General features: G+C 35.8%; 8 protein-coding genes and 1 long non-coding RNA gene across 12 annotated transcripts; 6 read left to right on the plus strand and 3 right to left on the minus strand.

The window, feature by feature from the left end:
• The first annotated feature begins 3860 nt into the window (after positions 1-3860).
• LOC106662915 (dehydrodolichyl diphosphate synthase complex subunit NUS1) lies at positions 3861-7552 on the plus strand. The gene is made up of 4 exons (XM_014387363.2): positions 3861-4274; positions 6781-6903; positions 7056-7296; positions 7373-7552. Exons 1-4 carry the CDS (start codon positions 4004-4006, stop codon positions 7461-7463), a joined length of 726 nt encoding a protein of 241 aa, XP_014242849.1. The 5' UTR covers positions 3861-4003; the 3' UTR covers positions 7464-7552.
• A 5078-nt stretch (positions 7553-12630) lies between these two features.
• On the plus strand, positions 12631-16014 carry LOC106662913. Its single transcript, XM_014387361.2, has 4 exons — positions 12631-12742; positions 12871-12955; positions 15582-15717; positions 15775-16014. Exons 2-4 carry the CDS (start codon positions 12881-12883, stop codon positions 15954-15956), a joined length of 393 nt encoding a protein of 130 aa, XP_014242847.1. The 5' UTR covers positions 12631-12742; positions 12871-12880; the 3' UTR covers positions 15957-16014.
• Positions 16015-19442: 3428 nt separating this feature from the next.
• On the minus strand, positions 19443-20729 carry LOC106662893. Its single transcript, XR_001339972.2, has 3 exons — positions 20580-20729; positions 20439-20499; positions 19443-19715 (listed from the first exon to the last, which is right to left on the minus strand). It is a non-coding gene; the product is annotated as an uncharacterized LOC106662893 (long non-coding RNA).
• Positions 20730-27027: 6298 nt separating this feature from the next.
• On the plus strand, positions 27028-212444 carry LOC106662892 (neuronal PAS domain-containing protein 4). The gene is made up of 10 exons (XM_014387332.2): positions 27028-27329; positions 56140-56321; positions 100662-100729; positions 128916-129005; positions 157811-157990; positions 171872-172056; positions 185511-185617; positions 199961-200114; positions 210601-211445; positions 211551-212444. The coding sequence occupies exons 1-10, from the start codon at positions 27319-27321 to the stop codon at positions 211571-211573; spliced, it is 1845 nt and encodes a 614-aa protein (XP_014242818.1). The 5' UTR covers positions 27028-27318; the 3' UTR covers positions 211574-212444.
• Positions 212445-217794: 5350 nt separating this feature from the next.
• LOC106662861 (tRNA (adenine(58)-N(1))-methyltransferase catalytic subunit TRMT61A) lies at positions 217795-271492 on the minus strand. Of its 3 annotated transcripts, none has more exons than XM_014387271.2 (5): positions 271441-271492; positions 261522-261882; positions 260742-261008; positions 234573-234730; positions 217795-217961 (listed from the first exon to the last, which is right to left on the minus strand). In XM_014387271.2, exons 2-5 carry the CDS (start codon positions 261874-261876, stop codon positions 217824-217826), a joined length of 918 nt encoding a protein of 305 aa, XP_014242757.1. In that variant the 5' UTR covers positions 261877-261882; positions 271441-271492; the 3' UTR covers positions 217795-217823. The 3 variants fall into 3 exon arrangements, with proteins under 3 accessions (XP_014242757.1, XP_014242755.1, XP_014242756.1); XM_014387269.1 differs by lacking the exon at positions 271441-271492 and adding an exon at positions 264557-264700; XM_014387270.2 differs by lacking the exon at positions 271441-271492 and adding an exon at positions 264557-264678 and having other exon boundaries at positions 261522-261895.
• On the plus strand, positions 228922-244363 carry LOC112127545. The gene is made up of 3 exons (XM_024228660.1): positions 228922-229142; positions 242199-242316; positions 244003-244363. Exons 1-3 carry the CDS (start codon positions 229115-229117, stop codon positions 244190-244192), a joined length of 336 nt encoding a protein of 111 aa, XP_024084428.1. The 5' UTR covers positions 228922-229114; the 3' UTR covers positions 244193-244363.
• Positions 264690-265505, plus strand: LOC106662863 (peptidyl-prolyl cis-trans isomerase FKBP2-like). Its single transcript, XM_014387273.2, has 3 exons — positions 264690-264937; positions 265006-265118; positions 265182-265505. Exons 1-3 carry the CDS (start codon positions 264782-264784, stop codon positions 265324-265326), a joined length of 414 nt encoding a protein of 137 aa, XP_014242759.1. The 5' UTR covers positions 264690-264781; the 3' UTR covers positions 265327-265505.
• Positions 269346-270309, plus strand: LOC106662862 (gonadal protein gdl). Of its 2 annotated transcripts, none has more exons than XM_014387272.2 (4): positions 269346-269579; positions 269656-269816; positions 269870-270003; positions 270060-270309. In XM_014387272.2, the coding sequence occupies exons 1-4, from the start codon at positions 269479-269481 to the stop codon at positions 270198-270200; spliced, it is 537 nt and encodes a 178-aa protein (XP_014242758.1). In that variant the 5' UTR covers positions 269346-269478; the 3' UTR covers positions 270201-270309. The 2 variants fall into 2 exon arrangements, with proteins under 2 accessions (XP_014242758.1, XP_024084368.1); XM_024228600.1 differs by having other exon boundaries at positions 269496-269579; positions 269639-269816.
• A 1530-nt stretch (positions 271493-273022) lies between the features above and the next one.
• LOC106662790 (zinc finger CCCH domain-containing protein 14) lies at positions 273023-279816 on the minus strand. Its single transcript, XM_014387123.2, has 15 exons — positions 279614-279816; positions 278793-278835; positions 276466-276630; positions 276258-276407; positions 276149-276193; positions 275601-276076; positions 275242-275439; positions 275060-275168; positions 274858-274971; positions 274467-274557; positions 274178-274404; positions 273946-274105; positions 273743-273867; positions 273576-273682; positions 273023-273512 (listed from the first exon to the last, which is right to left on the minus strand). The coding sequence occupies exons 1-15, from the start codon at positions 279656-279658 to the stop codon at positions 273420-273422; spliced, it is 2148 nt and encodes a 715-aa protein (XP_014242609.1). The 5' UTR covers positions 279659-279816; the 3' UTR covers positions 273023-273419.
• Positions 279817-288358: the final 8542 nt, after the last annotated feature.

Consider the following 288358-nt stretch of genomic DNA (forward strand, 5'->3'; position numbering starts at 1 on the left):
AATCCAGCGGCCCTGCAATGGACATACTCACAAATGGGCTTTTTTTCAAAAACACAGGCACCCTGAGGGTTTATATTATGACCTCTGCTGTTGCGAACACTCCAAAAAAGAAAAAAAAATGATTGTCGGTTGAGTAGGTAATAAAGAATTTTAAAACGTTTGTTAAGTGTGTTTTTTAATCAAGCGTGTGGATTCCATATTTTCAAAAGATGCTCCATTTTTCAATTGTTGATATGTGGGTTTGTAATATAAATGAAGCTTGTCTTTAGAAGAGGGATGACTTGTTAATATGGCGGTGTCATCTGCGTTGTCACCCTCACAATTTGGGAATGACACTTTCGTAGATATTCCGAAAAGTGAATGGGGCACATATGTGAATGCTGGGTGGGGATAGGTCGGAGGAGGGGAGATATTCAATTTGGACTGGAAAAAATAGATTAGGTGTGTTCCAGATTCGAAACCTATTGCTTGAGCTAGTGCCAATCTTTAGAATTAAATTGCATAATAATTTAGGTCTCACGAGCGATTATGTTGTGTGGTTGTATGGCTACAAGTACAAAGAGTAGAATAATTAAAAGATTTTATTCATCCTATGTTACAATTTTGGGTTTGCCTTACATATACGTTATTACGTTGTTAATTTGGTTTCAACATGTGTGCTTTTATTTGTTTTATTTTACCGTTCCTCTTATCCTTTCCTTTTAATTTATTGGTCCACTTTCTTTTATTTATTCATTTCCTATCCCCGAGTTTTGAAAGTGTCGTACCTTCATTGTTGTGGCGTTGAAAGAGCATCACAGCGTATATGGCGGTAAGTGCATTCTCATTTGTGCGCATGTCATAAGTAAAAATTGTGTACAACAGCGGAGCGAGTATTGACCCTTGTGGTATACCTGCAAGCACGTCTTTCATCTCAGAAGTCTCCCATCCTTGGTTTACTGCGAAAATCCCACCTGAAGGTATTATTGTATAATCAGAAAATAGGCCTGGGTTAAAAATAATTTGAATTTGTATAATGATCCCTCATGCCATACTTTAAAAATGGTTTAATAATTAAAATTAGAAGGCAAGTATTTGTTTGTGAGACAGCACCGTTTAATTCTTAATTTGAGGTAAAATCTCCAAATTGTAAATCATCAACAAGGGCATATAATCCTTTAAAAATGCCTTTGTTCATTATTATGTTGGTGGTACAATGCCCCTAATCAGCGAGCAAGTTGCCTGTACCATTTCTCTCTTTGAGGATGGAAGAAATAAGCGTCACGCTGCAAAGTTTTAAATTCCCTAAAACAATGGTTGTCGGGCATTCAGTGATACTAGGAGATTGCATGGTGTACTCGGAGACCAGGATTGGGACCCCCAAGAACCCGAAGGTCGTGGGTTCGAATCCCGGCCGTGACACTAAGTTTTTTATTTAAACCAATACCTTTCATACAAAGAATAATTAATTGAAAGAAGTAATTTGGCCAATCGGCCACTAAATATAAATGGATGTAATGAAATTAGTTAAGCTGTTATTAATTTCTGTGACACTATGTATGAATTTTATGTATGCTGAAACAAATTTTACTCGATCAAAATGTATAACCAAAACTATTCAGAAATCGTGAGATGCGGTCTGGTGTGATGTAGGATTCAGAAAAACATTTTCTTTATCGTGCCAACGTTTCGATCTTTATTGATTTCGTCTTCAGGGCTGGGTGTTTGTTTTATGTGTAATTGTGCCATTCTTGCGTGTGGTCTTGAGAGTCACACGTTGTAAGTGACCAAAACGTTTAGTCAACAACGGTTATAACTGAAGGAAGGGCTTAAATAAATAAATAAGTATAAGGTAAATTAAGATTACTGCTCATTCTTTTGACACGATAACATAAATAATTGAATCACAGAGTGTAACTGTAATGTATGGAAAATGCAGGTGTTTGGTCCAAGGAAAACCCTTGAAAATTTAATTGTAATTATAGTAGCTTAAAAATGCACTGATTAATTTCCAATTGCTCAATACGAAACGCTACTTATTATGAAACGTGCCTTATGCTAGTATTGCAGGGAAGGAGATAGGCAATCCTTTAACAAAAGGTGTATTTTGAAAGTACTGATTATTAAAATTAAACTTTCAATGACTGGCAAAAAACTTACCGCAGTTCCTGCCCCACAGGTGTCTACACGACTTCTGCAGAAGAACGGTAGTCATGATAGGATTTGGATAAAGATTCTTTGGCAATAAGTTGGTTTCTCTCAAGTTATATTAATAAAATATTGATTTCAGAAATGCAAAGATTGGATTTTTGTGTTTTGACAAGCGAATAAAACTACTTTTTTTAACGTTTAATAATTGAGTCTTTGTCTAAAAAAGTAAAAAAAAAGGAACATATAAAATATCGGCATACTTTCTACCAGTCTGGAAATGTCTCTTTGCTGGAGGTTAGCCCATTCTTCACGAAGAGCCCTTTCAAGATCGTGGAGTGTATCAGGAAGTGATGACTTGCTCGAATTCGTCTTTTGAGGTTATCCCATAAATGTTCGATAGGGTTCAAGTCTGGAGAACGGGCTGGCTAGGCTAAGACCCTGATGTTATGCTGTTGAAGGTACGTTTGTACTGTGCGAGCGACATGTGGACAGGCATTATTCGTGCATTAGAATAGGTTTGTAGCTGATTTCATCGAGCATAGGCAACGCATGATGTTCCAAAATTTCATCCACATAGCGAATGGCCGTCAAAGACGAACAACAACCAACTCGGTGCGACTCTCCATTGAAATTCCCGCCCACACCATCACCGAGCTACGTTGAAAAGGTTGCTATGAGAAAATTACAAGCTTCGTACCTTTCATTTCGTCTTTTCCACACTCTTTCACGCCCATCTGGAGATCATAGAGCAAATCTACACTCCTCTGTAAAAAGTACATCAGACCAATCATCCAAAGACCAATGGCAGTGTTCTCGAGCAAATGCGTACAGTGCAACTCCGTGTGTTCTGGTAAATTCTTGTCCTCTTGCCAAAGCCATCAATCCATACGGATAAAATCTTCTTCGCATGAGCAGTGGTTTCAGAAATTTGGACACCACGAACTTACTGGAGCTGATGAATCGCTAGAACAACAGTAAGGTGCCTGTTTCGCAAAATTCTCAAAGTCAAAAAACGGTCATCCTGTGGTTCTGTTACCCTCCCTAGGACGTCCAAAACCGGACCTTCTATGGTAAGATCCAGTTTCTCGAAAACGTCTAACGGCGTCTCGCATAGTTTCGTAGGAAACTCCGATAGCAATAGCCGCATAACTGATGGAACGTCCATCATCAATAACGCGCAACATCCTCAGCACTAAGTGGCATTTTTAAGTTTAAAATTTGAAATTAAGAAAACAAAGATGAAAACTACATTTTATTGCTTCAAAATTCAAGCATAATGAATATTTTAAATTCCGTAAAAATTAAACATTGAAAAATACATTTATCCTTGTTGTTGATTGGGATTAAGTGTGTTTACGTCTATTTGATATTCCCAATTTAAAACATAGCATAAACAAATATTTATTGATAAAACAATGAGACAAATTAGGGGCAGAATTTTCTTTTATCGAGAAAATGAAAAAAAAAAAATCAGTTGGATGGAATGTTTTGCCTGTCAGTTATAAGTATGAACTTTGCGCCAAGGTTGCATTTTGCATGAACCTTCCTTCTAAGTTAGTTTGATAAAATTCCGCTGGATGACAATAAGCAATAATGCTTGTATGCTTGTTAAATGAAAGTCATTATGGAAAAATTTCTCAATGAAATAACTAAAAGCTGGAAGAATTATTGATAAGAAGATCGTTGAGTAAATAAAAAAGGGCGGAGGTGACAAGTGGGCAGCGGTATTGTTTTGGAGATTGGCCGGTGCCCCGGTGGTTTTATCGTCGGCCGTTCGGAGGGCGATGTCACGTTTATCGTGTTGTTGGTTTTACGCGAAGGGGTCTAAGTCCAAGGGAGCATAGCCACGAGCGGCGGCCGCCTCGCCCATAAAATGCACAGATTGTCAAGGTGCGGAGGCCGGCTGCTCCTCGGCCTCCTCCACTTCGGGTTCGCCCTCTTCCTCGCCTTAGGACGTCTCATTCGGCCGTTGTTACGCCGGCCCGGCCTCCTCCACCTCCAGGAAGCCGCCTTCGGCAAAGTACCTTCGCATCTCGCCCTCATTTTGGGCCCCGAAGAGGCCTCCTACGATGACATGGTCAAGCTCATCGCTTGGTCTTTTCCCGTCGGCATCAAACACCTCAGCCTCTACGACCCGAAAAACGGTGAGTTACCTTTCTTCGAGTCGTTTTCAATCTCTTGCCTCCTTTTATCCCCTGTTTTAATCCGACCCCGGCACCCTCAAGGTTGTTGACTCAGTCGTTTCATTACTCCACCCATAACTCCACGTCAAGCTTCAACTGCATGTTTCAAACCTCTTATCAGAAATTTTTCTTACAAAAACAAAATTATAAGCTGTTTTCAATAATAATACAAGTTCAATAATACAAAATTCAATAATAGCACTTTGTTTACAAAAACACTGGCTCATTTCATTTGAACCAACTTCTCTTTAAGCTGTAGATTTCTTTTTAACCTGGCTAAAGAGCCTTTCAGAATTTTGATTAGCCTCTATATTGGCCCTGCGTTTTTATTGCGCAAGAACCAAGAAGCATTTGCGAAATGAACGTCTTGGGTTAACCATTTCCACAAGGCGAAACAAGAAGAGACAAGCACGCCATTATATCTACACGTACTGCAGTATTGGTATTTGCTTTCATGGTGTTACTTGATGGCGGCTCCAGACATGCGGGATTCACTGAATGCCAAGCAAAGGTTCATCGAATCTCGACAAGTGGGGATCGCCTCTCGGTTAGTCACTGAACAACAATATTCGGTGCTCGGCTTATTGTCAGTTTTCTTTTCTGCTTCAAACTGCACAAAAATTCAGGAAGTAGCCAAACTCAAAGAATACACACATTCGGGAATCAGCTGTAACAGAAGTATACACTTCTATTTATTGCTATTTATTTTGCATAATAAACGATTCCTAACTAGTATATTAGGATTGAAATAACGTCATAGCGATGATTCTGTTCATTAGGAATGGATTGGCCCAATATAATAGTCTTGGAGTTCCTTGATCTGTACTAAGCTGAACCAATAATTTGGTACGTTTCTCATCTAAATCACAAAAATTGGAATATGGGGTTCTGTAATTGATTTGTGGATGAATTTGTAACCGCTACACAAAACACCGCAGCTGCAGCAATGACAGTTTTACTGTTGTCCATCACGATTGGTAGTAAGTTGAGGACTCGCATGGCACTTGACGAACTGGGTGTTGGACAAACTGCATGTGTGTACATAGGCACACTATTTGGCTAATGCCAAGTCGAGCATCTCAAGACTTGGCATATGTTTGGCAGGAATCGGCATTCGGCAATACCGCATATCTTGAGCCACCTTTATGATAAAAAATAGAAAGAAAAACAAACAAAGAAAACACTGTATTTTCTTTCATGCAACATCTCTTTTTTTCTTATTATGATGACTTTTATCTTTAGCATCCCACAAAAATCGATAGCTCTGATGCAGTTGGATCAGTCAAATGCAGTCCTCCTGGTTCAATCTGAAGCTCGAAACACACGTGCATTTACACCGAGGGAAACAGGGAATGCGAAGTACATTGATGTGTGCTAAAAAACTGGCTGGCTCTTTCCAAAACACGTCCAATGGGACGAAAAAACAAAGAAAGTTTGAGCTCAAAAAGTCAATGTAGTAAGAGTTTAAGGTCCGATTAGTATGGCCAACTCTTCTTGCTTACTTTAACAGATTCTTCATTACTCTTCTGTCCTTGTGCACCTGGAACCAGCTCTTTATGGTTGTGATTTTACCCTTGGTGAAGCCAGTGTTTTGAGTGCACCTTAGATGTCAGAGTAGATGGCTATCTTCTTACTTACCCGTCTTTTGATCTTAGAAAAAATCCCCAATGCCAAAATTGCGGGGTCTGAAAACAGTGCCAAATTTTCCAAGAAACAATGGGATTTTTATACTCAATTTTAAATTCTGGCTCCAGTTTTATTTTTGCTTCAAATGAATAGAGTTAGCATTGACTGGTATACCTTTCTCCCATGCAGCTCTTTCTCAGATTTTAATTGATATTTCTTTCGAAAGTTATATTTATTAGTCATGCTGTCCATGGGCATGACTAATGTTACATCCTTTTTAACTTTTTCCCTAAGTTGTTAGGCAACAAGGATGTAGCTTAAAAAAGATAAAGTTCTTTTTCCTTTTCTGGACAACCCAACTTGAATATATCAAAACTGAAGCTAGGTCTTCTGTAGTCATCTTAGTCTGTCTATCCTTGTAGGTTGTCTATGTGCTAATTTGCCAGTTGAACCAGCAGAAAGAGGCAAATTCACTGATGATGCCTTTCCAAGTTTGCACCTGACCAAAATGGCCCATTAAAGTTGTTATCCCACACACTACAAACACCACGGCTATGAAATAACCTGTCGTGCGATTTATAAACTAAAATGTTGCATGCAGTAATGGCATCGCAATTCACAGAATGGACAGTTGGTGGTAAATCTCTTACATAAATTCATTGTGTTTTCAATATTGTAAGTAGATATTGAACCTTATCTCAAGTATTTGTGCACTTTCTAAATTATTAATAACAGTTTCAAAGGCCTATAAATCAGGTGGAAAAAAGCTTGACGGAACTGAGTGTTTTTTTTTCCTTTCAGTATTAATAGTATTGTTTAAGGTTTATTTCGGTTGTTTCAGGAATTGAGGCAGAAAAACTCTTCGAGAACGTGAGAAAGAGTGGAAGGCAATACATTCCAAAAATAAAATGGGGGAATTCCTTTAGTGAAGAGATAAAAAATCAATCTAAGAAGTCCATCAATGGTATGCCTGGTCATAATTTCAATTTAACTTTTGAATGAATATTAATAATTAAAGAATAAATTAAATATTTACAATCATTTTAAAAGATAAAATATTAATTTTTTGTTTATATTTATTAAATTGCCAAATTGAATAACAAGGTTTTGTTAAAGGATACAGGTGGAATCCAACTCTAACTGTTCATATCTACAAAAGAGAAGATGGATTGCCTAGGATTGTTGAGACTGCAAAAGAATTGTTCTCTGCAGGATGCATGTCCGTCGACAGAGAAATCCTCGGAATGAAACTACAAGGCTCACTTGCAGCCCCTGACCCCGATTTGGCAGTTATATGCGGTGACACGTTGTGTTATTATGCCTTTCCTCCTTGGCATCTCAGGATAACGCAAATGCTGTACGGTTTCTAAACTTATCTAACGCTTGCCTGTCCATCACATTATAATAATTTATAATGATTGATTTTTTTTCAGGACCCTTGAAACACATCACAACTTCACAGCCAATCAGTTTGTACAGCTTTTGAAAGATTACTGCAAGTGTGAGCAGAGGTATGGGAAATGATTTTTGTTTTTAACTGGAATTATCTATAAATATGTATAATAATAGATATTTATTTATGTAAATGGGAAGGTGAATAAATTGTTAAATCATTAATATTTTGTGTTTATTTTTTTATTCAAATGATTAATTCAAATCATTTATCTGAAATTTCAGTTTAAAATGCATTGGTCATTCCGAACAATTATCTTACGTCTGTCTTCAAGTGTAAGAAAATATTAAGATAGCATCACATGGTATATTTTTGGTGCTGTATCTCAATACAAAATCATAACAATGATTAAAAAACGTCTTCGCTCATTAGTTTAATGTTTAATTTGAATGCTTTAATTGGATTTAGCAAGCCTATTTCTGTATAATAAAGGTGTGAAATGTTCAATAGTACTTATTTCTACACAAATGAAAAAAAGAAGAAAAAAGGAACAAATTTGAACGTTGCATCTTCAGAAATTGTAACTGCACTTGATTATAGTTGTGTTCCACTTGTTCAAATCAAATGGGCGAGCCTTGTTTGACTTATCAATTGCTATTAAAATAAATTATCTTATTAATTTAATAATTACTATATTATTAAATTGAATTATCAACTGCTGCAATGCAGAAGCAATCAGTAAAACTGGTTTATTAGGGTAAAAATTTGTAGAGAAACCAGAAGCAGTGCATTCCCTCTTCCATGTTACGATTCATGCCCACTAATATCATTTTAATTTAACTCAAAAATACCAAACACATTTTTTGAGAACTAAAAATTCCCTTGTGAAACTTCTCAGTGGGTTCTGTGAGGCAATGAAACTAATTTTGTTGTTCATTTTTAGTCTGCCTATCCTAGTTTGTTCTGTCAATGTTTTTCTTCGTTATTTCAGGACAGTGTTGGCTCTAGGTGATCACAAAAATCAAACTACTTCGTTTGGATTAGCAGGAGTGGAAATCTTCATAAAGACAAAATGCTTGTAAAAAGTGATTTAGTGGAAGCATGTAAAAACCTCTAACATGGCTAAAAGAAACATTATCAATATAGACACTCAACAGTGTGAAGTGTATGAAAAAAGTCTAATATGTGCTACTGGATGTACGAGAAAGACCTGTCAGAGCAGTCATCAAAGATAGGCTAATCAGGAGATAAGATAAACTACAAGTTTATCATCCCACAGAATTCAACAAGAACAATAAAAAATTATCTTCACTGTTCAGTCTGGGAGATTTTTCCCCGTCTCTGAAAAACGTTGATAGACAAAATCAGTACAAAAGGGTAGAAAACTGTTGAATTGTTGGTTTATCACCGTGCAAACTACAGAAGGAAATTTCACAATTTATTAATATTAGTTATGGCTTATATAACAACCAAAAAAATGGTTTAAAAATAAAATCGATATTTTATGACTTTGAAATAATAAGTCTCAAATTTATCATAAACATTAGCTTCTTGCATGATCCAGAAAATGTGGTTTACTATATGTAATTCATTTTGGAAAAATTAATATTGAACAAATTTGAATTCCTAGTGTTAACACTAGTAAAATTTATAGTGATCTGCCAATTCTGCTGAGTGAGTCTTAAGTCATCATTGAGCAGGTATAAACATTGTTATCAGGAGAACCTAAGTTCTGACCAATCATTTCAAGGACAGTCAAAGGTCAACAAGAATCTTGTTGGAATTGAATATCGTTACGTACATATTATTTTTTTATAATTTTAGGATAGAATTATATTTATTTTTTCTTCATTGGACTTGAAAGCCAGTACAAAAACTAAATAAACATATATCCTATGGCAATCGTTTCTTCAGAGAATACAGAACATAAAACAATAGAACTAATTTATCATTATACAGTGCATGAACTGGGCTAAACTCTGACCTGACACCATTTGTAAAATACGGCAGACATACATAGCAATACAGGTATAAATATGTTAAAGAACTAAATATTTATGGGGCATCAGTGGCTGCAATGGTTTATACATTGCCATGGCACCCATCACTGAAAGGGAAAAGCCCCGGGTTCAAATCCAGCAGTCCTGCATTCAAACCCGACATACAATTAATTTTTTTTTCAAAACACACCAAGCATAGATACGACTCTGCTGTTGCAAACACTCGTTTAAAAAAATGTAGTTACAATTTTATTTCAATTTTTTATTATTTGTTATATTCCATTTAACTTTATTTTTGTGTTCTTTGATTTTTTCTCCTTTCACTTTTTATATGTGTAGTTATTTTATTTTTTATTGCTGTATTTTAGCAAATAATGTACGATACATATTTTTAGCCAAGATGGAGTGGGTGTAACCCATTTGAATGAGGAATATCAAGGTCTCTGGGGTGAGTGTGTGACATCTAGAGGGTAAAAGTAAGTATTAGCGACCAGACTTCCATTTTTGTTTGGGGTTGTGTTTATGTTCATTTATAGGGATGAATGTAATTTATTAGCATGAAAGGAAGGGGTTGTTTAACCTCACTCCGAGGAATATTGAGTACTGTAGGGTGAGTATGTGACATTTGGAGAGTAAAAGTAATTTATTAGCATGAAAGGAAGGGGTTGTTTAACCTCCGAGGAATATTGAGTATTCTGGGGTGAGTGTGTGATGTTTGGAAAGCAAAAGTAATTTATTAGCGAGAGAGGAGTGGGTTCAACCCTGCCTCGAGGAATATCAAGTACTCTAGGGTGAGTGTGATGTGTGGAGAGTAAAATAAGTTATTAGCGAGAATGGAGTGGATTCAACCCTGCCCCGAGGGGAACATTGAGTTCTCTGGGGGAGTAAATGTTACCAGTCTTGAATGTTTGTGGTGATGTATACATACGTATGCTTTATTCTGTAGTTAACAACCTGAAGTACAAATTACTGATAGCAATTTAAGACATTGATTTAGTTTCAATATAAAAGCAGAAAGTCAGTAACAGATTAAGACGTACAAATGGCTGCAGGATGAAATATGTCCATGAGTGGCTAGAAAGAGAAGTAAAAACATACAGAAGGTGATGACCTCAGCTGTTTGTCAGCCATTAAAATTTCATTATGCATGCTTTTTATTCATACAGAAATTCAGTTCTTAACAAATGAGGTTAGTTTCTTGCAATATTTTTTACATATTTATTTCTATAGAGTTAAATATTTAAAAAGAAATAATTGCAGACTACAATTTTTTCCCCTTTACGCCAAAGTATTATAATATAGGGCCCGTAGAAAATAAAATATTTTCAACCAACCATCTTTAACAAATAACAAGTAAAGCTACATAAAAAAATATTAACCTCTATGGCCAATAAGTTTTACAGCTGAATTACATTAGGGAAAATTTTAAAATTATATTGTAAATGATATTTAGGTCAAAAAATTCTAAGTAAGGAATTTTTTTAAAGTGCGAAGGAATGATAAGAAAATTAATTAAACAACAGAAATATAAACAAATGTAAAGGAAGTGACAAGGAATGATAAAAATGTAATGAAAACAATATAAATATATAGACAAATCAAACGCAATTACCATGTTCAATATTTAAAAAAAATGTTTAAATTGACTTAAGGGGAGGTAAAAGTGTCACAATGTCAAGGAAGCTTATTACTCATTACCATGAGACAAGGAAGCAGACTAAATGTTAAATAATTTGTATTATAATTAGAGTTTGAAAATAATATTTTTTATCTGTTATTACACTATGAAACATGGAAATTTAGTAAATTGATTAATTGTGGAGAGTTGAATGCATTATTTATGGGTTTTTAAGAAAAATATCAGTTCATTATTTTGGTCACCTTATGTTTGGAGATTACAGTTCTGTGGATACCATAATAAGTTTGTACAGTGTACCCAATCATTTTAAATCTGAGAGTGCACATAAATCGTCGCTGTGCATTTTCTTGAATTACTTAGTATTTTCTGATACAATGCTCTAAAATGGGATAGACCTTAAATTTTTTTATTGTTATATGTAAGAAAACTAAAATATGATTTGCCTTATTAATTATTGAGGTACAATGCAAGTAAAATTTCAGATTGTTAGAGTAGATGATTCCAAGGAATTTAATGATGGACTGCCTAAGTACAATTGGATGTCTTGTAGAAGGTTACACTAAGTCCACGACTATTTACTTATGAACTTTATTACTTACTATAAATATACAATTATACATTTTATATTATTAAGTTATGGTAATTGAATTAACGCCAATCGCCCAAAGAAACAGGAATAAATTAAAAAAAATAATAGGAATTTTGAAGAAGTACACGAAAACGAAGGCATGACAGCCAACGTTTTGTTTAATGCTCTTTGCCTACAATTAAATAAATTTTGAAATTTGTGAGGAAGCCTTATTGCAACATGGTATGTAAGAAAAACAGTATCTCCAAATTATGGCACAATTACTTTTTACCCCTCAATCTGAAAATTCACCTATCAGACAGTACATAGACAATCAACTATGCTAATATTAGGCAATTAATATTGGCAATTCACGCATGATATTTGGTTTTGATGGGTAATACAAATAGTGTTTTGTGTTATCTACATTTATTAAATAAAATTAAGGAAGTAAAAATAATAATGAACAAAAGATATGGCAATTATTACAGCCATTCAACTAACAATGTCCCCAACTTTAATAAACCGTCTTATGCAGATATTACTAGAGGATATTCACCACCTACATGTTACAATGGCCACAAAAATTATAATAATAAATATAACAATAACAAATACAATCACATTAATCAATATGATTCTAATTCAGTTGTTCTCTCCTAAGTACATTTGTAACTATTCTATAATTTTAATAGGCTTTGTCTGGAAAATAAGTACATATTGTCCATAATGAAAAATTAAGCTGCATAATAAAAAAAGAAAAAAAAATTAATTATATGTATTTTAAACGATTTTTTTAAAAATACGCAAAGGAAAAAAAAGGTTAATAAATATTAACGGTTAGTATTATATTATGTATTTTTTATAATTCCACAATAACTGTATAAAATATGTTTTATGTAACTTTCAGTTTCAATTTTATGATAATACGCGGTTCCTTCCACGCCAGTCCTGCTCCGAATTTCATATACGCAAACACACGCAAATGATCAATTATAATATTATAAATAATAAATTAACGGCGATTTAATTAATTTCGGTTTTAATAAATTTTGTTTAGGGTTGAGGAAAGTCAATTGTGGAAGTTTCGAATAAAAAAGTGGAATTGACGATCAAGTCACCATTCACTATTGTTGTGTATTGAGCTTTGACTAGCCTTTGTCGAGATTACCGTTCGTAGATTGACCACCAATTTGAAAAGCCGTAAGTATTTTGTAGTGTGAAGTTTCATTATTAAAAACTAGAGCTTTTTAGTATAATAAAAATATAGAATAAAATATTGGGAGGTGTAAAATTTGAACAGATTACCATTGATTATCCTGCTTTTCCAGATCGAGGATAATGCAGTTGCAAGTTCGAGGGCTCTCCACCCACACGTTGGAATGTAACGAGGATGAGACGATTTCATCAATCAAGGTTCGTTTTTAGTACAATTTTCCATAGTTTTTTGTTGTATAAAGGCTTTAATATTTCTGCTAGACGTGATTCCTTCTCGTTAGGTTATGGACACGTGGTGGCCTAACGAAGGTTGGCCATGTTCCTTTTCTGAGATTGTCCGTTTTGGAAAATTGTACATTTGATTTAAAATTGATTATACTGGGTTGGTGCAAAATTAATGCAGGTTTTAAAAAGATTTTTTACTTTTGCAGGTTTCGTGTAAACAAAGCTAAATCCTCAAATCTAATTTAGGGATTTATAATAAATACTTTTAACAGTTATCTTTTATACAAAACATTTTAGTTTATTATTCGTTTTATGTAAGGTCTTGGTCGAGATGAAAAAGTCAGTGTCATGAGGGTGATTCGAACCCACGACCTTCGGCAGGATACTCCGTTGCCCTAACCATTTGAGCTGTTGTGACTTCGATCCACTTCTACACCAACTTCCCATTTCAACCTCCATTTTCTTCCTTTTTTGCCATTTTTTTCCTTTTTTGCCATTTTTCAAATGCCGTGTAATCAGGATTCGATTCTCGGCGACTTATGAAGTGGCCACGGAGAGCTGTTAGTGAAGTGATACTTCGGGTTCAAATCCCGCTCATGACACTAACTTTATTGTCTCGACCAAGATCTTACATTAAAAGAGTAATTAATTGAAAGAAGTAATTTAGTCAATTGGGCCACTAAACATAATGGATTTTAGTTTATGTTGAATTATATAAGAGTGAGGACCTGCGAAATTAAATGTCAATGTTTCATCAAATTTATTTATACGAATTGAACCTTGGGTGAAACATCAATAGAGTTTTGGGGGAGGTAAGCATTAGCGAATGCACAGTGCAGTGATGGTTTTGGAGATTTTGATCTCAAAGACGGGGAAGGCCGTGGTAGGCCATCCATTGTGGATGACGACAAACTCGAAACGTTGATTGAAGGAAATTCATGTAAGACAACATAGGAAATATTGGAAGAACTTAGTGTTGACCGCTCTCCTATCATTTGCCACCTGGAGCAAATTGGTAAAGTAAAGAAGCTTGACAAGTGGGTACCGTATGAACTAACCGAAGCCCAAAAAATTGACTATTTGAAATTTGCACATCTCTTCTGTTGCACGACCAAAATGATCCATTTGTTGATCGAATCATCACATCTGATGAGAAATGGATTCTGTACGATAGATAACAGGAGGCGTACTAGTTAATTGTAGGACAAGGATGAAGCGCCAAAACACATCCCAAAACCAAATCTTCACTCAAAAAAGATGTCGACTTTTGGTGGTGTATTACTGGGGTTGGTCACTATAATTTCCTGAATTTCACAGCAGAGAAATATTGTCAAACCGCAACATCTTTGTCCAGCATTGGTAAACGGTAATGGGATGATTCTTCTTCACAACAATAGGCCATATATCACAATGCCAACCCTGTGGAAACTTAAGGACTTAGGATATAAGATAAGGACTTACTGCACCCTCCATGTTCCCCCGATCTCTTACCTATGGACTTCACGTTTTGGAACCACTTTTAAACATTTTGATAAAAATTTTAAAGAACGTGGTGAACCTGAAAACACCTTCCAAGATTTTATTTTGAGTCGAAAAAAGATTTTTATGTCAGATAAAAGTGCTTCTTACCTGTTAGCAAAGATGTGTAGATTGTGATGGAAAATATTTCAAATAAATTTTCTTTATTTTATAAAAGTTAAAAATAGTTTTGACTACCTATGCAAAACTTGAATTATTTTTGCACCACACCAACACTTGGAACATATAGGCTGATTGCTGTATTGCTTCAAATCAATACACGTTAGAAGGCTGATTTTAAGTCCCACTGTATGTCAGGAATCTCTGTACTACCAATAAAAAACACTATAAATATACCTGTTTTTATAATTAGTAAGTAATAAAAAGTAAAGTAATTACTATCAGGAAGGCTTAAAGAGGAATACACACCTTCAGTTTATTTGCACAGTTATCTGTCAAAAATTACAGAAAATCTGTACATATATCTGAACTGAAGGTGTTAAGGGGCCTACACACCTTCACTTTTACCTGCGGTTTATCACAAGTGACATCATGTTTATCACCCAGATATCCAACTCTGTAACAAAACAAAAATTTAAATTAAAATTGTGTCGTAAAAGTCAAACAACAGTAGTGAATGTAAACTGAGGATCTACTGTTCATGGCTATTCTATCAGGAGACCAGGAAAAGGGGGATTGTTCGAACAGCAGTTTAAAAGAAATTTAATTCCCTGTAACTCTTTAATTTGTCAGTTTTAATTAAAATAATTTTCGAACTTTTAATTCAAAATTTGAAACTAAGTTTTTGAAATATTTGCAAAACTGTAGGTAAAATCATTTTTTAGTTGTAAAATTTAAACAAAGCATTTTGTCCCCTGTGTACTCGTGATCATTATATCAATTACTGTAAGGTCCCAAAATCTGGCAGGAAGGAACATTAAGGAAAAAAATTATATATTAATGCCAATAAAAATTATTTGCATGCTTGGTAAGCTTAGAAGTTCCTTAATCTACAAATGTAATAAATAGTAATTGTAGTTCTTGTGTGTAATAAAATTAGCAAACGTTTTTTTAATTTCAGGCTCGAGCTGCAGCTTTGGAGATGATCCCTCCAGAGCACATCCGCCTTTACAGTGCTGGGTCACCTTTGAATGATGACATTACTGTTTCCCAATTGCAAAATTTTGACTTGGAATTGACAATCCCACTTATTGGAGGTTTGTATTTATCGCCTAGCACATTTTATAATTTTTGACATTGTTCCTTTTATACAGGTAAAGTACACGGATCTTTGGCTCGTGCCGGTAAGGTTAAGGGGCAAACTCCCAAGGTGGAAAAACAGGAAAAGAGGAAGAAGAAAACTGGCCGTGCCAAGAGGCGCATTCAGTACAACAGACATTTTATCAGCTCTGTCCAAACATTCGGTAGAAGGAAAGGACCCAACTCGAGGACATAAATAATTTTCATGCTTAAAATGTAACGTTTCTTAAATAAAAACATTTTACGTTACACCATCTCCTCTTTTTTCTTCCTACCTTCCTTCCACATTTTGGATAGTGTGGACTATTTTGTTTGAACAAAAACTGTTCTATAAGTCCTATTAATTCTCATTTATTTTCATTCGACCATATAATAATGTGACTAAATAACAAAAGGTTTATTTTTAGATTTTAATAACATCAGATCGAAGACCTTGGAACTGCCAAAGTCATTCTTCACTGGGTTCTAGATAAAGGAATTAAAAAAAAAAAAATCTTGTGTCAAAATGAACTACCACAGCCGTCAGACTTGTACTTTCTTATGTGGCTTGAGGAATACTTACTAAAAAAGGGTAGATATCAAGTACTAAATTCAGGCCTAAATAAAAGTCGTGTGGCGTCTGAATGCATACATGAAATGTATAAGCGTAAGAAATAATCAACTTTGTTGGGCAGGGAGCACTAGAACTTAATTACCACTGGATGTATGGATAGACACAAATCAGTATGTATAGATAAAGCAGACGCAGACAGGAAACTTTCATACTCTTGTGATTTTCCTAAAATAATTAAGGACAACTGTTAAAAAGGAATATTATTCATGTTGAACCGGCACAGGTTTGCTTATTACTACATATTATTGCTTAAACATGAAAATAATTTATGAATACTATGATAAACACAGATATGATTATGAATATCGATAGGTGATAAAAGATCACCTAATGAGGCTACAGATGGAATTCTTAAAACTTAGGAAGTTAAGGGTGAAATTTGGATGGCAGGTCAAGGTTCGTTTGATAAAAATGAAAAACGCATACTGAAAATGAAAGCAATAACCGCCAAGGTACCAGTAGCCTATGTGAAACTGCACAAGGTTCATGGCGACATGAGAATAAGATAGTAACAACTTGAACCATACCTCTATCGATTTCTTAACTTCGACAACCCTAACTGCATTAGCTTTGGGACCCCACAATCTTGTCTTGACATAATTTTGGAATGCCAAATCTTATATTTTCAGGGTCAAACCACCAAGGGTCATGTTAACCCCAAATCTTTTAGGAGGATTGAGGAACCAGTGCACACCAGAAGGGGTGCAATTGCACCAAACCATGCTGGAATCGTGTGTAACATGGGTTTAAAGGAATGTGGGTGTATGTGCCGCCACTTAAGTCCCGTGCACCTTGGGTTTAAAAACGCAAAACCTCTTGTACCCCACCAAATCCGGCATGCCACAGGGAGTCCCATATTTCTTGCATATTACTCGTTTAGATTTCAAGTAGATTAGCTTCATTTAAAAAGTGAGCCCTTGTGTGTCCTGATTAGCCCCCTAAAACATCGGATAGTGTGATCAGTAAAACGTACTTATTTCTGATACTATCACGCAGGCGACATGATATAAGGAGGTGTGATAGTTTCATTGCATAAAGGACAGATCGGTGGTAGCTGACGAGCCATCAGTAACCCTTGGTGCCTTTACAGTGTCCCATTCTCAGCCTAGTTAGGATCATTTTTAAGGCCTGCAGGACGGACATCAAGTAAGTGTATACGACCAGACCAGTGTATTGTTCGAGCAAACAATATTTATTGATTTAATTATGCTGTCATTTCGGCTGTGTAATTACTCGCTACCGCATTTAAGGAGAATAAACATTCTATATAATAAATATATAGAATAAATATAAATAGAATATATAGAATAAACACATAAAGTCTCCGAAGCTCTTGGTGGCCTTTAGTGCCATCTGAATATGTACATATAATTTCTTACTCAAATAAATTTGAACTTTTTGTAAAAATAATTAACATAATAATAATTAATTAGTAAATTAATGTTAATAATAAATAATTGAAATTATAGTAATACTAAAAAAACATATACATACATGAAGAGCCCATCGAAACAACAAAAATAAAACTGTAATGCACAAAAATGATAAATTATTGTAAAATTAAACGGAAAATTTGTAATAATTTTTTTGAGTACAGATGAAAATAAAAAAGGAAAAATAATTGGAATTTGGACTAAACAGTGCTACCAACATTTTTGGAATTTGAACTCGTAATTCGGCAGTTTACACGCGGTTCTCTCCTCCCGACGTAGTTCACATCGGCAGTTGAAATCATTGGCTTCAAAATTGTTTTCAAAATTCATTTTTTTGGTCTCTTTTTTATTATTCGCGATTGTCGTGGCGAGGTAACCTGTTGCCAGCGGATCTCCACCGTCTTCCCCCTTTTGATCGTTTTAATCGTCGAGCTTCTAGGAATCTCGGCTGGAAGGTGAGTCTTTTTTATTTTATTCTATTTTTATTTTAAATTGTTCAAAATTTGTTGTTCTAAAGAATACAGTCCGCTTGCTCGTTAACAAACAGTGTTCTACATTACAGAAAAGGTAGGGTAGGGATAGGGATTGAAGAGGCGGCCACAAGGCCTACTGCAACTCGATCTGAATAGATGTATTGTGCTCCAAGTTATAACTCACTGGCCAGCTTCGGGTTATTAATCAGCCTCCACAGCTTTGCCAGCGGCTCCTTGGTGTAGGATCTTGCTTGTGGTTTTTCTTGTCCTAGTTGCAAGAACCTGCACCTACATAGACTTTCCCAGAAACATAGAATGTATTTGGCGGTCTCCTACTCTTCCTGGCAGAATCTGCACAGTGTTTCTTCTGTGTGTACCTGTAAGGACCATGCGGGGCATGCGCCTTCTTATGTGGCAGTGCCCTGTCAGGAGTCCAACCAGAATCCTGGTTTGGTTGCTGTTGCCTTCCAGTAATCCTTTTGTAAGTTTTGCGGATGGTCCTTCTAGAATCTCTTTGCATGCCTCAGTTCCACTAGGTTTTGGACTCCTTTAGGATCTATTTTAAGAAGTATCCGCTTTTTATGCTGCTAAGCCAATGTAGGGTTCAGGACTCTGAGAAACCATATTGGCCTACAGAAAAGGTAGTAAGTATACATCTTAAAAGGGTACTGTTTAATGACAAACCCAATGTACAACATCGAAGATTCATACAGGTATATCAATTAGATTAATTTATACATATTTATTTGTTTGAATTTATTAACGTATGTTTGTATTTTATGTACACGACTGACACTGATCAGAGTGCAAACGATTAAGTTTATTGTTACGTTAATCCATATATGCATTTGGTAGTCACAATTGACTATCAATTGTTTTAATTACTTTCTTCTTATCTAAACTCATTAGATTAGAACCCACAACTCTAGTTGACGTTGATCGACCTACGTAGTTTAAACTGATGTTGTATTCTTGAGGTCATTTTACAGGTGAATAAAGAACTTCACTATTGGGTTTCACCAAGCTTTCGGCGAATGTTCCGCCATCATCAGGGCCTAATTTATTAAAAAAACAAAATTTACATGAAAAGAGTTACATAACACATTTTATATAAACACATTACAAAAATACAATTACGTACTTAACCCAGTTGTTAGGAAAATTAAATTTATTGCACATGTTTGTTGTTTTTTTGAAGCGAAGGTGAAAATGAATCGAAAATGAAGTTTACAGTGGAGGAGGAGAACAATGGTAAACTTCCATACTCGGATTTGGTCATCGAAAGAAATGATTACAGATTAACGACCAATTAGTACAGAAAGCCCACTAGCAATGATAGGTTCCTGTATTTCAACTCTTCCCATTCTTTCTCTCTAAAGGTGAACTGTGCCAGAAATTTGATAAACCGAGCCTTGGGCTTGAGCGACTGAAAATATCTGGAACAAAATACAGCCAAGGTCCACAAAATGCTAAAAACAAACCACTACCCGTTGGCACTGGCAAGTGGCTCATAAATGCATTTAAAGGAAAATATGTTCAGAATACTGCTCTAATGGATAACATTAACCCCAATGTCATGATGGAGGGGTGTGATAAACCAATTTCATTTAGATCAATCATATATGTTCCTAATGTATCCCCGAAAATCAAGAAATTGTTTAAAGATAAGATGGGGGAAATCATCACGTATAAATTTAAAAATAACCTAGATAGATAGATTATAATAGATGTTTACATTCAAACCTAAAGGCGAAGGAGCCAATAAGCTCACAGTCGAGTGTCATTTACAAGTTGTCATGTGCGGGTTGCCACATCCAATATGTTGGGCAAACAAAACAAAGAATGAACCAACATAGACTGGACTGTATAAATAGAAAGAAAACCACGGGATTGGCAACACATGCGACGGAAAGTGGTCATTTCTTCAAGTTGGACTCCTCTGGGATCCCGGGCAGAGAGTTGAACTAGGAGAGACGACTACTTTTGGAAAAAGTCTTTGTTCATGTTACGAAAAACACTTATAATTTACAAATGGATCGACTGGGCTCCATCATGGCATATTCGGGAATCCGGCAACTGTTCATGAATCGAAATAAAGCGCAAAGTGACGTTGGTATGTCTAATTACACCGGGATTGATAATAGGGATAGGTCCCTTACCATGTTATAACCATCCGATGTGTGTTCCCAATTTTCTTCGAATCTTTGTACATAGTTGTAGCTAGTTAAATTATAATTTTAAGTTAAAAAACAGTAAAAAAGTATGTATATAACGTATCTGTGATAAAGAAATACATGTACCTGAGATTTAGTGTTAACGTATGAAAAAATGAAACCAAAGGATGACCGATGAGGGTCAGTAGACTTTTAAGCAAGACGGTTTTTGTTTTTCAGTATATAGATTCATTTTCACCTTCACTTCAAAAAACAACAAACGTGCAATAAATTTAATTTTCCTAACAACTGGGTTAAGTACGTAATTGTATTTTTGTAATGTGTTTATATAAGATGTGTTATGTAACTCTGTTCATGTAAATTTTGTTTTTTTAATAAATTAGGCTCTGATGATGGCGGAACATTCGCCGAAAGCTTGGTGAAACCCAATAGTGATGTTCTTTATTCACCTGTAAAATGACCTCAAGAAGATCCAATACATCAGAACTCACAACCTTCTGCTCAATCGCGGCTGGACTTACCACTTGGGCTATGGTCGTCCTGCTCGTGTCACTGCTTTTATCTCACCCAAGATCTTAGATATGAAAGTATAATTAATTAAAATAGTTTACGGTTACGTTGTAGCTCCATAATTTTTTTTCGATTGCTTGAAAACTAAAAAACCAACCTTAAATACGTTTGTGTGTGTTATTTAGTAACCGTTAATTAATGATTATTCGGAGATCGTGAGATGCGGTCTGGTGTGACGTTTTTAGAAAAACATTTTCTTTATCGTGCCAACTTTTCGATCTTTATTGAGATCATCAGGGCTCAAAGTGTTTGTTTTCTGGGAGAATTCTCAACCCAGACACACAGTAATAATCTACACAGAAAACAAACACTTTGAGCCCTGAAGATGATCTCAATAAAGATTGAAACGTTGGCACGATAAAGAAAATGTTTTTCTAAACCTACGTCACACCAACAGCATCTCACGATCTCCAAATAATCTTAAATACATTCTTATGTAGGATAAAATAAAGTAATAAGAAAGCTATCGACTTTTATCATAAATTGATAGATATTTAATACAGCTGATGGAATAGAACGTTCTCTAATTAACTGCATTGAATCTTTTTATTTTATTAAAAGAACAAATAGTACACTTAGTATTTTGAACATGCAGCAAGTGATGAAATTTGCACTCAGTGGTCATTACCAAGAACCCATTGTTTGATAGATACCTATTTCGCCATCTTTTGTGCTTGGGCCCATAGAACTCATGGATTCCACAGAAATCAACCAGGGTATTAGGCAGACCAGAATGATAGGTAATTATCAAACAATAGGTTTTGTCATAACGCAGACCACAGGAGGAAATCTCACCATTACTAAAATCACTTTAAAGATAAATTGTGTCGATTGTGATTTGAACTTTCATTGTTCTTGTGTTAACCTAGATTAGATTAAATAGGAGCCGGCCTCTTTTCTGCCTGTGCACACCAGTGTTGGTCTATTGTGCATCTCTATTTTTTTATCTAGAGCTCCTCGGTAAGCTTCAGGCTTTTTACCAGACCCCAAAGCTTTTTCAAGGGCTGTGCATCAGGCCATTGCTTTTCCTCTCAGGACTAGGACTCTCAGCCTACATAAGCCTTCACACCAACAGAGGACGTGTTCCGCTATTTCTTCTTCTGCACAGGCTTGTTTCTGCCACTTTGAGTCGACACATATGCCTCTGGAGTCTGCAGGGTCCAGTAAGCAGTACAACTATCATTCTAGTCATAGCGTCCTAGATTTAGTAGTTCTGCAGTTCGTTTTTGCGATGGTCCTTTGTTAAACGTTTCGCATGCCTGGGACCTGGGCTAGACTTAAAAGGGTTCAGGGCCAATAGGTATCCTCATTGAACTTTCCCTGGCCAATTTATATCTTCGTTGCCCACCCGCCCAGTGTGCCCTGGCACCCAGACAAGGGTAATTTCCTAAACGTCTCTGGACTTTACCGTCGTTGCGGCAGTTGCCTTCAGGTCCGCCTGGCTTTTCGATTAGACGGCTATTCTTCTATTGACATTCCCTAGCCTTTTTATCTCTTTGGCATAATGTTCAATAGCCACAGTTTCCGCTTGAAAAATGGTGTCGTATTGATCAAGGCTTACATGAATTCTAGACCTGGTTTATTTCCATAAATGCCAGCTCCTGACCCATATTCGGTTTTCCCCGACCCCTTTCTCCCAGTCTGCTCTACAGGGTATTTTGATTAGAAATTTTTTCTCAAAACTGAATTTAGGGGTCATGGCATCAGTATCAGTAGGCATCCCCAAAGTTCTGTTTAGCTGAAGCTCCCCTCGAACTTGTTGCTCCTTGTTATGTGAGTAAGCTATTGGAGTCTGGTTCGAATCCTGCTCATGACACTAGCTTTTTCATGTCAAATAAGATCTTAGATATAAAATATAATTAATTGAAATAGTTTATGTTTACGTTGTAGCTTCATATTTTTTTGATTGCCTGAAAACTAAATAAAAGAACTATTCTTAAATACATTCTTATGTAGGATGAAATGAAGTAAAAAGAAAGCTATCAACCTTTGTTATGATTTGATAAATATTTAATACGGTTGATGCGATGAAATATATTGTACTTTACTACATTGAATTTGTTTTTTTATTTTATAAAAAGAGCAAAAAGGAATCACTTAGTATTTTGAACATGCTGTAAATGATGAAATTTGCATTGTGTGTTATGAACATAACCAAAAACGTATTTCGCTTGGGTCCTCAGAAATCACCAGGGATGATAGGCAGACCAGAATGATAGGCAACTATCAAACAGTAGGTTTTGTCATCACGTAGACCACAGGAGGAAATCTCACAATTACCAAAATCGCTTTAAAGATAAATTGTGTCGATTGTGATTTGAACTTTCATTGTTCTTGTGTTAAGTCAAGGGACTTACGGAAGGAAGAAACCGAGAACTCAAGGCGAAGTGTAACTGTTCAAAAGTGAAAAGTTGTTATGGATCTAATTAAGAAGGTACGAGCTGAATTATTTAATGGACTTGAGGAGGTTCCATCTTCATATCGGAAGTCAGTTGATTCACTTCACACTAAATTTGAAGAAATCTCTTGGAATTGAATAAATACGGGAGTTAACTGAAGGAACAACGGGAGATTGATGCTTTAAACAGTAAAAAACTCTCAACCGAAGCAAACCATAAATTAACATGATTTGTAAATTGATGCCTTGGATCAAAAATTTCTTGGCAACATTCTTGACATTAGAGGACTCACAAAGGACTTTCGTTTTTATAGAAAAAAATGTCTGTCTTTGGGTGATCCTATTAGAAAAGACGCGTTTATCGACCGTCATTTGCTGTTGAAGGCTCAGCCACTCCTTTAATTGTTGAATTTATGAAATCTTACTTATAAGGAATTCATTCTAACAAGAAACATTAAAAGTTCTTTCACTACGAGAATGAGGGTTTTAATACAGCCCACCTGGATATCTGAGACTCTCGCCAAGAAACGAAGAATCCTCATGTCCTGAGCAAGGGGAACATAATTATCAATTAATTAAGGTTTTTAGTTTAGATAAAAAAGTCAGTGTCACTAGCGGGATTCGAACCCCCGACCTTCGCCTTGATACGCCGCTGCTCTACCACCCAAGACATCGTGACTTCGATCCACTCGGACACCAACTTCCCATCTCACCCCCATCTTTTGAATTTTCCCTCCTTTTGCCATTTTTCAAATGTCGTGTAATCTATTTGATTCTCGGCGACAAATGAAATGGCCACGGAGAGCTTTAGTGAAGATATGCTTCATTTTATGTTATTAAATTCACTAAAAACCTTAATTAATTGAAAGATATTAATTGGTCAAGCGGACCACTAAAACTAGTGAATTTAATAATTATCAATATTTATGGACTAGAGGGGGTCTACTGAAATTAATTTTTTTTAAAATTGGAGTTCTAAAAACTAACATGCTTTATATTACGTAAGGTTAATTCTTTCATTTTTTGCGTACGCGTTTGTTTTTCTATTTTATGGTTTGTTTAGATATTATTTTCTTATTTGATTTCGTTATTATTTATAAAATGTAATTCCCTTTTGCTGAAAAATTTAATCATCTTATTTTTGGGAGCGACCGTGTAATATTTTTCATTTTTTATGTTTTACGGCTGACTTTTTGCAACAACGACTTGAATCCAATAATAGCTTAACTTGTTTTATTTGTGAGGATCTTAGACGTTGCCAATGAATAGTTAATTTTAATATTATAAGTTTGAATCATAATTTAGATGAATTTTTGGTGTTCTTTGATCAACTTATAACTTTTGACATTATCATTTGTCAGAAACTTGGTACTTTAATTTTTTAAATTATGAAGTTTAAAATTCCTGATTTCTTTTCAAAAATTAATGTTAATAAAGGTGAAGGAGAGTCTGTTTTTCTATCCAATCGTTTTGAGGTGACTGATGTTGGATTTAAAGTTATCCAACAGTCCAATAGAATAAATATAAAAATTGTTGACTTGGGAATACAAGGTACCATTTTCGCTTCCATTATTTTTTTCTATTATATATTAATTATCTTTTGGAAAGTAATAAAATGTCTGTAAAACATTTTAGCTATGCGATGATACTTGCTTAAATATCGATAGTTTATTTAAAACTATTACCAATATTCTGAAGTTGATTAAATTATGGTTAAATTCAAATTTCCTACTTCTAAACAATAATAAATGTAACGTTTTCTCACTAAACGAAAAAATAAACACAATTTCATTTTTCATAGTGGCAGAACATGTAGTTGTTCACCTATTCCTTCAGTACGTGGTACTAATTACTTAAGTACTTGGGTATAACATTAAATTCAAATTTAATATTCAAATTACACATTGACTCCTTATTTTCCCAATTAAGAAAACTTTTTTTTATATAAATCTAGAGTTTTGAGCAATTTTATGAATTTAGTATTGTTACACACAATATTGCTCATTCTATAACTTATGGCATTGCCTCATGGGGGGGGGGGGGAATAGTAATTGTTTCATTAATCCTTTAGTTGTAACTCAAAACTCACTTGTAAAAATTATGTAAACCATGATGTAAACCATCCATATAATGATTTTAAGGTAATGAAATTTAACCAGTTATTTTTTAAATGTTCATGCCAGTATGTGCATGAATATAAATTCACTACTTTTGCATCTTGTGCTAAATATCTCACAAGACAAAAATCATCTGTTATTCTGACTTTTGTTAATAATGACAATTTTAAGAGTAATTTATCTTTTTAATTTGTGGCTTTTGTTAAAAAACGATTCCATATATTTTTTAATTTGTTTTTTCACCATCATTAGCATCTGCATTTTTAAAAGACAAGAAAAACAAGAATATTAGTATTTTACATTTTATTATAAGGTTTACCTTTCTAAACAAAATATTAAATTTTTTGTTATAGGTATATAGATTCTTTTAAAAGAACTACATACATAAAATTTCCCCTTAAGGAACATTATATCAAAAATTGATAGGCAGTGAAACGGCAAAAAACTTTACTTTCTATAAAACTTTAAAAAAACCAAATGACAGTTTCTAGCAATATATCGATATCAGTGATAATGTATAACGTCGGGTTGTTTCTTGTCTTTTCAGTCTTGTGTAGGGATTTCAAGTCAGTTTATCAAGTAATAGATAAGTATGTAAGTTTATCCATGAAAAGTCCATGATCATGTACCAGGTCAATGGTAGGCAATAGGGTACTTTTGCACAGGGTTAAATTTATCTGTACGCTTTTCTTTAGATTGATTTTCATTCTCCACTTTGTGAACCGTACAAGTTAATTCATTCAGGTCTTGTTGTACTGTTGAGTGTTTATGGAGGTGTTCGAATTACGTGAAAGAATCGCTATATCATCAGCGAAAGTGTAGGAATATCTGTCGTGTATATTGAAAATAGAAATGGGCCAAGTATGTTTCCCTGAGGAACACCCGCCCTAATGCGTATATAAGGTGAGAAGTTTCCTGACTCACTCGAAAAAATCTGTCCCTTGAAAAGATCTCAGTATGAGATAGTACATATGAGGGATGCTGTTCCTCATTTTCCAAAGCAAGTCTGTTCTAAAATCAAGAATTATAATTAAAAAGAAAACAATTAACAATCTAATTATTTTGAATGACGTATCATCAGCGATGATGACTAGTAGATATGATATAATGATTTGTAAAGAACTACTGAATACGTCTGCGGAAACGCTTGAAAAAGGTTATTAACTATTTTCTGGAGTCGGTTGAAACAGGAATGTATAAGGTAATCATTAGGAATGATGAAAATGGAAGAATGTCCGAAAATGTCTAACAGTCGCAATACCAAATACTGCCACTAATTACTAGTACATATAAAATCATGAGTCAACAGTATATGTTTTCAACATCGGAACTCTTCTTTTTGAATAATCTAGTTCAGGAAGGAATACCGGGGTGAAAAATTTCAGGGCGATGAAGGAAGATAAGAGGCAAATCGATTAAACTGGAGCGTGAGAGGGGAATGTATTTGTGGAAGAGTCTAGCTGGAATTGGAAGGATCTCAAGGAGCGGGGAGGGCAAGAGGAAGGGTCTTCACCAATGGGGTAGCAGAAGGCGGCCCGATTCGCCAGCTCTGGAAATGGGAGGATCACCTAGGAGGATTTCCTGTTCAGTCGTTCCCATGCCATTCTCGCGAGCGCTCATGCCGACCACGAGGAACGAAATGACGCGAGATCTGTGAAAGTGCCGTGCCGTCACTGCCTGATTTTACGCGGCGACAACTTTTCGGTGTGCCATTTTGAACTCTTTTCCCTCCTTAGTCTGGATTAAAGTCAAACTGGCGGCGAACAACCCCAACCATACCATGTTCACCCGGTAAGTCCGTCTAGAATTTCTCTTGTGATCCACCGTTCAAATCACTTTCGACAAGACACGTGAAATTCATCAACATTTGATTTTATATAAAATGGGTGGTTTATAGGCCGACAATCAACTTAGGTCATCACCAGCCCTCCTTTTCTTCTTTTTCTCGTCTTTTACACGTTTTTTGTATTAAACTGTAGCCATTTGTCCGCTTCGATCTGGTCACTGATTCTCTGCTTTTATATGTCCTAAAATGCTAATTTCTCATTTGTAACTCAGGTTGTCAATTAAAAAATAAACAATTAACTAAACACACAATCATCACCACAAATATAGCAATCTGGTCAGATTCACTCCCCCAGAGTACTCGACATTTATTTCTCAGGGCGGGATTGAACCCACACCATTCTCGCTAATAATTTACTTTTACTCTCCAGACACTCACTATTAGTAATATTTATGATCTCTATTTTGTTCATTGTTTGATAAAGACTCGACTGTGGAGTTAACCTGAAAATGTTTTCCGTTATTCAAATTATCGAATGTGTTCATTTACCAGAAAAAAGTTCTTATCCGTTATCAAGTCGTTCTGCTTTTTTAACAACATCGGTTCATCAATTTTCGATGATGTGATCGTACTTTGTTATTCACATGTTTATGTTTGTACTTCTAATTGGATTTTTTTTCTTTTTTTAAAAGCTACGACCTTACTGGTCCTTTTTTTATGTCTGTACAGTGAAATTTTCAGAACAGGAACATACCATTTTAAATTTAATAAATTAGTGTGTATGGAAATTTCGAGGAACTTTACTATTTAAAAAAAAATTTTACATCCTTGTATCATAACAAATTAAGTATTTATTCTTATTTTGTCTTTGCCTTTTACTTAATTTGCGAAATTTAAATTAAATTTGTAAAAAAAGTTAGTTTTGTGAATTGTATATGTAAATATATTTGTCAAATAAAATGCTACCTACCTTACATAATATAGTATTTTAAAATATAGTAGGTTTTTTTATATATATGAAAATATAAAGTTGATTACCAATGTGGAAATGTTTAGTTTTACTAACTGGAATTTCTGAAATTCTGTTACTTCATTTATGGAAAGTAAACTCATAAAACAGCCATGGGTTAGTGGAGACTTTAACGGTGGTGTCTATCAGATCATAATTATGAGCGACTGAAATATAGCACACATATTTCCATAATCCGTTTAGGAAAAATGTTACATACGTAATAATAAGTACTATATATCTGTTAAGAGTTATTATGAAATTATTGTTTATTACTTGAGAACAATCGTCTATGGATTTTTTAAAATTCAGAATGTTTACAAATATGGTGTGGTATATGGCATGTTGCAGTTCATTACGATATGACAAACGCAATAATATTTCATACAACTTATATATTTTCGGTTGTAGATAATTTATTTGAAAAAATAATAATCATAAAACTTTAGTAAAATCTTATAGTTATACAATTTATAATTTTTACAATTTTACAACTTAAACAAAAACTAAAAAAACTGTATAAAGTGGCAAAACTAAAACGTAATAATCCTAATTAGAAAATATTCCCAGGTTGATTTAAAAAAAAAATATTGTACATAAAAAGCAAACGGATTTAAAACAAAGACGGTGCAAAGGCGCTTACATCCGATAACCATTCAAATCTCTAGGCGTCTTGGGCGTACTTAGTTAAGGGACTTCAGTCTGTCGAGGTTTGAAATGGAAGAATATTTTCCCTCAGGAGGTTTTTCTTGCCGCAATAAGAGAAGCTCTTACCTCCCTGAGTTTGGACATACAGCTAAGAAATTATAAGAATCCTCTCTTATATTTAAATAACAGTACATTTCAACATTCGAGTCCTTTTCTAGCCATGGCTTGTAATTCAGACAGTGATTCGCCCCGGAGTTTAAAAAAAAGTCTTAACTCAACCAGATTAAGATTCTCTTGTACCACTGGTTTGTGATGGCCTTTTATAATCTGACATCTTATACGATGAAAACCGATCAGAAGTTGTTGCAAGCTGTATTCACTTTTCATGGGAAACGATACTTAGTTTAGAAGGCAGTGATGCCGTATAATTGATCACCCCATAAAGGTTCCGGTTTGATTAGTCGTTTCCGATATTGTCTACCCTGTCATCTTCATCACTCGGTAGACAAAAGGAATCTCAATTTGACGCCGTTGTTGATATTTTCTACGAAAGACATTAAAATTATAAGTATAGAACGCTAGACATGTTGCAAATAGACGTATTATTTTCATCTCAAATAATTATCAGTTTATCAAAGATGCACACTTTTTTCAGAGGACAGATTTACAGTAAAAACATGTCTATGAAAAAATATCCAATCAAATGTATACCATTTAATAGCGTTGACAATGATTTATAGTTTTTTCCACCATATAACGTTTTACTGCAGAATCTCTTCTTTGTCTCTTCCATCTTTGTGAAAAATTTGTGGATCGCTTCTGGAACTGTTGCTGTTGTAGTTTATCGTTTTCAATCATCCTGGTCCGCGTATTCAGACAGATTGTAGTTGACGAAATGACGAAACGCGCCTGACAGACAAAACTAGTGATAGAATGCAGACAGGGATGATCGGAAACGATAAAGCTACTTTCTATCTTTGTTAAATAGAACTTTCCCGAGTTACTCTCCCGAACTTAGAGTTACTTCTTTTAAAGTTAACGTGTCTTCTGATACCTGCTGGATTACAAAGGTGTTGATAGGAAAGTAACTATAAAGAGAATGTTTGAGAAAGTTCATAATATAAATCCCAGACCTTAGAAACCCCTAGATGATTGTTGTATTTAAATACCATAAGTAGTTCTGAAGGTTTTGATCATCTTCATCTCTCTCTCTCTTTCTCTTTCTCTTTCTCTCTCTCTCTCTCTCTCTCTTTCTCTCTCTCTCTTTTGTATGTGTGTGATTTTATTTTGACCTACTCCAATTATTATCTTATTTTAACAGTTTATTGTATTGTGAGATTTCCTCTAGTGGTTTGCGGGTTGATAAACCTATTATTGTTTGATGGTTACCTATCATCTTGGGCTGCCTATCCTGGGTGATTTCTGTGGACCCCGAGCAAAGAAGATGGCAATAGTCGAATCGCTCTGGGTGGAAAAATCAGCTAGGATAGGCAGACCAAGATGACAGCTGACTATCGAACAATAAGTTTATTTTATTTATTACTACCCTCTAAACAATCTTTCACTCTGAAATTATGTGCCTCCTTAACTCTTCCAAAATGACGGAGTCTTTTGTCAAATGAGACAGGCAATAAGCTATTTTGCGCTGTTTCTTTAGCGTATTGTTTTGCGCTTTCATTCCTGCCTCCGAGGCACCAACATTCGACATATCGACCATAGTTTTGCAGGATGCTGTCAGTCACATGGCTTCTTAGATTTTCGATTTTGTGGGCTGTCACTTGGTAGTGTTATTTTTCTACTTTACACTTTAGTACGTTAGCCAATTTTCTTGGTACGATCTTCAACGATTGCCAGTAACTCTGCTTGGCTGTTCGAACATTGTTCTACCTTCCTATATTGCTTGCCATAAATTGGTTCTTGTACGACTCTTGTACTACCATTGCGCACCCCAATTTCAAGTTTACTGCTATCTGTAAATATATTGAAGTTTTTCATTTTCCGTGTGATATCGTATGTCAGTTATTCGAGCAAAATATGGTGTAACAAAAATGAGGTGGTTTATGGTACAATTTATTGAATGCATGTCATATTGAGGTTCGCCCGTTATTGTCCAAACGACCTGAAACTAAATCGATATCTCCTGGATTCTTAATCTTTCTTAACTTCAAAATCTGAGTGTTAATAACGTTTCTTAAGTGTATTTTATTAATAAAAAACATATAAAACTTTTATAAATTAATGTATAAAAATAATAATAGAAAAGGTATGCTATTAATATAACTTTGTAGCAAACTGGTGCTGCTTACGTTAAAATGGTGTAAAATATAATAGTTCCTTTATAAATGTTTTCACTGTTTTAATAGGCAATGTACAGTGTACTTTTGCAGATCTTACTAACATATTTATTAATTGGGCTGCTTTATTACATATATTCAACTTCGATAAATACAATTTGATTGCACCATTTCAACCTTTATTCGAATATAAAATTCAAGTATTTCACTGTTTTTACTTCTCGTTTTACATTACAAATTGACGTGAATTCTTGCATTTTATTGTCCTATGTGAAGGATGTTTGGTCCTTTTTTAATTGAACGTTAAATTATTTGTGGCTGACCAATCTTTTGTTAGGTAGAGGTTGCCATAGTCAACCTTTCCAGGTCATCATCACAACGTTGATAAGAGGTTGCTAATGAAGTAACTTATTAGTACTGCATGGGTCATCCGCGTTTCCATTCAGTTAATAGCCTACTGAAGCTGTGTATAAAATGGGTCTTCTTTCTTTCTGTGAAACAGTATTGTGACATGGGGTAGAGATTTTTAGAGCAGCCTATTATTTTTAAATTGTGAGATTTCTCTGTCTTGTTTGTGGGACGATGAACCTGTAATTTGGTCGTTACCGATCTTTTCCTCCCTGGCTATTATTTTCAGTCGATTTAGAATCGATGGCCACCGGCCTGGCCTGCACCTTGAAATGCTCTGTCAATATATTTATTTTTATTGCTTTGAAGAGGCGTTAATTCAAATTTCCTTTCGGTTCATTCATTGGAAGCAGCATTCCATAGTCATTGGAAGTAGACTTGTAATAGTTCCACATTTTAACGGATTCTTCATTTCGTCCTTATCAAGCTTCACGAGAAGACGAGATTTTTCCATACTGATATCACTTTCTTAGATATTAAAACATCTTTATTCAATTTATTTTATTATTGCTATTCGTACAAAATAAATATACATTGAGCACTTAGTATAGTTAACTACAAATCTTGGTCGAGACAATGAGGTCTCGACGTCATCGTTGTTAGGCGGCGTATGCGATATACGGGTGGGAAGTTGAAGAATGGGTTTATTGGTTGGAGGGATAATTTAGGGTGGAAATTGAGGAAGCCAGGACGGATAAAATCCTCCATGAACGGCATTTTAAGGTTTTTATGGATCATTTGATTGACGACGTAGAAGCGAGCATTGAGGATACGGCGGAGGACTTTTAGAAGGTTGGATTCGTTCGATATTGGAAGATTTGGCCGAGCCCCAAAGTTTGACTCCGTAAGTCCAAATAGGTCTGATGAGAGTTTTATAATCGGTTAGTTGGTTATGCATGCTTAGTGTCGATTTTAGTCCCAGTAAGTGTCTGAGCAGTCCAAATTTTTTGCTGTGTTCTTGTCGTTTTTAATCTCGTATGTTGGTTCCATGTAAGTCTGATAAGTAAAACCCAAGGTATTTGATCGGATGGTGGTAGTATCTTCTTGCACTGGTGGGCAAGATTGACATTTGAACGTAAACGTAACTTAGCATTTTTTTGCTCTTTCAATCTGATCCATCATCGAGTACATCAGTGTTGAATTCTTATGTTGTTGGATTGCGTCAGTGGCTAGGATAGGTTTGGAATGTGTAGATTGCGGTATCGTTCACGTAGGCTGTGAGTTGTGTGTTTGGATCTGTTGGTGTGTCAGTGAGGTTGGTACATAGGACTGGGCCTAGGATAGTTCCTTGTGGTAGGACAGCTTTAATTGGCGTGGTTCCGATTTTAACTTCAAACCGTCGAAACATGGTTTAAAACAAAAATGCTGATGGAAAAAAGAACTTTTCTAAACATTAGTCTTTCTTTTCACTCTTTTTAGTGATTATGAACTCTGAAGTAACTACCAATCGAAATTTAAAAAAATCCTAGGGATGGGGAAATGCTTGTTTAATGACTTTATTTTACGACATTTTTTTTTATTCTTTCGCTCTCTCATCGCAACTACAATGCTTCTAAACGTAAATCATTCGAGATCCTCATTATAAATCAATAAATATTGTTCAAGAACTAATTGTAACAATTGTATTTTCTAGGTCGGTAAAACAATATTATTACGAGAATACACGTATATTATACATCATGTAATTTTATGTTAAAATCTTTAGGGTGCGTTATCAAAATTAATCACATTCAACAAAACGCTGGTAATAACATGTGATCGTATTCGGCATTCGGGATAATCCGCTCCCTTCACAAATTAATCGCCCGGAATAGGCCAAGGGGGAACATAAAGAGCGTGATGGAATATCTCGATGGGTACTCGAGTCGGACATTGCTCATCCTCTATCTGATGAGTATTGGTCAAGAATGGCTGTATCCAAACAGTGTAGTTGGCATTACTCCTCCTACAACGGCTGTCATAACGAAATATTTTATTATCGAACGGAAAGCTAATATTCTCCGTTTACTGGACAATGTTTTTATTGTGCTGTGGTGTGGTTAGTGAAAAAAAGTCTAAACAAGTAAAATTGCCTATATTTCTGTTTAAAAATATCATATATCATAAAATCATATAGGGAATTAAAAAATATATTTATTACAATCTGTAACCTCATTTACTTTATTTAATGAGTTATTTATAAATGACATGGATCATGTGTTGTGAGGGAAGTGACCAATGTTTTTCCCCCAAATATACGTGAGTCTTCAGTCGTCTGGTGATCGTAAGGGTGGTTTCTATTGGATAAGGATTGAGCAACAAGATTGCAGTGAGAGCACAGTTCATTTTGGAAAGTGGAAAATGTTTTAGGGATTATTTTTGCACGAAAGGGATTTTGAGTCTTTTATGAAGGGTGATGTTTGAGACGTTGTAAGGAGCATTGACTACGATTTTGAGGTTTTTGGATCGGAAGTATTTATTTGGATGTTGCAAGGTTTAGCGGTGCCCCACAGTCCATTATCAAGCTTGGTTTTAGTATTGTCTGGCAGATGGTCAGTTTGTATTTTGTTGAAACGTTACATCAGTGTTACAGTAGTCTGTAGAGTAATCCGAAACGTTTGTTGCCTGACGTTTTACTCGCGTGTATTGGTTCCAGGTTAGTCTTGAGTCTAGATGAAACCCAACATGAGGGACGAAGTCTGTTTTAGGGATGGCACTATTATTGAGGAATATTGTATGAAGGGTTTTGCTTCTATGGATGAATGATACATCAATGTTTGCTACATTCAGCCATTTGCAGGACATATGCCCAAGGAATTGTGCGATCGGGATCGGAGGATAGCACAACTTTGTTATCGGAAAAAGATTGTGGAGAGAAAAAGTGGAAATGTAATAGTCATTCAGCTTATTGATTATCTTTTACTTTGAAAGGCCTTTTTACAAAGAGAATTATTTTTGAAAATAGGAACAAATAATCCATCAAGATATTCATTTTGTGCCACGAGGATTCTCCGATTAAGTACACTAGTTAAATTTTCCACCTTGATTGAACGAAGATCGCAACAACCATTAACTCAACTATAACACCTTTTTGAAACGTGTGACTTCACATTGATAATATAATCGTTTTTCTATACGGCGAAAACTATTTGACGAATCAATCGTCTGCCAATGATCTGTGCGATAGTTCGACTCTTAAAACCTTTCACAATTTAATAAACTAAGTGTTCAAATTACACTATTCCAATTTCTAATTTAAATACCAAATACAGTTTTCACTTTCCAAATCTGTACGTACAAGGATAGGGATAAAAAAAGGCGGTATTAAGGCCTTCTGCACCCGAGTAGTTCTATTATTCCCCTCTGTTTTTATAAATCACTGGCCAACTTCAGGTTGTTAGTCAACCTCCTTACCTGCGGCTCCTTAGTGTAAATCTTGCTTGGTGCTTTTCTTCTTCTAGTTGCAAGAATCTGCGCCTACAAAGACCTTCACAAAAACACAAAACGTGTTCTGCGGTCTCCTCTTTTTCCTGGAGTTTCTGCACAGTGTTTCTTCCTTCTGTATTCCTACCCTTGCTCTCTTAGGCCTTAGTGTCCTGCCAGGAGTCAAACCAGAATCCTGTTCTGTCGCGGATACCCTCCTTACAAAGGAATTACTGCACTTACTTGCATACTGCCATCAGCACATTACTTGCAGATGGCTCTCATACGAATTCTTTCGTGCCTATTGCCTGGGGTATTGTTACACCACGTTTTTTACTAAGTAAGGATCAATTTTTGGGTATGGATTTCTGTGGCAAGATGCAAGGCTATAATACGTTTCTGAACTTGGAGAGTTCATATTCGCTCCTTTTTTGGCCAACATGTCCATTTTGTCATTGCCCATAGGGTCCCGAATGCCCAAGGACCCAAGCCAAGGAAAGGTCATTGGTACACTGACTTCTTCCAGGCCATTCCCCTACTGAGACAACTTTTTCTATTCCCGTTATTAACATTTCATTTTATTATCAATATTATTAATAAAACATTAAAATTGTAACATATTCCGAAATAAACGTGTGTAGAAAAATATGACTTGAGTGAGAGGGGAGTGGTTATTGTAAAACGAAACAGATTTTCTGAACAAAACTCTTTCTCCATTTGTTTTTATCAATTTGGTCATTTAAAGCCTGATAGCTTTCAAGTTGACCTTCGAAGTATTTTTACTAACATAGATTTTTTAAAAACCTTTCCAACCGCCGATAAAGTTTATTAACCGACTACAGTTGTTTCACGACATTTTCGATTCTTTCGATATCACAAGGCGTAGTTAGCATATTTTTTTGTTTTTAATGTCGGATTCTTGGGGTCGACTAAAGGCAAAAAAGACCACTGGCTGCCTACGTCCAGACAGAATAACATCGTACGCTTTTATCAATCTTAAACCTTTTCCAATCATTACCAATCCTTGTCTTTGTTGGGCAACATACCTTACTGGGGGAGATTCTCGTTGCATGTAATTAGTTGACTTGTCATAGGCGGCAAGAGGAGAGGCGATGGTAAGATATTTTATTTATAGGTTATTTATATTGTAGGATATTTTATTTTTTTCCTTTCTGCTGACCGTACCATGGCAATGGGATTGGCAGAATGTCCCATCAAAGCTGGGTAAACATAAGATACATTATACATATCTTTCTTTAACATCATTTATAGCTAGGAAGGTAAATAAACATTACATACAAAAGAGAAAAATTTAAATTAATATAAATAAATATATTTGCCAAATGCTGTTTACATACGTGAAAATGACCAAACTCATAAATTATAAAACATGTTTAAAAGTTTTTTTTTCATTTTGAAGGTAGTTTTCTGGAAAAAACGAGTTTCGGCCATCCTGTACCATTTACGAGAACATATATTTTATTGCTGTGAAAAATTTTAATTTTACATTATTATTTTTATATAGCAAATATATTTATAATTAATTTATTCATAATATTTACATTAAGCTTGTAAATTATTTTAAAATAAACAAATGTTTTTTGTTTTAAAATTATTAAAGAAAGAAGATCATAAAAAACTAGTAAATTAATACATAATCATTTTTGTAATGAACTATTAAAATTAACAACTAGTAAAAAAAAGACTTAACAAAACAAGATGGTTATATACAAAATATACAGAAATTTCAAAGAAATAATGAAAATCTGGGTTCATATTTTAATTTGAACAGTAAAATAATCTCGAGATAGCAAGTCAACAATTAAATTTAAATTTATTTATTTATTATTATTATTATTCGAACTTTGATCCCCGAAGCGTTGTTATTCCTCGTTGTGCTGATCCTGGTTTCATATATCAGGTACTTCACCCACCCATTATGAAAGGGTTAGGGTCCGACTTTCGACAGCTAGGTCGTCAGCCCCAAAAACTTGCAAACTATAATCTAGCCCAATATTAATTAAAATATATAAGTCAATCGAACAAATAAATACACTCACATATAAATACATTCATGCATTGCACTCATTCTGATTAATCGGTGGAGTGATGATCACGTTTTGTTAGAAATGTACACTTGAGCTTCGTACTAATTCCAAGATGTCAACTCACCTGTAATAGAACAATTATTACTTTTCCACGATAACACATTTATAATCCTAACGTATATTATCACAACAGTAGCATTCTCTATAATTAACATAATTTGTTATAAATTAACTAACAGTTATTTATTAAACGGCCAAACTATTGAAATATTACGAACAATTCTTCCAGCAGAAACATTAATATATTTCGCATTACCTTAAAATTTTATACTTAATAGACGTCATTACTAGTCCAATAATAACTATCAAAATATTGGGCATCAATGATATTGAAGATATGAATAACTTCTTAAACATAGAATTTGAGTCTTTAAAATAAAACAACTAAAGGGGATAAGGCGAATAGGACAGTAAACGACTAGTTCTTCGTCCAGCTTTCATCACCCCTTTGAAACTTTAATTGATAATATAAAAGTTTAACAAATATGAAAAAACAAATTTGAAACCTGTTGTTCTAAGTGAAATGAAATTAAAAGTTGAATTTGGAGAGAAAGGGTGATGAACTCTCCATTCTGTAACAAAATCAATCGATCAACTTCTGTAGTAGGCAAATGGTTGTACATCCAACAGTTAAAAATTGGCTTGCAAGTATCCCTATTGCCAACAAATCATGTTCAATTGTGAAACACACAGAATTATGAAACGTTTTTTCATTATTAGTATGTTTTTTGTGAGAACTTATCCTCCCCACAAGAGTAAACTAGAGGACAACTTGAAAAAGAGAAAAATCATCATTTTTTGTTATGTGCTTCTAATTTTGGCCATTCGGAAATAGGGAATTTTGCACATGTCTGTGATACATGAGTAACTCCATGACTTGTCAAACGAAACTCCTAGCAGTTTTAAGCTTTCATCTACGTCCAATTTTATGATTAAAAAATAATCAATAATTAATACTAACAATTAAATAATACTGATATTTGTACAATAATTTTGTTCAAATCGGTTTATTTCTTGCTTCATAACTGCAGTTATGTAAAAGTACTTACAGTTTTGAGACGATGCAGTTAATTTCTGTTTTTTTTTCTTCAAAAGAATTTATCAGAAGAAATCCAAGGTTTTCGTACAATATTTGTGAATCGAGGCAATGGGAATTTTCGGTATGGACGTAGATGGACAAAGGCATATAGAAAGTCGCTTAGGCACTCCGAGAGGATAACGGCCTGTAATGGACGGGACGACGAAAAAGATTTTATCACCGCTCATATAGACCGGAGTAATTCCGCACTATTTTATCCACATTAGACGACTCTATGGGTTGCATAATAAAAGCCATTAGCAGCATGAAGGATGTACGTTCAAAACTCCGTTTCTGAATTTCTATACTTTTTCCTTCATTTCCTTTGTTGGGTCAACTATTTGTTTATACAGCTTTTTAAAATAAATGAGTAACAAATGATGTTAGTAGCAGTTCTTTGAATATAAACTTATTCATCTATTATTTTAAAATCCTCGAATGACTCAAATTGTATATGAAAACTTATTCAAACCTCATTAATCGATCAAAAATTTTCACAAATCATTTTCATTTTAAACAGAAAATGGGTTTGGATAGAGTAAGTTTGGACTATTTTAGTGTTTGGTTTGTGCATGAGTTTCGTTAGTACGGTGAGTTAGCGACGAGGGCGTCCTTCCTTGTTATTCCGTGGTCGTCCCGCTGATAGATGCGCCCGTTATGCTTTACCATTTATATACGATCCGGTAAAGTGTGTTCTTTCCCTCTTCCTCCAGGCACCGTAACAACACCGTGGGAGGATTTCCTACTATGCAGATTATGGTTTAATTTAAAAAATAGTCTGAACCTAGGGTAATCTAAAGGCGGGGTATGAGATGAATAGATCTTTTTCTACGCTTTTCTCCTTGATAGATTTACACATTTATTTTTTTATGCTACGAATTGTAAATAAATTGGTCTTAAAGAAAACTGCACTTTCACTAAACACCAATTGCTATTGTAATGAGTTAAGTGAATACAAAATCTTAATCATATACTAAAACGTTTAAGAAAGTTTTCCTTTTTAATTAAAAAATAGACCTTTGCGTTAAAGGAATTAATTTGAAATTAATACAGTTTATGATGTACGTTCAAAAGGAAATTAAAGCGGTTGTCAGAAAAATTTCTTTTGGCCGCATTGTCCTGTAGTTTGAAGTGTCCCGCGGAATTGATTGGTGTCATCGCTTGGCTACGTATAGTGAGCGTGTAGCAGTGCCGATGTTAGAATTGTGTTTACAGAGGTATTCCACTTTATAGTCGTTATGTACGTTTTTTGTTTTAAACTTGTGATATTGAGTTTATTTAATGTAATCGGTTCCTGGCCGACGGAGAACGGATCGAAATGGGAAAAGGCCATACTGACAAGACTACGTAGGTTATGCAAGAATAACATAGAACACATCCAGGCAGGAAATTGGCCGTGTAGGGGCTCAGTTTGCAAGGATAGAATAACGGTCGAGCACCATTTTAATTCAAGAAGGCTTGACATATGTGGCAATATTTTGGCTTATCGTCAGATCTGTGCGTACACTTGAGACCGGCAGCGGGCAAGATTGCTGTTTCGGTACCTAGGGGCTAGTGGAATTTTTAAATGAAATAGTATTTTTGTGTTGTGTTTATGCTAATTTATTGGAATGAATGTAATTTATTAGCGTGAAAGAAGGGAAACCTCGTACTGAGGAATATCGAGTGCTCTGCGGTGAGGTGTGAGTAAAAGCTATTGACGAGATAGGAGTGGGTTCAAACCTGCACCGAGGAATATCGACTACTCTGGGGTAGTGAAAGTGGCCAGAGTTCTAGGTGTGTATCGGGGTTGTGTTACGTTAATTTATAGGAATGAATGTAATTTATTAGCGTGAAAGAAGGGGTAGCTTAACACGGCCCAAGGAATATCGACTACTCTAGAGGAGGGAATACGAACTCAAACTTCTGTCTGAGGTTATGTACGTTTTATTCTGTAGTTGTCAAACTGAGGTACAAATGAGAAACTGAGGATATCAAGTGAGTTTTTAAACAAAAATAGGGAGTCTGTATTACTCTCAAATGGCTGCAGGCTGGAACATATGCGCGAAAGACCAGAAAAAAGCAAAAACACGCAGAGAGACGCCAATGACCTCAAGTGTTTTTCGGTCCCTAAATCTTTCCGCATTATTATTATTATTATTATTTAATGAAGTATATGTGCAGTGTGAAGCAGGCCGTTGGTGTAGTATGGAATAACATTTAGATTCATTGTTCAGTTCATGAATAACATTGTGAACATACCCAATTCGAATAACGAAATAAATAATCGCTTTGATGAATGTAGCAATTCATGTAGAATATGTTGATCACCGTCCGTCTAGACATAGATCGGGGCTTGCACTTCGACACTGTAAGATTATCATCCATGGGAAAGTGTATTTCAATCCACTCGATTGAAACAAATAATAATTAATTGTACCGACTCGTTGTGTAATTAACTCTCCTAATGCATTATCCAACCGATTTTTATTATCTCAACCGATTATTATCTTCGGTTCCAATTAAAAGTCTGAAAAATGATTTGAGGTATTGCGAATTTAATAACACCGTCATTCCGAGTTGTACATTTTAAAGAAAAGGAGGAGGCGTCAACTATTTTCTCACGCTGGCCATGCCTAATTGATAAAATACTCCTTATTACACTAACGAAGAGCTATTTGTGGTCGTGTAATCGGCTTGTTGCTCTCTCCGCTCTGTTAATTGCCATTATCCGCACCAAATCGTGATGAAATTAACATCCGATATTGGCGTTTCTGAACCCTGGCCGTAATGGTCGAAAGGTTGAACCACTTGAAGCCGCCTTTTTGAAATCTCCCTGTTTTTTCTTCTTCAAAACGTCTGACCCGTAATGAGTTCAAATTACATGAGTAATGGAAATGTCTTTCTCAATTGTTAAAAATTTTTTTGATCAGATCAATTGCTGATGATAACAAATGACCCAACTCAACGTCTGGTGTCATTACATTGAAAATGAAGAGGACGTGCCTGTCGAATCTGCAAGGCGCTAATATTTTCTATAATACCTTTGTGGAGCGTTATTGATAGAAATCTATACCACCCACGCTGGATCTCGAAGAAGAAAAAACCCCGCTTGCTTATGAAAATATGTGTCTAACATGTGATAACGAGACCCGCCCCGGGGCACCCTAACAAAACACAACTGCCTATTAGAATAATACCAGTGCGTAAATTCGCCTTTCCGTTCAACATATTAATAATAAACATTTGTACGGCCTTCAGAAGGGCTTGACGACGGTGTCTTCCGTCCAAGATCCGATGTAATGCTGACGAACATGCCGGGCCTCCAAAAACCTACCCATTGCTATCATACACGCGCAGTTTACCGCCTACACATACATAGAACTGTGATTAAAGAAAGAGAATAAGGGTTAAACAAAATCACTGTTACTGTGTGAAAAATGAGAGAGAGCGCGAAAGAGTGAGAGTGAGAGNGGGGAGAGAGAGAGAAAGAGACGGGGAGAGAGAGTGAGAGAGAGAGAGAGACGGGGGAGAGAGAGAGAGACTGGGGAGAGAGAGAGACTGGGGAGAGAGAGAAAGAGACGGGGAGAGAGAGAATGAGACGGGGAAAGAGAGAGAGTGAGAGTGAGAGAGAGTGAGAGAGAGAGAGAGAGAGAGACGGGGGAGAGAGAGAGAGAGAGCGAGTGAGAGAGAGACGGTGGAGAGGGAGGGAGACGGTCCGAGAGAAGCTGTTATTAATAAAAAAAACCCAGCGTTCACCGAGATTCAGGATATTTCCCACCGTATCAACTGGTCAAGACGAGACCACTTACCACTCACCACTCATGAATTAGGTCATCTACATCACGCGTTCTGGAGGGTGAAGTGGGCTTCGCATTTTTCCCACTACTTTTTTATACAAACGTTTATACTCAATCATTCCTCGATTTCAATATTTCTCCGTAAGAATACTTGATTTTTATAGATTAGTATAAGTTTCTACATGGTGTGTAAAGATAGTTAACAAATTTTACATCACGCATTTACTCTTCTACAAAAAATTGTTTCATAATGTAAATACATGATTAAATAATCTGATTTGTTGCGTTGATACGAACTAAATATGCATGTATTCAGTTAATTATACACAATTTGTTCCAAATGAAAAATTTGTGTCACAGGTGGGATTCGAACCCACGACCTTCGGCTAAATACGCCGCTGCTCTACCACTTGAGCTACCGTGACTTCGATCGCCCATGCCACAAACTTCCCATTTCATAAACGGGGAGTCGAAAGGGGAAGTTTGTGTTATTGGCGATCGAAGTCACGGTAGATAAAGTGGTACAGCAGCGGCGTCTTTAGCCGAAAGTCGAATCCCGCCTGTGACACAAATTTTTCACTTCGAACAAATCGTACATAATTAATTAAGTAATTATATAATTAAGAATAAGCTGATAAAGATAATTAAGAAGTTAGTATTAATCTAAATATATGTGGTATGATTCAATGATGTTTTTTGTTGCTTGAATAGTAGTTTTAAATGTAGGACAATTTTTAACATTTAGCTGTATGTATTTAAATGGCACACGGTCCATGCAACATCTTACACAATCCGTCTTAGTAGACGAGGTGAAAACTCGATTAAGTCCCAAAACCAAAGTATGAATAAGAACGTTGACTTGGCCAATTCAGCGTTGGTGGGCCACCGGATTGGAAGGATTAGAGAGACGCACAATTGACTGTCAAAATTGAATGAAACAAATGTATATAAAAAATGTGCCGTAAACGCAGAACACGCCCAAAAACAAAAAAAGAAACAACTAACAACAGCAAACCTTCCTTACCAGCTCCCCCTTTTACATTTGATAAGAGATTGGATTCTGTAATCTTATGTTTGCCACTTCAAAGCTGGACTGACTAATGTGGAGTTATTACCTGTTTGTACGACGAGGAGATAAATCGCCGATGTTACAGTTTGGAATCGGAGGTCGACTAGAGGAAAGCGGAGCGCGAGTCGGTCAAATGATGAATTTAGTGTTTATAGAATTCGCATCCATCATGAGAAGGTATTACAAGACCGCGAGGCAATCACTTATTTATCATCGACTCCCCCGTGATAAATGGAAACGCAAGGTGACTCTTCAAAAGTCGCTCGGAGTCCTGCCACAGAAGAATGAAAGAACTTTTGCAATCTGTATGTACTATTTAGCACGAAATGTTTGGATAAAAAAATGTAATAAACCAAACACTTTCCCCTTTAACATCGCTAATAAGCCAACGAACCAATTTATTTAAAGGATTTAAATATGTAGTCGAAAAAATACAATTAGCCGTCTGTTAGCCATTAAAATTTAGCCGAATAACAAAAAAAGTCCCTGAAGACTGTAGTCCTGACGCGGCAGCCGCGGAAAGACCCCAACGACCGGGAGGCACCCAAAGTTTCTACCTAATCGCAATTAGTTGTCATGTATGAGAAAAAACAGATACCTTTCCGAGAATGTGGCTGAAAACTGTTTCCAAACTAGCAGAAAATACCAAACTCTTTAGGAATCTGGGGCTAAATTCGCCCAGGCCATCAGCCCGAAACCTCATAAGGTGATGCAATAGATAGAGGTTGAATGTGATTATTTATCGCAGGCTAGAAGTGGGACAGAAGGATGGGTAAAATCGAAACTTTACAAACAAATGTTCGTACATTATGCAGTATACGGCACAGTCTCCTGGCATCAGCAAGCTTTCAAGGTTATACGGACGTTCCATCGAGGAGCTTGACAGGGCCTGAAGCTTAATTTTGTCGCTGGGCCACAGGACAATTTCTTTCAGCACAGCAAGATATGACCAAGATCATCTGCCTCGTCACAACAATTCTATTTTGGGGAAGACCTGGTTTATCATACAAGATGTGTAATTTGATTTTTATCACAAAGTTTATGCTAGAATTAAAAGTTTTATTTTTGTTTAACATATGATTCAATACGTTTAACAAAATGTGTTTTTAATGACAACGACTTTTAATGACTTTAATGACAACTTTTGAAGGTTTTCTTGGCTTTAAAATCGTCTAATTGGTCTTGGTTTACATATAACATCATTAGGATTTGCAATTAATTAAGGTTTTCAGTTGAGATAAAAATAAATAATTGTAAGATATTAATTGGTCAAGCGGACCACGAAACTAGTGAATTTAATTAGGATTTGCATGTGGATTAATATAAGTTCAAATCTGATATATACCCATGTACAGAGTTGAGCCTATTACTTCTTGCAGAACATCGGCAATTCGAGGTTTTGTAATTTACCATGAATTGCAAGCAGGCCTCAAGGATCACCTACCTCGGCTGTTGGCCGTCCGGGGTCAGACGTCATAGACCGAGGTTGGGCTCTGGGTACTGTCAGCAGCTAGGTCAATTCAGCCCCCAATGCATGCAATTCCCAGATCCAAACCCATTCACACTCTCATTCATGCTTTAATACATTCTTTCCTGCTTATATCACACTTTACGTCTATTATATAACTAACAACCTAACTGATGGGTTACTTAATATTCTGCCATCTTCCCTCTCACACTACATATTCAAACCAATAAATACATTCATTCTCAACACACGTTATGGAACAAAGCTATGTTTACTATGCACAATAAAGCAATCTTGTACACTTCAAGAATCTGAACAGGGGTCCCATAGACTCGCTTCCGCACTCCAGAAAAATTCTCATATTGGGGGGGTTCGCTCTGTATGGAGCCACGTAATTACTTCGTGTGTCAACCTCGCGTGGTCTTTCCATAATCGGATGAGGATGAATCTTCGGTCAGATCCTCCGAAGGTCAGGTATCGACAGAGCCCAGTGCTACGTGAGAGTCTGCTGATCCGGCCCACTGAAGCTGCCACTTTCTTTTAATAATTTTTTTAAAAATTGCATTTTTAGCGTCAGAGGGCCAGATCGCGGTTATTTAATCATCATTAGGAATAAGGCTGGTAAGGGATTATAAGATTACGTTCTTGGAATTAATAATTTAGCACTCCTGGTCGGTATAAAATGAAGAAAGTTTTTGTAAGACTAAAATTTCTTTTAATCGAAATAAAGTTATATGCCGACTGAAATGAGAGGAAATGTTTGACAAGAACAATAAATATTTTATTGCTGAAAGAGGGAAAGTAGCCCTAGCCAAGCCGATGAGCAAAGAAATATTGACTTATCGATTGGCGATTGGTTTAAAAGTTGTGTTAACATCTAACGCGGAAGGATGCTTAAATTTGAAAAGTGGCCGTTCTCCCGGAACAAAATTTATTTGACATATGTGCCCCTCAGAGAGTCCCTCGGAATGTCAAGGGCAGGCTATCAAACCCGAATCTTACACCGAGGTATAATAAGCTATGATTGCTTCCCTCGGTAAGCCACTGGCTCCAAACTGGGAATCAATTATTTTAATTATTTTTAATGCCGACCACTTCACCAAAATAACGATGATGTCAGTGCGACGTCTCCCAATTCTCTCCGAAATTGCGCCTCGCACGGACTTCTTATGGAATTATAATCCATCTCGAAAAGAAATTAGGCTAATGATATTTGTTTAAATACACAGTTTATTAAAATTTCATATAGATGATATTTTGGACATTTCAATTTTTAAAATTACGATTTCAACATTAATCATCATCTTCGACAAGTTTCAGACGAATAATTAGGACAAAGACTCAGTAATCTCACGTCAGCATGACTGGTTGGTAACATAGGAGGTAGTTTCGACAACTTTGAAGAAGTTTTTTTTCGAATTGCCAGATAATTGATTAGGTTAGATAAATTCAGCAATTATATTCTTAATTGTTCATTATATTTAGTGGTCAAATGAATTAATCTTTTTTTTGTACGACGTTAAAAAAAGATGAATTAATTGAAAGAAACAATTTGGTCAATAGATCACTAAATATAATGTACAATTAAGAATATAATTGCTGAATTTATCTAACCTAATCAGTTATCTGGAAATTCGAAAAAACATGTTCAAAGTTGTCGAAACTACCTCCTATGTTATCAACCAGCCATGCTGACCTGAGATGATCGATTTTTTGAAAAATGGCAAAAAGAAGGAAAATTCGAAAGGTTGAAGGTTGAGATGGGGAGTTGGCGTCCGTGTGGATCGCAGTCACGATAGCTCAAGTGGTTAGAGCAGCAGCGTATTTAGCGGAAGGTCGTGGGTTCGAATCCCCCACTAACTTTTTAATTTCAACCAAAACCTTGCAAAAAAAAGATTAATTAATATTCTTAATTGTTTTTAATTGATATTCAAACGACTTCTTCTAACAGGCTAGTATTGTTAAGCTAGATTACCGTTTAAATAGGTACAAAATAAAAACGCCTTAAGACTTGAACCGGGATCGAGAAGGGATTAACATGTGACTGAGGATAAAGAGCTGGACTGCTCTCAGGGTCGAGCCTCCTCTCGGAGCAATTAGTGGTGCAAGAGTCTGCCTGTATAATGAAACAATCGGCCACTGCTGGAATCCAGCCGGATCAGGCTCATAAAGCTCTGGTTTGTTAGCAAAAAAAGTATTTATCTGTGCCCTCATAGTATTTTTTCTTTTAATGAAAAATATTCGTTGGAATTTGTTTCACTCTAAATTCTTACGATCAATTGCATGTTGTACATGGAAAAATAATTTAAAAGATGTGATGTTTCCTAAATTACGTAACATTAGATTCTGAATATAAGAAATAATTAACAACCATTGGTACTCAGAATTTAGTAAAGTAGTAATGTTTCGAAATCATAAATTTAATTCTTACAATATATAACTCTGTTGATCATGAAACAAATTTTTTAAATATTATGGAGGCCATTTAAAAATTGGTTTAAATTGAATAAAATCAATATTTGACAGAAAAATATGCATAAATACCGTTTATGTTTTGATTAAAAAAATAAACTGCTATTAAACTAACTCTAAAAGATATGAGTCTGCATTAAAATCATCTTTCACACCAATGATTATGATTTCATTTTACAAATTTTAAAATTAGTTGATAGCAAAATGATAAGAATTTCAGTTCACTTATAATTATAATGAGGAATCGTAGGAATGACAATTTGGGTCACCATGAAGTAGAAACAGTGGAACGTTTCCTCTCTTGATGGGAAGGCTTATGCTGGCCGAAAATCATAATTTTGAAGAAAAGCCAAGACATGAAAGATACACACAGGAACCTTTAACAAAGCTTTGAAATCGACTAAAAAGGCTTAAGTTAAACTAAGAACTTTATTTGTATTGATATGTATATGCTACTAATATTGGTTGCGGTGCGTAAGGTCGTAACAAGGCCAGGGCCTCATAAAACTTAACTCTTTTTTAAAGGGTTATTGGGGGGTTGATGAAGAAGACAGTTCTTTCCTGCGCTGCGCCCTAAAGAGGTCTATTGTGGAACCCCTAAAGCTTATAGCCATACCTTGTTAAGTGCACTATTCTTTATAAAACTGGGCATTTTGGTACCTCTTCCTGGATCTCCTTTGATATGAAAAATGTCCTGCCGAAGTACCGTACATGGGCTGTCGATTTACATTCACTTGTGCCGATGTCTGGTTCCTCCGGCATTTTTCCGTCTCAGCTTTTCCGTCTTCTTAAGATGATAGTTGAGAGGTCAATAGTCGGTATGAAGGCCTATAATTCTCCCCAAATCCTCCTGCCTGCTGAGAGAGAGAAGATAGCCGTCCGTTTCGAGGGATTTGTAAATATTTGTAAATCTGTTAGCTTGTCTCATAACTGGAGTGTTTGAGTTTTTCTTTCACTATTCATTTGTCAAGTTCCAACTAAAGCACACACTCCGGTGTACTTAGTCCTGGTTCTGAACTCAAGGGTGAGAGGGTTGTGCCTCGTTTTTGGCTAGATGGTCAGCCAGTTCGTTTCCTTTGATGCTTTCATGTCCGGGAACACACTTTAAAATAAACTTGTTTTGCTTTCCCAGAGACTTTAACCTTAACATTTTCTTATTATGTGAAACTTTGTTAATGCTAACTAAACAATACTTATATGTATTATAAACGTAGAGAAGCTACAATAAATGGTCAAAGGATTAACAAGGGAGTTTTCACGGGCGGTCACCCGTAGCTCCGCAGGAGGTCGGACTTTTTAAGCTTGAGGCAATCAATCATTCGTTTAAGTACACTTCTGTCATACGGCCGATAGAACGTAATTGGGGCATCCACAAACGGAATCTGAGCATCTCAATATCGATTCTCTCAAAGTCCGAACACTAAAGAATAAACGGAATCTTAAATTGTATTTTATGGTTATTATCTAGATACAATTTAACAAAGCCGACTCGAATTTTTGAAGTCTAAATAATTGGAGCTTCTTGTCGGGGGATGACTGACTGTTCCCATGGCCACTGAGATGTGTCACTTTGATTAATGTTCCGTCTCAGCCCGTTACAGAGACAATCGACGCTTCGCTCTGTATTCACCAGCTCGATGAAAGAATCCACATACCCACGGTGATTAATTGATCCCTTTTATCCTTGTCCGAACCAAAAGCCCTGGGGAAGAGTGAAACAAACGGAAGAAAGGTTAAATAAAGAAGCACTGGCATAATTAGACGCGGTGAGAAATCTATTAACTGCATTTTAAATTGTTGCTTCAAAAAGCCATTAGGATGTTTCAGCGTGAAGAAGAAAATGTGGCATACTGCCTGCTGGCAAACTTTATCTAGGAAAGAAAGGTCACGATTGTTTTCAACATAAAACCACTCATAGAATTTAAATTTAAAAATAATTATTATATTGAAACGGTGATAGACACTCATCATTAAGTTTTTTGTAAACTGAACATTTATTGCCAACCTACGTATGCAAAGGAAGATTCGACCACCCAACACAAAATTTCAGCACTACCACACATGATCCACAAACTAAAGACAATTCCACTCAACACTGAAAATTACAACAAAGAACTACAAACAATAACGAATATAGCAATAAAAGGCGGATACAAAACAGGACCATCCAGAAACTACTAAAAAACAACAAAAAAGAAACACAAAACAACAACAAATGGACAATATTCACATTCACGGGAAAGAAACCTTACAGAGTGAGGAATTTGTTCAACAAACTCTGAATTAAAAACAGCTCTAAGAATGAACAACAACACAGATAAACTATTAAAAAAGACACACAGACGCAACTAAACAGCTAAACTAAAACGATATTAATAGGATCACATGTCAATGCGGAAACATATACATTGGACAGCCTGGAAGGAAATTAAGAGATCTATTGAACATCTCAGATCCTTCAGAGACAACGACGAGTTATCAAATTACGCCACACAACGAAAACACACAAAATGGACGAAAACTTTCTGGAGTAACTAGAGATTTACTACAAATAAATAACACTTAAAGACGGAAAACTTGCATATGTACAAATTCACATTCACCCACTACTTTCAAACCAGTAAAAAACTACATATCAAAAAACGCAATCAGAAGAAAACAACATAAAAAATAACCGCACAAATAATGACCGACAACAGAAATAACCGACACGTCCGCCCAATAAACCTATACACGCCCCCTACCGCAAAGGCCCCAAGCGACAAACGACGGACCCAATGAATTATAAACCTTACTCAAAGTGACAGAAATCACGGAATATGGTGCTGTGCCGAAACGCGTTCGAGTAATTCAACAAACCCCGCGAGTGAAGACGGACCCAATAAGTGACCCTCGGCCGTTTCAGCATGGGTTCACCGACTCGCAGACCAACACCCAACTAACTAAACTTTACTACTCAACGGTTTGACTATCACGGTTTTTATAAAGAAAGGTGTTTGCGTAGGTCAACATCAGAGGTAAATTTCATGGTAATTTTGGATTTGTAGTCTATTATAATTTTAAATAATAAAAGAGCATATCCAAAATCAAGAGAGGATCTTTTAAAATAACAAGAAACAAATATTTTTGAATTATTATTGTATAAATGGAATTGTAAAAATCACCGGTTTTTAGAAGTAGTAATGAATATTTTATATTATAACCGTTTTTCTACCAAATGAACCTTTTTTTCAATCAAATGAAACCTTTTTTCAAGCAAATGAAATCTTTTTTCAAGCAAATGAAACCTTTCTTCAAGAAAATGAAAGCCAAACATTAGGGTGTTTTATAAAAAGGCACAAGTAATTCAAATGTTAGTAATTTATGCATACATGTTTATTGCCTCAAAGTTTAAAGTTTTGTAATTCAAATTCAATATAGGAAGATTGTATATAAAGGAAGATTATTATTAATATTCAATCATCATAAAAATTATTGTTAGTACTATAATGTCATTTATTTATTCCTCTACATAATTATTATCATTAGGGTTTAGGTTTCATTTGCTTGAAAAAAGGTTTCATTTGCTTCAAAAATGGTTTCATTTGATTGAAAAAAAGGTTTCATTTGATTGAAAAAAGTTTCATTAGATTGAAAAAAAGTTTCATTTGGCTGAAAAAAAGTTTCGTTTGGCTGAAAAATGCTATAACTAACCGGCATAGAGCACTTATTGGGTCCGTCTTCACTCGCGAGTTTGTTGAATTACTGAAACACGTTTCGGCATAGCACCATCTAATAATATTAAGAACGCCATCTAATAATATTAAGAATAATAATATAAGTACAATATGACCGTAATGTAAGTAATATTATGGATTAACTATTGTGGAGGATATTACACTGACAGGCAAAAAATTCGGCTCACTTGTAATATAACTTCATTTGTATATATTTTTATATTTTAATCATCTCTGTGCTGGAGGTTGTTAGCCTATTCTTCACGAAGATTCCTTTCAAGATCGTGAAGTTATCAGGATGTGATGTACATGCTATTCGTCTTTTGAGGTTATCCAATCCACCCCAAAGTTCGGTGGGGTTCAAGTGTGGAGAACGGGCTGGCCAGGCTAAGACCCTGTGTTATGCTATTGAAAGTACGTTTGTACTATGCGAGCGACTTGTGGACGGGCATTATCATGCATTAGAATAGGGTTGTCGCTGATTTAATCGAGGATAGGCCACACCTGATGTTCCAAAAATTCATCCACATAGCGAGTGGCCGTCAATGACCACCAATCCATTGAAATTCCCAGCTACACATCACTGAGTTACGTTGAAAAGGTCGGCTCTGGGAAAAATTACAAGCTTCGTACCTTTTATTTCGTCTTTTCCGCCCTCTTTCAACCCCATCTGGAGATCGTAGAGCAAATCTACACTCATTTGTAAAACGTACAGCAGACCAATCGTCCAAAGACCAATGACTATGTTCTCGAGCAAATAGGAGCTGTGCAACTCTGTGTTTCCTGTTCAATTCTGGTCCTCTTGCGCAGCGAAAAGCCATCAGTCCGTACTGATTTAATCTTCTTCGAGCAGTGTCTTTAGAGATTTGGACACCTCGAACTTCCTGGAGCTGATGAATCGCGTGAACATCAAGAAGGTGCCGGTTTCGCAAAATTCCCAAAGTCAAAAAAGGTCATCCTGTGGTTCTGTTAACTAGGGCGTCCATAACCGGGCCTTCTATGGTAGAACCCAGTTTCTCGAAAACGTCCAACAGCGTGTCGCAGCGTTTCGTATTGGACTCGGATAGCAATAGCCGCATACTTGATGGAACAACCATCATCAATTAATGCCACACCACGCGCAACGCCCTCATCACTAAGTGGCATTTTTAAGTTTAAAAATTGAAATTAAGAAAACAAATATGAAAACTAAACATTTATTGCTTTAGGATTCAAATGAGACTGAATAAACCTGCTAAAGTATACATGGAAAAATCCTTTATCCTTGTTTGGGAATAAGGATTAAGTGTGTTTACCTCTAATTGATATTCCCAATTTAAAACATAGCATAAACATATTAATTGGTTAAAAACAATAAGACAAATTAGGTCAGAATTTTCTTTTATCGAGAAAATGAAAAAAAATCAATTGGGTGGAATTCTTATATTATTTAATGTATCACTTGTCTAACTTTTTGTCAATTTCTCGGCCGACTACCCTTGACAAATGAATAAGGGTTTGATATTGGCAATCTTATCAAAAAAACTTTACTACTTACTATTAATATGTAGAAAATACGTTTGGACTACACCCTACACAGTTTATCGGGGCATACGGTTCCCAGAATTAAACATCCCCGTCCCTAAATATTCCCTAAAAAGACACGAAGCAATTAGTCCAGTATCAAATTAAGGCCCTTATTGACTATAATTAGTATCAAACTATTTTCGAGGTGGAAGAGGGAGGATCCTAATAGTGTTTGCGTGCCCACCCGAGGCATTGGCGTGAGAACATACCGCCTACTGTATTACACAGGAAGAATTCCTCCGAGCTGCTCGGAACAACGTATGCAAATCCGGCCCCGGGGCCATCCACATCCACCCCCTTCGACATAGGAAACCCTCCTTTGCTACCAATTATTACCAATTGGTGATATTTCCCTCTTAACCCTAACGAGGACGGCGCTGCGGCCGTTCCGACTGGTAGGCCATGGGAGAATTTTTGCATCCTTTACAATTTTACACAGTACATCTTAGGCGAGCTGACTCATTATTCGTAAAAATGTGTTTACATGAATTACAAATACTGGATCGGCCAAATAATATGCGGCAGTAGATATCACTTGGGTATTAGTATATTACTGGGGTGAAGAATTTACGATAATTTTTGTAAATTTTAGACCACATGTTAAAAAGCCTTATATAAATAAAGAATTGAAATAAAAAACTACATATGGACTTACTCAATGTCTATAAGCTAACAAATCTTCCGTGTAAACCTATTGTCTCCTATTTCACTTAAGGCGCAATCCCTACATGATTAATGCCGCAATTTGCCGTCTCAGGTCATGCTAGTGTACTAAGCCCAGAAATATATCAAAGCTATTTCTCATTGTCCACACAAGTTACTTCTGTCACGATAGCAAATAACTACAAGAACAATTTGAAAATCGTTGTGAACTGGTCTGGAACTCCCTAAAATTATTACTGTCCTACGTTTTAAAGGAACTCAAATGTATTAAAAGATGAGATGATGGATCGACCTGCTGTTGAACAACTTGGAAAAAAGAATCTTCGGTGAGGTCACAACAGAACGACAATTCTTTAAGTTTTTGCCTAGCTTTCGACGATTATATCATCATCAGGGCCATTTAAAAAAAAGTTTAAATCTTAAATGTGATATTCAAATGCACTTGAAAAAAAGCAATTAAAAAAAGAGGCATGTAATTATATGTATATTTTATCCGAGGTAACCTATACGACCACACTTAAAAAAAAGAAAGATATTATGCTGTTTTTATCGTTTTTAATTAATTCCTGTTAATGTTTACATACTGAGCTTCACCTAATTTTACATAATCTTATTATAAACACTCATTCAGTTAAAGTAAGAAAAATATAATTGTTTTTTAAATTTTGTTTTATTTAAATTATACAATATGTTCTAACTGAGATATTTTCCTGTAATAAATAGGCCCTGATGATGACGATATAATCGTTGAAAGGTCGGCAAAAACTTGAAGAACGGGAGATCCTTTTTTTCAAGTCAAATGTATTTATTAATTTTAATGTTGATTTTAAAAATAGATCGATTGGACTTTCTTGGTACTTAATAAATGATTTATTCAATTATTCAATTCACAATCAAGCGTGGACGTTATTTATTTTAGAAATTAAAATAATTTATGAACTTGTAAAAAATATTTTGTCAATATCCATATTAATCTTCTCCAAGTTTTTATTTTTATTTTTTTTTGGCATCAAAAACTATACAGCCATGCTACTTCTCCAAGTTAGTCAACAATAGTTCCAGCTTTGTCAGCAGTACGGTTCCATAGGTGGTCTTGATAGATTGATAGACGAGCAATATTAAACAATGACAGAAGGCAGTGGTTAACAATTTCTTCATTTTTTAGTTTTACAAGATTTTTCCTCATTTAATTAAACATTTTAATTGAAGATTGACGTAGAAAAGCTATGTGGGCCGAGGTGAAGGCGGAGAAGATGCTGGATTGCATTGACTTTTTCGGAATGACATTTCTTGGCGTCGACTTCTGAGAATGATGTGCCAGGGGATAGCCCGTATGAAACGGACTGGGACCACGAATACAAGCCGGAGAAATGGGAAAACACATATTCATGCGACTCTGGCAAGTCCAGATGCGGCCTAGAGATCTGTTTCACAAAGCGCGTGCTTAATTTTCTCTGTACTTCGGAACGCTGAGGGTACGCCTTCTAGTGTTCAGTGGCAGGCCTTCTCGTACGTAATCCATCTTGTCAATGTCTCGCCTTCAGTACGTAAAATTAATTTTTCTAACTTGTTGAAGTCGTTGCTTGATCTCAACAGCGGTAGAACGTCGATTACGGAATGCATTCGAAACAATAATACGATCATCATTCTGCGATGTGACACGATTACGAATTACCTCCAGTATCTTTGTAGCGATGGAAGTCCCTTTGGACAGTTGTTCTGGGAATGTTAAGCAACCTACGCTTGACTTCTGCCCCTGCCAACAATGTTATATTCTAGCCGAATCTGTACCACCTAAATCCATCGCTCAAACAAATTTCAACAACTTAAAAAACGGATCGTTAGAAAAATCTTTACAGGAAAACCAATAAAGAAGAGATAGACTACTCAAATATTTATTTTGTATATTATATTGTTATTATTGTGTATTATTATATTGTTTCACATTATTTCTATAATATGAAATTAATATAGACCCTGAAGATGACCTTTAAATAGGTCGAAAGCTTAGCAGTAGCAACTAAATTTGCTTTCTTCTTCAAGACATTGATCCAGCGTATCAATGGTGTGTTTTATGTATCTCTAATTTTTTAAAACGCTATAACATAATCAATAGAGGATTGTCTGAGAGATAATTAAAACTACTAAGGATGGTCACTTTTTGCCTTTCAACCTATTTGGGATTTTGCTTACATTGCCTCATTTTAATTATATGCTATACATTCCTCACTAATTAATTATATGTGTGGAGGCAAGGCTTCCCCTTTAGGGCCAAAAATACAAGATTTTTTATGTTTTATAATTGAAATAATATTGGAGGGAAGAACACAAATCTTCCTTCAAGTGAAACAACTCTCCCAATTTTTTCAGTTTCCCAAAAATATAGTTGACCCACTCTGCTCTCTTTTTTGCTGATCTTCGTCTCATTAGAGAAGAGGATTCAAGCGCATAAATGTCGACGAATTCACTTAGAAGGGACATAATTATTGTACTTCCTAAAAAAAATCAAGACAAAAACTACCCACAGATGCCAAATGCTACTTGCGGACTGCCTCGCACGAAACTCCTTTCAGTGAGGTGGTTGGTTGGACTCGTCTGCTATCATTTTTCGCGAGAACTCGCTTCCAGTGTAGATCCAACCTGAATGTTCACACCGGTGTCAAGATGTACCCTTGCATATATTATGTCGAGATCTATGGTAAAAATGAAATGCAGGCAGATCCACTACAGGCTCATATGCTGACTCAACACTCCAGCTATAGTACATTTACGACCCAGCTGTCTGAAACGCCACAAGCGTAACCACGATAAGAACAAAGCAAAGCCGAATCCTAAATCCTTGATTACTCACCGTACGACAAGCCGGCGAAAAGAAACCACATGGTAAAAGAACTAAACGAAGAAAACGATAAATTAATATTTTTTTAAACATGATAATTAACAGCAAAATAATGACAGTTTATGTTATTCCACTGTTTATTTATTTTTTATCGGGTGTATCTATCGTATGAGATTCTATCATTAGTTACTATTAGTGATATGATAGATAAATAGAATAGACTGATATACATTTTGAAAGTTTCTAAAGATACTTATAGGATAATATTGAACGCATGAATTTTTTTTTGTTCGTAGGTTCGACGCTTCCAAGTCGACAAAAGGGGCGAGCAAACAGAGAAGGGATTCGATAAACGCTGAAATCGCCAACCTCCGTGACTTGCTGCCGCTTCCTCCTTCGACGCGGCAGAGATTGTCACAGCTGCAGCTCATGGCACTCGTGTGTGTGTACGTCAGGAAGGCCAACTATTTCCAGCAAGGTAGAGAACAAATTTGAATATTACTGTAGAAGAAAGTCAAATATTTCAGTAAAAATACGTTTCTTAAATTAATTTTAAAGCTAGCGTGCCTGGTTCTAACGTACTGCCTACGTTATGAATCCCGCCTCTTATCCTGGCTATTTTAATTTGATTCGTGTAATTTTCGTTATATACATATTTTTGGAATGGAACTTACAATAGCGTTACAACGGATCAAAAGGTTAGGGATTAAATCTCAAAATATATTTTTTAACATATTGTTAGATAATTATTTGTAGATCGTGAGATGCGGTCTGATGTGACATAGGTTTAGAAAAACATTTTCTTTATCGTGCCAACGTTTCGATCTTTATTGAGATCATCTTCAGGGCCTGGGATTTATAAACATTGTTTAAAATTTACAAATACGTGTAGGATGTGCAAAAACGAATTTATACTATGATAGACATTTTAAATTAAAAAAATAAATTAATTAAATGAATTTATACAATGATAGAAAACATTAGAGTAAAAAAATGAATTTATACAATGGTAGAAAATTTTAGGTTAGAAAAATGAATTGCTAAAATTGTCTAGCATTGTATAAATTCATTTTTTTAATCTAAAATTTTCTAGCATTGTAGAAATTATTGTTTTTTTAATCTAAAATTTTCTAGCATTGTATAAATTTTTTTAAATCTAATAATTTCTAGCATTGCATAAATTCATTTTATTTATTTATTTTTAAAAAATCTAAAATTTCTAGCATTGTGTAAATTCATTTTTTCACATCTTACATATATTTGTAAAATGTAAACAATCTTTATAAATCCCAGGCCCTGAAAATGACCTCAATAAAGATCGAAACGTTGGCACGATATAGAAAATGTTTTTCTAAAGCCTATGCCCCAACCAGACAGCATCTCACGATCTGCAAATAATCATTGACTAACGGTCACTAAACACCACAATAGCAGTTTTTAATAACTGTTATAAACGAACTTAACTTTAACTTTTAACTCCCCGTCCAATTACATCTTGTAAATGCCAAATTTCGACAACCATTTAGATTTTGGCAATAAAATCATAGACAAAACGGTGAACAAATTCGGTAAGTCACTTACCCCGAGCTTGCCGACGGGATCTGGATTATTATTTTCCGGTTACGAGTTAGCGCCTTAGTCGGATGGCCGGGTAAAACGGTCTGGAAGAGCTCATTATATGTTAGTTATGGTTGTGATTGTGCTACTGTGGCCCACATCAATCTCTATACGTCAAAGCCGCTCTCAATCAGATGGATTATGGCTTATTCACAGAGCTAAACACATAATTAAGCTGAGCCGAGTCATTCTCCCTCATTAGTCCACCTTCGAAAGGCAACGGCCTTTGTGTTTTTGTCTTTCTCTAACCGAACCGCTCTTCCATTAACTGACTTGTAAAACGGTTTTTATTATTCGTCGTTTTGTCTAAAATTGTATTTGTTTCGCATTTTTACACCAAATCCTTTGTTTGGAACGAAAAATTTACAATATTTATACTATTAATTATATTAATAAAAGTTAAATTGTATTGTGGTTAAAAGAATCGTCAGAGCGATATAGCGATCAAGAGAATTCCGAAAAATGACAAATACAGCGAGACTAGGCGGACCAGATTAATCAGGGGCAGTTATTGAAAGGGCGAGAATGAAACTCGCATAATAACCATCAGAACTACTCTAAGAAATTTCTAAACGTTTTAGTATGTTATAGAATATCGTCGTAATCCTGTTCTGATGTACAGGACATAAAATCAAATAAAACTTTACTTGCCATACAGTTGACATGTTCGAATAGAAAGGTTACGTCAATGAAAGGAACGTTGAGGCCTACATAACTTCAACAACAAAATATTAAAACATTCTTTTACACCATAAAGCGGGTCTTCTACTAGTCATTAATAAACTAAATTATTAAATCTTGTGATGGTCTTACAGTCAAATATGACTCCTAGATATTTAACTTCATTTACAAAGGCAATTGAAAGACATGAACAATTCGAACAAACTATTGATAATATTATTTCAACAGGAAGTAGACCATATTGACATAAACAACGTTATTTTTACATAAGGAGAATTTTATGACATAATTTTTATTTAAGTTTAACAGAAGAAAGTTTTTATCCAATCATTTTTTAAAAATTAAATGTACTTTAAAATTTAAAGTGTTAAATAAATTGACAGTGTATAAGATAGCTGGGTTATCAGCAACAACCAAATAATTTTCCAGAGATATCTGGTTTTATTAATGCATGTATGTAAACCAGCAACAAGATAGGTCCAAGTAAAGTCCCTTGTGGAATCCTAGTGTTTATCGGAATCTCAAAGCTACGAATACCATTTGCTTTGGTTATTTCGGTTCGATCTTTTAAACAGGTTTTAATAAAATTTAGTAGCAATTTGCAGTACTAATTAGGATGGAATGTTCAACGGCTTTTTTAATGTCGAGAAATAAACCATTATTATCAAGAGTCTCTATTGTAAAGTGGGATGTATTGATTAAAGCTTGATCTGAAGATGTTCCAGGCCGGAATCCATATTGATCAGAGGCCATAATTTTATTTTTATTAAGTAATTTAGAAATCTCTCGTCAAAACATTTGTCTTGTGTTTTAATGAGGGATAATATTAGTGATATAGGACGATAGGTATTAAGTTCAAGTTTTGAGCTACTTTTTTGTTGTGCAGTTTCCTTTAAAACACAGTAAAATTTTTTTCAACAAAAGAGCTAGAGTTTATAAATTTTATAATTGTTTGTAGATTCCATAAATAGAAATAGGTTGAAGATTAAAAGTAGATATGCTTAGGGGGACAATGTAGTGAATCAAGTAAATTTTTTATATTTTTACTCCTATTTTGTAAATCTTTTATTACTATTCTACTTTAAAAAAATAATTATTAAGCATATCAACATATAATATTGTAGATTTTATGTTATATTTGTTTAAAGGGCGTAAATAATCTTACATTTACTCAACCAATCCAAGAAAGGTAATATTTTATATTTGAATTCCGTGACTTCTTAAAAAAATGAAGAAAGATGATTATGAATTAAAGTGGGGTTCTATGCGGGCATGTCGTCTTCAGTAATGTATTGTAGGCTCTTTGAGTGATGTGAAGTTAAACGATTTCTCTGGTTGAAATTACATGATGTAATCACGGAATTAAAATTGCTCATCTCCTTCTATCGCATTAAAGGTCAGAAATTTAGATTATTGTGAACAATTTTTATGTGAAAAGTCAGCTCAGTCGGGCGTTAGTTCGGTTGAATGTAATGTATGCTGCCCCTCTAGGTGTCTCGGCTATTGTAACATATACACTTACGAGTTTATGTTATGTAAGGGGCAAAAGTTCCGCCCGCGAGTTAAAGGCCGATTTGCATTCATTTGTAAGTGATTGTTCACGGACCTTCTCCTTCCCCGTTTCAATCTTTGACTGTCGGATTTACATATACCTTTTATACCAATCATTCGTGTATAATTAAGCAAGATTTATGATTCACTCGAATGCTATGTGATTCTAAAACGGATCATTTACATGCCAGCTTCTAATAGACCGCTGCCGATGATGTTGCGGATATCTCACTTGCATACAAAACAGGAAAGGCTTCTGATGTCATGTTGCCACCGCTAACGTTATTCGTCTAAATTAAAATGCCTGTTCTTGTATCGGCTACATTGCAGGTGTTAAATTAATTTTATTTAATTCATTTCAAAAGATCAAATAATATAATAATCCATTATATTTAGTGGACTATTGACCAAATTACTTCTTTCAATTAATTAATCTTTTTATGTAAGGTTTTGGTTGAAATGAAAAAGTTAGTGGCACGAGCGGGATTCGAACCCACGACCTTCGGCTCAATACACCGCTGCTCTAACCACTTGAGCTATCGTGACTTCGATCAGACACTAACTTCCCATCTCAACCTACAACCTTTCGAATTTTCCCTCCTTTTTGCCATTTTTCAAATGTCGTGTAATCAGGATTCGATTCTCGGCGACACCACGGGGTGCTGTTAGTGAAGTTATACTTGGAACTATATTGAAAAATGGCAAAAAGGGGGGAAAATTCGAAAGGTTGAGATGGGGAGTTGGTGTCAGAGTGGTTCGAAGTCACATCTCAAGTGGTTAGAGCAGCGGCGTATTGAGCCGAAGGTCGTGGGTTCGAATCCCGCTCGTGACACTAACTTTTTCATTTCAACCTAAACCTTACATAAAAAGATTAATATAATAATGTGCTGTAAACGGTTTGATGTGGTAAAATATATGGTAACAAGATAGGCTACATCGAAATCTGTTTATTGAAATTTCATAAAGCATGCCATTTGACAATCCTACCTAGATAATTCGATATTTTGTTCTTTGTAGAAAAAAAACTTTCTGTTTGTTCCTTTTACTTTTTCGACGTATGATACGTTTGTTACGAATATAAGCGGTAAGTAAGAGTAAGTGGTGATGAAGGTCTACGGGGTGTTTTGTAGCCCGTAGGTGATGTCAGAACAATTGTGAAGTTTTCCTTGTTGGAACTGAACGGCTGAATGGAGGTGATGCTCCAGTGTCACCTCATTACCTCGGCTCAAATGACACCGCCAAGTGGGGCCGTTCTATCTTCGCAGCACATCGCCTCACAATTAAATTCAGCCCTCTGAATCGTCTGTCCTTTTGACTTTTGACACTCTGTCTCGTCCCCTTCGAGAAAATAGCTACTCAAAAATCTAAGCATACAGCGAGACGCGATTGAAAGAAGCGGATAGACCTAGGCCCACAGTGGTTTCTTGAGCGATAGGAAAACCAAAAGTAAATAATTTTGATTCGTAACAAAACTTTATTGAGAATTATAAACGTGCATTTTCTAACGGAAATCAAATTATCGTTATTAAAGCACATAATCGATCGAGGAAGTAATTTCAACCTATTGTACGCTGCTAAGCGTGGCCAATGAGGACATCCATATGGACATTGTCCGAGGGGACAATTGCGGCGCATCGTTCCAGCATTCCGGCCCCGCCTACGATTTGCACTGGACGGCAATTAGGCGCCCAAACCCCGTGAGAAACTCTGGGACCCGGCATTTAAATAACAATAACAACGGTCCTCGCTAGCGGCTTTTTCTACGGCTAATTCCTTTTTAAATGAGAGAATTAGTAGCTTTTTTCGGATGGACGGGCATTCAAATGTGGTTGAACTCAATTGAAAGAAGTGTTGAGCTCAATATCGAGATTCATTTGTTCAACGGACCTGTCTTACTGTCAAATTCCAAAGAGGGAGGGAGGGGGAGAGAGAGAGAAAAAAAGAAAAGCGATCATCAGTTAGGTTATCTCCTTGTGAGGATGGCTATGCAGTCTGCACTTTCGCCTGTACAGAACCCTTTTAGAAACAGATATGGAATTCAGTATTTTCGGCTGCTGTGACTATGAATTGAATATTTGTAAATTTCGATAGTTGTTTAAGCTGAGTCGGGAATTTCTGTTTCTCAATTATTTGCCCTGGATACTGAAGGATCCTCTCAGGAAAAGAAGTTCTATCTGCAATTTGAATGCGAGGGAGGATCTCCATTTTTTCCTTTGTGAAACCCTGTGCTGGCGAACTTCATCACCCCTACAAGGGGCTATGTAAAATTTTAATGTTTAGAGTTAGTTTTGCGATAAAGCCATGGCAATACAGGTACAGCTTAATAAGGGAGTTTAATTACTAATTTTGAGGCTTGTTAGATGCAGATGTATTAATCGGGGTGTAATATACTGCGCCCTTTAAGAGCTATTAGGGGTATTCACAATGTTTGTTAGATGTTAAATCGAATGTAGAAATGTCCAGTAAGAATCAATGCTGCGCGTTGCGACTGGTAGAGCCAAAAATAAATCTATAGCAGTCCTAGTCTCCTATAGCAGTCCTCTAGCTTGTTGATGTTTGTTATGGTTTTGTTTTGTGTTAAATTGTAAGATGCCAGAAGTTACTAAAAAAGGAAAATTAATCAACCCTTTCATTCAAAATGCTATCTATGCACTCGAAAAGTACTAGCAAATGACGCGCTTCAATTTGTGCCGACATACCTAACTTGTATCCTAACCTCTTACAATCTACAACTTCATAGGATAGGGGATGTATCTACTATGAATGAGAGTATATGGACAGGTCAGACATTAACAAAAGAAATGTATTAGTGTGATTTAATTAATGTGTATTTAAGAATAGAAATACGTGTAAACAAAAAAGAGCTGTTAAATTCATGGCTTCATTCAAATACATTACCTACGCCCTAACGGATAGCAATGTGATTACATTTTCGACATAACATCTATCATTGGCCCTGGCCTGTTAGAACTAGCAATGTTAACCAGCTGATTGTTACAGTCTACGCCTCATTTTTCTCCGCCTAACAGAGTAAACACAAAAATCGTGTATACCCCCCCTATTGTATCCCCGTTCTATGCCTATAGCACACCGGTGAGTACCTAGTTCATCAAGGAACTTGATTAGTAGGCCCGGTTTCAATAGTTGAATATCTTTTACATTCACATTGTACAATCCCAAAACACTTCCTCCTGCGTGCAAATGTGGCACCACAGTTGGTTAATCGGTGTGTTGGTGTCTGCTCTGCCCCTAGCAGGATCTGCTTGTGCCGACTTTGATTATACCAATTTTCTTTAAATGTCCATTTAGTTTGCAGTGTGCTGTTAAGAATCTTGTTGTTGGCTTGTTAATTTAGTATATTATTATTATCATCATTATTTAGATATTATTTCTAACATTAATTTTATATTACTGGTGGAAAAACTACGCTTTTTATTTAGTTTAGATTATTATTTTCACTTATGAATTTTTTATGTTAATTACAATCATCTTCAATATTACCACTGTAAAATAAATTAAATTAATCAAAAGAATTCCAAAGTCCGACAGTAGACTTTTTCCTATGCTTAAAATTTATTGCAATATATTCTAAATGTTTAGTAATAAATGAATTTTTCTTCATCAATTTGATATTTATCTTATTAGTTTTACTTCTGTTCATGCCGTCGATTATTGGCACATGTTCTTCGTCTTGGCTGTGAGGTAGAAAACGAAATCACCTTTACTAAACGCCTGACTTAGAATTGGCTAAGCGAGTTTGTCACACGGACACTTACTTTTGGGACAAAGCTAAGTAGAAATGCCGCCAAATATAAGAATTGTGCTCGAGCATGGATAGCGAATCTCTGAATTTCCGATTTTTGGTTTTTGATACATACAGTATTGACAGTTTTGCGTACTTAATGCGTGTTGAGAGTGAAAGTATTTATTAGCGAGGGGCGCAATAGGGCGGATGGCGGAATTGAGTATTTCATCGATCTTCAATTCCGTTAGTTATTTTGAAGGTCTTTACACCATTTGAAAAAGGGCAAAAAGGAGGGAAAAGTTCGGAAGGTGGGTTAAGGTGGGAAGTGTGTCCGAGTGGATCGAAGTCACGATGGCTCAAGCAGAAGAGCAGCGGCGTATTTAGCCCAAGGTTCGAGTCCCGCTCGTGACACTAACTTTTTCATTTCAACCAATACCTTACATAAAGATTAATTAATTGAATAACGTTATTTGATCAATAGACCACTAAATATAACGGATTATTATATTATTTGATCTTTTGAAATGAATTAAATAAAATTAATTTAACACCTGCAATGTAGCCCAACTCTAATGAATTATATACACAGTAAACTAATTTTCGACAGTAAACAACTGATAATGAAAGTTAGAGGAGAAATGCTCATATTGAGCATACTTCCATAAGGCGAGTCCCCAGAGTCATATCCTCTTTGCAATATACGAAATCATGTACCATTTTTTTTATGTATTTACCCTAGGCGCTTCGAACCCTAGCTTGTGGCACTAGCTTTTTTATTTCAACCAAAACCTTACATAAAAAGATTAATTAATTGAAAGAAGTAATTTGGTCAATAGACCACTAAATATAATTGATTTAATAAGTTAAATGGAGTATATCTTCACTAAAGCTCTCCGTAGCCATTTCATTTGTTGCCGAGAATCAAATAGATCACACGACATTTGAAAAATGGCAAAACGTGTAAAATGCGAAAGATTGTAGGTTGAGATGGGAAATTGGTGTCCGAGTGGATCGAAGTCACGATAGCTCAAGTGGTTAGAGCAGAGGCGTATTGAGCCGAAGATCGTTGGTTCGAATCCTGCTCGTGACACTAACTTTTTAATTTCAACCAAATCCTTACATAAAAATGTTAATTGAAAGAAGTAATTTGGTCAACCAGACCACTAATTATAATTGATTTAATGTTAAACGTTCATCGCACTATATATTTCTGTGTCAATTTGAATTATTTTATAAGCTAAACTGATCCAAAAGTTTTTAGAGTGACACGCATTCATTGCAAAAACGAATTCCAGTGTGGATACGTCGTCCCGTTCTCGAATATCAAGGGAATCGGACGTTTTTTCCGATTTTATGTGATCCAATTAAATTAAGGAAGAAACCCCACGGCCGTCCCCGGGTAATTATTATTCATGAAGCAATTCCTGGGCGCAATACCTTTGGTCTCTAAATCCCGTATAGTTCCCAAGAAGAAAAAACGGACGGCATCCAAAACTCCGCTGTCAAATTAGAAGGGCGGCCCACCGGGAATTTCGGCACTCGTAAAGAAGGCTCGGTATTTTAAAGGGAATTGGGTTAGAGATCCGTCGGGAGAGTGACATACGATTAATATTCAAGCGCACCGCGGTCGGTCCCGCCTGAGATAAGTCAATCGGCCGGCATGTCACACGCTCGTCCATCCCACAAATGCCACAAACAAGGACCACACAAATTACATCCGTTTACATTCGTTTAATCCCACTCACACTTTTATTTCATTTTTTATGTATGCTCGGAGATTTTTTTAAAAGGTATTTTTGCCTTTACCGATGGGAATGTATCAACCTTCTTTTCTATTTCATTAAAGTCTCTATAATAATATTATGTATGCGCACACAAAATGCTTTACAGATGAAATTTATTTATTTGTATACGGTCAGTAGCCCATTTTATTACAATAGTTACAAGAAAAACTAAACATTGTCGATAATAAAAGAATAATTATAATCCATTAGGTTTCGTGGTCCGATTGACCAATAACATCATACAAGTAATTAATCTTTATGGTATTGGTTGAGATAAACTTTTTTATCTCAACTACTACCTTAAAGAATTAATATAATGAGTTTTTTTAGTGACCAGTTGTTTGACAGTCGTTGGATTCGTGAGGAGCGCTCAAGAATGAGGTAGTTTAGACAAACACCTTTTTCATTCACCTTTGTCGACGTTTCGACCTTTATTCGGGTCATCTTCTGGGCCTGGGTGAATTACAGAACATATGTTGATTGGGAAAAATACAGTACCGATGTAAATATAATAATGTAAATTTAAAATTTCAGCCAATACCTTACATAAGATTAATTAATTGAAAGAAGTTATTTGATCAATCGGACTACGAAATATATTGGACTTAACAATAATTTCATTTCCAATATTGAATAACCCAGAATCACAAATCCAATCCAGAAAATACTTTGAGCTAAATAAAACGATAAAACGGTAGAACTAAATAAAAAGAAAATCTCCGAATATTTTCTGCCTTCCCCACCTAATCACAATCTTATAAAAACAGCAGAATACAATTTTTCGCAACAATTTCACACAATACCAATATGACACCGCAAGAATAGCACCACATTTTAGATGAGTATGAAATACGTGGTTTGAAAGTTAATATTTACGGTATATGTTTCGTGATTCACCCATGCCCTGAAGATGACCCGAAAAAAGGTCAAAATATTGGCAAAAAATGAAAAAGGTGTTTTTCTAAACTACTTCATTCTTGACCGCTCCTCACGAAACCAACAATTAATAAAAATAACAACATAAAGTATAATTTATATACCAACATTTGAATACAAAAATAATATTTAGGATCTGACTTGTAAATAAAAACGATCATATGTAAGATTAATTAATAATACATACATTCACTCAATATCCATTCATAAAGTCATATACATATTTGTATACACAAACTTACATACTCATCTTAATTATATATATATATATATATATATATATAGAGAGAGAGAGAGAGAAAGAGATGTGTGTGTGTGTGTGTGTATGATTAATGTGGGTATATATTTGGATATGCTTGGATTGGTATTTTTTCCCTAAAAAGCATTTTGCCTTTACAGTTGGGAACGTATCAACCTCCTTTTCTATTTCTTTAAAGTCTCTATAGTATTATCAAGTATGGACTGAGAAAATTCACATTCGTTATAGACGAAATTTATATATTTACATAAGGGCGATAAACTATTTTATTACAATAAATACAAGAAAACAATTAAACGTTAATGATAATAAAATAATAACATAAAGAATAACTTAGATAACAGCATTTGAATACAAAAACAATATTTGGGTTTTGACTTGTAAATAAAAACCATTAAAAATAAAACAAATTAATAATACACACGTACACTCCATATCCTTTCATATACTCATATACATATATACATACAAACATTCATATCCGCATATATATATCAGATGAACATAATTGATTGTTGTTACTCACACTATTTATTTTATTTTTTACGTATGCTCGGATTGTTTTTTTTTCTAAAAGGAATTTTGCCTTTACCGATGGGAGTGTATCAACCTACTTTTCTGTTTTATTAAAGTCTCTATAATAATTTTTAGTATGCACTGAGAAAATTCACAAAATTCATTACAGACGTAGTTTATTTATTTATACACAGGCAAAAGCCTATTTTATTACAATAAGTACAGGCAAAAAATTAAATATAAACGACAATAAAATAATAACTGGGGGGGGGGCGAAGGTGGCCGCACGGTTTAGGCGTTGACACGGCGCTCATCACTGTAAGGTTTACTGTAAGGTAATGGTCCCGGGTTCGAATCCAGCGGCCCTGCATTCGAACCCTACATACTTACAAATGGTTGGTATGACCTCTGCTGTTGCGAACTCTCGTTAAAAAAAATAATGATAATAATAACATAAAATATAATTTAAATACCAACATTTGAATACGAAAACTATATTTGGGATTTGACTTGTAAATGAAAACAAATAAAAATAAGATTAATTAATAACACATACTAACAGTAAATATCCATACATACACTCATATACAATATATATATGTCATATGTCCCAAATTGATTGCTGTTACCACACAAATTACATCAGCTTACATTCGTTCAATCCCACTCACACTTTTTTTTATTTTGTACTTATGCTCGAGATTTGTTTTTTCTTTTTATTTCTGAAAAGCATTTTGCCTTTACCGGTGGGAATGTACAAACCTTCTTTTCTAATTCATTAAAGTCTCTACAATAATATTAATTGGTCAAGCGGACCACGAAATTAGGGAAAATAATATTAAATATGCAACTGAGAAAATTCACATTCGTTGTAGGAGTTTATTTATTTATATAAACTATTTTATTATAATAATTACAAGAAAAAAATTAAACGTTGACGATAACCAAATAATAATATAAAGTATAATTCAGATATCAACTTTTGAATATGAAAATAATTAAAATTAAATTAAAACAATTTTTGGAAATAAATCCATTTACAACATTAAAACATTATACGAAAAGGGTTAAATTTCCTATTACGTTAAAATATATTATTTTATGTCATAAATGTGAATGAAATGTATACTTTTGGTAGTGATAATAATGCATTATTCGCTAATATGTACACCAATTATCAGAAAATACATAATTTTGATAATATTAAAAATAAATTAATAATATTTATTTGTTAAGCGAATATCTGCTTACAGCGAACGGTGGTTGGGATTACGTATGTGTTGCAATAGCGTCGTGAAGGATGTTAACAGAGAGACATAGAAAGAAAATAATAGCGTTAAACCGGGTCCACAACCGTGTCATTGTGAAGAACCTAATTACCATCTGAGACCCATCCAGTGCTCTAAGTGAGTGCTTTTTTGAATTTGTACAATAGCCGTCGTTGTTACCATTGTTAATGTTTGTTTAATCAATCATCGCTTACTCTGAATTATTTATTAAAGTATTTTCATGGATAAATTAACTATTCATTGAAATATCGATTCATGGACGTTATAAAGCTATAATAAAATATACGAACTTGGACATTTCTGTACTGCAGAGTTTCAAAAAATTTAGTGCTTAATTTCTGATTTTTACCCCTAAGTGTCTGAGTCAGCTGACACTAGGGTCTATAAACTCAGGGGAGTTCACCTACCCTATTATGCTGCTGGGTCGCTAGTATCCCTCTTATGTCATATGCCCAGGAGATCGGAGCTTCTCAACCGACGGGAGTTTTCGACAACAAGGTTATTTCAGAACTCCAACGCATGCAAAATATAATCTAGACTAAAGCTAACTTACTTTTATACAGTCGCTCAAATAAATACATTCACACCTATGTACATTGGAACTGATTAGACGGTGGAGGATTCCTTCCTCCATCGTCCTACAAACAATATTATTAATCTATTTTAAATTATGGTCGATGGGGTACTTTAATAAATATTCCGCCATCGTTCCTGTTCACCACACACACACACACGCACGCACACGCGCACACACACACACACACACACACTCTTTGCTGGAGAAGCGAAGGTATCGCTATATTTCACTATCACCCCTTTCCACTCACACTAATAAATACACTCACTCAAACAAAACACATAAAACAGATCTACATACATTTAAAAAAATATTATTATTAAATCTTAAATTGCCTACACGTTCTCTGTAAGGAGCCAAGGCATGACAAGCTTCTATTACGTGACCCCTCTCACGTATATCTCTGTATATCTCTATACGATTATCTCTGTATAAGAGGCACCTCCGCAGGCTATCAACCACGTAAGGCCTATTCTTAATCGAATTAGGAAAAACAGATCAGGGGATATATTTTGTATTTTTTTCGTTATGGTAAATTGTGATTTGATTTCAATGATTCATTGGTTTTTAAAAAGTTTTAAAGTGTATATTATATCGTAAGTATAAATTTAAATTTTTGAGAGAATTCTTCTTGTGGAGATGAAGTTGTTTCCGGTCATCCCTAGTCTGTCCCCTATTGACGTCAAATGACCAACCGCGTTTGACAGACCAAAACTGTTAAGATAGGAGACGACCAAATTATATTAATTATGTCGTCCATTAATTTGTTCAAAGACGATACGTTCGGTACGTTTGAATCGAAAGACATGAATGACACCTGGGGCTAAATAAAAAAAAATTTGACTGCCACCGAAATCGTATTGGATTGATGGATGATCGCACAAGTGCTGAGGCCTCCGGCATGCGTGTCCCAAACGAATTAATGCCGGTCGGAGAGTTCCCAAGCTACCGAAGACGGACTCTATGAGAATAGCAGTTGAGGAGAAAACACGCTCTCAGTTTATTCCATTCTTATTACATGTTATTACGTGTGTCACATGTTGCTGATTGCATGCAGGAAATATTTATAGTTGTTGAGTTAGCTTCGAATCAAATTTTTAGCGAAGCATTACTTCCAATTCTAATTAAATTATATAATTTCGAAATTTTGTGGTACCGGCATTCGTTTCCCGTTTATCTGTTAAATACTCACGATTGACATTACGTCTGTTACATCTAAACTTGTTACTAAATTATCTTTACTTTGGACGATCTTTCGAATAAAAAAAAATCCGATTATTTAAGTAGGGATTAACAACTAAATTAAAAAAATGTAGAAGACTAAAGGAAAATTCTGGAAATTTCAAACAAATTCAAAACTAGGAATTGCAAAGGGGAATCAATAAGAAGTGAAAAATGGAAAAAACCATTTCTCACATCTGCTAAACCTCCTAAAATACTAAAATAATCTTTTTAAACTAAAATTATTATTATTAAAATTATATATTTAAGATCCCAAGTTAAAAACTTAAATTTATATTTACAGAAATAAGTAATATGTAAATAATGTTCCTGTACATTAGCATATTAGGTATTATGCTGTGTTATAGATTGAGTTAAGATTTATTGCCACCATTGTTGATAATATTTATTAATATTCTTATATTAAAATTATTATTACTCAATTATGTTGGGGGTATTTAATATCCCATGGGTTTATTTTTTTTTTTTTTGACTGGTCGACATCTAGGTCATTTCAGCCCCCAACTAAGTCTATATTCTATTTACCATTTCAAACACCACATTCATACAAATAAATACATTCGTACACATAAATACATCCATACAGTACACTCATTCCGTTTGGTCGGTGGAGTACTTGATATTCCTCCACCGACCTATACTCAAACTACTCTAGATTGAGGTCGATGGAGTACTTTTATAAATATTCCGCCATCGACCCCGAAAACACACTCATACGCTCTCAACGTTTGAGAGGCGATGATGACGTTATATTTCACCCTCACCCCTCGCCATTCACGCTAATAAATACATGCACTCAGACAAAACATATAGACGCACAACGCATAAGACATATTATATACAATAAAAAACCCAAATTTCCCCTTAAAAGCGGAACAGGGGACCCAGAAATCCACTGCAGTGCTCGAGTACCATTTTCAGATTGGATGGCATGCTTACACGCTCCCTGTAGTGAGCCAAGGCATGACATGTTTCCAGTATTTGGGACACATCGAGCAACCTTTCTCTGCAGTATATCCCGTGTTAAAAACTTAAATTTATATTTATAGAAATAAAATATATGTAAATAATGTTCCTATACCAGATTATAAAATTATTATATTTAAATATGATAGCATATTAGATGTTATGCTGTGTTATAAATTAAGTTAAGATTTATTGCTACCGATTGTCGATAATATTTATTTAATATCCTTACATTAAAATTATGGTTACTCAATTATGTTGGGGATATTTAATATCTAGTGTTTTTTTTTTGACTGGGGCTTCCGACATCTAGGCCATTTCAGCCCCCCAACTAAGTCTATATTCTACTTACCATTTCAAACACTACATTCATACAAATAAATACATTCATACACATAAATACATCCATACAGTACATTCATTTCGTTTGGTCGGTGGAGTACTTGATATTCCTCCACCGACATATACTCAAACTAATCTAGATTGGGGTCGATGGAGTACTTTTATAAATATTCCGCCATCGACCCCGAACACAAACTCATACGCTCTCAAGTTCGTAGCGCATTGATGACGTTATATTTCACCACGCATAAGACATATTGTATACAATAAAAAACCCAAATTTCCCCTAAAAAGCGGAACAGGGGACCCAGAAATAATCTTAAATTAAAATTATTAACCAAATTGTACTTTTAATATTCTATGAAAAAAATTAAATTTATGTAAATAGAAATAACTTATATATAAATAATGTTCCTATATCGGATTACTTGATAATATATTAGAGGCTGGTTCAGTTGAAATTTATTATCACTATTGATGATAATACTTATTTAATATTCTTAACGTAAAATTATTATTACTAAAATTGCTTCTTTAATATTCAATGTTAAAAACTTAAATTTATGTTCATAGAAATAACTTATATGCAAATAATGTTTCTATGCCAGAGTATCAGTATATTAGAAGCTGTGTTATAACTTTAGTTGAAATTTATTGTCACCACAGTATTTGTTGACAGTATTTGTTTGGTATACCTCGTTGAAGGTCTGAATTAATGTTTTTCGTAAAAACTTATATATACATATGCTCCTAAACCAAATCATTAAATTGGTAAAACAGGATAATTTATTAGACATGAGGTCAACTCAGCAGACGGGCTACAACCCATGCTATTTGTGTTTTAAGGTATTGTGCATTTAGCATTTAACCTTTTTTGTGTAAGATCTTTTGGAATGTAATAATAGTAAACACTTTTCTATTTTTTTCACTAGTCCGACGAAACGATATTTACAATCGTATTTAAAGATGAACGGTCGTTACGATCCATCGAATAATCAATAAACTTTCTCTTAGTTAGCAATGTGAATTGTCAATATCAGAATGTGTTCTCATTGTTTGCATCTCGAAAAGAGTTAGGAGCCCGTGGTAGCCTAGAGGCCGAATTTCAAATAGAGAGCGAAAAGGAAGGACTTCGTGGGAACGGAGCATAACCGGGCGCCCGAGGCGTTACATCAGAGAGTGGACGGACGGAAATAACGAGTTGCATAAGGTGTCAAGTCGGTCAAGACACATCGCGGAGCAACCTTTGCTGATGAAAAATCGCGAGCGCGTAGTGTGGGCGGCGGAGAAAGAGGCGATGTCCCCAGAGCATAGGGCACCGAGATGCCATCCTAGATCGGGAACGGATAAGATGGAGATTTTCAGCGATGGGCGTACCTCGTCCATTAGCAATGCAGATTAAAGCGGTGGTATCTTGGTCATCTAGAGTGGGAGATGCGGCCCCGGGCTAGACTCGGATCACATTATATGGTAATGCTTGCATCCACCCCCGTTCCGTACCGGTATTGTTCCGATACGCCTCGAGCTAAGTATTATATTATTTCCATTGTGACTTTATTAATATTGCAACCGATTGTTTCGCCTTGTCCACTTGTCTCTGCCCCAAGGGGTGACGACATCCCACACTTGCGTACACAATGCCCTTTAAGAACACCGAAGAAACCGTTCGCGAACATTTATACACATTACTATTCGTAAAATAATCTCAGTTTTAGTTTTACTTTATGGAATTTCGCATTTTTTCGTTTCTAAGGATATTTCTGTACGACAATGTAGCCGATTATCCGGCAAATAATATAATGAGAGGACAGCACGTCGTGGAGTAAATGAAAACCTTGAAAACTCGAAGAAACTTCCCGTGCAACTGTTACAATGATTATCGAAAAAGACCTCAGCAAGGCTTGCATCAAAACTTATAAAAGAGAGAAAAACTTTTTGTTTAAATTTCTATTATTTATTACAATTATTAGGTTTCCTGGTCCGCTTGACCAAATAAATTCTTTTTAATTAATTAATCTTTAATTAAGGTGTTAGTTGAGTTAAAAAAGTCAATCACAAGCGGGATTCGAACCCACGACCTTCGGCTAAATAGGTTGAGATGGGAAGTTGGTGTCGGAGTGGATCGAAGTCTCGATAGCTCAGGTGGTAGAGCAGCGGCGTATTTAGCCGAAGGTCGTAGGTTCGAATCCCGCTTGTGACACTGACTTTTTTATCTCAACTAACACCTTAATTAAAGATTAATTAATTGAAAAGAATTTATTACAATTTTCAATTTTTGGTTATAATATTAATTTGATAGTATATTGACGTATTTACTACTATTTGCATTGAGGGCAGCAAATAATCAATATTATTTTCCTACTTCACTAATTAAACTTTACTTCTTACTTCTAGAAAAGTAGGTCGCGAAGCCATTTCCTCTTGTGTCGCTTTATGACTGTAGGGATGGGCTCTGTAGGACAAGGCTTGGAAGAGACTTTTAGGGTGATGGGAGAGATTATAGTGTACATTTTTTGGAATTGATTTTCGAATAAAATTTTAAGATCGTTGTGTAGGGTAGAATTGGAGATCTGTTTAGACTAAAAGCATTGGAGGTGTTGGATATTGAAAGGTTTAGCGGTGCCTCACAGTTCTATTCCGTATGTCCAATTCAGTTGTAATAGCATTTAGTGTTTTTTTCGTCGAGCTTGGATTGTCGACCTATAACCTTGTAGAGTAGACCGTAGCGTCTGTCTAGACCTTGTCGTTTCAGCCGTGTATGCTGATTTCACATTAAGCGTGAGTCTACGTTGAATTCCCGGTAACGAACTCAGTCGGATTTGGGGATAGGAACATTGTTGTAGTGAGATTTGTTTCTGAGTGTAAATGTGACATGAACTATTTGTTTACATGCGATATGTCACTGTAGATCTTCCGAACCATCCGCAGGATCGGGGTCAGACTGTGTACGGGAAAAGTTACAAGAAGGTCCTTGCAGTATTTCCGCGGCCTGAGGGCAGCACTCGGAGTAATGTGATCCTTGTCGAACTCGAACCGCTCTGTTAAATAAGAACGGATGATTAGGGTTTTTTTTTTTTTGGAAGGGCTTTAATTTGTACAAGAGACCCGCGTCATACACTTGTGCCACATCAAGAGAGGCTCCAATTCAGTATTCGCTGCCCTCAAAGCTGGAGGATATACGGTTTACAGAGCGAAAGACTTGCTATAATGTAGAAGGATGGGGTCGAAAGCCAAACTGATGATCTGCCTACTACACATCGACCTAAATAGATCTATTCTGCTCCTTTGTTAATTACAACTCACTGGCCAGCTTCGGGCTATTAACCAGCCTCCACAGCGGTTCCTTGGTGTAGGATCTTGATTGCGGTTTTTCTTGTCCTAGTTGCAAGAACCTGTACCTACATAGACCTTCACATAAACATAAAATGTGCTCTGCGGTCTCCTCTTCTTCCTGGCAGTATCTGAACAGTGTTTCTTCTGCCTGTACTCCTATCCGGTGCTTGTGCTTTCTTAAGTGGCAGAGAATCCTGGATCGGTTGCGGTTGCCTTCCAGTAATTCTTTTGTAAGGTCCTTCTATGAATCTCTTCGCGTACCTCATACCTGTGGTATTGGTCCACTAGGGTTTTGACTCATTAAGGTCCATTTTAAGATATATCCTCTTTTGTGGCAGGCTGCTAGGCCGCAGTAGGGTTCTGGGCCCATAGAATCCATGTCAGCTCCCTTTTTGGCCAGCATTTCAACCTTTTCGTTGCCTCTATGCCCCGAATGTCCAGGGACCCGGTCATTAGTGTGTTAGTGTGGTAGAAGATTAGAAGAATTTAATTTTGGCAATAGTCTTTTAAGGAGGATTTGTTCAAATACTTTGCACATGATTGGAAGTAAACTAATAGGACGTTGATGAGGCTTTTTGAACTGGTTTGCCAATTTTCAGAGAAAAATTTATGTTAAACTCTATTCGAAGATATTGTTACGAGGCCCCCAAGTGTACAACGCTTTTAATAGATCAGCTTTTTTGTGGTCACCAATTTCTGTTTGTATTGTTAAAATTTGTTGTCTGCACGACCAGTTCCGTTTAAGAATGAGTACTAACGGCAATTAGATTTTAAAAACAATTCATATTTGCGCTTACATCCAAGGTTGTTTATTTGGGTTAAGAACAGAAAGTCTCTCGTTCCTTTTTTTTTCTTCATCGTCGGCAAGATCGCAGCGTACCCTTCACCGCGGTTCAATGATACGCGTTCGATAAACAGTCAAGGACAAATCAATTTCTCATCGTAATCCTCGTAAAAAAAGTTCCTTCTCACAGACGAAGTATGAATTTCAAATAGACGGCCTCCCATGGCACATTTTCACAGCCACCACGTTTTTTGATCAATGCTAATGGCAGTTATTTGTTAAAAAATGGTTGAAATTTTGTTGGGGGAAGTGTTTCATGGTGTGATAGTTTAAGTCCAAAGGAGTAAAATCTCGTTAGTTCGTATCCAGATATATCATAAAAAAGTCCATTGAAAAAATCTCGTTTAATCGTATAAAACCATATCACTTTAGTCCCCTCGTTGTAACATATTTTTGTACGCCTTCATGGTCGATAAAACATCTTACAATTCGTATATTAGCTTTGAAATACAGATTAGACGTATGAATAATGTGGTAAGGGTTTCCTTGTAAGGATGGACCGAGCTCAATGTCACTACACAGACCACAAAGGTCTATTATGACCAGTAGGTTTAGTACTTTATGTTGCAACCGATGCCACTGCACCAAGATACACCACATTGCTTACTGCAATGAATATGAACAAAACATGAAAAAGGGTAACGCCAACCACAATAAAAAAAATTGTTTCAGAACTTATGGTTTACTAAAGGATAATCGGTCATGAGACAGGAAAATGAAATCAAGCCTCTTGGGATGAAATCTCTTGTCACAAAATGAAGAAAATCCAGTCACTTTTCAGGACTTCGTTCTTTTTGCAGTTAATAGACTGCTTAATGATGATGAAATTTTAATTGAAATAGTGGGTGGTGAAATGAAGAACGGGAAGAAGTTCGGAATATCAAACTTAAAAATGCCAAGAAATTGACCATTCAGGTCATTTTTTGGCGGAATCAAATATGGAAGAAAACGTGTTCGGGGCATTTCACACTATTTTTTTAAATGGGCATTTCACACTATTTTTTTAAATATTTTTTTACGAGGGTTCGCAACAGCAGAGGTCATATAAATCCTCAGCGTGCCGGTGTTTTTGAAAAAAAGCCCTAACCATCCCTTTTTCTGTTCTTTTTTTCTTAACCAAATATGCTATTTCATAACGTCTTGCGTTCATCAATTAATATTACAATTATCCATTAGAATGAACAATTTTGAGCGATTACATTTCCTTTTGCTCCACAAGTTTTGTTACATATTCATTTTTAGAAATGGTCACCAATAAAACAAATAGGGAGACAAGCGCGCCCGCGAAAACCTTTTCCTTCACGGGGTATAATTCTTCCGTTCCGGTTCCATTGTAATTCAACATAATATTATAACGAACAGTACACGATGACAACTGCTTTTGGGTGAAAACCCGCAAAGGTATCCCGCTTGTGAGAAAAGTCCCTAAATGGGTTACACTTTGTCGAGAAATGCTAGGACTTGTCTCTTTTATAGGGAGCGAGTAGGGATGGGATCCGAAATAAAAACAGCCTTGGGCAAGAGATTAGGTTCTCGGGTCCCTTGTTCTGATAATGTAATTATTGTATGTATAAATTATTTATTGTACATATTAAATTCACTAGTTTCGTGGTCCGCTTGACCAATTAATATCTTACTATTAATTAAAGTTTTCAGTTGAGATAAAAAAGTCAATGGCACGAGCGGGATTCGAACCCACGATCTTCGGCTTGATACGCCGCTGCTGTCCCACTTGAGCTATCGTGACCTCGATCCACTCGGGCATCAACTTCCCATCTCAACCACACCTTTTGAATTTTCCCTCCTTTTTGCCATTTTTCAAATGTCGTGTAATCAATTTGATTCTCGGCGACAAATGAAATGGCCACGGAGAGCTCGATAGCTCAAGTGGTAGAGCAGCGGCGTATCAAGTCGAAGATCGTGGGTTCGAATCCCGCTCGTGCCATTGACTTTTTTATCTCAACTGAAAACTTTAATTAATAGTATTGTACATATTTTTGTTGTACCGTTGGTATGGATGTGGTTTTGCGTTTGCATGAACGAGTACGTGGGTGAGAAGGCTGATATCGGAATAATACCTCACCGTCTCTCAGAGTGCATGGGAGGCTGCTATGAATTAAAAAAAGATGTATTTAATTTTTTTATAATAAAAATCTAATATTTTACCGTAAAATACCATTGATGTTAAAGATTGAAGGCCACCGATAGCTTACACTACAATTTAGCGTTATATCTTTGTCTTACAGTTCAAATCTTAAAAATTTTGGCCAAAATCTACCGAGTCATGGGAGTGACACTGAACTCCTTTCGAGGTGTTTTTCTTTCAATTTTATTCAGATGATTCCGAGTTTTCTTTCGATCATCTCTTTTCCAACCGAGATACAATGTTGCCGATGTTCCTCAAGGCTCTATCCTTGCACCCATTCTGTTCCTTGTACATTTCAACAAAATATGTCGTCCTAAGAACGTAAAAAGTGTCTTTACGCTGACGATATCGTTCTCTACTCTTCTTCTTGGTGGATAATTAACATATCGACCAGGTTAGACAACGCAATGTCCTGTACAGGTATTCTGCGTTGGAAAAGTAAAATTAATCATTGAAAAACTGAGGCAATAGTTTTCAACAAGCGTAGGCCGTTGCTTTATAAAAATATCCAATTTGAAGGTGTGAATGTGTCGTGGTCAGAATCGGTCAAAATTCTTGGTGTGATATTGGATCGTAAAATCACTTTTACTTCTGATGTCAATAATAAAGTGAACAAGGGCCAAGTCCGCACTTTTCCCCTCTGCTCTGTCGCCTGCCAATAAACGTCTCTTCTATGCGTACCCATCTTGATCTCACCTGTATCCATACTACAAGTGCAAAATAAATTTTTGAGGCTTGCGAAAATCTCGCTTCGATATACACGCTTATCGGAACGCCCAATGCAAGAAATGTGTTATGGAGCAGGCGATCAGAGAGTAACCATTGAATTTGTTTAGTAATGCAAAGCCAGTACCAGTACAATCTCATGCCATATAGGATTGATGTTGATGACAGGTCCATGCACTGGAGAAAAAGAATGCTCCCATATAACAAGGCTATGATTGCTTGGTTTTTTAATGTAATCTATTTGCAGGACAGGAGTTACTTCATATTAAATACTGGAAGTAAAATTTTATGTTGTGACATTTACTCACGGGGTCAGCTGGGTGATGATTGGAATTGACCAAACCGAAATTTGATGATTAGTACCTTGCCGTCTACCGACATGTTGTATTCAATTAGGGATTTGTTTTTGCATATCTTTCATTAAGTTTATCTTTCTCAAAAAATTGCTTTTTTAAGTCTCTTGTCATCAGCCAAGTGAGTGTTTGCCAGTCGGTCTATAGAATGATTTTATATTGACCTAGATTTTGAAGGTAGAGATAGGCCCACATTGGAGGATTGCTGTTATTTAGCGACAATTGAGTGAGCAATTTCGAAAGATAATAATTCAATTGAATCGTCCTGCAGTTGACAATACTATATATTTTTATATTTGCAATATTTCAAAATAACCGTTTTTCACTTTCCAAGCAGAATACATGTCACACAGCAACGTTTGTTAATATTTCATTAGAATATGCTTGACTTAAGATATGTAAGAGAACAAAAGGACGCACGACTAAAAATACCGAGGCGAAAGATAATTGAATACAAATGACTGACTCATAAGGCAATATTAAAAAAAATGTCAACGTAAATGGAGAACAAGGTGTCTCCTGAGTCACCGGCCGCGCTAATAGGATGAATGTTAATGTCAATTATACCCGAAACGTATTCAATTCGGATTCGGCTCATTGTTCCTACTTTTCGAAGATCGTGGGAAGTCATTTTTGAATACTAACCACTAATAAGAGGCCCGCCACGTGCTCGGCTCTCCTACGCTTACGATGCCCATTCAGCTCAAAGCCCCGGGGCTCTTCCGCATTTATTCACGGCTATAAAAAATATAGACCGCCCCCATCGATTTGCAACACTGGAATATGTTGTAAACGGATACATTAATTGGAAAGTTTTTAATGATATATGCCATAGAATTCGATTTTTGCTTGATACACCGATTTTCCAGGTATAACTTCAAGCAACGGTTTTAGTTGATTTTCTAAGGGCAGTGATTTTGTTCGTATATAACGATGCCGGTTACAACGATAATCCGGAAATAGCGATGTATTTTGAGACGAAAACAGGTCCTATAATTCGCTTATAAAAAGTTTTCCTTAAATTTTCTGTGGATTAAGGCATGACTGACGATCTCGCGTGTTTACTTAGTTGAAACTTGAATTTTTGGAATCCTCAACCAAACTTACAAAGTACACATTGTAACTTTTTTTAAACTCATAATCAACCTAATAATCTCAACAAGTTTGTTTAAGTTACCGTCATGTTCGAAAATGTTTTTTTTTTATTGGTTAAGCGCTTACTTTTGTTTCAGTAAACAGTGTAGTCAATACGCCTGATATTTCAATAACGTTAAAAAGTATTGAGAATTTTGTGAAAACATCTGATTGCTCCAAATGAATTAATGATAATTAATAAGTAAACATAATATTCCTAAATTATTATTATTATTATTATTATTATTAATTTTTAAGGGCGTTTTAACGGCTAAGGTCATTTCACGCCCTAACATCCAAACCTTCTATCTTAGGTTAGCTATATCTCTTCTGAGTGCTTTATTCTTTCTATAATAATACATGTACATAATAAATACATTTTTTTTACTTCATTTATTTCTACATCTGTATATGTTAAAAAAACAACCAGCAAATTGGATTTAATTTTGAGGTGGGACGTTAATATATACAGTCTTTATGTAGCATAAAATTTTACAAAAAAAGTATATCGAAAATATAAATTCAGGCGTATATTTTGTATGTTGAGTAAACTAAGACATAGTCTCTCTAGACCTTCAGAGGAATTTTGCCATTGAAACGATATGTACAATAGTAACAATTATTAATCCATTTATGTTTAGTGGTCTAATTAGTCAAATTACTTATTTCAATTAATTATCCCTTTAAGCTATCGTAAGGTCTTGCTTGAGATGAAAAAGTTAAAGTTAGTGGGATTGTAATTATTAATATTTGTTGTTGTGATCTTTGTTATTTAATAAATTCTGTTTATCTGATACTGAAATTGGTTATAACCTCGTGATTTATATTCTTTGTAAAATATATATATATATACTACGACCTTTGGCTGGTGGGTTCGAATCTCGCTCGTGACACTAACTTTTTCATCTTAACCAAGACCTTACATAAAAAGAATAATTAATTGAAATAATAATAATAGTAATTCTTGCCAGATTAAGAATAGGTCATACGCGGTTGACGGTTGGGCACTTGTTAGTCGGCCAATCCCTTATGCAGAGAAATGTTGCTCGATGTGTCCACACAATCGAAGCGTTTCGTGCCTTGGCTCCTTGCAGGGCGCGAATAGGCATGTTGCCAGATTTAAAAGGGGTTAACAGCAGCAAGATTCAGGGTCCCTTGTTCCGCTTTCTAAAGCAATTGGGAATTTTTAAATGAGTGAATGTATTTATTGGTGTGAATAGAGAGGGGCTGATGGTGAAGTAGGTTGTCTACCGCCACTCAGGTAGTGTGTATAACTTGGTTTGATGGCGGAAATTTTATTACCCCATCGACCCCAATTTAGATTAGTTTATTACAGTGAACAGGTTAGATGGAGGAATATCGAGTACTCCATCTACCAAACAGAATGAGTGAATGTATTTATATATGTATCTAGAATATATGTGTGAATGTATTTATTGGTGTGACTGTGTATTGAGTGTGTGTTGCAGTATTTTACTTCCGCTCGGGGCTGAAATGACCTAGCTGCCGGATGCCCCGGAAAAAATAAATAGTAATACATGCATACAAACCTACCATGCAAACGTTTTCTTTAAAAAACAATTCAAAGTATCCAAGATATATACACTTCTTTATTTTTTTATTTTTTTAAATAGCAGGTGTAACTGAACTATGTAGCATTTTTTCTTAACTTAAACTTTTTTAATATGAATTTTTTCCAATTAGTCCAATTTTTCCCATTAATATAAGTCAAAGCTTCATACCCTTGTACAATAGGTTTTCCCAGTTATTTATTTCTTATTTCAGTGTATCTTTCACACTCAGCATTAAAATGAAAAATTCCTTCTGGGGTAGTATATTTACATGCTGTACAAGATATGTCTTGTGTACCAAATATCGTTGTTTATACTTTTAGAAATTCTCCACTTACTTTAACAATCCAACGTATAATTTCTACATTTAAGTGTTTGCTACGCAGGTACCCATCAACGCCTCCAAAAAAATTTAAATTTTTATAAAGAGAATATTATTCTGTGCTATCTATCGTTTTAGTGTCTTTTTGATTTTTTTGCCGCTTTTGAATATACTTATCTTACCTTCATGTACATTTTCTCTAAGTATATGTATTAACTTTTTGAATGTGACGTTAATCGACATTGTAGCAATAAAAAATATATAAATCAGTTTTATGCATATGCAATAACTTTTTATTTTTTTCTAGAAAGTTTTCTCAAATACGTGCGTAATTTAAAAAAAATATAATTCAGGATACAACGAAGCTCGGTTATAACGATCTGATTCTTCAAGTCCTTTGAAGATGGTTATAAGCGAATTGAACCGTGTTTAGTTAAAAAAGCTCTAGTACAAAATTATTTAACTAGGCGAATTTTACCAATATAGTAATTTGTAATTTTAAGCAAACTTTCTACCTACTATATATCTTACACCAATTAGAAAATAAAGGAAGCAATTACCACTCAATTACTCAAAGGTCTTGCACTGATAATTATGTCATTTAAAATTCTGATATTTCTAAATTATATCGGCTACAAATGGGAAAGCCCAAATTTAAAATTAAAATCCTTTAAAATATTACAAGAAAAACTTTAAGCAAGGGGCCTGTGAACTGCAACATGTTACTACAATGACGAATTGTGAACTTATGCGTTGTTTTATATCTAGATAAATGTTGAAAAAAATATTCTTTTTTTTCTATTGGTCTGTTTTATAAGTTTCTTTCCTTGTGTCTCGTATTAGTTACATGTTTATATATACAGTTAGCTATTTGTATTACAGAAAAGTCTAGGGTGGCTTCCTTGAGAAATGTCTTCTGAACAGGGTTACTATTTCAAAATTAAAAGCTAGGTCGGTTTGAATGTGGTTATTCATAAGGTAGAGATTAAAAAATTCTTTTGAGCCGAACGTTATGGGTTACGAAACGGGCATAAGGACTTGCTACGGGGCACGTCTACCAACCTCCCACAGCCTAAGGACTTTCTCTTATTTTTCAATCCGGGAGATCCAATTCCCGAACGCATCCCATTATCTAGATTGAACTATCGGGTCGCAGTTATCCGCCTTGATCGCATACACATTCAGAGCACTTTCATTCCCACAGTCCTCTTGGGATGCCCAGGTAATGAACTATTACATTTCCAATGGAATTGATTCTGCCTTAATGCCTGCTATCTTCGGGGCCAGAAACTGTTTCGATAGTACGTCCATAGCACAAACTTCGGTTGGTACTGTTTTGCTCGCTTCATATCTTCAATTAACTATTTTCTAAACGCGAAAAAATTAATTAGAGGAGAAATACAGTTTAAAAAAATCATTGATTCAAAGGTCAATTTTAAGATGAATCGTTCTTTCCCGTTCGGTAAACTACTTTCTGAATGGACAGGCGGACGCACAGCGAGGCCAAACTCCGCCACTTTTCTATGTGGAGAAATCAAAAACTCATGAATTTAATATGCCTGAAATTAAAATTTTCTGAGTGCGTAAATTGAACTACGATAAAAAGGTCAATTAAAAACATTAAACATATTAAATAAATCATGATAAATCAATTGTCAACCAATCTGGTGAGTGAATGATGTGTTCCGGCACTATGCAGCGTAATTATTTCAACCTTGTCTCTTCTGCTTACAAACTCCACAGAAAGGATTAAGGTGCAAACAGTTATTACAACTACAACTTCAATTCCAGATAATAAAAGGACTGAAATGAGCACATCTTCCAGCATCGTTTTCCGAAATGTTATTGCTTCATTTATGACGTTATAATTTGACCATTGCTGTCATTCTAATCTGGCTATCTGTGTTGGTCTGTTACACGCGTTTTGACAATTCTCGACCTTAGCATTGTGGTTGAATTTTGAATAAAATCCACCACTGAAGATAGCGAAATGCCGAAACACGTCTGACAGAACTGAGTTTGTTTTGCATGTCGTTGAAATTTCACAATCAATGAAATAATTTGCTTAATGATGAAAACGAATTGTATATTATTTTCTTTCAAGTCTTATGGAGGAGGATTGATTTTCAATTGATATCAATAAGCTTAATTAAGCAGATCAGGCATGAAGACAATATTAGAAAGCAAAGGATCAGTTCATTTGTCGAGCTATTAAGGATCAGGATTATAACTCTAATTACCAATTTCAAAGGCTATAAATATTAACATCTATTTACAATTATGAAACCTATAGTGTTAAGCACAACAAAGTTAAAAGTTAATTCAGTTAATTATTCTTTTTATGTAAGGTTTTTGGTTGAAATGAAAACCTTAAATAAAAAGATTAATTAATTGAAAAAAGTAATTTGGTCAATAGACACTAAATATAATCGATTTAAAAGCTAATGTTGAAGGTGCAATTTATACTAAAGAGATTATTTTTCTCTGGTAGTTGGGTTTAACCCCATGACGCAATATCTTTAGTTATCATAATTTTTAATATTAACATTGCTGCAGATTCCATATATAACTTTTTCCTACGTTAAATTAATACAAGTACAACAATAGTACAACAAGTAATAGTACAATTACAACAATTAAAATCTAATAATTAACATTTTTATGTAAGGTTTTGGTTGAAATGAAAAACGGAACCACTGCTCTACCACTTGAGCTATCGTGACTTCGATTCACTCGGTCACCAATTCCTCATCTCATCCTACAACCTTTCGAATTTTCCCTAGGTTCGAATCCCGCTCGTGATACTAACTTTTTCATTTCAACCAAAACCTTACAAAAAATTGTTAATTAACTGATTAAACTTTAAGCTGTACTGATCTACAATGATCACTTGACTATGTCTTAATTGTTTTAATTTAATTGGATCACATAAAATCAGAAAAAAACGTCCGACTCCCTTGATATTCAAGAACGGGACGATGTATCCACACTGGAATTCATTTTTGCAATAAATGCGTCTCACTCTAAAAACTTTTGAATGAGCTTAACTTACAAAATAATTAAAATTGACACAGAAATATATAGTGCGATGAACGTTGAACTTTATATCAATTATATTTAGTGGTCTGGTTGACCAAATTACTTATTTCAATTAGTTAACATTTTGATGTAAGGTTTTGGTTGAAATGGAAAAGTTAGTGACAAGAGCGGGATTCGAACCCACGACCTTCGGCTCAATACGCCGCCGCTCTAACCGCTTGCGCTATCGTGTTTTCGATCCACTCGGACAACTCCCCATCTCAACTTACAACCTTTCGAATTTTCCCTCCTTTTGTCATTTTTCAAGCTTTTTCATTTCAACCAAAACCTATAAAAATGTTAATCAATTGAAAGAAGTAATTTGGTCAATCAGACCATTAAATATGGTGGAAGTATCGATCTATTGGGCCACCCATGCTCGGCAGATCGGTTACAATCGCAACTCAACTTAATACTCGCTTCAGTTACGTCCGCTTGTATAAATCCCAAAGAAGAAATAAAATAACATAACTGTGTATATATCGTGGAAAGCGTCATCGCTTTTCGATACGGTCGGCCAGCTTTTGTTGCGACGGAGTTAAAGTACGATCTGATCTACCATAAAATCGGGTTATTTATTCAGAGCTCGGATGGTCGAGAGTGCTAATGCGCCTTTGGTGCCGCTTCTTATTTTACGACGTGTAATTTCCTGGTGTCCTTGATTGCAAAATTCCCATCAAACGGCCGCCTTTTTATATTTACACATGGGTTAATCAGTAAGGCGCTTTAGCCAGCTTTCCCACTTTGAGTCACTTGTAAAATAGCTAACTACAATAAAATATATTTGTGTATTAATAAATACTTAATTTAGGGAATTTCATTTTGTCTCCGAAAAAGCAGAACCTTTGATTGCGATGACAAAAAGGCGTCGTTTTCGAAGCCGTTTGAACCCTAATCCAGCACTACCCTATTAAATGACTTCAAGGAGTATATGGAAGTTTTTCAGGTTATGTCAAGTTTAATAATTCACGTTGGAGGCAAATAAGATGAACTTAAAAATGCAATAAGTACTTGATTTTTAATCGTAGTTTTATGCGGCTTTGTTTTATAAAACAGTGACGCACCCACACCATTGAGAGACGCACTTGAAAAAGCCCCCTAAATATTCTAATTCGTGGTTAGCGGCCCCCCAGGCCTCGACTCACCCCGCAACAGGTTATTTTCAGGGCTATTATTACCAGTAAGGCCTATTAGGAGGGGGGATCCTTATATTGAGAAAAACTGGTATGTGGGAAATTAGCTTGTTTTTATGAGGGCGATATGAATGGTTCCGACCGGCGTTTCGTCCGGGTAAAAACACCATGTCTCGATTAGGGTGATCGAGGGACGTTTACAGCCATGGCCAACTCAAATCGGCTTTTTCTACAAATTCTCGCTAATGGTTCGCCTTCTTTGTCTTTAATAAGTCGATGCTGTAATCGACTTTGAAAACTGATTGAAAAGGATATGGAAGGAACATTTTTTTAAAGCGTTGCATTAGAGGGATTTACGTTTCCGCTATTTCAAGGTCAACGTTATATTTAACGTCTGTCAAATAACGTTGACGCTATTTGAAGACTTCGCATAACGGATTTTGCCGTTAACGCTAAGTTTCCTGGGGAGTTTGGAATAGTTCAGTTCCTATAAAAACAAAGATATTGTTCACGGGTTTTATGTATTTTCTCTTAATTGCTGACGATAGTTTGGCAAATGTTGAAGATCTAACGTACAAAGTAAATATTAATTACCTGGCGATTCTGGGCAAGTTCAGTTGAAATTAAATTGAGGACTAAAAGTGTCAAAAACTTTTAAAAAAATCCAAAAAAACTTTTAGCTTAGCTTGGTAATTTTAGGAAAACTAAAATATTACACTGCAGTTTGTTAATCATATATATATATGTATTTATAATAGCCACATTCTACAAATGTTTGTTAGAATTTTAATTTTTAAATTGAATTTAGGCGGTTCAGGGAAAGGACCTGTTTTACAAAATTGCTCTTGCTTTATTGAAGGAAAGAGGTTACTGTATTTCTAACTGCCATTCTTACCGTTATGTAAATGGTACTACATGTTTTAATGGTGAAACACCAAATGCACGTACATTCTTCATACATACACTATTATGAGTCGGGATTCGTGAAAACTTTTACGAATAGAAAAATTGTATAATATTATTTTTTGAATTGGACAAGTACACTATTTATCAAACATATTTTCCCCACACCCAGACATACACGACCCAGTACACTCCACCAACATTCTCGACGAATTTCACGAACCCCTACAACTTTCCCTTCCTCCCAAACCATTTTCTCGAAGAGAAGTCAAGCAGGACGTCTGTAGCCTTCGGAAAACGAAAAAGTCCTGGTTGCGATTTAATTAGCTCAACAATATTACCCCATCTTGAAAACACAAAAATTTTCATAACATCTCTTCATCGCTCTCCGCACTACTCACTACACTACCATAAAGGTTATTTTTTAATCAAACAAACCCACTTATCTTCTTAGTTCTTACTGATCAGCCTTTTACCAATAATCAGGAAGATTCTCGAAAACTACTGTTGCTCCGCTTTCATAACGAAATTCAATTATTACTTCTAATCACCAGTTCAGCTATCGGAGTTCCCATTCGACTATCCATCAAGCTCACCGCGTTGTAGACACCACTACCATTGCGCGAGCTGAAACAGTATCACCCTGGTGTCTTCCTGGACATATCCCATACCATCTTATTATTTATTCATGGTACTAAAATCATATATTACAGACCGTCACTTTCACTATCCAAAAAAATCCTTCCTCTTTCATTTACTCAATTCTCGCTGGTTGGTGTTGCACAGGGTAGCGTACTTGCTCCCTTCTCTACTCAATTTACATGGCTGATCGCCCTAACACTTTCATTTTTACCTTTGTCGATGACACATCAATACTCCGTAAAGACTCCATTACAGATTCCCGCAATTTACAAAATTACTTATCTGCACTCGAATCCTGGCTCCGCCAATAAAGAGACAGCGTAAATAAAATTAAATTTAAATGTATTGTTTTCACCATTAATAAAAAAACAAAAATTTCTTCCTCATTTATATTTCAATCATGTTCCTATTCTCATTGTGAACCAAGTACGATACCTTGGATTGTACCTCGAGAAAACCACCATGGGAATTCCCATACGAGACTCAAACGTAAAAATTTAAATACGAGATTCAGACTGCTAAAAAGATTACTTGAAACTGCTAGCCCCCTGATGTACATACGGACTTGAACTGTATGGAACCGATAGGCGTTCCAATAAACCGGACAATCCAAGATTATTCTAACAATAGTTAATGTTCCCTTCTATGTTTCTAACCATACAATTCATTCCGACTTGAATATACCATTCGTATCCGACCTTGCCCAATTCCGTTCCAAAATTGTTTGTCCTAAATGACACTAACTCGCCCGTGGCCCTTTTATTCACGCAACTCCCTCTCCACAAAAAAGAAAAGAATACGCATCGTGTATGAACAATCACATAGGTTGTCGTATATGCAAAGTTCATAAGGTCATACAAAAGCCCTGATGTACTATTGAAGTCGAACGAAATCCCATTTAATAATAAATTTTATGGTAAAATACTACTTGTGAAAATCAAATGAACAGTCTTTATTGACAAATGCTATTGTATTATATTTTGGGGGAAGAGGACAATGGTGGGCGGATATTATTGAGTGTAGAATTGTCTTCCGTGTTGGGCGGTGGATTGTTGGCGAGAAAGGAATGATTTTGAAAACACGCGAAAAAACCTGTCCGAGGTTGGTAAAGCACTGACCCTCTGGGAATCCGTCCGGGCGGAGTAAATTATATAGACGAGATCCGAGTACTCTCTAATCCGTTGGCATCATTATATTGGAGATGTGTTTAAATATAGGCTGCCTCCACCGGTCCCTGAGGACGAATTAATTGCTCCTCGCTGAGAATTTATGTTGGGCCAAGGAGTTAATTCGCTCACACTGACGGTCACAATTAGATTCCTGGAGCTTTATCGGTTATTACACTTATTACAGTCACCCGTGAGATATTGTGCCCGCCGTTTGTTAAACACTCTTCTCCGCCGGAAAAGTCTGATGGCATAATGATGGGAAACGATTCTTTCCCCTCTTTTTTAATTGAAACCCCTTTGGTCACGTGCTGTTAATTGTCTTAAATATTGACCTGTCAAAAGAGGACGTTTAACATTTTTTAAGCCCGTCCTGGCAGATTAGTTGCCCCTCTAAACCATACGGGCCATACTTCACATTTGGGAAACTCCCCTAAACTCGTCAATAAGACTTAATAATTTGTATGCGTGTTATCATTACAGAACATGTACATTATTTACATGGGATAATCACTTATGATCCCTTCATTTAGAAAGGGCCGTTAACTCTCGATACAATCCTGAATGAAGGACACGGAGAAACTCGGGCACTGGCGATACTTATCCAGCGGATAAGAAAACAAATTATCAATTAAGGCTACATGATGCTTAAACATTACTAAAGAGAAAAATGGCAAAAAGGAGGGAAATTCGAAAGGTGGGTTGAGTGGATCGAAGTCACTATAGCACAAGTAGTAGAGCAGCGGCGTATTTAGCCGAACGTCGGGGGTTCGAATCCCGCTCGTGACACTGACTTTTTTATCTCAACCAATACCTTACATAAAGATTAATTAACTGAAAGAAGTTATTTGTTCATACGGACCACGAAATCTAATGGATTAAAAAAAAGATTCAAAGGTGATATGTATAACATCGATTCATTAATGAACATTATTATATGCAATTTACAAGAATCTGAAGCAAATAACATTTTTTATTGAAATGCCATGCCTATATTCCAGCGAGAGACCACTTTCACCCTGATCTATCAACACGAAGCAAAGATTAAGCTGTCAACTAGTCGTACTGTTAAAAATCATCAACAGTTAGATAATATTTTGATTACTACCGTAAAGCAATCAAATAATTTTTGTTTAGTTTTATAATTTTAGGATCGGAAAACTGCATCCGTCATAGCTAGTCCGTTAGCTTTCTGTTTCTTATCTCTCTCGTGTTTTAAACGGACTAATTTGTTTTACTGTTTCTCCAGTCGAGTTTTGATGTTTTATGATATAACGGTAACGATTCTCTCTTTTTTTATCCTATTGCTACCCTGTTTGTACCTCAGTGCCTTGTAGTTGTGGAAAAATACAAGGAAAAACAAAGAAACAAGATAAAAACATGATAGTCTGGTTAGCATTCGCACTGCCGCAGAATACTCGCCATTCCTCGGAGTAATTGGGGATAAACCCATTCACGCAAATAAATACATTCTTTTCAATAAATAACACATGCCATATACATGAAGGTACAAAGATCTATATGCAATAAAACATTTAATTATTTAGAGATCGTGACATGCGGTCTGGTGTGACGAAGTTTTAGAAAAATATTTTCTTTATCGTGCCAACGTTGAGAGTACCCCCACGACACCCAATAATTACACATCTACACAGAAAACAAACACTTTGAGCCCAGAAGAAGTTCTCAATAAAGATCGAAACGTTGGCACGATAAAGAAAATATTTTTCTAAAACCTTCGTCACACAGACCGCATGTCACGATCTCCAAATAATTATATGTTTTATTGAATAGATCTTTGTACCTTCATGTATATGGCATGTGTTATTTATTGAAAAGAATGTATTTATTTGCGTGAATGGAAGGGTATATCCCAAATTACTCCGAGGAATGGCGAGTACTCTGCGGCAGTGCGAATGCTAACTAGTCTATCATGTTTTTATCTGTTTGACTATTATGTTTTTATCACTTTGAGCCCTGAAGATGAGCTCAATAAAGATCGAAACGTTGGCACGATAAAGAAAATATTTTTCTAATACCTTCGTCACATCAGACCGCATCTCACGATCTACAAATAATCATTAACTAACGGTCAATAAACACCACACATAAAAATATAGCTTATTGTATTAATTCTTGTGTGTTAAATTTGGTGTTTTTTAGAGTAGAAGTTCATTGTAAGAGTTTAGATTGTATAAATTGTGTAAACAATCAGACTCCGACAAGATCATAAATTGTGAATTGCAAATGCAATTATGAAATAAAATGTGTAAATACGGTGCAAACTAAATGCCATAGTTTCCGAGTGTTATGCTCAACAGCAGTTTCAACGCATGAAAAGTTTTCTTTTCTGGAATGGCAGAAGTACCGTGAAAATATAAATACAAGAGCTCTATCTTCACATAAATGTGAAGTGTACATCAAGTATCTGTATGAATTTTGATTTTATAACCATAAGCATTTTTTCTAATCTATACCAACTTCTGAAAACTATATCACGTTGTTTCATGTTGTTTCGAACATCGATGGGTATGCCATTTACGAGGATATTTACATTGCCCATGTAAAGCCCATGTAAAAAAGCACCACCGATCCATAAAAAGAACAATATCGTGTGCTATTTTGTACAAATTCCTTTCGTATTCAATATATTTTAAAACTTATTTCAGGATCACTCCTATTTTCGGATTTTCTCCTTGTAAAACTAACAGAACAAAAACGTGAAATTTTCTTTTTGGAGAAATGTGGACACTTGCCGAAAGGGGTGGGAGAGGGAATCCGTGACCCATAACGGAACGTGATGTTATTGGAGTCGCACACTTTTACCTCTAAAGTTCAGCGTCGACCCTTCTTTCTCAACGGTTCGGTTTGCTAAAACATAATCCTTTTATACATTTATTACTCCTATTCATTGTTTTGAAACCCGGCAAAAAGATGAAAGAGGAACGGAGGCGTTTAGCAAGGCCGGTACATATTCGACTATCACGTTTGCGATGGGCATAATTACTATGTACAATTAACATAAGAGTAACAGTAACATACTTGGTGTACCACAACTTGCATGCCTATTCCAAAAGTTTATATATATATATATATATATATATATATATATATATATATTTTTTTTTTAAAGGCATTAAAACGGAAATAGAAGCTAAAGGCTTTAGCAAATCTCCTATCAGAACGTATTTAGGGACTTAATTGGGGGGACCACCTGAGAACTGACAGCTTGTCCACTCATTCATTCTCCAACTTATCCGAATTCTCTAAAAGGACCAATACTGATTTAAATTTTTAAAAAAATATGGATTTAATTATCTTTTGCAATAAGAAAATAAAGTGTAATTCAATTTCTTCAAGTTTTATTTTAAATTTAAATATAAATGTACAGTTATGTTAAGTCGAAGTTCTTAAGTTAATTTAAATAGAGTTATTACTTCTACTATTCAAAATAAAAAGTATAGTCTATATAACTCTTATATATTATATTAATAATAATAGTATAATTATATAATATATAATACTGGTTACTGATTTCTGATAAGCTTAATTTTTCACATATACGTACACCCTTTCACAGCTTACAGAATAAAATCTAATGACTACCCGCTTCCTGCAGGCCTTACTTGCTTTTGTGTAATTCACAGTAAATATCCCAAATTACCGACAGGCCGCGAGAATCACCCATATCCGGTTTGGTCATATCCGATTTTCCGCCAAAGTTAGGAACCAAGGGGCTATCAACAACTAGGTCATTTCAGCCCCCAACACAATCAGTTCCTATAACTAAACCCATTGACCATCTCAATTACTCTTAAATTCATTCTTTCCTACATATATCCCATTCACTCAGGGTGGTGGTGTACTTCTTGACTACTTTTCCGCCATTGGCTTCACACTCCACATTCACGTTATTTTTTTCGGGTTCGCAACAACATAGGTCATATCCCTCGGGGTGTTGGCGATTTCGAATGTACTGTCGCTGGTTCGAACCCGCGACCTTTACCTTACAGTGATGAGCGCCGTGTCAACGCCATAACAGTTGCTCCCACCCCTCAACCCTCGATCGGGACCTCAAAGATTCTTCCTTCTGACGCCAAAAATCCGATAAAAAATATGAGTAATAGGTATGTCAAAGTCTGTGAATCGTATCGGCTGAGAAGCTCCTACGTATCAAGAGCAAAGTTAATAAATGGTACTTAGAGGGAATCGTAGAAGAGGGATCATTTCCCGATTAAAAATAAGCAATGCCAGGTTGACACCCGGACAATTTCGGCATATCGTATATATTAATATGGAATGTATTTATTAGCGCGAAGCTGAATTTTGAGAGGGCAGATTGTTACACAGATAGTTTACTATCCTATTGACCAATACAGTATATGCAAATATAACTAAAACTCCAACTCCTACTTGAGTGAACGGTATGCTAGTAGGAAAAAAATGTTCAAGAATGAGTGAGACTGTGAATGTGTAGGTTCTAAAACTGCATGGGTTGGGATTTAAAATGACCTAGCTGTTTGACCTCCTCCTAGAGCACGATTTCCGCAGAGGGACTGATAAACCAAGATATCACACTGCCAAAACACCGAAATGGGTGATTCCAACGGCTCGATGTCATAAGTAGTTCTGAACACACGTAGGTGCAGAGTTGAGATTATATAAACCACTTAATATAATCCATAAATGTATTTAGTAGACATAATTGACCTTTCAATTATTTTAATAAATAATTTTCGACTTAGAAGCACAATTTCTCAAGAAGTTAGAGCATCGGCCTATTGAGCCGAAGGTCGTGGGTTCGAGTGCAGCTCGTGAAACATGCTTTTTCATCCCAACCAAAACAGATAAAACGAATCAATTGAAATAATAGTGAACACTTATGACTTGTCTATTTATTCGCCTTCCTGGTTGACATAATGCAGTGAATAAAAACTAAAGGACCTAGATCTTAAGTATTCAATTCTCCGATTAATAAACTCCAGTAGCAAGTTCAGCCTGATCAGCTTTTTGGAGGGCGTGGGTTTTTCTTATATTACAGAGATCTGTTTTGTGGTTATGAGTTTTGTTTGAGTAGGTTTATTTATTAGTGAGAGTGATGAGGAGCTGACGGTGAAATACATCATTGCCATTTTTCTGATGATCCGTGGCGTACATTTTAAGAAAACGCTTTAATAAGCAAGTTGCACAGTGATAATTGAATTATCGCGAGTTGGTCACATTTAATGATGGTTTTTTGCACGGAAATGTCAAAGTTGAAGGGCGGGCAATTAAAGCTTTGCATTTTCCTCGCGCGAACGGCGATGTGCATTGCAAGGTCGCAACCCCGAAATGGGTCACCACGTTTAGGCCTGAAAGATCGAAATAGTCCTACGATTCACTCAGACTAGCGCCATTCGACAATTACGGTTGGATCCGGATACCCACAGAACATCACCTTTGACCCTTATCGCAGATCACGATCTTAACGGATTATGAGCCTAAGAGGTTCTTTACCACCCTTCTCCGTAAATCTTGGCCATCTGAACCCTTCAAATACTGATAGCTGTTAGACAGATTTTGCTCAGCGTTTCCGCTATTTCAAGGTCACCGTTATAATTAACGTCTTTCAAATAACGTTGACGCTTTTCGAAGACTTTTTGTATTACGGATTTTGCCGCTAACGCTAAGTTTCCTGGGGACTTTGTAGTAGTTCACGTACTATCCTGCATGCTTGTAAACAAAGACACCATTCACGGATTTTATGGAAAAACTATTTAGCCTAGCGAAGCTTCCTGCGGAGTTCTCAGTAAATTAATTTATAGCAGTATCTTGCAAGCTTGTTAACAAAGACAACGTTCTCGAACGTATGGATTTTCTCTCGATTGCTGACGATAATTTGGCAAATGCTGAGAAACTGATAATTTTAGAAGGTCTAACATACAAAGGAAACAATAATTACTGGGTGATTCAGTGCAAGATCAGTTTATACGAAAAGGAGGACGAAAAGTGTCAACAACTCTTGAGAAAAAAACGCTTTTAGTTTAGCTTAGCAATTTTAGGAAAAACTAAAATATTAGTGATTATTCGGAGATCGTGAGATGCGGTTTAGTGTGACGTAGGTTTTAGAAAAACATTTTCTTTATCGTGCCAACGTTTCGATCTTTATTGAGATCATCTTCAGGTCTCAGAGGGTTTGTTTTCCGTGTAGATGTGTCATTCTTGTGTCGTGTTGAGTGTGTAAAATATTAGTAATGATAAAGGTGGGGTGAGTATGTTGATTAATCTTTTTTGAAAAGTTGGATGTTAGTCACATGTTGAAACACAAACTGTGAGTAAGATCCAACTTTTCCACAAAAAGTAAAAAAAAAATAAAATCAAATAGTACAGGTTGTTAACTACAATATAAACAATATTCATTACAGCCACATTCTATAACTGTCTTTTAGAATTTTAGTTGTTTAAGTGAATTAAAGTGTTTCAGCCAAAGGGTCTGTTTTACACAATTGCTGTGGCTTTATTGAAGGAAGGATAGGGGATAATGGCTTAGGAGGGCCAATTGAAAGTGAAAGGTCGCTTGAGGACCGATGTGTTTGGGCCAGTTATTTCCGTTGCGATAAGCTCGTTCGTAGATACTGCCATTGTCAGTGCCCCTGTCATGGATATCGTGATACAGAGTCAATTTTTTAGACGACGCGGAAAGGTAGTGGACTTTATTAGTAATTATAAATTGTCGCATTCCGTAATACTGTCTTGTAACTTTTTAAAATCTGAATACTCCAGGGCAAAGTTTAAGTTAACCCATTCCTGACCACCCGAGACTTGCTCCATAAAACTGAATGACATTTGGATGCAGTATATAAAGAACCTCGCTGCCATGAGTAACCGCTGTAATCCACAATTCCTCGACGAATGAATATCAACTCTGAACAATTGACGACAAATTATTCAATTCTGGAGGTGGTATTATCTTTAAATTGCTTCATTTATTTCTGCGTTAGTAAACAATAATTTGGTACTGATGAACTACTAGGTAAAATTTCATGCCCTTTATTGTCAAAAAGTCAAGAAACGCTTGACGGATCTCAACGGTAGTTTTACTACTCACAATTCTATTGTATTATATATTATATAGTATGGAAAGGGTCATTCCTTCATTGACCTCAAACCCATCTTTCTATAGGTGGAAGCCTGGTGCGTTGTCCCAAAATCCACTGTCTTTTTTGGCTCAAAATCATAGCATTTTCAGACAATTTTCAAACTGTAAGCTCAAGGAAAAGATGTGTAAGGTTGCTGTATTTCTGTCACTTCTGCTTGTATGTAAATGATAGAACACCAAATATACAACATTCTTAGTAGTCCGGAATTCATGAAATATTGTACGATATGTAAAATATTAAATACAGAACAAACAATTTTATTATATTGCCACATATATAATACATATTATTAAATTTTTTGGTTTATGTTTGGAAAAATTTCTATGTAGTTTTTTTTAAACAAAATAGTAAATACATTACTTATTTATGTTTATTTCGACGTTTCGGTAATTTGTAATTCCCAACAATGATATTCATATTTTACATTTTCTTAAAAAACCTACCTTATATTAAATTTAAAATTATTGTTATTTATTATTATCCACATTATATTTTAAAATATAAGACCGTCTTGCATTTGTAAATGACGTTTCTTTATATACATTTGTGTATTATTTTTAAGTAATGTTTAAAAAAAGAAAAATTTACTTATGTAATTTATGTATTTTTGTAAAGTTTTAAATAAATTTAAAAAGATTTATTTTATTTTTTCAAATAAATTTGTAGGTTTTTTATTATTGAATAAATTTATAAAGATTTTATTTATTTTTTCAAACAAATTGGTAGGTTTTTACATTTGGTTTTTATCAGTTTTTTAATTTAGTTTTCCCTTAATTTAATTTTATAAGATTTGTCTTTTAAAAGGTTTTTATTCAAAATCCAAATTTCAAATTGGGTGTATGTTTTGAGTAGTTTATATGTTGAGAAAGGGCTGTTACTTTTTTAAAATGTTTTATATCATTGTTATGGTTATTCAACCGATTACCTATATTTTTTGTTTTAACCGATATATATTTTATCACGTTCGTCACAATTAATTGAGTAAATTACATAATTTTTTTATCTTTCTAATGCCTTGTATTGAGGGGCAGATAAAACTATTTATTTTATTTTGATGTTCAACAACCAAAACATTTAATGTTGTAATTGGTAAATATTTCCAATAATCTGTGTGAGAAAGGCTAAGAGCTATATTTATTTGATTTTTAAAAAATGATTTGAGCGTGAGTTTCTTTAGCGTGCTAGTTTTTATATCTAGTTATATCTAGATAGTATATTATATTGGTTTTTTTTCTGTTTCTAATGCAAATTTTATATTTTTGTAGTGTGAGTAAAGCGAATCTAAAAATGAAAAAAAAAACGTTAACCTTTAACCGTTAACAAACACGCTATTCTAAGACAAATAACTAACAACTGAAGACAATTTCGGACAACGTACCGTTAAATCTGCGGATTCATTCAATCAATTTAGCGTTACCGTTCACGTTAACGTTATGCAAAACGTCCCTATTCTTTTGGAGATTTTTTGTTTGTTCTCCCAGAAACTCTCACTTTATTGTTTATGGCAATTTATTCAACTGACGATTTATGGATACCTATAGCTATATTAAAGAGAATTTTAAGTTTCATTTCTTTTTTTATGTTAAAAGTAATTAAACAATAATCGAAACTGCGATAGCACTCTGCGCCCAACAGCTTGAAATTAGAATCTATTTCAACTTGAGTTATAAAAGTCCACATAAGTTGCATGAGGTGTTGTTAAAACAGATCCTAGAAAAATTGGAAAAACAAGAACTAATTCAACCATTTTTTAAACCACTTCTTTTTATATCAAATTCATTTACGAAATTCTAATAAATATAGACTATGTAGTAAAACAGTTTACAATTACGTAACTAACGTCAAATGGTACAGTCATAGAAATGAAGTTAATTTAAATTAATTTCTCTTTACCATCAAAAAATTCATTTAGTGCTTTTCTTGGGCATTTAGAAATATTATGCTGCCTTTTTATAGTTTTTTTAGGATTCGAATGCGTTTTTTCCGATGAAGGGGGCGATTAAGTAGAAACTTTTTTCCACGAGTCTCACATTACGTAGCAGCCAGGATACAGAAAGGCATCCATAATCCCGGTTCGTTTTTGAAAACGAAATGACCTGCTATACAAACGGGGGGGAGGAAGAAAGGCAATCATCTCAGGGTCCCTGCAGTAAATCAAAGGGCGTATCACGATTTTCGCGGGGTTATAGCCTGGGGTGAAAGGCTATTGTAGATTTATCCGAACCAGCTTTCTCCTACTTCCGCGACGACCCAAGTCTAATGGCACAACATCCAATCGAAATCCAATCAGATTTTTCATAAATTTTTGCGTTTCGCTAATCCGACTGTAAGAGTTAACTTGTCCATTAAGTTAAGATGTCCATAAGTCTCATAGTGAAGACGTAAAATCTTCTTGATCCGCTTCAGTCGTTCAAGCACAATAATAATTTAACAAAATTGAGTAGATCAACAAGTGGATTAATTCAACAATAATAAGTTAATGTTAATTGAAATGAAAAGCGGACTCAATTCTTTATGAAACAGTTTCAGTAAGTTAATTTCACAAGCTAAGGTAACTTTCGAATATGGTGGTTCCATTCATAATCTCATGAAGTCATAATCAACCATTTAATAAGTTTAGTCGAAATACTAATAAAAAACGGCTAAATTAATGGTACAAGAAGTTTATGAAAAAGTGGTACTATAGAATCCACCGGATGAAATTTGGTCTGATGAAAAGTCAACCAATCGAAACCCCCCTAACCTTAAAAATATGGCTTTTTTTTTAAATAAACAATTCTGAAATTCTGGGGGTACGAGACCAGGCCTTTGGGGATAGGATCGAATAATGGGACAGAAAAGCTGCCAGTCAAATTGTAGTGGACAAGGCTGTCTGAGGGACTTTGCCCAGCGTCATTACACGCTACGTGTGTGGACGAAGGGATGCCGGCTACAAATTCCGTCACGTTAGAACCCCACCCTCTGTGATCTCTTGTTAAATAGACAAGAGATCCTCGAGAATGTTGGTTCATATCGCTGATTACAAGAACTTTTTTATCGTAGCTTTTGACTTGTACGGTACGGTCAATACTGTAGAAATCCTCAGACGAAGAATATTTAACGCCGACGACAATCTGGCACGATTGTATGCCCATTTGCTATTACAAATCCAACGTTGAAATGTCCTGAAAAAACTTGTTGCCACTGCATTATTCATGCACATCCGATTCCTCAATCTTAAAGCCATAACTGTACCCCGGTGGAAAAGAGATCCGAACATTAACATACGAAGCATAGATACAAGTTATAGATAAATAAATGGTTAGATAGGTGGGTGCGAAAATTTCACTTTAAGAAATTTGGGCCCTGCTGCATATTAATCAGCGGTTCAGAGGAGAAAACATTATGTTCCGATATATACCAGATATGGGCCTGATAAAGAACTAATCCTGAATATGATCTCCATCATTAAAAAAGAAATGATATGTCTAGTGTATTTAACATATATGGCGTACTGTTATTTACATCGACATTTAAATATTATAAGGGATATTGCTAAGGTATAAAAACTGATTTTTCAAATGACGCCTCTCACTTCTACATATTTTCAGTATGTAAAGTCTAAAATATTTTAATGCGAGTCGAACTATAATATACTTAAGTGATGAAATTTTAACAAACTTATTTTCGTGTAGGTAGTGTAACTAACCAAATTTATAGCACATNATATATATATATATTATGCAGTGTGGGCGACCAAGACCTGAGGGGTTAAATACCTGGGTAGACTCGTAATCCATCCCTAAAAGGTCCGGGACTTGGTCGGCTCACATGTCCTGCATAAACCTCTTGGACCTGTTCACAAACCCCAAGATTTTGGACCATTTTATCTCGGGGAGTGATTTAATGATGTCCTCTCCTTCAAAAGTTTCAAATCTAGACCTAGCGTACCTATCTCTATGTTGCACATCTTTAAGCTAATGGTGTTTTAACTTGATGGCTGTCGGACTTGATAGCTATATTTTTTTTACCATTTATTCACATTGAATTAGGTACATCTTTCAATTGCATGAACCTCAGCTTGGACGATACGGGTGTATTTTCACATGGGTTCTTAGTATTTGGTTCCTGGACCGAATACTCCTGCCTCCGCACCTCCTTCCATTCTAGATCCGTCGTGTACCAGTAGATGGTGCCATTCTTAAAGGTCTTTTTCTCTCTTTCGCATTTGGTACCTAAGTTCCTTTTTGGTATCTCACGATATCTGAATAACTATTTGGTACTTAAGTTCATTTGGAAATTTTGGTTAAACTCAAACGCCCTATTCATGTCGTCTCTTGGGACCATGAGTATCGGATGGTCTTTTATTAGATTGTTGCTATCTCTCCATTTATTCTTATTGGAGTGTTCCCTTTGATAAAACTAATAACAGTTTTCTATGCTGTCCTTATCATGTGGTGGAGCGGGATTAATTCCAGTATCTTCTCCATACCAGCTGTGCGACATGTTCTCACTGCTCCCGTTATACAGATGCATGCAAGTCTCTGTATTTTCTTCGTTTTGTTATATGTTCTACTTTACCGGCCCAGGCAATGGCGCCATATGTGTACATAGTTTAGGTATATATCATTTAAATTTATTTCGATATTTCTAGTATCTTTTGTCGTCACCATAGCATTTTGACCTTATAAAATTTTTCGTTAAATGTCAACATTGGATAAAAAGCATCATTATACTTGTGGACAACATAAACCGTCGATATCGCCATTAATATTCTTAAAATATTAAAAATATTATTATTAACAAATAAAATAATTATTTATAAAAATACTGTTTTGTTTCAGTTTTCAAGAGGCACGAGAGCCACCACGGCCTTCACCAGATGCCAACCCCCAATATCGGCTTCTCCAAGGTAAGCGCGCTACCCTGTAATTTACCTCGGGATTCCTCACCCTCCCCCATAGCTGAACCAATTTATTTTTTTGTTTTCCTACGTGAGAGATAACCTTCCCTGAGATTGAATTATTTATAATTATATGTATTTTTGTTTAATACATATAAAGAACCGAAGAGCGTCGGCAAACTATCATGTACGACCATCGAATATATTCAATACGACTTAAAATTTCCGATTCTGCTTTCTAACGTTTAAGCTGATGATGTTGACTGATAACCGAAAATTGTTATTTAAGTTTGGTCAGAAGTCCAAGGGTTTGCCTTTACTTCACTGCTGCGAAAGACAATTTTCAGCTTCTAGAAAATGTTTCCAACTTGTTTATTTTTATTCAGCGTGTTCTTCTTTTTTTCGTATTACCGATTTTACAAACACCTGCGGTCTTCGCCTGCCCTCCAACGACAGTCCATTTTCCATCTTTCACGCGTATTTTTTTTTCAAATAAAATTTATATTGTTTAGGTCTTTTAAACTAAAATAAAATGGTTCAAATCACATCTATTCTAAATTTATTTTTACGTGATAAACGTAAACTTCGAGCTAATTGCTTTTCTAATATGAAATTGCTGACAATATTGACTCTATATGCCAAAATAAAATATTGGTACTTTGTTGGTATTTATTTACTATTACTTATTGGGATTTATTTATTTATATTACATTGGGACTCTTTCTCGCGTTTTAAACCTATCAATTTCTTTTACTCTTTCTCCGGCCAAGTAATCATATTTTTGTAACAGTAACCAACTCCCTTTCTTCTTTATCCGTTTCTTAACCTATTGCTAGCCTCTATACATCAGGGTCTCATCAAGTGTCGAAAAATACACACAAATACACAGAAACAAGATAAAAACGTTCATTCACACTGCCCCAGAGTACTCTATATTCCCCGGAGTAATTGGGGACAAACCCTAGCATTCACGCTAATAAATTACATTTACACACCACACTTAGTTTACACTACTCCATAATCTTCGATATACCTCGCGGAAATTGGGAATAAGCCCATACATTCACGCTAATAAATTACATTCACACATTCATTCTAACTACACCAGAGTACTCTATATTCCTCGAGAGTAATTAGGGATAAACCCTGCCTTATTTGCACTGTCAGTCGATTTCATTATTCCAACTGACTAAGAAATTTAAATATTAAAGGTTTAATATGTTAATACTGGTACTATGTTACAACAAAGATGTGTGATTATTGATTTCTGAAAAACCGTGTACGTTCTCATTACACAGGTTTAGTTTGCTAAGAAACATTAGCAAACAATAAAAATGATATTTTTGTTAAAGATTAAGCGGTAGAAAATGTTTTATGACTTCAATTCAAAGTCGTCTAGAAATACTGTTCTGGTATAGGTACGAAAATTCTTAAGTTACATGTTATCGTGGTAAATTATATACAGGAGGAATATATTTTCGTACGGGCCAAGTGCTTAAAATTGAAAATTCACTTCCTCGGTGCGAAATATACCCAGAATTTGTATTTGTCTACATTGGGCCGGCATGAGTCTGCGTCTTTCTGGGGTGATTTGGTTGATGACTCGACGGGATTATCTCACTGAGAGGAGGGAATACTCTCTCCCAAAATAACCTCCAGCACGCGTCCGTTTCGGCTGACGAGCTTGCTTTTGCTACTCATCAATACAGATGCTTAGGCCTGTAAGATTCTCTTTTTTTATTTTATTCTTTCTCTTTTATGTTATTTATTTATTTTTCCAAGGATTTGGAACCACTTATTACATGTAAAGAAGTGACGATGCTAATTATCTTTTAATCGTCAAGAATTAAAAAAACGCACGAGAGGATTGTCTTGCCGGGATCGGCGGAATGTCAACATGTGTTTTACCTATCCTTTCAGCGATAACAAGCGGACCCAGGATAATTGGTATCAATTTGCCGACAAAACAAATAAATTCACCAAAATGCGTCAGATTTTTTTTCTAATGAAGGGAAAATTATAGTATTTAGTAACAGGCAATATTTTTCCCTCATAACAGTAACCCCATTATGAGGGAATTTATTTACTAAACTAACACGTGTAACATGAAGTACACTGACAGGCAAAAAATTCCACACAATTTTAATATAAATTGATTTGTATTTTTATATATTAATCAAAGTTTAACGTTTTTTAAGGTTTAATAATTGAGTCTTTGAATAAAAAGTAAAAAAAAGGTTCAATTCCCGATTAGGCTAAGACCCTGATGCAATGCTGTTGAAGGTGTTTGTACTATCCTAGTAACATATGGACGGGCATTACCGTGCATTAGAATAGGGTTGTCGCTGATTTCATCGAGGATAGGCAACACCTGATGTTCCAAAATTTCATCCACATCGCGAGTGGCCGTCAAAGAACACCAACTCTGCGCGACTCTCCGTTGAAATTCCCGGCCACACCATCACTGAGCTACGTTGAAAAGGTTGGCTATGGGAAAAATTACAAACTTCGTACCTTTCATTTCGTCTTCTCCACACTCTTTCACGCCCGGAGATCGTAGAGCAAATCTACTATCATCTGTAAAAAGTAGAGCAGACCAATCGGCCAAAGACCAACGGCTGTGTTCTCGAGCAATTGCGAGTCTTGCAACTCTGTGTGTTCTGGTCAATTCTGGACTTCTATCAGGGCGAAAAGCCATCTGTCCATACTGATTTCATCTTCTTCGAGCAGTGCGTTCTCAAATTTGGACACCTCGAACTTCCTGAGCTGATGAATCGCTTGAACTACAGTAAGGCGCCTATTTGCAAAATTCTCAAAGTCAAAAAACGGTCCTCCTGTTGTTCTGTTACCCTATGGCGTCCATAACCGGACTTTCTATGGTAGGACCCAGTTTCTCGAAAACGGCTAATGACGTGTCAGCCGTGTACCTGATGGATCGTCCATCCTCAATAAATGCCACACCAACCGCTACATCCTCAGCACTAAGTAGCATTTTTAAGTTTAAAAATTGAAATTAAGAAAACAAAGATCAAAACTACAGTTTATTGCTTCAGAAGTCCATGAGGCTGAATAAACATTTTAAATTGCGAAAAAAGTAAACATTGAACTATCCTTTATCCTTGTTTTGGATTAAGTATTAAGTTTATTTACCTCTAATTGATATTCCCAATATAAAACCTAGCATAAACAAATATTTATTGGTAAAAACAATGAAACAAATTAAGGGCAGAATTTTCTTCTGTCGAGAAAATGGAAAAAAATCAATTGGATTGAATGGAATAATTAATATATTGAATCATATAATTAATTTAATAATTAATAGTTATTCCCAAATGGTGAGATGCGGTCAGGTGTGATGTAGGTTTCAGAAAAACATTTTCTTTATCGTGCTAAATTTTCGATCTTTATTGAGATCATCTTCAGGGCTCAAAGTGTTTGTCTTCTGAGTAATTGTGCCATTCTTGAGTGCTACTCTCAACACGAGCCCTGAAGATGATCTCAATAAAGATCGAAACGTTGGCACGATAAAAAAAATATTTTTCTGAAACCTACATCACACCTGACCGCATCTCACGATTTTGGAATAATTATTGATTAACGGTCACTAACAATCACGACACATTAATAATTAATATATATTTGGAATGTATGATGTAAAAACATTACATCCTACATGTATTTGTAAAATTTAAACAATATTTATAAATCCCAGGCCCTGAAGATGATCTCACTAAAGATCGAAACGTTGGCACGATAAAGAAAATGTTTTTCTAAAACCTACATCAAACAGACCACATCTCACAATCTCCAAATTATCATTAACTAACGATCACTAAATACCACACATTTAAATAAAACATAAAACTGCAAATGAATTAAGTATTTTTGATTAATTAAAATACTTCATCATTTAAAATTTCTAGTGAAATTAATATATGTCTTGATAGTGGCCATCCATGTTCTGTTGAAGTTGTATTCAGTATTAAGTCGGTCGGAAAGGTTTGAACAGTGAAATATATTAAATGATCCCATGTTTGGTCAATTAGTTGATCGCATGTACAATTCGAATGTTCACTAATATGAAATCTTGTTTACATAATATCAAGTTTTTCCATGTCCTGTTCGTATCGTGAGACAATATAATGAGCCCTTTACGCGTGGATAACCGTGCAGATGTATAAAAAATGTTATCTTAAGTCGTTTCAGATAAAGAGCGTGCCTCTCGGGATCAGCCAAGTTTTATAAATGCGATAATGCTCGGGATGAATCGAATTAAACCCAGTACACTCCCAACCGGTCTAGTTATTCAAGGGGCCTGCTTCCTTTACCCTCTGTTTAATTCCTTCGCTAAACATGTTCAACAGATAACCGCAGGTCCTTTTCTCTTTAAACCACAACAGGCTCTGAGACCACCTCTACTAATAGGTTTAAAAACGATTAACATGACCCGATCGTACAACTCGTTACCGTGTCAATCACAAGTTCGTTGAAGTTACCGCAGAGCCTTTTGCTCGCAAATTCAATTTAAATTGGACTTACTATCAAAGACGCCGGAAAGGAAGCTGGCAGTCGAAGCAGACATTATTCATTTACGCTTGCTTTAAATTGGCTAATAAAAGTGTTTAGTACGTCTAAAACGGTTTGCTGTAAGAGGTTATTATAAATGTACAGCATGTTCAATAATATAGTTATGTATAATTGGGATTCCCAAGTGAAATAGTATTTTATTGAGTTAGGTTGCGTAGTGGACGAACAGTTGTCCTTTTGGGAAAAAAAAGAACCTTGCTCCATGGGTGAGTCTAGCTTAAATATTTATTGCCTGCCCGGGTTATGCAATACTTAAAAATGAAGTTTTGGTGAAACGATGTTTTCTTATATTTTGACGTCAACAGTTAATCTTATGATTCTTCCTTCTTGAAGGTGGGATAATAGGTCATCTCAAAAAACCACAACCAGTTTTTATCCACAACGTTTCGGATTTATTTGAATCCTTCCTCAGGTGAGTTAACGCAATGGTTAAAAAAGTGGTCGTCAGTCATTAATATTTTATAACAATTTATTTTAAAAAAAGAGCCAGTGTGGTACTTATTCAGACTAGAAACAAACGTTTTTTTTTTGTTTTGGTGAAACATTGTATGCGGACCAAAAAGTTATACTTTATAATAAATGTTATATGTCGGAATGAGAAGTTTCGAGGCACTACAAATGGTTTTGAAGGTTTCTGCAGGCTTTGGCTGAATCTTTATACTGTATCGTCAACAAACGTGGAAAGGATTTTTTCTGGAAGGATAGGAATGTCAGCAGTATACATATGTTGTTTAAAGGAGAGGTCTAAGAGTGCTCCCTTGTGGGACGCCTGTTTGAATAAGATAGATAGAGGATATCGCTTGCCCTGACTAACTCTGGAGTAACGGACAGACAGGTACGATTTTAGGAGAAGGTAGTAGGTACTGGTTAGGATGGATGCCCTTAAGCTTCCACAGGTGGCCCGGGTGCCAAACCCTGTCAAAAGCTAGAACAATATCAAGGAACACACCCGGACTACAATGCTTCTGTGCACGGTTCACAAGGTGATGACATTGATGGTTTGACGAATGTAGGGGCATAAACCCAAATTGGTGATTAGGAATAGTTTGTTGTGATTCTATGAAGTGGGATAAACCTATTGAATTGAGAATAGTCATTTCTCGAGAATTGTACTCATTATAGAAAGGAGACTGATAGGGCGGTAGGATGAAGGAAGATCGACATCGGTTGGGTTTTGGAAAACAATTATATTGGAAAATTTCCAAAAAGCAGGAAACAATGTTGTTCGCAGGACGGAATTAAAGAAGGAAAAAGAGCCCTTTTCTTGGTAGATACGGAAGGATTTGTCATGTAATGAAATCAAACCCAGGACTCATTTTGAGGGGGAGATGACTGATTATTAATGTTCCATTATGAAAAGGTTTTAGGATAAAGAGAAATATGTAAAGGAGTATTCAAGTCTTGTTCGATTTCATGTGTCTGTAGAGGATTATGAATGTCTGTGTGCGGCATGAAGATGTGAAAGGTGCTGGGGAAAGAGATTTCGTCGGATTTGGTCCAAGAACCCTCACGTTAAAGCGGGGAACACACTTACCCTTACTTATGCAACGCTATGCAACACTACCCGAAGCCACCCGACTCAAATCCAAAGTCCAATTGTCCATAAGATTGTATTACCCCCGTGCACATATGCCCGATGCCATGCTACCCTCCATACTCGACGCTACGCGATCCCCACTGTCCAGATTTTCGTCGGGTAGCATTGAGTATAGTCGAAGACCCATATTTCTATTTAAAACTATATGTATTATTGCCGTTATGTTAATTGCAATATAATTATTTTAATATAAACCAAATTCGCCGAGATCAAAAATTCATTCATTTTTATTCTTAAAAAAATAATTTTAACGAGTTGGCAGAAAATTGATCAAAGCACCGGAATATCATTTATTGACAGAATGAATTTAACTAACAATTTATTACATGGATTTGCTCATAAAATTTAACTAAAATTTATTACACAGTTTTGCTCATAAAATTTAACTAACAACTTATTTCATAGATTTACTCATAAAATTTAACTAACATTTATTACACGATTTTGCTCATAAAATTTAACTAACAATTTATTATATTGTTTTGCTCATAAAAATTAACTAACGATTTATTTCATGGATTTGCTCATAAAATTTAACTAACAATTTATTACATGGTTTTGTTCATAAAATTTAACTCATAATTTATTACACGGTTTTGCTCATGCAATTACACAATTTTCGCCGAGTAGCTTCAGAACAGGACACTCATATTTTTTGTACTTTATTTCAAACTATGTATATTTAATTTTGTCGTTATATTAATTCCTATTTTAATATAAACCAAATTAAACGAGATCAAAAATTCATAAGTTTTTATAAAAATTATTTAATTATGATAGTTAGGCAGAAAAATTATCCAAACACCGGAATAACTTTATTTAAAACAATTAAATTTCACTAACAATATATTACCTCGTTGTGCTCATAAAATTCAAATAACAATTTATTACATGGTTTTGCTCAAAGTAGAGCATTAAGAACAAAAGAGGCGTTGCGACTGTCATAGTGATTATTGTGATGCTGTATGTGGTTGTGTGACGTACGCGGCGTGCGTTTTACGTCGCATAGATGTGCATACCCTACCAAAACGAGACAAGGCCGGGTAGCGTCGCATAGCGTTATATATGTATGTTCTGTCCTGGATGGTTTCACATTAAAGAAACTTCTCAAAAGTGAATTGCCATTTGATTTTCTTTTGTTTTACTCTATTCTCACTTCAAGCAAATTTCAATAATTACTTGCAGTTTTATGTTACTTTTATTGGTATCGCTTATTTTCATTATTTTATAGCTTATTGTATATTGTAATACAAATTTATTACTCATCCATTATTCAGTATGCCTTAATTGGCTGTAACAGAGCAATTATAAATAGATAAATTAACATTTCTTGTTTTTATTATGTGTCTGAAAAAGAGGTCAATTAATTATAAAATATAAGAAAGGGTTTAAACTATTCTTAACCCTTAACTAAACAAAGAGAGATATGCGTTTTAATTGGGAACTTTCTTCTCCTAACCTTTCACTACCCTTTAAATAATAAAGGTCAACTAGTTTAGCACCTTTTCGTAGTTTAATATATGACATGAGGTCGTACTTAAAACATTACGTTTCGGAATAACTCATGAATATACGCCTGAACTATTTTATAACGCTTTCCAAGCAATTAATTTTCAATAAATGTTATGACTATCGCAATAGGCGAATAGTACGTTATTTTGTCCGTATTCGATAGATAAATAAATTTGGCTGTCTTACATAAACTTGTAATTTTTGATATTATTCTCATTTTGAAAAGTGATGGTTTTGTGAAAAAGAGCAATAATGAAATTCTTTTTGTCCAGTCCTCGACTGCGTGGATTTTTTTCTCTCGGTTGACAACAGGATTCACGGACGCATTGTCTCCGAAGGGACTGCAAATAAATCTAAAGTCCCACGTGGCCCCAGACAACACAACCACATGAACAAGCCATCAGTTCATATAGTAGCATTCCAGTCCCAAACAATACCGTCGCTTCCCTCTGTATATACTTTCATGTACAAGTCACTTTTCGTGATTAATAAGTTTAGCTATTTCCACAAACAATAAAACAAGATCTGTCTCGAGATACCGTAGGGCGAATAACTCTTGAAGAAATTAAAACTTCTTCAGCAGAAGAAAGTAATGTTCAGGGCAGCTTAAATGCTATGAAAGAAAAGAACGAATGACAAGCGTAAAAGAATCCAGCTTCTGTTGTGCCCTCAAAGTGGAGAACATTTGTCACGATAACTATTATATCCCGGTAGGAGATTGATAGGAGAGCAGATCGCTGATTAGACGTAGTCTGTAATGATGATTATTAATAAGCCCATGAGCAGATTGATGCCCGCGTCTGGTAGCTACCGCATAGCCTCTGGGTACGTTTAAGTGACACAATATCACTCAAACTACTTCCAACACCTATTTAACCTGTCAAAACTCAACTAATAGTGACCCCTGAATGGTATGATCAAAGGGCCACAGCCTTAGGCTATTATTAGTACACACGGATCCAAGTATAACACGACACAGGCAGAACAACCCCTCGCCATACGCCTATTTAGGTCTAACTTATCGCCTAATTATTACCTTTCGACTACCTCGGAGGTCTTCCCAGGCTACCCACTCGCTCGGGCAACCTTCAACTAAATCCCTTGTATCGGGTGATGTCAAAAACCGGCAAAGACGACTCACGAACTGTTCCATACCCGTTTCTAATAACTAATTTCTTTTTTGCCAATGCATATATTGAAATAAGGGCTCATTCAACTGGAAAAAGTCACGTCGGATGTTGGGAGGGTGGGAAACCGGCACCTTTTCATATTTGAGGCGAATTACATTAGCATAAAGGAAAGAAAAACACGCCAATTCCGCACAATCATCCTGTCAGTCAAGAACCACGTAATAGAGATAATCTGAGTAATCCCTTTGCCCGTCCTTCACGGTATTATGTGTAAATTTTTTTTATATATATTAAATAATGTAGAAATCCTAGTTCGAGTGAACTCTTAAGTCAACAAAGAGAACAAAAACATTTTAATCACTCATTACGATTCTACGTGGTATTTTTAATATAAAATAATAACGTGTTGATTAAACGCAATATGAAATTTCTCTATCAAACTATTCCATTTGACAATTTAATATTTAACCCAGGGCATCGTATTTTTGAAACAAATACAGTCTAATAACACACAGCTATCCTTTCACCAATAAAATACACGATGTCGCTTTAGAAACATTATCAATGACAGGTAGTCTAGTAGAGCTAGTTGCAGGTTTAAAATTAAGCCTGTAATTTAGCAACTATATTTCACCAAAGGAAGATCCGCCCATGAAGGCAACGATCGTGAAAATTTCAATTTATATGTTAATTCAATTATTAACGAGGTAGAAAAGGGTCGGAGGATCCTTCCTTGCAAGGATATTACGCCCTCATAAGGTGAAAAAAACCCTACCCAAAAATCAGGTATATAAATAAAGTCATAAAAAGCGTGTCTGTGTACTTTTATATTAAGCCTGTAATTAAGTAATTGCATTATGGAAATAAACATGATGATAAAGTTCGTGTGCCTTTAAATAACTGGAAAGACTGAACTGAAAGAAATTTAAGTTTGGGAACCCTTACAAGAGAAACGTAAAGGATGTTTAAGCTGCGAACAAAGCCATGCAAAATCAGTTTTTGGTAAAGTATTTGGTCCAAAAAATTAAATTTACATTTATAGTGTAATAGTTTTACCGGAATTTACATTCCAGTTTAAGCTGTCTGCCTCTAAATACAAACCAGAGAACGCCAAAAAAATCTAATAAAATATTTATTACCATATTTACAATACTCTAGGTGAGGATAGGACCTAGAGCTACCAGTCTCTCAACTTTACTCAAGGTCTTGGCTTGATCCTGGGGCTCCTTCCGTTTTAGCCGGTTTTCGAAATTAGACGTATTGATTATGTTTACATATTAATTTACGTTATGTTTTGAGGTCGTTGTGGAGGGTGGTTTTAGAGACAGAATAGGAAGCGTTGACTATTCTGAGGACGTTCGATTGGAAGGACTTTAATTCTCGGATGTCGGTAGGTTTAAGCCCCTACCCCCAGTTCTAGTCCGTATGTCGAAATCGATTTCAGTAATGTTTTTTGAGTGTCAGTGTTTTTGTCGACATGTTAGATTTCCGTGCAAGTAGTTTATAGAGATGCCCAAAGCGTCTTTTCAATTCCTGTCTTTTTATTTGTATGCGTCGCTTCCAGGTTAAGCGAATAGTCAACATAGAGCCCAAGGTGGCGTACACTGTTTTAGGGATAGGAATGGATGTTTTGCTTGGGAGGGTAAACGTAACAACATTTACTCCTTGGAGGCAATTGCTGAGTCGTCTGCAAAGGTCGCAAGGAGGGTAGTGGGCGATGGGATATCTGAAATGTAGAGGAGATAAAGGAGAGGTCCGAGCACACTGCCCTGTGGCACTCACATTGGACAGCAGTTGGAAGAGTCCGACTCTTAGCGAACTCGAAAGAATCGTTTTATGAAAAGAAATATACATCTAAGAAATGTTTCTACTAGATGTTTTTATGTAATATAGTCATTACAATTGCATACATTTACAAACTCACAAACTCAGGAATGTTTAAAAGTCAGCATAAAAACATCTAGTAGAAACATTTCTATACATATATTAAAATTAAATTAATTATATATATATCAATTATTCCATTAATCTAATTGAATTTTTTCATTTTCTCTATAAAATAAAATTCTGCTCTTAATTTTTTCTCATTGTTTTTATCAATAAATATTTGTTTATGCTGTATATTGGGAATATCAATTAGAGGTAAACACACTTAATACATAATCCAAAAAAAGGATGGAGGATTTTTCAATGTTTACTTTTTATGGAATTTAAAATGTTTATGCAGTTTCATTTGATTCTGAAGCAATAAACTGTTTAGTTTTATCTTTGTTCTCTTAACTTCAATTATTAAACTTAAAAATGTCACTTAGTGCTGCGCGTGGTATGGCACTTATTGATGATGGGAATACGCGATAATGAAATGTTAATTAAAAATATAAAACAATATTTAAAAAATTTTATCTGTCCGTCTTTTTTTTTCAATTTTAATTTCTCTTACAATTTACATTTTTCCTTTTTTAGACAAAGACTCAATTATTAAACGTAAAAAACGTGAAACTTTGATTAAAATATAAAAATATATACAAATCAAGTTATATTAAAAGTGGGTGGAATTTTTTACTTGTCAGTGTATTAATTAATTTATATTAGTTATTTATATTATGAATATTATTGATTAATTTATTTATATTAATAAACTAGATCAAGATCTACACAAAATATTGAATATATATATTTCAATATTTTTAATGATCTTTGTTTTTCTTGAAATTATTGTATTTTTTGGCCTTTTAAGTTTATTAAGCCATATCGAACTTATTGTAATATAATAATTGTCCTGAAATAAATAAATAGTTCTTGTACTCGTGTAGTGATCTTATTATTTATGAATTAAGGTTTTTAATTGAGATAAAAAAGTCAGTGTCACGAGCGGGATTCGAACCCACGACTTTCGGCTAAATACGCCGCTGCTCTACCACTCGGACACTAACGTCCCATCTCAACTCCACCTTTTTGGAATTTTCTCTCCTTTTTGCCATTTCTCAAATATCGTGTATTTGATTCTTGGCGACAAATGAAATGGCCAAGGAGAGCTTTAGTGAAGATATACTTCATTTTAGCTTATTATATTCACTATTTTTCGTGGTCCGCTTGACCAATTAATATCTTTTAGTTAATTAAGGTTTTTAGTTGAGATAAAAAAAAGAAATAACACTTTATAACTTCAGAGTATTAAGAAAGATACTAAATTTAAAATTGTCAAAATCAGTTTATTTTGGTATTGTATTGTTTCATGGGGTAGAAACAATAATTGTTATTTAAATCCTTTAATTATAACTCAAAATTCTCTTCTTTCTAAACCTACTAGATTCAATACCAATAAACTATATGCGATTTTATTGTTTTATTATTTTTATATTATATGTCTTTAAAAATAACCATTTTGCTGAGTTAAACAATGCCAAACAAGACAAAAAGTAATTACTAATATTTTTATATCCAAAGAAAACACTAATTTTTGCTTTAATTTTTCATGTTTTTTTAGGTTTCTTTACAATCATAAAATTAATATCTTTAAATGGCAAAAAGGACGGAAAATGCAAAAGGTGGGGTTGAGATGGGAAGTTGGTGTCCGAGTGGATCGAAGTCTCAATAGCTCAAGTGGTAGAGCAGCGGCGTATCTAACCGAAGATCGTGGGTTCGAATCCCGCTCGTGACACTGACTTTTTTATCTCAACTAAAAACTTTAATTAATTGAAAGATATTAATTGGTCAAGCGGACCAAGAAAACTAGTGAACTTATTATTTATGTATTTGCAATAAAAATAAATCGATATTGACAAAAACGGTTTTGCATGGAAATCTTTTTTATTGCGCAGCAACTCTCTAGTCATAGGCTCATTAGTTGTGTTGTTTTGGACCATAATCAAATGAAATGGACAGATATAATTAATCATCCTTAGCAAGCCATAAAGCAGTTTAAGAAATATCATGGGTTCTTTGATCCAATGCAATAAACCGGAACACATATTTCCCCGCGATACACACAGCTGATGAAATTACATTTTTGTCGACAATTGATTTTTTTTACAACAATCTTTATTATTGTTTCGACACAGACGCTTTGAAGATTTTTAACCACCTATCATTCCGCGATTAGGCAATGTCTGATTGATATTGAAACATAAATCTACTTTCTCCTAAAGCGATAATTAACCCATGTTGATGAATAGCCGTAATCTTTATGCCCCTGTCACCGTGATCTATACTCTGCCGTCTCTCGTTGCAATCCTGAATTCACTATTGTTTCAAAATTGCTTTAAACAATGATTGATGTCCGCTATCTTCTGTTAATATAAGTACAAGCGAAACGGAATTACATCCATATTGAAACGATCGCTAGTTTTTAAAATAACCGTCCCCTCTTACAAGTAATGAAGTACATACGTGTTGCCATGGATGTCAGTACTTAGCAAAGGCTGATGATCGTGCGCTTAAATTGCCCAGATTTTCCAAAATAATTATATTTCCAAGGTCAAAATGGTAGGGACAAAAATGCAGTAAAATGCAACGGTTGTAAGTTGAGATGAAGAGTTGGTGTCCGAGAGGATCGAAGTCACCATCGCTTAATTGGTAGAGTAGCGGCGTATTTAGCCGAAGGTCGTGGGTTCGAATCCAGCTCGTGACACTGACTTTTTTTATCTCAACGAAAAACTTGCATAGAAAGATTAATTAATTGAAAAATATAAAAACTAACGATTAATTTAATAATTGGTGTCCAACTAATAATATTCTTTTAAATTCTGACAAATGTTCAGTTATGACTTTCCATAAAACAAAATACCCTTAAAAATTTCAGTTATTAAAAAAAAATCCTTTAAAAAGGATATACCTGGAAAAACATTCTACCCATTGGTAAGTATGTCAGGTCGGATGCTGGTACGCTGGTTCGAACCCAGGGCCTTTACCTTATGATGTGACGATTGCCGTGTCACGTCTAAACCGTTGCAGTTAATTCCTTAACTTGGAGTAAATATTGGTATAACATAATCAATAGAGGATTGTCTAAGAGATAATTTAAAATATTAGGAGTGGCTACTTTTTTATCTATCTGCGTATATGCCCCAAATAAAAGCTACTAGAAAGATAAATAAAATAAAAATTGTGGTGAATATAATGAAAGGTTATTGGCCAAACGAAGAATACGAAAAACCGGTTAAAGAACCATAGCAATGATCTAATATATAAAAAAATAACACTGCCCTTTTTTAACGTTTGAACTACTCAAAACATCCAATTTACCCCCTACACATTTTAGATTTTGAATATAACCCTTTTAATAGACAAATCTTAATATATATTACGAAAAAATAGTGAAAAAACTGATCCAACCAAATGTTCCTATTATATACCGCTATTAAAAAAAACTAAAATTTCATACAAAAATATTTAAAAATAACGTGGATCGAAGTCCCGATAGCTCAAGTGGTTAGACCAGTGCGGTATTGAGCCGAAGAAGTGGGTTCGAATCCTGCTCGTGTCAATAACTTTTTCATTTCAACCAAAAACTTACATAGAAAGATTAATTAATTGAAAAATATAAAAACTAACGATTAATTTAATAATTGGTGTTCAACTAATAATATTCTTTTAAGTTCTGACAAATGCTCAGTTATGACTTTCCATAAAACAAAATATACTTAAAAATTTCAGTTATTGAAAAAAAATTCTTTAAAAAGGATATACCTGGAAAAACATTCTACCCAGGGAAGGAACACGTCAAACATCTTACAATGAAGGATGTATTGCTGGAAATACATGATAATATTTTGACGTTTATTTTGTAACAAATGTACTAGTTTTTTTTCAATTAATTATTCTTTTTATCTAAGGTTTGATTGAGATGACTGATGATCGTGCGTTTAAATTGCCCAGATTTTCCAAAATAAATATATTTCCTAGGTCATAAATGGTAGAGACAAAACGAAAAAATCGTTTATTCATTTTCATCGGTTTATAATTAAAAACAAAAGAAAAAGAAAATGACAAAAAGATGGAAAATTCGAACGGTTGTAGGTTGAAATGAAGAATTGGCGTCCGAGAGGATCGAAGTCATGATAACTCAATTGGTAAAGTCGCGGCGTATTTAGCCGTAGGTCGTGGGTTCGAATCCCGCTCGTGACACTGACTTTTTTATCTCCACCAAGACCTTAAGAAAGAATAATTAATTGATTGAAAGAAGTAACTTGGTCAATTGACTACGAAAACTTAAATGGATTAATATTAAAACCCAAGTTGCTTATGCAAAATTTGCTTTATTTAAATAAGTTCACGCGAATCTAGCTTAACGTTATAAGTGTATTTATGAGAAAGAATGAATTAAAAAAATCTTCTTATTAAGACGTCAATTGCTTGATGGATTGCTGCGGATCTTGGGTGTTGATACAGATAAGATATAGTGAATCACGTATAAGCGAGCATTAAAAAGTCCGAGAGTCAAGCCACTCAACCGTAATGAAGGTGGGCCATCGCCATACACTCCCCGGAGGGCCGTACACTTAGGCCTAATAACATGCCTAAAAATATAAGGCGCCAATAAAACATAACTGGCCGTATATAAAGCGATAAAAGTTAACAAGCCTTGTCTGTCGCAGCCGGATAATGGAATTCAATGTGGAACTTTTGTTTTAACTGTGAGAAACCTTTACAGTATTCATTTTATCGGTTGGATAAAAAAGGTCTATTTGCAATTGGTATCTTGTGCACTGAGTCACATAGATATGAGACGACAAGAAAATGAAATTTTTAAAATACTGAAAAAACCCAAAGAACCTGAAGTCGAAAGCACAAATTGCCTAATTGTTTCGCTTTTATTAAAGGCCTTTTGATACTTACATACATAATACAAAACAAACAAATTTGATTTTATTTGTGTAAAAATGCTCATTCAACAATAATTACAATTAAAGTATGAATATTAAACAATATTAGTTCAACTATCGCCGTGTAAATATCACCGTGGTGTTTTACTGGATATATCTAAATGGTTGAATCTAAGTAATAAAACAAACTATAAAAACAATTAATAAATCTTTTTATGTAAGGTTTTTGGTTGAAATGGAAAAGTTAGTCACGAGCGGGATTCGAACCCACCCCCTTCGGCTTTACACGCCACTGCTCTACCACTTGAGCTGTCGTGACTTCGATCCTCTCGGACACCAAGAATTGAATCCTGATTACACGACATTTGAAAAATGGCAAAAAAAGAGGGAAAATTCGAAAGATTGTAGGTTGAGATGGGGAGTTGGTGTCCGAGTGGATCGAAGTCACATCTCAAGTGGTTAGAGCGGCGGTGTATTGAGCTGAAGTCGTGGGTTCGAATCCAGCTCGTGACACTAACTTTTTCATTTCAACCTAAACCTTACGTAAAACGATTAATATAATGGATATTAGGTAGGATGAGATGGGAAGTTGGTGTCAGAGTGGCGGCGGATTTAGCCGAAAGTCGTGGGTTCGAATCCTGCTCATTACACGAACTTTTTCATTTCCACTAAAACCTTGCATAAAAATGTTATTTAATTGAAAAAAGTAATTTGGTCAACCAGACTACTAAATATAATTGATTTAAAGTTCAATGTTCATCACACTATATATTTCTGTGTCAATTTTAATTATTTTATAATTAAACTTATTCAAAAGTTTTTACAGTTACACCCATTCATTGCAAAAACGAATTAAATATAATGGGTATAAAAACGATGTTGTAAGCTACTTTATACGAGAATACAATACTGGTATTTTTATAATATGAAATAAAATGTAACTCTATGTATGGGGGGCGTCGGTGGCCGCAACGGTTAGGTGTTGAAACGGCGCTCACCACTGTAAGGTAAAGGTCCCGGGTTCGAATCCAGCGGCCCTGCATTCGAACCCGACATACTTACAAATGGGCTTTTTCAAAAAACCGGAACCCCGAGGGTAACCTCTACTGTTGCGAACCCTCGTAAAAAAATATTTTTTAAAAAATTGTGTGAAATGCCCCGAACACGTTTTCTTCCACATTTGATTCCGTCAAAAAATGACCTGAATGGTCAGTTGGCATTTGTAAGTTTGATATTCCGAACTTCTTCCCGTTCTTCTTTTCACCATCCACGTCGTCTATTTCAGTTAAAATTTCATCATCATTAAGCAGTCTATTAACTGCAAAAGGAACGAACTGAAAATTGACTGGATTTTCTTCATTTTGTGAGATTTCATCCCACGAGGCTTGGATTTCATTTTCCGTTTTCATAAACCGACGGAAATGACAGCTGATTTAGTTTTTCACTTAGAATCTTAGCTCATGGCTTGTCTCCAAATCAAATTAAAGATATTTTTTATTTCTACACCTATAAACACATGTGCATATTACAAACGTTATCACAAAAGTTTTTTACCCGTGATAGCACTAACACTTATGCTAGCACTGCACCGGAAGACACATCCCTTGAGAAACTCAGTTCTCGGGGATGTGTAGAGAGGGTTCGAGCAATAGGGTTAGGATGGATCGAGATGTTGTGAAACTTTTGGAACCGGGAAATGGACAGTTCCTGGATAAAAGGAAGGTTGTAGTCGTTGTGGATAGTGAGGTTCGTGATGTTGTAAGGAGCGTTGGCAATTTGTCTTGATTGGAGGGATTGTATGCGCTGGATGTTGGATGCTTTGGCAGAACCCTACACCTCGACTAGTTATGTGCGAACTGGTCACAGAAAGTCTAGTACAGGGTTAGGTTAGTGTTGAAGGTCAACGCGGATTTCTGTCCTAGAAGCCTCTGTATTTATCCATGTCTTCTGTTGAGTTGTTGCCTTTTATGTCTTGTGTGGGAATTCCACGTCTGTATGCTGTCTTTGTCATTTGTATTTGACATGAATGGAAGTCGGTATATCTTTGTTGTTGATATACAAGAGGGCAAGACTGTTTTGCCAACGTAATTTCTGTCAACAAAAGGGAAACTTAGGCTTAACTGGCACATTTCTACACTTGTAATTTAACTGAGAAAGAACACACATCAAACGTAAAATTGTAAAAGGACAAAAAATACGTTGGTTGTTTGTATTGAAGTATTGATTCTGGAAAACCATCCAAACCTGACCATCCCCAGCCATACTTAAAATAGTACAAATAGTTGCACTTACTGATAAATTTAAACTATCTAAATGGAAAATGGGACTTTCTGGACTAAAAGCGTGGCATTTCTGAAAAGAATGGATTAGTTTAAAAACTAAAAGGGCCGAGAGTCTAGTTCGCATAGACGTCGCAAGGAATCTGCTATCGGAATTCGATTCAGAATTTAACAAATTGGCTGAACGAGTGTGCCAAAATTAAAGTTTTTAAAATTGCACTCAGAGAAAAATACACAATTTGGAAAACAGGTCTTCAAAGAATAACCGATGTATAAGAGTTAAGAACGAAGGATAATCTTCTAGGTTAAAATTAATAAATCACGAAATAATATGATATTAAACCAGCGTGTTATAAGCGTTCACCGGTTTATAATGTAATGTAGTTAACGTTTCATCTTTGGAGGTGTGATGATGAGGTGATTACGGATAATCCTCTTGTAGACAATTGGTACAGAGTGCATGTGTACAGTTCGCACCTGGGTCATTACAATAATGAACGAGAGGGAGGTGGGTATAGTGCACATGCGATTATAGCGATTAGGAGGGTTAAGAGGGCCGTGAGATTCCTGCGTACGGCATTCCTGGCCGGGAAAAAATCAACCGTCCAACTAATTATGTTATCAGACCCTTTCTTCCAAAAGGCGGACGTGGAAATAGCCGACGTCATGATGTTCCTCGAATTCCGTTTTGAACTTGGTTAAAACAAACAATTGTGCCTGTGGGCCCGTTGCACCAGACACGGTTAAAACCGCGTTCACTGGAAACGTCGTTCATAATTTGAACCAAGTTCAGAAAAGGGAGCGTTGCACATATCTCACAGTTCAACTGATCCTAGTTCAACTATTAGTTGGTAAAACTGATTGTAGTCTCTTTCTGCGTTGGTTATAGCTATTGATAGTTATTAATCTTTATGCAAGGTATTGGTTGGAATGAAAAAGTTAGTGTCACGAGCGGGATTCGAACCCACGACCTTCGTCTAAATACGCCGCTGCTCTACCACTCGAGCTATCGTGACTTCGATCCACTCGGACGCCCCTTGGTCGCTTCATATGTCGCCGAGAATCGAATCCTGATTACACGACATTTGAAAAATGGCAAAAAGGAGGAAAATTCGAAAGGTAGGTTGAGATGGGAGTTGGTGTCCGAGTGAATCGAAGTCATAGCTCAAATGGTAGAGCACCGGCGTGTTTAGCCGAAGGTCGTGGGTTCGAATCCCGCTCGTGACACCAACATTTTCATTTCAACCAATACCTTACTTAAAGATAAATTATTTGAAAGAAGTTATTTGGTCAATCGGACCACAAAATATAACGGGGCTATTGATATTTTTCATTAATCGTTTACATCGGTTTTTGTACCACTTTCGGTTTATTTAGTATTTTTATGTTTTTTTCTTTTTCCTTAATTTTGATTTCCTCAAATATGACAGAGAAATTTTTTGTTGACATTTGAATTTAAAAAATCCATCATTTTCTCATGTGAACATGGTCTTGTTGGTTCTAAAAACCCTTGTAACTACCAATTCTTCATTATCTGTAGTTTATATGCTTTTATTTCTTAAAATGTATCAATTAGATTACCCCTGTATCTATCTATTATGCAAATGAAATTTCGTTTACAAACGGACAGGTTTTTGTTAAAGGCAAGTTCTGATGATTTAAGTTTCGTTGTTCAGATTTGTTCAACTAGTTTTTAGTAATAGTAAAATAGTGTGAAATAGTCAAAAACAAAACAAAAATAAGTCTCAATTGTATTTGATGATGATGCTAAAATTATTAGAATTTAAGTATTATTTAACTTTTGAATTGCCTGATTTATTACTGTAAAAATCTGGTTTGCCTTTTTCCTCGGTTTACCAGGCAATGGTAGGTTGCGTCTTTGATTCAAAAGTTGTTCACATTTATGATAGCAGTATTGTAGTAAGTAGTGAAAAATTTTCTTTCTGAATCTTCTTTCAGAAACTTCTTTTTGAATCAACAACATATATAATATACATATGAGAAATACAGATGATAAACAGAATTGATCGGATCCACTATTGAAAAATTAAGGTCTCTGGGACAAAATCTATGATTTTATGAACCTTTCGGCCTAATGATGGATGGCTTGATGAGTGTAAATGATATGAGGTGAGTTTTAGCCCAAAAGAAATGCAAATTGCCGGACTGACTATTCGTGATTAGAACAACAAAATTAAGCCAATTAGAACATTTTCTAACAAAGAACAGTGGTTTTCAAATCAAAAGTTAGTACATTTTTATCGAAACTTTAAACAAAAACATCAAAAGTTGAATCGTGAGAACAGGCCTTTAACAACATACAGGTTATATTATTACGAAATGGACGTCGTTCAGCTCCGATCTTCGTGTAACTCATATTCGACTACCGTGCAGATTTGAATACGGTTCAAGACAAATTCAAAAGGGCAATTTTTGAGCTGAACTCGGTTCAATACTGAATTGAGTTTAAACTAAGTTGGTGCAACGGGCCCTAGCATTAGAATCTGACTACTTATCTGTACTTAGCGAATCGAAACACTCTTCTCCTAGTTTATTCCGATGAAAAGTTAGAATTTACGCCCATCCCTGAAGATCGTTCACGTGAGTTTATACGGATGGAGGGCAAGTAAAGGTATTAACCAGAACGGCGGTCGATATAAGCTCGAACTCTCCGGGTGCCTTAATTAGGTTGTAAATAACGACTGGGCCGAGTTGAGATAACTCCGGGACGAAAGAGCGAGCCTTAATTTCAACTTTGGCCCAAGCTGAGATTTCTTGTCCATTGGCTTGATGCATGAGCCGGGGATCGGTTAGAAAGAAAACGCATAAATCAGTCCTATCTCATTGGACGGGGGTCCGAGTGGGGCTGGGGCTGCACCAATTGCCCGGCTAACACTCTAAATCGCTACACAATCTTCATTTAATCGACGTCAACAACCTTTTAACGGCGAATCTTCACTTATTCCACTATATTGGAGTTGCTTTTGAAATCGCAAAATTTAATTATTCAATACGAAATTTATAGACGATTTTTCGAACATCACACCGAAGACTTTTCAACGGAATATTTCTGTTCAATTCTACTTGCCCAACGTTGCTTCAGACAACATGAAATTGAACAAATTTGGTAATTTATGGAAATGTATAAGGTTCCTTCGGATGTAAGGATCTACTCCGCGGAACTCTTAGAAATTTTAAAGGCTCTTGAGTATATCTATGAAAATTAGCTAAGCAGCCAGACGATTACGATCTGGCAGATTCTAAAAGTGCCTTTGAAAGCATAAAAAATCTCAATTTAAAATTTGGTGGTAATTATTTAGTATAGATTAGTTTTCGTGGTCCGATTGACTAGATAAATTCTTTTCAGTTAATTAATCTTTAAGTAAGGTATTGGTGGAGTTAAAAAAGTCAGCGTCACGAGCGGGATTCGAACCCACGACCTTCGGCTAAATACGCTGCTGCTCGACCACTTGAGCTATCGTGACTTCGATCCACTCGGACACTAACGTCCCATCTCAACCCCACCTTTTGAATTTTCCCTCCTTTTTGCCATTTTTCGAGTCGTGTAATCTATTTGATTCTCGGCGACAAGTGAAATGGAGAACATTTGTGAAGTATAAATCAATTTTCTTATTAAATCGATTAGTTTTCGTGGTCCGATTGACCAAATAAATTCTTTTCAATTAATTAATCTTTAAATGTATTGGTTGAGATAAAAAGTCAGCGCCACGAGCGGGATCTTCTATCTCCAACATGGTTCTTCATCTCACCACTCAATCTTGTATCGATTGTTATATTTGCAAAATATAAAATTCTCCATATCGAACTTAAAATTTAACTCTTTGTTGCTCAAAATAGCTTCAGAGCAATGCTAGTTTTCGTAATTTTGTTTAAAGTTAGCAGGAAATCCCGCGAATATAGGGCTAGTGCAATGTTTTACTTCAATGTTTTATCCCGTGTATTGGCAACACTGATTGTTTTGGCGCCAATCTATAAACTCCATCTTGGAATCTTCTATCTCCAACATGGTACTTCATCTCACCACTCAATCTTGTATCGATTGTTACATTTGCAAAACATAAAATTCTTCATAACCAACTTAAAATTTAACCTTCTGTTGCTCAAAATTGCTTCAGAGCAATGCTAGTTTTTGTAATTTTGTTTAAGGTTAGCAGGAAATCCGAATATAAGGCTAGTGCAATGTTTTACTTCAATGCTTCATCCCGTGTATTGGCAACACTGATTTTTTTGCGCCAATCTATAATTTCCAACTTGGAATCTTCTATCTCCAAAATGTTTCTTCATCCCACCACTTTGTCTTGTATCGATTGTTATATTTCCAAATATGCTCGAATTTTGGACGTATGAATGTCTTACCAAATGTCTAGTTTTATGAAAGGGATACCATGGGTAATGTGGAAACACAAAGTCAATTTTAAAAAAATTGGTATAATTTAGCTAATCCCATGAATTTAAGGCGGGTGCAGTGTTTACCCTTCAATGTTCCATCCCGTGTATTGGCAACACTGATTTTTGACACCAATCCAAAATCTTCATCTTGTAATCTATCTGCAACTTGGCTCTTCGTCCCACCTCTCCATCTTGATTCAATACAATCGATTCAATATATTCAATTGTTGTAAGAAATTGTAAAATTTTCATTTTTATGTTTTTGTCCTGAAGAAGGTCAAACATAGAGCCAAAAGCTTAGCATATGGTATAATACAGTGCATTAATCAAGGACCACATAACCAATAAATTCTCAGATCCAGAAAATAAACTAAGCCGACAATTTTCTAATGTAATCAAGAAAGACATTTACATATAATCAATTTTTAAAGTGTACTATTTTATGTTCCACCGCTATTATTTCTGTAAATGTAGCGAGAAGGAAATGATTTCGTTAATTATGAAAATAGCTACCATCTTGAGAATATCTTGCTTTTGCAGTTATTATTTTTCTAAGCCGGTGCTTATTTGTCCAGTAAACGCTTCTTACACATTACCTCTTGGAAATTAACAAATACGAATGAAGCCTAAATTGTTGATCGGGTGGTCTGCTTGACGAGTCATTCACTCCTGTTTGTCCACTGGTTTTTCTCTTTTATTTACCAAACAACTTTTATTGTATGAACTCTTCACCGATGGAATGTAGGAGTCGACTTGTCAACAACAAAACTTGAGGAGAGATTTATAGTCCTTTCATTGCGGGCCACCTCTCCACCTTGGGGTTCCGAAAGGGAAATAAAAACTCCTTTTATCCGGAACACTGAGCAAATACACTCAAAATACCGGACATTTTGTTTTTGTTTATTTTCCATAACAACTAGATTAAAAGATTAACAGTTAACTCAAAACGTAAACACATTAATAATTTGTTGTTTACCTTTATAGAGTGTTACTAATATTTTTACACTCATAAGGTTAAAAATAAAATCTGTTCAATTTCGTCCTTTTCAGAGGAAACAATAACTTTAGTAATTTTTTCAAATATTTTTTATTTATTAAAAACGTGGTGTTAAGTCGAGATCTTTGCCCAACGACGGACGAAGCCCTAGGTGTGCTGCGCTCTACCATCCACGATTGTATAGAGCGGTTTAGGACCACCGGAAGTTTTGGTCGAAGAGAAGGTAGTGGATGACCACGATGTACGATGGTTGGAGACGATCGTTTTATTGCTCTTTCCTTGATAGGTAGTCAAATCCAAACGGTCCGTAATGTTAGGTGAGATCTAAAACAGTCATCAGGAGTCATGAGAATATCCTAGTCTAGACGTCCCGTATCAGGTTTTCTACTATTGGAGAGGCATCGAGTAAAAAGGTGATTATTCGCAAATCATCATCTCGCTTGGACATTCGGACAATGGGGGCTGTCCTCTCCACAGATGAGTGCCGGTTTGATTTATGGCAATCGGATAACCGGGACTGTTTGTTGAGAAGATGTGGAGGCCTTTTCAAAGAAGTCGGTTTGGAATGATATCCAAGTCCCCTGGTATCACACAGAATGGATCTGAGACTCTACTAAGGTACTTTCAGGTTGTGCGCTTCATCCGCTCCATTTATTATGGACAACTTCGTGATGATGCGTGATAATGCTCGACCACATGTAGCTTGAGTTGTCATCCATTACTTGAAGGATGTAGGGATTACTGCAATTAATTAGCCAGCACGTTCTTCTGTCATAAATTCTATGGAAAATTTATGGGCCATGATAGAGAGACTGGTTAGACATCGCCGCCTACAACAAGCGTTGAACAGCTTTAAATCTGCTGTTAACGGTTTTATGTGTAGACTCCTGATGAAGGGGGATGTATTCCTCGAAACCGCGACGAAGTAACTGAGTGTTCTGTCTAATTAGTCTTATCCCTGATAATCTTTTCTAAAATAATTTCCTAGGGTAGGCTAAAAACTGTCATCGTAGATCATTTCCTTTTATGTTTAACGAATTATGAAAGAGATTTTTATGTTCTATACTATATCGTCTTCTTATATTGATATTTTTTTAAATTAGGGGTATTCATGATGTTTGTAAGATGTTAACTCGAATAGAGAAATGTCCAGTAAGATCGTGAACGCCCTCTTCTTTTCTTTTCGTGTTAAACGGTAATTTTTCCGCAATTCTTCGCGTGGAAACTGGTAGAACCAAAAATAAAGCTACAACAGTCCTGTAATTAGGAAAATTAATGAATTCTTTCATTGAAAATGCTATCTACGCACAAAAGTACTAACAAACGACACGCTTCAATTCGGCAACTTGTGACCTAACCTCTAACAGCCTACAACTTTAAAGGACTTTATGTACATGTGTGACAACTTTATGTATTTATTATGAATGAGAGTATAAGGACAGATCAGACATTAACAAAAATAACAAATATTGGTCTGATTTAATTAATGTGTATTTAAGAACAAAAATACGTGCAAACAAAAAACAGCTGTTAAATTCATGACTGCCATGTTGGTTACCTACGCCCTAACGGATAGCAATATGACTACATTTTCGATCTAACATCTCACATTGGCCCTGGCCTGTTAGATCTAGCAATGTTAACTAGCCGATTCTTACATGTCTACGTCATCATTTTTCTCGATCTAACACGACCTAGCAGGGTTAACACAAAGATCGTGAATATCCCTATTATTCTTCTTTTTTTTTTTTTAAATATGCACAGGTGTAATGGCAAAAAATGGACGTTCTGTCAGCTTCATAGCGTATGGTATGCCTTGTCTTTTTGGGATAGAACAGTTTTTGATTCGTTTTTAGGCGAAAGGCATTTTCGCAATTAACCAGATCTTTTCCGTCTTAATAAGCCGCCTGTTGAGTATCCGGATTCTCACCACGATACTTTACCCTCCAATAAAACCGACCGAGACAAAAAGTCTCATATAGTAGTAGATTATCGCCAGTTTACAGAGAAGAGATAAGCTTTTATCGCCTTTATAAAAGGAATATACAGCTATTAATTATCCCCCTCTCTTTGCTAGACAAAAACGGACTACTATATATTATGCAAAGGAAGTGTAAAGACGGTACCTGAATAAAATAGCGGTGGAGCTGGTTTCTATTGGAGCACTTAGACGGTGCAATTAAACAGGTTGTGGCCTGACTGAAGGCGGAGAAGAGCCGTGGGAAAATCCTGCGACCTACATTGTCTCTTATTTTCAAACTCTGACCCTTGCGCCGCCTGTCTTCCTGATTAATCGAGCCGCTGGCCTCCACATTCATATTTAACGCCTTATTTACACCGGTCTTTTATTGCGCAAATCGTGTTTGCCTTAGCGGCGATGAGCTACGACGCTAATCAGCGGACCTTGAGACTGACATCATGAGCTTTTCATTTCAACGGAATAAAATAATCGCTTCGGTTGTGCAAAAACAAAATTAAAAGCATTGAACATTCGCCACAAAAACAAATTCACCAAAAGCCTGATTTAAATTCTGTTTGAATTCCTATACTTATTACATTCTTTCTTTGGAATTAACAGAAAAACTTTTACTACTATTTAACCCTTTCCTCCGTCTAAATTTGACAAAGCTTAGATAATCCCATGAGCTTTGGGAAAAGTTCAGTGTTTTACTTCAATGTTTCATCCCGTGTATTGGCAATACTGATTTTTTTGCGCCAATCTATAATTTCCTACTTGGAATCTTCTATCTCCAACATGTTTCTTCATCCCACCTCTTTATCTTGTATCGATTGTTATATTTGCAGATTATAAACTTGTTCATATTAAACCTATAATTTAACCCTATCTTGCTCAAAGTCGCTTTAGTCAATGCTAATTTTTCCAATTTTATTTAAAGTTAGCGAAATTCCGCGAATATAGGGCTAGTGGAATGTTTCATCCCGTGTATTGGCAACACTGATTTTTTTGGCGCCAATGTATAAACTCCATCTTGGAATCATTTGTCTCCAACATGGTTCTTCATCTCACCACTGTACCCTGTATCGATTGTTATATTTCCAAATTTGCTTGAATTTTGGACGTTTGAATGTGTGAGCAAATGTCTAGTTTTATGAAAGGGATACCATGGGTAATGTGGAAACACAAAGTCAATTTTAAAAAAATTGGTATAATTTAGCTAATCCCATGAATTTAAGGCGGGTACAGTGTTTACCCTTCAATGTTTCATCCAGTGAATTGGCAACACTGATTTTTTTGCGCCAATCTTCAAACTGGTAATTTTCCATCTCCAACATGGGTTTTCATCTCACCACTCAATCTTGTATCGATGGTTACATTTGCAACATATAAAATTCTTCATATCTAACTTAAAATTTAACCCTTTGTTGCTCAAAATTGATTCAGAGCAATGCTAGTTTTTGTAATTTTGTTTAAGGTTAGCAGAAAATCCCGCGAATATAGGGCCAGTGCAATGTTTTACTTCAATGTTTCATACCGTGTATTGGCAACACTGTTTTTGGCGCCAATGTATAAACTCCATCTTGGAATCATCTGTCTCCAACATGGTTCTTCATCTCACTACTATATCTTGTATCGATTGTTATATTTCCAAAAAATAATATTTTTCATATCTACCTTAAAATTTAATCGTTTGTTACTTAAATTTGCTCCAGAGCAATGCCGACATTAGCAATTTTGTTTTAGGTTAGAGAGAAATTCCGTGAGTTTAACGTGGGCGCCGTATTTATGTCCTAAAGTTAAAAATCTCAGCGTTATTTTTAACTCTAATCTTACACGGCATGACCATGTGAGCTCTATTATTAAAAAGGTGTAATCAATCCTCATTCTCTTCGACGTTTTAGCTTTTTCATTCCCCAGATAACTAGACTTTTCCTTAATAAGCCACTAATAATTCCTTTATTCTTTTACTGTAGTGCTGTTTTTTTCATTTTCCTTAGACTCAATCTGTTCATCACCTTAAAATTCCTTATCGTTCCTGCATTAGATATTGTTATGATCTTAAAACAAGAGATCATGTTTCTTCCAGTATTAACGTCTTTAGTAACTTTAACATTCTAATCACATATAAACTTAGAGTTTTAATACACATATTTAAAATTAAAAGAAATCAATTTCGCCAATATCTAGCAACTTTTTCCCCATATTCCTTATCAAAGTGCACCAGTTATATCCCAATCCTTCAAAACTCTTCTAAAATTTGAGTCTTATCCTTCAGATTGCAGAGGCAAGACTCTGGAGCTTGGTTTTACTTTCCCAGGATATTCAGGTCCATGGTATCTGTGTTTTTAAAAAGGACGTGAATCATATTCTTTTCTTCCGTCTTCATTTTCTTTTTCTCGTTTCCTTTTCCCTTTTTCTCGTTCTGCTTTTCTTTCATATTGTGGTGTCTTCATTCGATTTTAAATACTTAATATTTTAAAGAATATATTATTGTCATTACTGTTTTGTAATGTTTTATTATTATTATTCTACTATGTTTATACAACTAAATTTATTTTTAAAATATGAACATATAAGGGGGTATAAAGTCCTATTTGTACTTTTAAACAAATAAATAAATAAAAAATAACATAAGTTTGTAATAAAAAAATCCGCTCACGTGTAGTTGGGACATTATGACATGAATTCCTTTTACTTTATAACAAAATATGAAAAAATTTTTAATTGTGACAACTATCTGTGGGTAAAATATACGCAATACTGCATCTACTGCCATGTAATATGTTCATAGATTCGCAACAATCCTTTAATTTTAATTACTAATTTTTACATTGAGTGAACATATAAAAACAATTATCCGTCTGTACAATTTTTTTTACATTTTGATATTTTATTGCAGGCGCTGAGTGGGTTCCTGATGATGATGACGCAAAATGGAAAACTACTTTACATCTCGGACAACGCAGCCGAGTATCTCGGCCATTCTATGGTAAGCATCTACCTAATATCAGTAATAGTTAATTTATAAATAAACATTAGTATGCTGCTCGTAACAAAAACAAAAAATGTTTCGGAGACGCCAAGGGCTTTCACTTCATAATACTACTAATAGTATTAGTTAACATATACAAGTACACGAACTACAACGTGCCTCACTAATACTACTAAGTGATATTGTACAAGTAAAAAATTACAAAATGTACAAGTCTGCTGTACGGTTAGCAGGAAACCGGGAATCAAACACATTTTCTGTTTCAACCAACACAGGTTGCTTTAGTTAGAGAATCGAAAAGGTTGATGTTATTGCTTATTGCTCTTATTATTTTTAGTTTTGAAGGGCGTTTTAACGGCTAAGGTTTTCAACAACGCCCTAACATCCAAACCTTTGCTTGGGTTAGCTATATCCATTCTGAGTGCTATAATAAGCTATAAAGCTCTGACTCCAAACATTCACTCATAAACTAATCTATCTTATTGCCATCCAAAGCTTTAATTTATCCTTTTAAAATTCTTAATTTGAAAGGCCAAATGTATGCAAAAATCCCATTTTAAATTATTCAATTTATTCCTGTTAATATTTTTGTTCCATAATTTAAACATTTCCCATAGACTTGTACGGCCAATAATAATAATAATAATAATAATAATAATAATTTATCAATTAATTCAGGTTTTTAGTTGAGATAAAAAGTCAGTGTCACGAGCGGGATTCGAACCCACGACCTTCGGCTAGATACGCCGCTGCTCTACCACCCGGGCACTAACTTCCCATCTCAACCCCACCTTTTGAATTTTCCCTCCTTTTTTCAAATGTCGTGTAATCTATTTGATTCTCGGCGACAAAAGTGTCCGAGTCGTTAGACGTTTGTGAGAATTTAAAAGAATATTATTAGTTGAACACCAATTATTAAATTAATTCATCTTTATGTAAGGTATTGGTTGAAATGAAAAAAGTTAGTGTCACGAGCGGGATTCGAACCCACGATCTTCGGCTAGATACGCCGCTGCTCTACCACTTGAGCTATCATGACCTCGATCCACTCAGGTTCAAATCCCGCTCGTGACACTCACTTTTTTAGTTAAACTAAAAACCTTAATTAATTGAAAGATATTAATTGGTCAAGCGGACCACGAAAACTAGTGAATTTAATAATAATAATAATAGAGTCAGACTAGCAACAGTCTCAGCATGAGAATAGACTCATCGTTATCCTTTTATTCTTCCATTCAAATATGATAAATAAACTAATGCTACTTATCAATAATAAGAAAAAAAATAACACTTCTTTTTCTTTATTCTCTTTTTTTTCGAAGGAATCTATCTTGCGATTTTGGGCATTGCAGTTTATTACCCCTCAATTTGTACTTTCTTCTATTTCATTTTCTGCTCTGGCAGCCTGAACAGAGAAAAAAATATTTTTCAACAACTCCTTCAAAACACTAGCAAACATTCAATGGTATAACAATTTTGGAAAAGACCTAAATCCCATTATAAATAGAAATAAATTTGAGATAGCTGAAAAGTGCTCTTCGAACCAGACACTGGGCACACAGTAATTCCTTTAAATCACTCGAAAGCTTATTGCTCTTTTTAATATTATTATTACCGTTACTGTACCTATTATTGAGGATTTTATGGCGGAATCAGTGATTTATTTAATGTTCCATAAAGAGGAGGAAAATCGGCCATATTGAAAAACTAACTTAGATTTGTGGTGACATTTTCTGCCCAACCATAATTGTGAGAAATAAACAAGTTTTGATTTGATGTCTCCTACTATACAACTTACTACTATCCAGTGAAATAGAATGCAATACAGAGTGTTTATTTTATCGAAAGTGCTACCCCTTTTCTTGTAGGGTCTTCTATTAGAGGTCCTATCTCAATCAGGAGCCACTCGAATCTGTACTATGACATTCTGAACGACTCTTTAAATTCAAAACCACTTGCAAAATCAAAATGGATCCATGTTTTGTTGCTTTGTCTACGTATAGAGTCATTTTGTCGAGCAACAGTCAGTAATTTGTTCGTTATCATTATTGAAAAATAAATCCTCCAGAATTGTAAAGAAAAGCAGGAACAAAACTAACCTGACGTTTGGAAGTTTACACTAATATTTTGGAAATTCAGGCAGTCTCAGTCTTGTATTAATAGTTCAAATAAATAGAGTATATTACAAATATTTATATTTGTATATTTTTATTACAAATATTTATGAAACGAAATTCGTTGTCTTTTAAACAATTTTTCTTCACTTTCGATTTTACAGTTTGTTCATTGTACTTTTCTTCCTTTTCATCGTGAAACAAATTTATAGAAAGTACAAGCTACTACACTATTTAGTAGGGCCCAGAAGGCTATGAGAGCTACAACCGCTAGAAAAGCTTTGATTTATTGAAAATATTCAACAGATTTAATCAATACGAAACAGATTTTGTCAATCCAATGTAGGTAAAACGTTTTTTTTTAATCCGTTTTGGATCTGGATCGAAATTGACAAAATGAAGACTAGCTGTACATATAGCAAGAGCGATGATGGTCGGGTCTACCGGTCGTTCTTGCTGTATGTACAGCAAGTCTTCATTTTTTCAATTTCGATCCCGATCCAAAACGTTTTTAAAAAGGATTGGATTAACTACAATGTAGGTAAAACTTTTTTATTTAAATCCGTTTTGGATCGGGATCGAAATTGACAAAATGAAGTATGCAGCACATATAGTAAGAACGATGGTGGTCGGGACTTGTACGTTTTATGGTCAAGCGCGAAGTACAATTGGAATGTTGGAAAAGCAGCGATGTCATAAAAGAAACGTTCAGGGTTATTGTTATTCTAAATAATTATTCAGAAATCGTGAAATGCGGTCTGGTGTGATGTAGGTTTCAGAAAAACATTTTCTTTATCGTGCCAACGTTTCGATCTTTATTGGGATCATCTTCAGGGCTCAAAGTGTTTGTATTCTGTGTAATTGTGCCATTCTTGCGTGTCGTGTTGAGAGTGCTCTCTTTCTGAATAATTATCGATTAATGGCCACTAATCACCACACATTTCTACACGTTATTCTAAATGTTTTTAATTTTTTATGAAAGACTGCGGTAGCCTAGTGGTTAGCTAATCAAACTCTCGGCTCGTTGACCAGTCATAGGTTCGATTCCGACCGTCAATCCTGGAATTTTCTGAACGCTGAAAATGCATACAATATAATATTATCGTCTCTCACATTTGATTTTTTATTATTTTTTAAAAACGAGTTACTAAGTTGTACTATAGAACTAGATATATTTATTCTGTTTAGCAGCTTGTCTAAATTACAGTAATAGACCATTATATACTTTATTTATTGGTATTCATCGTAGATGAAATTTTGTGAGTAGTGTCAGCAGCGATTAGATAATCGCTGGCTTTTATCTTGTTTTTTGTTCGAGTCGAAGGGATTCCGCGCAGATGGCTGCATTAATGCATGAGCCGCTGGGATGCATCAGAGAGGGAAGAATCCTTGATTGATGCTGGGACCACGCATTGTCTTGCCACTTCTCGCATGCTCTAATTGATTGAAGCCCTTGTTTATCCAGTTAGAAATTAATTGACAACCTGCTAACTTCCTAACAACTACATGGTTCTCTACGCTTACCTCAATTAACATTAGCTATCACCTCCGAGTTCGAAGGGGAATTTGGTTTTTTTCCAGGATTAGAATGTTACTATGTAAATATTAAAAAAGAAAATATTTTTAATCGCAATCTTAAAATGTGCAATACTTTGGATGACAATTTCGAATTTAATTGTACTAACTTTTTAGTTACTTATTTTTTTCGTTTCATCAGAAGATTCATCTTTCACTTTTTCCTAAAATGATCTTAACTCGGGTCTCTTTTTTGTTGTTGATGATGATGAAGAGATGATAAAAGAATATGTATTAGGGAAAGGGTTGTATGAATGCACCCACCTTCTAAACAAACCAAAGTTGATATAATAAAAGTCTCCAACTATAAAACAAATCAACAATGCAAATGTAAAATTTAGTGAAAAATCAAATGTATTAATAGGAAAAAGTTAGTGTCACGAGCGGGATTCGCACCCACGACTTTCAGAGTTATACGTTCTGTTAGTTTAGACTAGGCTGAATTAACTAATAAAAATAAATAAAATTCTAGGGGACGTGGCCGCAACGGTTTAGGCGTTGACACGGCGCTCATCACTGTAAGGTAAAGGTCCCGGGTTCGAATCCAGCGGCCCTGCATTCGAACCCTACATACAAATGGGTTGTTTTTTTTCAAAAACACCGGCACCCCGAGGGTTGATATAACCTCTGCTGTTGAGAACCCTCGTTAAAATAAAAATAAATAAACAAATTTATAACATAAGAAACGTTTACAAATGTTAAGGTCAGGAAATGAGAAAAATCCAAATCTCGGCGTTTTGCCCCATATTGCTATTACAAAATGTTATCGATATTTTATTCATATTATACGTTCTGTTCGTCTGGACTGGGCTGAATAGACAGTTTATGCCATAAGATTTTTTTTAAATTTATTTAGTCATTCATTTTCTACCTGAACCACTACTGTAGTACATGTAGTTTAGATACATTTACATTAATGACCTTTACATTACATTATATACATTTTTTATGAAATTTAATATAATAATTATTATGATTATATATTGTTCATTTCCCGCAAAGTTACAATTTTTAACGAATTGTTCAAACACTGTTACATTGTTTTCACTGGAGAGGTTTCTTCCAGGCCAGTCCGATCCATTCAGCAGGAGGTGTACCAAATTTGATCTCTTTGCATCCAGCACTGGGCAGTGGAACAAGATCCACGTCCTGAAACTGACAGTAGCAATGATGTAGTCACTCCAATTTTATGCAAATATTCAATTCACTAATTTCGTGGTCCGCTTGACCAATTAATATATCACAATTAATTAAGGTTTTTAGTTGAGATAAAAAAGGCAGTGGCACGAGCGGGATTCAAACCCACGATCTTCGGCTAGATACGCCGATGCTCTACCACTTGAAAAATGGCAAAAAGGAGGGAAAATTCAAAAGGTGGGGTTGAGATGGGAAGTTGGTGTCCGAGTGGATCGACGTCACGGTAGCTCAAGTGGTAGAGCAGCGGCGTATCTAGCCGAAGATCGTGGGTTCGAAAACCGCTCGTGCCATTGACTTTTTTATCTCAACTAAAAACCTTAATTAATTTATGCAAATATTTCATGTTTGGCCCATGTCCAGTGAGTGTCTCCGTCAGCTTTGCCGTTATATTGAGTGTCAATCCGCCCCTGTCTTGTACTTTTTGAAAAAACTTTCTGGTCTCTTCCCCTTTGGTTGACTTTCTCCGTGCAAGATCCCATTTTGTAAGAGGATTTTCGAAGAGGCATTTTTTTTAACAGGGATGAAGGGTATTTATTGTTCTCTATTGGTATTTGAATATAATCAGCAGCTTCTTTGGCCAGTCGGTCCGCTTCTTCATTGCCTTGGATTCCGACATGTGATTTCACCTAAAGCAAAGCCAATTGTTTTCCAGCTTCCCTCAGTTATTTGGCTCGGACCCTGATATCTTCGCATAACTGTCTATGGTTCTTCGGATTAATACCTTCGGATCCCATAAGAAACGGTTAACAAATGTTTTGTTCAATTTTACCATTTACTAAAATTATCGATATTTTATTCATATTGTAAGTTCTGTTACTCTAGACTGGGCTGAATCAACAGTTTGTAATATAAGAAACGGTTAACTATTGTAAAAAGTCATGAAATTAGAAAATGAGAAAAAAAGATATCTGGGCGTTTTGTTCAATTTTGCCATTTACTAAAATTATCGATATTTTATTCATATTGTAAGTTCTGTTACTCTAGACTGGGCTGAATCAACAGTTTATACTATCAGAAACGGTTAACTATTGTAAAAAGTCATGAAATTAGAAAATGAGGAAAAGCCAAATCTGTCGGTTTGCCCCATTTTGCCATTTTCCAAAGTTATCGACATTTTATTCATATTATAAATTCTGTTACTCTAGACTGATTCAAACAGTTTACACCATAAAAAACTCTTAACAAATGTGAAAAGTCATGAAATTAGACAATGAGACCCCAAATCTTGGCGTTTTAATATTTTGTCGAAAGTACTACAGTCCAAGCTATGGAGAATCTGTTTTTGAAGAAAACTTCTTTTAGTACTATGCTGGAACTAAAAGAAGTTTTCTTCAAACACAGATTCTCTATCTTGCGTTGTGACGCATTTTACCATTTTCCAAAGTTATCGACAATTTAGTCATATTATTAGTTACTCTAGACTGGGCTGATTAAACGGTTTATACAATAAAAAACGCTTAACAAATGTAAAAATTGACGAAATTAGACGTTTTCTCAATTATTTGTGAAAAAGATTTATCTTATCTAGCATATTTCATAATAAAACTATGAAAACAAACCAACAATGCAAATGTAAAATTTAGTGAAAATTCAAATTTATTAATAGGAAAAAGTTTCACGAGCGGGATTCGAACCCACGACCTTCGACTTTTAGAGTTATACTCTCTGTCCGTCTGGACTGGGCTGATTAAACATTTTATACCATAAGAAACTGTTAACAGGTGTAAAACGTAATGAAATTAGAAAATGTGAAAAAGCCAAATACGGCCGTTTTGCCCAATTTTACCGTTTACCAAAATTATCGATATGTTATTCATATTATACGTTCTGTTATTCTAGAGTTGGCTGAATAAACAGTTCATACAATAATAAACGGTTAATAATTGTACAAAGTCATGAAATTAGAAAATGAGAAAATGCCAAATCTGTCGTTTTGCCCCATTCTGCCATTTTCCAAAGTTATCGACATTTTATTCATAAGTTCTGTTAGAGTAGACTAGACGGTATAAACGGATTATACTACAAGGAACGATTAACAATTGCAAAAAGTCATGAAATTAGAAAATGAGAAAAAGCCAAATCTGTAGCTTTGCCCCATCTTGCCATTCTGCAAATTTTTCGAAATTTTATTCAATTACAAGCATATTATAAGTTCTGTTAGAGTAGACTAGGCTGAATAAACAGTTTGTAATATAAGAAACGGTTAACAATTGTAAAAAGTCATGAAATTAGAAAATGAGAATAAGCCAAATCTGTCGTTTTGCCCCATTTTGCCTTTCTGCAATTTTTTCAACATTTTATTCATATTATAAGTTCTGTTAGAGTAGACTAGGCTGAATAAACATTTTATACTACAAGAAACGGCGAACAATTGTAAAAAGTCATGAAATTAGAAAATGAGGAAAAGCCAAATCTGTCGTTTTACCCAATTTTGCCATTTTCCAAAGTTATAGACATTTTATTCATATTATAAGTTCTGTTACTCTAGACTGGGCTGATTAAACAGTTTATACCATAAAAATCTCTTAACAAATATAAAAATTGACGAAATTAGACGTTTTCTCAATTATTTATGTAAAATGATTTATCTTATTTTGTATATTTCATAAAAGTAAGAAAGTATGTTCTCTGATTCTAGTCATTTTACTTTTCCAATATCCAACAGATTGAAAATTAAGATCAAACCAAAAAATAAATAAATACAACGTTATGCAATCGAACATTTATCCCACAAATCATGCAATACGAGCTATAAGAGCGCATGCTTTTCTTTTCTATTGTTTATTTGTTCGTCTGTTTACTAGCGATGGGTCCCTGTTATTGTTCGGCCAGGTGGCGTTTTAGTTTTCGAAGTAGCTTTCCCGAGCGAGACGGATCTCGAGATAAGAGGGCGTATTCTCCACGTGTAGTGTACTTAAAGATTTCACTGCCAGTTCAATTGACAACCGGGCCAGTTATAAATTAAAGCTCTTAAAAGCCGAGACCACTGATTCGGCCTCCTGGTGGAGATAATGCTCCCAGAAAAGGCGTTAATGGCTTTCCAAGAAGCCTTATAAATGATTTGCCTGTCGTCCTAAAGGATAACCGCGTTTAGCATTTTGGAGACATATTTTAATCCGGTCATTTCGTTTTTAAACCGAAACCGTTCTTTCTAGTATTCTACCATGTTCAACCAAAAAGATTTTCTTTTCACTTTACGTACTGCTATACTTACTCTATGTATCTCACACATACTGGCCCGACTCGAAACAATGGGTCGACCCCCGGTGCACTCCGGCCAAACGTAATTGCATAATGAATACTCCTTCGCCGTGTTTATTTATAGCGAGTTGTGCCCAGTACACATACGATGTGCTGAGTGGGGCCCTGTTCTTATGTAAATTGCCCGGAGACACGGCATTGTCTAAAAATTCACCATATAGGCTCCACACTCTATGTAAATATCCATTATTTTCGCTCTCACGTCGTTTTTCCTCGATGGACGAGTAACTTTTCAGTGAGAACTCGATTTACTAAACTGGCATCAAAGTTCTACTCGTTGTGTACAACCTGGTTGAATCGAGAACGAGTCCTTGTTAAACGTTTAGAAAACGAAAATAAGCACTGCCTCGAGTAATTAAACTCATATGAACAGTCCAGCCGTAAGGTTATTTAGTAGCACCGGGCCGCCTGACGTCAATAAAACTCGGCCTGCGGCAATAAACGGCAAGACCGTAATGAGAAGATTTTAGTATATTACAATTAGACTGTATTGTCCGGCGCAACCTCTTCTCTCAAACAGCATCCTTATATCAAGAGATTAGTCGCAATATCAACGGTGCGCACAAAAGGAGGCCGGGGGTACGTTGAAAACGAGTGCCGCTATTTATCGCCCTCTTTGTCCCCTGGACCAGTTTTTGTCCCCTACATAAAACTGCAGTTTATCTTCCGTGGATAAGTAAATTTTATTTTAATGCTACGCCAAAATATGCAGGATCGAACAAGTAAAAAAAAAACATGTTACAACCACTTTGGTCGGCATATTTCAAAGGAACATCCTCTTTTCGCGAGATGAGATTATTTCAAAATGTTTCACTATTTTTCTATCTAGACGATTGCGTTTCCAATATGTTAGATGATGTGCAATAGGCCAAAACATGAATAAAGCAACAGCCTTTTGTTCGTGTATATAACAATATATAAAATAAGCAATATAAAAAATAAATCAATAAACTAATCGCTAACCGATGAAAACCCTTTGGAAATAAACCTTCTGAGTAGAAAAAAGTGGACGGAATGCGCCTGTAAAAGGTGTCTCTTGTATTGGGCATGGCTGAGTCACGCTCGCTGATGGTCAGTCAAATCATATTACAATAACAACAAAAACTAGGAGCACAATAAAGGCCGCGAACCTTGTATCTCCGTCTAGTAAATGCCGGTTGTCTCGCAGCAGCACACTGGCGTCAAAAAGGTTGTCAGGCGGAAACAGGACAGCTGTGTGTTTAGTGGCGGTCCACAATGCCGGTTTCTTGGCTGACAAAACCAACGGTAGCAATTACACTTCACGGGCAATACCGATAACTCGTTTAGATGCTTTTTTTTGTAGAGCCCCGAGGGACACCTGACCCCTGACTGGTTGAAGGCATCACACGTATCTGACCATAGCAGATAACGGTAAATAACCACTGCCACTATATTATAAATTGCCAATCGTTGTTCATAAAAAGTACTTCTCTAGTCATCGTTTTTTCTTACTTGATAAGAGAAACATTGTGAAATTTCTTGCCAGACATACCATTGTAGAACAGGTCATAAACCGTATGTGTCTTTTGTTTTGCCACTCCTAAGCCTTTGCGGTTTCTCGGCTTGCATTGGTATGAAGCTTTTTGGTTTATAAACGGAAGCTATGTTCTTTCTTTTGTCAAATAGACGGTCGCATCTCGCTCTACCTGACAAGCTCTTCGTCAGTGTACTTCACTGCCTCCGGGATGGACCTCGCGGATTTTTTTAGGAGGATTTTAGGAGGAGGAAGAATAGGCTTTATATATCTTTTATATGTTCTTACGCTTAAATTAATGTAATAATTTATTTGGATCATTTACTTTTCTGTTGCGTTCGTCACCATGTGTCGGCCATCCTTTCCTTTTCATCGTGGCCTTCCACATTTTCACCGTTGCATCAAATCCGGCAAGACTAGATATCGCAATCTTTGAAACCTCTACAATCACTTTATACAGCCATTTAATCTTTAAATTAATGTACATGTCACACTCACATGCTACATGCTCAACTGTTTCACGATCTGCCCACACGTCCATTTAAGATTGAAACTGTGTAATTTTGCAGCGAAATCATCGTGTCACAGCTGAGATTTATAATGATCGATATTTATATTCATATTCAGCCTTGTTTCAATCTTCGGAAAGAGTTTGTAAGTATGTATTACTGTCAATGACTCGTCCCAACGCTGCTGCCATTTATCTATCATGCAAGCAGTTGCTTCTTGACTGCAAGATTGATGACCATTGGTTAATCCCATGCTGCACATAGTGCGTTAGCTTGGTCAACGGGTGGTTGTTCCCGCAATTACTTGAAATGCATCCGTCCACACTGATTTGAACGATTGCGTGACTGCCAGCAGTGCCTTCCCCTCCGCTTTCACAAGTCGCCCATTCAAAAGATCTTAAGTCGCGGGTCCGCGCTGGTACTGGATACAATAAGACGGCCTTACAAGTGCCTTATTATAGGTATTTCTTGTCGTATGGGAAATTCCCCAAGTCGCGATCTCATGACTGCTATGCGTGCTGAGATCTTGTCATTTATATGGCCAGCATTTGGTCCAAATCGTAGGGCAGAAGCCATTTTGATTCAAAGATATATAATGACGGGACTGCCGTCAATTCTGATGACTGGTGGGGAGCGAGTGTTCATCCGGCCTTTCAACAACATAAGGAACGTTTTATGTGGGGCTAGCTGGAGTTTCACTCTCCTGAACCTACTCAGTAGCATGACCGGAGTTCTGCCTTTTCTTTCCAGGTCAGCTTTAGTGTCAGCTGGGATAATAACTACCATGTCATCTACATAAACAATTGCCTTTATTCCACCATTGAATAGTTCATAATTGGCTCCATCGAATAACACTGTCCACAGATGAACCTAGAACCGATCCTATGGAAAAGTGCAATCAGGTCATTAACCGTACGTTTTATTTTAGCTTTTAGATAGTACATGCCATCCTTGCCACGCAAGTGACTGTGTTATTGTACTCGCCCAACCAATCGCACCGTTATAACAACACCTAACTTCAGATTAAAAAGGAAAGCTACAGATACAATGGTATGATATGGTGTACAGATTCTCCAAATTTCATGAAGGATCAGGCGTTTTTTGAACAAGCCCAAAATTCATTAGGTAAGTACACCTCGGCCCTTAAACTGAAATAAATGACATGGATTGCCTCAGAAAATCTTGAAAGAGGTTAAACTGAAAAAAAATCCTCATAACATTGTATAGTCAAGCAGCTATTAAAGCAATACCATGAAAGAAAAAAATCACATCAAAATTAACCAATGAATGCAAACAAAATCTCCAAACCCTGGGGAAAACACAATCTGATGACATCATAGAAACCAGGAAACAAAGAAATTTTGGGTAGCGAAAAAGCAACACTCTGGCAAAAGGAGAATCAGCATGACCTTACATAGGACCTGAACCTATTCTTGGGATGACAAAACAAACATAGAACCTTCCATCTCTGAATGGATCCAAGAAAGACAAAAGTGGATAAACTCTAAAGGTGCTATGATAAAACAATCCTCACCAAGAATGGCGAACTCACTGATACAGTGAATGCAATGAAGAGGAAGAAGCTGCCATCCATGTTGTCTTTGAATGCAAAGCAACCGCTTAATGGAGACTACCTTGGATACAAAGAAAACCCAGGGAACGGAATAGTAGCAAGGCATTCAATGATCCAATACATCTTAAGAGAAGGATCGGGTCGATTGTACTGAACTAAGGAATAATCAAAGTACTTAAGCGAAAAGGCTGCAGTCCTTGGGAACAGAAAAACCGTATAGTTTTCTAGTATCCATCATCATCATCACACTGAATTTATTTTTCATCAGATTAAAAATTACTATATTTGTATTTATGCCATGTCTGATTATTATTGGTTCCTGAAATCAGTCGTTTATAGACTTCTTATTAGAACATCGGTATCTTGTCCATCTAACGTTATTGTCGCTTGAATGATTGATCTAACAACCTATAATATATTTTTCTAATATGTTTCTAATTTGTAGCTAGCTACTAATGAATTTCAACAAAAGCCCGAATTTTGTAGTCGCTCCGTTGTCTAGAGAGGAGTTGGAATTAATTCGAATTAACAATAGACTTTATTCAAACATCGTTTATAAAACACTAGAGGGATTTTTCATCGAGTTGTACGTCGATTAGTCATCCTCTCCCGGAATTTCTACGAAGGGACAGACAAAATGCCGTCTCATTCAGCTGGCTGAGTAAATATTAGCACTCCCTTTCAGAAACCCCTTTGCATAATCGAATCACAACCATGTCCTCTACAGGGTCCTCCAGGTGAAACTAAATAATTCATCGAATGGTCCGATTATGGCACAAACGGCAGTCCGTTCACCCGAAGGTCAGACTAGACGGACGATCTCAACGTTTTTGTACAAATCTAACGGTCGATGGAGTCGGTTTGTTTGTTTTTCGAGGAAACAAAGAAGTCAAAGAAGTTTTCGAATAATTAACACTATCTACAGAGACGAACTTAAATACTTTCACGTCCTTTTAAGGCTAATGTAATAATACAAATGAATACTATTTAAAGTTTTCTCAATTGAGAGTTGAATGTAAATCTTTGCATAAAATGACGCTTCCGTACCAATGTAAATAAAGTTGAAAATTAAAGACAAACTAATTCTTAAATATTTTAAAATTTTTGTTAATAATCATAGGAAGGCAGTAGGCATCATAGTTTCCCCAGGAAGTTTGCATCTGAAAGATATCTCTGCAAGTAATGGTTATGACCAGAGATCGGATTTTTATGAAGTAAAAATTGCCAAAATATCCCATAAAATATGCAATAATATGCAGCATTAATACGTTAAAATATGCAATGGTATGCAGTAAACCTTTTTTTTACTGAGACAATATATATATAGGCTTGTCTCTCNGTCTCTCTCTCCTCCCTCTGTCTGTCTGTCTCATTCTCTCTCCCTCTCTCTCTCTCTCTCTCTATCCTCCCTCTGTCTGTCTGTCTTCTCTTTCTCTCTCTCTCTCTCTCTCTCTTTCTCTTTCTCTTTCTCTTTCCTTCCCTCCCTCCCCCTGTCACTCTCTCCTCCCTCTGTCTGTCTGTCTCATTCTCTCTCTCTCTCTCTCTCTCTCTCTCTTTCCCTACCCCCTGTCTCTCTCTCCTCCATCACTCTCTCCGCTCCTTCACTCTCTCTCTCTCTCTCTCTTTGGACGGATCTATCTTTCTTATTTAAATTGCGATTATGGACATTGTACTTTATTACCCTACAATTTGTATTTTCATCTATTTCATTTGAATTCAGCCTGAAAAATTCGTGAAAAAAGAAAGAAATCTTGCACGCACAACTCTCATTCAAACACTAGCAGACAAACATTATTGTTATCAATTTTGTTTATCTGAGGGTCTTTGATCCTCATAATATGGATACATAATATACAAGTACGATAAACGTAATTAAATCAACACTGTTTATTGTTCTGTCGTCCCTCTGTACTTATTATAGCTCTCTCTCCTTCCGAATAATAAAATAAAAATTGTTGAATGTATCACTTTTCGGATTATGATAATTTATGTGAAAGGAAAAGAATATATCCTCCAAGTGAAGACAGGAATGCAAAAGAGTTATTAAATAATAAGGCACGTACCTTTCCAAGGAGGTCCGATTCCTTTATTTTCGACTTTTAATTATATTCCCTGTTTCTTAAGACAGATGTATAATGAGAAGGTGGTATAGTTCATAGCCGTGGCGGGCTCTATCCATCAAGGGATTGGACTGCACTAAACTGAGATATAATTGGTAATTGGAGTGGGGCAATGGTCTATTAGTCGAGTGGGTGGGTTATTTATACGTAAGGATCGCTATTAATGGTATCTCGTCAGGGGGCCGATTTCTTCCTTCTGCCCATCAGTCCCAGACTCACGGACCACACGAGACGACCTTCTCACAGCTGGGACGGGCTTTTGGGAAATAGCGCTTCTTCGGCGAACTTTTGTCGGCCTTCCGTCCTCTTGTAGTCGTGTCGGCTCCATGCGAATAGCCCGGATTAGAGGAGGACAACTCTTGAGCACATCAACTGATCCGAGATAAGCCCCTTTCCCACAGGGTTCACCCGGATTTCCGCCAACCGTTGACCAGACTGCGATGAACTCGATAATCTGCTTTTTTTGCTTTCTTATCGTTCTATTTAAAATTAAAACAACGTAAATTCTCTTAAACCGTATTCTGAAAGTGCCTTATAAATAATCGAGTTGCTATTATCCGGCCGGTTAATTCTATATTTTTAATTTACCTTTGATTAAGACGCCTGTCATTGTATAACATGTAAAACAAAATTTGTAAAATTGATGTTGTCTGGGTATGTTTTTTGCTATTTGCCCAACAGTTCTACTCATTTGATACCTCGCTCCCAAGGTTATCGAGGCTTTTGAACAGCTTTAAATTTGATTCAAACATCTAAATTACAAACTAAATACAACTAGATGACAAAACAAGAAACATGAATCCCCTAGCATTAAAAACCGAGCTAAATTATTATTAAAGAAACTGAATGAAAACAAACATAATGTATTTCGTATTACCCACCTTTTTTTCTCTACCCAATTATTTGACAATAGAAAGTACATACTTGTTTAGTGGTCATAATTGACCATATTACTTATTCCAATTAATTATTCTATTCAAATAAAGTTTTAATTTTTCATCTCAACAAAACCTTAGATAAAAAGAATAATTAATTGAAAAAAACAGTACATTTGTTACAAAATAAACGTCTTCCAAAATTGACAGAAAGTGAGGGTCCGCAACAGCAGAGGTTATATCAAACCTCAGGGTGCCGGTGTTTTTGAAAAAAAAAGCCCATTTGTAAGTATGTCGGGTTCGAATGCAGGGCCGCTGGATTCGAACCCGGGACCTTTACCTTACAGTGATGAGCTCCGTGTCAACGCCTAAACCGTTGCGGCCACCGACGCCCCCTATCTGTACAATTATGTATATCATGTTATGAGATACAATATTATTTATCATTTGCATTATATACTGAGGGGAGTGCCCAACCGATGTATTTGGAGGTCATTGTGAAGAGTAGTGTTGAAAACGTAGTAGGGAGCGTTGACAATGATATGTTTTGAGGACTTTGGATTGGAAGTATTGTATCTTTGGGATTGTTGGACGGTTTAGCGGTGCCCCACAGTTCTAATCCATATGTCCAAATCGGTTTCTTTAGTGTCTTATAAAGTGTTTGTTTTTTGTTGATACGTATATTGTTCTTGATAATAATTTTTTACAGCGGTCCGAAGCGTCTGTTTAATTTGTTATCTTTCAGTTTGTATGTCGGTTATAGGTTAGACGAGAGTCGAGATAGAACTCAAGGTAGCATACACCTAGCATACACAGTTTTGGGTTAGTAGTATGACGCCCCGCTGACAGAAAGTTAACATATATTTACTCAAAAGCATGTAAAATATAATCATGTATTTCCATATCCTTCATTGTGAGATGTTTGATGTGTTCCTTCCCTGGGTAGAATGTTTTTCCATGTATATCCTTTTTAAAAGGATTTTTTTTTAATAACTGAAATTTTTAAGGATATTTTGTTTTATGAAAAGTCATAACTGAACATTTGTCAGAACTTAAAAGAATATTATTAGTTGAACACCAATTATTAAATTAATGGTTAGTTTTTACATTTTTCAATTAATTAATCTTTCTATGTAAGTTTTTGGTTGAAATGAAAAAGTTAGTGTCACGAGCGTGATTCGAACCCACTATCTTCGACTAAATACTCCACTGGTTTAACCACTTGAGCTATCGTGACTTCGATCCACGTATTGTTTAAATATTTTTTATGAAATTTTAGTTTTTTTAATAGCGGTATGTAATAGGAACATTTGGTTGAATCAGTTTTTTCACTATTTTTTTTTGTAATATATATGCATATATATTAAGATTTGTTTATTAAAAGGGTTATATTCAAAAACTAAAATGTGTGTGTGTGTGGGGGGGGGGGGTAAATTGGATGTTTTGAGTAGTTAGTGAGTAGTAAAAAAGGGCAGTGTTATTTTTTTTATATATTAGATCATTGCTATGGTTCTTTAACCGGTTTTTCGTATTCTTCGTTTGGCCAATAACGTTTCATTATATTCACCACAATTTTTATTTTATTTATCTTTCTAGTAGCTTTTATTTGGGGCATATACGCAGATAGATAAAAAAGTAGCCACTCCTAATATTTTAAATTATCTCTTAGACAATCCTCTATTAATTATGTGACAACAATATTTACTCCGTGTTAAAGAATTAATTGCAACGGTTTAGACGTGACACGGCAATCGACACGTCATAAGGTAAAGGTCCAAGGTTCGAATCCAGTGTCCCAGCATCTGACCCGACATACTTACCAATGGTTTTTTTTTTTTTTTAAACACCCGCAACCTCGTAGTTGAAATGCGCTCATTAAAAAAAGAGAAAAAAAACCGACTTGGGTTTACAATTGGATTTTGTAAATAAACCTTTGAATAATCTTTCCTTTGCTGGTTTTTCTGTAGAGATTCTTTCCAACGTTTGATTTTTTGAGTTGTAACATTGTTTTTTAGAATGAACAGAACCACTGTCCGTAGGGACTTCCATAGCTAAAAAAGATACTGAAGGGTACTCATAAATGCATGGATCAGGTCGTCATCGTGTCATGAATTGATCGTTTTATTATTTCGAATGTACTCCGTAATCGATATTCTACCGCTGTTGAGATCAAGTTAGAAACGTTAATGCCAATTTACGCATTGTAAGGTGCAGACTTTCAGAAGATGGCTTTCCTTCAGGCCTGCCACTGGTCCTGAACTTCTCACATGGCACACAACAGCTCGGTTGAGTTTCACAAGAAATCACATCAATTGGTCCCAGTAAGATTAGACTAAAAACTTATTTTGGATGAGCCAAGATTTTGTTTGACGTGTTCTAATGGCCGAGAGAAGACTCCGATGAACAGGAGAGCTATAAATCTCCATTCCGGAGAATCTATGGAGGTGGTGGTGCAGAAACTTGATCTTCATCGTGGGTGCACTTGTTAGGTACAATACGTTGAAGAAGTGTTACACACTGTAAGGTGAAGATTTTCAGACGGTAAACCGCGACAAGGCCTGCAACTGGTTCAGAACTTCTGACAAGACACCGAACAGCTCGGTTAAGTTCCGCAACAACTCAATTGGTCCCAACGAGGTTGGACTAAAATCTTATTTTCGGTTGAGACAAGGTTTTGTTTGCGGTCTTCTGACGGCTGAGAGAGGGTTTAGAGAAGAACAGGAAAGCAATATATCCCCGTAACATTTTCACTCCGGACAAGGTATGGAGATGTTAGCGTATGGGTAGTCATTTCCAAGGAACGTTGCAGAAAATTGAACTTCATCGAGGGTTCCCTAACAGCGATGCATTGAAAATGTGTTATTGAAGAAGTTTCTTATATGCAATTTGACGACGGTTTTATTTTTATGCATGACACATGCCCTCACATAGCCTGTATCGTTCATCGTTAGTGACTACCTGGAACGGGCTTCAATTCAATGTTAGGAGTGGCCAGCATGAGTCCCGACTTAAACCCTATCAAACACCTTTGGGACGAGTTGTCAAAGACGTAAAAAGTCGCCGAGTTATATATCAGAGTATTTGCAATCGCTGTTGGAGGATTATGAAAATATTCTACAGCTAATTCAGGTTTTTAGTTGAGATAAAAAAGTCAGTGTCACAAGCGGGATTCGAACCCTTGACCTTCGGCTAGATACGCCGCTATTCTACCACACGTGACACTAACTTTTTTATCTCAACTAAAAACCTTAATTAATTGAAAGATATCAATTGGTCAAGCGTACCACGATAGCTCAAGCCGAAGGTTGTGGGTTCGAATCCCGCTCGTGACACTGACTTTTTTTATCTCAACTAAAAACCTTAATTAATTGAAAGATATTAATTGGTCTAACTAGTGAATATTCTACAACACTAAATTAAAAATATCTAAAATCTATGGTATGTCGAATGTGAGGTGATCAACGCTATTGGAGGAAATACTGAGTTTGCTTCATTGTTTGCATAGCAACATTTTTGGTAATTTTTTCCCCATTTTTATTTAGCTATATCTAACATTTTTCTTTACAAATGTCCAAAACAACAAATACAACAGTAGTATAAAAAAATTATAACCATTGCAAGTATTTGCTTTAAAAATTTTTTTTTTTTAAATCTAAAAAAAAAACAGGGTAGCCACTTTTTTGGCCTCACAGTGGAGTATAAATAAATTAATTTTTGTTCCATTTTTATTTAGCTATATCTGACATTTTTCTTTAAAAATGTCCAAAACAACAAATACAACAGTAATATAAAAAAATTATAACCATTGCAAGTATTTGCTTTAAATTTTTTTTTTAAATCTAAAAAAAAACAGGGTAGCCACTTTTTTGGCCTCTCAGTGGAGTATAAATAAATTAATTTTTGTTCCATTTTTATTTAGCTATATCTGACATTTTCTTTAAAAATGTCCAAAACAACAAATACAACAGTAATATAAAAAAATTATAACCATTGCAAGTATTTGGTAAAAAAAACCAGGGTAGGCACTTTTTTGGCCTCTCAGTGGAGTATCTTTTATTGGCTGGGGGGGGGGGTAACATACTATCTATTTTATTTTGAGGTTAAAACCCAAACTTTATATGATCAACTCCATATGTTTTCATAGTTCTAACTATTTTATATTAAAACCAATTTCTCCAAAAAAGGATATAACTGGAAACACATTCTACCCATGAAAGGCATAGATCAAGAACTCACAGCAATTTAAATTAAAACTAAAATTCCACTTGAAATCATAATTTTAATAGAAATATTTCTGATGTTTTCCATACGGTGAAAAACAGTGTTCCAACGCAGACGATAAATCCTGAAAAAGCAAGGAACCAGGTGGAGTTGTTTTTGTGTTAAAAGCGATTATTATGCCTTGTTTCTGAACTTGGCCGTCATCCGCTGCCAGTTATTGATAGAGACAGGATAATAGTTCTAATATATTGGACAGAGGAGACCAAGCAAATAGAACACAATTTTCTCATAAATCCTGTTTCGATCTTAATTGCCGTCAGGGCTACACGTCTCACAGGAGATCAATCAATCAATGTAGCAAATCGCGATTTAGCACTTTAGCCCCGATAGGCGCCGCCTCGGGATGATCGTAGATTTCCAAACATTTTCATTAAGATTTTTGTATTTTCCGTCCTTTCTTTTCTGTTAAGAGTAAGCTTTTACTTACAAACATTAAGTACTGTCTTGTAGTAAACAACACAGTACTGTGTCAGTATGGAGTTTTTGGGGAGGTCGTGGGTTCGAATCCCGCTCGCGACACTAACTTTTTCATTTCAACCAATACCTTACATAAAGATTAATTAATTGAAAGAAGTTATTTGGTAAATCGGTCCACGAAATATAATGGAACCAATTATTAAGTTTTACTAAGGCACGTTGGAGTTGTAAGCAGTCAGAAACAAAATTAATTTTTAGGAATATTTTAAAAAAATCTGCAAAAAATTAACATCATGACGGATGGGAGAATCAGAGGTAATACTGATATAGATTTTAAACAGAAAAGGCCCTAAGTGCGACCTTTGAGGAACTCCAGATATTGCTAGAAAACTATGCGACAATACTGATTTTAATTTTACTTTAAGCATTCGATTTGGAATAACGTTTTTAAACATTGGGTTTACGGTATTTAACACGATACTTTCAAAAACATTCCCTGCGGCAGATTGTATACAAGTTAGTCTGTAATTTGAAATATTACTTTTATTACAACTTTTAAAAACCGGAACTATATAACTACTTTTAAGTGTATAAGGAGGGGGCGTCGGTTGCCGCAACGGTTTAGGCGTTGACACGGCGCTTATCACAGTAAGGTAAAGGTCCCGGGTTCGAATCCAGTGGCCCCGACATACTTACAAATGGGCTTTTTTTTCAAAAACGTCGGCACTCTGAGGGTATATAGTTCATATGACCTCTGCTAGTATGTAAGGAAAAATTCCTGTAGATAGGGATTTATTAAAAAGGGAAACTAAAATGGGAGAGTTTGCAATATAGTAGAAATCCGTTTATCCAGACTTGACCGGGACGGGTCAGGATGATCGAAAGTTCGGATAATCCGAAAATTTGTGATTTCATTAGTATCTTGTCATAAAAACGGAAAAACACACCTACCAAGTGAACACTTTTATTAATATATCAAGTAACATTTAAAGTAATAGATAGTTTTTATTCGTTTTATTTTTGTTTAAGTCCGGAAACGCGTTTCTCGAAAAATTTATACGTAAAAAATACCTAATAAAAATATACCTAATAAACAGGTATATTGTAATAAACGACAACACGAGACAACAATTTCTAGTCTTTTAAAATAGTATACATCTTTATTTATTTATTATTTATTTTTTAACAAAAACGTGCTTCTCCGGCCTCTTCGATCGTGTGACTAGTGGAAGGGCGATTTGGTGGCCTTTGCGAATTTCGAACGACGAATTAAAGATCTCATAGTTAAATTATAAATTTTAAAAAATTAATAATAATTATACATACATTGAGATGTACATACATACATTGAGAATTATGAAAAATTTATACAAAATGTGTGGTGTTTAATGACCGTTAATTAATGATTATTTGGAGATCGTGGGACTGTACCACTATACACTACTATACCAGACCAAATTTCGGTTGTACGCCTTTTTTACTCAACAAAACCGTAAATGTGTTAATTAGGAATTAAGAATAGTAATAACAAATTGAATATACTACATTTAAATGGTTGTTGAATAAATACATTTTATTTAATATGTAGATTATTTTGATCGACCAGGGATGGGATTTGAAGATTGGTTGGTCTTGATTGATTTCTGCTCAGAGACTAGATCTTCAAATCACAATTTTATTTAATGTGTAGATGGTTTATTACATTATAAAGAGACAATTTTAAATTTTAAAGACTACGAAGTTAAGAAAAAATTTGGACCGCAAAGCAGAGAATAAACTCCGCTGTAGCTATGGTGGCCCTCGTTGATTGTTAAAAATACAAATCTGCTTGATAGTTCGCGTTAAAGACGTTAATTGGTGTTTTTGCTCTATGGGACAAAGAAATTCGTGTTTAAGATCAGTACGATTGTAGTGGGCGTGAGGAGGACGGTTATTAAAACCAGCCGGAATTAATTGAAAAACGAGGATTCAACATCGTTATTAGATAAGATTCCCACGGTGCGATTGCTTGTGTATTCCGCTCTTGTTAGTACGTTCGCGATAGGTTGGGGGAGAAGAGAAAGGTTTCGAAAGTGAGACGTTAGACTTAGCTGCTCCGTCCTCCTGATTAATGGACCTGACATGACTGGGACATATGCACAGTCTTATCAGAAACACACGAATATCACCGAGTACTGTGGTGAAAACGGGATGTAGCAGAGATTATATTAGTGTTAAACGCATTACTGGATATCCGTCCAGCTACGAAGTACATGACAGGCGTCAATTGCGACTCGGAATATTTGAAAGATAGTAGCTAGCTAATCCCCCCTGTTCTAGCGGATACTCATTTATGTTATAATAACAAGCAAAAAATAAATATAAGAATAAAGCTTCTGCCAGGAACGAAATGTTTTATTGCTAAATGTCAAAATCAGCCTTCCTGGCAATATCTCGTCAAAACTCAAAGAATAGAAAATATCATTTGCCTTGGTCTATGATGCTTCAAGTTCATATAATAACTTAGCTATAATAACTTAGCTATTAACTTGAACAAATTGTTCAAATTGAAGATACCTGAAATTTTCATTAGGATAATACTATAGGATTTATACAAGTTAGTTCACAGTGTCATAAAACGGAAAACGATGAAATTGGCCCAAGGACATCAGGTGTTCCCAAGGGGCCGTTCTCAGCCCAATTTTATTTTTAATGTTAGGTATTGGTTGAAATGAAAAGGTTAGTGTCACGAGCGGGATTCTTAACATTATTTTAGGAGTATGACAAAATTTAACTATTGGATTTTTCTTTATGTATTTTTTTAAATTAGTTTTTCTAAATTATTTTTAAATCCATCATATTTAGTGGTCTATTGACGGAATTACTTCTTTCAATTAATTAATCTTTTTATGTAAGGTTTTGGTTGAAATGAAAAAGTTAGTGTCACGAGCGGGATTCGAACTCACGACCTTCAGCTCAATACGCCGCTGCTCTAACCACTCGGACCACGAAATATAATGGATTTATTTTTAATCTACGTAGCGTTTCTCAAGCAGCTGATTTTATCCAGCTTTAAAGTCTCTCAATTCGCGGATGACATATTTCGATTGGTACAAGTATATAAGCTGTGATATACACAATCTTGCCAGGAATCAAAAAATTATTTGTGGATTTTTGACTAGGATTTACCATATAAAAAAATGGCGAAATGTTTCTCTCTCGGCGGTACAAAGTTACGATACCAAAACATTAGATCTTTTTTTTTTAACGAGGGTTCGCAACAGCGGAGGTCATTTAAGCTCTCAGGGTGTCGGTGTTTTTTTGAAAAAAGCCCATTTGTAAGTATGTCGGGTTCGGATGCTGGGCCGCTGGATTTAGCGCTCTTTACCTTACGATGCGATGATTGTCGGAAATTTTATCTGTGTTTTATGTCCCTTTAATTCTTTTTTTTCTTTTAAACGAGCGCATTTCAACTACGAGGTAGGGGGTGTTTTTGAAAAAAAGCCCATTGGTAAGTATGCAGGGTTCGGATTTTGGGCCACTGGATTCGAACCCGGGACCTTTACCTTACAGTGATGGGCGCTGTGTCAACGCCCAAACCGTTGCGGCCATCGACGCCCCGGCATTAGATCTTATTCCGTATAAAATTGGCACCTGCTCCTCATTCAAATTCTAGGGAGAGGCCATTGGCCACAAATTTTGAATTAAATACATAGGGAAAAAGTGTAAACAAGCCGAAAACCTAAAATGAGTGGGAAGAATTAAATATACCTCAATCGGGAAAGATTTAATCCAAAGTCACTGCAGCCCAAAACACTGAATTATATATTTCACTCTAAAAGATAATGTTCAGATTGTGTATCTTCACGGGCTCCTCCCGATGATTCCTATCTTTTTTAAAATGAGGAAAGCCGTCTTCCACCGGGACATATTGTCTATAGAAGGATCAAACTCACAGGAATACTGGCAAGACAAGATACCCGAGGTATCAAACCAGCAAAGCTTTACCAACTTACACGTCTTCAGCATTACCAATCGATGGTCGGAAAGTGACAACACCCTCAAACAAAATTTAATATGCAGGCGCACTGTAAATAAGAAAATGGGTTCAACGCAGGTTTAACAGGTTGGTAGAAGGAATATTTTTTAAAAGAAATGCCTTTGACAACTTCCTACGACTTTATAACGATTATAGGCCCAAATTTAATCCATAACAAATTTAGATAGCACTACGCTATTATAAACATGATAGTTTGCTTGCAGAAACAGTTCCTTTTGTGAGAAAAACGTCTCTTCTAAATGTATCACCATTTTGAAAATATTGTATTCCGCAGCTTGTTCAGAAGTGTTTTATATATGTATAAAGTATATTATACTAGGAACAGAATAGATCTACTTAGGTCGAGGGGCAGAAGGCCTTGTGGCCACCTCTTTTACCCCTATCCCTATATTAAGTTTTTTACCGCTCAATGTAGTACCCCTTTATTATTTTTTAATTTCTCCTTTATTATTATTATATGTATTCTAGTACTCCTGGGTTGAGTTATCACGTCTGAATAGTAAAAGTAATTTATTAGCGCGAAAGGAAGGGGCTGCTTATAACCCCACTCCGAGGAATATCGAGTACTCTGGGGGAGTAAATGTGACCAGACACCTATGTTTGTGGTGATGTATATCTTTATTGTATATTTTGTTTCTATTCTGTATTTGCCAACCTGAGGTACAAACGAGAGACTAGCATTCTAGTATATCAACGTAGTACCCAATGACTGCAGTTTAAAACAAAATACGTGCGAAAGAAGAGAAAAAGAAGGAAAACACGCAGAGGGCCGGCGATGACCTCAGCTGTTTGTCGGCCCATAAACCTCCCACTTTATTATTATTACATGTATTGAACACATACGTTGTTTCAATAATATGATTTTTTAATGATATTAAAATTGAAAATATTTTAATTTAGTACCAACCAAAAGTTACCATTTCGCACTAAAAGTTGTGCGAAACAAAATTTGTTTTTATAACAAATCTAAGGTCCATGGTCTTAACGAAGTCCAAAATCTCTACGCAGTCTTAAACTATCTTTTAGAAATTCTGATTGTCACTGGGCAAAATATTTTTTAACGCAGTATCGAAAAAACATCAATGTCATCAAAACATCACATGTTTGATCAAAGTTTACTTGATTCCCAGTTATGAATGAAGTCGATAATGACTTCGAATGAGCAATGCACTTTAAATTAAACTTAAAGAGTAATCAAAACGTCAGAAAAAATCTAATGCGAAAGGAAATTTCAAAAATAATTCAATTTCGCGAAATAAAACGAAATTCTGTACCCCTGCCTGGACGAGTAGGGTGAGAGGAGGGCCCGTCCGTCTAATTGCGGAGTGAGGCGGGAGGTTTATGATGTGCTGGCTTTGTGATTAGCTCTGGGTGGGCCCCCTCATTACTTTCATGGAGAATTAGGGGCCCGGGGGACTTCTCACAGTGTTTACAACGTGCCCCTCCCACTGTTTGCTCTGATGTCTTCCTCAGGGCACCTGTCACATTTCGCCCCGATCATAACGGCAACCCGGATTCTATAAACACGTTCCTCCCTCTTCGGGTGCCCTCCTTTCAAAAATTTATGTTCCATCGGTCGATTAGTTTCGTTTTCCACATTATCATTCCATATCCATTGTAATTCCCTGGATTTTTCAAATGTTAGGTATGCAAATAATTCTACACACTATCCAATTGGAGCCTTCCCATTAACGACAACCATTATACACATTGTAGATTTTTTCTCCAACTCTTCCCGCTGTAGCAAGTTGACCACCCATTATTGGACAATATATATTGAATTTATTGGTTAATTAACCGCTCGATGATGACAGAGCAGTTACAATACAACATACTAAACACCTCACCTTACCTATCGATCGTTACAAGTCCACCTTTGTGAAATTAAAAATAATCAAATGTTACAAATTCATTGCATTATAAACAAAAGGCACATTTTTCACAATGTCAACATGAACGGTAATGCCAAATTGATTGAAGTGCGCATGCGCATATTTAACGTAACCCTATCTGAAATAGCGTACTACGTTATTTTTCTTAGAATAGCGTGCTTGTTAACGGGTGACGGTAAAGACAACAAAATAGTTTTTTGTTGGAAATATTGTCAAATTTAAATAATAATATTATGTATGTCGAAATATCGCACATAATAAAATTGTTTATTTTATAGTTAAAATTTTCCAATCGTACGAGTTTTCATGAATCCCGAATTCCTAAGAATGTATGTGTATTTGTGTTTCAACATTAAAATATTTACATACAAGCAGTAATTAACTAGAAACCCAGGTAAAAGAACCCTTTGGCTGAAGATGAGAAGGATGAGCCAAGGATGACCAATGTGTTGGTGAACTTTCGGCCTGATTTTTTTTTTCGTGGGCCGAGATTTGCTTAATTTGTACGCGCCTTGAGACAAATAATGTAAGACGCTATTTCAAATTGCGTTCCGTTAAATCCGAGCACGCGCACTTCGATCAACTTAGCGTTACCGTTCGAGTGAACGTTATACAAAATCTTCCTACTAGAGAGATTTTGCAGAAGTTACCGCTATTTCAAGTTTATCTATTGACACTCTTTCGGTATATATGCGGTATATATTCCTTTAATGTTTTTAAAGGGAGCCGGCTTCCCGCGGTTCAAATGGGCATTTATTAAAGGAAGTGAAGAAGAAAAATGAAGAATTTCGTTAATGAAATCAGGTATATCAACTTCTATAGTCCACCCAAATTCGGAAACAATTAACTTTAGCAAAAAATGATTTTATACAAACCCCAAGTTAATTTTGGCGAGGAATCGCGTGTTGGTAACAGATTTAAAATATTTTTTCATCTAGCTGGGAAATAACACTAACTTTGTTATTTTAAACGAGAATCCCACATTTTATAGCGTATACTTTATGTTATGTCACTTTTATTGAAAGAAAAATTTTGATAGGATCGACCATTTCTGACTTTGTTTTGACCATGTTATGGTATTATCTTCCATTTTGTTTTAGTTTAATTATCTAATTGTAAATATATATTTAAAAATAACGATGTATCGATGTTCTTTTAAGTCTAGTTAAATTTCGAATGTAGTGACCTCTCTCATTGTAATTTTTGTTTTTGTTATTTTCTCTAAGTTGATCCTCTTGAAATCATTGGATTCTATGGTACAATAATGCGTACCTGAGTATTCATTTCATATAGTGCTTTCCAACAAAAATGTATACTATCGCCGAGAAGACAGATATGCTTGTTTCTTTTGTTACAATGACAGCTGATGATGAGCTAAAAGCTCGAAATCCGGATCGTTGCAAAACAAGTTACTATAAGTATCTTTTTAAAAAGGATTGAACACCCACTCACTCCACTATTCATCATTTCTCTTCTTTTGTGAGTTCTTTTTTTTTCGAAAATAATATAAGCGTAAAAGCAACCCCATCCACCCTATTCTGAGACGATTTCTATCCTAAATTAACTTGCTAATGATAATCGTTTTCGAATTAAATGGAGAAGGCCATCTTGTTACAAAAAGCATACTCACGCGTCTTCCGTCGGGCATAACCCAGAAATGGTCGACCTATCAAGAATTTCCTTTCTGTAAAAGTGTCATAAAATAAGTTCTGGAAGAATTGAACAATAAAAATAATGGATTCTCAATTAAATTAAAGAAGTTAGAGTCATTACAAAGTCGTGTTAAATCTGTTACCATCATGCGGTTCCTAGCCAAAATTAACTTGGGTTCGTATAAGACCATTTTTTGCTAATTTGTTAATCGTTTCCAAATTAAACGGAAGACTATAGAACTTGATACACCCTGTATATTCGGGGAGAAAAAACATATTCGCTCTCTAGGGCTAGAAAACAACAATATATATTTATTGATACCTGCATACGTATAATAAATGTGAAACACAATTTTCAAAATAATAAAAACCTTTAACCTTTAATTTTGTACGGACCTCGACTTTATAGTAGGAAACAGCTCTGACTTGATTGAAAACTAAAATATAGTATAGATATATATAATCCGCTAGGAATCTAGAGTTTATAAAAAAATTTCCAGTTCTTGAACGTAAATCTTCTGCAATCTAGCAAACAAGATAGCAAATCATAATAATTATTTATCATTACGAACAGTATAGAGTAGAGAACAAATATATTATATTGGATATGGACCGTGAATCATGGAGTAGAAAGTCGTAGAATCCATCCTCGGGGTTGAGGCTAAAAAATAGGTTTTGTTGTTTCGCCGTCTTCAGTGTTGAGTGACAATGCTCCGACTAGAAAGATCGTAAACTACAAGAAAATTATAAATGACATGAATGAATAATATGAAATAAACACCTACACATAAATAGTAACATAGTGAGGAGAAATAAAAGCAATGTAAAACATGCTAAAAGCACAAACGAAAAGAGATGCCATTTTGGAAAAGGATGGATTATTTGTATATCAGATCAGTGCTGAAACTAACATGAGAATAATTCTTAGCTGTTCAAAGGCACATCGTATATCTCAAAGGGGTATTGGTGAGGATTATAGAATGGCTAGGGGGAAGGATACTGGTGATAGTGACCCCCCAATATCGCGTGTACGTCTCTCCCGGTCCTAATGGCCCGCAATTATTTAAATTATAAAGTTTCCCTTTGAAAAGAGAATCGTAACTTTACACACAGATTTACAGGGCAATTGCGTATCACTTGTCCTGTGTAATTATGAATTATGTCAATTTAAAAGCTTCGGTTGGGGCATTCCATGTTAAGTGGGGCTGCATACAACTGCCCATTCCCTGTGATTTACTGGCCGCTTTTAAGCCCTACGCTCCAATTTTTCCCCGTTTCGTTTGATTAATTGTAAACATCCATTTTGTACAATCCTTCTCAATACTGTTAATCCGAATAATTTCATAATTGACGTCTATTTTATTTACTTCGAATGTAAACATGATATTCAATATGCAAAATAAGTCCGGAGCTTAACTGGGGGCGGTCGAAAGCTCTCTTACATTGAACAGATCGTTATTTTGGTGCGCTGTTCCCACATGTAAAATGCAAACGTAAAATTAATTTTTTTTAACGAAATTTTTTGCTTACTTTTTCTATTTTTCATAGTTCTTTTCAATAGACTATATGTCCCCAATAAATTACTTAATTTTTACCTCTTTCGTTTCTTTAAGATGTGTAGAAGCCTTCACTGAGATTGTGTTTTTAGGTAGAAACACTATTTTAGATGATGGATCCATTGGGCAAAAGTTAGTTATAGTTTCCAACATGAAAATTAAAAGAAAATCTTTTGTAAATTAATAACATAATGGTGGCAAGTATTTTTTTCTTTAGATAGCTCAATCGCATACTGCTGCTTTCAGGAGGACCTACTCATTCACGGGGATTCGATGTACGATATGATTGATAAGCAAGACCATCAAGGGATTCAAGGTGAACTCCTCCGTTCTGCGAACACCCCAGGCGACGACTCGCGCATCTTCCTATGCCGGATGAACGTATCGAGAAACGCCCGGCGACAAATGAGGTTCGGAGACCAGAAGGTAACCAGCAAGACATTTTCGCATGACATTTCATTATTCAATTTTTATAATTTGTGTAATTATGTCAATTGGGGACCGCTTTGGCCGAGTTGTTAAGGCGCCAGCCGATTACTAAAAAAATAAAACAGTCACTTGGAATATTTTAGGATCTGTGTATATTCTACCGTTTCCAACCTGACGTACGCATGGGGTGTATTTTTTGAGAGGTTGCGTAGTAATTCAAAATATTCATTTGAACCCGCTCCAGCAAGTCACCGTACCTTGGCCCCTAAATTTCTGCTTAATATAAAATTACAGTTTCAAAAAAAGAGCATCACATATTATATTTCTAGAGTTCTGATTCATCACTATTACAAATCAGTATCCAAGACAACCGAGGTAGCTAAAGCATTTTTGCTCAAAAAATACTTGCCATATTAACAAACTTAGCTGTTTAGCTGAAAGGAATATCCCAAGTATGCGAAAACATTACATAACTTTACGTAGATACTAATTGGTCAAGCGGACCACGAAAACTAGTGACTTTACGTAGTGTGAAACAGATAGCAGAGATCTAAAATTACCAGTCTTCGAAAATATAATAACAAACCCATTATATTTCGTGGTCCGATTGACTAAATAACTTCTTTGAATTCATTAATCTTTATGTAAGATTTTGGTTGAAATGAAAAAGTTAGTGTCACGAGCGGGATTCGAACCCACGACCTTCGGCTCAATACACCACTGATCTAACCGCTTGAGCTAGCGTGACTTCGATCCACTCGGACACCAACTCCCCATCTCAACCTTTCCAATTTTCCCTCTCTTATACTCACGACCTTTTTTTTTTTTTTTTCTAAAAATGACAAAAAGGAGGGAAAATTGTAAAGGTAGGTTGAGATGGGTAATTGGTACTGAGAGGATCGAACTCACGATAGCTCAAGTGGTTAAAGCAGCGGCGTATTGAGCCGAAGGTCGTGGGTTCGAATCTCGCTCGTGACATTAACTTTTTCTTTTTACCCAAAACTTTACATAAAAGAGTAATTAATTGATAATAACAAAGGTCAATATTAAGTATGAGGTCATTAGGAATACTGTATTTTTCCTTTAGTATGTTCAAGTTTTTTTTTTGGGGGGGGGGGCTTCCTGTCTTAGTGCGGAGTCGACTGAAACACCATATTGTCTGAACACAATAGAATAATCATGTCCCTAATACTTTCCAATGGAATTCCAGTTGCGACACGAAGCGAAGTGGTTCACGATATCGGAGATAAATAGTGCGAATAGAAAAGGGTTCATAATTTCTCCCCGAAGTACTCCCTCCAATACGGAAATCTTTTCCGCTGTGCAATTCCCGCCATTAACAACCGACGCGTGCTCATAGAGGCTAACAATAGTTTGCAAGATTTTTCACAACTTTTTATGATTAATTGAGCCAAAAGGCCTTTGATAGACTATCAACACAGCGAATACTTTGCGTATTTTTAGTTGAGGATTAATATTAATTATTCAGAAATCGTGAGATGCGGTCTGGTGTGATGTAGGTTTCAGAAAAACATTTTCTTTATCGTGCCAACGTTTCGATCTTTATTGAGATCATTTCAGGGCTCAAAGTGTTTGTCTTCTGTGTAATTGCAATTATTAAGAGGCACTCTCAACCGACACGCAAGAATGGCACAATTACACAGAAGACAAACACTTTGAGCCCTGAAGATGATCTCAATAAAGATCGAAACGTTGGCACGATAAAGAAAACGTTTTTCTGAAACCTACATCACACCAGACCGCATCTCACGATTTCTGAATAATTATCGATTAACGGTCACTAATCACCACACATTAATATTAATTATTGATGAACGCGCAGTATCGACATCCTCTAACCTTCATGAATCCCAACAGTTCTTCAGGTAAAAAATCGTAATCCTCAGTTCAACCATTCACTCTTTTATAAATAACATTTGTAATTTTATTAAAATTAATTACACTTTTTATCTAAGGTCTTGTTTGAGATGAAAACGTTAGTGTCACGAGCGGAATTCGAACCCTCTAACATTTTATTTCATTCAGATTATTGCAAAGAAGTATCTTACAGCAAATTTAGCGTTCTTTCAACTAGTGTAATTGGATTTGTTGTAGTCTCAACATTTTGGAAGTTGTAAGCGTTTTTATGTGGTAAGGTAGTGAAAAGTTGAAAAAACCTAAATTGACGAATATCTTCAAAATAGAGAACTTTCCGAAAATTTTCTCCTGTGCATTTTTTGCTCCAAACGAAGAGTAGAATCGATTCCCTGAGTTTCGTCAGAAGGAACTGGAACACCCAGTATAGTAACTTCAAGGAATAAAAGAAAATTAATAATTTTACTTTCTTTTCTTGACTTTTATTCTCTAAAAAGAGGCGGATTCCTAATTACCTTCCGTATTTATAATTTATGCTGGTGTATAGATCCTCATTATTTACTATCTGTCTTGTTAACAAATCGCCTTTCCCGCTCGTGTTTCAACGGCGAATTAATTATTAACAATATTATATATTTCTTAAAACCTGTAATAGCAGCGATCGTTGATGATTTAACCCGACGACCATTCCCGGTAATGTTGCTCGATCCTTTGGTGTTCCTCTTATTAAGTTTTTAAAAAAGGAAAGCATCAAATCACTAAATTGGCTATGATAAATTCAAAATTAATTGACCCTAAACACAGGTATTATTTTAACGGGGAATAATAGAAAATACGAAAATTGCTGTTATAATGTTACAGGAAGGTCATCATTCCAAGCTGTTTTCAATAACCTCGTAGCACGTAATACGCATAATCCCTCGATTGGGGTTGTAAAATGCAAAAAAATACATAATTTAAAACAATTTTTATAGTCTAGTCAATTGATGAATAAACTAACACAGCCCAAAGACAAAACTTAAAATTATTGTTACCACACTCAATTACATTTAATTTACATGAACTCTCAAAAAGTCGTCACTGTAAGTAATCCGAAACACGGTCAAAAACAATAATGTGATAAAACCCACGCTTGTTCTGGCGTCCCACAGGGCTCTCATTTAGGACCACCGTAGTTTCTTTTATTTATTAACGATATTGATTCTTCCATTTCTTTTGTTAACTTTCTTCTTTTCTTCTCTTAAGAAAGTCTCCCTCAGGGATTGTTTGTTAGTTTCGTAAATTCGAGTACCTCACATCCAAAGCAGTACTTCAAAAGTAAAATTTTCACATTTATGGCAAGGCTTTGACTTCATCACGTCCCGATTCCTTCTAGAATTCCCAAAAAATGTCACCATCCTAATCACATATCTATACAATTTATTCCGCACCCTTTTCCCAAAATCCGGCAAACCCTTCCATAGAGCTTTTTCCTACCGTCTAACAAAATATTTCAGAATATCCTTCTGAAACAATCCCTACACTAAACTTCCTCAATCTTCTCCCAGATCACCAGTTGGCTTTCGTCCTCAACATTCCACAACCCAGCAGGTGGACCACATATCCCTTGAGCTTAAACAAAACTGCATTTGGGCCTTTCTTTTCGTGACGCAGTATTTGATCGCGTGTGGCTCGAGGGTCTCTTGTACAAATCAAAACTTGTCCTTCCTTCGCTCCTACCTAGCAGAACGATTCTTACGAGTTACCCGAGTCTACTCCGAACATTACCTTCTGGGAGCTGGAGTGCCACAGTGCAGTGGGCTCGGACCAATCTTACCTTATCCTTACTTCAGATATACCGTCTAATACAACCTCTAGATAACAGATAACCTCTACTCTCCTAGCTTTCTTTGCTGACAACAAGGCTGTGCTTTCCTCTTATTGTGATCCCACAATTGCTTTGGAGGTGGTTTGGGCACACTGGTTGCGAAAAGCCTAATGGAGCAAATTCTGGCTACTTAAGATATACGATTAAGATAAATAAACCCATCATACAATAATCCTCAATAATACAACTAACCCAAAACTGTGTATGCTAGGTGTATGCTACCTTGAGTTCTATCTCGACTCTCGTCTAACCTATAACCGACATACAAACTGAAAGACTAGGAATTAAACAGACGCTTCGGACCACTGTAAAAAATTATTATCAAGAACAATATATGTATCAACAAAAAACAAACACTTTATAAGACACTAAAGAAACCGATTTGAACATAAGGGTTAGAATTGTGGGGCACCGCTAAACCGTCCAACAATCCCAAAAAATACAATTCTTCCAATCCAAAGTCCTCAAAACCATTGTCAACGCTCCCTACTACGTTTTCAACACTACTCTTCACAATGACCTCCAAATACACGTCGTTAAAACCCAAATCCCTTACAAATTTTCCACATCCCATGAAAAAAACTTTAGCCCCATGCAAGTCGAACATTGCCCATCCCTACAGCACAGTAAAGCGACTGAAGCGATGGCCCGGCTACATCTCAAAGTACATAACTAATTATTCAGAAAGCCGGGAGAGCAACAATGGTTGGGCACTCCTCAGTATATATGCAAATGATAAATAATATTGTATCTCATTACATGATATGCATAATTGTACAGCTAGGGGGCATCGGTGGCCGCAACGGTTTATCCGTTGACACGGCGCTCATCACTGTAAGGTAAAGGTCCCGGGTTCGAATCCAGCGGCCCTGCATTCGAACCCGACATACTTACAAATGGGCTTTTTTTCAAAAACACCGGCCCTCCGAGGGATGATATCTAAATTTATTCGTTAAACCTCCTCGTTTAAAAAAAATAAAAGTAAAAATAAAATAATAATAATTCAATAATCCTTTAATAAGTTGCAGTCGTGTTGGTAATTAAGTAAACACTTGCACTATTTCGCTTCTGAACACAAATTAAAAAAGTTCATTCAAAATTTCCTTAAGTTATTTTATTTTTTTAATTATTCCACCTTACAATCCGTCAACCACGGTTTTTCCTTTCCTTCATCAATTTCTTCAGCTTCGAAAAAAGTAATTAAAAAATCAATTACACCACTAAAAAGGATATTAAATGGAGTACGTTTTCTGAAATTTGCTGGTCTCTAGGTGTGAAAATAGTAGTTTAGAATCACTACAGTAAGTTTCTCAACTTACTCAAACAAACCCCCCCCCCAAAAAAAAAAATTAATATTCCGACTACTAAAACGCTTATTTCACCAACGTTTACAAGTTAGTATTGATAATATCTTATTGGAAATTTAATGAAATTTTCAATGATATGAACGGTGTACCTAAGAAACTTTCGCTTGACCAATTAATATCTTTCAATTAATTAAGGTTTTTAGTTGAGATAAGTTATCACTAAAGATGGGACAAGGAATCCCGAATTATATACGATGTAAAAAAAAACTAAATGGTTACTATTGTTTCCACTCGTTTAACTTGTCTGACCACGAATTAAATGAACAACTTAAGGAAAATTAGAGGTACAACTAAAATTTACTAACTCGAACAAATTTAGATAACATTGCTTGGTCAAGTGATGGTCCGGCGTTGTCAAAATCGTCTGCCACCAACCAAGCACATTAAATTCTGAATGGGAGCGTCGGTGGCCGCAACGGTTTAGTCTTTGCACGGCGCTCATCACTGTAAGGTAATGGTCCTGGGTTCGAATCCAGCGGCCCTGCATTCGAACCCGACATACTTACAAATGGGCTTTTTTGCAAAAACACCGGCACCCTGAGGATTTATACGACCTCTGCTGTTGCAAACCCTCGAAAAAAAAATTACAGCGGTATTAAATAAAAAGGTTTCATAAATATGGTTTAACTAAAGGCTTCAAAAAACCTAGGTATTTATTTTTACCGAGGTTCTAAAAAATTCTGCTCTTCTTATAATATTATTAACGTTAAAATGTCAATTATATTAAAGACTTAGGAGTCACGTTTCAGCCCAATGTCCTTTTCATTATGTATTTCATCGATAATAAATTTCAAATAGCCTAGGTTCATATTTCGCAATACTCATAATTTCAATGTTATAGCCTTTAAACAACTCTATTGCTCCTTTGTTCGTTCTAATCTTGAATTCTCTTCTCCTGTTCAACAAGTTCAAAATAAATTATTTAAATTAATCCCATGATATGATATTATATATGATGATTTAATAATAATAATTTAATAATATGATTATCAACTATTTCTTATAGTTCACAAAACATTAGACGCATTAGAATCTCGTCGTGTTAATAATAAATTAATAAATAATAGAATCGATTTTCCATTATTACTTTCTCACCTAAATTTCCGAATCTCACTCCATAATTAAAGGCCTTCTTCCAGTTTCTTCATTCCTCACATTCCTCATGATTATCTTCTTCATTCTGGTACCGACCGACTCCAGAAATAGTTAATATCATTCTTCAGATTTTTCAAACATTATAGTAATTTCTCATAAACTAATATATCATATCTCCCAGGTAGTCGAAATAGTCCGATTTTTTCTATTGCCTTTTTATTATAATTGAAAGATTTCAATCACTGCTTAGCAGAATAAAGATTTGTCTGATTGGATTTTGTATTTGGATTTATATAAGCCCAAATCTGCTCATGTACCCGGAGTCAGATCTCGGTTTTATCCTGCTACCGTTGGGCATGCTGTCAACAGCAACCCTACGCGTGTAGCTCTAAAACTAAAACCATACACACAAATAAATACATTTTTTTATTTACGTACCATTCATTCAGTTAGGGAAGTGGAATATTCGATTTTTGTCACCCGTTACACATATTAAGTAATTAACTTAATTGAGGGTCGATGTAAAACTCAATATTCTGCCATCGGCCCTCTCACACTAAACATTCACGCTAATAAATACATTCACTCTCAACACACGTTAGTAAACAGAACTTTTATAGAATTTTATATAAAAAAAACAATCATCTATTTTGTAACTAACCTAATTGAGAGTTGGGAAAGTATTCAGCAATTTGAATCATCTTTATGTTTGCGTAAACATACTTCTTAATAAACTTTAATAGTTGCTTATGCAACAACACGCTGACAATGACCATATCCCGTGGCATTCCTACGCGCTCTATATACGGAGCCAAGTAATTGCATCCCAAATTCATTTGTTCTTATTGGTTATTATACAATTATAATAAATTAATGTTTACTTTTAATTTTTATACTTTGTAAATAGGCATTTATTACAAATGTATAATTTAAGTTTTAGTTTCTTCATGTGGAGAAATTTGTACTTTTTTTAGTGCAAAATAAAATAAATAAACAATTAATGCTCTTATACGATTAATCCTCGTAGAAAAAAAAGCATTTTGGAGAATATCAATCAGTATTTACAAAGTTGCAAAATCTTTGATCGTTCTTATCGTTTTTTTTCACCTATATAAATATATTATTTTTCCTTATATAAATTATTATTGTGCGGCTGATTAATTAATGGAATTGAAAATATGAAAGAAATTTGAAGATAGGGCTGTCCATAATAACGATAATGTTTCATCGAATGGAAAAACCGAGAAATAATAAGCCTTTTTACGTCGTATTTACTGTGTATCGAATTTGACATAATTTTATCTCTGACAAAGTGTAGTATTCTCATTATATAGCCCGAAAAGCCATTTCATAACCAACTTAGTACGTTTAGGTCCACAAGTTTAACTGAGATGGAGCTTGTGGACTTCTTTTGTACAACCCAATGGATTGGGAATTGGAGAAACTTTTCGGGCTGAATTTTTCAAATTTATATCTCTCGGAAATCCATTCGAACAGTTAGCGGAAATAAACAGTGAGAAATGTGCAAACACCAAGAAGTTATGCAAATTAAGATAAAAATCGCACATTTCCCCCCAGAAGGAAGAAACCTGGATCCCCTCCAGATCGGCTTTCGGTGGGAGATCCGAAAATGACCGTTGGGTAATGACACTGGCTTCCCACGGGCCTGATTATAGGAGGGCCGTCTTCGCAATTGTAAACTGGCGCTGGATAACGACGGACTGTTTGTTTTTCTCAAATCGGCATCCAATGCATTCCAATGTAATGGAATGAGGAGGTCACGGAGAAGACGATCCATCTCCCCTTTACCTATTTACACCCGTCATTATGCCCTCCGCCCTCTGCTCATCTACCTATAGGTACCTAAATTTCCGAACGACTAATGCTTTTTCCGGAATGGCAGGTTATCAAACACCAAATTAACTAATTAAGCATGCTGTTTTTAATGTATAACATATTGAGAATTCGGTAAAATAACGTTACTCACTATAACATTATGTTTATGAAAAGCCTCATTGAAAATGAAAAGCACCCAGTCTAGACAATTATATTTTAATCCTAATGATTATTCAGAAATCGTGAGATGCGGTCTGGTGTGATGTAGGTTTCAGCAAAACATTTTCTTTATCGAGCCAACGTTTCGATCTTTATTGAGATCATCTTCAGGGCTCAAAGTGTTTGTGCCATTCTTGCGTGTTGAGTTTAATGGTATATACCTTAGGGGTGGTTTATGATTGAACAGTGAAAGAGCAAAATAGAAATGTCCTCAAATTTGGCAAATCACCGTTCAGTATTTCAGACACCGAATGCAATTATTAGTCATTTTTTGAAGAAAAAATTGCTAAGTATCTTGATGGAAAAGCTCGATCAGTATAGATGATATGAATCATGGTAGAGTTGCGTACGAGAAAATATAGAATAAATTTATTATTAAAATTAAATGTGTGGTGTTTAGTTAACCTCTCCTCACTATTTTAACGAATTATTGAACAACCGGTCGTTTAATTCTATTTAATTCTAAATAAAGCATTTAGGGATTGGAAATTATTAATTGGTAAATTTCTACTGAGATGATTTTCGATTTTCAGGATAAACGACAGCATTTTTTCCGATCTTTGTTCTGGGCCTTTCATTTTATTATTACAGAGAAAAAAAGTACAACTCTGTCGATAATTGCTATTTGGTTTAGGTTGATCCAATTTTACATCCAACTAAGAAGGCTTGCATTATAACAATCTTGCAGTCTGTTGAATTTGACGGAACATTAATCTTCCTAACTATTTAAGAGGAGCACATCACTTTGAACTGTCAAAAAATTCAATTTTTTGTTTTTGATGTTATAAAAAACTATTTTTCCTGGACATTTTAATTCTAGAAGTATACCAGGGAAGTGGTCCAATATTGCATCCAATGATCAACTTCTAGAATTAAATGCATTAGTTTTCGTGGTCAGCTTGACCGATTAATATCTTTCAATTAATGACACTGATTTTTTATCTCAACTAAAAACCTTAATTAATGAAAGGTATTAATTGGTCAAGCGAACCACGAAAACTAGTGAATTTAATGTTAAAATGAAGTATATCTTCACTAAAGCTCTCCGTGGCCATTTCATTTGTCGCCGAGAATCAAATAGATTACACGACATTTGAAAAATGGCAAAAAGGAGGGAAAATTCAAAAGGTGGAGTTGAGATGGGCAGTTAGTGCCCGAATCGAGGTCAAGATAGCTCAAGTGGTAGAGCAGCGTCGAAGATCGTGGGTTCGAATACCGCTCGTGACACTGACTTTTTATCTCAGCTAAAAACCTTAATTAATTTCTAGAATTAAACTACACACACTAATCTTTCCTGGACATTTTAGCACCAGAAGCAGATAATTCAGATTTTTGAACATTTTTCACAGCCAAACTAAACTAAGGTATAAATTTTAAAATTTTCGAATTAGTCGAAAATTACTACTGATCGTTACGGTATGACAATGCTATTATGTTCGTACACAGAAAGTCCCATTCCTCCCAAGGAATTCCGGTATTTCACGAGGTGTTACAGGGCGAAGTTTTCAGTCCCTTATTTATTTTCTCTATTCTTGTTCGACATCGCTCAACTTTTCACTAACTCTATTGGATTAACATTAGGGGCAAAGATATACATTTATTGAAGAACGCTGATGTTTACTATCACGTTCTTGGAATAAAACTCAAGAAAGCTAAATTTACTTAAAAAATATTTGCAAATGTGTAAATGCAATACCATCAAAACAGTGGCTATGGTAATCACTAGATCTGGACTGTTTGTTCAATAGAATGTCATATGTACGGAAGGGATTTTATAGCATTTGTAAAAAATTTAATTAAGTGTGTGTTCCGTTTTCATCTTCGCCTAAATTCTAGCAAGACAGTAAACATTTCACGGGGGAAAGCACTATAACAACCCATTTACTCAAGGGGTTATTAAAATCGTGTAAAAGTGATAGTTGGAATTCAAAGTGCATGCTGTAGACTCTATTCGGAAATTTGGACCCCTAATTAAAGTAATGAAATTAAAAGCGGACAGTTGAAATTTTTTAAACAAATTTTACATCTCCCGACCTCTACGTCAGGTTAGAATGTGTGGGTCCATTCAGGTTTTTTACGAGGGTTTTCGCAACAGCTGAGGTCGTATAAACCCTCAGGGTGCCGGTGTTTTTGAATTGCAAATTTGCATTTGTGTTCGAATGCGGGGCCGTGGATTTGAACCAGGTACCTTTACCTTACGGAGAAGAGCGCCGTGTCAACGCCTAAACCGTTGCGGCCACCGACGCCACAACATAGTTTTATTACTGTTTTAAACATTAAAATTAGTTTTATGCAAGTGCACCTTCGATAACCATTTTTGTTAACTCGTTAATTGTAATTTTTTATATGAAAAAGGGTAACGCCAACCTCAATAAAAAATTTAAAAAATTGCTTCAGAACTTATGGTTTACTAAATGACGATAATCGGTCATGAAACCAGAAAATCAAATCCAAGCCTCGTGGGATGAAATCTCTTGTTATAAAATGAAGAAAATCCAGTCACTTTTCAGGACTTCGTTCCATTTGCAGTTAATAGACTGCTTAATGATGATGAAATTTTAACTGAAATTGATGACGTGGATGGTGAAAAGAAGAACGGGAAGAAGTTCGGAATATCAAACTTAAAAATGCCAAGAAATTGACCATTCACGTCATTTTTTGGCGGATTCAAATATGGAAGAAAACGTGCATTTCACTCTATTTTTCTTTTTTTTCTTTTACGAGGTTTCGCAACAGCAGAGGTCATATAAATCCTTAGGGTGCCGGTGTTTTTGAAAAAAAGCCCATTTGTAAGTATGTCGGGTTCGAATGCAGGGCCGCTAGATTCGAACCCTGGACGATTTTTACAATGCCGGACCATCACTTGACCAAGCAATGTTATCTAAATTTGTTGAAGTTAGTAAATTGTAGTTGTATCTCCATTTTTCTTGTTGTTCATTCAATTAGTGGTCAGACAAGTTAAACGCGTGGAAACAATAACAACCATTTAGTTTTTTTACATCGTATATAATTCGGGTCCCATCTTTAGTGATAACTTATCTCAACTAAAAACCTTAATTAATTGAAAGATATTAATTGGTCAAGCGGACGACGAAAACTAGTGAATTTAATAAGTTTAAATGGAGTATACCTTCACTAAAGCTCTCCGTGGCCATATCATTTGTCGCCGGGAATCAAATAGATTACACGACATTTGAAAAATGGCAAAAAGGAGGGAAAATTCAAAAGGTGGGGTTGAGATGGGAAGTAAGTGTCCGGGTGAATCGAGGTCACGATAGCTCAAGTGGTAGAACAGCGGCGTATCTAGCCGAAGATCGTGGGTTCGAATCCCGCTCGTGCCATTGACTTTTTTATCTCTTAATTAATTGAACGATATTGATTGGTCAAGCGGACCACGAAACTAGTGAATTTAGTGATAACATTTCACAAGCCTGGAAGATAGGTATGTTAATTTGAGTTAGTACATAATAATACAATCTCTTTCAACTGGAGTGAATGAACTCCGAAATTATCTATTGCTTACTTGGTGTAAGCATTTCGGGCTCAAGATTTGAAATTAGATGAGAAACATTATGAAAGTTTGATTGATTCATTCAAAAATAATCTTATCAGCCTAAATGTTGAGTCTTTCTTGAACGATCCATATAATACCTATTGTTCTTTGTGCAACTTTAACTTGAATGAGCCACATTTCAATAATAATATAGCTAACAAAAAGATTTGCAGTAATTCTTTTAACAGAAAGAAATTTTACTTCAATTTCGATAAATGTGTTCTTTACATACCTCGCAGGCTACTAATGGCTTAATACACTTTTTAACTAACTGCCCTATCTTGGCTTCTTTTAGATCAAAATATTTAACAAAATATTTCTTGCATTCAAACATAAAATGTAATATATTAGTAGATTTAAATTGTGCTGACTTAAATAAATAAATGGCATTTTGATGTTGTGTATAGAAAGTTTCAAATTAAAAAGTCTCATCAGAAGTTAAATATTATTTGATTCATTATTATGGTTTTTTTTGTTAATTTATTATACTTACCTTACATACATACTTTTATTTGTATGTCTTATTTGATGTTTATTAATTTAAATATTATGTTGTACTAAACCAAATTTTTTTGTTTACCTTAATTGGCTATAACAGAGTATTTACAAATAAATATATTTTTAAAATATAAACGTAAAAAATACTTGAGTGAGTACAAATATTTTGATTGAGTCTGAAATTTGTAGCACTGTACAAATTCACTTTTTCACATCCTACATGTATTTGTATAATTTGAAAAATGTTTATAAATCCCAGGCCCTGAAGATGATCTCAATAAAGATCGAAACGTTGGCACGATAACGAAAATGTTTTTCTAAAACCTACGTCACACCAGAACGCATCTCACGATCTCCTAATAATCGGTAAAAAAATACTTTCCATTTGCATCGTAGGGATATCCTAACTACTTCAAAAACGTTAAATAGTCCAAAAGAAGAATCGTCCTCGTTTCCACGGATAGACAGTGCCGACTTTATGAGAAAATGGGCGACTGGGAAGTGGTAATTAAAAGTCAACACATGAGCAAAATCTGGCATAGTCAGCCGAGCTGTCCTGTCCACATTGGGCGAGTTGCAACTTTTTTATTTTATTTGATTTATTTTACATACGGGCAGAGCCCATTTAATACTTATAAAAAAAGTAAAACAACAGTAAAAATATACATAGATTGAAATTAAATAATACATAAGTTTTCTTAATAATTTTAACATACTAAAAATATTGAGAAAAAAAACTAATCGAATTACAATTGCAAATATATTACTAATCATAATGAGAACAGGTTAAACTTGGCATTATTGAAAACTAAATTAAATATAATGTAGTAGGTAATAAAAATTTGTAAAATTTAGAAAAAATATATCTATATAAAAATATAACGGAGAATAATATTGCTTAAAAGGAAATACTAAAGAAAATAATTTTTTAAAAAGTACAAAAAAGGAAAGAGTTTGCTGGTGATTAATTTTGGAAATTTTTTTCGGAAAATTGCTTTTTAATATTGAAGATTGAGCAGTTGAAAAAAAATCTTTTTGTGAATTATTGGCATCTTTCAATATTCTGTTAATTCCGGTGAACTTGAGAAACTCGCCTTTTAGGAAAGGAAGGTGGAAGGTTTGGCAGGATCTATTGGTATAATTTTGGATATTGAAGGAAATAGAATGAAGGAGGTCTGGACAGTCGATGGTGCTATGGAGGATACACAAAAAATACATGTATAAATAGTTTCTTTAGTTAAATTTGTCATTCATTGCAATAATGAATTTTTTTATGCCTAAACGAGTGGAATTTCCTAGATTATAGCAACAGACAATAAAATAGGTTAATTATATAATATGATGAAAGAAGGGATTTTCAAAAGCGCATCCTTTAATGTAACGGAATGCCCCGTGGACTAGACATTTTTCGTGGATCTTGCCATCTTTGTTATTTTATTTTAAACAAGGAAATTCGTGTTCACCTAGAACCTAATCAATCGAATCGACTCACGAGATTTGAAGAAACAGTTTCTTTTGTGCTATGCAAGCTAAGAAATTTGTCGATAATTATCTTCGTTATTTTTCAGGTCGTACTCGTCCAGGGCCATTACCTATCCTTCCTACCGCTTTGTTCTCGCAACGAGCCAGTCTTCTTGGCTACATGTACACCGGTTGCCATGCCCGAGACCAGAGAGTGTGTCGTCCAGGGAGCGACCAACGTCTTCACCACCATTCACTCCATGGATATGAAATTCGTACACATAGACCGGAAGTAAGTCGTTAATTCTCCATTTGAGATTTATTGTCATTATGTCCCTTTTTTTATACATTTCATTGATTAAATTTTTTTTTTAATCATTTATATTTGTACGTTTTGACTCGCATAAACTCAACGTAATTTTTTCTTCGGCGTGTCCGTCACAGTTCTATCGGATGGATTGCTGTTTCTTTGTCCATTCTGGAAAATCCGGATATAATTACAATCCGCAATACGTCCTAATATATTTTCCACTTTTATTAACGTTTAGTTCGGCTCTACTTAGGAAATGGCAGTTCCATCCTCCATGTTAGACAAATTACAGAAGCGTGTCGGACGCGATTTTCCGCTCTTGCGTATCATGGAATCACTAAGCTCCGCCTCTGCATTTCGTTCAATTGTGAGAACCATGTAAAATGGCGATCGATCACCGATTTTTCTTCTTCTTCTTTTACTATACCTACCTTATATACGGAAAACGGTCAACCGCGATGGGTGTCTTCAACACCATCTATTGGGTTGTCCGGCTTTCAAGTTTCCTTTCAATTACCCCGTCAACGCTTCTTTTTCGCATAATTTAAAACTTTAAGCTCGGTCGGAACGGTGCCCAAATGGCCAGAAACATTAATGAAGTTTGCGGGCGATGACAGTTTGACTAGAGCACCATTTGTGACGGTTTAAAAAATGTCAAGAGGGAGATTTTAGCCTTGAAGACAAAGCAGACCTTTCCTCGCCTAGACGATGATGTTCTGCGAGTTCGGTCGAACAGAATCCCAGAAAAAGTTCGAGAGCTTGCAGATAATCTTTCAGTTAGCAAATTGGCCGTCGCTGACCACCTTAAGGCAATTGGAAAGGTGAAAAAGCTCGAATTGGTTCCTCGGGCATTAAATGACCGCCAAAAAAATCATCGTTATGAAAAGAACAACGGCAGCAATAAACATTTCTTTGCCAAAACAGAAACGAACCTTTTCTGGATAGAATTATTCTTATGAAAATGGATTCTCTACGATAACAGAGGATGTTCTGGACAGCGGAGAAGCAGCACGGCAATTTCCCAAGCCCCAACTCATCATAGTGATGGTGACTATTTAAGTGGTTTCATTTGGGATGATTTACTACATTATCCTGAACCCTGGCGAAATAATCAATGCCGAAATGTATCGCTCTCCAACTGAAGCAATCCACTAAAAATTGGCATTATTGAAGCATTGTTCGGCTTCTTTTCCCGCATGTGACAACACGAGAACTGTTGGATTCTCCAGACATCTCACCTACCAAATACCATTTTTTCAGACACCTGGATAACGTTTTCCAACATAAAAAATTTATTGTTCAAACTTCTTTAGCAAATGCGCTTACAGACTTGTTCATAATAAAGTTCTATTCAGAGGGTGTAGAGAAGTTACCATCACGTTGGGAGAAGTGTATTGAGAGTGATGGAGGGTATTTTAATTAATAAAAAATGTTTAAAATATTAAAATCACTAGTTTTCGTGTTCCGCTTGACCAATTAATATATTTCAATTAATTAAGGTTTTTAGTTGAGATAAAAAAGTCACTGTCACGAGCGGGATTCGAACCCACGATCTTCGGCTAGATAAGCCGCTACTCTACAACTGAGCTATCGTGACCTCGAGAAAAACCTTAATTTATTGAAATATATTAATTGGTCAAGCGGACCACAAAAACACAAAAACACGTGAATTTAATAAGTTAAAATGAGTATAATTTACTAAATTATTCAGAAATCGTGAGATGCGGTATTTGCGGAAAATTCACAAGAAGGGGTTGAGATGGGAAGTTAGTGCCCGAGTGAATCGAGGCCACGATAGCTCAAGTGGTAGAGCAGCGGCGTATCTAGCCGAAGATCGTGGGTTCGAATCCCGCTCGTGACACTGACTTTTTTTATCTCAACTAAAAACCTTAATTAATTGAAGTTTAAAATATTGTTTTTATTTTATAACCAAAAACCTGCATATTGTCCGGACAACCCAATAATTCAAGCGAAAGTCCAAAACATCCTCGTATAACGTTATCAGATAATCTCAATCGGAATTGGAAGATTAAATAAATCATCGATTTGTTTACACGCCCGACCTTACCGAAATAAGCTACATTTCCCGATCTGACGCACCAAAAATGGCCTAATGCGAATACTATTTTTACAGACAGAAAGTCGGGTGGTACGTGTGATTCCTCCAACAATAATGCTAACAATATTGCTTCGTACCATTTCCCTGATTAGTTTTCATCTTTTACATGCGAAATGTGCATGCAATTCTTTTGGCTCTTGAATATTCAGAATCTATCAGGTTTTGACGCACTGTAGACGTGCATTAACCAACGTCTCGGCTCCAAATCTTACAGCATAGAATGGACAATTAAACTCATAAACAAATTAAATGAGTTGAAGGACAACCATCAGTAGAAAAAGAGTTTAAAATATTTCATTGTATTATCACCAATGTTATTTTAAAAAAAGATCAATTGGAGCGTATCGGATTAGATAATAAGTTATACCACTTCAAGCTCTTCACGGTGGTAAATATCTTCTATCACTGTCAGAATAAACATGCTCAAATCATAGTATCTGTAAAAGTGACTTCACACGATTGGTCAGGAAGAGAGTAATCTATGTGCCGGATGCAACAAAGTAGAAAACACGGAATCGCATGGTACTGGAAGCATATCGATAAGGAAAGAAAATTTTCCAGACAGACCAATGTAAAGTTAAGTATAATCATAAATTTTTAATGGGCACAGAAAATTTTAAGATTTATTGGGCTTTGGTCGGTTTTGTTAAACAAACTGGCTGGAATTTATAACCCCTTTTTATAATAAATATTAACATGATAGAAGACTATAGGTCAATGTAAAAAACAAATCATCAATTTGTTCAAAATATCTCGCTCTTATGGCAAACCACCTGAGCCAGAATTTAAATACATATTAAATATATTTGTTTGTAAAATTATCAGTTTTTGTATTTTTTCTTAAATACATAATTCCGATTGCACTCGTAGCAACGCCAGTGGTAGTCAACATATAACGATGATGTCGGAATATAATGCTTTCGTGTATCCCAGTAAGTAAAATGTTGAACAATAAAGTAAAAGAAAATATTAACAACTGGAATGAAACAACGATAGTTACTAAATCTAATACCATTTTGAAATCTAAACATTTGTATCAATACCGCGAACGGTACAACTAGGCTCATCCAATAAAAACAAGAAACCAATAAGAAGTAACGGCCATTTAACCATGATTTTATGTCGTCATCTAACATAATTCATTATCTACGTTTTAACAAGCAACGTTTTCGTTGGCGTAATAATCAATCTAGGGACATTTACTGCCTTGTAAAAACGGTCGAGTCTGATATCAAATAGGCCGTAACTGCAATCGCCCGTTTGATTTACGTACACCTCATAAACGCAGCGAAAATCATATTTACGTATAAATCCTATACTGTTACAACGTTGCTGATTATGATCAATAATGTTGAGTCCCATTTCGAATTCTGGTCAAATTTTTCGCGCAGTTTTCTATTTTGACGATTTTTCTAACTCTCGCCATGTTATTCGTTCTATGCTTTTATTTACAGATACCTCTGGTAATTTTTATAATAAGTAATAGTTTGTGGGAAGCAAATCTAGAGAGATTTATAGGGGGAAAAATATTTCTTCAGATTATGATTTTCTAAAGCCTTGACACTAATTTTTTCTATGTTCATACTGAACAATAAATCCCCCCCCCCCGAGAACCTAAGCCGGAAACAAGGAATCGTCCTTACGAGATTAAGAATAGGCCATAAGCGGTTGACACACGGGCACCTGTTCTTGGGCCAAAACCCGCGGAGGTGCCCCTTATGCAGAGAAAGGTTGCTCGATGTGCCCTACATATTGGAAATATGTCATGCCTTGGCTCCCTACAGGGTGCGTGTTGGCATGCCATCCAATCTTAAAATGGTACTCGAGCACAGCAGCGGGTTTCTGGGTCCCCTGTTCGGCTTTTTAGGGGAAATTGGAGTTTTTTATTGTATATATGTCTTATGTGTTGTGTGTCTATATGTTTTGTCTGAGTGCATGTATTTATCAGCGTGAAGGGCGAGGGGTGAGGGTGAAATATAACGTCATCATCGCCCCTCGAACGTTGAGAGCGTATAGTGTGTGTTCGGGGTCGATGACGGAATATTGATAAAAGTCCTCCATCGACCCCAATCGATTAATTTGAGTATAGGTCGGTGGAGTAATATCACGTACTCCACCGACCAAACGGAATGAGTGCACTGTATGGATGTATTTATGTGTATGAATGTATTTATTTGTATGAATGTAGTGCTTGAAAGGGTAAATAGACTATAGAATTAGTTGGGGGCTGAAATGACCTAGATGTCGGGAGCCCAGTCAAACAAAATATAAATAAATAAATAAATCTTTCCTGATTCACTATTCGATTATTTTAAGAAAACCAAAACGTAAGACTAGAGGATCAATTTTAGACAAACTATATGTGAAACACATTACATTTTGCTTATTTATTTTCACAGGACATACCATTCCTAACAAGTCACGTGTTAACTTTCAAAAAAATACCAAGATTCGTTACTAAATTTAGTGTGCGTTTTTTTAGCGACTGTTTGTTCAATAATTTATTGAAGTAATGAGAAGAGATCAGGAATGAGGTATTTTAGGGGGAAATTTTTTTTTTCATTTTTTTGCTGCGTTTCGAGCTTTACTTGAGCCATCTTCAGGGTCTGGGTGAATTACAAAACATGTTTATTGGGAAAAATAATTCTAGAATAAAGATCTAGACAATGTAAATTATGAAATTGTATTATTTAAAAAACAGCAGAATACAAATTCACGTATCACAACAATTTTACACGAAATAAACATGACACCACTAGAACAGCGCCACACTTTATTTGAGTATGAAATCTTGGTTGAAAATTTATATTATTTACATCTATATATTATAATTATTTTGCTCAATAAAACAATTGTATGTCTTGTCAATAAGTCTTGCAATTCACCCACGTCCTGAAGATGACCCGAATAAGGGTCGAAACGCGTCAAAAAATGAAAAAGGCGTTTTTCTATAATTCTTCATTCCTTACCGCACTTTTTCAAACAAATTACTAAATTTAGTCATAAAATAACCAAATTTACATCAAATGCTATCGTTTTACAAACTAATGCCATATTATACCATATTTACACAAGAAGAAAAATTAAGATACCCAACGTAGAGGATAATGAAATTGTGTAAATTTATCTGTATCAATTTTCGTTCTTATCTAGTTACGGAATCCTTATATAAATATATAATATCCTTATAAATATCTCTATTTGGAATAATCTCTTTTGTTTATTTTTCTCATTCTATGGTATTTAGTAAGTGATAAATAAATATTCACACTGACAAGCAAAAAATCCCGCCCACTTGAATTATAACTTGATTTGTATATATTTTTATATATTAATCAAAGTTTCACGTTTTTTTAAAGTTTAATAATTGAGTCTTTGTGTAAAAAAGTTTAAAAAAATTAAAAATTTTAAAAAAGACGGACAGATATATTTTTTCAAATTTTGAATTAACATTTCAATATCGCCTATTTCCTCCTCTTGCCTGAATAACATCGCGAAGACGCCTCGGCATACTTTCTACCAGTCTGGAAATGTCTCTTTCCTGGAGGTTAGTACATTCTTCACGAAGTGTCCTTTAAAGATCGTGGAGTGTATCAGGAAGTGATGGACGTGCTCTTATTCGTCTTTTGAGATTATCCCGTAAATGTTCGATGGGTTTCAAGTCTGGAGAGCAGGCTAAGACGCTGATGTTATGCTGTTGAAGGTACGTTTGTATTATGCGGGCGACATGTGGACGGGCATAAACGTGCATTAGAATAGGATTGTCGCTGATTCCATCGAGGATAGGCGAGGCATGACGTTCCAAAATTTCATCCAGCAAGTGGCCGTCAAAGACGAACAACAACCAACTCTGTGCGACTCTTCATTGAAATTCCCGCCCACACCATCACTGAGCTACGTTGAAAAGTTTGGCTCTGGGAAAAATTACAGGATTCGTACCATTCATTTTGCCTTCACCACACTCTTTCACGCCCATCTGAAGATCGTAGAGCAAATCTACCCTCATCTAAAAAGTAAAGCCGACCAATCGTCCAAAGGCTGTGCTGGGCCAAAGTGCGAAAAGCCGTCGGTCCATACTGATTTAACCTTCTTCGAGCAGTGCGTTCAGAAATTTGGACGCGTCGAACATCCTGGAGCTGATGAATCGCTTCAAGGTGCTGGTTTCGTAAAATTCTCAACGTCTAAAAACTGTCATCCTTCGATTTTGGTTACCCTAGGGAGTCCAGAACCGGGCCTTCTATGGTAGAACCCAGTTTAGCCGCAACCAGTTGGAACGTCCATCATCAATAAGTGCCACACCACGCGCAACGCCCTCATCACTAAGTACCATTTTTAAGTTTAACAATTGAAATTAAGCAAACATGAAGCTGAACATTTATTGCTTCAGAATTCAAACACAAGGAACATTTTAAATTCCGTAAAACTTAAACATTGAAAAAAACATTTATCCTTGTTTGGATTAAGTGTGTTTACGTCTAATTGATATTCCCAATTTAAAACAGCATATACAAATATTTATTGATGAAACAATGAGTGCAATTAATGGTAGATTTTTCTTTTATCGAGAAAATTTAAAAAAAAATTAGTTGGGTGGAATCTTTTGCCTATCAGTGTACATATAACTTTGGCGTTAATTTTTAAAAAAGTAGTTCAATCTCATCACAGAATTTCGCTATAATATACTTAAATTATTGAGATCGGTTTTTAAGTTACGTGCATTATCTTTGGTGTATAAATGTATCATTTCTTTCAACAGGGGTCTTTTCTTTAAATTTCTATAACTTTCACATTGTCGAAGTCGAATGTGGTTTTTGTTGCTGGCTGTGTTTAGACAAAGCTGTCCCTGGTCTCTCGATACTTTTACATCATATTTATGTTGCCTCATCTGTTCACCAAGGTATTGCTTCGTCAGGCCATTGTAGGTCATAGGGCAATCTTTACGCTTAACACAATAGATAACATTGGACTTCTTTAGTAGTGGATCTTTACTTTTTAATTTAATGAACAAACTCCTTTCAATTTTGTTGTTAAAGTTTAAGCGTGTTAATTTTCTCGAGGCATTAACAACAAAAGTAACGGGTGAAATTTTTTTCTCCGATATAGCACAGTTTGTGGTGTATTGGTGCCTGTTCGTTGGTCTAATAATTTCATTGGAGACATGGGGTACCCATTATTCTTGAACATATGAACAATTTCTTTTATTTTCTGAGTGAAATTGAAGGTACTTGAAGTTTAAAAGAAAATGGCAAAAAGAAGATAATTGAATTGACAAGAAAATAAATGAAAAATGGCAAAAAGGAGGGAAAATTCAAAGGTGGGGTTGAAATGGGAAGGGAGTATCCGAATGGATCGAAGTCACAATAGCTCAGGTGGTAGAGTAGCGGCGTATCTAGACGGAGGTCTTGGGTTCGAATCCTGCTCGTGACACTACTTTTTTTATCTCAACTAAAAACCTTAATTAATTGAAAGATATTAATTGGTCAAGCGAACCACGAAAACTAGTGAATTTAACTCGTTTAAAAGTACAGTCGATGAAGTTATAGGCAACACTAATCTTCGTTTGAAATGACTGTAAGTCCTAGTACGCACTGGGATTCTTTGAGTTGACTGTTTGAATCTCCGGAGAGTCTCCGCTGCGTCTAGCCTGAGTCCGGGCTGCCCCGACTCATTGTTGCGATGAATCTGGTATGTTGCGGGCTAGGATTTTCGGACTGTTTTGAATACCATCCGATGTGGGATTCTTTGCCTCAATGTTGCGCAACATTTGCCAGTGCGGACGTGAATCGGAACAAGCGCTCTTGCTTCATTTATTTAGTTGACGTTCTAGTGAGTGTTTTCTTGAAGACTTTTATACTGTCTTGTATATATGTTGTGGAGGACCGAGCTGACTTTACAGTTTATTGAAGACACGCATTCCCAACGGTGTTTGTAGGATGTATCATTCACGGAATACAGAAATTGGGAATTGAAAAGCCAAACATTGAACCGTTTAACCCAAAACTTCAGTGTTTCCGTCGCCGAAGTTGAAAAAAATGCACACTTTAAGAGGACAGTATGTTAATGCACTTCCGGTTGGATGCACTCCGTTCAATGCAAAAAAGAGCAAGGGAAATTCCTAAGACCTAGTTTCCCCGTCATTTTCGCAGGCACTGATGAATATGAACTGAATCGTGGTCTGGACACGGTTCTTTGTCGCGGAGCAGAGGCGGGGCTGCGTAGATTCATTGTTGCGATGTAGCCCCGACTCTGCCCCGCAACATGAATCGATTCAAAGAATCTCAGTGCGTAAGTACTAGGATTTACGTTGAGAAATCCTGTCCGTACTTGTTGGTTTCTAGTACCAATTTGTCACTAAGTTTCCATTGGAAAGGAAGGCTTAATAAAAAGTCGAAAGCTTGGCAAAAAAAAAAGTACGACTGGTTCATTTTGGGCCACACACTTGATCACAATCATCAATTGATACAATATAACGTAACATACTGACAAATGTGGTGTGATTAGTGACCGTTAATCGATAATTATTCAGAAATCGTGAGATGCGGTCTGGTGAGATGTAGGTTTCAGAAAAACATTTTCTTTATCATGCCAACGTTTCGATCTTTATTGAGATCATCTTCAGGGCTCAAAGTGTTTGCCTTCTGTGTAATTGTGCCATTCTTGCGTGTCGTGTTGAGAGTCAAGAACAATTACAACACGACACGCAAGAATGGCACAATTACACAGAAGACAAACACTTTGAGCCCTGAAGATGATCTCAATAAAGATCGAAACGTTGGCACGATAAAGAAAATGTTTTTTTTTTTACATATCACACATATCACGCATCTCACGATTTCTGAATAATACTCACAAATGGTCTTTTTGTTTTTCATAAAAAACCGGCACCCGAGGGTTCATATAACCCCCGTAGTTGGAATACCCTCGTTAAAAAAGAGAACATAAAGTTCGCCGGGGGTGTCGCAACGGTACCTTTCTCCCCGCATGGCCGTGTGAGTCGTAGAAAGGCCAAAATAAATTCAGCCAATGGAGATCGAGATTCCCGAGCACCGGCCGACGAGAAAGCGGCCCTTTGTCAAAAGCACATAACCATCGCTTACATAAAGGAACCCCCCACCTGGCAGAGGGCAAAAGGCGGAGGTCGGGAATAATATTTGTAACTGAACTGTTATCAGATTTTTCAACGCCGTCGGGTGATGCGTTGAAACTCCGTTTCGTCGACGAATCACGATTTTATGATTCATCAAACTTCCTTTTATATTATATATTTTCCTTGTTGAGAACTATGAAATTTTTGAAGAAAGTTAATTATTGTGCCATTAACACATTAATGGTTATGTTAACACAAACATATACAAATTTATGTAAAATTCTAACGGAATAATTAAAGGATTGGGAATGCATTTAAGAACGGGAATAACGCACGTAAACCTTGGTCGTTGAAATAAAGGGACGTGGCTTTTTCATAAAGATGACGGAATTAGCATGGACGACTATGATATGCGATGGCGCATAAAACGATAACCCCCCCGGTGAGCCATTTTTACGACGAAAACAGAGATTGCATCCTGATAAAGGTTATTGTCAATAAATCATACCTTAATGGTATGGAACGTCGTCAATTTTATTCTTTAACCGATAATCCGAATTATTTACAACTGTCATTCACCCTCCCCTAACTGGACGACGGAATGGTGTGACAATTGCATTTTATCTCAGAGCTTACGGGAAGAAACAACTCACAGGCCTCACATCCTTGTATGAAATGTCGTGTACATCGATTATTTGGAATTATCTTTTTTAACTACTTTTTATTTCTCATTTTTTGATAATGAGAGGAATCATCAGTGGACAACAAACAAGAAAACCAATAGAACACGTAATTAGTTAAAAAGGAAACATTTTTACATCCCCCCCGGTCCGTTTAGATAAATGTAGCTTGAAAAATAAAATAAAAGTTGAAATTGGGCTTGGGGGGAAAAAGGAGCGGGATGCCGGTCTGGCCACATAGCTGACTGATATGTTGCAGGTTAATTATATATTAGGGTTCCGAGGAACTTTATGCTATCAGGCTTCTCGCGCATAACTAGTTATTTGTTTTTCAATACATTACCGGAGAAAATATCCTTAGTTTGAATCAGTCGCAAATTTTCATCAAATCGAAAACGAACCATTCTTATAATAACGTTTAATCGGATTGATGAAAGCTCACCGATATAAAATAAATACGGCCATTTAAAGTGGATTTACTTTATCACAAAGTTTAAAAGAACTCTGGCAAAACAAACCAAAATCAAAAGCTATCAGTTCAACTCTTTTCTTGCTCTTTTAACAAAAAATCTTTGTCATAATGTTATACCACAACTTGAATGAAACTCCCCTTTCACCTGATTTTTTATCCTATAGTTACATATGTATTGTATTGCGTTGCGTTCAAAGAAGAGGACGTGAAAGTTAAGTTGAGATGCTTGTAAATTGCAAATCATTCAATGTTTAAATCAAAATGCGGTAGTAACTAGGTAGTATCAAAATGCGATTCCATGAACATATTAATCAAACAAGCTCGAAAGCTTTAAAAAATCTCGAGTATATCAGGCAGTTGACAGTTGACTGAAGATAATAAGAATTTTAGTAGATGATGGGGTTTGGTCTGCGAGTTGGCGAACTCATGTTGAACCGGCACACGGGCACTACTGGGTCTGTCTTCACTCGCGGGTTACAGACCCAGTAGTGCCCGTGTGCCGGTTCAACATGAGTTCGCCAACTCGCAGACCAAACCCCATCATCTACTATAACACAGCCAGTCAGGCTACGTTACTTAAAAGGTGTGTACACAAAACAACCCGCGAGTGAAGACAGACCCAGTAGTGCCCGTGTGCCGGTTCAACATGAATAAGAATTTTGTACCAATCTCTTGTAAAGTGACACCTGGATTATGCTTCATTGGAATGGAATCACGAATGGCGGGCTGGAAGCTTGGTGATCAGAATCGGTACAGAAACTGGCTGTCACCTTTTGTACATAAAGTCTGGTGCCTGTAATGTTTGGTGGTACAGACCTCCCTGAAAAACGACTTGTTGGGCTGCAGTCTCTGGACTCCAGATACGTGACATATACCCTAATCTGTGGATGATTACATAACTAACCTAATTGAGGTTCGATGGGGCCATCGGCTCTTTCACATTCCAGATTCACGCTAATAAATACATTCATTCTTAACACATGCTAGGAACACAAAAACCTATTAGTACTATATACAATAAAACAGCTCTGTTTCCTCCAAGAATCGTTACAGGGTACGTCAATGCAAACTACAGGGCTCAAGCACAGTTCTCAAACCGGATGGCATTCCTACGCATTCACTACATGGAGCTTATTGTACCTTTTAATTAGGTGGGACATCGAGACTTTTAATCGAATGTAGAATGCACGGTTTTTATTGTGTTATATGAGCATTTATTTAATTTTTTTTTTTTTTTTGACCCCTTTATAATTTTGAATGAGATGATAAGATACCCAACCAGACGCTAGATCAAAACGCGAGGACAATTAAGAGGTACTTTTTTGACTTCCTGTGGAAACGAATGAGTTCGTACCGAACCTAATTGTGGTCGATGGGGTACTCAATATTCCGCTATTGGCCCCTAAACTGTCATTACTATATACAACAAAACAATCACCAATTATATAACTATCATATGGCAATATGCGTATAATGCGAACCAAATAAGACAAAAAGTAATCACTAACATTTTGATATAAAAATAAACACTAATTTTTGCTCTAATTTTTGATGTTTTTTAGGTTTCTTTACAATCAAAAAATTAATATCTTTCAATTAATTAAGGTTTTACGACCTTCGGCTATAATCGCCGCTACTCTACCACTTGAGCAATCGTGACTTCGATCCGCTCGGACACTAACTTCCCATCTCAACCACACCTTTGAATTTTCCCTCCTTTTTGCCATTTTATCTCAACTAAAAAGTCAATGTCACGAGCGGGATTCGAACCCACGACCTTCGGCTAGCACTCTACAACTCGTGACACTGACTTTTTTATCTCAACTAAAAACCTTAATTAATTGAAAGATATTAATTGGTCAAGCGGACCACGAAAACTAGTGAATTAATAAGTTAAAATGAAGTATACTTCACTAAAGCTCTCCGTGGCCATTTCATTTTCGCCGAGAATCAAATACACGACATTTGAGAAATGGCAAAAAGGCGAGAAAATTCAAAAAAGGTGGGGTGGAGATGGGAGGTTGGTGCCCGAGTGGATCGAAGTCACGATAGCTCAAGTGGTAGAGCAGCGGCGTATCTAGCCGAAGGTCGTGGGTTCGAATCCCGCTCGTGACATTGACTTTTTTTATCTCAACTAGAAACCTTAATTAATTGAAAGATATTAATTGGCCAAGCGGACCACAAAAACTAATGAACATAAAATTAATTTTAACAAATTTAATTCTCATTATGATTTCAAAAAATGTATTATTGTAAAAATTTTAAATTTCTAATTTGAACTGTCTTCGTGGTTTAAGTGGCATCATATGACAATTATTGTATTCTTTAATTTTTATTTGAATTTACTGCATTTTATAGTATTTTTGTTTTTCTCTCTTCTTTATTTTTATTTTTTCTTTCATTTATTTTGTCTTATACACCTTCTAAGCTCACTTCGGCCAACTGTTACGACCACTGCTTTCAGGATACAGGGGAAAAGTGCAGAGTGGTTAAATGACTTAATTTTTAGTTATAGTTTTATTATCTATTTTATCCTTAAATTTTTTCTCTTTTTTTATGTTTTATCTTACTGCATTACCTTACTTTTTGCAAATAAAATTATTATTATTAACATGATGGGACTTCAATAATTAATTCTTTTACACTTGTGGGTGTTTCATCTATTTTTCTATTAAAGTAAATCACAGTTTAATGTTTAACATACTTTTATAATTTATTATTTATTATTATACAATTTATTATTATTAGATTATCCAAATTTTCCGAGAGCATAAAAGCATGTAAATATGCTTTTACTACTACTTATTTCAATAATAATTTCCTTTGAAAACATGATTGTCTTCTGGTCTTGAAATGATTGCTTATCTTCGTATAGTAATAAGCATTTTTGTACATTATACAATGTAATAGTGATAATAAGGATGAATAAATAATAGTATATATAGCAGAAATATTATGAAATTTATCTTCATCTTTCCTGTAATCTGATAAATTAACATTTGCTAATATATCAACATTAAACAAAACAATGTGTTCTAATAAATACAATTATGTTTGTTACATGCGTTTCTTTTACAGTGGTGAGTGGCACCTGGGGTTTCCTCGGTCAGAGCTGCAGGGGGCTTCTTGGTATCAACTGTTGCACTGGGAGTCCATGAGGGAAGCGCAGAGCAAGCACAGGCTGAGTAAGTTGTTATAATTGACTCTTGGAATTAAAATTTAACGAGGGCTCCGTTGAATTGTCCAACAAGTAGCATGGACATGCATGATTACAACACTTCTTATTAAATACACCCTTCCATCCTTTCCTTAGCTCGTAATTCCTAACGAAAATACCCCTCCCCACAATCAGTTGAAATTGTAATTTTAAAAACACACACACACTATCTATAAAATGATGGAAGATGGATGACTGCATAAACCAAGGTTAAAAAAATCGCACAACCTTTTCAGAAGAATGCACTCCCATCCGCGACCGCCCTTGAGCCGACCGCCTATTAATCCAATGCTTTCTCACGACCCCCGATTGATTCTCACAACATAAACCCCTGGATTATTTTTCAAAACTGTTTCACTATTAATGCGTTCCTGTTACAGTTGTACTGTTTTAATAATTCTCCTTGCATAGACAGGCTAAGTTTAGAATACATTGATATTTATTTGTAGTTTATTATACTTTACTGTCAAAAATTTACATATAATTGAGGATTGCATGAAATTGCAATTTGAGTAGTGAGTACTGCAGCCTGAATTTATCCTTTCCATATGTTATCAGTTTCATACTTCATTGAAAAAATCACTAGACATGGCTCCAGTGTTTTCAAAAAATTCTCGTTTCCTATGTTAGGAGTAATTTTTCCTTATTTTGTGAACAGCCTTCTCAAATTCTACGTTGATTGAAAAAGGATCGGGGCCCAGGGCCTTTTTCAATCAACGTTAATTTTTCGCAATGCTGCTCGTGTCGACTGGTAGAACCAAAAATAAAGCTATAACAACCCTTGAAGGCTTGTTGTTGTTTGTGTTGGTTTTCTCTTGTATTAAATTGTAAAATACCAAACGTTAATAAAAAAAGGAAAATTAATCAATTCTTTCATTCAAAATGCTATCTATGCACTCGAAAAGTATTAACAAATGACACGCTTCAATTCGTGCCGACATAACTTGCATCCTAACCTCTAACAGCCTACAAATTTATAGGATAGTAGCTAGGTCCTATTATGAATGAGAGTATAAGAACATGTCTGAAATTAACAAAAGAAATGTATTGGTCTGATTTAACTAATAATTATTTTTTTAAAGGCCTTTGGGTCATTTTTGCCTTGAGTCTTTCAAGGATGGGGTCACATGTACAAGACGAACAATTTAAATTTCGCCAAAATGTTGTTTGGGAAGTGGTGTGATGTGATGTTGGGAGAGGAGCATAAGGTAGCCAGTTTCGCAGGATATGCTTAATTGTGACCGGTGTATGAGACAGGTGGAGCATTTTGGTGTATTTTTATGGTCGAGTAGGTAGCCATGGGTAAGGCGGGTGTGTCCGATCCTTAGGCTGGTTAGGACTGTTTGTTGTTTCCTAGTGGCTCGAATTGAAGATTGCCAATGTTTAACTTGCGTATTTAATGCGTATTTAAGAATAAAAATACGAGTAAACAAAAAACAGCTGTTAAATTCATGGCTGCCATGTTGGTTACCTACGCCCTAACAGATAGCAAAGAGACTACATTTTCGACCTAACACCTAACATTGGCTCTGATCTGTTAGATCGAGCAATGTTAACTAGCCGATTCTTACAAGTACCACATCATTTTTCCCGATCTAACAGAGTTAACAGGGTTAGCACAAAGATTGTTAATACCCCTATTAAATTTTTGTTAGGCACTTAAGAATTTAGGGGTATTCACGATGTTTGTAAGATGTTAACTCGAATAGAGAAATGTCCAGTAAAATCGTGAACGCCCCATTCTTTTCTTAGCATGTTAAACGTTCATTTTTCGCAATGCTGCGCGTGGCGATTGGTAGAACCATAAATAAAGCTATAACAATCCTTGCAGGCCTATTGTTGTTTGTTATGGTTTTGGTTTGTGTTAAATTGTAAGATGCCAAAAGTTAGTAAAAAAACCAAAATTAATCAACTCTTTCATGCAAAATGCTATCTATGCACTCGAAAAGTACTAACTATTGGTCTGATTTAATTAATGCGCATTTAAGCATAAAAATACGTGAAAACAAAAAACAGCTGTTAAATTCATGGCTGCCATGTTGGTTACCTACGCCCTGAGGGATAGCAATGTGACTACGTCTTCGACATAACATCTAACATTGGCCGTGGCCTGTTAGATCGAGCAATGTTAACTAGCCGATTCTTACAAGTCTACGTTATCATTTTTCTCGATCTAACACGACCTAACAGACTTAACAGGGTTAATAAAAAGATCGTTAATGCCCCTATTAAATTTTTGTTAGGCACTTAAGATTTTAGGGGTATTCACGATATTTGTAAGATGTTAACTCGAATAGAGAAATGTCCAGTAAGATCGTAAACGCCCCCTTCTTTTCTTAGCATGTTAAACGTTAATTTTTCCGCAATGCTGCGCGTGGCGATTGGTAGAACCATAAATAAAGCTTTAACAATCCTTGCAGGCCTGTTGTTGTTTGTTATGGTTTTGGTTTGTGTTAAATTGTAAGATGCCAAAAGTTAGTAAAAAAAAATTAATCAATTCTTTCATTCCAAATGCTATCTATGCACTCGAAAAGTACTAACAAATAAACGCTTAAGTTTGTGCCGACATTCCTGACTTCTAACAGCCTACAACTTTATAAGATAGGGGATATACCTTTTATGAATGAGAGTATAAGGGCAGGTCAGAAATCAACAAAAGAATTGTATTGGTCTGATTTAATTAATGCGTATTTAAGAATAAAAGTACGTGTAAAAAAACTGCTGTTAAATTCATGGCTGCCATGTTGGTTACCTACTCCTTAACGGATAGCAATGTGACTACATCTTCGAAATAACATCTAACATTGGCCGTGGCCTGTTAGATCAAGCAATGTTAACTAGCCGATTCTTACAAGTCTACGTCACCATTTTTTTCGATCTAACAAGACTTAACAGAGTTAAGACGGTTAACCAAAGATCGTGAACATTGTTAGACACTTAAGAATTTCTCTTTAAACATGGTGTTACAATTTTACAATGATTTGCAATTTCGAAAATCTAAAGTAATGTTGTAGTTGTGTACCATTTCGATTTACCGTTTATGTACCGTACGGAGTCACAATCAGTTTGACGGTGCAGGTTTTCAAAATGATATTCTTTGACATTTTCATTATGGTGTAAGCCTAGTGAAAACCGAAACCTCTTACGGCTATTAAGCCCTATTATACACGGTGTCAAAAAGGCGCATTAAGGATTAACATTCCGCCAATTGCCTTCCCGCCCCGGCCGGCAGTTACCGTAAAACGAATCGGAGATTATGGGATAATCGCGGGGGATAAAATTTAAAGCCGATGTCGAAACAATTTAACCCCCGTCGGGCTCCGGTCGAAAGTTCAACCGTCAAAACGATAATTGGTCCGGGCATTAAAGTAACGAAGCCACCGTGAGGGAACTGGGCTAATGTCCGGTTCTTACGACAGTACCACCCCACGCCGCTGACCCACCGGCGAAATCAGTTTATTAAATTATGATTTATGCTGGCAATCCACGCTGTAAATAACGGACCTTCCCCCTCCCCGACTTAATTAATGACGGAACAAATGTTTATTAACATCTCCGCTAATGGCGGTTACGAGAGCGGCATCAATATAAGGAGGGGTAATAAATCGGGATCGTTAGCGGCTATTAGTATGAGCTGGCAGCACGGCGCTTGCCACTTTTAATCAATATATTTATCATGACGGGAGGGACACGTAGAGCGGACATTACCTGGGGCTGAAATGTGTTTTTAATTATATAGGCCGAGCCGGTTGGGCGGCTATCTGTCACAACTTCTATTCCACCCCCGCACATTTAACAACCTCGACCTCAACAAATATTACGTCTTCTGTAAAGATATTTATACAAATCTACATTTCTGTTATTATTATTAACAATCACACACAATAACAGGGAGATTTTGCATGACTTAGATGCAAATAATTCTACACACTATCTCATTCCAATTGGAGTCTTCGCATTAAGGACAACCATTACGCACTTTGCAGCTTTTTCTCCAATTCTTCCAGCCTTATAAGTTGATAGCCATTGTTGAATCGTTCTGAATCGCAATATTAGAAAGATTTTGCATAACGTTTCGGCTATTTTAACGTCGCCGTTACATTTCTTCTTTCAAATAACGTTGACGATATTTGAAGACGTTTTGCACAACGGATTTATCCGCTAACGCTGTTTCTAAGGTATTTGTAGTAGTTCAGGTTACAGTCGTATCTGCCAGCTTTTAAACAAAGGCACTGTTGACGGATTTTGTGGATTTTCACTTGATTGTTGACGATAGTTTGGAAACAATAATCTGGTAATATATTGAATATATTGGTCAATTAGCCGCTCGCTGATGACAGAGCAGTAAAAATATAACATACCTTATCTATCGATCGTTATCAGTCTTTTTGAAATTAAAAATAATCAAATACTACAAGTTCATCAGGTTAAGCATTATAATCAAAAGGCACATTTTTGACAACGTCAACATAAACGGTAACGCTAAACTGATTGAAGGGCGCATGAGCATAGTTAACGGAACCCTATCTGAAATAGCGTACCACGTTATTTTTCTTAGAATAGCGTGCTTGTTAACGGGTGACGGCAAAATCAACAAAATAGTTTTTTGTTGGAAATATTGTTCAATTTAAATAATATTACATACAAGCATAGATACAATACAACATACTAAACACCTCACTTTACCTATCGATCGTTACAAGTCCACCTTTGTGAAATTAAAAATAATCAAATGCTACAAATTCATTGCATTATAAACAAAAGGCAGATTTTACAACGTCAACATGAACGGTAATGCTAAATTGATTGAAGTGCGCATGCGCATATTTAACGTAACCCTATCTGAAATAGCGTTCTACGTTATTTTTCTTGCTGCTTGATTGCTGACGATAGTTTGGAAATAATAATCTGGTAATATATTGAATATATTGGTCAATTAGCCGCTCGCTGATGACAGAGCAGTAAAAATATAACATACCTTAACTATCGATCGTTATCAGTCTTTTTGAAATTAAAAATAATCAAATACTACAAGTTCATCAAGTTAAGCATTATAGTATCAAAAGGCACATTTTTGACAACGTCAACATAAACGGTAACGCTAAACTGATTGAAAGGCGCATGAGCATAGTTAACGGAACCCTATCTGAAATAGCGTACTACGTTATTTTTCTTAGAATAGCGAACTTGTTAACGGGTGACTGCAAAGTCAACAAAGTAGTTTTTTGTTGTAAATATTGTTCAGTTTAAATAATTACATACAAGCATAGATACAATACAACATACTAAACACCTCACTTTACCTATCGATCGTTACAAGTCCACCTTTGTGAAATTAAAAATAATCAAATGCTACAAATTCATTGCATTATAAACAAAAGGCACATTTTGCAACGTCAACATGAACGGTAATGCTAAATTGATTGAAGTGCATGCGCATATTTAACGTAACCCTATCTGAAATAGCATTCTACGTTATTTCTCTTGCTGCTTGATTGCTGACGATAGTTTGGAAATAATAATCTGGTAATATATTGAATATATTGGTCAATTAGCCGCTCGCTGATCACAGAGCAGTTAAAATATAACATACCTTATCTATCGATCGTTATCAGTCTTTTTGAAATTAAAAATAATCAAATATTACAAGTTCATTAGGTTAAGCATTACAAACAAAAGGCACGTTTTTCACAACGTCAACATGAACGGTAACGCTAAACTGATTGAAGGGCGCATGAGCATAGTTAACGGAACCCTATCTGAAATAGCGTACTACGTTATTTTTCTTAGAATAGCGTACTTGTTAACGGATGACGGCAAAGTCAACAAAGTAATTTTTTATTGGAAATATTGTCAAATTTAAATAATAATATTATATATGTCGAAACATCGCATATAATAAAATTGTTTACTTTATAGTCCACCTTTTCCAATTTGTAAGAGTTTTCATGAATCCCGAATTGCTAACAATGTATGTGTTTTTGGTGTTCCAACCTTAAAATATTTACATACAAGAAGGAATGGCATTTAGTTAGAAACACAGCAACTTTCATCTTTCTATCAATAAAGTCATAGCAATTGTGGAAAAAAACCTTTGGCTGAAGATGAGAAGGATGAGCCAAGGATGGCCAATGTGTCAGGAAAAATGATAAACCTGTAGGTCGATTCTTAGTTGCTAAGCAACACTATGTGTCACTTTTGAATTGGCGGGAACGTACGTGTCACCATTACATATCCTTGTTCCGTGCCGAGCTTTAAAGCATCGGTGTGAGCATTTATCAGGAAATTTGACACATTTCGAGTTACGTCAGTTTTTTTCTAGTGTAATGAAGGATTTTATGCTGAACCGGAGTCACAGTTTCACATTATGAAAACCAATGTTAAATCTATAGTGCAAATAAGTTTTTCGTGATATGAAGTTAATATAAGCTCTGATGATGACCTCAAAAGGTCGAAAGCTTGGCAGTAACAACTGACCAAACCTTGATCTAGATGGTTCGTGAATTTAGTTTAATTTTTTTGAAATAATATTACATTGTTTTTCATAATTTTTTTTAACGATGTAGTATTTTTGACTTTTACATTATTTTATAGTTTAAACTTGTTTTATGTTTTAATTAAACATTTTTAATAATTAAAAAACTAATGAGCCCTGACTCCAGGGGGAAAGTACATCCGGGTCAAACATAATCTTAGTAAAACTGACAACGTGGATATTTTGTTCGTTTGTTGGGTTTGTATGTTGCTTGTTACTATCTCAAAAAATTATACCCTTAGAGTCATTCATTGACCACCATTATCGTTAGAGCAAACGACCTCACTTAAAATACCGAGAGCCAATATATGCAAGTAAAGTGACCCAACTCTAAAAGAGATAGTTTTTAGAAGTACAGCTGGAATTTTAAAATTTTTGTATTTTCCTTTAAGTCTTAGTCAAATGTTGTTATCACATATTGTGGATCAAAACAGTTTTTATAGCCAGCAACTATAATGGCGAATACACATAACGTCATAAGCAAAAGAGGTACAGTTCCATCTATCTCTCCTGTAAAATTGTTTTACACTTTTCTCGTAGGTGTGCAATATAATGAAATTGTTTATTTTATAGTTCACATTTTCCAATTCGCACGAGTTTTCATGAATCCCGAATTTCTAGGAAAGTATGTTTTGGTGTTCCAACATTAAAATATTTAGCTGTTTTATTTAAATACAAACAGGAATGACATTTGGGTAGAAACACAACAATCTTCTTTCCTTCAATAAAGCCACAGCAGTTGTGTAAAAAAAACCTTTGGCTGAAAAAGAGAAGGATGAGCTAAGAATGGTCAATGTGTTGGCGACCAACTTTCGGCCGGAAATATTGGCTTGCTTTCGTCGGCCGAGATCTGCTTAGTGTGTTCGCGCCTTGAGACAAATAACGTAAGACGCTATTTCAGATTGCTTTCCGTTAAATCCGAGCACGCGCACTTCGATCGATATAGCGTTACCGTTCAGCAAAATATTTCTACTAGAGTTTTTGCACGTTTCCACTATTTCAAGTTCACCGTTTAATTTCACATCCTTCAAGTAACCTTACGCTATTTGAAAGCTTTTACGTGACGGATATAACCGCTAACGCTAAGTTTCCTGGGGGAGTTTGTAGTAGTTGTAAGTTTGTAAACAAAGACACCGTTCAAAGATTTTATGGATTTTCTCTTGATTGCGATAGTTTGGCAAATTCTAAGTTGCTCTAAAAAGCTTTGTTTTTCTTAAGACTTTGACATTTTTCGTCCTCAACTTCATTTAAACTGAACTTGCCAAAAATCACCCGGTAACAAATGTTTACTTTGTATAGCTTGTACAACTATCAGGTTCTCCGGATTGTCCAAACTATCGTCAGCAATCAAGTGAAAATCCATAAAATCCGTCAAAGGTGCCTTTGTTACGAGTTTTCAGATACGACTGTAACTTGAACTACTACAAATACCCTAAGAAACTTAACGTTAACGGCAAAATCCGTTGTGCAAAAGTTTTCAAATAGCGTCAATGTTATTTGAAAGTTCACTAGTTTTCGTGGTACGCTTGACCAATTGGTATCTTTCAATTAATTAAGGTTTTTAGTTGAGTTAAAAAGTCAATGTCACGAGCGGGATTCGAACCCAAGACCTTCGGTTTAGATACGCCGCTGCTCTACCACTCGAGCTATCGTGACCTCGATCTATTCGGACACTAACTTCCCATCTCAACCCCACCTTTTGAATTTTCTCTCCTTTTTGCCATTTTATCTCAACTAAAAACCTTAATTAATTGAAAGATATTAATTGGTCAATCGGACCACGAACTGCAATATATTTAATATTGGGTTGTCCGGAAAATAATGCAGGATTTTGGTATTAAACAAAAAAAAAGAAACTAGTTACTTTAAAGCAATGTTCTTTAATCAAAATAATTTCCCATACTCTCAATACATTTCTCCCAACGTGTTGGTAACTTATTAATTCCGTCTGAGTAGAATTCAGAATTTTTAGAATTGATAAAGTCAATAAATGCATTTTCCAGTTCCGTTTGATTTTTGAATATTATGTGTTGTAAGTAGTGGTCCAGGTGTCTAAAAAAATGGTAGTCAGTAGGCGAGAGGTCCGGAGAGTAGGGTGGGTGAGGCAAAGTTTCATAGCCAAGCTCCAATAATTTTTGTGACGTTACACGTGACACATGTGGTCGAGCGTTGTCATGCAACAAAATGGGCCCTTTCCGATTGACCAAAGAGGGCTTCATTACTGCCAATTTCTGATGCATGGTATTAATTTGGTTACAGTATGATTCAGCATTGATGGTTTCGCCAGGATTTAAGAAGCCGTAGTGTATTAAACCAAATGAAGCCCACCATACCGTAACCATTACCTTTTTTTGATGAGTTGGGGGCTTTGGAGAGCCACTGTCCAGAATCCACTTTTCGTCACATGTAACAATTCTGGCCAGAAATGGGTCATTTTTGTTTCGACAAAGAAGTGATGCACAAACATCAAAGCGCTGATTTTTTTGGCGATCGTTTAATGAGTGTGGAACCCAATTTTCGAGTTTTTTCACTTTTCCAATCGCCTTGAGGTGGTCAGCGACGGTCGTTTTACTGACTTTGAGTTGCTCTGCAAGTTCTCGAACAGTTGTTTTGGGGTTTTCTTCCACCACTGATCGCAGAACATCATCATTAAGAGAGGAAGGCCTTCCACGACCTTCTTCATCTTCAAGGCTGAAATCTCCCTCCCGAAATTTTTTAAACCACCTTTGCACAGTGCACTCATTAACACAACCCTCGCCCCAGACTTGGTTAATGTTTCTAGCCGTTTGGGCTCCGCTTCGGCCGAGTTTAAACTCGTAAAAGAAAATCGTACGAAATTCTCGCTTTGACATTATAAGGATGACTGAATTATTTCCAAGTAGCGGAATGCTACAGAGGTAAACAAACAATATCATTTGGAAGAGGATTAATAAGTGTTGACATTCATACAAATGAGTAATCCTGTAAACGTAAACAGAATATTTTATATAGATTTTTTTTAATGAAAACTTAAAATCCTGCATTATTTTCCGGACAACCCAATAATTAAAATGAAGTATATCTTCACTAAAGCTCTCCGTGGCCATTTGAATTGTCGCCGCGAATCAAATAGATTACACGACATTTGAAAAATGGCAAAAAGGAGGGAAAATTCAAAAAATGAGGTTGAAATGAGAAGTTAGTGTCCGAGTGGATCGAGGTCACGATAGCTCAAGTAGTAGAGCAGCGGTGTATTTAGTCGAAGATCGTGGGTTCGAATCCTGCTCGTGACACTTTTTTATCTCAACTAAAAACCTTAATTAATTGAAAGTTATTTGAAAGATATAAATGTAACGGTGTCGTTAAAATAGCCGAAACATTATGCAACATCTCTCTAATATTGAGATTCAGAACGAATACAAAATACTTAACTTATTATTGATTGTCTTTTATTTGAGTTATGCTAGAATTTCAGATAGAACGTGAATTTATCATATCGTTGTAGGGATTCATTTCCTGTCAATAGATAATCCCGCTCGGCTTTCCAAGAACTTCAGGCCGTCATTAATCACCCCTCGAGGAAGCGGATCCGGATCCGTAGATTCCAAAATGTCGCGTCATCCTAATTAGTCCGTTGACCAGAGCCTCCTTACAAAAAGGCAATTCTCATGGATTTTCAAATTTACATGAAAACAGCAGTGTATCGCAAGACAGTGGCAAAACTATAAAACTTTTACTCTCGATGTATTATTTTTAGGACTAAGAAATCCCGTTTATCGATGATCTCATGCAATGTAGATCCATGTGGAGAATATTTCAAATATCTTACGATTCTATTTTTATAATTCATCATCTAAGCAAGATTTGTACTTTCTGTTCCGACCGGAGATTTATTTAAGGCTTGATTACAATTATGGGCGATGCCCAACTAGTAATACAAAAAAACTACAGTACAAAATTAATAATAACAATGGTAAAATACAAACTAAATATACAATATAAAAACATAACAAAAATATAAAAGAAATTGGGTGAAACAGTTACTCACTTATTTAATTATTTATGTGACTAAGCACCCCGATCATTTTATTCTTTAACGTTTCAGAATTAGGTGTGTGAATATCTGTATATTCGGGCAATGAATTCACTATGGATAGCAAGTTAGAAAATGCTAATTTTTTGAGTATAAATTGCCCTGTGAAAACGCTCGGCAAAAGATACTTTAGTTCTATTCTGAAATATGTGGTAACTACATCCAACAGTGATGGACACGGATTCTGAAGGCAATAATCTGAAACGATTAAGCCAATAATCTAAGAAAATACCATAATAATCACCAGCACCACTGATATTAACCAAACGCTTAATTAATTGAGCTTTTAGTGGGGATAAAAAAGTTAGTGTCACGTGAGGGATTCGAAGCCAAGACCTTCGGCTAGATATCACTCGGACACTAACTTCCCATCTCAGCCTCACTTCTCGAATTTTCCCTCCTTTTTGCCATTTTTCAAATATCGTGTAATCTATTTGATTCTCGGCGACAAGTGAAATGGCCACGGAGAGCTTTAGTGAAGTATACTTCATTTTAACTTATTAAATTCACTAGTTTTCGTGGTCCGCTTGACCAATTAATATCTTTCAATTAATTAAGGTTTTTAGTTGAGATAAAAAAGTTAGTGTCACGTGAGGGATTCGAAACCACGACCTCGGCTAGAAACCACTCGGACACTAACTTCCCATCTCAGCCTCACTTCTCGAATTTTCCCTCCTTTTTGCCATTTTTCAAATGTCGTGTAATCTATTTGATTCCCGGCGACAAATGAAATGTTCACGGAGAGCTTTAGTGGATCAAAATAACGATAGCTCAAGTGGTAGAGTAGCGGCGTATCTAGCCGAAGGTCGAGGGTTCGAATCCCGCTCGTGACACTGACTTTTTGATCTCAACTAGAAACCTTAATTAATTGAAAAACATTAATTAGTCAAGCGGACCACGAAAACTAGTGAATTCAAACGCTTAATTAACAACTTTATTAAAATCATCAAAAACACAAACAAGATAATGATACTAGATAAGGCTGGCATAAACCATATTACTGAATGCAAAAAATTAAAATTATTACTGATCACTAACCTATTCAAGACTAATCCATTTTTTATACACCGAGAATAACAATGTCACTATACTTTCTAGATGGATTATAATTTTCTGGCGTTATCTAATTCAAGACGGTGGTCCGTAATGAGATTCGCAGAAGTAGCTTAAAACGAGGTTCACCCAGCTGTAAAGAGTTTGTAGGAAGTGAATGTATCTACACTTAAAGTCAAACAAGTGGCGGTCCTTAATATATTTAATTATCTCTTAGAAAATGCAACATTTTATCTTACAACCATATTTGGTCTGTTTTAAAGGATTAGAGGTAAATAAAACAAAGATAAAATCACCCACATCGCCAATCTCTTCTTTGTTGGTTTTTCTGGAAAGATTCTTTCTAACGTTCCCGTGGTTTGGTTTTTTAAGTTGTAACATTTTTAAGTTACTGATTCGGCTAGAATCATAGCATTGTTGGAACATGTAAGAAGTCAAGCGTATGTCAGCACTTAGCACATAACTTTCCCAGAACAACTTCCGAAGGGTCTTCCATCGCTAACAAGATACTGGAAATTACATAGGAAGGGATGGATCAGGTCGCCTTCGTGTCACATCTCAGAGAGATGATTGTTTCATTATTTTGCATGTTCTCAGTAATCGATATTCTACCGCTGTTGAGATCAAATTCAACAAGTTAGAAATGTTAATGCCAGTTTACGCATTGTAAGGTGAAGACTTTCAGAAGATGGCTTTCCTTCAGGCCTGCCACTGTTCCTGAACTGATGACATGGCACAGAACAGTTCGGTTGAGTTTCCCAAGAAATCACATCAATTGGTGGTGAGTTTAGACTAAAAACTTATTTTGGATGAGCAAAGGTTTTGTTTGACGTCTTCTAATGGCCGAGAGAGGACTAGGAGATGAGGAGAGCCATAAATCTCTCCTCCGGAGAATCTATGGAGGTGGTGGTGTTATGGTTTGGGCAGGCATTTCTATGGAAGGTCGCAGAAACTTGATCTTCATGCGTTGAAGATGTGTTATCAGAAGACGTTGTTCCTTATATGCCACTAATTGGTGGCTTCATTTTTATGCACAGCAATGCAAGGCTGCTCACAGCTAGGATTTGATGGGCTTCAATTCATTATACCGACTTAAACCCTATTGAACACCTTTTTGAGACGAGTTGTCAAAAACGTAAAGATTCGCCCAATGATGCCCCTTCTGACTATAGCCATACCTTGAAAAGTGGGCTATTCATTATAAAACTGAGAACTTTCCGTGTTGCCTCTTCGTGGATCTTCCTTGGTGAAAGAAATGTCTTGTCGAAGTGGTTGTACCGTAAACGGGCTGACGATTTACACCCACAAAGGATACGTGCCGATGTCTCTGTTTCCTCCTGACAGAGCCGCCTCAGCTTTGTCCATCTTCTTAAGATGACAGTTAAGAGGGCAGTGTTGGGACGAGTCAAACAAGGTAAAAAATCGCCCAGTGATGTCCCTTCTGACTACAGCCATACCTCGAAAAGTGGCTATTCCTTATAAAACCGAGAACTTTCCGTGATGCCTCTTCGTGGATCTTCTTGGTGTAAAAAATGTCTTGCCGAAATGGCTGCACCGTAAACGGGCTGACGATTTACATCCACAAAGGATACGTGCCGATGTCTCTGTTTCCTCACGACAGAGCCGCCTCAGCTTCGACCAACTTCTTAAGATGACAGTTAAGAGTGCAGTGTTGGGATGAGCTGTCCAGGACGGTAAAAAGTCACCCCGTGATGCCAGAGGATTTTCAGGAATTAAGAACGGCGCTGTTGGAGGAATATTTTAATATACTCATAAAATCGATGCCACATCGAATGCAAGATAGAAACATTTTTAGTAAATTAATTAATTTTTATGTAAGGTACTGGCAAAGAGGAGGGAAAATTCGAAAGGTAGATTGAGATGGGAAGTTGGTGTCCGAGTGGATCGAGTCACGATACCTCAAGTGGTACAGCAGCGGCGTATTTAACCGAAGGTCGTGGGTTCGAATCCCGCTCTTGACACTAACTGTTCCATTGCAACCAATACCTTAAAAATATCAAGTAATAATAATTATAAAGATTGCAAGTATTTGTTAATAAAAAAAACGAGGGTGAAGAATTTATTTTTCCTCTCAGTGTATTTTTACCAATCCTCTAGATCAAAACGCAAGGATGATTAAGAGGTTATTTGGACTATTTGATGAATACGCTAGCTTTTGATACGAAACCGCCAGTACTGATGCAATATTTGGTGGTCCACTTCGTTATTCACCGTGTGAACCCGAATGAGACCGTCCGACAGAGCCGGCCGTGGATGAGTTATAGGCCCTCTCCCTTGGATACCAATCTTCGACTCTCCACCTCTCCAACACATCTCTCTCAGTCCGTCCCAAATTGAGAGATAACCATCCCTTTTCCATTTACGCCAAACGGCCTAACCTTTTGTCTCACTAACTAATAACGGCTAATATATGCCCGCCTTACTTCATCTTAAATAACGTATTTTCCTTCGGGCTTGTTTGGCCCGGTGAGACCTCGTTAAATATTTTCTTTCTACCTAACACCGAAAAGTGTTTATTTTTGTTTGCATTTTTTTATATATTTTTATTACTATTAAAAAGAGCGTTGTTTAATTTAGAGAGTTATATTGGTTTTTCATTTGATGTGTTTTGATTTGATTTTTTTTTCCAGTAACCCAGTCGGAACAGGATAGATCATGCATTTTACTTATACGAATTCAGAGGAGAGGAGGCGACTGGCTTTGGGTCCACTGCGTCCTCCAGGTGAAAGAGAACATGGAAAACAGTCAGCAGCCTCTGATTGTCGCTACCAACCAAGTCTTGAGGTGAGTATTAATGTCGTCCTGGGCGTAACATTTGTCGCCGGCACTTTTTTCCGTGTAATTGCACACAGTTGTCTAAGTGTCGGTGCCATCAACTTCTTGCCCGCATTGTTCGCCTCCTGAGATACTTCTAACCGACGTAAAGCGCACGGTAACGCCCGTCATCATCTCGTAATCGAGCCGGAAAAAGAAACCTAGATTACTCGAAATCTCTACGCGCTGATGTCATCAATTGAAAATTTCGGCCTACTTCATTCCCTTGTCTTTCATTTAAATAAATTAAAATAATGTATCGCGGAATTTTTCGAGTTGACGTTCAACGGGATAAAATAACTTACCTAATAAATTATATTTTGTAGATTTGTCGACCAACTTATATAGATAATGTTCTCTTGTTTGTCGTTGAGTATCGTTGAGAGATACGGTCAAAGAAAGATATTTTTAATTTTAAATCTTCGCCTAGTTTTCGGAAATTTATTTTTTATTTATTTACGGTTTCCCAATTACAAATGCAAACAATAAAAGTATTAAGTTTAGTGGTCTGATTGACCAAATTACTTATTTCTATTAATTATTCTTTTATATAAGGTCTTGGTTGAAATGAAAAGTCACTAACTTACATAAAACCTTGCATAAAAATAATAATTAATTGAAAATTAACGTAATAACTACATAAATATAGAAATATTTATAATAATATGAAGAAAAAAAAACAATAAAACAGACAATTTAGAATGAATAGAAACAATTTAAAAATGTATTAATACTATATAATTTTTGGTTATTAACTAGTAAATTCACTAATTTCGTGGTTCGCATGACCAATTAATATATTATTATTAATTTTTAAGGGCGTTTTAACGGCTAAGGTCATTATAATTATGATAATTATAAATTATTAATTATAAACCAATTCAAAATTAATAATAATAATAATAATAATAATGTTACAATATTTAATTAATTAATATTTATGAAAGGTATTGGTCGAAATAAAAAAGTCAGCGTCACGAGCGGGATTCGAACCCACGTCCTTTGGTTAGATACGCCGCTACTCTACCACTTGAGCTATCGTGGCTTCGATCCGCTCGGACACCAACTCCCATCTCAACCTCACCTCTCGAATTTTCCCTCCTTTTTGCCATTTTTCAACCAATACCTTTCATAAAAAGTAATGAATTGAAAAATGTTAATTGGTCAATCGGACCACGAACTGTAATGGACAATATTTAATTTTCTATTAATAAAATTTGCTTAAACTGACATTGAATATATCTACATTTTCGAACGAGTTCAACAGATTTGTTGTTCTTGGTATAAATAATTAAGGTTTTTAGTTGAGATAAAAAAAGTCAATGGCACGAGCGGGATTCGAACCCACGATCTTCGGCTTGATACGCCGCTGCTCTACCACTTGAGCTATCGTGACTTCGATCCGCTCGGACACGAACTTCCCATCTCAACAGCACCTTTTGAATTTTCCCTCCCTTTTGCCATTTTTCTATATTAATTGGTCAAGCGGACCACAAAATTAGTGATTTTAATTTCTTGGTATAAAATTGAATTTGGCATAATTAGTAGACTGCTGGAATGATCAGATGGTACATGAAAGTTAATTAGGTTAAGCAGTATTGGGCAATCAGTTAAGGAATGAAATAATTTATACAATAATATACAATCAAAGAAATTCCTTCTGTACAGAACAGTCGTCAATTTCAGATCCGTCATTAACGATGACTACGTTGTATCTCTGCATTCTCCAATTGTTCTGTAATTTTTCAGGCTTAAAAATCTTTTTTGAACCGCTTCCAGGCGACTGATACGAGTGGATTGAAAGGGAGCCCAAAGCGGTGAACAGTAATACAATATTGGTCTTACAGTGGATATCTATAAAAAATTTAAGTCTATCTGGATCGTGGAAATGTTTAGCATGACGTGTAATAAATCCTCAAGTTTGATGTGCTTTAGCAATTGTTTTGTTAATGTGTACGTGAAAGTTTATCTATCTGTCATTAACAATTTCACGTCTAATTTGGAGCTAGTCTGATACAGCGTAGTTAAATTTGATAGGATGTTTTGTTTTATGGAAAGCCGTAACTTAAAATTTGTCAGAATTTAAAAGAATATCATTAGTTGAACTCCAATTGTTAAGTTTTACTAAGGCATGTTGAAGTTGTAAGCAATTGTACCTTCTTCAGGACTCTACAAAAGGATTATTTTACAGGATATATACGGATATAATATAAATAAGAATATATTATTAGACATACATTTTTGTATTTACAGATTTTTGGTCATAAGTATACAAACTTAAATTCTTTTATTTTCATGTTAACACTGAAAACCTGTTCTCTTTTTTTCTTCACCTTTTCAACTATGAATTGACTAGTCTAACAAATATCAAACACGGTAAAAAGCGTGTAAATGAAAATATTCTGGCCAAAAATGAGTAAATACAAAATTGTGTCTTGTTCTTACATATATTTGATGTTAAATTGGCCAAAATTAAAATGTATAATATGTCCCTTTATAGATCTGAAGAAGGTACAATAAAGTTTCGAAAGCTAGGAGAAAATTTAAAAAAAAATATCGTTCTTGGACCATATCCCGGATAACAGCCAAGAGAACATTATCTAATAAATTATGATAGTGGGTTTTCTATATCTTTTTTTCCTTTGGATACTGGTGATGATCGTCTCCACTTCTTCCACTACGACCAGAAAGATCTGAAAAATAAACTCTTCTTTATTTTTACAACCCTGAAACTGCACTACCATTAAGTTTCACACTTTCCGGTGTTCATTCACTTATTAGAGACATTTTGCTTAACGTTTATACGATTTCAAGGTCACAGTTAAATTTAACGATGACATTATTTGAAGACTTTTGCACTTACGCACTTATACGCTAACGCTAAATTTCGTGGGGAGTTTTTAGTTGGAACTGTTCTTTCCATAACTGTTGGTAATTTCTTGCCATAACTATTGTTTGCAATATCATTCACAAGTTAGTAAAAAATCTGCCTAAGTATGAACGAGAAATCATTCCTTAGATACGTGTATTTAATTGAAATGTTAGAAGGATTTTACATAATGTTTCCACTATTTCAAGATTACTTATATTTAACGACTTTCAAAAGTTGATGGTTGATAGAGGAATATCGCGTACTCCACCGACTAATCAGAGTGCGATGTACATAGGTGAATGTATTTATTGGTGCAAGTACATTGGGGGCTGTAGGAAGCCCTGTTTGGAGCGATCTCCCAAGCATTTGTCTTAAGGATAAGATACTAATGACCCAGCAGCATAACGGGGTAACCTAGCGAATTCATCCAGTGCGTAATTATTCTTTCTCCATCCATTTGTTCAGTTCAGCTTTTAGCACTAAAGCGTATGAGGACTGCTCCTGCTTTTGCCAGTTTGTCAGACTGTTCATTGCATTCAACCCCCTTGTGTCCTTACAATCACATCAGAATTACCGATTGAGTTTTCCCAGCAGTTTGAAATTGGCTTTTCCAGACCAGCTGTTATTTGGAGGAGACTAAAAGCCTTCAGCGCTGCTTGGCTGTCGGAGAATATCTCTGTCTCTACTATCTCGGCACCTTTTAATCCTTTGGGGAGTATTTCTTGAGCACAGAGTTTTATTGAACATTTGGAAAATTTATGGTGTGACCTAGAGGTTTCAAATTGGAATGTAGATTCTAATGGTGGCGAAGGCTGGCTTAAAAGCTCACGAGGTTGAAAGTCGCGTTAAGTGAACGAAAATATTCATTCGTGTGATGCGCTTCACTTTACTAATTATATATTTTATTTTATTTCATTAATCACATATTTTGGTGTTTTTGGTATATTTAGTATTATTGGTATTTGAGAGCTTTATTCCTTTTTACGCCGGGTAGCTACTGATACACTGTCACTTTTGCTTCGGGAGCTACTGTCGAAAATGTATATCCTCGGGGTGATAACGCCGAATTTGAGGGGTCATCTCCCTGTAAATACTAAAACCAATAAATAAATGCCTTATTATATAAAAATTGTCGTTTTCATTAGTGACAGTTTATAATTGCTGTACACAGAACTATTGTTTCAAAACAACTATGCTATTTGAGAAAATTTGTGAGGTCATATATTATTCCGGACCCTCATTGAAGGGGTTTTCATTGGTAAATAAGACCTAAGCTTGAACTTAAAATTTCCGTCACCTCGATAAGGTGGTGCATGGCTTACTTGTTTGAATTCCGATGTTATTTGTATGTGTATCGTTCTAATTCTAGGGTAGTGAACGCGTGAGCCGATCGACGAGGCCGTTTCGGATTTCATGCGGTAAAGACGCCATGGACTTCGAAAACGTGTGGGAAACATTGTAAACGGGTAATGAACTAAGGCAGATTCAAAGTGATGCACCTGGCGCTCGGGGTTATGGCCGAGGAACGATAAACTAACAAAACGAACCGGCCGACAGATAGGTTTGATTTAGCAAGGCGGGGAACGTGTCGGCGATCATATCGCAGGCCCTCGTAAAAATATTGTTCGCCCCACCTTCGCCACGGCTCTGTTTGTTCTCACATTGGGTAGGGAATAAGGAGATGAGGCCGAGATTATTGGGACAATGGCCCCGCTAATAACAACAGATCATGCTCAGAGGAGATCGAGCGTGTCCGTCCACACACTCACTCTTCTAGGATCCAGTTTTCACACTAGTTTGCGAACTGGGGTGGACTTGTCTGTTCTCATGGTCTTCCTTATCGGACCGTTTAACCTCTTGAACCGCCCCAGGCTTTCAGACGGTTTTATTTTATCTAGTGTTTTATATTGCCTTTGTTTTCATTTTAAAAAACTTCACTTTATTGAAAATTATTTACGGAACGAAATACATTAAATCGTTGTGGGGGGTCAACAGTGATATGGACGGTTTTTAAATCTAAAAGTATGATTTTACATCAATTGCTTACAGTATCTTGTAAAAAACAAAATGGCATTGAGTAACACCCAAGTCATGATTGTTCTAAGGAAATCAATAATATGCGAAACTACTGATAAACTTGATAAAATACATTATTTAAGGGCCTTTTCCGTTCCTCCGACACGACCGTTAAGATGTCTCTCCGGTAATGCTCCTTTAAAGGAAATCATAAAAACTGAAACATTTTATTTTAGGTAATCCGTGTAATAATAATTAAGAGTATAAATTGGTAATAAAGGAAATCAAATTTGAGTCCCTGGGGGCCCTATTTCACTAAGGGTTCGAAAAACATCCACATTTTTTGCCGTACATGACTACCGCCAGATAAATACGCATAGATAGGAGTCGAATAAACTTCGGCGAGTACCCCACTGCCATTTGTTCCTCGCCTTTGCTTTTCCCCATACACTTTCAATGGATTGCGTGCACGGGTTGTCGGGTCGACAAAATTGAGAGAGTGGTTCACTGCCAAATGGCGGAAACTAGGATCCTGGGATAATGTTTCGTACGCCTTCCAATGATGGGAGATGATGACAGACCCAGCAGCAATCCGAGGATGAGGGTGGTAGCTGATCTGTCCGGCGACTAGAAAACTTTCTCTCGTTTCGCTTCAAATGCCGCCAAAAGCCCACTGCTGTGGTAAGATTCTGCCAGTTTAGTTTCTCCTGCGGGAAAACAGCGATTCATCAATTTCCACAGTGCAATGTCGATGTCCACAACCAATGCGCGAATGTCTGGGCAAAATAGAGTTCGCATAGGCTTCGTATATGCAGTTGCACCAATCAACGAACGTGTTACACTTAACTTTCACAGACTTTAACACTTACCATTTCGTATGCCTAAGCGTATATGAGCAGCACGATAGTCAAATATGTCGCTCTTGAGCCAGTTAGATATGAGTTACTTCTTAACGCCATTTCCGCCTTGCATCCACGCTTGTAGCACCTCCACTTGTCACGAGATCCTGTGTAATGCAGCCTCGCGTCGTGTCCTCCTGAACATCGCACAGCTAATGGAAGAACGCCCTTTTCCTGAAGGAAAGAACTGACGTATCCTTGGTTTAAACAGCGTCGTATAGTGCGAGAAAGTTCATTTTATTTAACACCGAACTCTTTGACAACTGGTATACAACACAATACACCCATACATTCAATTACAGTACAATACATACAATACGATGGTATACAACAATACACCTTGACTCAAAACATAAGATAAATAGGACAAGAGCAGAGGCCCAGTGACCTGATCTTTGTCTTGCTCTCCGTCACCGAGCGCGGTCGAGTAAGGCGGAGGCACATTGACGGAAAAGGTCCTTAATTAAAATGGAATATATACGTTTAGATTTGTTCGACACCTTAATTTTTATTAAATATAAAAACTTTCCAGTTGACATTGATCGACCTCCGTAGTTTAAACTGATGTATTGGATCTTCTTGAGGTCATTTTACAACAAAGAAATAAAAGATGCCACCAGAGCGGATGCTATAAATATTGTTCGTAACTCTTTAGCCCAACTTAAGAACAAAAAACAGACCCAAATAGAAGTAGCACTTCAAAAAAGTAAAAAATTCTTTAGGGAACATCCAGAAATAATCTTAACCAGGGCGGATAAAGGGAATGCAAACGTGTTAATGACAAGGGAACAATATAGGCAAAAAATGAGGGAAATACTGGGTGATAAGAACAAATATGAAGTTATATTGAATGACCCCACTCCCAAACTTCAAACTACCAACAAACTGATAGATAAATTAGAAATGCAGATCTTATGTCAAAGACTAAAGGATTTAGCCTAAAAACCTACACAGCCATCCTCCCGAAGATATATGGACTTCCCAAGATCCATAAACCTAATGTGCCTTTACGCCCTATAGTCTCGTGTGAGCAATCTCCAAACTATAAACTGTCCAGATGGGTACATGATGTTCTCTCTGTACTTATTGTTAACAATAAATACAATGTAAAAAACTCGTATCAAGTTAGAGAATGAATTCACAATCTGGTCATAAATGATGATGAAATTATGGTCTCTTTTGATGTACAATCATTGTTTACGTCAGTGCCGTTGGAATTGGTGAGTTACACGGTTCAAAAGAGATGGGTTGAGATCACGGAGGACTATCCGGACCTTTCCATAGAACTGTTTATGGAAACATTGGAAAAAAAATTGTAAAATGACCTCAAGAAGATCCAATACATCAGCATAAAAACTCCTTTAAAAACGTCAGTTAACAATTTTTTAAGCGTCAGAGCACTGGGCCTTCAAAAAGCTCTTACGCGACAAGAGATTAATGAGTGGCCCCCGGAGAGTCTAAACCGCAGAATCAGGATCATCTTAAACCGACTTAGAAATGCTGCCATACGCGGTTGACACACGGACACTTTTTTTTGGACAGCCGGGCATGCTTCTTAAACTTAAAGGCTTCCTACTCACTCCTTATTATCTTAACCTGAAATCCGGCCTAACAGACCGACGCTTCAGAGTGAGATGCCTCAACGAGTTCTCGAAAGTCAGACAAAGCCGGCGTCCCACAAAGGAGCATTCTTGGTTCCTTCCTTAAATCATTTATACTGCTGCACCCTAATAACCGTCACCACCTACGTGGACGATACCGCAATTTTCCAGGTTACTTCCAACATCCAAGAACCTTGAGGTTATCGAAATTTTGTGCAAAACGGGGAGGATAAGACTGAATGAAGAAAAATATTCTCAGTGTATGTTCACTTTGAGAAAACAGTCTTCCCCTCCATTGTACCTCATGAAAAATACCAATTTCTACTCCAATTAAATACTTGGAACTATACCCATCAGTAGACTGGTGACACAGTTTATTAGTAGATGCTCTGATATCATTGCTTCCTTGCAGAATCCATACCGTGTTGGATTATAAAAATCTTTCTCAAATGTCCTACCGGCTTTTGTAAATTATAAAAGCTGGAATTGCTGGTGAACTGCGAGAAGTGAAGACTCATTTCTGTACATCTGTGTATGTACGTACATGCATGTACCGATTTGGGCTTATATAAATCCAATACAGTCCAAACAAATGTTCTATTAGACGAGACAATGAGGTCTGAGATTTGCGAGGAAGGCGATTTTTTCATAAGTTTCACCCTAGCCTCTTCAAGTCGTAAATTATTTTTTGGAAGCAACCGGTATACCGAAATAAATATACCTGAAAGTCAAAAGATTTCATCGGGTCTTAAGCGTCTGAAGCGTCACCTGGGGATCGGTTATTTTTGAAACCTTCATCACGAAATTGGAACGTTCAAAAATTCTTCGTCTCTGCTTGTTTCCATTTGAGGAATTGATCATAACCCATATACTTATTTTTCTTTAATGTTGCTGCAATTAAATGTGTATTAGTTCTTTTGCACAATGCAGGGGTACCACAAGGAAGTATCTTATGGCCCATCCTCTACACAGTATATATCTCAGACCTTCCTAATCTTCCTGAAACGATCCTTACCATGCGGATAATACTGCCATCATTTACTCTCATAAAGACCCTGTCATCTCAACGAGAAACCTGCAAACCCATCACCTTAATCAATGTTTCAAGCTGTGGAAGATGACAATAAACATACAAAAATGTGAACAGTTCATTTTCATCTTTCGGAGAACTGCTCCCATCTACTGCAATATCATCCCTCTTCCACCAACTAATGTAGCCCATTACCTCGGGCTATACATGCAGACATAGAAACGACTTACATGGAACTCACACGCGACTCAAAGACAGGAACTAAACAGAAGATTCAGATTTCTTAAAAGATTGCTGGAAACTGATCCTTTTATCTATTTTGAGACCCATTTGGACATACGGCATTTAGGGTTCAACGAAGCGTTCCAACCTCCAACATATCCAATCTTTACAATCAAAAATCCTTCGAACTTTCCATTATCAATGCAACTTTCTATGTATCCATTCTAACCATTCACAACGACTTTAATATCCAATAATTTCCTTAGTGAACAACCGCTACAAGAAGTTTCTCAAATATTTATCCAGTCACACCAACCCTCATGGTAGAAATCTTTCATCCCTGACCCTTCCAAGTAATCCTCCCCTAGGGCTGAAGCGTTACTCGCCACGCGACCTCCTAAATGATAGTGAAAGTGATAAGGCTAATATACGGGACTAATGAGTAGATAAAGTTAAAACTTGATCTCTGATTTTTGAGTTAGATCTCGTTTTTATCTAAAAGGAGCAATTTCTGCGTTGGTGTGTCTACTTCCCCAAATAGCTCTTGTTCGTTCAATCGCATAACTGGGAAAAACACCGTCATGATATTGTCATATTTAGCTGAGTAAATTTTTACAGAGTAAACACGATTTTCAATTCACTCTTAGGGGTGAAGTATCTGCTAGTACCAGCTGGAAAAAGTGATGTTTAAGGTCCGAGACGGGAGGTCTAGGAGGTAGCCGGGGGTCATTAGCGTTTTACGCTTTCGGCCCGGCTGAGCGATGGTTTTTATGAGAGATTGTCCTTTGTCATGGTGGGGTAGGCACTCTTTAATAAAGATTAATTTATAATGCGTTTTCGGACCGGCCGACAAAAAGGGTGTGAGAGAAAAACGGGTGCTCGTTTCCTCTTTTGTTTCCATGCCACCCGAGTCGACGCCAGCTTTTGCGTGTGTTCCGTCCACTCGTTCGTTTATGCTCCCTATTCGAGATCTACCGTAGAGATAGCACACTTGCCCCATTGCAAAGTAATCGCGCCTTACAATCGGTACATAATTAAAAGACAGGCCAGGGATTTCTCCGTAATTAACTCGAGGGGGACCTTGCCAACGCCAGGACCACTTCATTATTGAACTTGAAAAGGGAACCTATTGGATGCTTGAGATGATACATCTGTTCTTACTTTTAAGATACCTGTTTTTTTGCATAAGCGGATCGTAAGATATCTTACTGCACGACAACATTTATTGTATCTATTGGGTTGTCCGGAAAATAATGCAGGATTTTAAGTTTTCATTAAAAAAAATCTATATAAAATATTCTGTTTACGTTTACAGGATTACTCATTTGTATGAATGTCANATTTTGATTAAAGAACATTGCTTTAAAGTAACTAGTTTCTTTTTTTTTGTTTAATACCAAAATCCTGCATTATTTTCCGGACAACCCAATATTTCAATCTATTTCAAGTTCATCATATGACTAGACACAATTCTTATCCGGCGTTGTAGTTTGTATAAGCGTATTACTAAGGCTACAGTTGTTTCAGAACGTGGCGACGTAGTTATATAAGTTTTGAGGATTAAAGCTCGTGAAATTCGAAGGTATGCGAAGTGTCGAAGTAGATGGCCGAAGGAGGAAGTTGAAGTAAGACTTTCCTTTTCTACTGTATGGCTATAGAATCGTATAAAAATATAATCTTCTTTAGTTCAATTAATTACAGGTTATTTCCATTATACATATATTTTAATACCACCACCCAGTATTAATGTATTTTTTCATAGACATTACAATTATTCAGTAAGTTAGTTGTTTTAAATGTTGGACGTTTGTTTCAGTGAATCGGAAGCTGGTGTGATGAGAGTGAACAGTTGGCTGTATCATTACTACACTGTTCAAAGCAAGCTGCAGTACGGTTTAACATATGAACCTCATACAGCGTCGCCAGTAGCGAGGCTTGGCGGGACCACGAACTACTACCAACACCCTCATACGATGTCCCCTTACCATCAGGAAGCCCCGCCAACCCAGGTTTACCACCAGATTTCTCCGTCGCATCACCATCAACCCATACCTCAGCCTATCGGACACCCGGAGGCGTTCAGGTACGGGAGAAGGAGCGATCCCGAACCCGTCGACTACAGCGTACACAGCGATGGTGAATTAAAAGTGGAGAATTCGCCGAGCGCCTCACCCTCTTCCGAAGTGATGGTGGATCTGGACCGAGGGAGCGGAGGGACGGTCCTCCTGTCGGCGACTCAGTCGTTGGGAAGATCGCGGTTACTGGTGAAAGCCGCTACCACCTTAGACCCGGCAGAGTTGATGGAGCAGTGGAACCCTAGCCCGCCCTGGTCCGACACGACTTTGCAGAAAGTACCCGACATACTACACCAGGACTTGAGTCCGTATGTGACGACCCCTCCTACACCCGGATCGGCGGTTTCGTTACAACACCCGCCGACTCCAGCCTTCACCTTCGATTGGACGCCGGAACAGTATGTTCCTAACCTTCAACCTTGCACTGCGATTCCTATCATGGAGGAGGAACACACGTTGCTCGGATGTTGGACCGCGCAACCTGCCGATCATCGACTTTTCCCTCTCCAACCTCCCCCTCCCCCCAGGCCATCGCTCATCCTCAAGATTGACCAGGAATCAGACCATCTCCTTCAGCCTATCAAAGGTAAATATTTCCACTGACAATAATATATATTCAAGTTTATCACGTTCCCGTTGTATTCCAAAAACCACTAAAATATAAAATACATTAGATTTTTTTTTTTTTCAGATGAAAGGCAGTCGGGTGTTTAAAGTGTCAAGGAAAACGAACATTTATACAAAACAAAGAATTTCTTTAAGTGCATTGTATGATAATGAATTACGTGTAAGGGAAAGAAGACCTATTGTATGACATATTGTCAATCGTACGCTCCAGCAACTGTGATACGTTCTAATTTTCTTGAACAATTTAAATAGTAGTATACGGAAAGAATCTTGTGAATTTATGTACTCTAAGAATACCGCCGGGCGGTGCAATATCAATGAAATTGTACAAATTAAACTGTTAAAAACGATTGTTAGTATGAAACCATTTTCTCGTCAGACAATCATCTCTGTTTGTTCTGTGTTTATTGTAGTTCAACAATTGAGTGCCATCTACAAAGCCTTAATCTTTTTTAAGCATCACCAGGACCTAGATCATCAACATCACCATCATCATCATAAACCTCAGTGCCAAACAGATAACCAATAAGCCAGTTTTATTCCATTGTAGATATTTTTTAAATATATTTTCCGTATACGATTTTGTATAACGTCTTGTACGTCGAGAAAACTGTATTTTAAAGATGGTCTTCTAAAAACGTTTCAATGAAATGGACCACTTTTTTTTCAATACATCTTTAAAATACATTTTGATATAAAATTATAATATTATAGCTGTTACAAGTAGTAATTAAATTATAATGTAAATATAATTCCGTCCCAACGATTTAAATGAAATATTTATTGTTTTAATTTATATATTTTTACTGTAATTTGCCCGTGTAACGGGCCGTGAGATTCTGCTTTTCCAGTCGGTTCTGAACCGTTATTTGGGACAGACTTCGTTTTCATTCTTTTATATTCTCATTGTAATTTTGCCGATGAAATGTAAATAATAAATTGTGAATAATTTTATTAAAATTGTAAAATTGTAAAGAAATCTGTAAACAATGAAAAATCAATAGAAATTTGTTAAAGCATTAGTTTGTACAATTAAATTTGCCCCTTTATCCAACAAAACTAACTGATCGAGACATCTGATATAATTCTTATACATTCTTAAATGGAACACTTTTTAAAACAGAAAAGACAAATTTAATATTGTTCAAATCAATGTAACTGAATATTTAACGGATCGAATTACGAATTGATCGCCCTTCTGGCAATATTGAAAAATTTTACAATAAACTGAATAAATATAACTGTCAATTGAACCCCAATTTCTTTTTGCAAATACCAAAGACATTAAAGAGGGGGCCGCGGTAGTCGAGTGGTTAAGGCGTCAGACTCTCGCCTAGTAGATCCCGCGGTCGTGGGTTCGATCCCCACCGTCGCCTCTGGACTTTTTCTGACGCCTAAGGGGAAAGAAATTGACAGCACACATCAATGGAAAGAGCGGGATCAGATCTCAGCGACCCTGAATTTGGTCCCAACCTCCTTCAAAAATGAGTTTCTTCGATGGAAGAACACCGGCACACCGGCTCAAATTCACACTTGTGTTGCGAGCCCCCAAAAAATGGAGCCAGGGATAAAGTACAAGAAGTTGTACAGCTGCAGTGCTCAGGAGGGAGCTCCTCCACTTTCTGGTATCCATTGAAAAAAAAAAAGATATTGTACCGTAACTGAATTTTTCTCGCCTAGATATATCACTATGTACTTCGTTCCCCGTCGACCGATCAAGGTTGGTACCTTAATCGACTCGTCCAGGCAGCACCATTGATAACATTCTGAAGCTAGATTTAACCACGGCCATTTCCACCCTAAATGTATGCAGAAGTTACAACTGAATAATAAACTGTCACATTTTCTCATTGTGCACATGTATTTTTCACTTATTACAAAGGGGTCGGGCGATGGCATCTTTAATCCCATCCTCCATCACTTAGTCTGATAAAAATTACTACAGCCAGAGAGATGGAAAATAAATAAAAATATCAAATGCTAGGCCATATCTTTTAAAATTAATCTTTATATAAGGTATTGTTTGAGATAAAAAAAAAGTCAGTGTCAAGAGCGGGATTCGAACCCACACCTTAGGCTAGCCGGCTTAGAACCCAACCTCCTTCAAAAATGAGTTTCTTCGATGGAAGAACACCGGCACACCGGCTCAAATTCACACTTGTGTTGCGAGCCCCCAAAAATGGAGCCAGGGATAAAATACATTAAGTTGTACAGCTGCAGTGCTCAGGAGGGAACTCCTCCAGTTTCTGGTATCCATTGTAAACAAAAAAAAAATATATTGTACCGTAACTGAATTTTTCTCGCCTAGATATATGACTTAGCTGTCTAAGTACTTCGTTCCCCGTCGACCGATCAAGATTGGTACCTTAAACGACTCGTCCAGGCAGCACCTTTGTTAACATTCTCGAGCTAGATTTAACCACGGCCATTTCCACCCTAAATGTATTCAGAAGTTACAACTGAATAATAAACTGACACATTTTCTCATTGTGCACATGTATTTTTCACTTATTACAAAGAGGTCGGGCGATGGCATCTTTAATCCCATCCTCCATCACTTAGTCTGATAAAAATTACTACAGCCAGAGAGATGGAAAATAAATAAAAATACGCAACAAATGCTAGGCAATATCTTTTAAAATTAATCTTTATTTAAGGTATTGGTTGAGATAAAAAAGTCAGTGTCAAGAGCGGGAGTCGAACCCACGACCTTCGGCTAGCCGGCTTAGACGAAGTTCATGGGATCGAATCTCGCTCGTGCCACTTGCATTTTCACTTCAACCAAGACTTTAGATTAAAAGTACAATTAATTAAAATAATTTGTACGGCCAATTATAACTACTAAATACATATATGGATTAATATAATATTGTAATTATATAAACTATTCCTTAAGAAGAAAACAAGAAAACTAATAAATTGCCGTAAATTGATAACCGACGGTTGAAAAATTCATACAGTGAAGAATTATTAGAAAATATAGAAAACTAATTCTGTTCACAGTTCAAAATAACTTGTTGACAGGTGCTTGTGCAATTTGCCACCCAAGTTTTGACCATTAATGAAGGTTATGTCGGTCGTTTGACCCGAGCGTGGGAAATGGCTATTTCCTTCGGTAAGTCACCTCGCACACCCCCCCTAATGTTTAATAAATCAGTGAGCAAGCATTGTCAAACTGTCACAACTGGATTTACAATCCATGAGCTGCGTGTTGAAAGTTCTTCACCTCAGGAGGAATGTGGGGAAGTCGTTACAAGGCACACGCTCCGAGAGCTCTTTATTTTCTCATCTCTCCCGACCTTACTTCATTCTTCACATCCCTAACCGTCGGCCGGTGACTTATGGCACCGCCAATAATGTTTCCTTAATAAGCCCACTCATGTTTTACGATTTCAAAAGTTATAGTTTAAAAAAAAACCTCGTTTATTTTCCTCATCTTAAAACTAATAAACAGACGAGTGAATTTATAATCTCTCCAGGCTCAGATAGAAAGAATACTTTTTTCAAGATTAAAGGTATTACATATTAACATTTCAATTTCGATGTGTATATCAAGATTTCTAATAAAAAATTATAACGTTTATGTCTACAAAAATATTAATTTAAAAAAAAAAATTGTACTTATATTAGCTGCGATAGCCAGAGATTGACTCCCCAATGAATGTTGTAAATATCTCCCTACCACATGGACACACTGTTGAATCTATTCAACGAAATTTTTTCTTCGGAAAACATAACAGACTCATGGAGCTTAGTTAAATTAAAACTTCTCTTTGAGAAACATAATAGTATTTTTATATATTGATTATCTTTGCCCAGTACCACCAATTCTTTTCTAGCTGTATCCAGTGATTTACCACAACGGTTAAGCCAGGAACACACTTACCCGATGCTACGCCATGCGACGCTACCCGACGCAAATCCAAACTCCGATTTTCCATAAGGTTGCATTACCCCCGTGCACATCTACCCGATGCTACCCGACGCAAATCCAAACTCCGATTTTCCATAAGGTTGCATTACCCCCGTGCACATCTACCCGATGCTATGCCACGCTAACCTACCCGACGCTCTGCGATACCCTCTGTCCAGATTTTCGTCGTGCCGCATGGAGGACAGTCGAAGACAAAAGAACCGGACACTCATATTTTTATTCAAACTACATGTATTATTGTCGTTATATTAATTACAACATATTTAATTTAATATAAACCAAATTAACTGTCATTAAAAATTAATTAGTTTTTATTTAAAAAAAATAATTTTAATGGTTTGGTAGAAAATTAATCAAAACACCGGAATACGATTTTTTGATATGATGAATTTAACTAACAATTTATTGGACCATTGGAAGAATTTATTACACGGTTTTGCTCATAAAATTTAATTAACATTTTATTTCATAGTTTTGCTCGTAAATTACACCATTTTCGTCGGGTAGCATCAGAACACAGGACACTCATATTTTTTGTAGTTTATTTCAAACTCAGTACAAGTAATTTTGTCGTTATATTAATTACAACATGTTATTTTAATGTAAACCAAATTCATAAGTTTTTATAAACATTGTTTAATTATGATGGTTAGGAGTAACTTTATTTAAAACAATTAAGTTTAACAAACAATTCATTAGATGGTTGTGCTCATAAAATTTAACTAACAATTTATTACAAAGTTTTGCTCAAAATAGTGCATTAAGAATAAAAGCGTTGCGATTGTGATAGTGATTATTGTGATAAACGCTGTGGACTGTACGCGACGTGTACTTGCGTCGGATAGATGTGCACACCCCACCAAAACGTGGCAAGGCGGCGGGTAGCATCGGGTAGCGTCGCATGGCGTAGCATCGGGTAAGTGTGTTCTTGGCTTAAGTTTTTTTACACCAAAATTAAATCCATGTTGGTCTGTAAATGTAATATATAGTTCGGTGTACCAGATGGCAATGTGAATAACTTTCTTACAAAAAAAGTTGCACTTTTTCTATTTTTCGAACTTACGTCAGCCATAACACAGGATTTCAATAGCCATAACACGTTTCAATCATCAGATTTAAAATAAAACGTACTGAATAAATTAAGTTCAAATATATTTTTAATAGTGCTAAATATGTGTGATTCTTAATCAGAATGGTACGGTTGTTGGGTCAGTCTTGTCCTTAAATAATAAAATAATACATAGATGGCGGACCAGAACGATTGAACACGATCAAATATAGGTTCATCACCCTTCATGGACAGACTCATCATCCTGACCTCAGCAGACCCACGTGAAAATCTCACAAATACGGGTTCTTCACATAGCAGATTCTATGTGGAACTCAACATGGCATTTTTTTTAAAATTAGCTTATTATAGTTTAACTAAGAATGTTAGTCTGTGGGACTTCAGGTGTGTTTTTATTCTGTAAGCGATATTGTATTTAATTAATTCTTTTTATTTATTTTTGTTTTGTCACGAGCCATTTCATTTGTCGCCGAGAATCGAATCATTGCATTAAGAATAAAAGCGTTGCGATTGTGATAGTGTTTATTGTGATAAACGCTGTGTACTTGCGTCGGATAGATGTGCACACCCCACCAAAACGTGGCAAGGCGGCGGGTAGCATCGGGTAGCGTGGCATCGGGTAAGTGTGTTCCCGGCTTAAAGGCGTTCCTAATTGCATGTAGCGATTCTTTATCAAAACCCAATAACTACACGGTTAGTGCAATATCAATAATATAACTAAATCGTTTGTAACAAACAAATCAAAATGAACTTTGGTACTCGTGGGAGACAAGAGTCCAGAAAGGCTGAAAGTCAGAATAACAGGGAACGTTTCGGCCTTTTTTTAGATCATCTTCAGGGCTCAAAGTTTTTTTTTTCTGTGTAGATGAGTCATTACTACGTGTCGTGTTGAGAGTGCCTTCAGGCGTGTTAAAACAATGAAACAAGTATAAATTTTAAAAAGGCAGCTTACCAAAGTTAGTTTTTGAATCTTTTCTCGGTTTCTATTTTCTCCTTAAAAATTAATTGACGATTCCCTTTTCGTACCATTATTGCCAAGAAAAAGTGAAACAATTTTTATGAACAATAAGATCTTTGTAATTCCTTTGTTCTCTCTCAGACTTCACCAGATGTCGTGAACCCTTGAAATACTCTGTTACTCAAGTAGGATATTTACAGTTTAGGGATGACATTTAGCTACTAACCTTCCGTCCCTGTTTAATAGAGAGATTTATCACTGACAACATTTATCTTAAATGAAGACAAACCTTCCTGATTGTTGTCTCCGATAGAAATAATTAGTGTAATGTAACAAATAACACGGAAAAAATATATATCTTCTTTATTTGTATAATTTAAATTAGAAATTTTCCCACCGCCCATTTGGGAGGGAAAGAAGCGAATGTCAAAAACCCGGTGTGTCCTGGCATTGTCTGTGAATAACTTGTTGATATCAAGGTATGTTGCTTATTATCCTCGGGCCGGTCGTCTTCCTGAAACAAAAACAAAAAAATTTTTAAAACTTTAATGTGAATCCAAATTTCTTTATATATNTGTGTGTGTGTGTGTGTGTGTGTGTGTGATCGACCTGCAGATAATCTATGTGGAGTTTCAATCTTCATGGAGGTCATTGTCTAATGAAGATTGAAACTCCACATGTAGGTTTCTATTTAGTTTTTTCTCCGTAGGAGGCCTCGCGAACTTATTGATGGTACGTCTGGAACTTGATTTCTACTCGTATTTACCCCCACGTGGTGGAAAAGGCTCAACAACTGATGCATACCCCACGCATTCAAACTTAGCCTAACTTTAGTTTGGTATGTTTCAGGTCCTCTATATTCCGCGGAAGGTCCTCACGCTAATAAATAAAGTCACATTTATACAGCTAAAAATTCGGGAGCTCCTGGGGTATGAATATTATGTCCGTGCCCCTCCCTTTTTCTCTAAACACACCTAACCTAAAACTTACCTAGTTTAGTGGTTCTGTGAGGTGCTCCACGACCCACATAATCAACACTCACGCTAATAAATACATTCATTCAATACACAAAACACGCAAAGAAAAATCCTAACCTAGTTTAGTGGGTCTTTGGAGTACTCAATATTCCGCCACAACTAACCCACACATACTCAATACTCACGTTAATAAATATAACCAGGTACGAAAACCACGTGTGGAAAACCATCAAATGCGGCCATATGCATTTATTCGCTTCAGGTATTCCAGTTTATGTACTGCAAAGCTAAGTCTTTCAGAGGATGGATTACTACGAGAAGGCCTGCCATTGGTCCAGAACTTCTGACATGGCACAGAACAGCTGTTAAATTTCGCAACGACTCTCATCAATTGGTCCCAGCAAGATTGTACTAAAATCTTGTTTCGGATAAGTCAATGTTTTGTTTGAGGTCTTCTGACGGCTGAGAGAGAGTTTGGAGAATAAATGGAGAGCAATATATCCCCGTAACATTTTCACTCCGGATAAGGTATGGAGATGGTGGTGTTATGGTTTGGTTAGACATTCCTATGGAAGGTCGCAGAAACTTGAACTTCATCGAGGGTTCCATAACACTGAAGATGTGTTATTAGAAGAAGATCCTTATACTCAACTTGGCGATTGTTTTATTTTTATGCATGACAATGCAAGGCCCACATATATCCTGGATCGTTCATCGTTAGTGACTACCTGGAACGGGCTTCAATTCAATGTTAGGAGTGGCCAGCATGAAGTCCCGATTTAAACCCTATCAAACACCTTAGGGGCAAGGTTTTTCTAAGGGCTAGGGGGGTTGATGCAGAAAACGGTTTTTCCCTACGGTGGAACCCCTATGGCTTGTAGCCATACCTTCAAAAGTGGGCTATCGTTATAAAACTGAGCACTTTCCTTGATGCCTCTTCGTGGATCTCCCTTGGCGTGAGAACTGCCCTGCCGAAGTGGCTGTATCGTAAACGGGCTGACGATTTACATTCACAAAGGAAATGTGCCGATGTCACTGGTTCCTCCTCACAGAGCCGCCTCAGCTTTGTCCATCTTCTTAAGATAACATTTAAGAGGACAATGTTGAAACGAGTAAACAAGGTATAAAGTCGCCCAGTGATGCCAGAGAATTTTCAGGAATTAAGAATGGCGCTGTTGGAGTAGTATGAATATATTCCATATCATTACGTGCAAGACCTCATAAAATTGATGTCGAATGCAAGCGGTGATCAATGGATGAGGAAGAAATACTCCCTACTGAATTGAATATTTTCATCATTGTTTCCACAGCAATATGTCCGGTAAAATTTTCTTTTTTATTAAGCTATATGTATTGTTCTATAAACACATCCAGTAATGTTTTTTAAGTTATGACGATAGAAAGTATTTTCTAAAAAGATGATCTTCGTGAGTAGACGTACGACTCTCATACGAAAATAAATGGGGACATCGAAAATCCGATTATAACTGCACACTCCTAATTTAAAACTAAATTAACGTGGATCTATGTTGAACAGGACATATTTATGCGACGCATTTACATACAACGCATTCCACTCGAGAAAACTTACGAACCGGCAAATCAATAACAATTCACTTTTCATCGTCACTTCATTAAAAACACCAAAAATTTTTTTAAAAAACATGCTGGCGACCGCAATATCCGATTAGGCCATTAATGAATGAGTCACCAATGCTACTGTACGTCACTAATCAAAGTGCATAAAGATGTATCCTTTGTTAAAAAAAAAGCGTCCAATCACGATTTCCACACAAAACTTGCGATTTATTCCAATACTTTGGGCTGGATCAAAACCATAAATTCACTGTCTGTCTGTTTGTCTATGTATGTGTTGTATGTGCACACACCCACATTCACAAAAAACGACACAAAATGCATTATGGAAAAGATGAAATAGTGTAAAAATAAAGTAAAACAAAAATAGAATAGTGGTTATTTTCGTCGCCTATCGCGGAAGCATATTTATAAATTAATATTATCAATGCTCCTTTTTATATTTTAAATTTCACTACCAATAACGACCTACACATACCGTTTGTACATGACCTCATCCAATCCTACCAGAAATTCCATCAAGACGAATGAACCAAAAGTGGCCCCGAGACCTCCTCAGTGAGTGAAGATTGAAAAGTTTCATTGTGATCTCTCTCTCTCTCTCTCTCTCTCTCTCTCTCTCTCTCTCTCTCTCTCTCTCTCTCTCTCTNACCACTAGTGGCCCCGAGACCTCCTCAGTGAGTGAAGATTGAAAAGTTTCATTGTGATCTCTCTCTCTCTCTCTCTCTCTCTCTCTCTCTCTCTCTCTCTCTGTGTGTGTGTGTGTGTGTCATTGGGCAATGTTTACTACAACAGATTTAAATGACAAATTCAACACATATGAAAATATTCACTTAACACAATATCTATAGTTATAAATACCAAGTAAATTATAATAAAAAAACCGTTCAGCATAATCCTTTATATATTATATGTGCCTAAAAAATTTCAAATCGTCTCGGATTGTCGAGTACAATGTAAATTAGTCGAATTTCATTAGTTTAGGTCCGTTAAATATGGCAGTATTCTATCATTATACCTTTCTCGACTCATCCTTGAAAGATTGCAAAAGGGAGACCTTTAGTCGGCACCCTGTAATTTTCTCGTGGCTTAGAGGAGCGTATTTCAAACGCATCCCGCTTTCCCTTCTCAATCCGTAAAATTGGACCAACAACCGCAAACATGGTTATCAACACTGACGAAACTTTGCAGGACTTCGGGATAGTCAACCATCTCCCGTAGGTGATCGATGATGATTGGTTTAAATAAAATATCATCGGTGAAATAAAAGATAAATCGAAGGATTGCAACAGCAGACATTGTGTTTTCCACATGACATGCTTAAGCTATGAACCAAATGCCTCTTTAAAGAAAGTTTTTCGGTTAATTATATCAAGTCGCGGCCGTTGAAGTCCAGACTTTTCACAATACTGAGTGGCGATATGGAAAGCTTTAATCATTCCCTGGTTCATCATACAGAAGTAAGATGGTTGTTTCGTGGGAAAGCACTTTCACGATTACACGAATTACGTTCTGAACTCTTATCTCTGTTGATGGAGCCCAATGTCAAATTGGCCAACGTTTTCAATGATGAGAAATGGAAATGCATACTGTCGTATTTATCAGAAAGTTTTATGAAAATGAATGAGATGAGTCTTTTTTTGCAAGGGAAGAGTATCACAACTTTCGATGCTAACGACAAAGTTCGCGCCTTCAAAAGAAAAATCCAGTTTTGGATTGCATCTGTTGAGAAGGAAGAGGTGAAATGAATTCCTGTGTTAAATGATTTTTTTTTTTTTAAGAAAACAAACTGGAGCTTGTTTAGCCCGTTGATAGATTGTTATCACGATCTTTGCATGGATCCCTTTAACACTAAGCAACTCGTGTCACTCACGAGTGTGAAAAAATATCCGTGCCACAAACTCAAACAAATTAATTACAGAAAACAAAAATCGAGACATGACCCAAATAAATTAAAACAATAATCTTAAGATTAAGAAAATGAAATAACATAAAGAGATCTGTGACGATGAGTGAGAGTGAGAGTGAGAGTGAGAGTGAGAGTGAGAGTGAGAGAGAGAGAGAGAGAGAGTGAGAGAGAGAGAGAGAGAGAGTGAGACAGAAAGAGAGTGAGAGTGAGAGAGAGAGTGAGAGAGTGAGACAGAGAGAGAGAGAGAGTGAGACAGAGAGAGAGAGAGAGAGAGAGAGAGAGAGAGAGAGAGAGAGAGAGAGAGAGAGAGAGAGGGAGTTGGAGGTCCTTCCTCGCCCTTTTCTGTCTCAGCTCCCACTAGCTGCCGAGCCTGCAATTGAGGATTAGCTTATCCTAACCTAAAGGATAATCCTTGTTGAACATCTTCAAAGTTTGGATGTCCACTACTTTCCATTGGAGATACAATACTGCAAGGCCATGAATGGGTTTTCAGTTTCGACAAAGCCACCCAGTCTTCTTCAAGTGAATACGACTGTTTGATAGACATTACTTCAGACTCCACCTTGAAATATACTTTCGAGTCCTATACTTATCCCCGTTTTTGGATCTGTCTGGAAAACGAAAAATTTCAAACTTCTGTGTGTTCTTCTTCCATTTGCTACAACTTATCTGTGCTAATCCGGATTTTCTATCTAAGCAACCGCCAAAACTAACTACCGAGATGTCTAGAGCTAAACCCTACACCCGGTTTACCGTCACATACCGGATGTCCAGCTACCGAAAATTAAAACCAACATATCCAAATTGTGCAAACTAAAAAAACCTCACTCTTCCAATTAATTGATTAATCATTCATGTTCAAATTATTACATTTGAAATTGGCTCAAGTTTTACATAACTTTGATTCCGTACTCCAATTTGGCTTTTGTGTTCCGGATGTTGAATATAAAATTAAGTATGTCGATCAAATGTTTGTTTTCATAGTGATATCCCCTTCCATCACCTAATTAGGAATGGACTGGTTAATTTATAAAATCTAAATTTAACTACTTGAATGAAAGGGGCCGCTAGCTAAACTGTTTGGTAAGCCCTAATGTTATGATCATTCCTTTCCCACTGGGGTCGCAATGTCGTGTAACATTGAGGTTCTTCAGCGTGCGCATCTGGCCTTAACACACGTTTTAGATTCTCAAGTTAAGAGGGACCTCTCCGCGCACGAAAAATCTGCTGCTTCCGTGAGGTTCGATGGAGAAGCCCACAAATCTACAGACTAATCGATAGACATGCTGACTTCTCCGCTTGCCCCTTCCGAGGGGGTGGGTTAACGTTGTGCACTTAACCAGTGCCGCGCCATTCTTCGGCCAAGTCTCCCACGCACTCCCTAGATAGAGAAGACAACTCTATCTTCCTGGATGTAGGGGCTCCTCTAGCGTCGAAACCTCCGGATCGCTCCGGCCTCGGTTTCGATTTTAGTAGAATCTCTAACCACCCCCTAGAGGAGACCATGCCTACGGTAAAGGCAGCTCAGACGGCCGCCACCGACAAGCACCCGCCCCGTCCACCATTCCTCACGCATTCGACGGACGCCGGAAGCTTAGTCATAGCTCCTCGCTGGCTATACGCTCTCGGGAATCCGATTCCACGAGGTCGGGAGGTAATTCGAAGATAATACGGTCCACGGCCACGAATGAAACACAGCCTCTTCTGTACCCGCCAATGGTCTCACCACTCAGCCACTGCCAGTCCTTACCCATGCAGCTGGGCTTGAACTTGGAACGAAAATACGCTGCCCCGCAGTTCCGACGATTATGCCCCTCCCCCGTCCGTATATATATTAAAAATATATATAAACCCTAACTCGCGTGTGCCACTGATCCCGCCGTTCGCTCTCAAGTCAGCAACTCCCTTAACGCATCTCGAGAGACTAGGTAGGCGTAGTCTTAGCGTCCTCGCACGCTATACGCTTCCTTGGTCCTATCGTTCAAATGCATGTAGAGGCTGCTTAACCATGCGCGCCAGGAAACACGAGCCGGCTTGTGCTTTAGAGAGTTCGTCACGATCTCAAGGCTACACCATTACCTAATATATGATCAATTAGATACATTAAAATATTAATTAATCTGTTCTTTATCCCGTCAATGAATATGTCATTATTTACTACAAAAAAGGACGCCGTCTCTTGAACATAAGGTAAAAATTAATAAAGCGTGCAATGAACCTAATACCGTATTCATATCATTCTTCAGTTTACAAAAACCGTAAAAGAGAAGACAAAGGGGACGTAGATGTTTCGATCACGATATCTCGTGGTTTTTGTACAAGTGCTATGTTAAAAACAACGCTAAACGAATCAATAATCTATTTAACAAAGGGATGGGAATAATAATAACAAATAAGCTTTATGTTACTTTTTATAGTGCACAAGCACAAACTATTTACTGCTGGATTAACTGTCCTGTTAAGTAAATAAAAACCTTTTTTTATTTACTTAATTTTTTTATGTAATGTTTTGGTTGATATGAAAAAGTTAGTGACACGAGCGGGATCCGAACCCACGACCTTCGGCTAGATATGCCGCTACTCTACCACTTGAGCTACTGTGACTTCGATCCACTCGGACATCAACTCCTCATCTCAACCTACCTTTCGATCCTCCTTTTTGTTATTTTTCAAATGTCGTGTAATCAGGATTGGATTCTTGGTGTCCGAGTGGATCGAAGTCACGACAGCTCAAGTGGTAGAGCAGCGTCGTATAAAACCGAAGGGGGTGGGTTCGAATCCCGCTCGTGACACTAACTTTTTCATTTCAACACCCAAGATCCTCAGCAATCCATCACGCAATTGACGACTTAATAAGAAGATTTTTTTAATTCATTCTTTCTCATAAATACACTTTATAACGTTAAGCTAGATTCGCGTGAACTTATTTAAATAAGGCAAATTTTGCATAAGCAACTTTGGTTTTAATATTAATCCACTTAAGTTTTCGTAGTCTATTGACCAAGTTACTTCTTTCAATCAATTAATTATTCTTTCTAACGTCTTGGTGGAGATAAAAAAGTCAGTGTCACGAGCGGGATTCGAACCCACGACTTTCGGCTAAATACGCCGCTGCTCTAACCACTTTTTTAAAGTTTATTTATTGAGCAAACATACAAAAAATATTAATTAAAATATCAGCATGTTATTTTAAATCAGAACGAATGAGAATTTGCATAGATGAATAGAAATGATTTTGTTGAAATTGTCATTGTGCCAAGTCGTTTCTGATTAGTTACCTTATGAAATGCAACGAAGTAAACTAGAAAAAAGTCAGCTTTATTAGCTTATTATCTTTCGTGGCAGTCTAATCCATTAACTGAAATTATTTGAAAGTTTCACTGGTGTTAATTAATAAAAGCGAACTATATTTGCCAATCATCTTTCTAATTAACGTCTTAAGGCCTTAAGATGATTTTCAAAGTCGGTGAAATCATCGTTTTGCATTGATGCAGTACCAAAAGCGCATAATGAATTAATAACATCCCTCAATTATCAACTCAGTCCGCGGATGAAAAACACCGATTTGGGTTAATCGGGGTGAAATAGTCAGAATGTTAATGGAAAGCCGAATACTGGTTTGAGTCGAATTCCAGCTCGGCAAGTCCGCGATGAAGAAAAGGTGGACTATGTTCCCATGAGATCCGGGCCAAGTTTGGAATTATCTAATATGCGCCGTTGGGCCGGCTGACACAGCGATGATCGCTCGTTAAATGGAAGGGCTCCAGGGGATACGGTTAATTGTGCATTTTGAGCGAGCGAGAGGGGATTAGAGGAACCTCATCCGACCTATTCCTACACGTTTGTCTTAACTGGGGCTAAACCAACGAGGATAAGTCGTATATTTCACTATATATAAATTTAATTCAATTCCGTTTCATTATACAGGGTGTTCGGCTACTCGTGTTACAAACTTTCCCAGTAGATTCTACATTCAAAATGGACGCAAAAGATCTTAATCAACTATGGTCCGAATCTCGACAGTCACGTAGTTATTTCCCTTTTTCTGATTTTTTAAGATTTCACGACCTTGCTTCAAATAAACAAAGATAACTCCAAAATTAAAAGATTTTGGACAAATCCGTTCATATCATTCATTAAATTTCCAATAAGATATGACCAATACTAAACTTGTAAACGTTGGTGAAATAAGCGTTTTAGTAGCCGGAATATTAAAAAAAAATTTTTTTTTCAAAGTTGAGAAACTTACTATAGTGATCCTAAACTACTATTTTCAAACCTAGAGACCAGGAAATTTCAGAAAACGTACTCCATTTAATATCCTTTTTTAGTGGTGTAATTGATTTTTAATTACTTTTTTCGAAGATGAAGAAATTGATGAAGGAAAGGAAAAACCGCGGTTGACGGATTTATAAGGTGGAATAATTAAAAAAATAAAATAACTTAAGGAAATTTTGAATGAACTTTTTTAATTTGTGTTCGAAACCGAAATAGTGCAAGTTTTTACTTATTTACCAACACGACTGCAACTTATTAAAGGATTATTGAATTATTATTATTTTATTTTTACTTTTTATTTTTTTTAAACAAGGAGGTTATATCAACCCTCGGAGTGCCGGTGTTTTTGAAAAAAGCCCATTTGTAAGTATGACGGGTTCGAATGCAGGGCCGCTGGTGGATTCGAACCCGAGTCCTTTACCTTACAGTGATGAGCGCCGCGTCAACGCCTAAACCGTTGGAGCCCCCGACGCCCCCATTGTATTATTTATTATTCCAAGTAATAAAAGTTTTAAAATTCAAAACGTTCTTAGTTCATTCATTCAAAATTTCCTTAAGTTTTTTTTATTTATTCTTTTTTAATTATTAATCTTTCCACCTTACCAATCCGTCAATCACGGTTTTTACCTTTCTTCATTAATTTCTTCATCTTTGAAAAAAGCAATTACACCATAAAAAGGATATTAAATGGAGAACGTTTTCTGAAATTTGCTGGTCTCTAAGTTTGAAAATAGTAGATTAAAATCACTATAGTAAGTTTCTCAACTTTGACCAAAAAAAAATTTTTTGTAATGTTCTGGGGCTATTACAACGCTTATTTCACCAACTTTGACAAGTTTAGTATTGATCACATCTTATTGGAAATTTAATCTAGTTGTGCAAAAAAATCTAATATACCGTCGACCTTGCGAATAAAGGGAACATTTGTAATTACTTGACATTAATTGACTTTTTTTAAATACAAAAGTGACGACATTCAGAAATTTTGATTTCCCCGTGATAAGGTATGGAGAATACCATTAAAACCAAACCAAATTACAAAATAATGAATATTAAACAAAACAAACGGTTGATTCGAACTAGAAGAGAATCTACAAACGGCAGTTTTAAATTTATTGAATTATTTCAATTCAATAAACAAACTTTGTACCGGCCTACAAACGATACTTTTATGAACATTAATAAATGGTTGTTATTTGATCAACTGGGCACTGTTAACGGCTAACGACTGTCTATTAATCTGCCCATAAACAATGGGTGTGAGCATAACGACTGGTTTACTGGCCATAATTGATAGCCTGCCAACAGCTTAGGTAAAAATGATCGGCTCCGAAATATCCGCTCCAAGGAAATTATCCTCGACAATTATCTCCGTGCTATTCAATCTAATTAATTATAAAACATATAAAGTAAGTTGTGTTTGCTTATTGTGGAATCCCGTGCAGTACGCATGAGGAGGTATGAGAATTCCGGGTTTCACGTTTAAAGTTAATAAAGAAGAGGGAGAAAATACAAATTTTGTTTATTTTTCACATGCATGAAAATCGGCGTTCTTAAAAGTAAGTTGCATACCGTGCTTTGACGGGAATGATATACCGTCTTAATGTGAACAATAGGGGCGGGGACAATACAATCCCGGCTCCAAAAAGTTTTACATATATCCGCCAATCTGTCCGCTATATCGTCTACCCAGGTTTTATTGTTTATTACCATCAGCCTGGATCTACTTTCTTTTTTAAACCCATCAGAAATTATAAACTGTGTAATATTAACAATACAAGTGTTGTTTTTTCCTTTTATTTTGACTTTAGAACTGCAGAAATAACTACAAGAAATATGGATGTAAAGGATAATTGTATTGTCCGGAGCGGAAAAGCCACTCAGTAGAGACACTCTGATATAGTAAGGACATTTGGCACTCGCATCACTCGAGTTGAGATCACGAGACCATCTGTGTTTCAGGTGGCTATGTGGAGCTTCGGGAAATAGACGAAAGTTGGATTACTGAGGAATTTGATGATCGGTGAGTGATCAGTAGAATTTTTTGTATCTTGATTTGATGGCGTGGGAAACGTAAGGGATGTTGAGGTCATGGTGAAACGTACCATTAGACATATAGAAGAAGCTTTTCAGTAATTCAACGAAGGGTTTTGGACTGGAAAGATTTTTTCCGACAGGAGTTGGATACTTTGGTTGAGACCCACATTTCCACATAGTAAGTCCATGGTTTGGGTAATGTAAACACCACAAGAGAACGCATCTCATGATCTCTAGACTACAACACATTACTTTGGACTTACTATATGGTACTTACTATCGGTCTCAGCTAAAGTATTCAACTTCTATCGGATCCAATCTTACAGTCCAAAACCGTCCGTTGTTTTACTAGACTGCACTACACCAAGCTGGATCTCAGTCTCTACATTATCATTACTTAACGGCCACTAAATGTTACACAATGTTGTACATTAGGGTTTTATTGTTAAGGGATAGTTTGGATCGTCTCTCTGAGTTTGTCTAATATGTTGAGTCGTTTGTCGAGACCTAAATAGTGAACACAGTTTTGTCGTGGGTTGAGGAACACAGTTGAGAATACAGGAGGATGGATTGCTCGCCGTAATGTGAAATTGATGTACTGGCATTTATTTTCATTTATTTTTATTTTCCCCTTCTTTAGCCGAGGTTCAAGGATGGTAAAGAAAGGCGGTAGGGGATCGAACGGCAAGGTCAGAATCATTGAGTGGAAAAGATCGCAGTGTCATCTCCAAATGTGAACAAGACTCTTTTTCCAACATCCATTTGGATGATTATGTACGTCAGCAGAATTTACGTAAAGGATTGGACCAAGAATACCACCTTGGGGGACTCCTGCACGGATAGAATGGATGGGCGAATGGGAAGAACCGTATGTTACCCAGAAGTAACGGTGGCCTAGGTAGGTCTGTACGATAAGGTGTAGGTTGTACGGAGAATGCTTGAGAGTTTACACAGCATCCCAGCATGCCCAGACTCGAGGAACGTTGAGAAAGTCAGCCGGGCAATAAAGTTTTTCTCAAAGGAGGATGCGATAACGTCTTCAACACATTGTAGAATGCGGATGTCAGAAGAAAGACCGTCAGAATCATTATGTCTATTATTACCACTGACTTTTTTTTTAAAGCAAAGGCATTAGACTAGTATGTAAGCTGTAACATTACACCTTTAGTAATAATTCTGCGAATAGAATTTTCTTCTATTGCATGTTCATAAAAATAGCCTTTTTCTATCAAAATTAGTACATGTGAAGCATATAATATCGTCAAACAAAAAACCGGCCATTGATTGATAAATTTCAAATTTTCTACGAACAAAGAAGAACCAGAAGGATTCTCAAGTGTTTTATTTATTATTTTGCCTTTACATGTTTAAGGTTACTTTTTATCATGAGTATTTTATCATCTATGATTCAAGAAATTGTTGACTTTTCTTTAGATTCCTTCGATTATGTCTGGTTAAATTTCTTTGGGCTTTTGGTGAAAATATGTCACTGCTATCACATCACTTTTGACGCTTAATCAACAATTTACAATAATCTTTGCACTCCTTTACAGAATAGTAGAAAATTAAAATCATAAAATTTCCTAAGTAAATTGCAAATCACATTTTTGGGGGAGAATTAATGTTTCAGAAAGGGAACATGATTTTTTTTCCATTTTAGAACAATGCTCTTTCGAAAAAGTAAATAAAAATCTACCTTTTTAAAAACTGACTATGGGAAAAATTTAGAAAATTATCACATTATTATATAAAGTGGGAGGTTTATGGGCCGAGGAAGAGCTGAAGTTTAAACTGCAGCCAGACGTCACTCACTCTCCCAAGAGTACTGTATATTCCTCGGAAAGGGGTTAAACAACCCATTCCTTTCACCCTAATAAATTAAATTCATTCCAATAAGTTCACATAACACAACACCCGGTAAAAACATACACGTCTGGTCACATTCACTCCATTCATGCTAATAACTTAATTTAAAGGGGCATCGGTGGCCGCAACGATTTAGGCGTTGACACGACGCTCATCACTGTAAGGTAAAGGTCCCGGGTTCGAATCCAGCGGCCCTGCATTCGAACCCGACATACTTAATTTTTTTTTTCAAAAACACCGGCACCCCGATGGTTGATATAACTTCTGCTGTTGAGAACCCTCGTAAAAAAAAAAATCTTAGTTTTACCCTAAAGACGTCACACACTCACCCCAGAATACTCGATAATCCTTGAGGCGCCGTTAAATAACCCATTCCTTTCACGCTAATAAATTATTAAATTCACTAGTTTTCGTGGTCCGCTTGACCAATTAATTATATTCATTTCAATAAATTAACGTGTATACAACACACACATAAACACTATATACATATTATCTCAACACGACACGCAAGAATGGCACAATTACACAGAAGACAAACACTTTGAGCCCTGAAGATGATCTCAATAAAGATCGAAACGTTGGCACGATAAAGAAAATGTTTTTCTGAAACCTACATCACACCAGACCGCATCTCACGATTTCTAAATAAATGTTACCATTATTTTTTTTAAAATTATTCTATACATTATTACTAAAGACCNATGTTTGTAAATCCCAGGCCCTAAAGATGATCTCAATAAAGATCGAAACGTTGGCACGATAAAGAAAATGTTTTTCTGAAACCTACATCACACCCGACCGCATCTCACGATTTCTGAATAACTATATACATTTAAAAATTTCTATAATCCTGAGGAACCAGAGCAGTCGTGCCCCAAAAACACGCACAGATCTGACAACACATCAAAATTGCCTAGAAACGTTAAGCCTTTTGCAATTGAAAATATGCCCCATTGTTATTTTATTCTTGCATAACGGGCACCTATGAGATGATTTTCCTGCCTAGAAGTGCCCATGTGTTATTCTTGTGTGTCCTATGCGTAGTCTTGTCAGTATGGCCTTTTCGTTTTTCATAGACCCCCAGAGCGTAGTAAAAATACCATATCCAATTCTAAAGTGTGTAAGAGATACATATATTAATCTATAAAATCGTGTTTTTTTTTTAATAAAAATAAAATGTATATTCCAATCTTGGTACGCTGAACCTGTGGTGAAAAAACCACATAATTAATACAAAAAGTATAACAAATATTAAAAAATGCAAAAGGAAATACAGATATTATTTATTTTATATACAATATAATTTATAATAATATACACATTTATGTTAACAATCGTTATTGCACTTTTCTTTTTTTTTTAACTTGTCCATTTCATTCTAGCTAATAATTTACTTGCATTAGAAAAACATGAAGAGAAAAGAAAAAATAGAAAAGAAGAATAGGCATGAATTCTATTCCATAAATTATTTTCTTAATACACTGGTATATCCTTCAAAAAACAATTCCATTCAAGAATGTGCCTAGTCAAAATGTAACCAAATCCTCTTTAAAAGAATTAACAGGTATATATTTCCATAGGATTGATAAAGCTAATGCCAAAATGCATAAATCACGGTGATATCCCTCATGTCTTTATTTACTAATACAACATAGATTTGTCTTCTTAGATTTCTACTTGGCTTTAATTGTCATTTCAGTGACCAAAACTATCCTTCCCGGACAGAACTTTTTAAAAGAAATTTTACATCATATTTTGTAGGCCAAGTATTGACATGTGAGGAGTACAAAATCAGCCGTAAAACTTAGATTATTTCAGTAAAAATTTCCGTGGGCGTTTTCGTAAAAATGAGCCCTACCTGATATAATTTTTGTAACGTTGAAATTGCGATTATTTCTACCCTCTGTGTTTACTCAATCCTCAGAACGAGGAATTTATGGATAGAATGCATGGGAGGTGAAATTATTTCAATGTTTTCCCACCGTTGTTGTACACACTCTACCAGATAATTCATAATCTATTAGGAGTGTTAAACGGTGCGTTGATGCTTCACTGATATGGTCATTAATAACTACCCACATGAACAATGGAAAGAACAAAAGCCCATTTGTTAATGTACACTCGAGGACATAAAAAAAATCATATTTGTGTATCGGTTGAAAGATTTGATTTAATCTAAATTCTATTAAGGTTTCTATTCCAAGTTTTAAAGGTTTAAAAAAACCACAAGAATGACAACACGACACAAGAATGACACATCTACCAGAAAACAAACATTTTGAGCCCTGAAGATGATCTCAATAAAGATCGAAACGTTGGTACGATAAAGAAAATGTTTTTCTGAAACCTACATCACACCAGACCGCATCTCACGATCTCCGAATAATCATTGACTAACGGTCACTAACACCACACACACGCACACACGCACGCACGCACACACACACACAAATAATACGACAAATGAGAAAAAAATAACGGCTCCAAAAATATTATAAATAATTTTTTTAAAAATTTCTCCCTCAATTTTTTTTTTCAAGTAAACTTTTTTCTCTCTTAACACTCTATTAGAGTGTGTGGTGATTAGTGACCGTTAGTCGATGATTATTCAGAAATCGTGAGATGCGGTCTGGTGCGATGTAGGTTTCAGAAAAACATTTTCTTTACAGTGCCAACGTTTCGATCTTTATTGAGATCATCTTCAGGGCTCAAAGTGTTTGTTTTCTGCGTAAGTGTGCCATTCTTGCGTGCCGTGTTGAGAGTGCAACGTTGGCACGATAAACAAAAATGTTTTTCTGAAACCTACATCACACCAGACCCATCTCACGATTTCTGAATACTCATATTAAATTTTAATCCAACTCATAAGCGTGGCAACATTGTCAACTATAGAGCATTTAGTATTTTCTGAAGTCCACTCGAAATTCGCCTAGTATTTTATGTGCTCTCTCCCAGCTAATGATTATGTCTAGTGAGATACTAAAAAAATAATTTATTTATTTATTACTTTATTTATTTTGTTAAATTTAAACAATGTTTGTAAATCCCAGGCCCTGAAGAGATCTCAATAAAGATCGAAACGTTGGCACGATAAAGAAAATGTTTTTCTGAAACCTACATCACACCAGACCGCATCTTACGATTTCTGAATAATTATTTTATTACAATTATTTTATCATAGAATAAATTAAAAATGGGGACCGCGGTAGCCGAATGGTCAGCATGTACTCTCGGCTCGAGGACTCCGCGGTCGTGGGTTCAAATCCCACCGTCGCATAGTGAAGCAAAAGTGGAAAAAAATATTTTCTAAACAAGTTTGCAAGTTTTTAATGGGAATTAGAAAGTTTCTTGTCCTAACTTTGGTTTGCAATATCATTTACATGATAATAAACAGCTGCCAATGTAGCCCAACGAAAAATCATTCCTAAGATACATATTGCTGAATTGAAACTTTAGAGGGATCATTGTTTATATTATTTCAAGATCACCGTTATATTTAACGACTTTCAACGGCTGGTAGATGGAGGAATATCGAGTACTCAACCGGCTAATCAGAATGAGTGCCATGTACATTAGGTGTGAATGTATTTATTAGTGCGATTGCATTATTGGGGGCTGTCGAAAGCCCACGTTGGTTAGGAAGAGACAATCTCCCGAGCATCTGGCTTACTGAAGATGAGATACTAGTGACCCAGTCGCATAACGGGGAAGGTGAACTCCCCTAAGATATTGACCCCCTAGGGTCAGCACAACGGTGAGTGACAACCCTTCGGAATGAAAGTCCAATAAAGTTAACACTATTTGAAGACATTTTGCCTGACGGATGTGTACGTTTTTATTTTGAAACAAAATTGTACAAATTACAAGCTATTACACTAATAGTATTAGTTTGTATTCCATCATGAAGCGGGGCCCAAATGGTCATACTGACTCGACACTTTTTCGTTCGATTCAGTTCAAAAAGGTACATGGAGTTGGTAGCACAACTGTCTAAATTTTAACACTGAGGTACTTTAGGTCTTTCCATTTTTAAGTTGTTTTCCACTTATTATCTCTGGCTAATATTGAGAAACAAAGCCATTAAAAAAATAATTAAAATAAACAAGCAACTTTTTTTAAATCGTACGTGTGGTTCCAAAATATCAAGTTGATCTCGACTTATTTTTTCGCGAAATGCGATCTCTCTGTTTAAATTTAGATTCAATTCATTTAAACTCGCTCTTGTCTGGTTATAAATTATTCATACCTTTCACTGCCTTACCTCTTCTTTCTGGTGAAAGATTTAAACCTAGTACAGATACTTTCTTATATTAAGATATTTTGACGTTAACTGATTTAACGTGTAAGCACCAAACATTTTCATCTTGTTTTGAATAAGGACAGTTTTCATGTAGCATTGATTATTAATTCAGTTAGACGCCTTAAAGGTACAACAAATACAATGAAATATACTTCTTACCTTATCAAGGCTGAGGACGGGAAGATTCCTCCGGTTGACTGCTATCTCCCTCTGGATGCACTCAAGAGTGCGAATTTCGGTGTAGCCGGCATCAGTCAGGGCTGTGCAAGTCCTTTGAACCTGCTCGATGCAAGGGGAGAAAGAACAGAAACGCCCACCTGCATGAAGAGTAAAAACGAATTAAATACTTTCACGGTACTACTGACAGCTCCACTGCGTAGTTATGAATATAAATAAAAAACAAACAAATTCGAAGGACGATCCTACATTAAATTTCTCATAATCGAATTGACTGGTTTTTAGCAATTGTAGCCGTAAATTAAAAGTAAGGAAACCGTTCTCACGAAAAAATAATATGTACTATATCGTAAACACATTTCTTCTCTGACTCAAAATACTTTATCATTTTGGCTGAAATAATCGATAAAAGGGCGTAGATCTAGTCCTTTCACAAAACGGTTCTAAACTGTAAGGTACAAAACTGTATGTAGTGTGTGAGGTCGATACTTTATACATATGTTAAGGTAAAATTTGTGCTTTAAAACCAAAATAGTTATTAATAGATTTTTTTAAAGAGTGAAAACAATGTATTTAGATTTACGATTCTCCATTGGCGGTACCAGGATTCGGGTGTGCGTAAGTCATTTTGTAAATTACGCGATGCAGTAACGGGGTCTTTATAGGAGGTGAGTATTGATGTGTCATCGGTAAAGGTAAAAATGAAAGTGTTAGGGTGAGTTGGTAGATCAGCCGTGTACATTGTGCAGAGGAGGGGAGCGAGAATGCTCCCTTGTGGAATCGGGTATATGGCAGAGAAAGAAGCGTTTTGGACAGTTTGGAAGTGACGGTCTATAAGGCGGAATATTGAGTACCCAACCGATCCTCAGTAAGGTCAGTGATGTAAAATGTGTATATAGTCTCTTTCTCTCTCACTCTCTCCACGCTCTCTCTGCCTCTCCCTCTCTCTCTCTCACACACTCACCCCCACTCTCTCTTACTCTCTCTCTCTCTCCACTCTCCTCTCTCACCCTCACCCTTTCCCACACTCTCCACGCTCACTCTGACTCCCTCACTCTTTCTCTCCCCCCTCTCGCTCCCCTCTCTCACTCTCTCCAGGCTCTCACCGTCTCCCTTTCTCACTCTGTCCCCCTCACTCTTTCTCTCCCCTCTCTCACTGCCTCTCCCCATTTACTTAAATCTTTGCCTGCACACTCTCTTTCACCCCCTCTCTCTCTCTCTCTCTCTCTCTCTCTCTCTCTCTCCCTCCTTCTCTCTTACTCTATCACTCTCCATCTATCTATCTATCTCCCACCCTCTCTTTGCTCCAAGCACCACAATGCCGCCTTTACCATTCGTCGCTGTGCTGGAAAAGTTGTACTTTTAACTTGAATACGACGTAAACGTTTTGATATTTTTTGAGAAAATTAGAGATCTTACGGAATTGGGAAATATACTGCAAAAAGATGGTAACCTAAATTGGATTCTGTTGTGACAGTAATTTGGGACCAAACTTAATTATGAATAAATGATGTAAAAAATGCATTAATCTCGTTTTAATTACGTGAAAGAAAAAAACCGCTGGCTTGAGTTCCGTGAAGGGATTGAACCACGAGCCCGAGGAGGAATGTAATAAAATACCGGAGTGATTAAAGAATGATATATGCCCCCGCTCGGGCCTGGGAAAACGGATGAGATCCTATTAATTTGTTTAGGGAGCGATTTCATTAATAATTATTGTTATTAAGCGGCGGTTGTTTGTCGGCGGCTTTGTACACCGTCGAAGCCCTCTTCGGTTCTCGGTTGGACGGGGAGAACGGCGAACGGCGCCGGCGCTATATGGATTTATAGATACTTGCCATCCGCCAAATACATTCATTAAAATTCCTCTCCCACCCACATTGATACAGATATATTATCTTCGACCTTTCATCTCATTCATTCTTTTACCCGTCTTCCATTTTTATTTAAGACTTACATCTACAAACCGACTGTTGGCATGCTATCCCTCTTAAAAATACGTACTCGTATCGTGATGTTTTCCTTAGATACTACGTTTATCCACAATCCAACACTTCCAGTCTATATTAGTTCTATCTACTTAATTGATTAATTTATTTATTTTTAACGCTTAACAGGGAGGTGACCCCTCCCATACCAGTACAGTAAGTCATATTACCACATCTAAAATTAAGAAATATTGGGTTGTTTTACATGAAATGCCTGATTTTATAGTTTCAAAAATTCAGAGCGTATATAGCGGTTTTCTTTTGTTTACTTCCAATTGTTTACATTCTAATTAAATTAAGGAAACGCGATTTTCGTGTAATATTCCTTTACGAGTTTAAACTCGGTCATTCGGCAGCTGAGGCTACGAGAAACATCAGTAAGGCGTTTGTGGAATGGAGTGTAAATGAACGGACCATTCGCTGTTGGTTTGCCCAATTTTCGGAAGGGAATACCGAATTGGAAAACGAGCCCCGCGGAAGACCTGCAACTTTAATTGACAACGATTTCCTTAAGCTTCAGGTGAAGAAAACCAATATCAAACGGTCAGAGGACTCCCAGTACGACTAAATGCCAGTGCGGCCGTGTCAAGACAATTAAGGAACATAGGAAAAATCAAAAAGCTTGATGGGTCCCTCATGAGTCACTAAACTACAGCAGTTAAAGCGCATTGAGCGCGTTTCCTTGTTCGTCAGGCAAAAGAACCGAGCCTTTTCTTGAAAGAATGATCTCTTGAGATGAAAAATGGATTGCATATGACAATCAACGTCGGTCAGGGCAGTGGTCAACATCGACGAAAGACCAGGACACATGCGAAAACCAAATTGACACCCAAAAAAATTGATGGTGACCGTATGGTGGTCCATGGGTGGAATTATTCACTACTCCTTTTTGCCTAGAGTGGGACCATTACCTCTGCATCGTACTGCAAGGAAATTGACGAAATGCATAAAAAATTACCCAATAAACAACCTGCATTGGTAAATCGGAAAGGACCTATACTCCTCCACGACAACGATAGGCCTCATCTTTCAAAACATACTGTAAACAAATGGAAATAGCTTGGCTACGAAGTTCTTCAGCATCTACCTTATTCTCCAGAGACGATATAATACAATTGAATTCTATTTTTTCTCTATTTCTTCTTTTTCTTTTCTTTTGCAACAACTTCCTGCATACAATTTATTCGAGTATATACTTTGTTTATTTTTTGACGTTTTAAATATATATTTTGTGGACTATTGACCAAATTACTTCATTCAATTAATTAATTTTTTTTTTATATAAGGTTTTGGTTGAAATGAAAAAGTTATTGGCACGAGTGGGATTCGAACCCACGACTTTCGGCTCAATACGCCTTGTTCTAACCACTTGAGCTATGGTGACTTCGATCCACTCGGACACCAACTCCCCATCTTAACCTACAATCTTTCGAATTTCCCCTCTTTTTGCCATTTTTCAAATGTGTAATCAGGATTCGATTCTCGGTGACATGTGAAGTGGCCACGGGAGCTGTTAGTGAAGTTACACATCGTTTTACTTATTAAATCCATTATTTTTAGTGGTTTATTGACCAAATAACTTCTTTCAATTAATTAATCTTTTTTATTTAAGTTTTTTGGTTGAAATAAAAAATACTGCAGTTTTTGGATTTTTTGTCTGTTTGGTTTTTTATCTTAACCAAAAACCTTACATAAAAAATAATAATTTGTTATGTATGTTTTATGTATATTCCGTAATTGACAACCTTGACAACGACTTCATTTAATTATTCTTTTTTATGTAAGGTGTTCGGTTGAGATAAAAAAACCAAACAGACTAAAAAAAAATACAGAATTTATTATCTCAACCAAAAACCTTACATAAAAAGAATAATTAATTGAAAGAAGTAACTTGGTCAATTGACCACTAAAACTTTTTTTTAATGTAAGGTTTTGGTTGTAATCAAACAGTTACTGTCTCGAGCGGGATTCGAACCCACGACCTGTTTTAAATATACATTATTGGAAATATCTATCTCTAAAAGTATCTGTATATCTATCTATATTTGAGAAAATACAGTGGACGGAAAGGCACTGTTGTGTAAAAGTTGTTTTTCAATAATGCAAAAACTAAACATATACGATTTTATAATATTTGTTCGAAGCAAGAATTATCAAGCACGATTTGGCTTCATCAAAATTACGAACGATTAAGTTACGTTAGTACTTTGGAAAAATAGTTTCGAGGAACCAATAGTGTATTATTAAAGCAACGTTCATTTTCTAGCGTCTGCGCTTTTATCCAATGGATTAATGGCGAATTAATGGGTGGCGTGTTTATGGAGGATCTTTCCTAGTCTTTCCTCTATAAAAAACAATCTTGGGTCGATACTGCCCATTTAAAGTACATATAACACGCCGATATTACGACCGGCTCCCTCCCCCTCACAGCAAGGGGAGTGTGCAAGGCACGTAGGTGATTATAGATGGTTTGTAATTTTGTGAACAGTGTCGGAGCGGGTATTACATCTAATAGGGATCGGTGTGAGTGACTAATTGATCCCAAGGGTTGTTATTATGGCGGACCGCCTCTATAGATGAATCACAGCCCACTATATAAATAGTGAGATGGTTACCAGCGATGGGGTCAACCAGATTCAAGTCATGGGAACACTCGTCACAACAAACATAACCGCCCCATACCTTCTTTTTTTTTTTTTTTTTGCTAATTCTCTTACAAAAGATCTCATCACACTTTAATAGGAGTAGATACTTCGGAAAAGACGGACTGTATCATTAAAGCATTTAGCGGTCAAGCATCACTACCTCTCTGATTTTGTTTAAAATATCTCAAAGCAAGTCCGCAAAAAAAACTAAAAATCATAGCAACGTTCATGCAAGTCTTACTATTTACACCCGTTTCTCATTCCATGGTACAAATTTCAACCAAATTAGCTAATTAAAAACTTCGTTATTCTTTGGTTTTTTTTAATTCTCTGTGTAACGTAATAAATTGGCTGATGTTAACAAGGAGTTTCTTGTCGCTGTTAGTAAGCATCTAATATTAGGTAACTGTAAATAAAAAATAAATGCAAAAGTATGGCTCATGGTAATAACAATACCACGCATACTTAAATTTTATGATTAAAACGGAATGAAAAAAAACCATAAACTTCTTAGATTGACGAAAGGTGTACTCCTCACTTATAAATGCTCAACTGCTAGTTCGGAAATCGTTCATTTTGGAACTTCGTACTTTCCATTTATCACAAATTATCAAATTTACCAACCCTAGGAATATTAATTAATATTATTGCTTAAATCAATAAATTAAACTTTAAAAACTAGATATCAAGAATGCAAGCCATTATCTTGTACAAGGATCATTAAGAATAAATATATTTTTACCAAGGGTTTTTACATGGCAAAAGGAACCTTATACCAAAATAAATAAATTAGGTAATTCATTCCATTTCTAGGCAGGGTTAGTGGGGAAAATTCTTACATGAGGAAGTGTAGGTATACAGAACGGATGTTGTGAAATTTCTGATTTGTTCTTACAAGGTCGTGAACGAGTACGGAGGCCAGTGTGAATGGTTTTATTAGATACGAAGAAGGAAGGGTTAAGGATTTTTCTTAGGAGTTAGGATTGGAGAGACTGAATACGGGATGAATATTTGGTTGAGCCCCAAACTTCCACTGCGACCACATCGGACGAATGAGAGGTTTGTAAATGGTCAGTTGGTTGAGGTTTAGGTGTAAGTTTAGGTGAGATCAGTGGTCCAGTAGACTCAGCAGTTTGTAACGGTTCACGTCTTGTTTCAGGCGATTACGTGGATTCCGATCCAGGATGTGGATTATTAATGTACAGTATCGTACTAAGTCAGCAGTCAGTATTGGTATGTCATTCAGTCGTAATGGAGGTCAAAGTGACTCTCTTAGCTTTCGTTTGCTTTGGTTCTCCATTTGCGAAACCAGTCTTCAAATAGGTGACTTTGCAGATAGGAGCTTACAACGGATGGATTGGAGTGAGAAGAGAGGATAGGCTAACTGTGTTTAGGGACTAGGACTGTCATCAATGTATATGGTAATGAGGATCGGCCAAAGGATACTTCCATGGAGGACTGATTCCAGATTTCACCGGAATATAAAAGGAAAGGCATATTCCTTGGCAGACACATATCGGTGTATCAGGTAGGATCTGGTATAAGTTAAAAGGAACTGGGAATAATCTTCTTGAGTTTCCACAGTAAATCAAGGTCGAATGCCTTGGCTACTTCTAGAAAGACAACCGAGCATTTCGCTCAACAGAAATAGTATCTACCACACGCACAGTGGAGTGAAGTGAGAGGAACCCAAATTGATAGGACGATAAGGCTTTTGCATCCTTAAGAATAGGGATTAGCCTTTTAAGGAGGAGTTTTTCAAGGATTTTCCGATTTCTCACGACGATAACATTCGCGCGAATACTGAACTATCTCGAGGTGTTGCTTCATAGTTTTGTTTCAATAACGCGCTAGATACGAAGGCTTTATTAATTTTGCTTTTTTTTTTATAGGAGACCGAAGTAATTACACCCCACCACGTGTTCATCGAAATGACCTATAAACTGTGTTATTAGACGTAAATTCCTCTTTAGAGCCCACGGTCGATTCATAAACAATTTTACCCGGTTTGAATAATGTGCAATGTCGGGCTTTAAAAAATTCATGAATCCTATCTGGATAGGAACACGGCCCTAATCAAGGGAACAGCGTTTTATATGATATTTACTAATTTTAAACGTATCACTGAACGATTATCAAAAACTATTAATCGGCCAGACGATTGGATGGAAAAATTAATGCAGGAATAACGTGAGCATGGGAGGAATATCGTGTTTACAAAGGAAATAAAAACCAATTCAATTATGTAAGAATTCCGACTGATACAATATTACAAATACAAGATATTTACTCATGTCCGAAAATCATCGTATATATCGAATTCGGTCATAACCAGTCCAGTACGGGTCATTTCCGTTGCTGTCGCAATCCAGTGCGATCAGATAGTTGACCTAATAAAAAAATGACAGATATTGACAAGGGTCCGGAGTCACGATGTTTCCCAAAGCCAGAGAAATTATTCAATTATTGTTTAAGTAGTTTGGAATGTGCACGAGAATATTATCATCCAAGTGATCGCATTTAGATCCCAGCCACTAATTAGACCACACAACAATGTTTACCGTAAACCACGACTTGATGTAATTAATAGAGATCGGCGATGAATTCCGGCCATGTAACTAACGGTTGTCAAATAAAAACTGGACCCTGTTGTAAATCCCAAAGTCACTACATCAGATATGAGGATCAGAGGAAATGCCATTTTAGTACCTACGAGAAACAGGATACAAGGTGGATTTCGTCCGCTGGGTATCGACTTCCAATTTACATAATGATAGCGTGTACACTACCGTTGAGTTTGGCAGAAAAAAAAAATGCTATTCGGGCTTTGCTCCCGTCTCGTGTGGGGTTGCCAACTCACTACACCTAAAGAATAACTGTACACGAAGTAGATTGAAGGAAAAATTTTAATTACACTACATACTACATGAAAATTATGTAAAATAAGTACAAATATGTATATTCTTTTGTTCTAGATGGAGGTACTGAAGAATGCAACTTGCAAAAAATTGTAACTACAAAGACGGTTAAAATGAAATATAGAAGCAGAACAAGTAGTTGGATTTCAATAGATCGGAACCTTTTTAACACATGGTGCATTGAGTAACAAAGCATATTAATTAATTAAAATTAACTTGCCACTGTCTTCACTCCACACTCGGACCTCAAACTCTATTTTAGACGAACCTTTACCCTTATACCCTCCTCCGAAGCCTATCACTCCAAATGATGCCAATGAAGTCTAGGTGGCCATTCACGATCGCTCCTAGCAGTCCAAACGGAGCGACGCCGTTCCAAAAACCACGTCAATGGCAAAACTGAACCGGCTGTGCCTTAAGGTGGCCATTCACGATCGCTCCTAGCAGTCCAAACGGAGCGACGCCGTTCCAAAAACCACCTCAATGGCAAAACTGAACTGGCGTGGCCGGCTGTGCCGAATATTCGACCGGTCCAAACTCAATCGCGAAACTCCAAATATCTACGGCGCGACGACGGCATGACGCGATCGTGAATGGGAAAACCTGGCGTGAGGGTGGGGATTTTGGCGCGCTGGCATGGTCGTGAATGGGAAAACGCTCGTTTTTTGACGCAGTCTCCGTCTTTCTGTCACTGAGCAAACATCTCCGTCGTACATTCTCAAAAAGTCAAAAACGTTTATTCCTTACTGGTAATGACATCCGGTCTTCAGTTCTTTGTAGTTCATCCCTGTAGCGAGAAATCGTAATGTGGTTGCCAACCTTTCATGTAGTGATGATTTCTCTCATCACTGTCTTTTGTTTTCTAATCAAGGGGGTAACAAGCTGGAGTAAATATAAATAAGACGTTAATAGTTATTTTTTTGTAAGGTTTTGGTTGAAATGAAAAAATAGTGTCACGAGGGGATTCGAATACACGACATTCGGCTAAATGCGCCGCAGCGCTCACCACTTGAGCTATCCTGACTTCGATAGTTCGATCCACTCGGGCACCAACTCCCCATCTCAACCTACAACCTTCAGAATTTTCTCTCTTTTTGCCATTTTTTGGTGTCGGAGAGGATCGAAGTCACGACAGCTCAAGTGGTAGAGCAGCGGCGTATTTAGCCGAAGGCCGTGGATTCAGACCCCCCCCCCTCTTGGCACTAGCTTTTTCATTTCAACCAAAACCTTACAACAAAGATTAAATAATTGAAAGAAGTAATTTGGTCAATAGAACACTAAATATAATGAATAAATAAGACTTTTCATCCATCCTTAAATAGTTCCTCTCATCAGCGGGTTCAAGGGAAAGATCTTTCATCAAACTGATGTGGGTATTATGGCTTTTGTTCAGGAGCCACTTCTTACACCATTTCCTCTTCGAATTTTTGCTTTTAATATGTAAATAAACAGAAGAGTAGCACAAGAGATCGTCATCCATTTTGAGAAGGTAATCCACTGGTTGACGTTCGTAGCGACTGGCTGTGGAGCGGTCGTGAATGCCCCCTCAAATTTCAGGCACTCCAAATGGAGCTGTACGGCTTGGCGCGGTTCCATATGGAGTGATCGTGAATGGCCACCTTTAGAGAAAATTCTCATTAAACCAATTCTGGTTCTGAACGGCAAGAAGCCAAACTCCAAATTCTTCAGATCAAAGACGAACCTTTTCTAAAAGTAAGAAAATCCCTACGAAATAGGCTGTTGGAGTGGTTATCAAAAAGACAGTTTAAACCATAGTCATAGATAATAACGAAATTCCTTGGACGCTACAAAATAACTGCTTGTAGGCCACATGATCGATACAATGTGAACAAAATTGCAGGTTCGGAGGGACAAAACACATCGTCTTCCAACGCCAAGAGGTGGATCGCCTTCGACGAAGTCTGCGAGTGATGTGCCATTCTGGGCGAATGGCTTTCCGGGATGACCGAGTCGTCGGAACAGGGCGCCACCAGTCGGTATGCCTTCCTGAGAAGGAAAGGATGAAGGGTTCTAACGACTACGACGGTTAGGGAGTCTCTTGAAGACTAAAAAGCTCAGTATTTTTCTTGTTTTGTGAAAATAACGTCTTTTAAGGAGTTTTGCCTATTCAATTCAGCTACTACCCCTCACAAGTATGTCTATATGATTTTTTTCACTGTTTACGTTTGTTAAATAATATATCATGTTTTGTTGCATCTCTAGATGCAGGTACAAATGTTGAACAAATAAAAAAATATTTAAAAAGAGACAAAAACAAATGTGTTACAACAGATCTCAAGTAGCCAAATTATTTTCATCAATGATAGAAGTATGTTATAATATTAAGTAATATACCAAAAGAGAAGATCTAAAATAAAAATCGCCCAGGGCTAGATTTCTAGCAAATAACTGAGTATGCATTCGAATTCAACATACAAATAGGCTTCTTTTTTTCAGAAACACCGACAACTCGAGGGTTGATAGGACCTCTGTTGATACAAACGCTCGTAAAAAAAGATCAAGTATGATCATGCTGGAAAACAACAACCCTTCTAATGATCATTTTAATCAATTTTTTTTCTAATACATATTATGTTTATAATACTTTGCATCTCAACCACGGAGCAATGAAGCAAGTTTGATGAAGAATTTGTTATTGGTAAACGCCATTTTTTCTTAATTAGTTATTTATTTATTCATTTTTTATTTGAGATATCAAGTTACATTTGTATATTACATGTTATATTATATGTATTACATGTATTAAAATGAAATGCTCTGGGAACGCGTCGTTATTAGAGGGTTCTGGTTCAGAACGTCCTACAAGTTGGGATGAATTACTCAAATAACTAAGATTAAACTTATTGCATTACACGTTTCTGGAGCACGCGCACACCCGTAAACAAGGTTTATAAACACATCACGCCCGAAGAGCCATTATCGACTTCCATCGCCCTTCACGAGATACGACAGACATTCGAGTTTACACTCGATTATCACCAATTACGAGTGCCTGGCGGTTACGAAAACCAAGCCCACGACATACTGTCATACTATGTCGTGAAAAGTTATACACATATCGCACAAGAAAAGTGACACAAGTCGAAAAATTCTAAAAACGTCAAAACACCTACCCATTAGGTGTCATGGACGAGGTTCCCCTTTACGATTCATTTTTACAACAATCAATTAAAAAGCCATGGACTCTGCCGGGATTCGAGTTTCGAACCCAGAACCGCTAGAGTGGCAAATGGGAGAGACATCCTAACCACACGACCATCGTGGTTCCCGGTCGACTAATTAAGGTATCTCTATTCTAATTTCACGTTACATACTTGTAAACCATGTTGTAAAGCATATGTTCAAGCGAATAAATGAGTTGTCCGTCGGACTGTTTTTGACGAGCCGACAACGACCAAGAAACCCAACATAAATACTAGTCCTAAATTTAGAAAAAGAGCGATTAGAATCAAGCCAGTAATGAAATTTTTGCATATACTGGTTATGTCGGTCAGTCTTTTTTTATTTGATTATCAACCGGTCATAAATGGAGCTTGGAAGTCTGTACAACTATTCTACAAAATTGTTCATGAACAATATTAATACCTTGAAAGTAGTTTAGGAAGTAGTAGGTACCTTTAGTTAAATGAAATAGTTGGTTAATAAAGTAAAGTAATTCCTGTCATTCAGGAGGGTTTAACGTCCATCAACCAACACATTAGGTGTCGTGGTCAAACCACTTTACGATTCATTTTTACAATAATCAATTAAAAAGCCATGGACTCTGCCGGGATTCGAATTTCGAACCCAGAACCGCTAGAGTGGCAAATGGGAGGTGGACACCCTAACCACTCGACCATCGTGGTTCCCGGTCGACTAATTAAGGTATCTCTATTCTAATTTCACAGGCGATTCGTTACATACTTGTAAAAGATATTTTAAAAAACCAAATATCATATTTTCTGGGTCTATTTGACAGCGAGTATTTTCTCTATCGGCAGCATTGAAACACCGAATTAAGCAGAAGTCCTCTGAAGAATAATTGTAACTGAGGATAACATGATATTCTTCCGACCGACATATCCCACACCCACGAGAAAAGTGACACAAGTTGAAAAATTCTAAAAACCGGATTATTTAGTTTTTTTACGTTTCCGGGTGTGTGATGCTACAGGAAAAATGACAACTGTAGGTGGACTCTTAACTGCTAGGCAACACTGTGTCACTTTTGACTTGGCGGTAACGAACGTGTCACCATTCACGAAAATTGGCCTTAATTCCTTGTCAACCTTTAAAGCATCGGTGTTAGCATTGATCAGTAAATGTGGCACATTTGGAGTTACGTCAGTTTTTTCTTATTTAGTCAATTTCTTATGCTTTTCCGGAGTCACATTTCGAAATAATGAAAAACAATTGTTAAATCAATTGTAGAAATGTTTTTCGTAATGTGAAACTAACATAGGTCCTGATGATGATCTTGCAATAGGTCGAAAACTTGGCAGTAACAACTGAATTTGCTTTTTTCTTCAAGAACATACCTTGGTCTAGAGTGTTCGTAAATTATTTTAGTTTCATTTCTTTTATTTTAATAACATTCTTAATTATATTATTTTTTATATAATTTTTTAACAATGTTGTCTTTTAACTTTTAGATTATTTTATAGTTCCAACGATTTTTGTGATGTTTTAATTACAATATATTCAATAATCAATAAAATCTTTATTTCAATGATTAATTTTGTATTTTAAATAACTAATTAGCCCTGACTCCAGAAGGAAAGCATATTAGGTCAAAAAGGTGCAACATCTGGAGCAAAAAGTACTGCAATATTCTCCCCCACCCTTAGCAATATTTTCGAAGGTATAGGACGTTATATTGCAGACTTGGTTTCCTTAATATCCTCCAATATCCGATTTTTATAAAACATCTTTTCAGGATGAAATAGTTTGAATTTTAAACCCTGCCTTTTTAAAATCATATAGCACGTCCATTTTATGTATTTATTTACTATAAACAAGGCAGGTCCTATAACTAAGGAAACATACGCATGATTTAGTGTGAAAGAGAGAGAGAGAAAGAGAGAGAAAAAAAGTATGAATTATTTCTAACGAGAAAAAGAGGTTTTAGGAATGAAAAATGGGCGAACCTGATACGAGATTAAAAAAATTAAGAAATGATCACAGGTCTATACAGCACGAGGAAGGGATCGGTATGGAAGCAATCAAGAAATCTTTCGATATGCCTTTAGTGTTATTGGTCGATATTACGAGGGCCTAAACGGACGAGGGCGTACGCTCGAGGTTTTATCAGCTGTGAATTTATGGTGGCCGAGATAGGTCGGTCGAGGCGTCAAGTGTATTATAGCTTTTAATTATAGCTGGGCTTGGGCGTGCGGGCATTCGAAGAGACTCGGCCGTGGGACCCGAGATCACCTCCGCAGATTAAGACTTGTCTGATTAATAGGCCAAAACTTCATTACACTTACACACTCTTAATGGTCATCCTCTCTGCCCGACAGATATCGTAAATACGCCAATACACACTGTTAGCAAACCGCTATCTATAGAAATATAAATCAAGAAATTATATAAAAATGCTCAGCAGTCAAACAATGCGAAGTTCCCAATTTTTTTACAATGTTAAAAAATCCATCAATGCCAGCAATTCCAGCATATGTTCACACAATATCAAGTAATGTACGTCCTACATTAAATTACTACACCAAAACTTGTATGTATCAAATAGTTTAGTAATATTTTATAAGTAGCTAAGCATAACAAGGCATTGAAGTTAAGTTGTTACTGTTCAGTAAAATCTAACAAATAATAAATGCAGAGAAGAGACAATCTGTACCAACACCCTGTGTTAAATTACAAAAACTTAACGACAATATAAGAAAAAGAAAAGAGAAAATAAAACATTGGATTTATTTATTTATATTTATTCAGATATCGTGAGATGCGGTCGAGTGTGATGTAGGTTTCAGAAAAACATTTTCTTTAACGTGCCAACGTTTCGATCTTTTATTGAGATCATCTTCAGTGCTCAAAGTGTTTGTCTTCTGTGTAATTGTGCCATCCTGGCGTGTCGTGTTGAGAGTGCCCAAATTTTATTTATATTTATATTTATTTGCATTCTATTAGAGGTTGCCCCTTTAGTTGAAAAATTTCCGTAGTAGAATGTTTTCTCATTAGATATACTAATAAACATTTTTTTCCAACATATTATTACAATGTGGGTTTTTTTAGTGACCGGTTGTTTAATAATTTGTTGGATTCATGAGGATTCGTTCTTGACCGCTCCTCACGAATCCAACAATTTTTTTTTTACAATCTGCAATTTTTTGTTGCAATATGTAATTTCATGAAAATAGATATATTTACATATTTATATTGTGAGGAGCAAATAATCAATATTATTTCCCCATTTCATTTGATTAGATAAAATTCACTGCCTACTCCTTAGAAAGCAGGTCGCGAGGGCATTTCCTCTTGAGACGTCTTGTGGCATTGTAGGGATGGGTTCTGTTGAACAAGGCTTGGCCGAGACTATAGAGCGATGGGTGAGATTATTGTGAAACTTGGTAAATAATTGGGGGATTTTAAGGTCGGTGTGGACGGTAGTATTGGAGACATAATACGAAGCATTTATAAGTAATCTAAAAACTTTAGATTGAAATGATTGGAGGCATTAGATATCGGAAAGAATAGGTTCACCTATTGTCGATTGTCGTCCTATAAATTTAAACCGTAGAATCTGTATAGGTCTTGTCATTTCAGTCGTATATGCTGATTCCACTTTAAGAGTGAGTCAAGGTTGAACCCAAGGTAACAACGCAGTCGGATTTGGGAATAGGAACGTTGTTGTAGTATATTGTAAGAGAAAATTTCCTTCGGAGTCTAAATGTGAATTGGACCGATGTTCCCATCTTTACTCATGGGTGTTGAGACCCGTGAGGATCTTTAACGTCCGGACTTATCCCCGACGGGATTTCTCATACGCCCAGTGTTCTCAAAGAGACACCAGGAAGATTTAACATGCATGGACTTGTCTCATCCCTTGGCTAGCGAGGTGGTGCAATGCTGGCCAAGTTCAGAAATGAGCTAAAAAGGGCACATCCATACATGTGCTTTGAAAAAGGCAGTTTTGTGGTTGTGGACCCCCGGCGAGATAGAGGAGGCACTCTATCTCCGGCTCCGGTTGGCCGGTACCCTCCAGCTAAGGTAAAATTTGTTTGCAAACCACGAGTCCAACTTCAATTAGTAGAGCCGCTTGGATACTCTTCTCCCGTGGTTCAGTATTATTTTTAAGGTGGGACTGATCGCCGAACCCCTACTGATGCACCCGTTGCCTGAGGGGTGCGGGTTCAATAAACCCCTGCCAAAGGGGGGAGGGGAAGGAAAAAGGAAAGGGTAAGGAAGGACAAACATGCTTTCGTTTATCTTCATTTTCCGTTGTCAAACCAATGCTATGCATGTGATATGGCCCTACAGATTTTCCGAAGCAACCGCAGGATCGAGGTTAGAGGAGCTGTGTCATCGGCAAAAGATACAAGAAGGGTGGTAGGTTTAGTGGGAAGATCTGCAGTATAAAGGATAGAGGATTGGTCTCGCACACTACTCTGCGCCACTCCCTAAAAAGCAGTCGTATTCGGAGTAATCTTTATACTTGTCGGACCCGAAAGAACCGCTCTGTTAAGTAAGAAGGGAGGATTAAGCAGAGGTTATTTGTTTGGAAGGACACGCTTTAATTTGTACAGTATTGTGCCAACACGGTCAAACGCTTGTGCCACATCAACAAAGGCTCTCCCATAGAATATTTTTTGCGCTCAAAGGACTTATATGAGGTCCACAACGCGAACCACAAGCTGGATTGTACAACTAATATAATCAAAAGAGAAAGTTTGTTTGTATGTAAGAGGTAATTTCGAAATTTATTGGTCCGATTTGGATCAAATTTTTTAGACTTGTTCCTTGGATCGTAGGAATGACATAGATATAGTTTTGTCATGTTATTGTTGCAGTATCAGGAAAAGATATAAAATTCTGCATGTTACTGTGCACATCGCCATCAACAGGATCACGAATAGATGTTGTTAAGGTGTGTTTAAGATGCCGACACTTTGGAACAATACTGAAACGCTTTATTTACAAATATGAAAGCTCATTTAGGAGGTGGAAATAATCAATTTTCAATTACTAAATGTTTGAGATAGTAAAGTTTCAAATGGGAATTTAATTTAGGGTTTAATTCAAGTAGATAGAAAATTAGGAAGAGTTTTAGATCTATTAAAGAATTAGTTGATAAGATTTACCCAAATTTAAAAAATTGTTCAAAAGAAGTCATAGTATATTGATCACGATCATGTCTCGAAGGATGAATGTATCGATAAAATAAATGGTGTTATTTTGCAAAAGGAACTAGGCGAATCTAGTTTTTATACTTGTACAGATACTGAAGTAAAAATATAGAAAACAGTTTCATTTAATTAATCGTTATGTAAGGTATTGGTTGAAATGAAAAAGTTAGTGTCACGAGCGGGATTCGAACCCACCTTCCGTGGTCATTTCATTTGTGGCCAAGAATCGAATCCTGATTAAACGACATATGAAAAATGGCAAAAAGGAGGGAAAACTCGAAAGGTTGTAGGTTGAGATGTGGAGTTGTGTCTGAGTGGATCGAAATCACGACAGCTCAAGTGGTTACAGCAGCGGCGTATTGAGCCGAAGGTCGTGGGTTCGAATCCCACTCGTGACATTAACTTTTTCATTTCAACCAATACCTTACATAACGATTAATTAATTAAAAGAAGTTATTTGGTCAATCGTACTACGAAATATAATGGGTAGACAACAGTATTATCTCCAAGAATTTTTATATTCTTTAAATTCTCCAGGACTTCCATCGTACTGTATCAAATTAAAAATTGGCGCTCCTATAATGATACTACGCAACTTAAATCCTCCAAATCTGTGTAATTACGATTACATCATGATTGCAGATCACAAATCTACGTAATAATATTATCGAAGCCATTATACTTGTGGGGCCTGCAGCTGGAAAGAAGGCGCACATATCTAGGACTCCATGATGCTCACGGAATTGTTATTTCCATTTAAAAGAACGCAATTCCTTATTAAACTATCTTTCGCTATCACGATTAATTACGAGGACAAACATTTCAATATGAGGGGTTAGATTTGCGGGAAGAATATTCCTCACACGGACAATTATACGTCCGTTTATCAAGAACCGGAAGTTCGGGTTTTATTTTGATATCATACGGAGACAAAACAAAAAATTTTGTATATTCAGAAGCATTTGTAATTATTTAAATTATAATACTACCCGAGCGAACTAAGGGCGTCGACTAGTATGTACATAATTTTGTAAATCTTATGATATGGCCTTATCAGGCTGAATAAAGTTTATTTTTTATTTTATTTCAATTCACCCTTTGGAGATCAATGTGTAGGACAGTTAGTGTAATAATAAATCGAAATAAGCACATATTGTTAATCGTATTCTAAGCATTATTTTTATGAATGAATTCTCAATAATAATAAAAATATGATATATGGTAAGTGTAGCAAGGTGAATGTTATGATCTTGCAATATCTCAAATTTTCTATCTTAAACTTAGCAAATTAGGGGGCGGCGGTGGCCGCAAGGTCTTTGACACGGCGCTCATCACTGTAAGGTAAAGGTCCCGGGTTCGAATCCAGCGGCCCTGCATTTGAACCCTACATGCTTACAAATGGCCTTTTTTTTTTTCAAAAACACCGGCATCCTGAGGGTTTTGACAAAAAAATATAGCCTTACATTGCCTTACACCGACATTACTGTAGAATACCTATGTAAGAATATCACTTTTCGTATATTATATGCCACTACTTTTCTCGTTTTAATCGTTTCTTTTGCTTTTAATAATCATCAAGATGATGACATGACGCCACTAAAAATTTATCAATAATAATATATTGATTAAATTGCCAGCGTAAACAGGCTTTACGTAAGATTATGCTTTCGTTATCAAATTAAGTTATCAAACATAGAGAAAGGGACATTCATGATTATTGTGTTATGAGGTGATGTCGAGGGTGAAGTCCCCCTCCCCCACTTAACGATCTATGGGCTTAACTGTGAAAATGACGGTCCCATAAGGTTGGGCGGCGTATTACAGACAAAATGGCAACTGAAATAGAAACCTCTGAAATAAACAAGGAGGGCAGCGGAAAAAAGAGAGATATGGTTGATTACCTTACCTAAACAGACCGAGATCGCCAATGAAATTCACTCAAAATACTAGCTAAACTAAAATAAAAATGTGTGGTGATTAGTGACCGTTAGTCGATGATTATTCAGAAATCGTGAAATGCGGTCTGATGTGATGTAAGTTTCAGAAAAACATTTTCTTTATCGTGCCAACGTTTCGATCTTTATTGAGATCTTCTTCAGGGCCTGGGATTTACAAACATTGTATACATTTAACAAACGTGTTGGAGGGCACTCTCAACACGACACGCAAGAATGGCACACTTACGCAGAAAACAAACACTTTCAGCTCTTAAGATTATCTCAATAAAGATCGAAACGTTGGCACGATAAAGAAAATGTTTTTCTGAAACCGACATCACACCGGACCGCATCTCACGATTTCTGAATAAAATAAAAATGATAAAAGTGGCGATATTTCCCCCGGAATGACAAATATTAACATCAAGAACTGAATGACTTACATTCTTCCTAGTCCCTGATAGATGAACGGCAAGGAGGAGGCCGAGCCCAGTTTTGAAGATCTATACTTCAGAACTGAATACTAATAATTTCTATTACCAATTATACCAAAACCTTTTTGGTCACTGGCTAGCTTCAGGTTGTTAATCAACCTCCGTATCCTCGCCAGCAGGTCCGTGAAGGGTCGTGCTAATGGCTTTTCCTCTGCAAGTTACAAAAACGTGTTATGCGGTCTCTTCTTCCTGCACAGTGTTTTTTTTTACAGTACTCCTATCCGATGCATGTGCCTTCTTAGCCGGCAGTGCCGTCAGGAGTCAAACCAGAATTCTAGTTCTTGCGGTTACTCTCCAGTAGTTTCTTTGTAAATCTTTCGTTGCCTTTCTATGAAACTCTTCGCATGCCTGGGGTATTGTTCCACCAGGTTTTCAAGTATTTAGGATGCATTTTTGGATGGTCTTTGTTTTATGGTAAGGTGCAAGGCCACAAAAGGGTAACTAGATAATTCATTCATTTTCTTTTTTGGCCAACGTATCCGCCTTCTCACATTAACAACATAACACGCCTCTATGTCCCTAATGCCCAGATACCCCTGCTAGGTCAGGTCTTTGGTCTCACTGACTACTGCCAAGGATAAGCGTTTTGCCTGAACGTCGCGTGAAGATAAGGCCTTAATGGCCGCCTGAATATCGTCAAAAATGGATATCTTCCTGCAATGTGTCCCTAGGATTTTTATTTCTTTGGCGCAGTGTTCAATTGCTTTGATGTCAGACTGGAAAACTGTTGCATGTTCAAATAACGAATATAGCAAGCTCATGAATGTGTGGCACCTCAGTATGTGAAAGGTTCTGAAGGGGTCATCACTTATTCCCTTCTACTATTACTGTCTTACACTGATCCACAAAAATAACCTGAGCGTAAAATACAGCGGCGATCAGTACTTCATAACCTGAAAACGGTACTCCCGTTGGTACGTTTACGTTTTGCTTTATAATTTACTTTTTCTCCTGCCCTCAACATATATGAAATCCGACCCTTGGCTAACTAAATTTTAGATGAATAGGGATTTTAGAAAATGAAATTGGTCTTTTGACACTCGTCTAAAAACCATTGCAATCAGCGACAGTGATCTAGTTAATTTCCATCTTTCCATAATTTCTCTAGGCCCTTAACCGTATTGTGGCCTAGCATCTTGCCTCAAAAAAAGGACACATCCAAAAATGGATCTTTAGAGTCCAAAACCTGGTGGAACAATCCCCAGCCCTGAGGCCCTATCCCTATTACTATATAAATTTTAAATTCAACAAATTAAAAACGTTGAGAAGGGAAAAGAGTTATCGACATTTATTACCGATCTCTTACGATTCAATCAAGTTTTATTTTATCAGAATTTAATTTGGACCGAAAATAGCAGTTGATCAAAACATTTATACATGGCTCATAAAAAAGAAATATGAAGAAGTTTTTCTGATGGAGAAGAAAGGCCGTGGAAGGGCTAATTCGGTGTCGGCTCTCCACGCTCTCAGAGAACATTGTGATGTCAAGAGAGTAAATGAGTTGTCCGCCGGTGCCAGACTGTTTTTGACAAGCCGACAACGACCAAGAAACCCAACATAAATACCAGTCCTAAATTTAGAAAAAGAGCGATTAGAATCAGGCCAGTAATGAAATTTTTGCATACACTCGTTATGTCGGTCAGTCTTTTTTAATTTGATTATCAACCGGTCATAAATGGAGCTTGGAAGTCTGTACAACTATTTAAAAAAATTGATTTTTCTAAAAATTTGAAAGTAGTTTAGGAAGTAGTAGGTACCTTTAGTTAAATGAAATAGTTGGTTAATAAAGTAAAGTAATTCCTGTCATTCAGGAGGGTTTAACGTCCATCAACCAACCCATTAGGTGTCGTGGTCAAAACCACTTTACGATTCATTTTTACAATAATCAATTAAAAAGCCATGGACTCTGCCGGGATTCGAATTTCGAACCCAGAACGGCTAGAGTGGCAAATGGGAGGTGGACACTCTAACCACTCGACCATCGTTGTTCCCGGTCGACTAATTAATGTATCTCTATTCTAATTTCACACGCGATTCGTTAGATACTTGTAAAAATTATTTTAACAAACAAAATATCATATTTTCTGGGTCTATTTGACAGCGAGTATTTTCTCTATCGGCAGCATTGAAACACCGAATTAAGCAGACGTCCTCTAAAGTATAATTGTAAGTAACAACTGCGGAGAACATGATCTTCCAACCGACATATCCCACACCCACGAAAAAAGCGGCACAAGTTGAAAAATTCTAAAAACCGGATTATTTAGTTTTTTTACGTTTCCGGGTGTGTGTTGCTACAGGAAAAATGACAACTGTAGGTGGACTCTTAACTGCTAGGCAATACTGTGTCACTTTTGATTTGGCGGGAACATACGTGTCACCATTCACGAAAATTGGCCTTAATTCTTTGTCATGCTTTAAATCGGTGTTAGCGTTTATCAGTAAATGTGACACCGAGTTACGTCGGTTTTTTCTTGTTTAGTGAATTTCTTATGCTTATCCGGAGTCACATTTTGAAATAATGAAAAAGAATTGTTAAATCAATTGTACAAATGTTTTTCGTAATGTGAAATTAATGTAGGTCCTGATGATGACCTTACAATAGGTCGAAACCTTGGTAGTAACAACTGAATTTGCTTTTTTCTTCAAGAACATACCTGCTGCACACCCTAATCCCTCGAACATCGCGATCCCCGGTCGATTAACTATTCTAATTTCACGTTACATATTTGTAAACCATATTTTAAAAAATAAAACGTCATAATTTCTCTGTCTATTTGACAGCGAGTATTTTCTCTATCCGTGTGCTTCTTTAAGTTTACGGGTGTGTGATGCTACAGGGAATATGGTTCAACTGTAGGTGGACTCTTAGCTGCTAGGCAACACTATGGATCACTTTTGAATTTGTGGGAATGTACATGTCACCATTCAAAGTAGCATATCTTAGTTCCATGTCCAGCTTTATAGCATCGTTGTGAGTATTATCGATTATACATTTCGAGTTACGTTAATTTTTTTCTCGTTTAGTGAAGGATTTTATGCTTTTCCGGAGTCACATTTTTACTTGTGTCACTGTAATTTGAAATAACCGCCCCATCTTTTTATTATACTATTCCTGCGTGTCAAGAAATCTATAATGGCAATTTGGATCATTGATACATTCATGATTTAGGTTTATTTATTATTTTTTTTTTTTATTTACTGGGGCTTCCGACATCTAGATCATTTCAGCTCCAAACTAAGTCAATATTCTATTTACACTTTCAAACTCCACATTCATACAAATAAATACATTCATTCCGTTTGGTCGGTGGACTTAATATTCCTCCACCGACCTATACTCAAACTAATCTAGATTGGGGTCGATGTAGTACTTTTATAAATATTCCCTCATCGACCCCGAACACACACTCATACGCTCTCAACGTTCGAGGGGCAATAAAGACGTTATATTTCACCCTCACCCCTCGCCATTCACGCTAATAAATACATGCACTCAAACAAAACATATAGACACACAACACGTAAGACATACTATATACAATTTAAAAAAACAATTTCCCCTAAAAAGCGGAACAGGGGACCCTGAAACTCGCTGCAGTGCTCGAGAACCTTTCTTAAGTCCGGCGGTATGCCTACACGCTCTCTGTATGGTGCAAAGTCATGACACGCCTCAATTATGTGGGACACATCGAGCAACCTTTCTCTGCATAAGGGGCACCTGCGCGGGCTTTGGCCCAAAAGCAGGTGCCCATGTGTCAACCGCATATGGCCAATCCTCAGTCGATTGAGGACGATCCCTCGTCTCCTGCTCAGGTTCTCTGAGGGCCATCTACCAGTCGTGCTCTTGACTCGCAAGAGCCTCTCCGACGACCCCGCCGACTGACGCTGCCATCAAGGGTTTATTTGCGTATTATATATAATACATGTATATATACATTTCATTTCACATTATGAAAAACAATTGTTAAATCAATTATACAAATATGCTTTTCGTAGTGTGAAATTAAACTAGGCCCTGATGATGACATTAAAATAAGTCGAAAATTTAGCTGAACTGAATTTACTTTTTCCTTCTAGACCATACCTTGATCCAGAGTGTTCGTGAATTATTTTGGTTTCATTTCTTTTAATTTAATAACATTATTAATTATAATATTGGTTTTTTTCACATTTTTTAACAATGTTTTCTTTTAACTTTTACATGATTTCATAGTTTCAACGATTTTTTGAATGTTTTAATTACAATATGTTTAATAATGAATAAAAAATTTATTTCAACAATTAATTTTGTATTTTAAGTAACTAATTAGCCCTGATTCCAGGAGTAAAGCACATTAGTTTGGGTCGAAATAATCTTAGTAGCAAACAACTTAAATTAATGAGAGTCAATATGTGCAAGAAAAGTGTACCACTAAAAAAGGGGTAGTTTTTAAGGGTAGAACAGCAGATTTTTAAAGTTTAGTGTTTTCGTTTAGGTCTTGGTCAAATGAAAGACAATATTGAGAGATAGTAATGGCATATACTTAATATACAAGTAAAAAAAAGTAAACGTCCATTTGTCTTTCCTGTATAATTTGTTGGGTTGTGTCACTTTTCTCGTGGCTGTGCGATATTTCATTGTATATAATTTGTACACTCCTCAGTCATAAAAAATTAAGAAATAGACAATTTTAAACTGAAATTGAAAAACGAATCAAAGAAATAAAAGCGACTTTGATTATGTTCATGTCCGGCTAATTCTGTGCCCTAACACACTATCATCAATGCGGATATTACATACCTGTACAATTACAGTTACCGGTTAACAAATACTTTAGGATCTGTACGACCAGAGTTGAGCTACCGGTAAGTAATGGCTAAGACCGTACCCAGTGTATGATAGTAGATTAAAGACAGCTTTTCGACCGCTAACTAATAATCAGAGCGAGCGAGTACATTAAGGAGAGGTTAATGTATACAGGAACCCGAGTTTTGGTTTTTTAAATATATGTTAACTAGTAATCCTGGCGATGAAAACTAAGCCCCGATCCATGGGAACTTGGACGTCTAGAGATCACTGAGGTATCTCGCATAAATCGGCTGTATTACAATTAATGATGGGGAGCCGGTAAACGGACAAATGATAGTAGGTCGGATCAAGATAACGTTCTGTCGAGGTATATTGTTTGCTCTCTAATAACACGGGCCTGACTACTGAATAATGATGACTACAACTACTAATCATACTCCACTACACCACTCTTCACATTTCTAAATTCCGATTTTAATTTTATTGGATTATACGTTTGATTGTTTTCACGGATATCGGTTAGTGTTCACATCAAAAACTCATTTTTAAACTACGATTGCAGGAGAGTAACCAAAGGCCATTCATGCCAAATAATATGCAGTTGGTCTATTTAGAAAAACGATGCTTGTAAGCGTTAGCATCGTATAAAACAAGTATTTTTTATTGTTGTTTTTTTACTCATTGCAGTTTTAGTTAATGGTTGTCAATCCGTTTGTTGGCAACATCAAAAATCTGAAATGGCTCAAAGGTGCCTGGACCCTCATCACACCGCTATATACCAATGAACAAGCAATTCTTGAACAATGAAGCAGTGCTTTTTTGTATGACAGGAAATTATTCGCACCAGTTTCAAATAACTTTCTAATACATACAATAGAAGTCTAAAAAGTTAGTGTCTGAAACTTGAAGTTCTTTAGCAGCAATAAACAGCAGTAGAATTTTTTTTCGTTCCTTCATGCAGACACACCTAACAAAAAGTTTATTCTTATTTGTAATGTACTATACGACCCATATATTAAATCAATTGTGCACATTACAGTGCTTCAAATGTATTCCAGCGTTTCTTTTGTGCCTATTTCAAACATTTCAGTTATTTTTAATATCATTGTTGACCTGGACTTATCAGTAGAAAGTAGATTGGTATGGTAGCTTTTGACACGCCAAAACGAGTATAACATCAAAATTTTTGTTTATTGTGTTGTGTTGTGTGTGTGTTGGATCGTTTTGTTTATATTATTTTATTTTTATTCTATTGTCTATTTACATTGTAAAAATTAACAGTCTCATGAACTAAGTACCTATTTTATCTAAGGTCTTAGTTGAGATGAAAAAGCTAGCATCACGAGCGGGATTCAAACCCACGACCTTCAGCTCAATATGCCACTGCTCTAACCGCTTGAGCTATCGTGACACTAACTCCTCCAAATTTGAAAGGTAGGTTAAGATATGAAGTTGGTTTGAGTGAATCAAAGTCACAATGCTCAAGTGGTTAGAGCAGTGGCATTTTGAGCCAAAAGTCTTGTGTTTAAATCCCACTCGTGACACAAGCTTTTTATCTCAACCAACCAAAACCTTAATAAAAAGTATAACTAATTTAAATAATTAATACAAAGTTTTGCAGCCTTATGAAATAAAAATCAATAATGAACATTTTTTTTGAGACAGAAATGAACTAATGAAATGAATAAATATTCATTTGAAAAATGATCAACTTGTTATTGTAACTGATCTATAAAATTGTTAGATAATAACTTTTCATGTAATAAAATAATATCATGTATTCATTGCAGGTGGTTTTGACAGTAAATTGGAGTTTATTTGATTATCCTTTATAAAGGAGTCGTATTTAATCTAAAATATTTAACCGCCACCGCAAACTGGCCAGCCAAATTTTAAAGGTCACAAGTGCCAAAACTTTTACTAAACTTAAATCGACTCAGGTGCAATTTTCTTAATTTCCTAACTAAAACAAAATTATTGGTAATTACCAAGTGCAAAACGTACTCCACTCAGAATAAGCCAATATTAGTGTAATTTGATCATTACCAATCAAAATGATTATTTTGGGCCACCTATCTATGCTGGATTTGTACATCAGATTGGTTTCAGCATTTCACTATCTTCAGTGTGTTTGTGTAATTTCTGGTAGAACAAAATGATTAGTAATGATTAGTAATGATTACAAGTTCATCAGCCTTTACCACATGAACAAATCTCACAATATTACTGTGATGAATATTATCATAATCATGCATCAAAAGCACTTGTTAAAAATAAATAAAATCATATTTTGTGAATATAATAATAATACGAGCCTTTATTTGCAATATAAAATAAAAAATTTAATAAAAAGTGTTATTAGATATAGATCCGTTAAATTTCGTGGTCCGATTGACCAAATTACTTCTTTTCAGTTAATTAATATTTTTGCAATGAATTAAATAGATTACACGACATTTGAAAAATGGCAGAAAGGAGGGAAAATTCGCAAGGTGGGTTGAGATGGGAAGTTAGTGTCCGAGTGGATCGATGACACGATAGCTCAAGTGGTAGAGCAGCGGCGTATGTAGCCAAAGGTCGTGGGTTCGAATCCCGCTCGAGACACTTACTTTTTCATCTCAACCAATATCTTGCATAAAGATTAATTAGACATAGAATTAAAAGGAATTTTCAGGTCAAAACCACCAGTTCAAAGAGGGAAAAATTGGAAAAAAAAACCTCACTGTAATAATAAAATAGAAGAAGAAAGATTTCCTGTAATAATTGAAAAGGATAGTACTAACCACAAACTGTTTTATAACCCATCAAATGAGTTGACTAGCAATGAATAAAAATGGCTATGATGGAGTGATCTATACCCACAAACAGTTTGTAAATAGAATCACTTTTTTTTTTTAATTGATATACTCACTCCATCATAGCCATTTCTACTAATAACTTTCCTGATGTTAAAAATAAAAAGGTATTTTAATAGAACCTTTTCTTATGTTTTATTAAGAATTTAAAATAATAAATACCTTCTTCTTTGAAAGCAGCTATGGCGTGATCTATAACAAGCCAAGGGTGTGGGAGGTCAAGAAAAACTGCATCGGCCCCACCCTCGATGCCAAACCCATTTTGACAGACATCCCTGTGCGACACACTCACAACATCGATTATGCCGTGCTCAACAAACTCTTCTTTGGCAACTGAGACACGTTGCTCGTGAAAATCAAATGAGTATACAAAACCGTTTGGCATTACTCTTCGGGCTAAAGCATGTGTTAAAGAGCCACTCCCAGTCCCTGCAATTTAAAAAAATATAAACTTGAACCACATTTTTAAAAAATAATATATCAGTGTGCTACACTGATATATAAAAAAAGCCTACAGCTCTGATATTCAATATAAAAAAAGCCTGCCAGTTGTTTATGCTTTTACTTGAAACTGTTATTACGGGACTAACAGTTGTATTTGTAGTCATTAATGACTACATATAGTAGTGTACATATCCCTTTTATACATTTTAGTGAACATAACTTCTATATTCTAAATAAACACCACACAAAATTCACACTTTTAAAAAATTACTCCATATGTGTTTAGCAGACAAAATTTACCAAATTAATTATATTTATCTAAAGTCTTGGTTGAGTTGAAAAAGTTAGTGTCACATAGTCACAATAGCACAAGGGGTTAGAGGAGTGGCACATTGAGCCAAAGGCCATGGGTTCGAATCCCACTTTTTCTCAATCAAGATCTTAAATAAAAAGTATAATTAATTTTTTTTTAATTATAAAAATTGCATTTACTATTACCAGATTCAATTACGATGCTTCCTGGTTTGATTTCCAGTTGAAAGAGTATCATGCTGATATCAGGGGTGTATATGATCTGGGTCCTGTGAGGTAGTGTAAGGGTCCATAGCTCTGGAGTAGGCAAGAGTATGAATGCCCACCCCTTGCTTAACTCTACCTTCGATCCATATTTCACTCCTATCAAAGAAGCAACTTTCAGCGCACCATACACTGTCTGGAACACATTTTCAATCATCTCCCCATGCTTGTTTTGGATGCTGTTAGTCACTTTCAGTGCATGGAGACTCGTTGCGCTGATGTAGAGAATGACTGTATCTCCCTCCTCGACCTTATCCTTGCTTATAGAGAAACTCATCCAGGCCTGGGGAAATTTACTACAATTCTTTATAACCTTATATAAAAATTTCCAGAAATTTTAAAAATGTTTACACCTGCACAATATTTTTGTCATCTCTCACTTAAGAAAGACAAATAACCTTTGATTATTTTAAATCATTATAGATTAAAATATATACAAGTTTCTAGAAGAAAAGAAATTATTATTATTGCCTTTTGTAGAAAAGATATAAAACAACAATTATGCATTATAAAATTGTTTTACCAACATATAAAGATAAAAATCACTTTAATTACTTAAGTGATTATTTTCAAGTTTGATTACATTGAATTTTTAATATTATTCCATCCATGCTCTGCTCTAAACAGATGTGAATGAAGTATTGACTGCCCTACTTACGGAACCAGTTAACTTTTAATAAAAGTTGGAATAAATTGTAAGACAATTTTTTTTTTTGCTATATGGTTGTACCATGTAGAACCCAAGCTGTTTAGCATCTTGAAAAAATTCCTGCAAGTACTTTACCATTACTACCAAAAAATACACTAATTATTAATTACTAATAAACTCCAGACTCATGTCATACAATTTCCTAACAACCTAACGCATTTAATCAGCAATGGCCTAACCAACAGGAAATTCTTTGTACATATTGATGGCATAAAGTCACCTTTAAGAAGTATAAAAGTCGGGGTCCTCCGGGGTATGTTCTTTGACCAACCTTATTAACAACTGTTGTATAAATGATGTTTACAAGCTAAAAACTACAGCTGAATTGACTCGCTTTGCTGATGATACAGAACATATAAGAGCGTTCATTGTGGAATAAGAATACAAAATCCCTTGAAATGGAGCCCTGACTTATTTTAATTACCAGATTGAGGAAAAAAAATAACAAGCTAGATGGATGACCTAAGGAGCCTTTAAGGACTCTTTAATCTTTAGATTTAGAATGGACAGTAAAAATAAAAAGCTTATTTATCAACTATACATATGTCCATTAATAACTTACAGCACTTGCATTTGGAGAAATATATCTAAATCTAATTTTGCAAATTCCAGGTAGTCCAAAATGCAGTTTTAAGAATTATTGGAGGGTTTCCACATTGGACTGCATGCATGTAACCCTAAACATACAACCCATCCTCTATATAGCAATTGTAAAAATATATTTATTTATAATAAACTACCATAAATACAACCCTAACAGACATAAGCACATATTGTTTGAAAAATAATGAACATGTTTTAAAAAATAATGTGTTAATGGGCCAACACTGGACTCTAACCACTTGAGCTTCCGCGACTTTGATCACCCATGATATAAACTTCTCATTTTCGATTGTATTACAATATTGGGTCTGTCTTCACACGTGTGATTCTAGATTAATGTACTATTTCTTATTTTTATTATATATGTACAAATTAATTATATATGGTTTTTAAAATGAAAAATATGTGTCACAGGCAGGAATAGAACCCACGATCTTCAGATCAATACCCTAATGCTCTAACCACTTGAGCAACCATGATCACCCATGCCACAAACTGCAGCATAAATAAATTAAGCTCATAAAAAATAAATAAAGAACATGTAATCAAACAGGGAGCTTGTCCAATATACTCCTTCACTGCAGGGTTACTGTGGTGGAGAAATAATTTTTTTTTAAATTTCATTACGATTTCCCGTTTTATTCCAACTGTAAGCAAACTGCGGCTTCACTTAGAAGCACATAACAATTGTATTACAATATTGGGCCTGTTTTCACACGTGTGATTCTAGATTAATGTACTATTTCTTATTTTTATTGCCATATTTATATTTTTATTATAGATGTGAAAATTAATTATATATGGTTTTTAGAATGCAAAATTTCTGTCACAGGTGGGATTCAAACCCATGATTTTTGGATCAATACCCTTATGCTCTAACCACTTGAGCAACCGTGATCGCCCATGCCACAAACTGCAGCATAGAAAGCATAGGATAAAGAACATGTAAACAAACAGGGAGCATGTCAAATATACTCCACCATAGGGTTATTGTGGTGGAGAAATAATTTTAAAAAAACATCTCATTTCGATTTCCCATTTTATTCCAAATGTAAACAAACTGTGATTTCACTTAGAAGCACATAACAATTGTACTACAACATTGGGTCTGTCTTCATACGTGTGATTCTACATTAATGTTCTATTTCTTATTTCTACTGACATTTAAATATTTTTATTATATATGTGAAAATTAATTATATATGGTTTTTAGAAATGAAAAAATTGGGTCATATGCGAGATTTGAACCCACGATCTTCAGATCAATACCCTGATGCTCTAACCACCTGAGCTACTGTGATCGCCCATGCCACAAACTTCCCATTTTGATCGAAGTCCCAGCACCTCATTGGTTAGCGTTAAGAGTATGATCCAAAGATCATGGGTTCGAATCCCAATTGTAACACAAATTTTTCATTTCTAAAAACCGTGTATAATTTATTTTAATATAATAAAAATGACAATAAAAAAAGAAATAGTAAATTTAAAATACAAATAATTCATTACTAGGAAAAACACTTGCATCCAAGCATTACAATCTGATAATGTTTTATAACTTATAAACATACATACAAACAAATTTGCATTCATTTGGAATATCCAGAGTTAATAAAAATTTAGTTGTTTTGTCAGTTTATATTTTTACCTGGTTGAATAACTGAGAGGGAAAATATGCGACGATCAAGCCAACTTCATAACTTCAAATAATCAAATCTCAAAAAACTGGGGACGGTTTGTCAACGACCATGTGTTGATGGTCCAGGGTCCAGCCCACCAAAAAGGTTTTACCGAGGTTATCGTATTGATAAGGAAGAAGGCGTTGTAATATGAGAGTTACTTCTTGTTTTTGTCTTATTTTCAATTTGGCATTATGAACTTTGCATTCCTTGGGATTCTAATACTGGGCTTCGCTTCATTAAGCTCTGGGGATGAGCCGAAAAAAAAGCTTCAGATCGGCATTAAGAAGCGTGTCGAAAATTGCAAAGTCAAGTCAGCGAAAGGTGACCTTCTTCACATGCATTATACAGTGAGAGATGGTTTATTTTACATACAAATTTAAATTCGTACTTTTACAACAAAAAAATTCTTTTAAAGGGGAAGCTTGAAGATGGAACGGTTTTTGACAGCAGCGTTGAACGGAACCAGCCGCTGACATTCACTCTTGGCTCCGGTCAGGTGATCAAAGGCTGGGACCAAGGATTGATAGGGTATTTTCTCTTTTTAATAAACTGTCAAAAGTCCTTTTGAGTCAATTTGTTTTTCCCTTTTAGGATGTGCGTCGGTGAGAAGAGAAAACTGGTCATCCCGCCTGAGCTAGGCTATGGAACACAGGGCGCACCTCCAAAAATTCCAGGAAATGCTGTGCTCGTTTTTGAAGTGGAACTGACCAAAATTGAAAAGAAGGACGAGTTATAAAGACTAGTGGCGATTTCCATTTAATACATATAATACAAATAAAATTTTATTACATTTAATTGTGTCTTGCCCAGTTATATTTCTTTAGTGATATGTTAAGCCTTATTTTATTAACGTTTTACAAATGCCGATTACCTTTTATACCTTTATTAAAGAACAATAATCGTTTTTAAAATGTATCAACAATATTGTATATTTTTAGCTGGTCCTATTAACCAAAGAATTATTTTAATTGGTTTAATTTTTATGCAAAGTATGGTTGAGTTGGAAAATTAGTGTAACGAGCAGGACTCGTACCAACAACATACCCTGGTGCTCTACCACTTGAGCTATCATGACTTCATCATTTTGGCCAACTACAGTATAAATTCATTTATCTGGGACTTGAAGGGTCTGGGACTTGTCTGGATGGTCGAAAGTCCGGATAATCCGACAAGTTGTGAGTTTTGTAGTATCGTGTCACAAAAATGGAAAAACATGCAAAAGTGAACACTTTTATTCATATATAAAGTAACATTTAAAGTAATAGTTTTTATTACTTTTATTTTTGTTTATGTCCGGACAGTCATTTCTTGAAAAATTTATACGTAAAAAATATCTAATAAAAATATATGTAACAAAAAAAAACTTTTTTTTGGAAATGCCAAAAAACCCATTTTAAACAATGAATTACATAAATTGGGCAGTCAAAGAGATACAAAACGTTTTTATCAATATATTGTACACATTAGGCGAGGCCTCCTATGTCCAGTAGAATGGGACAAATTAAATTATACGTGATCAAAAGTTAAATTTATCATTGATAAAAAACAAAGTATATTACATAAAAAAGTTAAAAACTTAAAGTACGTACACTTAAAAATAAAAATACTCATAAAGACCCAAAAACTCCAGTTAAATTTTACCAAAGGGTTATAAACTTAACAAACATGGTACTAAATAAAGAAGAGAATTTATTAAACAAAGGCTTCAAATTTGTCCCTAAAACAGAATTAGATTTAAAAAAAATGACTATCCCTTGGTTCATCGGTAGATTGTTGTTACATAAATACAAATATAAAATATAAATGTGCAGAAATAATTAAACGAAACTTGGTAAATCTAAATGTCAGAAAATTAAACAGGTGGATATCCTAACAATGTGCAACTGTGGGGTTCAAGTTATGGAGCTGAAAACGTTTTGAAAATAAAAAGAGGACCCAGCAATTTGGCTGTTTTATTATTCAAGAATTACCTATATAGTATAAATGTTTTTCAAATATGAAACAAAGACATTGGATTTTGTTGTTTGTTTTATTCATTCCTGGGTTCCTGGTGATTTAAAGACCTCCTTCAGCCTAAATGACCCATGGTGGTTGAAGTCCATTAATTTTAAAACAGCCCTCCCTGTCCCCTTTTCAATGACACCCTCCCTCAACATAACCATTCCAGAACCCAGACTTCATTTTTAAAATACAAAAATAAAAACATTATGACCAAGCTTAAGTTTCACCATATTCTTTTAAGAATGTATTATCTTTTTTCCCATAAAAACATAGATTATAAACATAATAATAATAAAGTTTTAGATTTGCCTGTTTTAAGTTGGAATTCCATTGGGCAATAACCAGAAGGTTATGATCTCTCTTCCTGTCTGACGCATAAACTGTTTTGTTAGCCTGATATGACATTTACTTTTTCTCCATCGCCTATTCTTCGTTGGGTATATTTTTTGAAAGGAGGCTAATAGTTTAAAAGTACTTAACCCTACTTAAGCAGTTCACCATATCTTAGCCCACCTATTTCTACTATCTATAAAAGTACACTTTCAGGAAGAGAACCATACGTTACATTTCTGGTGTTCTGATCTCCATTTTTACCTCTCAAAGATACCAAGACAACCAAGGTAGCTGAAAGATTTTTTGTGAAAAAATGCTTGCCAGTATTAACAAACTTAGTTGAGGGACTAAAAGGAAACCCCAAATATGTGAAACTATTACAAAACCATGTAATAACAGATATCTAAAGTTATCAGAATTACCATCCTTAGAAATTACCGTAGCAAACGTTTTATCAACATTAAGTTTGAGGTATCACAGTATCCTTCAAGTATTCCAAGATTTTTTGGACTTCCTGACATGATGATCATAGTAGTACATATCTTCTGCATATAATAGAATAATCAAGTCTTTAATATTATACATTGGAATTTCCGTTGCATGATAAAGTAGTCAAGATTTCGGAGACAAATAATGCGAACAGAAGAGGGCTCAAAATTTATCCCTGAAGTACTCCCTCAGATACGTAAATCTTTTCCAAAGTTTCATCTTCGTCATTAACAATCAATGAAGCCTGCCCATAGATACTAATAATAGTTTTCAAGATTTTGCAACTAATTCCTAAATTATTTCCACAACTTTTTATGATTAATTGGGTAAAATGCTATTTTGTATATATCGCAAACACTTTGTGCCTTTTTAATCTAATGTTAATTACTTTGTTAATGATCCCCATCTGTTCTCCTGGTAACATGTAACCCTTAACCCAATTGTAAAGTCTTTTATAGATAATATTTGTCAAAATTTTTGTTATTGATTGAAAATAGGGGTCAAGTAGATCACATTTTTATGCAACATTTTCATCCTAATTAGGCCCCAAGATTTGGGTGCTGATTCATTCTGAAAAACTTAATTGAAAAGCTCTGTTAAAAATTCAAACCGAGGGATCCATTTAGCTTTCTTTGCGCTTTCTGCTACTTCATTAAGTGTATGCATGGACATGCACATATGGGCCGTAGAATTTGTAATTTACTTCAATTTTTCCAGGGAGAATGTGTATAATTTATTTATAATCCCAATCCTTGCAAGAAAAATGAGTTGTTCTGGAACTTTGGGGTCTAAATTTTTTAATAACCATACAAAATTCCTTTTTTTTCTTCAAATAAACTTGAAATTATCCCTATAGGTCTCTTTGCTAGGTTCGGAATTTTTTGTTAACACCATCATTTGGTACCTTGCTGATTACAGTTTTACATGGAATGCCATATCAGACTCTCCATTTGAAACATCTTGCAACCCTGAACAATGTCTCAGGTGTTGCACGTTCATGTTGTTGATTTGACATAGTGAGAAGGTGGGGCTATTTACTAAATTCAGACTATGCAGATGGGATTGCAAATAATCGTGCCCTGTGACATGCAGCTACCATATCAGCATGTTGCAGAATTGTTGGCAGCATGTTCTCCAGGAGGGTGATCCATTGCTTCCTTGTGCTAGGTTATTATGCCTTTCCCAACAAATTTCTTTCGTCTGTAACTTAACAATCCTTTTAGCAGAGGAGAGTGAGAGTAAGGGTTGTGATTGAAGCTTCAGTGCTCCCTGCCAAGTCAGGTCATGTGCCTGCTCGATGCCATGGAGGCCACAATAGCTTAGTACCCACTGCAATACCACTGTTACCTTGTTCAATGAGTCTGTTTATTTTTGCCTCACCTACACCACTTCTTGGTGGTCTATAGTATCCTATTTGCCACTGCCTTTATAGCAGCTGAGTCCACCAGAAGTACAATCTGCAATAGAGGGACTCTTCTTAAAACCTCTTCTTATCTAAGGACATCTTCTTCACTCTGCCAGCAAAATTGGTTAAATTGGCAGAGGAGAGCTTCACCCCTGCTCCAGCATCTTTATTGGCTGATTGAGCTGAGCCATTTATGTACAAATGAATCCAATCATTGGCAGGAAGCGCTTGTCGATGGTTTCTAATGCCAACACTCGCAAAGTTGACACTCGGTTGTATTGGATTTGCTTAATGGCTGCAGAAGTGGTAACTCTGCCACATATTCTATGGGAGAGTATGACAGGCACAGGTTGCCTTTCACAAACTTGAATATATGCTGCTCTGCTACTTCTTTTAATGCACTTTTTTAAAAGGTCTTACGTTCAATAACCCTAGTTGGTATGTTTTTATTATAATTTATTAAAAAGAAATATTTTTCTTGTATTGCCGGACTTTGTGGAATGAACGAACAGGTTTCATGACATCACCAGACGTCACTAACCTGGTGACAGTCTGCCAAGTTTCATTATCAATCGTCCTTGCTGGCAATCCGTAAACATACATTATTGAGTCTGTTTAATATTTTTAATTTATCCATTTTGTAATTAACTCGCCTTCGAAATGGAGGTTGAAGAGTACACTCCTTCCGATTCGTTTTCCTTACAAAAGAAGTTGTACTTTCTCAACGAACAACTGCAGATCATGGCGAGGGACTTGCCATGGTAAGTTAACATTTTAACTTTTACACGATATTTGGAATATTGCCTTTAGTAAGTGATAGTTAAACATGAAATTTAGGAAGATTCAACAAAGGATTCCCAACGAGTTGTTATGCGCGCTTGCTGAATCTCTCCTCGACAACACCGTGTTCCGGATAGTCAACACTTTGATGGATATACAGCATGTCACTGAGAAGCAGATATTTCACCAGAGACTACAAGTGACTTATAATCAAACACGTAAGCACTTTTTTGTTTAATGTTTTCCAAAATAGCTAACAAAATTTATTTAGTCGAGATACAAAATATGATCCTTAAACACCAAGACACTGCCGTGCAGTTTGCCAACACTCAGACACTGAAGCTTAAACACAAAATAGAGCTGAAAGAATTTGATAAGAAATCTATTCAGCAATTGGACGAAAAGGTAAGCGATTCGCAGTTTATAAGGTAACAATAACCAAAGCGTCTTTTTTTTTCCAGCTTCATGACCAGCAGAGGTTTCTGGAAAAAGCCGGAGTCCCCGGGTTTGAGGTGACCGACAACCCGATGCAAATACAAGTTCAGATCAGGCTTTTAGATTTCATCCTTCGCCTCAGTAGAATGGACCTCCCAGATTGTTAATGACTTTTTCGTCAAATAAACTTTTTTGCTACATATATTTTTGTAATGGACCTCTGTATTATTATATTGTAAATATTTTATATGAAATGTAAATAAAAATATGATTGTTTTTATGCTATTTTATTTTTGTAAGCATTACATGGATTAAATTCATCAGTTTTTATTTGTTCGTATATTATATGTTATAATAAAGATTATGCTGAACCAGCACTGGGGCACTTGGGCATTGGGTCTTCATTCACAGTTTGTTAAAATGCTCTAAACACTTTTAGCATTGCGCCATCTTCAGTGAGGAACTGAGAGAGAAATTCCTGAAGGTTCCGCAATGCCAAAACGTGTTTGAGTAGATCAATAAACCCAATAGTGAAGATGGACTCAGTGCTGTTTCAGCATTTCACTGATCAGTTAAGATCAACACCAAGCATCAACTACACTGACGGATAAAATAAATGCACACCCTTAAATTTTAATTTAAGAAGAAGAAGAAAAATAACTTTATTCTGGGACTGGTGTCCCCTAAGAATAATTTACATGAAATAAATAAAGGAAGTTCCTTCTATGAAGTTTAAAGTAAAAAAAAGATAGAAATCTTGGCACAATGTATATCAGTAAGGCAGGCCAGAAGAGAAAATTACAAGAATATAAAACAAAAATAAATGTTAACGTGAGGTCTCTGCTTGGAGGGAGAGGAGGTGATTATACAGGTGGGATTTAAAGGAGGCAGCATAACGAATAGAAAGGGGAAGGAGTTCCAGAGTTTAGGGGCTCAGATCAGAAAAGATCTTTCGAAGGTATGGGTTGTATGTTGCGGATGAGGGGGTCTTACGAGTGTGATGTGAGGAGTTGAATTGGAGGGATTGGACGATGTAAGGAGGACGACGAGTGTGGATGGACTGGAAAAGAAAGCAACCTAGGAATTACTGTGCACGGAAGGAGGGGACTAGCCAGGTAAGTTGGGAAATATAACTCCAACACCCGGGACCCCCGTGGAGTGCCAAAAACGAATCTTATGCAACAATTCATAATACAATCGCACGTTCCCCCCTCTGAGAGACCACCGTATGCCACACAGCTATAATCGAAGAAGGGAAGATACAAGGAGTTTGCGGTTTTTTTTTAACAAAGGTTCGCAACAGCAGAGGTCATATAAACCATCAGGGTGCCGGTGCTTTTGAAAAAAATCCCATTTGTATGTCAGGTTCGAATGCAGGGCCGCTGGATTCGAACCCGGGACCTTTACCTTACAGTGATGAGCGCCGTGTCAAAGACTAAACCTTGCAGCCACCAACGCCCCCTCCTAGGTTTTTAACCGAAGAGCAGAAGGGAATGGGATGGTTATTTAGCATGAGAGGTGGGGTGCTAGGGAGGGAATTGAGGAGTTGTCTGGACCTGATAATTATGGCGGTGGATTTGGTCGGATTGAGGACTAGGGAATTTTTATGGGCCCATTCGTTGATGGAGTTTAGGTCTTTTTGGATCTTGAGAATGGCCGAGTGAAGATCGGAAGGGTGGAAGGATATGTAAATCTGGGAGTCATCAGCATATAGGTGAGAGTTAATTTATTTAGGTTCATTCATATTTTACATACCAACAATAGGTTTTGTTTTAAAAATAAGACATTTAAAAATAAAATATTTATTACCTCCAAAAAAAAAAACTATTATTGAGTAAAAAAACAAAAAAATCAAAAACCATGTTAAAAAAGTTTTTCCCCCCTTTAATACTCTGGCACAAATCTCATTTTTTCTATTTGATAAAAACATTTAAGTGTGTATCACCAGAAAACTAAAAAAAAAACTATTGTACTAACCTTACTGAAGATGACGCAAAGAAAAACGAATTAGAAACGCTGGTTCAACATCTGTTCATCAAATCACCCACTACAATCTTTATCTTATTAATCATTAAAAAAGATGACATTTAAAAAAATTAATTTCATAATTTCATTAGGTTAATTTGATTGTGTCCATTGCACATTGAAAGAAAAGGAAAATGTTTAGAGGATTTAATTTACAGGAAAACCAAGTTACTCATTTTAATTAATCTTACGAGCTTTGAGATTATTAATGAATTTGTGGTCTGTAGAATATGAATATATTTTATTTAACATTTATTGTTCTTAATATATTGTGCATAGCAGTTCTCAAAGTAAATATATTGAGAGTTATGTTGATATAGGGTAAAACAACATAATAAAGTCAATAATAAAAATGAATTGTTTATTTACATGTTAATGTTTATTTAATTAAATACAAAGTAAACCCATACATTGAATAACAATTAAAAACAAAACCCAATGGTAACCACAATTAAAAAAAGAAAATTAAAAATATACCAATTTTTAATAGAAAAAAATTCAAAAGATGTTGAAATTGATTTAAAAACAAGCCACAAATTAATTTTAATTCTTTGATAAAATTACGTATGAAAGTATCACCCCAGAGGAATTGACAGAATGCGTCTGTCATTATTTATAAGTTTAATACATTAGAAATAATAGAAGAACACTTCTTTACACTTGGAATTTTTATATTCAAAATTCAAGCCATAACAAATTTGAAAAATGTATTGACAAAGAAGCTACAATTGTAACTAGAATATAAGTTTTGTGGCCAGTTAAAAAAATATGACATCGAAACTTCTAATAATCACTCTGATATCATATACATTTTTTTTTAATTTCTCAATTTTGCCTTGTTCGACTGAAAGCTAACCTAAACTGGTATCTAATATTATTAAAATCTATTGATATACAATATTTTAATTCTAAAATATAATAAGGATAAAATAAGATTATGTACTTTATAAATAAAAAATGAAAACAAGGAAAAATTCATACTTATTTTTGAGATGAAGGCTTATATACATTTAAAGAATCCACTCTCAAATTGCATTTATAAGTATACACATTCAATCTATGTAAACGCAATAAAACAAAACAATAAAATTACAATTCTCATGAGAAAGTAAACTATTTGACTGACGAGAACTTTACTAAATTCTTATTTAATTGCAGTCAAAAAAAGCCAAATATTCAAACCTAATAAATTTGTTGTTTTTACAAATAAATACTACACGAGACGGGCTGACCCTGTGCGGACCTATATATACAAATATATTTCAATCAATAGATTTAAAAAAAAGAACAAGACTCGAATAGGTTTCCAATCAATTTGATTGTCAACTCTCTTGAATACATCAAATTAACTCTAAGAATTGTCATTGATTGGCAACCCATTTATAAGGATTTTTTGAGCCAGGGTGTGAAAACTCGCAGCCAACTTTTGTGCAAGATGAACCAAATCGACAAGGCTGGAAAAAAGTTACAAATCAGCACGACTGAGAAATTTGGATTATTTATGTTTTAAAATTTACCTTAGGAACATGAAGAAAAGGACAGAATGGTTTTGTACATTTAGGATAATATATACATATTTGGGAGCTGGATGTCATTACTGGAGCCAACGGAGTTCTTACAGGCACTAGAAAAAAATAAAAATTAATTTCATTAACATAATTTACAAAAATTGGTTTAGCCATACCTTTAGGTTTAGGAGTGATTGAAGTATGTGTATAAGGACAGTTTGTATTCAGACATTTGTCTGCAAATTTACAAGCTGGGTGTATGAAAAGGCACTTGTCACCGAAAGCACAAGACGGAAACATCCTGAAACATAAACAAAATTGAAAATGCAAAACCTTTTCTGTTATACCTTTCACCCAACTGTATTTTATAAAAATTCACCTGCAGAGGGTTGTTGGGTGAAAGAAAGGGCATAATTCTCCAGAGTCGCATTCTGGCCAGAATTTACACCTAGTCTTGTTTTTTAAACTTTCAACAGTTTCACTATCAGCTACTGATATATCCATCGGTGACATTTCTTCACTCGTACTCTCCAATTCAGCTAAAATGCCAGAATTATTAATTATTATTGTTGATAAAATTATTATTTTTTTTATTGAGACGTCATACTGACAAGTAGAATGGAAATTGATCGGATCGTTGACTTTAGGACCTAGTCTGCTACGGTCAAAAGGTTGTTTAACCGGTATTTTAAATTTTTCTTCTTTCACAGTTTCCTCTGGAACTTCTTTAAGTTCAGGCTCTTCTTGCTCGGGTTCAACTTTCCCCATGTCCACATCACCTTCGATCTCATTATCAGAAGTTGTACTGTCTAGAGTAATTATAAACCTTTTATCCGTCCTGGAAAATTAAAAAAAAAATCAATACGTGTTTATTATTTAAACTGTAAAAATTTGTCGTACTTTTCCTTTTTTGCACCATTTGTGCCATTTTTAATAGCTTTTTGCTTTGAGAGAAATAAATCCTGGCTGTCCAAACTTTCAATATAATCCTCTGAAATAAAAAATGTATTATGGCTATTTTATTATAACAACTTAATAATGTAAAACTAGTTTCAATTAACAAAAAAATTTATTTAATTAAAAAATTTATTAAAGGCTTGCTAATAAAAAACATAAAAGAGTAATAGATTTAATAAGATATTTGATTTACAAATGAATAATTTCTGGACCAGATGTTTACTTTTCAACTTATCATCTGTTTAGTGTATTTTTCGTTATTATTATTATTATTATTATTTATAAAAATTTCCAACTGGTAAAAAAATTACAGCATGAATTTGAAATTAATTACCTGAATCCACAACCATAGAAATGGAATCGTCTTCTGTTTTCATATTTTCAAGTTCATTATTGGTATTGCTTTCTAAAGACAACTGTGAATTGTCATTTGGTTCTGGAAATGGGTCTACAAAGGAGAAACAACCATAAATAATATAATGTAGGGATGATAAAACAATTTTTTTTAAACAAAGTTAACAATTAATTTGATTTACCTGGTTTATTAGATGAAACTCTGTCGTTAAGTAGAGTAACGGAAATGTTGCCTTTAACGGCATATTCCAAATGGCGTCTAGGCTTTGTTTCCTCAATAACAGGATCAATCTGTACAAAAGTGAAATAGTTCCTTTTAAAAATTTACTTTATTATTTTTTAAAATTTTGAAATCTTTACTAACCATTTTTTGGTGAATCTTTGATGTCGCAATAGATTTTTCAGCATCAGCTACTGCTCTGAGGATCAGATTGCAGCTTGGTTGCATATTTGGTGGCCTTATTGGTCTCGGCGTGACCTTAACAAGGCTGGGCACAGTGGGAGGTGCCTTTTCTGCCTCCCTGAACACCGTTTTCAACACAGAACTCAAAACCTTCTCCTTCTGTTCCAAATATAAAAAAAAGTAATGATTAGAATGATAAATAGTGGCAAATTAAATTTAGAAATGATAAACAAAACTATGATATTGTTTATTTATACGTTATACAATCTTATAAAAATTGACACATATTGTACAAAACAAATTAATTTAGTATAACTTACATTTTCCCGATTTGGTTTTTCAATAACAGAAGTTGGTCCTGTTTCTTGTCTTTTTCTCCTGTCATTAGACACCTTTTCAACACCTCTTTTTGTCAAGATATCCCTTGCATCTATCAATTTCTTGGACTTTGGACTTTTACTCCTCCCTCTGTATTTAGATTCTTTCTTTGCATTGTCATCATCAAAATCCCGTCTCCATCCTTTGTGCCTCTCTCTACTTTTACTCCTCCGGCTGCCCTGAGAAGGAGGCCTCTCTTTTTTCGATTTCATTTGCGTGTCCTTGTTGTCGCTCTCCTCCCACACAATTTTAATCCTTTCCCTTGGTTTTGTATTTTCAATTTGAGCGGTATCTCTCCCCTTAGTGGAGATAGCGTTATCTTCCTGCTGGTTGTCACTGCAAGCCCTCAAGCTTTCTGTGACTGGAATCTGAGAGGCTGTCATCATCATTGGTAAGTAATTAGATTTAGCAGTCTCTTCTGTAAATAATATTTTAAAAATTAACACAATTAGATAGAAAATAACCAATAAAACACAAAATAAATCATTACCAAACTCCAATTCTAAGTCAGATAATGAATCTCCTTTTGCTGCATCTTAAAAGTAAAATTAAAAATTAGCATTATCTCCAAACAGAATTATTTTAAGATTAATCCTTACTGTCAGAAGCCAACTGTGATCCATTAGAATGGACGCTGAGTTCTTGACTATCATCGGCTTTAAATTTTTTAATACTGCTTTCATCACTATCGAAATCAATGGACCTTCGCCTAGTTCTAGATTTTTTTTCATCCATTTTCTTCTTCGAAGCTGGAAAACAAATTTAATTCAGCAATGATATTCAATTCAGCACGCAAGTCTGACTTACTTTTAACTGAGCTAGTAACTTTCTCTAGTTTTTTTAGCACTTCGTGAAGCCAGTTTGTAAATAGTTTAGTGTTCTCCCCTAGAAAGAGAAGCAAATCTTCTTCCATTTGTTTTTGCGTCTTTTTATTTGCAACCAAAACCATAACATAATCTGGGAGTTCATTGTCTATAAACAAACATGTTAATAATTACTTTGTGACAATGAAAATATTTTTTATAAAAAAGTTTTTTTTTAGAGGGAGGGAGGATAAATGTACAATAGGCATAGAGTATTCTACTCCTTAAATTCCAATATTTACATGTGTTAAGATAACATTCCATTATTTATTAAGGCTTTTACTTTTATCAAATGTAATGAAGAAAGTATGGATAGTTAACTAAACAGAAGAAAGTCCAAGTGCAAAAATTATCGGATCGGGTTGGTTAAGAGACATCAATGATTTCATTTATGGATTATTAACATCAAATAGTAAATAATGCCACGATGAAAGCATTGAAATGCAAAATTGCGGCCTGTGTAATTATTCTAATGATGAAAAAATCTGTATGGATTCGAGAGTGGGGTTTGAGACGTCAAAAAGTCGGTGCCTGCAATGAATTAATGTCTGAGTTTTCGAATTTTTTAAGAATGACTTGCTGTAACTGTGATTTTTAGCATCTGGTAAGTTTTTTATGGCCTTATGATAGATGCATATTAGCCAAGGAGCCGATTATTATGCATGTATTGGGGGGAGGAATATTGTGAAAAAAAGGCTAGAGGCAAGGGTGAGAATAGAACGACTGCAGGGTATATGAGCCAAGAGTCTCTCTCGCTAACCATTAAATAAACTACTAATAACACTACTATTAAATTTTTTAAAAAATTTAAATTCGTTTTTCTATATTGCAACCACTCTTTTTTGTCACTCATGTTTATGCGACATTTATTGCAATGGAAGAACAGTAAACGAATGGCCAACTTTTGTGACAAGTGTTTTTGAACTTGCAACTAAGCGGTGTTTACATATATTGGTATAGATGTGTCAAATACGTAGCAAATGGTTGAAATATATATCACTGACAAATTCTTCGTTGTTTATATAGCCACGATTTCTGTCTGTCATAAATATCGTGCAATAACTGTCAGATGTAAATGTACTTTAACTTCCAAAACTAACTAACACACAGGATGATTGGAGATGAACAAGCATCTAAGTTGCCATTTTGAAATGTTCCAAAATAGTGATATTTGCTTGGTGTTAAAGAATAACAATAACGTTTCAATATGAGATTTTTCTGGGTTGTCTACAAAGTGATAAGGTTTAAATTTGGTGGTTACCAATCATTTTGGTGTGCCACTAGCAGTTTCGAACAGCTTTTGCCATTTTCTTATAAGTTCTTTTTTTGACTAACTTATTATATCTCTGCTGGTCAATTGAGTGTCAAAGGGAATTCATTCAATGGTTGCTAACTTGCCTAAATGATCTACTTTTTCGTTGAAATGTATGCCTGCATGCCTTTTCACCCAGCATATGCTCACGGTTTTTCCTCGCTCAGTTAAATTATATATTTTTCTCACAATTCCTATTAGAAAGTACTCATGTCTGGTATTGATCTTAAAATTGTGGAATTGAGATACCGTGTTCAAGCTATCAGTCATTATCCCGATTTTTGTACATTCGGATTATTTGAAGAATATTCCAATGCTTAAAGGATTGCTATTCCTTCTGCTGTGAAAGAGCTGCATAGATTCAGCAGGAGGTACTTAAGTCATTAAGGCTATCATAAAAAGCACACCCCACGGATCCATTAAATTTTGAGCCGTCAGTAAAAATGAGACAGTAATCAGAAAAAATTTCGAACCTATCCGCTGTAAATAGCTGCTCTGACATATTAGAATGCCATATAAGCACTCTACGTTGCATTACAAGGTACATTAAAACAGAGGCCTGCATGGACGGAGTCTCGGGTAAAAGCTAGTCCATCTATAAATATAACTCTTATTGCAACTCGACAAATATATTCTTATATAAAGCCTAGCCCTATCAAATAGCCATGGTTCTATAGAGTAGACTAATTCTATTGTGATTATGTTTCAGCATTACAGTCCAGCAGTAAAGTCAGTGATGTTTGAATCCAATAGCCCTGATTATAGATGTTTGTCTATTTCTGAAGGCGATGAAAATTAATCGTAACTCGTTAGGGACTGAAGATAGGTATAGGGACTATACATTGGAAGTTGTTGCAAATAGTATGTATTATCACTGAAAGAAAATTTTCCCACTTTTTCTGGGATTCCTGTATATATATTTATAGAAATTTACCTACATAATGAGCTCTGATATTTACCTATATGAATTCCTAGTTCCATTAGCTTTGCCTTAATGGCAGACTGAAAAAAAAAATTAAAAATTAAAATTAGAACATAGTATGCAATTACGAATCATTATCTAATAAAACGGCAATTAATGAAGCATCATTAGAGGGACTGTCATTCCAAAAGTGATTAATAACTTATCAAAGATAATAAACAAAACTTTTGAGTTTACCTTCACTGTTACAACCTTTGGCTGAGAGTCATAGTGTTAACAAAGTAAAAAAGTACATTGTATAGATGAATAATTATATTATTCCGCTCTTTGATTGGTTACAGTTAATTAATTAAAGAAGAAGGAGCACACTGAAAGATTTGGTAAGTATTGTTCAATTGGGTACGTTTATTTCTAAAAATAGTTCCTCTTTGTAGTTTTAATTTAAATATTTTTTGTGACAAAGAATTCACAAAACGTGGCAAAAAACTCGACAATCTACTGCATGATATATTTCATTTAAATTTGTTTAAGTAAACTAGTGTTACGTTTGTATTTTTGTCTTCCTTTCTTTACGTAATGCGACTTTTTAATTGTTAAACGGTCTGCAGACTTTCGACTCGATGGTAGAAAATGTAAATAGTTGTAAATTTAAAAGAGAGTATTTCACATATTGCAAAGGTTTGTAAGGTGAAAGTTGTCTCTTCGCTCGAGTTTGATTGATATTATAGAACATCGGGAAATTCGAATTGTCTTGAAATGTGAGGAAAATTTTACAAACCGGTTGAAATTCATATGAGAAAATTTAATAAGAAAAGAGAAAATAGATTTTAAGGAAGTGGTACAAATCGTCGAGTATACCTTGACTTTCTGGCCGACTTCTTCTCCGAGCCTACCGACCTTCATAGTTGATCCTTGGCTGAAAAGACGTCCGAACGGGAGAAATTAAAATTATTCGCTTTCTCAACGGTTAAAAAAAACTTAAAACTTGTTTTTCCCCAGTGTTTTATCCATTATGTTTGATGTCGAACATTCTTAACCTCCCGGAACTGTTGCCGTGCGGCTCTCTAGTCTCTGGTGACGAGATCGTACGGCGGCTCGCCGCTCGGGCCGGGTGCCCCTCCAAAATTTCGAATTTTTTCCACCCGACAAAAATTAAAAAAAAAAGCGTGCTCACGATTTAATTTTTGGATCAACTCAAAGTCGGACAAAATTTTGGATCTGTCATGTTGAAACACAAGGAGACGCTACATACATAGGATCTCCGATTTTAATGAGACCTTAAAAATTTCTAGAAATCCAAGCAAACCATCCCCTTGCATTTACTGATGAGTAGAAAAATTCAAATGGAGTGGGAGCTGCCTTTACCTCCGATGCCCAAATGTCAATAGAAAAGTATTGGGTTTGTGCAAAATTACTGCATGCTTTGAAAATTTATTAGTATTTTTATACAAAACATTTTAGTTTATAATGAATTTTATAAGAGGGAGGACCTGCGAAATTAAGTATGTCCAAGATAGATTTTCGTCAAATTTCATTGGACGAATTTAAACTCGGGCGAATTGTGGCCCAAACCGAGCGTAACATCAGTAGAGTTTGGGAGGAGGGAAGCATTAGCGAATAATTTCAGAGATTTCGTCTTGAAATTTTAATCTCGAAAGCAAGGAAGGTCGCGGTAGGCCTTTCGTTGTGGAGACGACTACTGAAAACATTGATTGAAGAAAATTAACTAAGACATCGCGGGAAATTGCTGAAGAGCTTAGTGCTGACCTCTTAACCGTTGTTCGCCATCTGGAGCAAATAGGTAAAGAAGCTCGACAAGTGGTACTGCGCGAACTAACCGTCGCCCAAAGAAATCGACGCTTTGAAATTCGTCTCTTCTGTTGCGCCACCAAAATGAATCATCATGTGCGATGAGAAATGGATTCTGTACGATAACAGGAGGCGTTCAGGTCGGTGGTCAAACAAGGATGAAGCGCCAAAATACTTCCCTAAACCAAATCTGCAGCCATCACTATAATTTCCAGAATTATGGTGAAACTATCACAGCAGAGAAATATTGCCAAGAAATGTACAAAGTGCAGCTTCTTTGTCAAGCATTGGTAAACCGTAAGGGGTCGATTCTTTTTCATGATAATGCCGTGCCACACGTCGCGATGCCAACCCTCGGAAACTTAAGAACTTAGGATGAAACCTTACCGAACCCTCCATATTCACCGGACTTCCCATCTATAGACTCACTTTTTTTGGTATTTTGATCACTTCTTGAGGGACGACATTTTTAGAGAACGCGGTAAAGCATGATCATAACTATGCAGATCTTCGTCGACCTCCATTTCTTTCAAGATTTTCGAGTCATCAATCTTTTGAAGAAGGAAATATTGTTTCGTTATCTTGGACTGTATGAATTTGGGTGTAATAATTAAAACTAGAGGGGAATTATTAAATCTTAATTATGTGTTAGGAAAGAAAATGAGGATATATTCTCTTGATCGTTGTTTACTATTAAAGAGCAACAGGAATTTTTTTTTAGTTTAGATGTTTGACCTGTCGGATGTATCCTTAGTTAATCTTTTAAATGGAATTCATTGGCTAAATTTAGTAAATTATGTAAAGGAAGCTTCACTTTACAGGATGTTTTTAGTTTAAAATTTTAATTACTAATCAAGTAATCTTTTTACTTTTCTTTGAGTCTTGTATTCATTGTTAGCAAAAGAAACTAAATTTTATTTTCTGTTTTGATGTTAGTTTAGTTCATGTTGAAGGTAAATGTTTGGTCATTGTAATTATTTTTGTGTTGTATTCCTGACGGTTATTGTTTCTTTTCTTTTTTTATTATCACTTTTGCATTTGTTCATAACATTGTAAATAAAAGTATATATTTATCTATCTATCGTTCCTTCTTATTCGATGAGATCTCGAATGATGGATAATCCAGTAGCTTCATTAGAGTGCTCGCTTAACTGGTCTTGAAATCGTTCCCAAAGCATAGGTGCATCTAATTTTCCACTCATTATTCAATAAACAAAGAAATCTCTCAATCTATTTTGCATATTTATTGAAGCAGCATCGCTTATCATTTCGAACACAGAATTTTTGTATTCGCAAAATCCCGCCGTTCTCGCTGCCTCCTGAGATCTCATGATAAAAAAAAACTTCCGTAACTTCGAGAATTGTAATCCGTTTTTAGCGATTTTTATTTTCGATTGGTATAATATGGTTTTTTAAAGTGTAAACTGAGAAAATAGTGAGATAAGTGAAAAATTCACTCCATATTTTTCTTTTTCTGCACCATTAAAATCGTTCATGTCCTTCTGTCTCCCACTTCAGCCAAAACTTTTTCAATATTTAAAAGCCCTCCGTGTCCGCTGCACCAATAGACATTGTCCTCCACAGTAGAATTGCAATCCGACAGCTAAAAGATGGAAAGGAGCGAACAATGGTAAATTTGGATGCGTCAGATAGGAAATGGCTACGAACTACACCTAGAAAGCAGATCCGGGAGATCCTTACAGTTTGGATAGACAACTCGTTGCAGGAAAGATGGGACAGAAGCACCAGGGGAAGGTTAACCCACGAGTTTCTACCAGTATTGAGGACCGAGCAAGAGCAAAGTGGTTTCAACCAGATTTCTGGATCACACAAATAATGACAGGTCACGGAAATTTCAATGCTTACCTACACCGATTCCGTAGAGTCAACAGTCCACTGTGCCCCGACTGTGGAGTTGATGACTGTCCAACACAGACTATTCAACTGCCCTCTCCTTGAGAGTGCGAGGGAACCTCTAAAGCTCCTCTTCCGCCTCACTTTACCACCGACCCTCAACGAACTGGTTAAAGAAAAGAGGTCCTTTGAGGTCCTCAAGCCTGTTAGCCGAGCTATAGTCGACAATGTACCTGACTAGTTTTTTCTTTCTTTCTTTTTTTTTCTTTCATCCTATGATAACTAAGTTACTTGTTAGATCTTAGCGTTTCCCGGAATTTTTAATTCCGGGCTGGTTACTCGTTGTACCCATAATTATTAGTTATTTATTAAAATATTGTATATACATATATTTTATTAGAAAGTGTATTTAAAAGGATTAACCAGCAAGGGGGAGACCTATTAGAGTAAGTAAATTAATAATAAGCAAAATATTTCCCTCCTTCCTTGGGTCTTCCCTTTCAGGGCAAGGTCGAAGGAACCAGGAACCGTTAAGCACAATAAGATCTCCGGTATGGGGTCTCCCTTAGGTACGACGGGGAGGTGGATGGGTTTAAAAAAAAAAAAAAAACTTCGAAGCAGAATAGAAATTACGATAACATGGTATTATCCTTACAATTCTGCATAATCGGTTATTAGTAAATGTAACTTACAGATTGTGTATTTCTTTTCAAGAATTTTTAATCTTTATTACCAAAAAGAACTGCTGTGTCTATTGATTATTTTTTTATTTACTCAACAAAAAAGTTTTATATTTTTTCCTGTTGATGAGATATATTTTATGTGAGGAAGAAAGCCTAATATATTGTATTTTTCGTTAAACACACCTTCACATAGGACAAAAGAGATAAAGGACTTAGTTGTACTGACTTGTAGCATAAAATGGAAATCATGGAAGACAAATACTGATAACAAATTCTTACTCCCTGTTTCCCTGATATTGACACACGTACGGAAAACCGAAGGCAGATAATGAGATTGATTGTGTGTGGGAGAAAGAGAGATTGAGAGAGAAGAGAGAGAGAATTACGAGAGAGAAAGAGAGAGAGAGAGAAAAAAGAGCCTTGGTGTATTTTAACAATTGCAGTTCGAATCCGCAAGGTACATTCAGTCGGATGTTTACCGAACGTTTGTGTTCGTGAGTGTGGTGCGCGCGAATTTGTAAAATACATACACACGTATAAAATTTAAATTTACGTTGAAATTAAACATTGCTGAAATATCGAGGAACGTTATCGTTTTTTTTTTATATTTATGATTGATTAAAGTTAATAACAGTCATTTTAATCAATGTAAACAAGAGAAGTGCTTATTTTTTTCTTAATTAATAATGGGGCAAGCTAAGATTCTTACGAACTTCAATAATCCTATGGAAGATGATCGAATATCGAAGGAAAAACGGTAAATAACCCTACATTTAGTATAAACATTGTGACAAAAACGTATTACGGATGAATGAAGCTTTAGTTTATTCCAGTAAAATCTTTTTATAAACCTGTAGATAAAAATCGGTAAAGGCCCTGTTTCCTACTGAATTTCCGGCGGCGAATAATATTATTCTTTCGCTCCCTTTTCAAAAAACATTATCTTTCGATGAATTTTTCGTCTTCGGCGTTATTGTTTTTTTTAAAATATTTATAATTGATTAAAGTTAATAACAGTCATTCGGCCGTTGGGCTTCTTTCATGAATGAGGGTTGTACTTTCGTACGAAAAAAAAATATATTGCAGGTAATTTTGAACGTTGAAAAGATTTTAAGAAGGGGTTATCAATTAGCCACCAAAAAACGATTTTCCCCCAAAAATAACCCCCAATAATAATATTGTACGTTCAAAATAATTAATTATTACCCTAAATATACTGAACTATTCGGAAATTCGATTATTTTGCCCAATATGCCATGATATGATGTGTACAGAAAAAACGTCTTTTTGGAATTTTTTTAAGAAGCAAAAATAATAACATATTTTTATAGTTATTATCAAAATATCAATAAATAAGGAAACAAGCCGAAACATTATAAGAAGTTAATAAATCTCTGCGGAAAGGTCTGTATGAATGTTATGCCACGTAATGACCTAATATGTTTCTACGGAGAACTGTCAGTCTGCTGATATATTCAAATTGCCTTTGCTTATTAGATCTATTATAAAGTTGCAATAGTGAAAATAAGATGTCAAACAAGTTGGATTAATTCATGAAATGGGAATGAATGTACCGGAGTAATAGCTTAACATTTTTTAATTGAGATAAAAAAGTCAGTGCCATGAGTGGGATTCGAACCCACGCTTACGCCGCTACTCTACCACTTCAGGTATCGTGACTTCGATCCACTCGGACACCAACTTCCCGTCTCAACCCCACCTTTGAATTTGTAGAATGGCAAAAAGGAGGGAAAATTCAAAGGTAGCTTAATAGCTTAACATTTTTCTTAATTAATTAATGTTTTCAGTTGGATAGAAAAGTCAGGGTCACGAGTAGGATTCGAAATAGATAGATTACAAATAGATTACACGACATTTGAAAAATGGCAAAAAGGAGGGAAAATTCAAAAGGTGGGGTTGAGATAGGAAATCACGATAGTCACGATAGCTCAAGTGGTAGAGCAGCGGCGTATCTAGCCGAAGGTCGTGGGTTCGAATCCCACTCGTGACACTGACTTTTTTATCTCATCAACTACAAACCTTAATTAATTGAAATATATTAATTGGTCAAGCGGACCACGAAAACCAGTGAATTTTTCATAATATATCTTTCTGTATTCTGATATGTATTATCTTTTGCCTTTTGCTTTTCGCCTATACGACTTTGGATATATAACTGGAATTGCAATTGCGAAATTGAAATGGATTGGTCAATAAATGACAAAAGGTGTGGTTGTCATGAGTGCTCATGAATGGCAGATCTGTTTCTATTGTCTGCCTTTCAGTTAATATTGTAATAAATATTATTTTTAACGTGATGTTGACCATGATGCTTTAAAAGTTTTTCGGTAGATGTTATCAAATTTTCATTTCTCTTATACTTGCTATGATGTTAATTATTATAATTCAATTGAAAAGTTGGAAGTAGATATTTTAAACCAAGTTAGTCACAAAAGGGTGTGTTATCTACAGCACTCGAAGGCGGAATTTTATACATTGTGCTATGTCAGTCTGGTAAAATTGTCAATTTATCTAAAACAAATTTAAATTCTTTATTCTTGTTTCTTTTTTAATTTATCATTTATTCAATATTAATGAGATTGTATAGAACAAAATTGATGTTTTTCCGATTTCAACATTCAGCCATTGGCCGACTGGTGGTCGAACACGATTCCATTGTGGAAACCTATGACATTAATCCTTTTATTATCTTAAATTTCGTTTAGTACAATGTCAATAAAATTTTTAAATGTATAAACTGATGAGATCACGCTATTCATACGGTTCAAGGTGAAAAATTACGGCCGGCTTTTGAATGAGTCCCGTCGGCCTTGCTGGCACAGGAACTTTGGATAAAGGACCGTGGGACAAAGAGATGCAGAGTGATTTGCATTTTTTGGCACATTTTCTGGCCGGAATGGCACGGAAAAGACGTGAGCCTAGAAAAAAGTTTAATACGTGAAATATTTCTTAACGTCGCGAGGAAATGAACCTGTCTTGGTAGTTTCCAATTTCTGGTCGGTTGAACAACCAAACTACATTTTTCAATAACTAAACTTCTTTAAATATCTTTTTTTTAGTGGTGTTCATAATATTTATGATAATTCATAATATTGTTCAGTCCATTTCTTCCCATAAATTGTAATAAAGTGCGAAAGATCAGAAAATTATGTGGCAGTAATAACGGTCAATAACAGCTTTGAGTTTACGGTTAATGGAAAACCGTTGTAACTTTTTCCTTTGTTTTCTTGTACTGTTATTATTTAAAAACAAAAAATACTACATAGAAAACGCATGAATATTATTGTAAATCTACTAAAAACTAAAGTTTTATCGCAATTTGTATATGAAATTGTAATGCTAGGAATGTAATAAAAACTAAATAATTTTAACGGAATCTACAAAGAACAATAAAGTGTTTGACCAAAATCGAAGCGCTTAAATTTACGTGTCTTGTGATAGAAATAATTTATAAGGATTTGGGTAATGGAAAACTGATGTAACCTTTCAGATCTTCTCTTTTTCTTCCATTATCAAAATGAAATCGCCTTTGAGCATAAAAACTACACATACTGTAAATGTGCAAATTTTGATCCCCTTCTTCATAAAAAGCTTCGCAAACAATAAACTAAGAATAGTGAAGTTTATTTAATTTGCATAGGGTGAGGCAGTACAAAGCAAATTCTGACTTATTTTTTAACGTTACAATTTGAAAAATCAATCGTGTTTACAGTTAATGTTAACATAAACAGCTTCATTGTATGTTCCATAAATATCAATGCTCATTTTATTTATAAATCGACCCGCCGCTTCGTATAAACAATTTTCCAGCAGTATGAGTAGATTTCATTCTTTCCAATTCATTATTATTAATAATAATACAGTAGGGTATTATGTAGTTTATTTTACAAACAGGAAGCTTAGTAAGGATCAAAAAGACTATAAAAAAACAGTGTGTGGGTGTACTAGCAGACATCGTTTGCCAAATTTAGAATTTTTCTGGGAACAAAGAACGGTCAATAAGTCTTCGACGACCAATTTAAACCTTTATTAAAAAAATAATTTCAGGTCGCACACTTGAAAAGACGAAGAAGAAGAGACTTTTCATAAGCGGATGGTCATTTTATATATATTAAATTCACTAGTTTTCGTGGTCCGCTTGACCAATTAATATCTTTCAATTAATTAAGGTTTTTAGTTGACATTAAAAGTCAGTGTCACGAGCGGGATTCGAACCCATGATCTTCGGCTTGATACGCCGCTGCTCTACCACTTGAGCTATCGTGACCTCGTTCCACTCGGACACTAACTTCCCATTTGAAAAAAATGTCAAAAAGGAGGGAAAATTCAAAAGGTGGGGTTGAAATGGGAAGTTAGTGTCCGAGTTGATCGAGGTCACGATAGCTCAAGCGGAAGAGTAGCGGCGTATCTAGCGGAAGATCGTGGGTTCGAATCCCGCTCGTGACACTGACTTTTTTATCTCAACTAAAAACCTTAATTAATTGAATTTTATTTATAGTTGAATCCTTAGGTATCAGAAACTTAACTGTAAAACCTTTTTTTAGCTAAAAAGAAACACCAAGATGCAGTTATTTAATTAATGACGGATTATTATATCAGTATATATTAGTATATATCAGTAATTAAGTTAATGACGGAAAATTAAAATAAATATGCAATGTATGGCAGAGCGAAGCTTCACTTACTGACACAAAGCAGCAAATCCAGATTGATTAATACCGCTATGTATAGTTATACAGGGTGTTCGGCTACCCGTTTTACAACCTTTGCCAGTAGATTCTATATTCAAAGAGTAACTAACTATGGTCCGAATCTCAGAAGTTTTAAAGTTATTTCACTTTTTCTGATTTTTTTAAGATTTCACGACCTTGCTTTAAATAAAGAATGATAACCCCAAAACTAAAAGGTTTTGTACAAATCCGTTCATATCATTGAAAACTACATTACATTTCCAGTAAGATGTGATCAATATACACTTGTAAACGTTCGTGAAATAAGCGTTTTAGTAGCAAGAACTTTGAAAAATATTTTTTTTTTAGTTGAAAAATTTACTATGATTCTGAACTACTATTTCCAAACCTAGAGACCAGCAAATTTCAGAAGACGTACTCCATTTAATATCGTTTTCAGTATTGCAATTGCTTTTTTAATTACTTTTTTCAAAGATGAAGAAATTGACGAAGGAAAAGAAAAGATCATGGTTAAAGAATGGTAAGGTGGAAAGATTAATCATAAA

This window comes from Cimex lectularius, unplaced genomic scaffold, assembly GCF_000648675.2.
Source record: "Cimex lectularius strain Harlan isolate CLEC.00 unplaced genomic scaffold, Clec_2.1 scaffold84, whole genome shotgun sequence".
Taxonomy (NCBI): Eukaryota; Metazoa; Arthropoda; class Insecta; order Hemiptera; family Cimicidae; genus Cimex; species Cimex lectularius.

Bases quoted from the DNA above. Each gene is read 5' to 3' on its own strand.
- LOC106662861 (XM_014387271.2), bottom strand. From the start codon at position 261,876: ATGAGTTTCTCTATAAGCAAGGATAAGGTCGAGGAGGGAGATACAGTC. The intron at 261,009-261,521 runs GTAATAGTAAAT...TTTAAATTGCAG, and splicing joins AAGCATCGTAATTGAATCTG to GGACTGGGAGTGGCTCTTTA. The intron at 217,962-234,572 runs GTAAGAAGTATA...TTTTTGTTTCAG, and splicing joins CCGTCCTCAGCCTTGATAAG to GAAGACGACCGGCCCGAGGA.
- LOC106662862 (XM_014387272.2), top strand. From the start codon at position 269,479: ATGGAGGTTGAAGAGTACACTCCTTCCGATTCGTTTTCCTTACAAAAG. The intron at 269,817-269,869 runs GTAAGCACTTTT...AAATTTATTTAG, and splicing joins AGTGACTTATAATCAAACAC to TCGAGATACAAAATATGATC. The intron at 270,004-270,059 runs GTAAGCGATTCG...TTTTTTTTCCAG, and splicing joins TTCAGCAATTGGACGAAAAG to CTTCATGACCAGCAGAGGTT.
- LOC106662915 (XM_014387363.2), top strand. From the start codon at position 4,004: ATGCACAGATTGTCAAGGTGCGGAGGCCGGCTGCTCCTCGGCCTCCTC. The intron at 4,275-6,780 runs GTGAGTTACCTT...CGGTTGTTTCAG, and splicing joins CCTCTACGACCCGAAAAACG to GAATTGAGGCAGAAAAACTC. The intron at 7,297-7,372 runs GTACGGTTTCTA...ATTTTTTTTCAG, and splicing joins CTCAGGATAACGCAAATGCT to GACCCTTGAAACACATCACA.
- LOC106662790 (XM_014387123.2), bottom strand. From the start codon at position 279,658: ATGAAGGTCGGTAGGCTCGGAGAAGAAGTCGGCCAGAAAGTCAAG. The intron at 274,405-274,466 runs GTACGACAAATT...TTAATTTTCCAG, and splicing joins AATGGTGCAAAAAAGGAAAA to GACGGATAAAAGGTTTATAA. The intron at 273,868-273,945 runs GTGAATTTTTAT...TTTATGTTTCAG, and splicing joins CACCCAACAACCCTCTGCAG to GATGTTTCCGTCTTGTGCTT.
- LOC106662913 (XM_014387361.2), top strand. From the start codon at position 12,881: ATGCAGTTGCAAGTTCGAGGGCTCTCCACCCACACGTTGGAATGTAAC. The intron at 12,956-15,581 runs GTTCGTTTTTAG...TTTTAATTTCAG, and splicing joins AGACGATTTCATCAATCAAG to GCTCGAGCTGCAGCTTTGGA. The intron at 15,718-15,774 runs GTTTGTATTTAT...CCTTTTATACAG, and splicing joins GACAATCCCACTTATTGGAG to GTAAAGTACACGGATCTTTG.
- LOC106662892 (XM_014387332.2), top strand. The intron at 100,730-128,915 runs GTAAGCGCGCTA...ATTTTATTGCAG, and splicing joins CCAATATCGGCTTCTCCAAG to GCGCTGAGTGGGTTCCTGAT. The intron at 157,991-171,871 runs GTAACCAGCAAG...GTTATTTTTCAG, and splicing joins TGAGGTTCGGAGACCAGAAG to GTCGTACTCGTCCAGGGCCA.
- LOC106662863 (XM_014387273.2), top strand. From the start codon at position 264,782: ATGAACTTTGCATTCCTTGGGATTCTAATACTGGGCTTCGCTTCATTA. The intron at 264,938-265,005 runs GTGAGAGATGGT...ATTCTTTTAAAG, and splicing joins TTCTTCACATGCATTATACA to GGGAAGCTTGAAGATGGAAC. The intron at 265,119-265,181 runs GTATTTTCTCTT...TTTCCCTTTTAG, and splicing joins TGGGACCAAGGATTGATAGG to GATGTGCGTCGGTGAGAAGA.
- LOC112127545 (XM_024228660.1), top strand. From the start codon at position 229,115: ATGTTACCCAGAAGTAACGGTGGCCTAG. The intron at 229,143-242,198 runs GTAGGTCTGTAC...CTTTTGTTCTAG, and splicing joins CAGAAGTAACGGTGGCCTAG to ATGGAGGTACTGAAGAATGC. The intron at 242,317-244,002 runs GTGCATTGAGTA...ACAAAATTGCAG, and splicing joins CGGAACCTTTTTAACACATG to GTTCGGAGGGACAAAACACA.